Below are 288,358 nucleotides of genomic sequence, written 5' to 3' on the forward strand. Positions count from 1 at the left end.
CAAGTAGGCAGAGAGGCAGGAAGAAAGAGGGGGTTAGGAAGCAGGATCCCTGTTGAGCAGAGAGACTGATGCAGGGTTTGATCCCAGGACCCCCGAGATCATGACCCAGGCAGAAGGCAGAGGCTTAACCCACTGAGCCACCCAGGTGCCCAATTATTATTACTTTTTAATTTTTAGGTAAAAATATAATATCAAGAATATTCAGCTGGCCAAATGTATCAAAGAAAAAGCCACTGCCATTTCATTATTTCAGATCTTAAATTTACCTCATACAAAGTGAATAATGTAAACAGTGACTCCTGGGGGAGAAGAGTCAGTTACTCCAGAGTCTTTAACTTTACTCCATTCCATTGGTCATTTTATTAGCAGAATTTCTAGCTTCGGGTATAGAAAATACTATTTCATGATATAAACAAATATTAATATAATATATTCAATAACTATCATTTTATGAAAATGATAATGTATTTGAAAGGGCAATTTGTGGTTTTAATAGACTTATGATTATGTTAGAGTGAGTGTGATTTAGGAAGTCATCCCTTAATAAAGACTTTTATTTCAGAGAAAAAAACTTCCTGGTATTATGGGAAAATACGGACACAAAACACATTACTTGAACAAAGTATTCCTTTGGCTATGCTTATTTTATTTCAAATAAATTATTTTTAGCTTTTAAAGGAGCTGTTGAAAAGTTCTGTCTCAATAAAGCAGCTACTATTGTTTTTCTTTGGGTTACCATATTTGCTTTGTTCCCAGAGAACAGAATTTATCAACTTTTGTTTTTGCAAAATCAATGAGAAAAGACATACTCACTCTTAGGCAGTAGCTATAGAAATCTAATTTCAAACATGCATGTAATTTATTGGAAAAAAATAGGAAAGGAGAGAGAAGAAATCAATAAAAATTAAAATTTTCATTAGATGAATATAATTCACAAGTGCAATGGGGAACTATTTATCTTTGTACCTTTCTCACTTATCAGACATGAAAAAATGTTATTAAAACCCTGTCATCACTTTTATTGTACCACTTTTAAATTTATCCTATCCTTAAGTTTCCTCTGGGGGGAAATACACATCTTCATACAGAGTTTTGGAAAATTATCCTGGCAGGAAATCTGTGAAAATCTATATAGTGTAAGAGAAGAATATGATTCAAAAATAACTTGGCTTACCTACCCCATAGATAACATTCGGGGAAATTTAAACCATCATTTCCATTATTAGACTAAGAATACTAATTTTTTTTTTGTGCTAAGTAATGTATTTCTTTACAGTGGAATTAGCTTCTCTGAATGACAATAATTCACTCCTAGTCTTTCCCATGGGAAGAATTAACAAACATGGATAAACACAGCGAGAGAAAAACAACCAACATTATGGTCCTTATCTGAAATACATTTAGGTACCACAGTTCACCCCTCTTTATTTTGCCACTTCACTGACTGGCATGCAGCACTGTATACTTGTATATTTCTAAATACCTGTCAAGAAATAACCGCTGACTAAATGACTGGTTAGTCTACGGTATTCTCCCTTCTGTAGCGGAGAAAATAGCTCAAAACCTCCATGAGTCAGGGGCACCTGGGTGGCTCAGTGGGTTAAGCCTCTGCCTTCGGCTCAGGTCATGATCTCAGGGTTCTGGGATCGAGCCCCACATCGGGCTTTCTGTTCAGCAGGGAGCCTGCTTCCTCCTCTCTCTCTGCCTGCCTCTCTGCCTGCCTCTCTGCCTACTTGTGATCTCTATCTGTCAAATAAATGAATAAAATCTTTAAAAAAAAAACCCTCTATGAGTCAAATATAGGACTTCTTTCCTGCCATTTAATCCACCTCAAGAAATAGAAAAGAAAGAAAATTTACATGCTTTATCTAAACTGAAATCTCAGACAAAGGGTGGGGAGTATACTGTACAGTAAAGTTCTTACATGTTGCTACATGGCTTGTAGTCAAGGAACTAGAAGTTTCCAGAAGTGTGTTCTACTGAATGCCACCAGAATTGAACTCAGTTATAGGATTATACACAAATGATGAGGTCCTCAGTGAAACACAGCTAGCTTTGTGTGCAAGTAGGAAAGAAAACCATGGATGTTGTTAGATTCAACCTGTATGGGGTTAAACACAGGAACATTAAGTGGAAAAGTGATTCTCCCCATTGTAACAATTGGCAATAATTAATTATATGCGCTTATCACCTTTTCATTTCTGGCTTGACTTTTTATTTAAACCCTATCGAATTTTAAAACATTGTATATTTTTACATCCAGTTCTTCTGCAACATGACTGGAAGCTCCTTGATTGCATGAAAATTTGTCTTTTTAAAATATCTTCCTATAGTGCTCTATACTAGGTTGATATTCAGTAAATACTGGTTGATTTGGAAAATGAAATTAAGCAAAGACCGAATTTAATTTTCTCAGTGTGGTTTTAAATCACATTGGTAACACACGGTTAGTGCTGAAAATGTGACAAACATAGAAATCCTGAAGGAGAACTCAAAAGTCATCACAAGTCCTAAACACCTTTCTCCACTTGCCTTTTTCCCCCAGAAATAGGTGAAAGTTCTTAAGGTATTTTAACCATGTTGGTTTATAGAAAAAAATATTTAAAAAGTATAAAGCTGTACACAGTTCAATTTTTACTTAATGTATATCATGAACTTTTCCCCATGTCAATAAATATTTTTCCACAACATGACCTTTGCGCCAGTATAATATTCTACTGCATGGGAGCACCATGATTATTTTTTCAAAATCCTGTTGTTTCTATTCTTTCCTGTGAATATTCATGTTAATATTATAGTAATTAATAATTCATCAAATAATTGAACTCTGATATGGGAGAAGGCTTAACTAAAAAGAGGCAAAGAATTGAGTTAATGGGTTTATACAATCACGTATTGCATACTTTACACTTTCACATAGGACAATTACTGATCTTGGGGCACCTGGGTGTCTCAGTTGGTTAAGTATCTGATTCTTGGTTTTGGCGCAGGACATGATCTCAGGGTCATGAGACTGAGTCCTGAGACTATGGGGAGCCTGCTTGAGATTCTTTTTTTCTCCCTCTGCCCCTCCCTCCTACTCTCTCTCTCTAGAATAAATAAATAAATAAAGCCTAAAAAAAATTACTAACCTCTTGAGTTCTGAAATATGATTAAGAAATAAGATACTAAGATTTTACAGGTAAAAATATGCCTTTATACAGTGACTACTTGCTTTTTTAGAGTATAAGATGATTGTAAAGTAGAGTATATAGATTATAGCATGTAGATTATATTTTAGGGTATAAAATAATTATAAAATGATTTAAAGTCTTAAGTCATTTAAAATGGAGCAAACAAAAGGCTTAGTATTTATTTTCTATACCATTTACTTTATCTCAGTGAATTACTATATATATATATATATATATATATAGAGAGAGAGAGAGAGAGAGAGAGAGGAATTCTTGCTAATTCAGGAAAGTTTGAAGACAAGTACACTCCAGATAAAAATATCCAGATATTATATAAATTAATACACTTTTATATGATCATTGATCAATTCAATCTTGCTTATATCATATGCAAAAATCTACTACATGACTTCTACAAAACTCTAAAATTCTAGACTATGATTACATACTTACTTAATTATAAAGAATGAGAATGAGATTATCTGTCACAGGTCAACATCATTTTTTCTAATAATTACCTCACCAACACAGACGATGAAAAAAACTGAAAAAAAAAAATCTCAGAATGTCATTTAAAACAGTCATTTAATGGACTATTTATTTCTTCTCTTTTCTAGCCATCCTCGTAGTTGTGACCTATCTTCCCTCCTAATCCATAAACTTTTATAGGAAGTAAAACATCAGACTGGTAATAAAGAGAGGCATTGGGGGAAAAGATTATTCCTAGGCTAGCAGTCTCTTATTCAGTTTGATTCCTCGACACCCTGATTACACCTACCCTGATTCCAGTCTATCAATACAAAGTGTGTGGTAGAAGAAAGAGCCCCAACTTGAGAAGACTGCAGGGGAAGAAGCATCCTCAGCAGACAGCCAGGTTCTCTGTAGAGGAAAAGGTGATGAAAACTCTCAGAAAAGAGGTTGAAGATGTACATTTTGCTGAGTACGGCTCAAAAATTCTAGAAGGCAAAATGGAAGAAATTCAACAGTTCACTGAATGACGTGTAGGAGATGGGGTCAGAAGTAGAAATAAGCTGAGCTGATGGAAGAGGAGGAGGTGCCTTCAAGTCTAGTGTTTTTTATGGTGAGTGACAGAAATGTGTAGTTAAAAGGCACGAGGAAGACAGAGTTGGTAGACTCCAGCCAGACAATGTAGTCCTGCGAAGGCTGTAACTGCTACAGGCCGGGGAAAGAAGATACCCAGGATATCCAGGGCTTCTTCATGTCCTCAGCAGTTACAGATAAGGAGACAGAGAAGCGCTCTCTCAGAGCCTTCTTGACACCGGTTGATGAGGGTGTCTGACTAGGGAGATAGATCTTATTCAATGTGTACTAGATGCACTCTTGACCCCTGCTGCTCAGGACTGCTGATGGGAATTTAAACAACTACATTCTCCTTATAGGGCAATTTCTTAGTATCTGAATAAACAGAAAGTGTATATATATTTTGACTCAAAAATTTTAGGAATTTTCCTCAAAAACTCTTATGTGGTGATCAATTTAGAAACAAGTTAAATGATGTATGGTTAAATATAGCATGCCCATATTATAAAATAACGTAGATAGATTGTTAAGCAAAAATTAAAAATTGCAGGATAGTAACTACACTACAATTTCATTTATATCATTTAGTAAGCAACATAGAAACCTATACTGGGATTGCATATGGAGCAACTACTTTAAAAGGATTTACTATGTGCAGGGCACTGTTCTAGGTGCTTTATGTATTAACTTCCTTAATAAGTTATGTAGTATTATAATTACAGCTATTTTATGGATAAGGAAACTGAGACCCAGCAAAGATAAGGGATTTGCCCCAAACCTCCAAAATATTAAGGGGTAGAGCTAGAATTGTCCCAAACCCCTGACTCCAGAGTCTGTGCTTTTAAATACATTAAACTGTCTATAAAAATCCTGAAACAATATTCCCCAAACTCTTAACTGCAGTTACTTTTTAAAAAGATTTTATTTATTTATTGGTCAGTGAAAGAGAGCACAAGCAGGGGTGCAGCAGGCAGAGGGAGAAGCAGGCTCCCTGCTGAGCAAGGAGCCTGATACAGGACTGGATCCCAGTCCCCTGGGATCATGACCTGAGCCAAAGGCAAACACTTAACCCACTGAGCCACCCAGGGATCCCAACTGTAGTTACCTTTGAGGAGAGCAGGATTGATGTAGGTTGAAAGTAAAAATAATTGCTAGCTGTTACTCTGACTACTTCAAGTTTTTTTAAACTTTTAACAGTTGGAATATGTTCACTCGTATAGCTTGTTGGGGCTTTTTTCTTTTTTTCACTCACTTAAAAAAAAAAAGTTGCTGTACAGTTCCATTCTGCACCAGGGCTGTATGCGGTACTATGGTGGCATTATTTAAAATGGTAAAAGGATGGTGATTAACTTGCCTCAAGGAAGGAAATGTAAAGGAAGACATTTTTGAGTCTTAAAGGATGAAGGGTCTGCCAGGAAGATGTTTAGGACAGGGCGTGTACTCGGTGTTCAGTAACTGTTTTTGAATAAATGTATTCTAGGTAGAGGGGACACATACACAAAGCCTCAAAGGAAAGGTAGCCGGAAATAAGGTTGGAAGGATAGGCAAGGACCATATCACCAAAGGTCTTATGTGTGGAGTACAGAACATTATGTGGCAGCAATGAGAAGACTTGAAGGGTTTTAAGATGTGAACATTTGACTGTTCTACATATATGAGTTTAACAGCACATCGCCCTACAGATGCTCACTCTAAGCCAAACAGAAAGAAATAATAGAAAAGAATAGCTGCTTCTGGTCGTGATTTGAGATCCTGGGACTCTGCTCATGACTGCCTCATATGATACACCAGTATTGTTATTTTCTACATTTATGATCATTTCATTCATGGCCACATTAATTTCATGAGAATTTTAACTTCCTTAGGCACTGGTGGGTTTTTTTCCTGCTTTGTACTCAGCTTTGTAGTTTGCATTTCTATAAAAGCAGCTTCTGAAACAGACCTAAACACATGAATAAGATCTTCTTATATAATCTCAATAAAAGTCATTCTAATTAAACTATCCAGTTTTTCCCTTAATAGTTCTAATAGACATAATCGTTAGTGCCCTTGCGTGCTCACTATGAGCTTTTATTCTTCCTCCAGAAATCAATTCTTTTGTAGATACTGGGCTTTTGCCAAATTATCTGCAAAGGTGTCTTTGTTGATGTTTCAATGTATTTGGCTACAGTATACACAATATTTCTAGGCATGGATAAGCTGAATATTTTTAAATAAGTATTACTGGTGGCACAAGCCCCTCAACGCATTTTTGGTAAAAATCCACCCGAGATTCGCTAAGCTGATTTTACATGAAAATTGAAGCCATCTATGGTTTGGGAGCCTGCCATGCCTTTCTGATGTGTGAGAAGCCTCTTTCTCCCTTTGGGATTTCAGCATTTTAAGCTGCAAGCTGAACAGTTGAGTAGGGGAAAAAATTCTCATAAAACAAATAAAACATTCTAAATAAATGATTCCTTTTAGTGGTTCAGTAGCCAAAACTAACGTAAAACTTTTAGGAGAAATACTTTGATGTGCAGGAATTGTTTATTTGAAGCAGATACCAGCTCTGTTATTACTGTGCCTGGGCTCTGCAGCAAGGATCACCTTCACAAGATGCCAACAAAGTCCCCTGGACAAAACTCCCTCTCCAGGATAAATCACATTTAAGCCAAGATTTAAAGCTTCCACTTTCAAATGACATTTTAGACAATTCTGTTTTGTAGTGAAGCCTAAATCTATCTATTCTATGCAAAAGTCTCTAACTTGTTTTGTTTTGGGTTTACAAGAATGCAGATCCTTATTAATTGCTCTCCATTTCCACTTCTGACTCATAATGCTGACAGAAGTTCTGACTGGGTTATATCCAAGGCCCGAATTTAAAAAGCACAAACTTAATGTAGTCAGAGATACAGAAGGATACTACATAATTCTTAAAGGGACTATCCACCAAGATGATCTAACAACTGTAAATATCTATGCCCCCAATATGGGAGTAGCCAATTACATAAGAAAACTATTAATCAAGATAAAGAGTCATATTGATATGAATACATTAATAGTAGGAGATCTTAACATGCCTCTCTCAGTAATAGACGGATCATCCAAACAGAAAATCAATAAAGAAACAAGAGCATTGAATGACACATTGGACCAGATGGACCTCATAGATATACACAGAACATTCCACCCTAAAACAACAGAATACTCATTCTTCTCAAGTGCACATGGAACTTTCTCCAGAATAGACCACATACTGGGTCACAAATCAGGACTCAACCCATGCCAAAAGACTGAGATTACTCCCTGCATATTCTCAGATCACAATGCTTTGAAACTGGAGCTCAATCACAAGGAAAAGTTCGGAAGGAACTCAAACATCTGGAAGCTAAAGACCACCTTGCTTAAGAATGGTTGGATCAACCAGGAGATCAAAGAAGAACTTAAACAATTCATGGAAACCAATGAGAATGTAGACACTTCAGTCCAAAACCTATGGGATACAGCAAAGGTCGTCTTAAGGGGGAAATACATAGCCATTCAAGCCTCCCTCAAAAAAACGGAAAAAATCCAGAATACACCAGCTGTCTCTACACCTTAAATAACTGGAGAATCAACAACAAATCAAACCAGCCCCACATATAAGAAGGGAAATAATCAAGATTAGAGCAGAGATCAATGAGGTAGAAACTAGATACAGTAGAACGTATCAGTGAAACCAGAAGCTGGTTTTTTGAAAGAATCAATAAGATCAATAAAGCAATGGCCACACTAATCCAAAAGAAAAGAGAGAAAGCTCAAATTAATAAAATTATGAATGAAAAGGGAGAGATCGCAATTAACACCAAGGAAGTAGAAACAATCATCAGAAGTTATTATCGACAGTTACATGCAAATAAGTTAAGCAACCTAGATGAAATAGATGCATTCCTGGAAAACTATAAACTCCCAAAATTGAACCAGGAAGAAATTGACAACCTTAATAGAACAATATCTACTAGCAAGATTGAAGCAGTGATCAAAAACCTCCCAAAAAACAAGAGCCCAGGACCTGATGGATTCCCTGGGGAGTTCTTCCAAACTTTCAAAGAAGAAATAACACCTATTCTCCTGAAGCTGTTTCAAAAAATTGAAGCAGAAGGAAAACTTCCAGACTCTTTCTATGAAGCCAGTATTACCCTGATCCCCAAACCAGGCAAATACCCCACCAAAAAGGAGGATTTCAGACCAATATCATTGATGAATATGGATGCTAAGATTCTCAACAAGATCCTAACAAACAGGATCCAACAGCACATTAAAAAGATTATCCACCATGACTAGATGGGATTCATCCCTGGGTTACCAGGATGGTTCAACATTCACAAATAAATCAATGTGAGAGAACAAATCAATAAGAGAAGAGAGAAGAACCACATGGTCCTCTCAATTGATGCAGAAAAAACATTTGATAAAATCCAGCATCTGTTCCTGATTAAAACACTTCAAAGTATAGGGATAGAGGAACATTCCTGAACTTCATAAAATCTATCTATGAAAGACCCATAGCAAATATCATCCTCCATGGGAAAAAGCTCACAGCCTTCCCGTTGAGATCATGAACACGACAAGGATGCCCACTCCCACCACTCTTGTTCAACATAGTATTAGAAGTCCTAGCAACAGCAATCTACAACAAAGAGAAACAAAATGTATCCAAATTGGCAATGAAGGAGTCAAACTCTCTCTCTTCGTAGATGATATGATTCTTTATGGAAAACCCAAAAGACTCCATCCCCAAACTACTAGAACTCTTACAGCAATTCAGTAATGTGGCAGGCTACAAAGTCAATGTACAGAAATCAGCGGCTTTCTTATACACTAACAATGAACATACAGAAAGGGAAATGAGAGAATCAATTCCATTTACTATAACACCAAGAACCATAAGATACCTGGGAATAAACCTAACCAAAGAGGTAAAGGATCTGTACTCAAGGAACTACAGAACACTCATGAAAGAAATTGAAGAAGACACAAAAAGATGGAAGACCATTCCATGCTCTTGGATTGGAAGAATAAACATTGTTAAAATGTCTATACTGCCTAGAGCAATCTATACTTTTAATGCCATTCTGATCAAAATTCCACCAGTATTTTTCAAAGAGCTGGAGCAAATAATCCTAAAATTTGTATGGAATCAGAAGAGACCCCGAATTGTTAAGGAAATGTTGAAAAACAAAAATAAAACTGGCGGCATCATGTTACCTGATTTCAAGCTTTACTACAAAGCTGTGATCACCAAGATAGCATGGTACTGGCATAAAAATAGACACATAGACCAGTGAAACAGAATAAAGAGCTCAGTTATGGACACTCAACTCTATGGTTAAATCATCTTCGACAAAGCAGGAAAAAATATACAGTGGAAAAAAGACAGTCTCTTCAATAAATGGTGCTGGGAAAATTGGACAGCTATATGTAGAAGAATGAAACTCAACCATTCTCTTACACCATACACAAAGATAAACTTGAAATGGATAAAAGACCTCAGCGTGAGACAGGAATCCATCAGAATCCTAGAGGAGAACAGGGGAAGTAACCTTTTTGATATCAGCCACAGCAACTTCTTTCAAGATATGTCTCCAAAGGCAAAGGAAACAAAAGCGAAAATGAACTTTTGGGACTTCATCAAGATCAAAAGCTTCTGAACAGCAAAGGAAACAGTCAACAAAACAAAGAGGCAACCCATGGAATGGGAGAAGATATTTGCAAATGACAGTACAGACAAAAGATTGATATCCAGGATCTATGAAGAACTTCTCAAACTCTACACACAAAACAGACAATCATATAAAAAAAATGGGAAGAAGATATGAACAGACACTTCTCCAATGAAGACATACAAATGGTTATCAGACACATGAAAAAATGTTCATCATCACTAGCCATCAGGGAGATTCAAATTAAAACCACATTGAGATACCACCTTACACCAGTTAGAATGGCCAAAATTAGCAAGACAGGAAACAATGTGTGTTGGAGAGGATGTGGAGAAAGGGAAACCCTCTTACACTGTTGGTGGGAATGCAAGTTGGTGCAGCCACTTTGGAGAACAGTGTGGAGATTCCTCAAGAAATTAAAAATAGAGCTTCCGTATGACCCTGCAATTGCACTACTGGGTATTTACCCCAAAGATACAGCTGTAGTGAAAAGAAGGGCCATCTGTACCCTAATGTTTATAGCAGCAATGATCACGGTCACCAAACTGTGGAAAGAACCAAGATGCCCTTCAACGGACAAATGGATAAGGAAGATGTGGTCCATATACACTATGGAGTATTATGCCTCCATCAGAAAGGATGAATACCTAACTTTTGTAGCAACATGGATGGGACTGGAAGAGATTATGCTGAGTGAAATAAGTCAAGCAGAGAGAACCAATTATCATATATGGTTTCACTTATTTGTGGAGCAAAAGGGATTACACAGAGGACATGGGGAGTTGGAGAGGAGAAGGGAGTTGAGGGAAATTGGAAGGGGAGGTGAACCATGAGAGACTATGGACTCTGCAAAACAACCTGAGGGTTTTGAAGGGGCAGGGGGTGGGAAGTTGGGGGAGGCAAGTGGTGGGTATTAAGGAGGGCACAAATTGCATGGAGCACTGGGTGTGGTGCAAAAACAATGAATACTGTTATGCTGAAAAGAAATTAAATATATATATATATATATACCATGTTAAAAAAATTAAAAAAGGAAACAAACAAACAAACAAAAACCCTTGTATTTTCAATGGAATACTATGCAGCCATCAAAAGAAATGAAATCTTACCATTTGCGACGACATGGATGGAACTAGAGGGTATTATGCTTAGCAAAATAAGTCAGTCGGAGAAAGACAACTATCATATGATCTCCCTAATATGAGGAAGTGAAGATGCAATGTAGGGAGCTTGGGGGGTAGGAAAAAAATAAATGAACCAAGATGGGATTGGGAGGGAGACAAACCATAAGAGACTCTTAATCTCACAAAACAAACTGAGGGTTGCCAGGGGGAGGGGGGTAGGGAGAGGGTGGCTGGGTTATCACATTGGGGAGGGTATGTGCTATATGAATGCTATGAAGTGTGTAAACTGGGCGATTCACAGACCTGTACCCCTGGGGCTAATAATACATTATATGCTTATAAAAAAATGAAAAAACTCTTATTAAAAAATAATTTAAAAAAATAAAAAGCACAAACTTTCAATGAAGACTCAATTGTTTACTGAATTTGATGTGTATATATCCAGGTGGACTTTTCCAATCTTTGTAAATATAAGTGGCATTGGACATCAGTGCTTCCCAAGAACCATCATAGATATCACTTAATGTCCCCCTTTGAACACATTGCTAAGAGATATAGCAATCTTCTTTATAAGGGCAATTGCTCACAGACTTAAGTAACTTACTCATTGATTAAGATGTAAGCCACCTCAGGGGTACATGGATAGCCCAGTCAGTTAGGTGTCTCGCTCTTGATCTCAGCTCAGGTCTTGATCTCAGGGTTGTGAGTTCAAGCTCTGCATTGGGCTCCATGTTGGACCCAGAGACTACTTAAACAACAACAACAAAAGATTCAACTCACATCATTGTTTTCCACCCCCTGCATCTGCAATCTCTTCTAAGAAAGGATTTATTGCATTACAAAACAACTTATAGAGGTAAGGGAATCACATTTTAAAAAATCTATTTATATGATAAAGACACCAATGTGTATGTATGTACACTTAGCCAGTACAGTATGGAAGGATTCAAGCATTATGAGATGACCATACCAGATGTCCTTTAAGATACATTTCAAACTCACATAGTTCATGATTTTCTAGACAATGTACTCCCTTCCCTTTCCTTTACCCCTAAAATCCTTAAAAACATTATAATGATTATAATATCATACCAAATGTATTAATTGAGATAACTATTTTATGTTGCTGTGTAAATATCTTGTAATTTTAATTTTTAATCAAAATTTGCATTAAAATGAGACAATTGAGCATCGTATATATGGGAATTTCATTTTCAAGATAATTTATTCCAGAAGAATATATGGAGAAGCAGAAAACTTTGACTTTTCTCCTATTTCTCTTTCCTTTTACTTTCTCTTAACACATTTGTCTAAAGTTAAGAGTTACCGGATAGAGAAATTTTATTTGAAGATGAGGGATAGGAAGTTGGGGGCTGGGAAGGGCATGACTTAAAGTAATGGGGAAACACTGTCTTTTATATATTCAGAATGTCTAAGCGGGGCCCACTTTCCCCTCCCTAAATCCCTATCTGCTCAGACTTGGGGTGTCAGCAAGTCAGGTCTCCTTTCATCTATTGGTGGTAAGTAGATCCTTGTACTTTTAAATGCAACAAAGGACAGTGAGCTGGTAATATGGATACCAGCCTCTTTACCCTAAGTCTATTACTGAACAACGTAGACCTTAGAACGTGATTTCATTTGCAACCTCTTAAGAGACATGTGTGTTGCACAGAATAAATTTGACAGAAGGGCTGTGTGAGCAGGTAAAGGAAAGAAAAATATACTTTAGTTTTTATGACCATTTTTAATTTGTCCTAAGAATTCACCCTGCACAGGAATAATATAAATAATAAATGAATTAGCTCATTTCACTAAAGGTATAAATACTATGACTGGAAAGATTGAATTTCTCTTATTTTTTCAAACTCCCTTTCTGACAGGTGACTTATAGGACACATTTTTGCCAGTTTTCCATTTGTAAGGAATCAGTATTTCTATTCTCCCTCAAGGAAAGACAAATATAATTTTGAGGAACACGTCTTTAAATAGATTTTGGAGGGCACCTGGGTGGCTCAGTCAGTTAAGCATCTGCTTTCAGCTCAGGTCATGATCCCAGAGTTCTGGGATCAAGTCCTGCATCAGGCTCCTTGCTCATCGGGAAGCCTGCTTCTCCCTCTGCCTGCTGCTCCCCTTGTTTGTGTTTTCTTTCTCTCTCTCAAATAAGCAAGTAAAATCTTTAAAAAAAATTTTTTTAAATAGGTTTTGGAAGGAGGTGGGCAAGGATCATCAGGATTAGCATGGAGTAGAGTTGTTCTTATCCTTGCCAAAAATAGAGGGGCACCTGGGTGGCTCAGTGAGTTAAGGCCTCTGCTATCAGCTCAGGTCATGATCCCAGAGTCCTGGGATCGAGCCCTGCATTGGGCTCTCTACTTGGCAAGGAGCCTGCTTCCTTTCCTCTATCTCTGCCTGTCTCTCTGCATACTTGTGATCTCTGTCAAATAAATAAGTAAAATTTTAAAAAAATAGAGGCTATCCAGATTTGATTTCTCTATGTACACACAGACAGAGGTCAAGGAAATGAAAACTAAACAGGCATCCTCCCTTTCCCCCCAGCCTCTAAACACAACAGCACTCAGAGCCTCAAGGGGCAGTGCTGGCATCAAGCCACTCCTCAGATTGTTGATACAAAACTGTAAGCATGTATAAAGTCTGCATCTTATTAGCAGAGAACATTGATTTCCACTGGTACTAGTTTCACATAAAAAAAATCATATTAGCAAATATGTAAAAGAACTGGCATAGAAAAATTAATTAATAATGCATTTAGTTTCATGGGAAAGTTATTACAATTCCCTTAAGAATCTAATGTACTCTTGGATTGTGGGGAGAAGAGCATAACATATTAACCTATTGAATCACTACGTTATACACCTGAAACTAATATAACAATGTGTGTCAACTCTATTTCAACTGAAAAAGGAAAAAAAAAAAAAGAAATTCATTTACTCTTGGAGATTTCTGTTCAGGCTTGGAGGGATACAGTTGTGAATTTTTTTCATCTGTAGACATAATAGTTGTCAAGAATTATAAAGCATCTGAGATTTTACACTATTCCCAAGCTCACAAGCGGACACAGTTTCATGGATGCTGGCAGAAGGCACAAAACCCCCGGACCAGAGACAAAGGACAGTGCATTACTCACAGCAATAACATGAGCCAGAGTGTCAGCATTTGTGCCTGTTCCCTGAGTCTCAGTTTCCACAGAGTGGCATGAAGAGAGCTAGGGGATGATCCCTTCACAGGCAATGGGGTACATTACAAGACAGGAGCTCTGAGCTTCGGTAACTGAATCTTTTGTAACGATAAGTAAGTCCGTGTGAACGTTGTTCACATTCTCTTTGTTATTCTGGACAGTAAACGAACCTGCTTTTTGCTCCATAGAGGGACCGTATCTCTGTCTTCCAAGGCTGTTTTCAATACAAATACCCTTGAAAAGATATTCCAGAACAAAAGCAGCCATTGCCTCTGCTTGCAAGATGTACAGAAATGTGGGGCACCCGTGGAGAATTGAACAATAATAAATTTCTGTCCCTATTTTCTCAAGCTTGAGACTATACATAAAATCCCTAGCTCTGTCCCTTAGCCCATTTTCCACTCTCCCCCGCCCAAACTGGGAGTCTTTCTTAACAACACTATGGGCAGATGCTGATGGGGAGAGGAATAGGGGCAATTTTTAAACAGTTGGGTACTGTAACTTTAGTAGTGGAAAGATGAAAAATGAAAGTCCAAAACTCTGTAGGAAAGTTACCCCGGAGAAGGTTGGCTATTTGGCAGCTCCCAACCGCATGTTCCTTCCTCCCCCAAAGCACCCTCCTCTCATTTCACTTCAACACACAACTAAATGAATAATCACTGCAGTTCTGAAAAATGTAAATCTCTTGGAGCATTAAGGACTCTTGGGTTTTTACACACACGAGTGTGAATCTGTGTAAGATACTTATCCTTTAAAAGTTAGCTGAGATTGGCTGCTATGAAGGAAGAGCAATTTTCACTGGTAGGGGAGAAGAAGGGTAATTGTGAAGTTTGGAGCAGTTTGGGGGCATAGCAGGCCAGCGAGAGAATACTGAGGGAGAATGAAAACAACATGATGTCAGAATCTGTAGTGCAGGGCGGCTGGGCACTATACGGTAGGAAAAGATGGGAGAGAAAGAATCGAGAGAGAAAGACTAGGGAGACGCCCAAGAGAAATTGCAGAAATTGCACCCATTCTGAGAGTCTTGAAGTTGGCACTATGTTCAAAGCAGAGGAAGAACATTCTTTTCCTCCTTCTCCTCACTCCTGGATCTTCTATGCATAAATATTTATTGAGTATCTGTTGTTGCAACAGCCACTGCTACTATTCATTACTCATTACCATTTATTGAACTCTCACTATGCTTCCAGTTTTATGCTTACACTGCTGTGACAAGCTCAGGTAAGACATTAGAGTCCCATGTGGGAGACAGACAAGGAAGTCAATAATTATACCATTTAGTGAATGTATTGAAATCAGACAAGGTAGGTCCTTGCTTTAGGACCCAGACTTCCCATTTCCATCATTCATTCTGTAGTCCACAAAAGTGAGCCAATAGTAGCTAATTCTTACACAGTACCCATCATGGGCCAGGCCAAGTTTTAAGTGCAATGAACAATGAGCCTCTTTATAACAGACCTATGAAATAAGTACTATGATTATATCTTACAGAGTGTGTATCCATATACCCCAATGTCACAGAACCAGTAAGCAGTGAGGTGGGGTTTGATTCCAGGCCTCTGGGCCAGTACAGGGGTGGAAACTGTCACTGAACCAACTTTAAGCTCACTAGGCATTTGTGAGCTGCCCAGGAAATATAACCATCACTTACAACTTCTTTCTGTGATAAAGAACATTTTGACTTCCAAACTTGTGACTCATGAAGAAATTTTCAAACGAGTGTTTTAAGGCAGGAAAGTACCTGAAACCTCCTGTCTAGAAGAGACCTATGAGCATTAGTGACCTATGGTTAACAGGACACTGTAAATTCGGTACAAAAGGCATTAGAGTATTAACTGCCACACTGTAAGTTTAGGGATCCTCCTTTTTTAGGTTCAATTTTTCTTATAGGCAGCCGTTTCCCCCTTACTAGTTTATGATGCTAAGAAAGTTAAAGACTTCGGTTTACTTTAAAAAGCAAAGAATCAAAGGAATGAGATGACAAGCCACAGACTGGGAGAAAGTATTTACAAAAGACACATCTGATTAAGGAGTGTTATCCAAAATACACAAAGCCTTAAAACTCAACAATAGGACACCAACCAACCAGATTAAAAAAGGGCCAAAGATCTTAATAGACACCTCGCCAAAGAAGACATACAGATGGCAAACAAGCATATGAAAAGGCGTTCAGCACCCTATGTCATTAGGGAAATACAAATTGAAACCATGAGATACCACTACATGCCTTTCGGAATGGCCAAAATCCAGCACACTGACATCACATCACAGAAGATGCGGAGCAACAGGAATTCTCATTCATTCAGGTGGGAATGCAAAACCACACAGCCATTTGGGAAGAGAGTTTGGATGTTTCTTATAAAAGTAAACATACTTTTACCATGTGATCCAGCAAGCGTGCTCCTTGGGATCTACCAAAGAAATTGACAAAGTATGTCCACACAAAAACCTGCATATGGATGTTTCTAACAGCTATATTTCTAATTGCCCAACCTTGGAAACAAGGAAGAGTTCCTTCATTAGGTGAGTAGACAAAGAAACTGTGGTACATCCAGACACTGGTATATTATTCAGTGTTAAAAAGAAATGAGCTCTCCGTTTGCAACCATGTGGATGGAACTAGAGGGTATTGTGCTCAGCGAAATAAGTGACTCAGAGAGGGACAATTATCATACAATCTCACTGATATGAGGAATTTGAGAAACAAGATAGAGGATCAAAGGGGAAGGGAAGGAAAAATGAAACAAGATGAAACCAGAGAGGGAGGCAATCCTTAAGAGACTCTTAATCTCAGGAAGCAAACTGAGGGTTTCTGGAAGGGAAGAGAGTGGGAGGGATGGGGTGGCTGAGTGATGGACACTGGGGAGGGTATGTGCTATAGTGAGTGCTGTGAATTGTGCAAGGCTGATGAATCACAGACCTGTACTCCTGAAACAAATAATACATTATATGTTAATAAAAAAGAAGAAGAAGAAAGAAATGAGCTCTCAAGCTATTAAAGGACATGAAGGAAACTGAAATGAATCTTACAAAGTGAAAGAAGCCAATCTGAAAAGGCAACATACTGTATGATTCCAACTCTATGACATTCTGGAAAAGGCAAAACTACAGCAACAATAAAGAGATCAGTGGTTGCCAGGGGTTGGGAGGCAGAAGAGATGAACAGGCAGAGCACAGAAGATTTTTAGGGCAATGAAACTCCTCCGTAAGGTGGATACATGTCATTTTAAATTTGTCCAAACCCACAGAATGTACAACTCTAAAAGTGAACTCCATTGAAAACTATAGACTCTGGGCGATAATGATGTGTCGTCAATGTAGCTTCATCAGTTTTAACAGATGTGCCACTTTGGCGGGGGATATTGATAATGGGGGAGTATATGCATATATGCATAGGGTATATGGGAAATCTCTGTACCTTCTAATCAGTTGTTCTGCCAACATAAAACTGCTCTAAAAAAATAAAATCTTTTTTTAAAAAGCGAAGCAAAATTTATTTGTAAGAGAACTTCTGTTCTTAAGGAGAAAAAAAAATTGTGCACTATCTGGAACATTATACCTGTTCCCATGCTCTTGCTCCCTTGAGAAAATTGCTAACCTTCATCTTGAGGTGCAAGAATTACTGCCTAAGAGTGTCTTCTTATTAGGTGTGTTATAGACAGCACTGGAGAAAGGAAAAGAAAGACGCAGAGAAAGAGAACAGGGGCCTCTGCAGTGTGTGAAATAGAATTAAAAGAAGATACAGCATTTTTTTTTTTTTAATTTAGGAGGAAATTGGGAGATCATCTTCTGCTATCAGGCTAAAAAATCATTTTTATTTTATTTGGACTTAGCATAAAAGTTATGCTTTATTTATGCCTCAGTGGTCATCTCTTCTTGAAAATAAACTTCAACAGTTGGATTTTCTGAATATCGAATAATGAGTTTTCCCCCAAAGGAGTTATGGATTTTGAATGTATGTTAGGCGAACACTCATTTTGTGAATACACAGACAGTGAACAACACATATGCAGTGATAGATCTTCTTTTACAAAAGAAGGAAATAAGATAAAGCTGGCTTATGCCAGGGAAGTCTATATTTCCTCTCTCTTCAAGAAACTACTTTCTTTCAGATTTCCTTTCCTCTGGGTTTTCATCAGTCTCAGGGCCACACTTCTTTTTTTTGTTTTTTTGTTTTTTTAAATACAAATTAATTTAATTTTATTTTGTTTTCTGGTTTTTTTTATTTTTTATTTTTTATTAACATATAATGTATTATTAGCCCCAGGGGTACAGGTCCGTGAATTGCCAGATTTACACACTTCACAGCACTGACCAGAGTACATACCCTCCTGAATGTCCATAACCCAACCACCCTTTCCCTACCCCGTCCCTCCAGCAACCCTCAGCTTGTTTTGTGAGATTAAGAGTCTCTTATATTTTGTCTATCTCCTGATCCCATCTTGTTTCATTTTTTCCTTCCCTACCCCGCAAGCCCCCCATGTTGCCTCTTACACTATTCATATCAGGGAGATCATATGATAACTGTCTTTCTCTGATTGACTTATTTCGCTCAGCATAATATCAGGGACATACTTCTTAAGAATAAAAATGTTAGCAGACTCTGGGAAAAGAGTTCTCTCAGACCAGGAGAATTAGTCTATGTTATGAGCTGAACTGAGCTGCCCCCCTCCACCCCCTGGAAATTTATATGTTGAAGTCATACTCCCTAACACCTCAGGATGTCTATTAGAAGATAGAGTCTTTAAAGAGGTCATTGAAGTTAAAAATGAGGTCAGAGGCCCTAACCCAAATGATTGATACCCTTCTAAGAGATTAGGACACAGACACAGAAGGAAGACCATGTGAAGACACAGAAGAAGATGATCACCTAGAATCTGTCAGAGGAAAACAACCCTGCCAACATCTTGCTCAGACTTCTAGCCCCCAGAACTGCCAGAAAATGAGTTTCTGTTTTTCATCCAGGCTGTGATACTTTGTTATAGCAGCCCTAGCAAAACTAATACAGCGTGAAAGAGTAAACCCTGGTAACTCCAGCATTCCCAAAGTGCTTCTATTCAGAGCCTAATAAGAGCAGTTCAAGGGGCCCTTGGGTGGTTCTGTCCATTAAGTGTCTGCCTTGGGCTTAGGTCAGGGCCCCAGGGTCCTGGGATCCTGTCCTGAGTACTCAGGCTCCCTACTCTGCAGGGAGTCTGCTTCTCCCTTCTCTTCTGCCTCTCTCCCCACCTCATGCTCTCTCATGCACTCTCTCTCAATAAATAAAATCTTAAAAAAGAAAGCAGTTCACGAACTTAACATAATTATAAAGAAGCTGTAGACTTCATAAATTCATTCAACAAATATTTGTTGAGCTTCTGTAGCACATCATGTACTGAGTTAAATGGCAAAAACAAAAGATAAGCCCCCAAGTGGCTCAAAGTGATTATGACCCCACACCATTCTCAAGGAATTCAGTCTAAAGAGGACACAGGCACGGAGTTAATTTCAGTATGATGTGACCGGTGGTAAGACTGTGGTATGCACAGAGTGCCACGGGTAAGGGCCAGAGGCTGTGAGAACTTCACTGAGATATAGAAAGGGGATCAGATTGGAAGCCACACGTAACCGAAGTCTTTGGGGAAAAAGTAGAAGTGTGCAGGGTGGACAGGGGAAAAGAGGCATTTCAGTGACAGGAGTCCTGGAGACAAAGGCAAGGAAATGAGAAAGTGTCTAGAATGTCAGGTGATGAGTGAGAAGTTCAGGGTAATTGGAGTTAGAATGTGTATGAAGGAGGATGGGAGGAGAGAGTGAAGTAATAGGGTCAGACCACTAAGGGCTGGGCATGCCAAATTTGGATCTTAACCTGAAAGCAGTGGAAAGCCACCAGAGATTTTTATAGCGAAAAGTCACGATCAGACTTGCTCTGAGCATGGTCTGTCTAATAGTGTGGAAAATGAAATGATATTGGGAGAGGTAGGCTGCATAAAAACAGAGAGCCAGGAGGTCGATGCGAGCCTGAACTGAGGCAGTGGTATTGGGGTGCAGAGAGCAGTCTTGCTTTAGAGATATTTCCGAAGTGGAATTGAAGGGGTCTAGAAACATATATTGTGAAGATTTTAACACCTCCATTTCTGCATGTACTAATATGGAAAAGTTGCTTCCAAGTGTAAAGCACTAGACAATATTTACTTGTATTTTCTGTGTCAGATGTACAAAAAATATCATTTTCTTAAACATGCAGGTTTGTTATCAACTTAATAAAACACAATATTTCATTTAATTTTAAAGAACTGAACTGAAAAGAGCTACTACATATCCTTACTTAAGTTTTATTTAATTTCAGGAAGAACTGCTCCCTGAAAAAATACAGTGTAAGTGATACAGTTAGAACATGAGTATCTTATTTTATCTTATCATAGCATGTCTGGTATTTCTGTGACTCTTCCAAGTTGGACTTGATTGAAAACTGTGTATTTGAGACAATAGAGGCAATAGAAAGCCTTGGAAAATACACTTAACTCAGTCTAATCTGAGTTTTCTTATTAGCTGCCTTCTGTGACTAGTTTACTTTGTCTTTCTAGGCCTCAGTTTTCTTATTTCTAAAACAAGAGATAAATTCTTTGATCCTTAAGACTCCTTTTGACTAAAACTCCACGAATCTTTTCTTCCAGAAGAAATACTGCTTTTGACTTTTAAAATGAAAAAAATTATTAATTATTATTACTATTGAAGCTTTAAAAAGGAGACTTTAAATTTCGCTAGAAAATATTGGAATGTATATAAATCTTGTTAAATGGTTTTGAGACTTATTTAAAAAAAAAAAAAACCTGAAGCATGTGCATGTTCAAACATTATCGTTCTTGGGGTACAAAGGCACCCAAGGAAATGTACTTAAACCTCTGCGGTTTTAACTCAGTCTTAGAGTAACGCAATGACCAAGTGATATTTGCTGAAACAAATCTGGAGTCGAATTGGGTAAATACGAATGCAGAAAAATGAGCAAGCCAGACGATTTCCTTTTCCCTTTCTTAGGAAACTTGTATCTCTAAGTGGAAAAGGGTGTAGCTCCTCCGGCAGAGAAATGGGAGAATACGGAGGGAAGTTTCTCTGATTGCCTCGCTCCCTACCTGCTGGTCTGATTTCCTCTCCAGCGCGCTCCGATAAGGAATTGATTCTCCCCCTCCTTCTATCCACCCCCCCCCGCGCCCCGCTCCCTCCCTCTCTGTCCTTCACCCTGAGTAACGGTAGTGTCCTAGCAAGTGATGCTGCCGGAGACGGGAGCCCCGCACCGAGGAGGCTTCGGCGCCGCCGCCGCCGGGCGGCAGAGCCCTTCCCAGCACCAGCGCCCCACTCGGCCCCGGGCGGCGTCCTCGCAGCCACAGCCGCGGCGGCTGCTCCCACGGTTTCATGGTGGGCGGCGGCGGCGGCGGCGACTCGGCTTCGCTTCCCGCCTCTAACCGCTCGGTGTCGGGCCGCGCCGTTCTCTCCCGCTGCCCTCCCGCCCGGGGCTGCCCGGGGCTGCCGGAGCGGCCGGCGGTGCGGAAGGGGCGCCGCGGACAGACCCGGCGGCGGCGGCGGCGGCGGGCGGCCGGCATCCCCACGCTCGGACCGCGGCGGGCGCGATGTCCACCAAGGTCAGGAAGTGCAAGGAGCAAGCGAGGGTGACCTTCCCCACGCCGGAGGAAGAGGAGGAGGAGGGCGAGGACGAAGGCTCGGAGCCGCAGCGCCGCCGGCGGGGCTGGAGGGGCGTCAACGGGGGGCTCGAGCCGCGCTCGGCGCCCTCCCCGCGGGAACCGCGCGGCTACTGCCCGTCGCCCTTCTCCCCCGGGCTGGACATGTGAGTACCCGGCCGGCCCGCGGCCCGCGCGTCGGGAGGGCAGTGCCGGGCGGGGGGCAGGATGGCGCGCTCCTGAGGCCGCCCCACGACGTGCCAGGGACCCCCAGACGTCGCCCGGAGTGGCATGACAGTTCTGTTCGGGGCGACTTGGGGATGCAGACCTCGGTCGGGAGCTCGTCCCCTTGGTTCTGCTTTGTGTGGGGACTTGGGGACCGCTGAAGGCGTGGCTGGGGGCTCTGTCCCGGTTCAAGCGCACGGAACGACCCCGGACCCACACAACGGACGCCAGACTCGTTTTGCAGCAAGCAGACACGTCCTCTCCTACACGCGCACGGCTGCCCCGCGGCCGGGACCCCTCGGCGTAGGAACCCTGAGCTTACCCGAGGAAATCAGAAAATGAGAAGGTGCCCATGGACCCAGGCGCGTGCTCGAACTTCGACCTCCTCCCCAGCTCCCCTGCGTGGAACCGCGCTGGGAACGTGCGTCTCCCCCGCGACGCTCCCGGCGGTGCCGAGCGGGGCCAGGGAAGTGGGGAGAAGGGAAGGAAAGGTGTGCGATACATTGTGTGGGCGTAAGTTTGCCCAGTCGCCTTGTTTCTCGGTGGCCCGTTCACAGTTGGGGGCAAACTGAAGCCAGATCCCCAAGGGAGAGAGGGCGCGGGGGCAGTGCGGGAACTGAACTGTTCAGTGGTAACTTTGGCTGTAGTTCCCAGGCGCCTCAGGGTCAGTAGCTGTTTTCTTTTTAAAGGAAGGTAGAGGTCGGCCCTTAGTGTGTGAGAAAGAGCAACTTTTCTCAATTTCCAGATCTTGGAGCCAGCCTTCGCCGCTACGTGACATAGAGAGGATTAAAAGACAACCCTTCGTTTTATAGGGTGCATGCTATTTTTCTTGTCACATACCTTGGGCGTGCCACGAGGTTTACTGTCTTTTTTAGGAAAAACGCGCAGACCTAGGTAGAGAACTTGGGGCCAGACGTAGCAGGCCGTACTTACCGTCTGGGCGGGGTAAGTGGTTCTTGGTGAAGGGACCGAGGTTACGCAGCGCCCCCTGCTGTTCTAGAGCTGCCACACTCCTGGTCCCGGGCCTCTGGGCGACCTCCAGACCGACCTAATCTCGCAGGGCTCAGCCGGCTCAGAACCCGCTCCTGGCCTTTCCGGATTTGCTTATTAAAAAACAGAAATCAGCGGCTAGGAGCAGATAGCTTAGGGAAGGGTTGTCATTTAAAATGAGCGACGCATCCCGATGTGGTTCAATTATTGCCTAAGATTAGCCTGGGGTGGAAATGTCCCAGGAAATGGAAGGAAGGTATATCCTTAGGGATTAAAGCGCGGCCAGCATGCTTCCCAGCCTCTCTAAGGTTTAAAGACATTGCCTATTTTCCTTTTGCCAATTTGGTTTTTATAACCCAGTTCAGTTTCTTGATTATTTAATTTTTTTCCCCTGCTACCATAAATCCACACTAAATGGGACACCGCAGCCCTCTTAGCTGAGAAAGTAGGGTGGAGCAGAGATTACTCACTTGGCCTTTTGGAGTTTGAGGTCAACTACACAAAATACTGAGGCAAATTCTATCGCAGACTTGTCTACCCGCTAATAGAACAGAACATTTTTTCTGTTTTCTGACTTTACATAATTCAACAAGTAAATGTCCTAGTGTATTTACTTTGTAAAGTAGTTGAGAAGACCCGGTCATGTTCAGAAGACAAACACTAATAAACGTTTCTTTGGGAGGTAGGACAGCAATCTCTTCATGTTTGAGTCCTGTCGTTTGCTAACGTCGGGCACTAGTTTGATATCTGTCGCAAAAATCAGCTCTTCAGGGCGCCTGGGTGGCTCAGTGGGTTAAAGCCTCTGCCTTGGGCTTAGATCAGGATCCCAGGTCCTGGGATCCAGCCCTGCATGAGCTCTCTACTCAGCAGGAAGCCGGCTTCCTCCTCTTTCTCTGCCTGTTTCTCTGCCTACTTGTGATCTCTGTCAAATAAATAAATAAAATTTTTTTTAAAAAGTCAGCTCTTCATTCCACCTTCACTTAGAATATAGCCCCAGTTTAACAGCTCAGAGAGTGAGCACAACAAGCCTGGTATGGAATTGGGGTGGGATAACCAGTCTCTCAAAGACCCAGGGTCATTTTTAGGAATCAGACTAGAATAGCTGGCTTTAAATTCAGCCAGGATGCTGAAGATAGAATCCCACTTTTACCAAAAAGATTCCTGAGGGTAATCCTGTTGCTCATTTCACTGCTCTGTGCTCCAGTATTCCACTTGGGAATTTTAAACAGACTGACTTTGGAGAAAGAATGTCATCTGCTATATCACTAACAAGACTTTTATTTTATTTTATTTTATTTTTTTTAATTTTTTTTTAAATTTTATTTATTTATTTGACAGAGAGAAATCACAAGTAGATGGAGAGGCAGGCAGAGAGAGAGAGAGAGAGAGAGAGGGAAGCAGGCTCCCTGCTGAGCAGAGAGCCTGATGCGGGACTCGATCCCAGGACCCTGAGATCATGACCTGAGCCGAAGGCAGCGGCTTAACCCACTAAGCCACCCAGGCACCCCACTAACAAGACTTTTAAAAAATATCCTTTGGTAGAACTCTTGATTCAACCATTGATTCAAATCAAGACTTTCCTTTTCCCAGTTATTTGCAAACTTTGCGCCAAGTAGTCTGTCACTGGCAAGATTACCTCATTCTTGAAGTTTTTAGTTATTAAATGTATCTGATGAAACTCCAAAAGGCATCTGAAGGCAGCTCTCACGTGATTCAAAGACAATTCTTAAGCATTTGCATGTGGCAAGTGCAAGTTAGGTACAGCAAGCCCCGAAGATGAGTATGGCAACTTTTCTGCAGTCAAGGAGTTTAAAATCTCATGAGGGAGAGGTGGAAATGTAACTGGGCATGAGCTACTATGCTATAAATTAGAGTAAAATGAGTACCATAAAAACATACACACAAGGATGGAGCTATGAAGGATCAAGTGTAAAGAGTGACAGACTATGGTAAGGCCGTGGAGTAATCAAGGAAACCTTTATGGGCTCTAAAAGATAGGATAAGAGACAGAGACAGAGACAGAGTGGGAAATTAATTGAAGCCCTTCCCCCAAAATGCTAGGTATGTCTGAGGAACACTAATTGAGCTTGGTTGGAACATTGAATGTGTGTAGGAGACCAGTGAGATTTAGCTGGATCTATTGGTTTGGGCATTAATATGGAGGATCTTGTGAGGAGGAGACAATAGGGTGCCATCAATGGTTACAGAGCAGCAGCAATTTGATCAGAGACAGTCTGAGAGTAGGATGGATTGACATGGCAATTCAGAGAATGCAAATAAATAAATTAGGGGGCTACTAAAGCCATTCAGGCTGAGATTAGGATCTGTAATAGTGTAATACTGTGGAGTAGAAAGAAGAGACATTGGAAGACTGAATACACAGATAGGATCAATGCAATGTGCAACTTAACTGCCCAGGAGGGGTTTAAAGAGGAAGCAGTGGGGGTGCCTAGGTGGCTTAATTGAGTAAGCCATTGAGCCATTGAGCATCTGCCTTCTGCTCAGGTCATGATCCCAGGGTCCTGGGATCCAGCCCTGAGCCTGAGCCCTGAGCCCCGTGGCAAGCTCCTTGCTCAGCAGAGTGCAGCTTCTCCCTCTTCTTCTTCCCTCCCTCTCCATGCCCTCCCTTTCTCTCTCTCTCTCTCTCTCTCTCTCTCTCTCACTTTCTATCTCAAGTAAATAAATAAAATCTTAAAGAGAGAGAGAGAGAGAGAAAGCAGGGTCAGAGATGACTTGGGGATTTTGACCTAGATAACAAAGATTATTGATGTCATTGTTGAAAAGGAAAAGACAAAGAGGAGGATCTGATTTTTCAGATAATCTGATTAGATGTGTCAAGCAGGAAGATGGGAATGCAAGTTTAAAGCTTGGGAAAATTTGAGAATCCACTGGCTGATGGAGCTAGTTGCTGAGTCATGTGAGTATAGGATATTATCCAAAGAAAGAATGTAAAGAGAGAAACAAGGAGAGCCCTAGACTCCCCTTTCGGAATGATTCTTTTTGTTGTTGTTTAGAGAGTACAGAGAAAGGGTAGCAAGCAAAGGACACAGAAAAAGATGAAGGAGCAGGTGGGTACTAAGGCAAAGCTGCCTAGAAAGAACAGTTTCAAGAAACGAGAAGAATTGACCCATAGTTAGCAAATACCTGATAAATCAAGAGAGGAGCTTATGAGTCTACTCGTGGGAAGAAGAATCAATCCTTCTATGTATTAATATACTTACACATAGTCATTAGATTTCTCAGCAGTATTATCTTTAAAAGAGAAAGACTTCTTGAAAGGAAGATTCTGTTTAGTTTTTCTTCAGAGGAAGTACTGCCAAAAATGTGTCATAACAAAAGCAGTAATTTGTGTTTATATAATATTTCATGCTGGAACTGAGAAGAGATCTTAGTACCTGCCCTCTCTTGGGTCTGGTATCCCCACCAGAGCAGCTGTGTTTCTGTTTCTCTGGAGATTTCATATCCTATCTTTCTTATAGGGGCAAGGGTATCTGTCAGTCGGGTAGAGATCTGGGGAAAGAGGTCTACCTACTCTTTCTACAGACTTTCAGCCAGTTCCCTTATTTTTGGCTCTTGCCCCATCTCTACTTTCTGGGATTTCTTTTGCCTTCAATTTCTGGGATTTTTCTGGTATTGAGCAGGGTGGATCAACTTGCTTCTTGTTACAGGCACTCTGGCACTCTAGTTGGACCTCCCTTGTCTCTACTAAATCATTTACCTTTCTTCCAACTTCACATATTGTGTAGTTACAGATATCAACAAATGTCTTCTGGTTTCATGGAAGATGAAATCTACATTATTTTTCTCTGTTTTCCTTGCTGTTTAGAGGGGATAATTTTGAAGAGGAGAAAAGTTAAGAGAGGCCTTTATTCCTTCATCTTCAAACCAAATATCCCTACGATTATGCTTCAGATGTTCATTTAAGCCCTAGTGAAAACTATATTATTAACAGACCAAGACCGCAGAAGGAAAACTATTCTTAATCGTGACTGATCTTATTGTGTGAGTGGAGTAGATAGTAAGCTATACAGTGTGATATGAGGGTCATTTGAACTCCCCCACCTAAAGTCATCTTAGTACCACACTTCCGAAATCTAACTAGTAGGGAATATTTTGGGGGAAAACAAATAGACCGCTTGAGTTGCAAAGGATTGCATCTCGTCCAGTCTCTTCTTTTACAAATTGATAAATGGAAGCTGAAGTTGGACCTCTAATTCACAAAATGCATTTACTCCTAGGAGGAATAACACAGGACACTACTAATTAGTATTAATTCACTTATGAGATCCAATTAATTCATCATTTCAATTTGACTGCTGATGACTGGTCAACTTGAGAAAGTTCGTAAGCTAAGTGGGAGCACTGAGGATGGAAACAAAAAGGAGAAAAGAGTATCTCAAAACGTAATTGACCCCCTGCCAAATATCATTTATGGTTTTCTCTTTTCTTAACATCAAAGTGGTGAGAGAATCATGGCGCAGGACTGGGGCATCATCTAATGATGTGGTTAGAATTTTAGGAATTTTTCATTGCTGTCCTGGGATAGCAATTGCTTATCCTTTCCCTCTCTCTCTCTCTCTCTCTCTCTCTCTCTCTTTCTCCCACCCTTCCTCTCTTTCCCTCTCCTACACCCTCCAATATTCTTATCCACTATGCTTTGCCTTTGCCTACAATATCCCATAAAGTCCCTTACCTCAGTTGACAGTAAGCAAGAAAACACCATGGGAAATGTGACATGAAAGAAACCTGTTTTTACTGGGCTCCTAGGCTCTTGCTAGGAAGGAATACTTTAAACTTCCTGGCTCAGGATTGAGATTGTCCCTCTAGAGAGCATGCATAAGGAACAGTGAATGGCCGCTGAGCAGTCTCCTCAGGAGGGAGGCTCTTACCTTGACCAGCAGTCTTCCTTCTCAACGCTGCCCTCAACACCACATAGTGTAAGTTTGGCATGGAAGCCAGGTTAGCGGCCCTTGCAGGATGAGCACATAAGAGTCTGGCCCCAGATAGAAGATCTGGAGTTGTAAACTATGGGTGACCAACTTCACACTTGGGCATAAGGGGCTCAGCAGTGACTTTATGAGAATAATGAGGATTGGTATAGTGTTTTGTCTTTAATTTAGCATCTAGGCCAGGGATGTCTGTCTACAGTTACTTAAACAAAAGAAATCCCTGATTAAAAAGTAAACTTTCCTACTTTTCACTATTCAAATAATAGCTGATAGTATGGATTTGGTCTTAAATCTTTTAAAAAATGAGATTTTAAAAAATGAGATTTAAATGTCCACAAGTATATGACTTGTTAAGGAAAGGGCATGACGATGCTAATATTCATAGCAGTTGGTTTTTCTAAATATATTTTGTCAAGTAGTAATGGTACATAGGGATTCTGTTGAAAAGTAGGTTGCAGGGTGATGAGACAGGAACAAGCATCTAAAAATGTAAGACCTGGGCACCTGGGTGGCTCAGTGGGTTGAGCCTCTGCCTTTGGCTCAGGTCATGATCTCAGGGTCCTGGAATAGAGTCTCTCATTGGGCTCTCTGCTCAGCAGGAAGCCTGCTTCCCCCTCTCTCTGCCTGCCTCTCTGCCTACTTGTGATCTCTCTCTTTCTGTGTCAAAAAAATAAAATATTAAAAAAAAAACAGTAAGACTTTTGACTTAGGATGTAGATGATAGTGATAGAAAACCAGATTCCTTTGCTTCTAATAGTATTAAAAGCATATATATGTACATATATATAATCAGTTTATATGTATATTATATAAGGTCTTAATATGTATATAATAGCATCTAATATATTTTAGTAGCCAAATATGGACTTTTTTTTGGTGAGTAGAAGATTTTTATTTTATTATTGAGTTTATTTTATCTCAATTCTTGTTCAGTTACACACTGAATTCATATTTGACTTCTAGTTTCATTATTCATTTAATATTCCTGAAATAATAAACATTAGCTTTAGAAAGTATTGTGAAAGAGTTTATTTTTGAAGATAAGCTTCATTATTAGAGCTTCTTAATTTTAAGATTTATCTCCATATTCTGTTAAATATCACTTTAATATCAAAATTAAGAGATGTGGGATTCATCAGATAGTTTTTTGTGGTGTAACTAAAAATTAAATGTGATTAAGCAAAAATCTGCCTTGAAAGAAGAATAACTGCTTACATTACTTTAACTTCTGATTATTAATTTATATTATTTGTGACTTTTATAGAAGAATTATTCTAATTCCCCTCTGCCTTTATTTCCACACATATTCATATGTAACAAAAAGTTTTCTTTAACTAGAGGGGAAATTTGTCTGTTCTCTGGATTTAAGCACTCATGCATCTGTGCACCCCTGGCTCCAATAGGTAGATAGGCATATTAAAAACCAGCTGTATAGAGATAAAGGGAGGAGGTCTCTGCCTTTAAGGTGTTACAGTATCATTGTAGAGCCAGGCATGAAAGCAGATAATTAAAAAGCAATACAGGGGCGCCTGGGTGGCTCAGTTTTTGGCTCGGCTCAGGTCATGATCCTAGGGTCCTGGGATTGAGTCCCTGCTCAGTGGGGAGCCTGCTTCTCCCTCCCCCACTCCCCCTGCTTGTGCTATATCTCTCTCTCTGTTAAATAAATAAAAACTTTAAAAAAAAAAGGCAATGCAACAGTCAGTTTAACAGAATTGACACAAAACACAGTTCCTGGAAGCAGAAACATCTAAGTTCTAGAAGGTACATGAGTTTCAGAAGTATTATCATGTCACGCAGGCAATGATTAGGGGCCCTCCCTTCTGCTCCCAGTGGAGGAAGGAACACACTGTTAAGTGGCCCTTTTGCTTTTCCCTTTTGGCTGCTGAGGGGTCTGGCAAAGAGCTTTCGAGAGGGATGACAAGGAAAGTGATGAAGAGGGAAGACCGGAGCTTTCCTCCTTAAATATACAACAGCCTCTTTTCTCTGACTTGGCGATTACGGCATAAACCCAAATTAGCATTGTCTAATAGATTTATTAAACTCATACCTAGAGGATTCTGAATATAGCACAGGCCAACAGAAACTGTCAGGAAATTAATTACTGTGGAGACCCAGATGTCTCTCCAGACTTCTTGTAAGTGCTGGAATCTCTAACTTTTTTTTTTTTTTTTTTTTGGTGGGATGAGAATCCTTAGACATGAAAGCTGTGCTTTCCTGTTTCTTACATGGAACTCCTTATCTTGTTGGTTTGGTTGCTGCTGTGCTGGTGTGGTGTGGGTAGCTGTGAGCTTAGCAGTAGGCAATATGGGACCTGGGACTCCCCTTAGCTCCGTACCCTATACACCAAGCAGTTAAATAGATTGGGCTGCCTTCCTCTAGCCTTGCATGCTGATGCCCTTCGGGGATATACTGAAGTTCAGAATGTCCCCCACTCCACTTCTTCCCATCTCCAAATACACATAGTAAGAGATTTTCAAAACATGTGTTTTTGATGACACCACTGAGGCTGTTTGTGAGACGCCCTCCCTCCCTGCGAGCACGCTCACAGAAAAGCCAGATCCTGTAGATGTCGGGCGTCTCCAGAGACAGCACATTGACTGACAGCTGCCTGCTTGCCAGGGGGCCTATGAGGTTTGTCTGTTTTTTGACTTTCCTTCTCTGACTTTCTTGTCCTTTGTCAGCACCTGCTGCTTCCCACCACTCCCCCCTTATCGCCACTTCCAGTAATCACCACCCCCCAACACTGTAACATGGCCGTTGCTCTCTGATGCTTTCCCCCCACCACCTCCTTGTGCTTTTCACAGTACTTAGCTTATGTGGCTCCTTCTGTTCCTCTTGCCCTTCACAGAATGACGGACTGGATCCTGGCCGGTTGGCACGTTCACCTTCTTCAGTGGGGCGAACAGCTTCGTCAAAACAACTTAGGTGTTACCCTCATGGCTTTGGCATACACTGATGGTGTTATTAGTCTGTTTGCCAGCTTACTAGCTGAATTGAGTAGTTGGCTAATTCTCCGTGTCAATAAAGGATTTGACTTCTTTAATAATGTTCATTTGTTGCTGAGTCCTAAGGAGATGTTGATTCAATCCAAAGAGCAGGTTTTTGAAGCTGCTCTTTCTAGAACCCAGATGTTCCAAAACGTAAACTAAGCATACATTTTAATAACAATATTTTGATCTGCAACCTTTATTCATTTTTTTCTTATTCCCTGGAGACAGCATGGTACAGTACAGAGAGCTGGGAAAGGATCTCTGCGCTCCCTTCTTCTAAGTCTTTATCCTTTAATGACCTTAAAGAAGTGACTTACCATTCTGACTGAGTCTCTTTGTCTATAGATTTAGTGTCAATTGGGCAGAAATAAGAGTAGGTCCAGGAATGGAAACAAAAGGAACTACCCAGAGGCAGGTATAGCAGGGTCAAGAAACGAAAAACTTAGATGCGCAGCCACGTGTTGCTTCTGTAATTTCCCTGTGATAGGTCTTCTCTTCAACCTCCCTTCTGCTGACCAGGAGAGAAAAAAAAAATGAACCAAATGTCCATTTCGTGGTTGAAATTCTTTTTTTAAATTTGGGGTTTTTTTCTGTTTGTTTGCTAAACAGACACTTATTCTCATCCAACAAGCAAATTAAACAATCAATCAATTAAGCAATTATGTTAATTGAGCAATTAAACAGTTATGTGAGTTAACAGGAGGGGAGACTTGCCCTACACTAATGCAGGGATGAGGTCACCTAGGACAGTGCCTCCTTGTGCCTTGAGTTCCTATCTAAGGAACTTTTGCTTACTGATTCTTCCCTCCAATCTCTACAAGGGGTCGTAGTCTCCTTATGGTTGATATATACACCTCTACTTCAGGGCACTCTGGGGAGACGCTGTGAAGCCAATTTCATTGATCCTAATTTGATGTTATAAAGTAAATTTTCCTTTTAATAAATAGCATCTTGCTGGGGCGCCTGCGTGGCTCAGTGGGTTAAGCCTCAGCCTTCGGCTCAGGTCATGATCTCAGGGTCCTGGGATCGAGTCCCGCATCAGGCTCTCTGCTCAGCAGGGAGCCTGCTTCCTCCTCCTCTCACTCTCTGCCTGCCTCTCTGCCTACTTGTGATCTCTGTCTGTCAAATAAAATAAATAAAATCTTTAAAAAAAATAGCCCCTTGCTTGGGTAAAATAGCTCAGGCTCTCAGAAAGCACCCCTCCCCTGCCTCGCTGTCCTCTGTAGCATCTGGACACTGGAGGAAGGGAATTTATGTGTTCCTAGAAGAAAGAAAGAGTTGTTGTCCTCTGATTCTTCTGGTCTTTGGGTGAGGTTCATTGTCTACTTGGGTGCTGCTTGTCAGTGAAAAGCACTCGATCTTGGCTGACTTGCCTTTGTTAGAACCCAGACATTCTTCTTGGCATATATGGTTTGAGCTCAGCTTCCAGGAGCTCCTGAGCTCTAATCCAGCTTACAGCACCAGTGGTGTCCCTAGTCAGGGAGGAGGGTCTCTGGCTCTCAGCACAGGGTCCACACCACATGGGAACTTAGGGTGGCTTAAGAAATCCCACACCATTCCCTACTTAACTGAGCTGGGCTGTCCCAGATCTCTTGCCCTCAGTGGTTCCTCACTTTCTTGACTCTACATCTTAATTTTTACTTTCCTATTTTTTCTTTCTTCTGTTAGGACAAGAAGCGTCATGGCTTTGCAGTCAGAAGCTGTCTTGTCTGGGTATTGAGAACATTCTATGATCAGGTTCCTTCAGAACTAATTAGAGAGATAAAGGAACGGAGCGAATCTTTCCTCAAGACAATTTCTCTCTTTCCTAGATTCTGCTTGCAAAATCCCATTTTTCCAACAAAAAGCTGAAAATTACCTTATTCTTTCTCTTTGCATGCCTCTAAATTTTGTCTTCTCTGCTTCTCCCTTAAACACACCCACCTAACTCTAACTAACCACTCGCCCGTCCCCCTACCACAGCTCTCCAGCTACCCCCACAGCAAGGCGTCCTGAGTCAACCAGGGCAAAGGTACTATATTTGGAAAGACCAAAGAGAAAAGCACCTTACTACTTTTTTCCAAAAATACCCTTGACTGTATAGGAATACCCTTGACAGTATAGAAATAAGCAGGATAATGTGTTTATAGGACAGTGAGAAATGAATCTGAGGGGCAAGGAAAACAAGGTTGGCTGCTCAGCATCCTTGAAGGTCAATCGGAGGATTCTAGTTTGTTTGTGGTTGTTTAAGAGACCTGTGAGAGTAAAAGCAGAATTTAAAAACAGCAAGATGCTGGGAATGGCTGTGGCATAAAAGGAGGAAAATTAGGAGTAGCTTGTGGCACCGGAAAGAATCTGGAGTCAGACAGACCCCAGTTGAAGCCCAGATTGTGTTTTTGCTATCTGTGTTATGGTGGGCAGGTTTTTTAAATTCCAGTTTTCTTATCTATGAAAGGGAAATAATACCTGATTCATAACTAAATGAAAATTAAATATGATAGTAACTAAATGGGAGTTAAATACGATAGCACAAAAAACGTACCTATATGCCAGGTGCTGAGTCAAGTTTAGTAGTTTTCCTTCCTGTCATCTTTGCTGGAAAGCTGTAATAATCCAGCTATGATTGGTTAAAGATCTGGAGGACAGTGCTGGCAATGAGAATTGGAAGGGAGGGTCCAGTACAAGAAACATTCCAAAGCAGAAGCTTCAGAACTTTGAGACTGATAGCATCAAGATGGTAAGTCATAGATGACCTTGAAATTGCTTAATCTGGGGGCACCTCGGTGGCTCAGTTGGTTAAGCAGCTGCCTTTGGCTCAGGCATGGGATCAAGCCCTGAACTGGGCTCCCTGCTCAGTGGGAAGACTACTTCTCTCCCTCTTTCTGCTTGCTGCTCCCCCTGCTTGTGCTCTCGCTCTTTCTCTCTCTCTCTGTGTCAAATAAATAAAATCTTTTAAAAAATAAAAAAGTTGCTTAATCTGGAGGGGGTGCTTGTTAAGGGAGAGGGTGAGTTGGGACATTTTAGAGTGACCCAGGGACAGATAGTTTTACATGTGGGATCTGAGGTCAAGGGAGAGGACAGAGCCTGGGAAGAGATTTGGGAGCTCAATGGAACAGATAGTTTTTGAGTACTTACTCCCTATGGGTCCCTGGATAATGACAAATAAGCATTATCTGGCTATGCAGTAATATGTGCACATGTAAGGGGATATTTATTAAGACTATGTTTCTTTAAAAAAGAATTCATGTAACCATAAAAAGATATAGAGCACCTGGAATACAGGATAATTGATTTTACATCTGTGTGAGAGATCATTTCGGAGGAGATAAAAGTACGAACCAGAAATCTGAGGTAGAATAGTGATGGTAACTGAGTACTTTTAGATCTTGGCTAAATTACTGTATTTCCTGGGAGGAGAGGGGAAGGCAAGGGTCATATAGTTTATATATTTTATGGTTTATATATTATTATATAGTTATATAGTATTATATACTGTAATATATAGTATTATATAGTTTATATATTATTATATAGTTTATATATTATTAGATTAACAGAAGCAAACTGATCTGGAGAGAGGCCTATTAATACACATTTCTAGGATAATTTTAGTACTTGAATCCTCTTAAAAGATACAGTGGTTATGGATATGATAATAGATGACCTCTTTAACCCTTTAAATGGATTTTGAAGAAGACATAGTAACTAACCTTTTAAAAATATCAATCCTTGATAAAAACAAGGGCATGACATTAAAGAGTCACTGGTGAAGGCATTTTGCAGGCTTCTCATTTGACTCAGGGACTTGCTTCCTGAATTTCAAATTTTAAATGGTAATAAAACAAAGGGAACCTAAAGGAACATAAAGCCTCTTGTCCCTTAGGCTGCACTGCCCACACATGTTATTTCAAGTTTACTTTTGGCAGAGCCAGTATAACAGATGTTTAAAGATCTCATAGTTTGGGGTCATTGATTCAGGAAAATCCCATTGTTTTTATGCTGCAGGTTCCCAACTTTTAGTGTGCTTGGGAGTTTCAAAGGATGCTCGTTGAAAATAAACATTCCTGGGCACCTGGGTGGCTCAGTTGGTTGAACATCTGCCTTCAGCTTAGGTCATGATCCCAGAGTCCTGGGATCGAGCCCTGCATCAGGCTTCTTACTCCTTGGGGAGTCTGCTTCTCTTTCTGCCCCTCCCCTCTGCCTATGCATTCACTCTCTCTCTCTCATGCTCTCTCTTACGCCCTCTCTCAAATAAATAAATAAAATCTTAAAAAAAAAAATAAAATGCATATTCCATATCCCCAAAGAGATTCTGATTTAGTTAATCTAATATGCGTCCCAGAAATCTGCACTTTAATAGGCATTGCAAGTGATCTTGGGGCAGGTGGTCCTCATGTCACATTTAGGGAAACATTGTTAGAAGTCAGATGAGTTTATGTCAGAGTTACAAAAACTGAGGAGTGTTACTCGTATTTTTACCTCTGAATGGAATGGAGCAAAGGGTTGCCTTTGGGTACACCAAAGTATTTCTCAGAAAGAACTTCTTATCTGCTTAAGTGTTTGGAGAAGTGCCAAGAACACAAAGTTTGTTTCATATAGCATGCATTTTTTTTTTCTTAAGATGTATGGTCACTGTCTTACTCAGCTGGGGCTGTCCACAAAGTACCATAGACTGCCTTAAACAACAAAAGTGTTTTTTTTCTCACAGTTGTGAGGGTCAGAAGTCCGAGATCATGGTGCCCGTATGGTCAGTTTTCAGTGAAAGCTCTCTGTTCCTGGCTTGCAGGTGGCTGTTTTATTGCTGGGTCCTCCCCTAGTGGATGGGGGTGGGGTGGGGGACTTAAGGTGGGGAGACAAAGGGTGGGAAAGAACATGAGACCACTCTGCTGTTTCTTCTTGCAAGGGCACTGATCCCATCATGTAAGCTCTCCCCTCATAACCTCATCCAATCATAATTGCCTCTAAACCTCCCAAAGGCTCATCCCCAAATGCCATCACTCTGGGAATTAGGGTTTAAGCATATGGATTTCTGGGGGGACCAGTTCAGTCCACAGCAGACAGATATTACCAGCAATCCATATCAGCCTGAGCTTACACTGGTACTTGTAGAGCATCTGGTATAGGTCAGTGGTCACTTCAGTGCTCTTACAAGAAAGAAGGCCCTGTGCAATGGACCCTTGCAGGGCTGAATGAGTCAGCCCACTGGATGAGGATCTGAAGGTAAGAAACTATCTGGCAAAATTATTTTAGTGTTAGTATTACTAAAGCAGGGCATCCTCTCCCTTTCACCCTCATTGCTTCCTTATTTCTCATGCTAGAGGAGATGCATTGTCAAGACCAGCTGACATTGGGGCCATGTTTATGATTGTGGACAAGTTGAATTCAGTGTGACTCACACCATTCCATCATTCCAGATTAATGATGGGTCCCAGAAATCTGCATTTTAATAGGCACTCCAAATGATCTTGGGGCAGGTGGTCCTCATGTCACATTTAGAGAAACAGTGTTAGAAATCTTTTTTTTTTCCAAAGTCACTTCCTACATGGATTCGCCATGAAGATAAGTAGCATTAGATCAGCTCTTTTATTTTGAAATAGCTGTATAATTTGTTCTAATTCAGAAATTGACTTCACACTTAACTCAGTGTTAGAATATTTTAAAGATAAAATCAAAATGACTCATGGGATATGTGTTGTAAGTACTAATATACCACATTTCAGCACAAATACACAATATGGAGATATTAGTTCTAAAAGAGGAAGAGATACTAAGAAAAAACTTCTAAATACTAAGAAATGTAAAGAAAAATTCATTAAAAATCATATTCCAGTATTTTAAAATCACACTCTTTGGAGAGAAAAGGTGGGGTCTTTAGAAGTGATTTTTGTTGTAGATAGCAATCATTAGATAAAAAGCCCTGTCCGTTAAGATGTGACACCTTAATAATGAGTTTATTTCCCCCAAGATAATGCATTTGAGTATAGATTGGAACTCTTCAGACATATATACTCTGCAAATATCTTCTGCAGTTATAGAAAATGTTAGTATCATTGGTAAGCACAAAATTCATCTTTTATGCATATGGAAATTCTAGCCATTTGAAGTGTTCCAGTTTGTAGCTTCATAGTAAAAATATGAACCCAGTAAGTCAGTACCATTAGGAGTAACAAAACATACTCACCTGCCACAATAACAGTATTTATCAGATTTGTTTAAAATCTTGTAATAGGGGGCGCTTGGGTGGCTCAGTTGGTTAAGCCACTGCCTTCAGCTCAGGTCATGATCTCAGTGTCCTGGGATCTAGTCCCACATCAGGCTCCCTGCTCCATGGAGAGTCTGCTCCCTCTGACCTTCTCCCCTCTCATGGTCTCTCTCAAATAAATAAATAAATAAAGTATTAAAAAAATAAAACCTTGTAATAGAGTTTGGTCTTGAAACAAAGTTCTCTTTGATGCAGTTCAGTGAATGCTATTTCCCAGTTCTTGTCCCGCATCGGGCTCTCTGCTCAGCGGGGAGCCTGCTTCCCTCTCTCTCTCTCTGCCTGCGTCTCCGACTACTTGTGATTTCTCTCTGTCAAATAAATAAATAAAATCTTAAAAAAAAAAAAAGTCATCCTCAAACCAACACACACACACACACAAAACACACCACAGCCCCAATCCAGTCTTGCACCTCCTTGTCTCCCACACTCACCATACACTCCACACACGTCACTCAGCATGCTACCCTACACAACATACATCCATACTACACTGATAGGGCATTTCATTAGTTTCGGAAAGATTATAATGTAATGGTTGCCAATAAGCACCCATATTTAAAAATTTTTGTCAACTAAGGGATTAAAATATATAAGCATTAAAAACATGAATTTTATTTTTATTTATTTTTACTTTTTTATTTTAAATTTTATTTATTTTTTAAAATTTCTTTTCAGTGTTCCAGAATTCATTGTTTATGCACCACACCCAGTGCTCCATACAATACATGCCCTCCATAATACCCACCACCAGGCTCACCCAAACTCCCACCCCCTCCCCTCAAAAACCCTGTTTATTTCTGAGTCCACAGTCTCTCATGGTTCGTCTCCCCCTCCAATTTCCCCCAACTGACTTCTCCTCTCCATCTTCCCATATCCTCTGTGCTGTTCCTTATGCTCCACAAATAAGTGAAGCCATATGATAATTGACTCTCTCTGCTTGACTTATTTCACTCAGCATAATCTCTTCCAGTCCTGTCCGTGTTGATACAAAAGTTGGATATGGAGGCATAATACTACATTGTATATATGGACTATATCTTCTTTATGCATTCGTCCATTGAAGGGCATCTTGGTTCTTCCCACAGTTTGGCGACTATGGCCATTGCTGCTATGAACATTGGGGTACAGATGGCCCTTCTTTTCACTACATCTATATCTTTGGGGTAAATACCCAGTAGTGCAATTGCAGGGTCATAGGGTAACTCTATTTTTAATTTCTTAAGGAATGTCCACACTGTTTTCCAAAGTGGCTGCACCAACTTGCATTCCTACCAACAGTATGGGAGGGTTCCCCTTTCTCTACATCCTCTCCAACACTTGTTGTTTCCTGTCTTGTTAATTTTGGCCATTCTAACTAGTGTAAGTTGGTATCTCAGTGTGGTTTTGATTTGAATCTCCCTGATGGCTAGTGATGATGAACAATTTTTCATGTGTCTTTTAGCATCTGTATGTCTCCTTTGGAGAAGTGTCTATTCATATCTTCTGTCCATTTTTTGATATGATTGTCGGTTTTGTTTGTGTTGAGTTTGAGGAGTTCTTTATAGATCTTGGATATCAGCCCTTTGTCTGTACTGTCATTTGCAAATATCTTCTCCCATTCCATGGGTTGCCTCTTTGTTTTGTTGACTGTTTCCTTTGCTGTGCAGCAGCTTTTGATCTTAATGAAGTCCCAAAAGTTCATTTTTGCTTTTGTTTCCTTTGCCGTTGGAGACATATCTTGAAAGAAGTTGCTGTGGCTGATGTTGAAGAGGTTACTGCCTATGTTCTCCTCTAGCATTCTGATGGATTCCTGCCTCACATTGAGGTCTTTTATTCATTTCAAGTTTATCCTTATGTATGGTGTAAGAGAATGATCGAGTTTCATTCTTCTACACGTAGCTGTCCAATTTTCCCAGTACCATTTATTGATGAGACTGTCTTTTTTCCACTGTATATTTTTTTCCCACTTTGTCGGCCATAAAGTTGAAGGTTCATATCTGGGCTCTCTACTATGTTTATTTTTACTTTTTAAAAGATTTTATTTATATGAGAGTGAAAGCATGCACAAACAGGGGGGAACGGCAGGCATAGGGAGAAGTAGGCTCCCCACTAAGCAGGGAGCCCAGTGTGAGCTCAATCCCAGGACCCTGAGATCATTACCTGAGCTGAAGGCAGATGCTTAACCCACCGAACCACCCAGGCACCTATGATGCATTTTATTTTTAATAGAAATATTCAAACTGCGGTTAAGAGTATTCAAAATGTGCAAAAGGGTATAAGTGAAGAGCAAAAATCTCCCTTCTCCTATGGCTCCTAAGTTCTACTTCTTAGAGCCCAGGTATAACTATAATTAAAAGCCTCTTGTGTTGCTTTCTGGAAATGCATAGGTATGTATGTGCATATTTATGTACACATATAAAGATGTATGTATATAAATGCCATATTTATTTAATTTTAAAAAGTTGACCAACTGACACTAGTTGAGCAGCTAGAATGGGGTGCAAGGCTAGCACTTTTGTCCTTGGAGTTAACATGCCTCTCTGGAACTCTTTGGTTATCACCTCTGAAGACCTAGGTTTGCCTGGCCACATTCCCTTGGTCTCCATATGCGGGAAGCCTTCTGCACTCCTCTCTTGATTTGAGGTAAACAGAGGTGAGAATAGAGCGGGGGCTGGTAACTGTCTCTGATTTCTTCTGCTCCCAGACCCCCAGGGAGAAGAAGAGTGTCCCCTTTAGCTAGTTTTCACCCTGACTCTGTGAATATTGTTTTATCAATGGTGGAAAGTATTTCTGGAATATATATTACAGAAAGAAAGCATTTTTCTCCCTTAGCCATTCACTTTTAACTTGCCACTATTATTTGCTTCAAAAAAAAAAAAATTCAGTAATGTAAAAAGAGCTTTATCTGGTATTTTTGGTTGCAACTCACACAGAAAACAAAAATTAAAGATATTTTAAAGGAGCTTATCTTGAGCATTTCAGTCAGCAAGAATGTTAGAACTGGCTAAGGGTAAGGATGCAGATTTGTATTTATAATAACAGCCATTTAAATAGTAAAAGTAATCACAATGTTGAAAAAAGTAATCACAGTGTTAAAAATTATGTTGTTTATTTAGCATCATTTTTCAGAGACTCAGAACTTCTAAAAAAGCTTTTTGTTCATGTGCTAATGAGGAAACTCTGGAGCACTTTGTAAATTTCCATTTTACATCTGGGGTAAAGAAGTCCAAAGAAGTGAATTTACTCACCATCACAGAAATTAAAATGTGAACCTGAATCACTGTACACATCAGTTTAATGACATCACTTTCATAATGCAGAAAAATCTCAATGAATGTGGTAGATATTAGATAAATTGTTCTGGATATTACAATTAATATCCAGTTGCTTTATTCATAAAATAATAGTAGTGATTTTATTTTTTTAAGAGAGATGGGGGGGTTGGGTAGGGGCAGAGGGTAAGGGAGAGAGAAAGGGAGAGAGAGAGAATCTTAAGCAGACTCCTTGCCTAGTGTGAAGCTGGATGTGGGGCTTCGGGCTTGATCTCACAACCCTGAAGTCATGACCTAACCTAAAATCGAGAGTCAGAGGCTTAGCTGACTGAGCCACCCAGGTGCCCCAATAAGTAGTGATTTTTAAAATAAATCATACTATATCCTTTTACTTCAAAGAGGCAATTATATAATATTGGTAATTAAACAACTCATTACAAAGTCACAGTTAGTTTCAATAAAGTAAGTTAGGTTTTTTTTTTTGGGGGGGATATGGGGGCAGAGGCAAGATACCCTTAAGAGAAAATGATAACAAAGGTAAGATCCTGAAAGATCCTTGGCCTAAATCCTAGGCTCCCCACCCCTGCCCCCATCAATTATTTTACTTAGTTAAAAATGTGCAATGACTTGAGAGGATTCTTCTGTCCTAATTCCTGAAAAATTTGCTTTCTTTAGCCTCAAATCCTAGTGCTTTGGTGCCAAGGACCTGCCAGACCTCTATTTTCAAGACTTTTTTTTTTTTTTTTGACAGACAGATCACAAGTAGGCAGAGAAGCAGGCAGAGAGAGAGGAAGGGAAGCAGGCTCCCCGCTGAGCAGAGAGCCCGATGTGGGGCTCGATCCCAGGACCCTGGGATCACGACCCGAGCCGAAGGCAGAGGCTTTAACCCACTGAGCCACCCAGGCGCCCCATATTTTCAAGACTTTTAAGACTAGTATGGTTATTTATATGAGGTCCAGTGAGTTCCATCTTTACCAGAGCCACAAGGGAAGCATGGATGTCTGGACATTGTTTATATTATTATTTCTTCCAAATGCCATTTTCTTTTGAACAGGAACCCTCGTTCTGATAGGCTATAGGCTTCTCTCTGGGCCCAAGCAGTCCATATTAGGTACAGGTGTTAATTTCAGGTGCCTTGTTTAGCAACTAACCAGCTGCCCGCGGGCCCGCAGGTCGGCTGTAGGTGTTGCCTACTTAGAAAGGTCTGGATCTGTGGGAGGAAGCAATACGCCCTAACAGTCTACAGTTGTTTTTCATTGCTGCTGATTAGGTCCATGGAGGGAAGCCCATCTCTGAGGCGCAAGACGGTGATGCGGGAAAAGGGCCGGCGCCAGGCAGTCCGGGGCCCGGCTTTCATGTTCAATGACCGGGGCACGAGCCTTACCGCCGAGGAGGAGCGCTTTCTGGACGCTGCGGAGTATGGCAACATCCCTGTGGTGCGCAAGATGCTGGAGGAGTCCAAGACGCTGAACGTCAACTGCGTGGACTACATGGGCCAGAACGCGCTGCAGCTGGCTGTGGGCAACGAGCACCTGGAGGTGACGGAGCTGCTGCTCAAGAAGGAGAACCTGGCGCGAATCGGCGACGCCCTGCTGCTTGCCATCAGCAAGGGCTACGTGCGCATCGTGGAAGCCATCCTGAACCACCCCGGCTTCGCGGCCAGCAAGCGCTTGACCCTGAGTCCCTGTGAGCAGGAGCTCCAGGACGACGACTTCTACGCCTACGACGAGGACGGCACGCGCTTCTCGCCCGACATCACGCCCATCATCCTGGCGGCGCACTGCCAGAAGTACGAGGTGGTACACATGCTGCTGATGAAGGGCGCCAGGATCGAGCGGCCGCACGACTATTTCTGCAAGTGCGGAGACTGCATGGAGAAGCAGAGGCACGACTCTTTCAGCCACTCACGCTCAAGGATCAATGCCTACAAGGGGCTGGCAAGCCCCGCGTACCTGTCCTTGTCTAGCGAGGACCCGGTGCTCACCGCCCTGGAGCTCAGCAACGAGCTGGCCAAGCTAGCCAACATAGAGAAGGAGTTCAAGGTAAGCTCCGCGCTCCACCCCGGCTACCTTGCACGTTCATTCGCTTTTCTGCCGCCGCCTGGTGCCTTCCAAAGTTTGCTCTGGAATCAGTTTTGCCCAGCGGATTCAAAATATTGAGGGATTGGAAATGTCGTTCAGAAATGATTCGATGATTTCCCCCTCTCGGCATGGTGCTGTGATAAATTCGCTTTGGGCTTGGGTGTATACTGAATCAGAGAGCTATAGTTATGGGGCTGTTCTGTGTGGATGAGCATTAAGTAGAATGCAAGACCGCCCCTTGCATCCCCACCCCTTTTGTTTAAAGGAGGGATTAGGTGTGACTTTTTGCCTCCCAAATTCTTCTTCCTCTTCTGTAGTTAGTGGTATGGTGGCACACAACACAGAAGGGTATTTAGTTTTGCACGAGGTGTTTATTGGCCCAAACATCTCTATAGCCCTTTAAATAGAAAGTCAAAAGACTAACATGAAATACAATTAAAGTCATTTTATTAATATGACAAAAATGCTTCTCCCTGAAATCCACAAATTATATTCAGAGTGGTGAGTCATAGACACTGGGTCAACACAGAAATACAAGGATAGCAAATTGTTTTGTTTTAATGGATTTTTTTTAAAATAAATGAACTTTTTTTCCCTGAACATCATTTCTAGTCCACAAGTAGTAGTATTTTTTAAATAAAATTTATACACGAATGATGGAACATTTTTATCTTTTATTCAGTTGCTACATCCTCGTATGTATTTTGGTTGGTTCTACCTATTAAATCTGGGGCAAAAGGAGATTTCATGGTTCTGGTGAAAATCAGACTGTTTTTTCAGTAGGTTCTTGTCTCCTGTTGTCCACCTAAGAAGATTATTGTAGACATCAATTCCTTAAATTATTTTCTGGATACTGAGTTAATCTGCTTTTTAGTGTTGTGGTGTCAGATCACAGAAAGAGTGATTATTCTGTCTTTCAGATCTTATTACAGTTTTTCATACTTAAGTGAGATTTGCGCAAATGCAACTAGCAATATAATTCAGGTTAAGGGGTTGCAAAAAAATGGTATGAAACAATGAAATGAGCTACTAAGCCATGAAAAGACATGGAGGAACCTTACATGCATATGACTAAGTGAAACAACCCAATCTGAAAAGGCTACATACTATATGATTCCAACTATTTGACATTCTGGAAAAGGCAAAACTATGGAGAAATTAACAAGATCAGTATTGCTAGGAGTGAATGGGGGTGGGGGATAAATCAGTGGAGCACAGAAGATTTTTAGGGCACTCAAAATACTCTATGACATTATAATGATGGGTACATGTTATACATTTATCTGAACCCACAGAATTTACACCAAGAGAGATCCCTAATGTGAACTATGGACTTTGAATGATTATGATGTGTCAGTGAAGGCCCATCAGTTGTAAGAAATGTACCACTCTGGTGAGAGAGGTCAATGATGGAAGATGTACACGTTTTGGGGCAGGGCATATATGGAAACTCTATGTACCTTCCTCTTAATTTTATTTTGAACCTAAACCTGCTCTAGAAAAATGGTCTTTTTAAAAACAAAATCATGGGGTGCCTGGGTGGCTCAGTGAGTTAAAGCCTCTCCTTTCAGCTTGGGTCATGATCCCAGGATCTTGGGATTGAGCCCTGCATTTCTGTTCAGCAGGGAGCCTGCTTCCTCCTCTCTACCTGCCTCTCTGCCTACTTGTGATCTGTCTGTCAAATAAATAAATAAAATCTTTAAAAATTATATAAATCTTAAAAAATTTTTAAAAAACCAAAATCATGAAAAAAATGGCAGGAAAGTTTTGCACGTTTTTTGTTTCCCTTTCCCTACACACCAGATCACCTAGATATTCATCAACCTTCATTTTGTTCTGATAGAGATCTGGACTTAGCATAACTTGGTTATTATATTAAATTTTTTTCTGATGTAAGAGCTACACATATTTATTGTAAAAATGTGGAAAAATACAAAGAAAAAATAAATATCACCTTTTATTTACTCTCGTTGAAGAGAATCATCATGTGATATTTGAAAAGATGTATTTTCTTGGACTCAAAATGAATTATTTATTTATTTATTTTTAAGCCGTTGCTCTGAGTTGTCTCTGAGCAAATTGAAAACTTCAAATTCTGTTCAGAGAGAATAGAAAAGCATTGAAGTAAAAAAAGTTCTAAATATCACTGTTTTGACCTAGTAATATAATTCTGAATTTATTTGCCACTATTTCTAATGTCACTCAAGCCCTTTTTTTTGCATTTGCTTAATAATATATTAAAAATCTATAAGAGTCTACAAAAGGGAATATTTTCTAATATTATGCTTTAATAATTTATAAAAGATGATGATGTTTGCAATTCTGCCCAGAGAAGTCATCTCAGTGAAGCGATAGTTTTAAAAATTTGTTATTCACAGTTTTCCCCTGAAGCTGGCTAAATCTGGATTGATATTACTTAGAACCTCCTTTACCCTGACTTGAAGAGTCATCTCTGATAACCTTTGAAATGTGGGAAAATATTACAAGAGGCAAAGAGAGAAAACATAACCGAATTTAAGAAAGAGTCCAGAAAGCTCCCAAGTATCTAGGGATATGCAAAAGTCATCTAAATCTCTCAGTTCCTTTTTCTGAACTATACGGAAAGCACTTGTGTAGCATGACCCTCTCTGAGCTGGGACGCAGATGGTTCTCCAGCAGTTACAGTCTCTAAGGACAAGTCTCTCTCTCCTGACTAAATGTTTCTATTCTTCCCTATTCTCGCCTGTCCTTATTATTCCTTTCATCTCTTTGCCCTCTTGTCCTATGCTCCTGTCCATCCATCAGGGCTGTAGACAGACTGAGAAAATAGTGATTTCACAGCACAGACCCAGAGACTCTGAGCTTGAAAAGGGCAGTGGAAGTGAAGCTCATTTCTGAGATAAACAGGTCACCTAATTTGCCCTATTCCATGTGTTCACTATATTATTTCCATAGAGGGGATGCACTCAAAATACCAGCCTTGAAATGAAAAAATAAGATGTCCCTAGTGGAAAGGAAGTGATTTTTTTTTCCCCTTTTTAGACACCTGTACCTGTTTCATCTTATCAATGGCCTGAAAGATTAGCATCTCATGCCTCAAATTGCCATCCCTTAGCTGCATCCAAGAAGGTTCTCAGGCAGTGTGTAGTTTTCAGAGTTCCTTGAGGAATGGCAAAAACATGTGAAGGTCATTACCCCCAAAGGTTGAACATTCTAGGGTATAGATTTAGATAAGTTAATGGAGGACAGGCTGGTGACAGGTTATTAAAGAAATAGTTTGGATGTGCAAATGATATCTGAAGCTATTCTGAGAAACAGAATATTGGGCAGGATGGACTCCAGGTCTAATCCTCCAAATGTCAGTGGTAAGAAAGCTAGTCATTTATTAAACTGTGAGAATGCAAAGTGAAGTTTCTCAATTCTGAGTCAATGATGCCCCCCCTTTTTAAAAAAAAAAAATAAGAAGGCATTTACCTCCCCTGTGTCTCAGTTTCCTATCTTTAAATTAGAAAAGCAATTTTTAACTTACATCACAGTAGAGCTGTGAGGAAAAGTTAAAGAAATATAATCCAAAAGCAAGATGGCACTTTATAAAGTAGGAAGATATTCTAGGAGTCCTCTGGCTGTACAGACCTCTTATTTTACAACTGAGACCACAAAGCCTATTAGCCAAGGACCCAATCTGCTAAGCCTAGATTTAGGCATCTTGGGTCCTGGGTCTAGATATTCCATCTAACGCACTGTGTCTGATAACGCTGAGGTAATTCTATAGTATTTGTTGTGTACGAATCATGCCATAGCATATAAACCTCATAGCAGCAATATTGTATAGGCATATTCTCATCAGAGAGGCTAAGTAAATGCCACAGGATCAGACAGCTAATAGATGGTAGAAGCAGTGTTTGAACCTAGAAAGTCTAGCTTTAGATTTGTGCTTTTAACCACTATACTCTCCTGCCACTTTTGTTATCAGGGAAAGGATCTGACCGAACCAAGCCTCCTTAGAGCTGAATTTCAATTTTTCTCTTACAGATAAAAAGGGATTAGAATGATGATTAAACCATAAGCATTAAAATAAATCTGCTAAAACCTGTAGACAGGTTGTGACAAGGACGAGGCATCATCCCCTGGCTTGAGCAGGTCTTCAGGACTTTGAGTTCCTGCTCTATAGGGAAGGTAGCAGGTCCTTGTGGTAACTTCATGGACAGCCATGGTATTAGAAGAGTTTCACAATGAAGATGATTAAGCAAAACTCAATTAAGAGAAAATTACTAGAAAATGCAGACCAGACAAATGGTCCAAGTCATGAAATAAGATACAGCTGAACCTTGTGGTAGAGCTAGTATCATCCTGCAATGCAGACTTCAGGTAGTTCCTTTTGCCACTGAGAAAAGGTTCTCTAGCTGTCTCCATCCCTCTTTCCCTGGGAGCTCCACATATATTGATAAAGTGGCATCCCATGACCTCAAGAAAAAAAATTGCCGTTATCTCCAGCACTGATTATTTTCTGCACTTGGGCAACAGACTTCTTTCTGCTGGAAACGCTTATGGTGTTACGAAGACAAAGTGTTGTTTTTGCAATTCGTGTGACTGCCAGTTTTTGTTTCTTGATTGATATTTCCGTGGATGTGAACAAACCACACAGCTTTCTTTAAGACAATTTACTGATTATGATTTCTTGAAACAATGAGTTATTTTTCAGGTGTTACTGCAGAGGTGGCTACCATTTTCTTCAAGCATTGAAATAGTCTCTCTTTTTTTCTGATCAATGGAGAAATGGCCATCCTATATTGTACCAAATCTTATAGAACAGTCTGAACTGAGGAGTACCATGAGGAAATTTCATCTAAAAAAACTGCATTAAAAGGGGAGCTTTATATGGAAACAGACATGAATTTAATACTTCTTCTGGATGCTATAATAAAATATTTCATTAGTCTTTCAGGAATGGAAGGCAGATGGATATTTAACTGACATTCTGCATAGAAACCAGAGGCTGAACATTTTATTAATTTTATCAGTTGCATGGTACCAGCTTGAATGGAAACCAAAGATTGAGGTTTTTATTCATTTTATCTATTCTCTTATGAGGGGAGAAGGATTAACTGTAACTGTTCCATATCTGAATTTCTGATATCTGAAATGGAAACGCTTCTAGACTGTGTAGCTTTAAACAGTCTTTTTTCTTTAGTTTAGTCAGTGACGTGATTTTTGCCATCAAGTCAGTTATTTATTTAAAGAAAAAAATTAGGGCTGCCTGGGTGGCTCAGTGGGTTAAGGCCTCTGCCTTCGGCTTGGGTCATGGTCCCAGGGTCCTAGGATCAAGCCCTGCATTGGGCTCTCTGCTCAGCAGAGAGCCTGCTTCCCTTCCTCTCTCTCTGCCTGCCTCTCTGCCTACTTGTGATCTCTGTCTGTCAAATAAATAAAAATCTTTTTAAAAAAATAAAGAAATAAAAAATTAAAATTCTTCATGTTTTTGTTTTAAGTAGGATTTCTGGAAGCCTGGAAATTCTTCTGTGCTGGGTATTACTTGGTTATTAGACATGTACAGTATCTCAGGCCATATTGAAATGGGGAACTGTGTTTTCTTGAAGTGTGCCAAATCAGACCATCATCCAGTTAACTTTCTTAAAAATCTTAGTGAAAGCCGTAGTAGAACTGGGATTTCTGAAAGTAAGATACTTTCCCAACAGATGGTCATTGATACTTTGACTGGAACCAAAGGGCTAGAAATAGAACTCCATTCAGAAGGTAACAGGGAAGGCTGCCAAGTGACTTCCTTATCCCAGTCCATGGCACTATATAAATATGCTAATGAAATTAAAGATTCACAGATTATTTTTAGCAAGGTGTTAGTTCCAGTGGCCTGGAAATTTTCTCTCAGGTATTGATATTCTGCAACCCCTGAGAATTCAATTACATATAATCAGACATTTCTTTCCTTCCAGTTCTGCAGGACATGATAACCTTCAGACAAACAAGGAAAAATACCTCCTCTCTCTGTTGGTGCCTGTCCATCCCTTTTCATTCACTAGAAACCAGTCGTTCTTAAACATAAGTGTGTATCATAAACACATGGAGAGTGTGTTTACAGATTACTGAGCCCTCTCTTCAGTTTCTAGGTCAGAACAACGGAGATGGGATCTGAGAATACATTTCTAATACAAGCCCAGGTGCTGTTGAAGCTGCTGATTGTAGGACTACACCTTGAGAAGCTATGTCACCAACAAGGCAATGGAGAACAGAAACTGAACAAGTTATTTTCATGTGTAGTCAGTCTTCTATGTCAGATCACCACTTCAGAAAAATTACCATTTAAACCAATTTGCACTACAGAAATGGTTTTCTTTTGGCTCTAAGGAAACTATTGTTTATATGAGAGATGCAGCTCTTTTTGGTCCTTGGGTCTGTGCCTATTAGCATTTAGCCAACATCTCTTAATACAAACCAGGAACAAATGTGCATACCATTTTCAAAGTGGGTGCATTGCAGAAGATACTGGCTGAGATCGGGACTGGGGGCAAATCCCACTTGTGTCTAACTCAGCAAGCCTTGCGTCCATGTAGGAACAGTAGCTTCCAACCAAAAGAAGGGACCCCTTTTTGTAATTCACCAAAACTTTAAACACTTTCCATTGAATTAAAGCAAACTCCTTGAATTAAACTTTAAAACTCTTGTTCTTAGAATGACTATCGGAAACTCTCCATGCAATGCAAAGACTTTGTGGTGGGTGTGTTGGATCTTTGCCGGGACTCAGAAGAAGTAGAAGCTATTCTGAATGGAGATCTTGAATCCACAGAGCCTCTAGAGCTACACAGGCATAAAGCTTCCCTGAGTCGTGTCAAGCTTGCTATTAAGTATGAAGTGAAAAAGGTGAGTGGTCTGCTTTTATCCAACACCATCTTGGAATAAACATGTAATATCAACGATGCTATAATCCTGAGAAAATGTTTTAAATTATAAAGATGTTATTGATAAAAGATTTTTTTTTTGTCATGAAGGACGTTAAGTAAAATATGGTAAAATTGTGAGTCAGATATCTAGCTTCTGTAATCCTGTCTACTTTTTGTCTGCTGTGAGACCTTGGATAAGTCATAAAACTTCTTTAAACTTCAATTTCCTCATGTGAATGGAGGATAATCTCTCCTACCTCAGATAATACAATTACAGTGGATTAAGATACACAAAAGAACTTTGTGGACTGCTCATTTACAATGCAATTAAAAATAATAAAATGTTACTTGTATACATTTTTGTAAGTCACTGCTACAGCTGTCATGTTAATCCTTGTGACTAGCCTATGTCATTATCCATTTAACCTATAAAATAGGTGAAATAGATGATGGCATTTCTAATCTACAAGGAAACCAAGTTTTGCCAAGCTTAAATAATGTGTCTAAGTCCAGAGACGTGGATACCAGAAATAAAATTTATGATTACTTTTTTACTCTGTTTATTGCAGGTAAACAGTTAAGTGTATATATTTGCTGCTTGTACAGGGCTTGTAAATCATGAAAATTGTAGTTATGATGTTTTACTTTAATAAAAATCTCAGTTATCTATAACTTAGCAGCATTTATATGTTATATAACCAATATTTTTTTATCCTCTAAGAGAAACTGACAAATCACCAAGAAGTAAGCTGTTTTCAGGACTAGATCTAGTTTCAAGAACTGGTTAATCTCTGCATAGCTGAATTTTCTCTCCTCCCTGCATGGTGCTTAAGAGGGCAGGGAGCCAGCCTGCAGGGGTTCAAATCCTCAGTTAACCACCTATTCCCTGGGTGGCCATGGGCAAGTCACCCAGCCAGGCCAAGCCTCAGTCTGCTCAGTTAATGACGTAGGTACCACAAAAGCAACTGCTTTTTCAGTAGTTTATAAGATTATAAGAGCTAATGCATATAAAGTAATTAGCACAGGTCTAGTGCATGGGGACTATTCAACATGTATTAGCTGGTAACATTTCTACATTATGAAAATTCGTTCTCAGAATGATGACTCTTAAACAAGTTCAGCTTTTCGTCATCAAACACAGATTTCATGTTCATTGTGTTGGGTTCTGTCCTCAGTAGTAGACTACAGTCATTTTAGGCAGAAAGGAATTTAGTAAGGGATCTGAGGAGACTCACAGAATTATTAGAGATGAACGAACGAGGCTATGTAAGTTGTGCCTCCGGAAACCTTACTCGGAACCAGAGCCAGAATGGAAGCCTGTGCATATGCCGCTGATGTGTGGAACGGAGGAAAGTGTGGGCACCCTACCAGCAAGTGAGCGTGAGGGAAACTTCCTCTCTTTCCTCTTCTCTCCTTGTATGCGTGCACGTGTGTACACGCACACACACACACACAGATTCTACCACAATCCAGAGAACTTTCACATACAGTGTTCACAAGGTTTTAGTCAACTATTAATGACAGATCTCCCATCAATTTAATAAGATGGGGGAAATGTGAAGATTCCTAGTAAATACTGATGTGAAATGACTTTTCAAGGAGTTGCCATTTAAAAGTAAATGGGCTCAATTGCCTTCCTTTCAGAGGATTCTTTTTTTTTTTAAATTTTTTATTTTTTATAAACATATTTTTAGTCCCCAGGGGTACAGGTCTGTGAATCACCAGGTTTACACACTTCACAGCACTCACCAAAGCACATACCCTCCCCAATGTCCATAATCCCACCCCCTTCTCTCAAACCCCCTCCCCACAGTAACCCTCAGTTTGTTTTGTGAGATTAAGAGTCACTTATGGTTTGTCTCCCTCCCAATCCCATCTTGTTTCATTGATACTTCTCCTACCCACTTAAGCCCCCATGTTGCATCACCACTTCCTCATATCAGGGAGATCATATGGAACTAGAGCGTATCATGCTTAGCGAAATAAGTCAAGCAGAGGATTCTTTTTTTTTTTTTTAATTTAAGTTTTTATTTTTTAATTCCAGTTAACATATAGTGTAACGTTAGTTTCAGGTGTACAATATAGTGATTCAGCACTTCCATACAACACCTGGTGCTCATTGTAAGTGCCCTCCTTAATCCCCATCACCTGTTTCATCCATCCTGTCACCTTCCTCCCCAATGGTAACCATCGCTGTGTTCTCTGTAGTTAAGAGGCTGTTTCCTGGTTTGCCTCTCCCCCCCCCCCCATTCACTTGTTTTGTTTCTTAAATTGCACATATGAGTGAAATCTTACAGTTCTTTCTTTCTCTAGAGCATTCTTACTAGTTGAGGTTTTCTATATTAAATGAAAAAAGATAATTTTGAATAAGATTAATATTAAACCATTTTTAGAAATCTGTCTGGCCATTTATTCACAGATCTTGCAATACACACCTCTTTCCTTTAGTGCCTGAGAGGAGAGGATTGATTTCAGTTGTCACTGGTTCTTTATCATTACTTTGAAAGTGTCATATTAACAGAGACAGTTCATCTATAGATGTACTTCTGTTAACCAAACTGTCTTGAGACAGTGAATGTCTTCCTGGCATGTTAATCTTCAATAAATCGATGTATACTTTACAACATATGAAGCGTCATTAATAATAAATTTGCTATCAGTCAAATAACTGCCAGGAAACAACAAAATAATATATTTGAAACTGAAAGGAGATTTAGGGTTTTGCAGGTGTTTGTGGGTTTGTTTGTTTTATGTTATAAAAGGAGTATTAGTTCAAGTATTTGATTTGGAAGTTTCACTCGGTATATATAAAAACTTTATTCTAGCATGCCCAAAAAAGCCCAAAAGACTTCCTTCATTCTTCACAACATTCATGTGTCTCCATCTAGCAAGGAGGAAAGATACCCCATCCCTTCTGATGCTTCCTTTTTCCTTCATCTCATTTCCAGTCCTGAAGCAAAACCACTTCTTGGGTTACAGTGGTACGTGAACCCTACCCACTGTGACACTGAGGTATTCTGAAAGGTAGTCTGCAGCTCTGAAAGGCACCGTTTCCGCCTGAGTGGCAGGTGGACTCAGGGCGTGTGACTCAGGGTTCCCCAATTGGAGGGCTCGAGGAACAGGCCACATGTGAGGCATTGGGGTTTCAAAATATATGTAATAGAATTTTTTTCTTCCTGATAACATAATAAACTTATATTTATTCAAATCAATTCATAATTCCACCAAGGAAACCTGTTTTGTGTAATGGTAAGCTGTTTCCCACAAGAGATTCAGGAAGTCTCTTCTGCCACGTGCCCAAGAGTACCCCTGCTCTGGTTCTGAGACTACTAGCTTCTCTCTGACCTTACAGTCCCTAGAACTCTGGTCTTCCCTAGGAATCACACCATGAGTTCTACCCAGGCCTTACAGAGCTCAGTGGCAGTTAGTCAAGAAAATGAAAATATGAAAGACCTGGGCGCCTGGGTGGCTCAGTGGGTTAAGCCGCTGCCTTCGGCTCAGGTCATGATCTCAGGGTCCTGGGATCGAGTCCCACATAGGGCTCTCTGCTCAGCAGGGAGCCTGCTTCCCTCTCTCTTCTCTTTGCCTGCCTCTCCATCTACTTGTGACTTCTCTCTGTCAAATAAATAAATAAAAATCTTTAAAAATAAAGAATAAAAAATTAAAAAAAAAAAAAAAGAAAATATGAAAGACCTGAAGAGGAGAGATCGGAACATTTTTTTAAGACAGTGAGAGAAAGAGAGAGAGAGTGTACACCAATGTGCACATGTGGGGGAGGGTCAGAGAGAGCGGGAGAGAAAACCCTAAGCAAGCTCCACACCCAGCATGGAGCCCTGTGTGGGGCTTGATCTCATGACCCTGAGATCATGACCTGAACTGAAATCAAGAGTCAGGTGCCCAGCTGACTGAGCCACCCAGGTGATCTGAACATGAACATGAGTTTCTGTTTATGTGAGAAAGAACTTTCTAATACAAAAGTAGTCAAAGAAATAACAAAAAGGTAAACAATCTGACAACCTACAATTTAAAACTTCTGAACACAGAAAGATCATAAACAAAAAAAGTAAAGGGCAATGTGAAAAAGGTATAAGTCTTCAATTCTAACACACAAAAGATTGATATTCTTAATGTCCAAAAAGCTTAAATAAATTTTTAAGATAAATTTCTAGAGCTTTGCAGAAAAATAAGCAGAGGGCTTGAATGAGCAACTCACAGAAAATTCAAATGACTAGCAAACATATTTAAAATTTTCAAACCCTCTGGTACTAAAATAAATGCATCCTAATATACAAATAATATTTCCTGTCTCAAAGTTTTAAAGAATAAAAGGTATTCTCAATGCTGCTGGTGAAATGGGCAATCTTACGCTACTGATGAGGAGCAAACAGTAATGTGTTCTCTGGCAGGGAGTGGATGTTATCAATTATCCATCCCACAATCATATCTGGGGTGCCTCTAAGATAAATAATAAAACTGGAAAGAGAGTAAATATTATTACTATTTGTAGAGTTACCCATGTTATTCTACAAAAAAGAATGGAATAAACAATGAATTTTGAAACACTGAGAAGAAATAAAATAAAATGGAAAAAAATTTAACTAAAAAAAAAGAATGGAATAGAGTGAAAGATGAAATTTGATTTTTTGAAAGAGTACAGAAGATTAACTTTAAGGCAAAAATATCAGTTATTTTCCAGTTAGAATAATAGATTATTTACTTCCTCCCAAAAGCTCTGAGTTTTAATTCTGCCCATGCCTCTGTCTTCTGTGCAACTTGAGGATGAACATCAGTCCCTTCTCCCGCATAGAAATAACTGCTCCCAGTAAGCTCTGTCCATTCTTAGAAAGTCCTTGACAAATGTAAAAGACACTAGAAGCTGCTGGACCATCGAATGTGGAAAACTGAGCTATTGAGAAAGGGGAGAGATTTCCTGGGTTCTTCCTCTTCATTCTCTTACTTTCTCCATGGTGAGATTAAACTATAGAAATATCTAGAAAAGAGACATGCGGTAATATATGCACATACAGTTACCTATTGTGTATGAAGAAGGTGTGCTTTCCCTAATTCCCAAAATTGAACAATGCAATGAGAGTGGGCAACAGAGACCTTGGGTAGAGTGCATGTACTGGCTGGTGCCATCCTGAGTCTCACACTGGGCAGACTCTTGGCCCGCTTCCTGCCTGGCACCAAAAAAGAACAGAACACTTTGCACTCGGTTCGAAATCCCACAAACTTATACAATGTAAGTTTTCCATATATTTCATAACTCAAAGAGCTTTAAATAGAAGTTGAATGATGCAGCTTTTATTCATAGCAGTATTTTAAATGGTATGAACTGTGCCTCCAACCATGTCATTAAAAACAAAAACAGAGTGTTCCTACCATGTTTTTGTACAACAGTAGTCCCATGAAGATATTTCTTGAAAGGGCTGATTTGATGATAAGACAGTGTAACATGAATGTTTTTTTAAGTTGAAAATTATCTCATTGTTTTCCATTAACCTGTCTTGATTAGCAGTTCAGTTTACAATCTGGTAGTCATTTGGCAGGGAAAAAAAATGTTTCTTCTCTGTGCTACAGTAGTTTTGTTCCATTGAAAGATTGAGATTTTCTTGTGTGTCAAGCATTCTCCTTTTAAATCAGAAAACTTCAGATAAGGGCATTATTTTTGTAACAATTTCAATTTGCTGGTCCACTGAAGTTAGGATGCAGCATACAAATTTTAACCGACTGGCTATGACTGGTGTGGCAGCCTAGGAGACTTTTTAGGAAGTAAACAATTTTAAGAGAGAAAGGTCACTGCCCTATTTTGAAGTCCTTGAAAAGAACAGAACTCATCTCCCAGGGGGATTAACTTTTTCCCCTCACTTGTTACTATTGCATTTATTTTATTTTATTTTATTTTATTTTATTTTATTTTATTTTATTTTATTTTTTAGGGTTCCTTGTGTGCTTGAATTAGGATTTTAAGTTATTGGAAGAAAATATCCATTTGTGCTTTCTTCCTATGAATTGAAAGGAATGAATAGATAACATATGCTGGTGTATTACTTAAGAAGAGTAGAATTAACAGTATAGGAAATATAGTTGTTAAGCCAGATTTTCAAGTGTTACAAGTAAAATGCAAACACCACAATTTGGGCTACTATTTAACATACATTAAGTGTTTGCACTACATTGTGCAAGTCACAGTGGGTCAAAGATTGATCATTACATAATGCCATATGAAAAGCACTGACAGCTATCACATCTTTAAGGGCTGTGCAACCTATATGTACAGTTCAATTAATGCCATAAAGCACAGCTTCAGATTTGAAGATTATCTGGAAGAGGAACAAGAAGAGGGAGCCAGCTGCAACATTAATATTTCTGTCCTCAAGAGTTAAAACCTAAGAAAGAAAGGCTGGACACTCACCAAAGTGGAATTTGTCCATCAATTCTATATGGACCCATGTCACCTGTCTCTCAACTTCATGGTGATTTTCTATCTTGCAGAAGCCCTCAGCCTATTAAAAGGGGGTGGGGGGGAGGCATGTTGGCTTCCCAGGTGGTAATCTGATGGATGACACTGTCTCTTCCACCTGTGGATTTCTCCAAAGGCACTGTTTTCCAGCCTCAGCTGAGCCTAGCTGGAGGCACAGGAGGGCTTTTTATTTGCATCTGTCCAACTTCTCACAAATACAGACCCTCTAAACAGCAAGACTTTCAGACCAACATTCAAACTAGTACTGTTTTAAATGTTGGTTATTTATCTTGGCAAGCATAAGGAGACTGTCCCCATTTTTTTAAAGATTTATTTATTTATTTGAGAGAAAGCAAGCAAGTGAGTGAGCCTAGGGCAGGGATCGGGCAGGTGCTGATGTGGGGGAGAGACTTTCAAGCAGACTCCCTGCAAAGTGTGGAGCCCAATGTGGGGCTGGATCCTATTATGATCCCAAGATCATGACCTGAGCCTAAATCAAGAGTTGGGTTTTTAACCCACTGAGCCACCCAGGTGCCTCTCCACTTTTTTTTTTTTTCCCATTTTTTATTGAGAGCTTTACTGTGCACCCAAGAAGAGGAAAGGCGTATCACTTTATGCATACTGATGCTTCCATTTTCACCTTATTCTATCAGATACCTAACACAGTGCCTGGCTCACAGTAAGAGTGTACAACATTTTGAAGAGTGAATGAATAAATAAATGAATGACATAGTAGGAACTCAGAGGAGATGAGAATTTTTAACCAGGAGGAGGGGTAAAGCAGGAGGAAGATGATCCAGTAGAGTAAAGGGTAGAAGTGGAAATTTAGCAGAGTTCTCAACAAGAACCCTAGAAAGTTGTCACCAAGCCCCCAGCGTTTTCAGTCTTGATCGTATTTTATCGCAAGTTAAAATAATGACTGTATTAATCAAAAATCAGAACTTCGGAGGAGTGGCAGGCTCTTGAGTATGGAAAGGAGATCTGATATAGACCTAGCAACTAGCAATGACCAGTGAGTGAGCTCTAGGACCTGGGATTTTTACTATTGAATGGAAAGACACGTATAAGATAAAACATGCTTTTTTCATATTGAACTCATTAAGTGAGAAAAGATAGCATCTTCTTTGTAGTACGTTAAATCTCCCAAATCCTCCCAGTTTGTATTATTGAAATAAATTCAGTTGAGTACTGGAAATCTAATATTTGTAAACTCATTTTTTCCCCTTCTATCAGCACAAGACCCTTTGCACCCAGTGGCACAGCTGTCACTGGAGCGGTTCTCACCAGACTTCTCAGAGGGCAGTTGCACACAGGGGCAAAAGTGGGGATTTGGGGGAAATTGCATATCTACTGCCTACCTTGGGAGATGAGGTTTTATTTTTTAACTTTATTCTTATTATTTTTTAATTAGAAGCGCTAATGGGAAACTATATACCAATAAATAGAAACCTATTCACTTCCTAGTAGATGTGTTATTAATAAATAGCCAAATAACTTGAGGAATAGCCTAGAGTTGCTAAGAATCATTAGGACATCAGGATCATTAACTAGAACTTGATTAAAAAAATGAACCCTTCACCTGGTGGGGACTGGCGCTGTTTTCTTTACTTCTACAAGTTTGCAAAAAAAAAAACCCAACCAAATAAACAAAGAAACACTTCATGAGTACTTCCTAACAGGTTCATTGTTATTTTTTATTCTGTTTTTTAGAAGATAGTGAGTGATACTTAGATTTTTGTATTGCTAAACACCCTTTAAAAAGATATGTTGGTACTCATAGTTGATTTGTGAATGACGCTAAATCATTTCCAAGTTTGGGCAAAGTGCATCTGGTCATTCAAAGTCAGGCATATCTAGTCACAAATGGACATCTGTTTTTGTAGGAGCCTTTTCACACGAGCCTGACTACAAATACATTCTGCTACCTGCATAAGGACAGGCCTTTAATGAAATCCCAGTCCCTCTGAATAGATGCTGGCAGATGACTTAGCAAAACCAGATGGCACAATAAAATAGCAGGGCTGAAATAACATAATTTGCTCAGTTTTTCCTGGTTAGAAGTGTAGTTACAAAGAACTGTTGGAGATACAGGTCTGTGGTTTTTGACCTGTGAGAGAGGAAGCAACCAAAAGAGGACAGATTACTGAAACAGGAAGGAAGGGATATTTGATGCCAGTTCCTGGAGGCAGTGCAAGTGTGGACCAAGCATAGTTCTTGCCAGTTGTTGGCTTTTCGTAGATCTTTGCAAATTTGCAGTGGTAGGACGTACACGTACATAGGGCATGTGGTGTGTATAGTTTTCCTACATGTAACATTTTAGGAATTGCTTGTGAAACTTGACACATTTTTCTTTTAGCTGTAGTCTACAATAAACAAAATGACTATTCTTTTCCATCTTGAACCAAAGGCAAGTAAGCTGGCAGACAGTGGGATAGGACACATTTCCACAAAGGAAAGCATCCATCACCTAGATTCTGGAGAGGAATCTGTGGATTACAGTGACTTTCAATCAGAAAGAACTGTAATTAAGGACAACATCAATTTTACCCTTTTGTTGCCAACTTTAATTCTACTAGTTCTGAAGCAATTTGGGGAAATGGAAGTAAGGTAAAGAAGCATATTCTAGTGCTTATATTCCAGAAAAGTGCATATTAATATCTTCAGGATGCACAAGTGTTCAGTAGCTGAAGTGTCCTCAATGGTACAGTAACCTACATCTCTTTCTGCCCACAGTTTGTGGCTCACCCCAACTGCCAGCAGCAGCTCTTGACAATCTGGTACGAGAACCTCTCAGGCCTGAGGGAACAGACCATAGCTATCAAGTGTCTGGTTGTGCTTGTTGTGGCCTTGGGCCTCCCATTTCTCGCCATTGGCTACTGGATCGCACCATGCAGCAGGGTATGTGTTTTTCTCTGTCCATTTCCTCAGTGGTTCATGTACTGTGTGCTCTAGGGATAAAAAAAGAAAAAGCTCCCTACTTAAGTCTCTTGTCAATTTTACCCTGAATGGTAATTGACTCAGGAACACAAATTCTGCTTTTTAATGACTGGGTAAATTCAAATAAGGGAGGAAAAAGGATCTGGTACAGTGGGATAGACCACATTTGAAGGCATATGATACTTACCAGGTTTTTAAGATAAAATCCCCAAGATAGTAAAGAGGAAAAGCTACCTGGGTGAGGTGGCACTTTGCTAATTCTGTTTTCAGCTTAATAAACAGAGAGTCAACTGAGTTGGCCTGTGGTAGGAGAACAGCCCTACAGCCGTGGTACCAAGAAGCAGTTAACCTGAGAACTGGAAGGGTGACTCGTTGGAACCTGTCAAGAGACCTGAGGCTGAGTGTATTAAGTGCAGTCAGGAACAGTGGTGTTAATTTGAAGAATTCCAAAAGGTCCATGCCAGGTTCCCCCAGCCCTTTGTTCCTTCAGAAGATTCTAAAAGGTCGAATTTGGGTTGGGGGCTTTGGAACTTTTAGATTGTTCATCTATTTAGTTTTGCTTGAATCGTTTTGTTTACTACCTTTATCCCTCTCTCCTCTTGCCAGTATAGACTCAATTTAATTGTGCCTCATAGATCTTCCAACAAGAGAAGGGAAGGAATACTAGTCATGCTGACAGAATCTGTATTGGGTTTATAAAGAGTACTGCTGGGGAGAAGAAGCTGTTATGAGATCCTTTAATCTTGTTTTTATATTCCGAAGTCTGATTCTGTTTAAATCAGAGACAGTTTCAGGAAAAGAGTCAAGGCCACTTACAAATGATCCTGGAAATCTGTCATCTTTCTGGCTCAGTAGTCTTTCTGGCAGAGGGAGGCCCCCCTCTGCAGGAACCATACGCGTGTGAGAATATTCATCCCTCTCACTTCATGGTTGAGCTGCCCCTGCAACTAAAGGCAGAAAGTCTGTCATTCTGATCAGTTTTGATGAGTCGACTAAGTTCCTTTATTATGTATCATGGGAAAGTACCTTACCTTTCCTCCAATATATGAACCCTTAAGTCTAAAATTTATAAATGATGAGAGTGGATGCGTTAAAGCAAAAATCACTTCCCCTGCAAATACTTTCCCTTCCTAAGGGAAATGACCTGGAAAGGTCTGATTTCTAAGTGTTCATCTTTGGGGGCAGCTTAATCAGTTAAAACATTGAAGTCCACTCCTTTTTTCTCTTCACTTAGAAAAGTGCAGCTCTTATAAATGGTGTGGTGAGGGATGCCTGGGTGGCTGAGTCAATTAAGCTTCCACCTTCAGCTCAGTTCATGATCCCAGGGTCTGGCAGGCTTCTTGCTCAGCGGGGAGCCTGCTTCTCCCTCTGCTGGTGGCTTTCCCTGCTTGTGCTCTCTCTCTCACTCGTGCTCTCTCTCTCTGACAAATAAATAAAATCTTTAAAAAAAAATAAATGGTGTGGTGAACTCTTTGTCCAGTAGAGACCGTTAAAGGAGGGAATCGAATCGTTGCTGGAGCCCACCTTTATATCTACCGTATACCCCCTAGACTATGGCAAGAAGACAGCATAGCAAGAGCTCCCTACATATATCCCATCTTTAAGATAGGCATGCTGCTTTATTTTCATGTAATTTCAAGTTTTAAAAAATCAGCCTTGATGAGAAACAGACTTGGCCACCCAAAGAAATCACTGTGTGCTACAGATGAGCTCCTGCAAATGTGGCTTTTTGCAGCTGCAGAACAGCACAGCGGCGTGTAAATGTGTTGTTTCTTTTTCTGTGTCTGATAGGGAAAATGTGACACTTGTCTGTCTGCATTCATGTTCAACTCCAGAAATGCTTAACATTCTTCCGTGATTTGTTGACATCAAATTAAGGTTCCAGACATACAAAACATTTGTTTGAAGTTGCATTCTCTTAGATGTGACACTTGTGCTTTATAAGGTCACAGACTGAGTTTGAAGTTGGTTCTGAGTATGTAGGCTAGAGAACTTATTTGATAAATCTACCAAATGTACCTAATTCTTGGGCTGCAGAAGCCCTTGGGACAGGCAGAATTGTTTTTCATTTCTGCTAGAACATGGGGCTTTTAAGGACATTATATCACATGGGATTTTAAAGGAGTTACCTTAAAATAATTATGCACTGAACTTTAGAGATGCTTTTATACTATTTATATGATTTTCCAAACTCAGGGCTGACTTAATTAAGTTAACCTACTTAAAGGTTTTAGTTATTGCGTATCTCCTTCTTCTTCTTGAGGTAATAACACATAAAACATTTACCTGATTCTGATATCTTCTGTCTTTTTTTATAGCATACAAAGTGCAGCTTGATTTCAGAATATTTAGAAATGAGAACAAAAATTTATTTCTGTAGTAGTAAGGTTTTTAATCTTCAAAGGCCTTGTTAGGTACTACAAACACATCATAACGCTACAGTTATAAATGAATGTGTCTCCAAACTCATAAAGTTTCAATTATAAAGCAATAAAGAATACACACTACAAATTTGGAGTTTCTTTTCCCAGACTCTCAAAACCTATATGTTGTTTGCGTAGTCTTTCCTGTAAAAATAAGAATAACCAGCATATGCCTTGTGATTTTCAGAAATCCTGTGAATGCAGTCGACTCTGAGACAAATTGGGTATTTAGAAAAAATGAAGTCTGAAGACTTCTTAAATTACTCTTGGAGGCAGCATCCCCTAAAGAGTAGTTTTCATAATGTATAGCTCTTCACATGCAGAAGCAGAATTTTGAAAGTCTTCTCATTTCATCTATTTTTTTTTTAATCCTGTATTGTCATTTTCAAAAGCAGAAGCCAAGCTTTCCAAAGTAGAAGTTTCTTCTTCTTCTTTGTCTGTTGTCCTACAGCTGGGGAAAATTCTGCGAAGCCCTTTTATGAAGTTTGTTGCACATGCTGCTTCTTTCATCATCTTCCTGGGCCTGCTTGTGTTCAATGCCTCAGACAGATTCGAAGGCATCACCACGCTGCCCAATATCACTGTTATTGACTATCCCAAGCAGATCTTCAGGGTGAAAACCACCCAGTTCACGTGGACAGAGATGCTAATTATGGTCTGGGTTCTCGGTGAGTTTACTATTTTAAATATTCTAATTTCTACAAAAAATTGTGTGTGTGTGTGTGTGTGTGTGTGTGTGTGTATATGACTGCGTTTTTACTGAAAGTGTTATCATGTGATATATGGTGACAACATCATCATTGTAAGATAAGCAGAACAAAATAATTGAGTGATTTGCAGCTTAATAATACTAAAATATATCCCTTAACACTAAGTAAAAATTTTTATGTGTAACATGAGCCTAATTATGAATACACCAAATTTCTAACTTCAATTATTGAGTAATTATAAATTTTATAAAAATGTGACTTACTGATGATGACCAAATATTTCATTGAAATACTTGTGAAATAGCCCAATAGCTATTAACTGATAATTAAAGAACATATTTTGCCTTTGTTTCAGAGGTTTTTTTTTTTTTTTTTTTGGAGAGTTTCCTTAATTGTTACTTTACCTTACAATAGTCCATTTTTTTTTTTGCTTTTTTTAGATTTTTATTAGCAAAGTATAGTTGACATGCAGTGTTATATTAGTTTCAGGTGTACGATATTATGATTTGACAAGTCTATATATTACTCACTCCTCCCCACGATAAGTACAGTGTTATTACAGTATTACAGACTATTCCCAGTGCTGTACTTTTTATCTCCATGGCTTATTGATTAACTAGAAGTTTGTACCTCTTGATGTTCTTTTTTCCTCCTATCCCCCCACTGACCTCCCCTCTAGCAGCCACCACTTTGTTCTCTGTATTGACGAGTGTGTCATTCTTCATTTTGATTTTTAGATTCTACACAGAAGTGAAATCATATGGTATTTCTCTTTCTCTGACTTCTTTCACTTAGTATATACCCTCTAAGCCCACCCATGTTGTTGGAAACCTGAGATCTCATTTGTTTTTATGGCTGAGTAATACTCCAGTGTGTGTGTGTGTGTGTGTGTGTACAGACACACACACACACACACACATATCACGTTTTTATCCATCCATTGACCATTGGATACCTAGGCTGCCTTTTCATCTTGGCCCACAAGTTTCCATTTTGAATAGCTATGTTAAAATTAAAAACTTTAGGCAATGAGAGGGAAAAAAATGGAGGTAGGAATTAGTTTATCTAACCATCATTAATGCAGAGTCACTTTTATCTGTTCTCTCTGTTTTCCCAGAGTGTTTTTGGTATCTTCTTAGTTCCTGAGTTAATAACGTGGTTACTCCCCTCATTCACTCCTGTGGACTCAACCCAGGTCAAATAATTATTTTATAAACTTTATCTTGAGCTAATACCTTTTTAGAAATTCCACAATGTCTTCCCCTTACAAGGTCAGGACAAATGGTTAAATTGGAATATTTTCCCCTCTTCTCCCAGAATGGCATTTTCTGCTTTCGGTTTCTTCACAGCATCGTAGGGCCCCTGCTTAAGGGTTCCTTTTTTGTCCAGTGATATTCTTCACCTCCCTAGCATGAAACTAGAAAGAGGAGAGAAGGTAGGGGAATGATGTAAGTGTTCCTGTGTGATTGGGAAAATGATCTTCTTAAAAGTCTACCATAACTTTCTCATTTAGGGGTTTGTTTCACCAGCAATTATTGTGGTTTGATAACCATTGGAATTCACAAAGGTGAATTTTCTCCTCTCCTCCAAAAGTCTCACAGGGCAAAATCATTTGACTTGAAGAGTCTTTGCTTACTTTCCTTCCCTCTTTCCTGCCCATCCCATTTCTGGTACCAGATGTAGAACTCTGTTACTCCAAATTCTAATTCTGACTTAGTAAAGATTTTTCTTCCATGTGACTCTGCCCAGGGTGTCAGGGAGCTGAACAGTAGTGGGTGCTTTGTGGTGCCTCATATGCTGCTTTATCTGTGGAGCATTTTCTAGATGGGGACTGGTGGTGGACCAAGTATGAGCTTCTCTGTCTAAGCTGTGAGATGTAATCTGTACCTTCCTGTGTGACAGGAATGATGTGGTCTGAGTGTAAGGAGCTCTGGCTGGAAGGACCTAGGGAATATATTTTGCAGTTGTGGAATGTGCTGGACTTCGGGATGCTCTCCATATTCATTGCTGCTTTCACGGCCAGATTCCTAGCTTTCCTTCAGGCAACAAAAGCACAGCAGTATGTGGACAGTTATGTCCAAGAGAGCGACCTCAGTGAAGTTACGCTTCCACCGGAGATCCAGTATTTCACTTACGGTAAGTTATTGACTGCAGGGTCCTCATATGAAAGGTCCTCAGGAAAGGTACTGAAACCACACTTTGGAAGGATATGTCCGTGTTTAGTATGAGATGTGTGTTGAATGTATATGAACAGAGCTGAGAGCATGAGCTATGGAACTATATAAAACTGGATTCCTGTCAAGGCTATGACTCTCCCTTGCTGTTTGTGACTTCGTTCAAGTTAATTTACTTCTCGGTGGCTCAGTGTTCAAATCTCTACAAAGAAGATGTTTCAGGGTAGGAGGAAATTATCTTTGAGCCCAACAACATAATTACTCATATATATTCTTAGGGTATGAAACTGTCTTAACTAGGGGGGGAAATAGCTTGATAAACTGATCGAGATGGAAGATGAGTCCCTGAGAGCGTGGTTCAGAGGGGATAAAAGAGTAAAAGGTGCTGTGCTGCTGTTCAGGTGAAGTGAACAAAAACTCAGCAGAGGCAGGAAGTAGGAGCTAAAGTGACATGAGATCATAAGCCCTGGAGAACACGCAGAAATACTGGGGTGATGTCCTGCCCCTCAACACAAGGTGGAAGGGAATTCATGCCCACCTTCTCTGTGTCATGAAGAGCAGGGAGGCCCCCGCTGACAACCAGGGTGCAAGGACAGTGATTCCATCCTTGCCAGCACAAACCAGGGGTAAGTGATGTGAGCCTCCTCTCCCTTGGGGCCAGACTGGGGAGGTGTGATTAGCAAATTTTCATGTAGTTTCACAATCTTAAGTCTGGACAGGACTTTAGAAATGTATTGCCTACCCCTTATTTTAAAGATAAGGAAACTCAGGCACAGAGTTCAGATGGGTTCTGATTTTGAAGAATAATTATTTACAAGTATCATTAAGGCTTACATTGCGATAAGTACAAGTAGCGTGTGAACATTATTAAAGAAGACTGAGTGCCTGCTCCAAAATAGAAGATGTACGTTTCACACATTGTGAAATTTAAACACCTTCACTCTTATTGTTAGCAAACGAGGATTTTTCTATGCCAAGGAGACCAGATCAAAGGAGTAAATGATTACCATTTATAATTAAAGAGTTAGCTTAAATTGTATTTTTGTGTAACATCTATCCTATTTTAGTAACTTATTTATTTAAATGTCTTCATGTGTATCTAATTGACTGTCTTCTGAAGGGAAATTTGTGAGTTCAGGATTTACTTCTTATTGTGTGTATGATTTTGATCAAGTACTTAGCCTTTCCAAGTATTGGTTTCTGCATCTCTAAGGAGTGGATAATAATAACACCAAATCCATAGAGCTAAGGGAAAGCACTGTGTCTGGTACACATTAAACACTCAATAAATGTTCATTTTTCTTGCTGAAAATGTCTACAATGTATTCATTCATCTGAGAACAATTCGGTTTGCACACAACTAGCCACATAGTATTTCTTGACCCTCCTGGGAATGAGTATCCAGTAGTTTGTTGGGAAATAAGTGACCTTGAAAGGGGTGGAGTCCTCCTTTAGAATCTATCCCCCAAATTTTTATACCTTAGTAGCGTATTACATTTTCTGGGAACAAGTTGTTTTCCTCAAATACCACACTGACAACACCATTGTGATTCGGTTGACATTCTTACTTCTCATAATATGCCGTTTTACTTGCACAAACTATCAGATGAACTAATTTCCCCATGAAATACGAAAAAGAAGTTTTGTGCCAACTGAGCCTATGGGGTGACAAAATAGCACATCAATAAATCTAGTAACTGAGGGAACAAATTAGTCAAGTCAATTGTTCTGTCATTCTGGACACAGTCTGTGTCTGATGAAGGATTTTTAACCTCTTTCTGTATCTTTCGTACATGATTCTGTTTCTACTCAATGTGAAGCAGGCTTCATATCTTTACAAGAGTGTTTCCTCTAGTAAAAGATTCCATGTGAGTGTGGAATTCAAATGCTTCTGGTTTAACATGAAAAACATGCCTGGGCAGTTAATTAAATATAGAGGAGTTTCAACCAAGATTAAAAAAAAAAAAAAATCTAGGGGCACCTGGGTGATTCAGTGGGTTAAGCCTCTGCCTTCAGCTCAGGTCATGATCCCAGGGTCTTGGGATTGAGCACAGCATCAGGCTCTTTGCTCAGCGGGGAGCCTGCTTCCCCTCCTCTCTCTCTCTGCCTGCCTCTCTGCCTACTTGTGATCTGTCTGTCAAATAAATAAATAAATCTTTAAAAAAAATCTACCTAAAAAATAGATATTATTTAAGGTATTTATTTTGCATAACTAGCAATGAATAAAAAGTTCCATTTCTAATCTCTCTCTCTCTCTCTCTTTCTAGCCAGAGATAAATGGCTCCCTTCTGACCCTCAGATCATATCTGAAGGCCTATATGCTATAGCTGTTGTGCTCAGCTTCTCTCGGATTGCATATATCCTTCCTGCAAATGAGAGCTTTGGCCCCTTGCAGATCTCTCTTGGAAGGACTGTGAAGGACATTTTCAAGTTCATGGTCCTCTTTATTATGGTGTTTCTTGCCTTTATGATTGGCATGTTCATACTGTATTCTTACTACCTTGGAGCTAAAGTAAATGCTGCTTTTACCACGTAAGTAAATATGAAAAAGGTATGATGAGAGAGAATTTCTAACAAATCCAAATGAAGTAAACACACAAAAAATCCAGAAATCCTGATAAAGATGTTTTTAAGGGGGAAAAAGAAATCTATTAAAAGCAATGCTTTTGTGTGATTACATTGCTTCAAAGGCTCATTTCTTTGAGCTTGGTAAGTGTTCAACCATGGAATGGAATCAGAATTTGGAAAAATCCTAGACAAAACTGACTATTTTAAGAGAATTGGGCAGCAAATTTTTAATACTGGATGTCTCTTATATTATGTATGACATTAAATTTAGTTTTGTCCTTTTGTAGCCATTACTATTCAAAAAAGAAGCATTGGCTTTTATTTTAATGTATCATTAATCAGTACAGAGTTGAGTAAGAAGAAACTGAAGCTAAATGTTGTACAGCTCACTGTAACACTAATACTGCTTCCTTCCTGTGGTCACCCTGGTATCTGCATTGGAGACTCACCTTGCCTGGGAAGTCTTCTTTGATTAAACTTCCTTAGTCATTGTTCCTTGAAGTTCCCTCAGCCTGGAGACATCTAGTTGGGAGATACTCTCAGTTACCAGCATTTAGTAGGGCAGGGATGGGGCCCTCCCTTTGTACTGTAGTCATTCCAGGTAGGGAGATCATAAGCCCTCCCTGTCTCCCTTTGTAACCTGTCATGCCACAACTGGAAAGAATCTAGACCTTCAATAAGTTCCCTGTAGACTAAAATAGAATATTAAGCCCTTTCAGGTATCTAAATTGTTTTGAAATGATTTTTTTTTTTCCAAATAGGTATATAGAGCAAGTCTTAGGGGTAAAAGAGAACTGAAACTCACTTTATTGTAATGAAAAAAAGTTCTGTTTGAACCCACTCCGGAAGGGACGGAAAGATCCTACACACATGGCCATCCCTTTAAACTCTGTGAGAGCTCATTTTATACAACACATTGTTGTCACTGTTTTATGTGAGGACGTGGCAACTTGATATGGTGAAAAGGATAGAGGCTGGAAAATCAGGCAGATGCAGATACAGTCTCTGCTGGTTTCTGGCTATGGCTTTTGGTCAAGTTACTCAACAGTCCTGTGTTAGTTTCCTTCTCTTTACAATAACCACGATAAGGTTGGAACTGGGTTGTTGTGAGGGTTATATAAAGTCATTGATAGAAAGCCTCTTGCCCAGAGTCAGAGCTCAGGAACCTTCCCTTTTCCGCTGTCTGCCTCTTCCCCCGCAGAGATTCTCAGGAATCTGTGTTCCCGAAGTTAGAGGTGAGAAGGTCTGCCAGAGAGCAAAATGAAGGAGTCAGAGAATTTGGGGATCCTGTTACATTAATGGCAAGGAACAGAGAGGTTCTAGTTTTTCTTAGTCTCCTGCTACCGTCTATGCTATAACATCATGCAGGGAGATGTTTTGTGATAGAGAGTAACTGTGTAGAGGTAGGAACCTTTCTATTCAGGTTTCTACTCTCAGGGTCTCGCATACTTTCTAGAATCTAATAGGCGTTCTGTCAGCATTTGCTGAATGATGGGATGAATAAACAAACTAGTGCTAAAACCTGTAAATCTACAGAATTGTTATTTAGAATCTGTTATATAGATGTATGTATATATATATACACACATATATATATATATATATATATATATATATATATATTTTTTTTTTTTTTTTAACTGGACTGTTCCCATTAATGTTCCTTTGGAAAAAGGACTGACTTTTTCCAAAGTAATGGAATTCCACATGTCTAATTGTTTAACTTAAGGATTATTTTTGTGGTTCACGAAGCAGTAAGTACAACTTGGTTATAGGCCCAAATCAGGCAAATTCAGCTGGCAAAGATCATTGAGGGGATAAAGTAGGTAAATAGTCTGGTAGAGGGCTACATGTTCATCGCTGTGATGGAAGACTCAGGGAGTAAGTTGTATAAATTAAAGGAAAAGAACAGAAATCTCTCAGTCTGTTCCCTCCTCTTCATTTCCAGTTAAGCAAAACTTTTAGGTGGGTAATATATTCTTGTGGCAAAAAATTCATGGAGTGGTGTCTATAGTGAAAAGCATGTTCCTTTTTCACCACTGGACCCCTGCCTCTTATTTCTACTTAGTTCACAGAGGCAATGGTTTCTTTTGGATACTTTCAGAGATATTTTATACACAAACAAGAACATAAGTATTTATTTGTAAGCCCCTCTCTTTTAGTTAAATGGTACACTATTTCACTCTTGCTATATCTTATTTTTTTTACTTAATAGATCTCAGATATCATTTTATAGAAACACATGTAAATAGATCTGTCTCATTTTCCCAGTGGCCATATACCATCCATCATATAGATGTCAGAATTATTTACCCTCCCCCCATTGATGGGTATGTAGGGTTTTCATTCTTCCCTGCTGCCATGGTGCAGGGAATATGTTTTGTTTTGTTTTTAAGCGAGTATATTATTTTACTCCTGGCCTTGTTCTACTCCAGAAAACCTGATTTAAATGTCTAAACCACTTATCAAATCAACCCCCAAATTTCCATCCTTCTAGAAGAAAAGAATGGGTATTGTGGCATGACATCAGCTTTCCTCTGCTGAGTTCAGAGACATTTCACTTGATGATAACTTCTAGAAAAGCTAGGCATTGGCATTACTTAATCACAAACCCCTAAAAACCCGAGAGAATGATTTCTAATGAATATTATGATAAAATAATTATACTCGTGGTGTTTATTATGATGATATTTAATGATGGCATTTTTACCTCTGTATAGAATTTAAACCCTATCTGGTTTCTCTTTTGAATTTTTCATACTGAAAACTGTCAGTTTATTTACTGTGTACCTTATTCTTTCAACAGTGTAGAAGAAAGTTTCAAGACTTTGTTTTGGTCGATATTTGGATTGTCTGAAGTCACTTCCGTTGTGCTCAAATACGATCACAAATTCATAGAGAATATTGGATACGTTCTTTATGGAATATACAATGTAACTATGGTGGTCGTTTTACTCAACATGTTAATTGCTATGATTAATAGCTCATATCAAGAAATTGAGGTAAACCTGCTTTCTATCCATGGTGTCTATTTTTGCCATCCCATTCTAATAGTATCATACATCTGTTTCTGTGCCCTGTGGTGGATTTCCAGCTCTTCTAAATTAAGAGGCTTATACCCAAGCAGAGGGAGCCAGGACCTTTCCCTGCATTTTCTTCCTGGGTAGATAGGCTCACAGCCTCCAGAATCTTCTAAGAACACAAAAGGGGTCCCCCTGAACTTATCATCACTCTGCCTCCTCTCAGAATATATTTCAAAAGTTTTGAAATGAGGGGCTACAACTATTGGCTATTGGCTGTAGGGGACTTACTCTCTCCTAGATTAGCCAGGCAACCATCTGAAAGATCTCAGTATGATGAAATTCTAGAACATGGGTGAGGTTCGGTGGGCTGAGGTCCGGAGCCGATGACCAAGAAAGAATTCTTGAGACATCTTTGGTGCAAAATGGTGGTTTACTAAAGCATGGGGACAGGACCCGTGGGCAGAAAGAGCTGCTGTGCCATTATCCTGAGAAGTGGCTGATTATATACAGAGGAGTTGGGTAGAAGAGAACAAAGGGGGTGATGTTAGTTTCTAAGGAATTTTGGAAGCAAGGTCTCCAGGACCTTGAGAGGCTAGCTATTGTTGGGAGAAAGGTTATTTATTACTAGTAGTAAAAATCTTCTTGTGAGACCCTTTAGGTGTATATCAATGGGCCATATGCTTGGGAATGATTCTCAACGCTATCTTGGAGATCTGGAGATAAAGTTTCACATTTCTCCTATCGAGTGTTCTTGTTAGTGAGACTTGGGTTTAGAAGAAATTTGACTTTATTTAGGGCTTGAGGAACTGAGTTATTTGCCTCTGGAAATTGTGCTATTGTTAAGATAGCTTCTTTGTTGTAAATCTCTAGGACATTGGTAAACCAAGGGAGACTCCTGTCTTGCAGGATTGCGATCTCTGGAAGTTAATTATTTGTTTTTCTTTTAGGGCAGTCAGGGGTGGGGAGTGGGTGGAGAGGGGGTGCAACGTGCCAGCTTTTGCTTTGTCCTCAGTCAGCCTCCTGCTCCCTCATCAAGTAGGGGAATTCCTAGATGTCTGGCAAACCCAGATGATGTTCTGTATCCAGTCAGAATTTTTAGTATTCTAGAAGTCACTCTACTTGTTTTGGATTAGGCTTGGTTTGGTACTTTCCTTCATGATCATGTGTGTTTTCTATGTCCTCCAGGTTTGTGTTCAATATCTCTTTAGTGTTTTGCTGTTTGTTAAGTGCATTGAGACTGTGTGTGTTTTAGAGACACATAAAATGGTATCTCAAAGTAGAAGTTAGGTCCCCCAGAAATGAAAACTGTGGGATCCTGAGTATCTGTTTGTGGTAACGGCAGTCTGGGCAGTGTGAGATAAGCAAGCCAACTTCTCCCATCTTTGAACCCCCTCCACTTCATTTCTTCTCTCCATCACCATGGTCCAGGACCGAGAATAAAAGGGATGTTTTCTCCTTCTGTTGGTGCCCATGGTTCTTGGTCACACCACTCTGAAGAATGAAGAGGTAGACCAGACAGAGTGGTGGGCAGCAAGCCAAGGTTTATTGAGTGATAGTGAAGTGGTAGTAAGAGGCTCCCAAGGAGGAAGGGGATCCAAAAGGGTGGCCACCAGAGTTTCTAAGTTTAGGGGTCTTGTTGAGACAGAAGGTTGTAATCTGATCAACCTTCCCTGTGCCTGTCACCCAATCAGGTTTTTGTCACCGATCATATGGGATAGGTGAAGGGCTCCTTCCAGGGTGGTGTAAAATCCTTTTAAGGGTAGTTTCCTCTTAGGGTGGGGCTCCTTCTCCTTCCCTGCCTGCCTTCAGCTATCCTTCATCAAAAGGACAAACAAGATAGGAATAGGCCACTGAGGGCCTCATATGACAGTTTGAGGACAAATGGCCGACACATAACCTCCGAAGTGCAATTCAGCTTAGTGCTATTTTTTTTTTTTCTTTTGCTCTTGAAGTGTGTTATGGTCTGTCTACAGCCTGCCCTGGATGGGTCTAGATGAGCGGGGAAGTCAGGTGAAGAGTGGGGAAGTCCTGTTGAATATGTGGAATTGGCAGGGGTGGGAAGGGAGGGAGGGGTTAATCTTTTTGTCCTTCCTTGACCTTGAATTTTTCTAGCATTTTTGCTTTATCTTTGGCGGGGGGGACAGGACATTCTGGTTCAGTTTCACTGGGTAGAGACAGGCATATGGAAGAAAAAAATGAAAACATTCTTAGCGGTGCTAAGAATATATGTAGGCCAGTAGAGGTTATATGCAGATAAATGTACATAAGTCACTTTTCTATTTCAAAAGTGTGATTTAGCTTCCTTGTATGATCCTACTGAAATCAATTACTGGAATATTTTGTTTTTAAAATTGAAGGGGGAGAACGAGTTTCTTGTCTCACAGAATTGAAGAATGAATCTCTCGGACAAAGGAGAGTGAGGAAAGCGATAGAAGTTTGTTACGCGAGGATAGAGAAAAAGCTCTCAGGAGTGAGAGGGGTCCTGACAGCGTTGCCACTGAGGGCTTTAGGGTTGGTCTTGTATTGAACTTCTCTAGTGATAGCACCATTGAGTACGGATTAGTGACAACACCTGTAATGGCTTACTTCCTTTTTAGGGTCTAGTAATTCTTTATTGGAACTGTTGTAGCTGTCATAACAAGATTCCACTTCTGACACCTAGGGAGGCTGGTCTGGTTGGTTCCCTTCTCTCTGGTTTCCTTACACCTTTGCATTTGGGGGATTTCTGTGAGCCTGATCCCATAGCTGCCCGCCCCTGCCATCACCTATATGCCCCTACCTAGCCCTGCCTGTCCCTTACTCAAAATGAATCATTGTTTCTTTTCTGTTTTTATGACACAGGATGACAGTGATGTAGAATGGAAGTTTGCCCGTTCAAAACTTTGGTTATCTTATTTTGATGATGGAAAAACATTACCTCCACCTTTCAGTCTAGTTCCTAGTCCGAAGTCATTTGTTTATTTCGTCATGCGGATCATTAACTTTTCCAAATGCAGGAGGAGCCGGCTGCAGAAGGATATAGAAATGGGAATGGGTAACTCCAAGTCCAGGGTAGGTATCCAAAACTCACCAAGACCTAAGGATGACTGTTCTGTCTTTCTCCTTGTCTTTGATGTTTGTTCAGTAATTTTCATGTGTGAACTTAGAAGATGTTGAAAGTTACTGTTTGTTCCATAGTCTTTCACAGGCTAAGACTTAATATCTTCATAATGTTTCAAGAAGTCACTTAGTCTGTATCTTGCTTTTGGTAAGAATTTCATGCAAAGTACCAAATTAAAAACAAACAGTAACACCTTCTTAACTTGTTAAAAGTAAACAGAAGAGTTATTGTGGCGAAACACTTTGGTTTTCTTGTGTTCCATGCCTCTCACCTGTTATTCTGATGTTAAATAGTTTTAACCTCACATTTTCCTCTTGGGTGTATGCATAATTTACCGCCACCATATTCTTATTTGTAGAAACTCTTGATTGGGCTAAGTAATCTTTTTTTTTTTTTTACTATCACAAACTTGGCACAAACCTAAGAGCATCCTCAAATATTAACCATAAATACCATTTTAATAAATAATTAAGAAAATGGTTTGTCCAAAAGTTGTCCCAGTTAAGTCATACTTGGATTTTAGATTGAGTCATACTCTGATTTTAACAAAGATGAATTTTATGATAGTACTTTATAATCATGAACTTAACTTTCAGAGGTAGAATTGGTAGGGGAGTCAAATGATGTAAGCAGGACCTCAAATAACAGGGAGCAAGACATAGAGGAGCAAATGTGTGGAGTTAAAATAGCGTTTTTGCCTTGAGTTGTGAAGATGGCCTGTAGTTGTGATACCCTGGGAGCCCACCAGATGGCAGTGTTACCTCCATAAAGTACAGGCCGGTTTAGCAGAGGTAGGTAGGTAGGTACTTGCTCTCAGTTGAAGTTGGTGAAAAAGACCGGATCCCTGCAATCTAATTTCTCACTTTAAAAAAACAGATGTGCATTTCTAAGATTTGTAATACCCCGGCATCTTATTCTTTAAGCCTTTGAAACCTTTTTAAAATTTTACTTGGATGTGGGCTCTTGAGACTGTGCCAGGGCACTGATTTGACTGTATCATCCCATGATTTCAAATAGTAGCTCACGTGTACATGGTGAAAAGCAGGACAATGTGAAGAGGAGCGAGCACCTCTGTGTTAGACTCAGATTTGAATTTGGGGCCTTAATGGCTTCCTAGCGAGTAACGTGGAGAAGTCGTTTCATCACGCTCAAACTTAGCTGTCCCATCTGAAAGAGAGAAAACTCTGTAGGGTTAATGTGAGGGTGATTTGAGATGTACACAGTTCCAGCCTCAACAAATATCAGTACCCTTCCTCATTCACAGTTTACAAAGTGCTTTGCTGTACACTTGAGCCTCATGCAACACTGTGAGGTAGGTATTATTATTATTCCCATTGTATAGATAAGACCCCTGAAACCCTTAAAGTAGTGCACTTATGCAAGGTCAGGGAGCTAGCCAGTGGTGGGGTAGGTGTGAATCCAGCTTTTCCAGCATCAGATGTCTAGCTCTTTCTTCTGCACGGGTTGCCTTACACTCAGCACGGGCTGCTCTGGCTTGGTTACTGGCCCATTTTCCCCTCCCATGCCCCTCTCCCCAACACATCTTGAAGTTTTCTTTCTGTAGAAGACTGATTTCACTGACTTCATTCCTGGGAGTACCACAGTGTAGAAGGGGGGAAATACCCTCAGGTCAAGTGTGTGCATTCAGGTGGCTTATGCCTCCCTCGACCTCTGTAAGGGAAATGTAGCTCGCACAAAGGAATGTGAGGGGAGCAGATGTGCTCTGTATTACCTGTAATACACCATTGGCAGAAAGAATAGCTTTTTTCAGAGAAGTTGCCAGAAGTGGGAAAAAAGTTGAGCACTGATCTCTCAGAAGCTATGAGCTTTGGCTTCCCAGTCTCTCCAGATCTGGTTTAAAACTGTCATTTTGCTTGAATTTTTAAAATTATGCAAGAAGATGTTTAAATATCTTTAATATTATTAATGCCATGAATATTAATACTCTCTGTGTACTGACTTTAGTAAAACTTTGGAGAAATTTCACGTCTCTGTTATTCTTTTTTAGAAGAGAGAAGGAGCTAGAGAAATCCTTTGTCCAAACCACTAGAAATGATTTCAGTCAACAGTCAGATACTGACCTCCAGTGGCAAAGAGGAGAATTAATTTTATTAGCCCAGGTTTTCTCTTGGCTTGATTGTGCCACTTCCTTCCTCTTAGCATCCCACATGTTCCTGAGTTATGATGCTGGGAAGTCAGGTGATGGGGCGAATACATATTTCTGCACAGGGGGCCCTGCCTTTGAATCATACCTTATCAGTAGTAGCTTGCCCAAGAGTTAAGAGGCGGGTCCCGCTCACATACATGAAGAGTAGCCAGTAATCATGTGCTACTCTTACTTTCTCCTTCTACCCTTCTACCCACTGTGAAGTTAAACCCAAAGAGAGAAGAGAACCAAAATTCTTTAAGCTTATTCTATTCAAAGTTGTGAATCTCAATCAGTATAGGGCCATGATCCTAAGAAGACATGTTATTTTGGCTCATATTTTAGGGTTATAAAATATCGAATGATACCTTTTGAACTTGTAGCGTGTTTCTGTTCAAGGGTAGGAGAAAAATATAGGCTCAGGAGCAGACAGTTGCTTCTAGGCATCTTTGCCTTCTAGATGCCATGAATACATTTTGATAATTATGTTTAGTATGAGCCAGATTTGTGGGGTTTTTATACTTGATTTATTTGACAGAGAAAGAGACAGCGAGAGAGGGAACACAAGCAGGGGGAGTGGGAGAGGGAGAAGCAGGCTTCCTGCTGAGCACGGAAACTATTGTGGGCCTCGATCCCTGAACCCTGGGATCACAACCTGAGCCAAAGGCAGACGCTTAACAGACTGAGCCACCCAGGCAACCCCGTGAGCCAGATTTTAAAATACGTTTTCAGTTCTACTGCAGTACACCTTGTGAACATCTTGATAAGTGTGAGCATGTTGCTCACGTGAATTTTTACCATTGGAAATATATTAAATCACTTATGAAATTCAACTTCCACAAAATGTCCCTTGGAAGTGTTGACTCCAGAAATGTTATCGAGGAGAATATAGTAGATTATATTTTTGATTTCCCAATGAATGTATTCTAATTTACTAGGTTAATTGTATTTTTTCCTAGTTAAACCTCTTCACTCAGTCTAACTCAAGAGTTTTTGAATCACACAGTTTTAACAGCATTCTCAACCAACCAACACGTTATCAGGTAAGCATTCAATAGATGTTTCTCTTTACCTGTATATAATTCCATGTATGTGTATGCGTGTGTAGTGAGTAGAATTGTGTTCTGTTGTATTATGAGGATAGAACAGTACAGAAAAAAAATAGTATGTTAGTTGGACAGGACTTTAGAAATCAGAGTCTGGGTCCTCATTTTTTTGGTTGAAGAAGAAGAGTTCTTTGTAATATTAAAAGCAAAGTGTTGCCACAGTTTGCAAAGAATACCTTCAAATACCTTGAGCTGGAAAAGCAGTGAAAGATATGATATATTGGGAAAATAATGCTCTCACAGTATGGAAACCTGATACACATCTCTGGGTAATCCATTTTCCCCATGGATTCTTAGGTTATATTGTTTCATCAGTACTACTTTAAAATGTGTTTTGCATTTTGATATTAGATGTGACATTTGAATACTAAATTCCAACTCAGAAGAAGTTGTAGCTTTTTACTTTCCATCTGATTGATCATTTTGACTATGAAATCTATAGATTGCTGATGTGTACCAGATCACAAGAATGAGGATCCAGGAATTTGCAATGTACAGCGATGTCAGTTAATGGGTGCAGTTTTGTATCATTTTCTTGAAGCAGCACATTCTGCAAAATTGCTTGTCCAAGCCTTTTTAATGGTTACCTTATATCCCATTATATGGTTATATTTAACATGTCAGTGTTCTATCAATGGAAATAGAAGATATGGTCAATATTTAGCTGTTACAAGCAACACTGTATATATGACATTTGAAATATGTGCAAATCTGTGAAATTGGTATCTAAACATTTTAATTTTTTAGTTATCAAATTGATTTTGATGGACCTTGTGCCAATTTATATTCTGTATTCTTACAATAAATGTATGAGAGAGCGCATTTCCTCCTAAATGTACCAACAGCGTATTAGTAGAGGTATTTTTAGTCTTTGCCAAATAGATGGGTGAATATGGTATCACAGCGTAGTTTTATTTGGCATCCTTTGTGATGAACAAACTTGACCATCTTGTTATGTTTACTGTTCCTTATGTTTGAGATCCTATGTATTTACTTTTCTTTTTTGTTATAAATTAAGAGGCTTTTTTGTTATAAATTAAGAGGCTTTTGTTATAAATTAAGAGGAATTCTTTTAAGAATTATTTAAAAAATTCTTTTAAGAAAATTGGCCCTTTGCCTGTGATATGAGTTGAAAAAAATTTTCTTCTGTTTGCTTTGTATTTTTTAAAATATTTTTTCCTGGGGTGCCTGGATGGCTCAGTCGCTTAAGCTGCTACCTTTAGATCAGGTCACGATCCCAGGGTCCTGGGATGGAACCCTGCATTGGCTCGGCAGGGGGCCTGCTTCTCCCTCTGACTGCCACTCCCTCTGCTTATACTCTCTCTCTTTCTGTGTCAAATAAATAAATAAAATCTTTTAAAAAAATATATTTTCCCCAACCTTCTGATTTTTGTATAGTCAGCTCCACAAACTTTTTATGGCTTTAGATTTTGTATCCTGTTTAGAAAGGTCTTTCCCCGTGTAAGAATACTTAAGACGTTTTTACACACATTTTCTTTAGTACTTATGGTGACACATTCTATATGAAAATCTTTGACCCATGTAGAATATATTTTGAAGCAAAGTGTGAGGTGGGGAATCCAAATTTATTTTTTTCCAGATGATTATATAGCTGAATATATTAAATAATTATCTTTTTATTGATTTTTTAAAAAACGATTTTATTTATTTGTTTGTCAGAGAAAAAGCGCACTGGGCAGGCAGAGGGAGAAGCAGGGTCCCCGCTGAGCAAGGAACCCAATGCGGGACTTGATCCCCGGGTCCTGGGATCATGACCTGAGCCAAAGGCAGATGCTTGACCAACTGAGCCACCCAGGATCCCTTTAGTGACTTGAAATATCACCTTTATCACTTACTAAATTTCTTTATCTCCTTAGATTTATTTCTATGCTTTCCATATGTGATAGAACCATATTATTTTAATTATTATAGTTTAGAATAAAAGTCAAACAAAATATATAGACACAAACACACACATATGCATGTTCTTGAAGACTTACTTTACATAATATTATGGCTCTTCTTTTTTGTTAATATTTATATTGAACTTTAGAGTCAGCTTGGGTAGTTTGCAAAATATCCTATTGGTATTTTTATTGTGATTGTATTAACTTAAGTAAAATTGGGTTCTTTATAATATTCTGACCTCCTTTTCAAGAACATGATACATCTCTCCATTTATTCAGATCTTCATATGTGTATTCAGTATCATAAAGTATCCTCTTATCATTCATATTAATTAGGATTAAGTTTGGTGCAAACCACACAAAACCACCAAATACCATCCACTAAGTAGTTTAAAAAAAAAAAAAAACGATAAATTTATTTCTCTTCACCTATTCAAAAAGTCAGGAGGGGGTCACTTCCAGGGCTGGTATGGTACCTACCAATGTCAGGGACCAAGGCTCTTGGATCATATAATTCTGTCGTGACTGGCTTTCAGTCTAACATGCTCTCATGGTCCAAGAAAGCTATTGGAGCTCTAGCTCTTACGTATGCATTCCAGAATACATTTAGAATGTGATAGGGAGAAAGACAATCCTCTCTTCTGTAAGGATCTTCTGTAAAGCTTCACAACTTACCTGCAATGGAGGGTGGGAAATAAAGCCATAATTCCTAGTGGCTATTTGCCAAGCTAAAAAACCCAGGAAAAGAATTGGCAGTCTCTGCTGAAATGAATAATATTACTTGTCTTGGTGCTTATCTTTATGTCTTTACACATACTTCTATCTCTGTTACTTGATTTATAAGTTGCAAGTTTTCTCTTTTGATCCTCCAGCTCTAAAATATGAGAAAATCAATGTGTTTATTTTCTCTTCCATCATTTCCCCCTTCCCCCAGCTTTTGTTGATTAAATTATTAGAACTTGCCAGGGAGGAGGAGAAAAAAACTTTTCTTTACCCATTATGTTCTGTCACTGGGGCCTGTCAATTAAACTGACAAAGACAGATTAATAGGGGAAGAAAACCCACAGTTTATTTACACACACAAAGTGTACATGCACTGGAGAACTCAGTGATGAATAACTCAAGAGAGTAGTTTGAATTTGGAGCTTATATACCATCTTATCAATGGGTAGTAAATTTGGGGAGACATGACAAGACAGAGGAAAAGGGGTTTGGGTTCCCAGGGTAGTAAGTTACGGGAGGGTAATATTTGAGGTAAAATTAAGATTTGATTGTGCAGGGGCACCTGAGTGGTTCAGTGGGTTAAGCCTCTGCATTCGGCTCAGGTCATGATCTCAGGGTCCTGGGATCAAGCCCTGCATCAGGCTCTCTGCTTAGCGGGGAGCCTGCTTCTCCCTCTTTTTCTGCCTGCCTTTCTGCCTACTTGTGATCTCTCTCTCTCTGTGTCAAATAAATAAATAAAATCTTTAAAAAAAAAGATTTGATTGTGCAGCTTCATCTCAGTTCCAATTCTCTGTCTCCAGTGATGATGATTGTTTTAATTCCTCCTGATATGGGATAAGAGAGAGGCAAGATCTTCGCAAAGGGAAGTTTATGTCTTGCTTTTAGACAGATAGGAGAAGGGTAGTGAGCTCTTTCTGTGGTTTCTGCTTCTTAATTGACTTCAGCTCAAAGTAATCCTCATACCAAAGTGCTGTATATTGGGGTGACATGTTCTGATCCCTTTCACTACCTGGTCAGGATTATGACCTACATTTGCTTTCATTTTGGTTCCACAGAGTCCAAACTCACCAGTGATCATTTTGCCTTAATTTTTGTTTGTGGGTTGAAGTTTGTCTTCCTTTAGTTTCTTCAAAAAGAGCTCATGGGAACTATGTTCTCTGAGTTTTTTCACATGCTTAACTATTTTCTATATATTTGTATTGACTTGCTATACAATTGTTTGATATGACTTTACTTTCTTAATGTGTTTGTAAACTGCTCCACTGCTCCTAGAATGAAATGCTAATGTGGAAAGATTTGAAGCTGGATTGCTTTTCTTTAAACCACTGAGCCACCCAGGCACCTTGGATTGCTTTTCTTATATGGTTGACCTGAGATTTTAATTTAAATGCCCAAATTTTCTTCGTTTATTTCTTAAATCCAGTAACTTGCTATTGTTTATTCTGTAGGTGAATCTGCATGGATTTTTTTCTGACACAAAGTATGACTCTTAAATCCATACATTCAAGTCTTCTTTTATTTCTGAATAATTTTCTTAAATTATATCTTGAAATATTTTTTCTGTTCCTCTATTTGGGTTATCTTCTTTAAAGATACCAGTTAGATGGGATGCCTGGGTGGCTCAGCTGGTTAAGCGGCTGCCTTTGGCTCAGGTCATGATCCTAGCGTCCTGGGATCGAGTCCCGCATCAGACTCCTTGCTCAGCAGGGAGCCTGCTTCTCCCTCTGCCTACACTCTGTCTGCTTGTGCTCACTCTCGCTCCTCTCTCTCTCTGACAAATAAATAAATAAAATCTTAAAAAAAAAAAAAGATACCACTTAGATGCCTGCTGAATCTTCTTTGCCTATCTCCATAGGTACCATTTTTATTCTATTTCACTTGAATTCCTCATCCATTTCTCCTTTTTTGGCTCCTTTTTCCTCATACTGTATCTTTTTTGGGGTCTGCCTTCATATGTGCTCCTTAAGTTCACCTTTCATTTCTGTGATGGTTTTATTTTTTTCTTTCTCCTCTTCTTCAGATTTTCAAGTTTATATATCACTTCCCTTTTTTGGCTCACCTTATTTTCCTTGGCCTCTTGTGCTCTTATTTTAAAGACATGATTGGCTCATATATTTTTTTTAATATCTTTTAATGATGGCATCATGTATTTTCATCTTTTCTTTAACATGTTACTGGTGAGTTTTCTTTACTTGCTGTTTCTTTTATTCTTTTTTTCTTGAGCTATCTTCATAATAGACTTTGTGGAGATTCCTTACTTATTATCACTTGGTTTTGAACAAAGTGAGCTTTTGAACCGGCTGCTTTCAGGAGTTTGGAGTGGTGTTGGAGAATTCCAGATGCTTATTCTCAGCTAATAGGATTTTCCTTTAGGCACAGGATTGTATATGTTTACTTCTTCTCCATGTTTCCCTGTCAGAAAATAGCATCAAAGACTAGTCAGACATTCCCTCTCAACCTCACTGAATACTTCTAGAAAATATGGCTTTCCTTCATAATTTCTCCTTCCCTTTTCTATTCTAAGCTTCTTGAGATTTTGTATCAGAAAGTCAAGGGAAGTTCTCAACCATGAATGTCTGCCCTTGTCATTTTCTTATACTCCCACTTGATCTTTTCACATAACCTTTCTAAAAAAGAATATGGATGTCTCTAAGTTTCATCAAAGGACCTTTCTTTCTGTTTCTTATTCTCCTTGTTGCTTTTGAGTGACTTAGAAGTGGGGGAAATTCCCAAGTTTACTGTCAAATTCAAACTTCTTGTGGTCTGCAAATTGTTATGCTTCTATAAACTCCGAGAAAAAAAGTTTTGATCAGCAATCAAACTTCATATGCCAATCAAACTTCATATAAATGCCTTGATTATATTTAGATAAAGTCTCTTTATTATGAACTTCACAAATGATAACAATTGGTTTAGTTGTTATCGATATTTTTTAGGCAGTGTATTTTAATATACGACCCGCCTTAAAGAAATCCTAGATCCTAATCTGCTAAATGGGGGTTATTTCCTTCAAAGTGGTAACCTTTTGGGGTACACCAATGCTGATGGTGCTACCATAGCTTAGAATATTTTTGGAATATCTCTAAAGAATTACTTTTATACTTACTTCATAAGATACACAAAAATGCTTTATTCTCATTACTAAACTCAGATAATTATTCACATTATTAACTGAGTCAATGCCATAGTAACTTTACATATTTTTCAAAAATAGTCACATCCATCTTCAAAAAACACATGGCCACCACCGGTTGGTTTTACCACCATATGCGTTTTAGATCTAAATGAGTATTTCCTCACCATTTACCTCAAAAGCAGAGAGATTCAAATGTGTCTCAAAGTACAACAGAGGAAGAGTTTACAAAATTCTTTCATTGTTGACAGTATTATTTATATTAGCATTAATTAGTAATAGTATGCTGAGATCATTTTCGTTATGTATGTACAGATTTTTTTTTTTTTAACAGAACTAAGGATGAGTTTTCTGAAAACATAAGGTCTTGGAGGGATGGCCTTGATTGAATTCTGTTCATGAATACCTGTGTTAGTTCAAGTTAAAGGTACATAGATATGCTAAGGTGACCTTAAGAAAAGGGAGGTTTTTCTAAGGCTGCACAGAGGCAAGGCTGTAGGTTCTTGGGTCCTGTTATCTCTGGGGTCTCTGGTAGCAGCTCTGCTTTAACCAGCTTCTTTGACTTGGGGACAACTTTGGCCCAGGTAGTATCAGGCTGTCTTTGGCCCACATGGTAGTCTCTGATCTAATCCATGAAGGTTAACATAGGTGGCTTGGTTTTACTGGAAAGCACATGGCAGTTTTTCTCTAAAGGAAGCAATATGACACATTCATATTAAGCTTCACTCACAGTGAGTTTGAAGGCACATTTAAGACTCCCACTATTCAGAATGGTCCTTCATTATAAGGATATAAAGTTACAGTCCATGCCTTCAAGGATCTCTCTCTCCCTGGAATGGAAAGGTGGAGTTGAGTTGGGAAGGAAGTGAAGGGCAGAAAAAAGTAGATGAACGTCACACAACCCTGTGTTTGTGGCCATGTGATGTAGGTGAAACGTAAAGAAATGGTATGAGAACCTAGGGAAACCAAGAGGAGAGGAATATTTGAAAACTGATCAAATAGAAAAAGTGATTGTTTCTCTAAAGAACAGAACTTGGACTAGTGGTTAGAAGGTACAATAAAGCAGATTTGGTGCAATACAAAAGAATTGTTTTTAAACTGCTACGGTTGTCTAAAAATAGATTAAATCAGCTGTCCGGAAAGTGTTTTAGGCTCTGAATCACAGCTGTTGGTTCAGAGGCTGGGCAATGGTGATGGGTCAGGCCGTCTCAAAGTGAGTGGTATGAAAATATGAAAAACATGTGACTTCCAAGGTCCCTTCCCTCTCTAAAATTTTATTCTTCTGAGTTCTTTATGCTTGTTTCTTTTTACATATAATTTAATTTTATTTTTTTTTCTGTGTTCCAAAATTCATTGTTTATGCACCACACCCAGTGCTCCATGCAAATATGTACGCTCCATAATACCCACCACGGGGCTCACCCAACACCCATCCCCTTCTCCTCCAAAACCCTCAGTTTGTTTCTCAGAGTCCACAGTCTCTCATGGCTTGTCCCCACCTCCGATTTCCCCCAACTCACTTCTCCTTTCCAACTCCCAATGAGTTTTGCCTTATAGTCATACTTTAAAGATTGCTACTATCCCTATTATGGAACTCCTGATAACAGTTAAATTTGGCTTCTCTATAGAATTAAATGAGAAAATGAAGGTAAAGGTACTTGAGAGAATGTTTCACAGTTGTTACTTGAATTTGAATCAGTGAAAAATAAGAAAGTGAGAAGAAAAGCTTTGATGCCTTTTGGGAACAAAGAACATATCTATATATCCAGCCACCCACATTTCATTCCTTTTCCCAGTCTGAATGGAGAGTTGAGAAAGGAACTCAGATTTATTAGCAAGAGATAATGTTTATGGTAACTACTACCTAGGCTTTCCACCCTGGATAGAGAAAATTCATAGTCTACTCCACAAAAGTCACAATATCTACCTTAAAGAGTGACTCACAGGATCATATCAAGAAATTTGGGTAGTTTCTGGAGATGTGTGAACTGTGGAAATCAATCTATAGACTTCTTTATGCCTTTAGTTTTCTATTCCATTAGTTAGTAACTTGACCAAGAAGGGAAAATGATGAAACTGTTATTCGTCAATTTAGTTAAGGAATCAGTTGAAAATTTAAAGATAATATTTATAATGGTAATTTTACGTGTCACATATGTTTTATGATCTTTGCCTGTATAACCATCATTATTAAGATTGGTTAATCAAGATTTGCTTTACAGAAGCATACATGATAATGAAAGCATAATAGTTATGTTAATTGAGCACCTACCGTGTAATTTACCTATATTATTTCTTTTACAGTGTATATTGTAACATTTCCAGTACGCAATTTTAGTTGCCAAGGTTCCACAGCTTATAAATAATGGAGTCACAACTCAAATCCAGGCAATTTGCCCTTACAGCCCACTTTTTTAACTGCTTACACAATACTGCCTCGGGTTCACCAGACAAGCCACCTAATAGAATGGAAATGGCCAGCCTTTGCCCCTTCTCTGAATTGTACATAATTTTGGAATTCACATGAATTATTTTTCCAACATGAACTGAGGGATGGACTGTTGCCAGGTAGTGCCATGTGTGGAGAAACTGAGTTCAATCCAACATCAGGTATCTTCTTGCCTTGTAGAGAAGCTCAAATTTAGGATGGTGGTAGATATAAATATATTTAAACTGTAAATATTAAGATAAAAAAAACTTTTTTAAAAATGAGAATTTTTATGGGATACATGAAAAACCTAAAACACCCAATTTTGAAGGGAAAAAAAATTTAAACCTGTAACCATAATTTTCCCTATAGGTCAAAGATGAATGTATCTACCTGCAGTGAAAGAATTTAATCTGAGTGACTCTGTACAGGTGTTTCTAGGGAATCTGTACTCTATTTGAATTTTTAAAATATTTTATTTTCCTATCTTCTTTCTTTCTGGCAGTAAATATGCTTTAAAAAATACCGTACATCTTTTCATAGACTTTTTCTAAGTATAGTTTTGGATTATGTTAAATATTTTAGAGAATATTCTATTAGAGCATATGGGTAGCAATATCTTAGTCTTCACATTTTACCTTCATAAATAATGCTAGCAAGAATGAACCTCTTCTAAGCAGAAATCCTGCTTTTACATGCGCTTGATGATTTAATCCATACAACCTCTGAATTTTTATTACCCCCATTTTTTAATATGGAGGAAATGGGAGCTTAGGGAGTTTACGCACCTTAAGTTCACTCAGCTAATAAATAAAGACCTGTTCAAAGTCAGAGATTTTTTTTACTCCAAACTCATTCTGCCTCATTTTAATTTTTGAGCAGTTTTATTTTTTTGTAGAGATAGGATTTCTAAATAACACATTTCTGAATGGTTCTAAACAAGCCCTTAGAAGCTCTGAAATTTTCTCAGTTTATGTATTAGCTGAAGTGTTTACAGCTTTGTTTGTAAAAGTGAAATATGTTTGTCTGTTTATTATAATTGAAGGGCTATTGCTGCTGGAAATGGAATGAATGCCCAGACTGGTGAAGCACATCAGTTTGTTAGGCAGCATTAAAAGCCTACTCGGAAGAATATTTTAATTGTTTTTATTTTATTATATTTTAAATTTTGATGATAAACTATTCCATACACAGAATGGTACCACAAATATCCTGGTAGACATCTGTGCCACTACCGTCTTGATTTAATAAGTGCTAACATTTTGCCATATTCTTTTTGACCTTTTGGATTTTTTGATACAACTAAATGCCCCCACCCTATCCCATTAGCTCTTATCCTTCCATGAGGATCTTTACTATTTTGAAGTTCAAGTATGTTCTTCCCATGTATGCTTCTCTATATTTTTACTTTCATAAGTACATTCATAATTTTATGTACTAGTTTTATGTGTTTTTAAAATATACATAAACAAATAATATACTACATATTCTGCACTTTTTCCACTTTATGCTTTTGAGAATTACCTATATTGATACATGTACATCTTGTTTTCCATTCTCACTGTTATAGTGTAATATTCCATTGTATGAATAAACCATTTTGTTTTTTATTCCTCTGTTGATGAATATTTCTCTTATTTTCCTTCTCTATTATAAATAATGCTGTATTTAAGATCTTAATAAGTGTCTACTTTTGCACATTTCTAAGTGTTTTTCTGGATGACCTACCTGGGAGTAGTTTATCAGTTTATAGTTCCATCAACATGGTACAAGAGTTTCTCACTGTTTGCAGAAGCACTTGGTATTAACAGATTTTAAAACATTTGTCTACTAAAAAACAACTGCCCCGTACATCTTAAAAAATGTGGGTCTCATGAAAGACAAAGGCCAAGGAACTGTTCCAGATAAAAGAAGACTAAAGATAAATAACATCTGAAAGCAGTATTATTCCTCAGGAAAAAGAAACTGAATATGTATTAAACAGTTCTTGACCCATGTTAATTTTTCTAAAGTTTGATCATTGTAGGATGGTTATATAAGAGAATATTCTTGTTCTTTGGGAATACTGAAGTATTTATTTATTTATTTATTTATTTATTTATTTATTAAAGATTCTATTTATTTATCGGGGTGGGGGGGAGCGAGCACAGGCAGACAGAATGGCAGGCAGAGGCAGAGGGAGAAGCAGGCTCCCGCCGAGCAAGGAGCCCGATGTGGGACTCAATCCCAGGATGCTGGGATCATGACCTGAGCTGAAGGCAGCTGCTTAACCAACTGAGCCACCCAGGCGTCCCAATACTGAAGTATTTAAAGATAAAGGGACATGATGTCTGAAAATTCTTTTCAAATGCCTTAGCAGTATAATAATATATAGACAGTGAGATAAAGCAAGGTAGCAACTTTCTCACACTGGTGAATCTAGGTAAAGAGTATATGTGAATTCGTTTTACTTTCAGCTCTTCGATAGATATGAAGTCTTTTTGGAAGAAAAAATGTTCGCTAAACTCATAGGTGTGAATGCATTTGTTATTTTAATTTACTCTTCTCTGATTACTAAGTGAAATTGAACATCTTTTTATATGTTGGTCATTCAGATTTCCTTTTTTGTGAATTTAAATTCCTTTTCCTGATTCTACTTGCCTATTTGCCTTTTCCTTATTGACTTCTCAAAATTCTGTAATATTCTTCATCCCCATTCTTTTTTTTTTTTTAAGATTTTATTTATTTGACAGACAGAGATCACAAGTAGGCAGAGAAGCAGGCAGAGAGAGAGAGGGAAGCAGGCTCACTGCTGAGCAGAGAGCCTGATGCAGGGCTTGATCCCAGGACCCCGAGATCATGACCTGAGCTGAAAGACAGAGGCTTAACCCATTGAGCCACTCAGGCACCCCCATTCCAATTCTTTGTTGATGTGTTTCGCAAACAACTTCTCTTTTCGGTTTGTCTTTTAACTTTGGGTAATGGGTTTATTAGGGCGTCTCAGCCTATGAGTGTATAAAATAACTTTGTTTTCAATATTTTCCCACTAACTGTCCTATTTGGGACTCTTCTTTTCTGTTGGATGGAGGATCCCTTTACAACATCTTGTCAAGACTCCAAAACTCTCCAGTAACTTGGTTATTAAAAAGTCTCTTATTTATAATTAAAGAAGACAGTTAAGTTTATCTTGAACCATGAATGTCCAAATCAAATCTAAATCTCTTCTCCTCCTTACTCCTAGCATAAATGAAACCTTTCCATGTCTCTAGTGGAGAAAGGCTATGATCTGCTTTGTATATACATCCATCCCCTAACTCATCAAGGCATCCTCTGCCATGTGGAGTGGGAAGAACAAGCCAAAGGGCAAGCATTTTTCCACTTGAGTGAACCGTGGGTGCAGCTTCCTCCTTGTTTGTCACTACTGCTCTAATGCTGGACAAGTTTTAACGTCCTCACTGTGGCAGGCACCCATATGCTGCCTTTGTAACTGGGCTGGGAGCATAGTGAGAGTGTTTGAAAAAGCCACGGGGGCTACCTCCCCTTTGCCTAGCTCCTGAAGCAGAGATCTAGCCCTGACTTCAAGTTCACATCCAATTTTCACTTTTCCATAAGGACAGCCTGTTATCCCAGTCCCATTCATTGAATAGACTCCCCTTTCCCACTGATGTGTATTAATGCCTTCCACCAATACAGTGGAAATTTTATCTGTTTGCCAAATAATGGGAGTACAGGTTGACCCAATGGCTGTTATACTCTTAACTGAGTTCTTTTTTCGCCCTGACTTAATTGCCAGGAGCAGGTCAGCAAGTTTACTGGGATCAATATTTAATTGGGAGCAGGATGCCAGACTTTTGGTTTAGGCAACTATAATCTTTATGAGTGATTGCCTTGGCTTTTCCCCCTCCCTTGGCTTCTGGGGATTGGAGGTACCCTATCTTCCTTCCTTCCACCCAGAAAGAAAGAATAATCTCTTCACCCCAAAAGCCCCTGACTCCTCCCATGTCTCAGTCCTTTTCCTTATATGGAGTGAGGAGGGAATTCATGGGAAGTACTGGTCTAGTGAGTTTCAGTAAGCCTTGAGAGGTGGCTGGCCCCAACTGCTAGTGACAGGTTGGTCTTAGACCATGGAGTACTTAGCATCCTTTCTCATCAGTTTTGGATTTATCAACAATTTCAGGACAACCAGAAAAATCTCATTTGACATAAGGTTACATTTCATTGGTATTCTTTCTTGCATAAAAGTTTTAAAATGTTTTAATATAGTCAGATTTATTCTTCCTTGTGGCTTATCCTTTCCTTTAGCTTTTTCAAGATGTATTTCTCTATTCCTTTAAAAATTTTGCTTTTCACATTTAGACCTTTTATCTATTTGACTTGAAAAATTTGTTTTATATATGATATGAGGTAGAGATCTAATTTTAATTTTCCCTTAAGAATAGTTCTTGTCTTGGTCCTATTTGTCAGTCTTTTCTTTCCCGGTGATTTGTATTACTGCCTTTCAAATTGTTTTTAACTGATAACCATTTCTTTGTATTTTCTTTCTATAGGAATCACCTTTGCTGTCCCCTAAGGTTAAGTAGATCCCTGACATGTCCACCCATCATAGTGAATTGTTCCAATGACATTTTATTAGATAGAGTAGGAGCTGTGCTTACTGTTGCATCCCTAACATTTAGGACAGTACCTGGCACCAAGCTGTCTTTCAATAAATATTTGGCGAATGAACAAGCAGGTCCAAGCCAAGTCCACCCAGCTATGAGTCTGCCCTGAAGTCTAGATTCCACAGAATTCAATAGGTTTTCTATTTTACTACAATTGGTAAAATGGGTTTTTCCTTTCCAGTAGCATAGTTTCTCTCTTGATCTGTTATTCTTTGAGATAGACATTTTGAATATTCCTAGATTTCTCCCTTTCCTTGAGCTTGGTATCTAATGGGTCACTTAGCTTCATGATTTCTACTTTCTTAACTATATCTTCCCTTCAGCTCAGGCCTTTTCCCCCCTTCCTTCCTTTATTTTTTTAATGTGGTATTTGATATATGTACAATAATTTAAGTAACACATAATAAATTATAATGACATGTATGCTTATAGAAACCACCACTTCCCTGAAAATGGTGACATTCTCTGCCCATTGCCTCTACTTAGGTGCTCCTTCCTGGCCCACCCCTTGCCTCCACCTATGAGGTAATTGCTAAGTTGAAGTTTGAGTTTCTCATCCTCTTGCTTTAGTTTCCTTTTCAAGTATAAACTTATTACATTAAAAAAATATTCCTAACAATGCATTATGTAGATTTACTTATCGAGCTTTGTAAGAATAGTTTTATACTTTGTGAAGTCTGCAAACTGAATTTTTCATTCAACATTTATGCTTCTAAGTTTCATCCATCCTGTTTTATGTGGCTATGGCTTACTGATTTCATTATTTTATTTCATTAGTGAACACCATGAGATTACATTGTGTAACATACCATGGTTTCTCTATTCTCCTGTTGATCTTTGTTTAGACTGTTTCCTGGTTTGTATTTGCTGCTTTGGACAAGATTGCTATAAATACTGTTGTTTATGTCTCTTGGTCCACTTGTGTAAAGTTTTTCCAGTCTCTGTATCAAGGAGTGGACTTTCTGGGTGAAAGGATGTGCCAGTGCTCAACTTTGAAAGATAATGCCAAATTGCTTCCCAGAGCGATCTGTTTGTATCATGCTGGTAGAGTGTCAAAGTCCCCATTGACTCATATTCTTTCCAACATTTGGCATTATAAAATTTATTATATTTTTCCCTTTTTAGATGTGAAATTGTGTCTCCGTTTAATTGTAAACTGTATTTCCTTGAGAAAAGGATTTGAGATTGTTTTATATGCCTATTGACTTGACTATTCATGATTCCATTTCTATGTAATGCCTGTTTGTCTTTGCCCTTTTTTCTATTGGGCTATTTGAGTTTTTCTTCTTGAATTAAAGTTTTTCGTGTATTTTAAATCCAAATTAAATTATTTATCAGTTGTAAGTATTGCCAATATTTTCTTCCAGTTTGTGGCTTGCTTTTTTGTTTTCTTTATAGTATCTCTATTACAAGAGGTTTGAATGAAGTTTTAATAGTAATAATATTGAATTCATCAATCTTTTCTATTTTAATTGGAATTTTTTTATCTTGTTTAAAAACCATCCAGCTCTACACTGAATTTATAAATACATTTTTCTATGCTTTAAAGGATTTACAAGCTTTATCTTTCACATTTAAGATGCATATGGAATTAATTTTTCATGTATGGTATAAAGTAGAGCTCCAATTTTACTTTACTTTTTCCTTATGGATAAATAGTTATCCTGTAAGAGCATGTCTTTAGATTAAATATGTTTATAATATATATTGCTATGAAAAGAAAACATACAATATCACAAAATAATGGTATTTTGAAAACATAAAATATGTATGTGTGTGTGTATATATATATATAGTATTTAGTATACATACAAAATTTAAAAAGACATACACCAAAATAACAATGATTATCTTTGGATAGTGGGACAATTAATGATCTATGTTTATTTCTTCTTTTCTGTAATTTCCAACTTTTCTCTGTTGAACATATATTTATATATTTTTTTACAGTGAGAAACAAAGTAGTGTTTTTAGATAATAATGTGGTAACACATCTTAAAAAGAAACAATGAATTAATTCTTCCAACTTAACTTTTTTTTAGCTTCTTCCATTCCTATGGGTGGTGGAGAATGTTTGTAGATTATGCAGTAAGTCTTAATAGAAGGTGAAAAATGGTTGAGTTCTGAAATCTTCTATAAATAGTTAGATAAAGTTTTTCTCTCCCAAGCTGCGTTTGCTTTACAGGTATGTAAGTCTCTTTGGAGAATAGGATCCAGGTTACTTATGTGTATCATTGATGATATAATTATTTCTTTTTGATCAACAGCAGATAATGAAAAGACTTATAAAGCGATATGTTCTGAAAGCACAAGTGGACAAAGAAAATGATGAAGTTAATGAAGGTAAGCTTCTTCATCTTGAGAAACATCCTTTTGCAACTAACTTAATGACCTTGGGGAACTTGATATTGATATTGAAGGATACTTTTAAAAATCCAATCTCAGGCAACAGTTCCAAGATTGATAGGAGAATCTTAGGTTACATTTATAAAACTGTCTTTTAAAAGAAAAGGTTATTAAAAATGTCAATCAGAGACAATTGATCTCTACTCAGAATGTCGTAACTGATTCTTAGAATGTAAAACCTGCATCATTCTGGAAGCCTTGTAAGCCCTATTATATAAAGTAGTCAGTAGTTTCAGTTCTGTTGCAGTGAGTTCACATGAGTGTTAACATTTTTGCAACGTTAACATTTTCCAATAAAATAGTTGGCTGGTTGGCTCAAATAGAACATACGTTTCTTCAGAAAAATTTTTGCTTTGTTGTACAGAAAGAAATCTGTAACCCATTTTTCTCATCTCGTGTTTCACTTTTGCCTTTCACTTTTTTTCTTGACTCCTTATTTAAGGTACCTATTTTTCCAGGCATATCCTAGGCAGGGCATCTGTCAGTACTATAAAAATGTTTCTCCAAAGGCAAGGCCAAAGAACAGGCCGAGAGTTGGAAAGAAATCAAACTGGGAAAAGTAAGTTGCCTTAAAAATGGAAAGTGTAGCAAAAAAATAAAAAAAATAAAATGGAGGGGCGCCTGGGTGGCTCAGTGGGTTAAGCCGCTGCCTTCAGCTCAGGTCATGATCTCAGAGTCCTGGGATCGAGTCCCGCATCGGGCTCTCTGCTCAGCAGAGAGCCTGCTTCCCTCTCTCTCTCTCTCTGCCTGCCTCTCCATCTACTTGTGATTTCTCTCTGTCAAATAAATAAATAAAATCTTAAAAAAAAAAATAAAATAAAATGGAAAGTGTAGCTTCTAATAGCAATGAGATGCCATGAGATCTATCTTTGCTGATAAGAGAAGAAAGGGCTAAACTAAATAAAATGGTGATGGCCTTCAAAACCATTACTTGATGGATGCCAGGAATCCTTGGAAAATCTGGGTCTGTCCACTGATACGTGTATGTAGAAAAGAAGTGTATGAATGTGTGATTGAAGACCAGCAAAAATCCAATCATGATGCCCAAGAAGCTGTCTCAGGGAGATGGGATGGAAAGGGGTTGTAGTTCAGGAAGCAGAAATCTGATCATTCCTGCAGTAACCTCCTTGGTGGGGGCGGGGGGAGGACAAGAAAAACAAAGTTATCTGGGGTAATTGGATGGCTGACAACATCAAAAACAAAGGGGCATCTTCCATATCCTTGCTCCAAAGAGGAAAATGAGTTAATGAGAATATGGAGTTTGAACAAAGTTCTAACTAAACTATCATAGAGTTTAATATCCTCATTTAATAAATGAAGAAACTGAAGTGCAAGAGGTTGAGTAGTTTGTGTTTCCCGTATTGGTAGACTACAAATAACACTTAATGAAGAGTCTCCCCATAACTCAAAAACAAGGAAGGAGGATATGGCGCTAAGGAGGTGAACGGGGATCTAATGGGTTTATAGTGCAAATGTGATACTGAATGGTGTGAGAATCCATTTCCTTCACCAAAGACCAGCCTCGTGATTTCAAATTAGAATCATATTGCCAGATGGGAAAGGAAGAAGCACTTTTTTTTTTTTTTTTGCCTAAAAAAAGGAATCTGCAAATGTTTTATGTGTATTCTTGAGGAATAGAGTTCTTTAAGATAAAAAGTTTCTGACATATATATATAAAAGAATGTAGAAATTACATTTTTCAGCATCATAAAGGTACCAGCGAGTATTATGGAAGGTAGGTTTTACATGTGATTCTTTTACAGAAAGCTTGTTAAAATACCAATAATTTGTGAAGAATCATTTCTTAGATTCAGGATAAATTTCCACCCCAAAGTTCACCTTCCAATGTCAACAGCTTACCTACATTGCAATCGTTTGCAAGAGAATCTAGGTCTTAATTGCAAACTACATATACTCAAAATACTGCCAAGCTGAATTATGGGAATACATGTGCTTTAAGAGCCAGAAAGTCTCCTTTGGAGACTCCTGTGTGTATACACATTGCCAGTGGTATCATACCTAAACTTAATTTCTTACTTGTTACTTGTTACTTCCTTATACATTGGTTTTCTGTCCTACAAAGTGTTCCTCGGCCCTAAGCTCATTACCATAGCCTTCCCTAATAATCACTCCTACTTTTTTTTTCTTGCCTTCCCTTACTTCAATTTTAAGGAAGTAAATTCCTTAAAATTTACTTGTCCCATGTCAATATTTGCCTGTTAAACAGATTGAATCACCTTTGGTAAAGTTTTGTTTTGCTAAGAGTCTCATCCATCCTAGCAAAGGGAGATGATCCATGTAGGTTTCAACCCTTATGTCTGAGGGAACTGAAGGGGCTCTCTATAGACAGAATGGGATACTCTGGCTGTATATCAGGTAGCTGAAAAATTGCCCTGTGTTAAGAGGTGTTTGAGCCACAGAACAGTAATTTAGCTGAGTTTTACTATTGAAAACATAGCTGGACTATTTCTTACAACTTTCTCAAAGGTCAGTGTATTTTTAAAGACTAATACTTCTTGGGACAGCTGGGTGACTCAGGTTAAGTGTCTGCCTTTGGCTCAGGTCATAATCCCAGAGTCCTGGGATTGAATCCTGCATCAGGCTCCTTACTCAGAAAGGAGCCTTCTTCTCCCTCTGCCTGCAGCTCCCCCTGCTTGTGATCTCTCTCTCTCTCCCTCAAACAAATTTTTAAAAATCTAAAAAAAAAAAAAAAAAAGACTAATGCTTCTTAAATATCTTGAAGGAAAAAATTCCGTAAAAATAACTTGGACTTTATGAAGCAAATGTATTAATATTATATGCATTTGTATGAATTTCACTCTCTCTTCTTTTCTGATCCAAAGAGCAAATTACCAATGATTTTTTTTTTTTAAATACACATACTATAGGTGAATTAAAAGAAATCAAGCAAGATATCTCCAGCCTTCGTTATGAACTTTTGGAGGACAAGAGCCAAGCAACTGAGGAATTAGCCATTCTGATTCATAAACTCAGTGAGAAACTGAATCCTAGCATGCCGAGATGTGAATGATTCAGTGACCTGGAATAATGGCTTTGACTACAGCACAAAAGTGGGCAATAATATTTCTAAGTATGAAATACTTGAAAAACTATGGTGTAAATTTTTAGTATTAACTACCTTTATCATGTGAATCTTTAAAACTTAGGTCTTAATGATTTTATTGTTTTATCACATGAAAATGCTCTTCATTTTAATTGTCTGCCTTGACATTATAAACAATGACATGCCATTGTATTTAAAGGCCCAGTATTATTTCATTACTGACACTTTTGTCCACTTTAGAATAAACTCTATGTCTTTGCACTACCTGTTTGCTTCCAAGAGACTGTAAGCTTCTTGGGGACAGGGACCATGTCTTATTCATCTTAGTGTCTCCAGCGTCTAGTACAGTGCCTGGTACATAGTAGGTGCTCAATAAATGTTGAAACCAACTGAACAGAACTGCCAACAAAATACAAATAAAAATGAAAAGGCCATCACCATGTAGCATTCCTTCCCTTGTCCAAGTGCTAAGAGGTTTTTTTTTTTTTTTTTTTAATAGAAATTAAAGAAATTTTATAACCAGCTATGACGGTAAGATTTTCTTAGAATTTTTGGCATCACTCATAATCCTAGAACCTTTGAGCCCTGAATGAAGAATTTAACAATGAAATGAATTAATAGAAAATATAATTACATTACATATTTAAGTTTCATAGAATTGTTCAAAATGACACATTAAAGATTTTTCTAAAGTATATAGAGTTTGTTTTCTGTCTTAAATTTTCATTTGTTGTTTTTCGGTAATGTGAATTTATTCAGTGGGGTGGTGAGTTTGTTTTTTTAAAGTTAGGGTCCATGCAGGGTTGCTATTTTGTGATAACCTTCTAATTTCTGCCTCTGATGTTTAATGCTAAAGAAGCTATCAACCACTAACTTTTATCTTGCCCATTAGCTTCATTCTGAGTTTTAGAGGGTATGTGTATGGGAAGAACCAAGAGTGAGCAATGGCTGTCTACATGGAAACACATATTCAAGCAGCACCAGGTATGTTTCATTTCCCTTTGAGGCATCTCTTGCTATCACTACTTAGTGATTGACATCCTTTTTCTTATCGAAGCATTTCAGTTACACTTTTTACACAAAATGGATGGTGATGAGCCTGTAATTGATTTATTCTATAACTGAGCTAAATACTGGTAATATCCGCACCACCTCACAACGTTAATAAGAAAGGGGATATAGGCCAGTAATATCCCTCATCTATTCACAGAACATAAAGCACTCAAAAAAATTTTTTTAACCAGCTGGGTTTTAATCTCTTATAGTGTTGGGCTTATTGCCTGGATTCTCTTCACTCTGTTTTTTTGTAAAGTCTTAAGGGAATATGATTTTTGATCATAGCTCAAGGATAGTTTTATAGGTTCTAAAAACCAATTAAATACATGATACTTCAAAAATCATTTATATCACAAAGGAAGGCTTTCTAGGCATGAAAATAAAAATGAACATTAAATGGTACTACATAAGGATCTTTAAAGATAATTTCTTAATTTCTACTTTTGGGGAGTTAAAACAGTTAAGGTAAGAAAAGAACTTTATACAGTTTTACTACTATAAAATATTTCATTAACTTTTGTGCCATGCTAATGGTATTTTGTCTGAAACATTTTCAAACTTTTTGTATTTTATGTTATATCTCAGAACTGAATAGAATATTGATTTTTAATCATTATATGTTACTATAGTTTATAATAAAACAGTAAAGACATGGAGTTTCCATAATAGACAATACTTTCAGTCTTCTAGTATTATCTAGGAGTCCCAGAAAAATAAGTGTTTGCCTATAGGTATGGAACAGCATATTTAGTAATATTCCTAAGTGGGACTGGAAACATTTTGAATGACAAAGTGTCAGATTCATCTGAGGACATCCAATCTAGGATCCTTGGAGTCTTGGAAGAAGATAAAGCTCATGGCATATATACCCTGTGAGAAAATACTTCCTTTTATTTTTTTTTAAAGCCCATGCCTCCCACAACTATAGTGTTCTCAACATAGATTGTTTTTGTTTTGTTTTGTTTTTACTATATTTACATAAAATTGGTATATTTCTGTATTTCTTTTTTTTCCTTCTTCATAGCTTCTAGGTGGTAGCCCAAGATGGAAGATGGGTTGCCAAGGTGCGGTGGATACTATTGATGCTATTGATATCCTGCCCAGATCCTTTTTGTGGGCCAGTGCAGGCATGTCCCAGATTCTGTGTGTGCTGGCTTCTTAGTAGTTCGCAACTATCCCCTCCCCCCGGGGAATTACCCTCCATTGAAAGGAAGCAGCCTTGCCCTGGCTGTTATGCCTCCTCTTCCCCATATCAATGACAGATTGACTGGGGTGGAGACAAAAAGCCTGGGCGCTTGTTTCAAGGTAGGACCAACTTTTTGGTGTAACTCATGTTCTAGAGCTTTGGGAGGCATTAGGCTCAGCCAGACTCCAGTCTGGCCAAATAAGGGTTTAGCTTTTTTCCTCTGTCTTACCCCATTTCCCTTCCTCCCTTTCTGCTGAGAACATTCCTTCAGTAAATCAGCACATCCAAATCTTGGTAGACTTTGTCCCCAGTAAGCTCATCCTAAGACCTGGGTATTATTGTGGCACTATAGAGGCAAGGTAAGGATTACTCTAGGCAATTGCTGTCAAAGTTAGTACCTCTTTGAGGTTAATGATACAAGTCTGGGTCAGCAAGTCCTTGCCCCACTCACCATTTTAACATGCATTTAATGCATTTAATGTACACTGGGGTTAAAGCAATGCTCAAAGAAGTCGTTGGGGCAACTCGGGGAAGGGAACATTTTAACAGGACCCAAAACAATTTGTTTAGCAGAAGACATTTAGGTATTTATGATTAATTAGAAAATTATCAAAGTCCTAGATCTCTTTTTCAACCTCGCTGCTGTTCATAGTTTTTTCCTCGGTTACAGATAAAGGAAAGAAAGAAACTCCCAAATTGCTTCTTAGGCTTATTTAAAATTTTTGACACTTTGTGTTTCTGTATTTAATATACTGAAGACCCTTGACTTAATGGCCTTCACAATATGTTGAGAAGCTTAGACTCATAGACTTGAAATAAAAGAGGGAACTAAGCAAAATAAATATCCAGTGTTTTCAGAGCTTTTTGCACTATAAAAACTTAAAAATGACATATTTTGTGATTATGAAAAGCAAAGTTAGTACAACTTAGGATAACTCTTTTACCGAAACATGTCCAATGTATTTCATTTACACAGTCATATCTGATATATTTCAATTTTAAATGTATTAAGCCAAATGAAAGCTTTTGTAAATGGGAGGGTAAATTGTCTTATGGATGATGTCTAAAGAGAACTGAAATCACATTGACAGTTAATTGCATGTTTCATACCTTGTTCAGTCAAACAGGGTTATGCTACAAGTAGGTTCTCAGTCTTTGGGTGTCATAGAGCTGTTTCAGGGGGTTGATATCATCATCCAAGGTGATAATGATCTCTCTCCCCATGTTTCTTTTTTTAAATCAATCTAAAAGGGTCATTTGTTATTTTTTTTTTTAAATAAGAGTTTGAGAGTTTCCAAATTGATATCATGTGTTAGTGGAGCCCAATGTGTATACTTACGAGTCGGTCATTCAGTCAGCCATCTCCACTTGCGTGATTTTAACTGTAATGCAGTTTAAGTTGCTTGTATTCTTAGTCATAAGTTTTTTTAATTTATACTCATACTGACTGCTTTAAGACCACAACATAAGATTTATAAGTTACTGAAGTATATGATACTTTTGTAAATGGTCTCAAGGCAATATTTATTACATCTGAGATACAATCATCTGTTTTTGTTTTTGGATTTTTTTAATGTAGCCCACCAAGTTGTCTCTAGTAGCTTAAAATATGTTTGAAAAGAGAAACTAGAGTGGCAATTTGTCTAACTTGGCTTTTCTTTTTTGTGAATAAAAACCCAGCTAATTGTATAAGAAGTATTTAAAATTCATACTTTGAAACCTTTGCCATTTAGAAACAAAACATGGTACTTTAAAAAAAATCACTTGCCTTTTCTAGATGTAAAATGAACGAATTTCAATATCATATTATGCAAGCTCTTTTTATCTATTTTTGATGCTGTATCATAGCCTCATTTCAATGTTTTAAAAGAAATGTGATCTTCAAAATAAACCCTTTTTATGTTACACAATTAGCTTAAAGTAAAATAAACAGTGGGCATCACTTGTTAAATGGGAAATAAGCATTGTCAGTATGTTTTTATTACAAATATTGTAAAGATTGGATGAAGATGAATTTTAGAATGCTTCCTTAAATAATATAACAAACTAAAATAAACTGCCTTTTCTTTAACATTTCTACACAAGCATTCTCCTACTGTACAAATTTAGTCACAAAATTTCACAATAAAAAAAGAAATAATTATTAAAATTCCTAAGGGTTTTGAAAGAGTATATACAATGAAAATGGTTTGTGGGTCCAAAAGGGAAAACATTGGACTAATGGTTTCTAATATTTTGTCCAGCCCTGAAATACTTATTGAATTTCCCAGAGTAATATTTGAAATGATAATTCCCCCTTTATCAGGTTTTCAATATTTTGATTTGTTTGTTATAATGCAAAAACAGGAATAATATCAGTATCATTTTCCTTAAGATGTTAATATGCAATGCCAGCACTTGAGAACGGAAACAAGAAAACAGATGGAAAGATTTGGTATCTACTGTTCTGGATAGCCCTTTATCAGAACCTGGCAATCCTAGGGACAGAAGAATGCTCACTTTGGGAGCTATCCAGAGTTAAACACAGGAGTCTTAAAATCTCTTAATTTTTAATTTTATTTTATAACAATTTTATTTTTAATTGCAAAAATTGGGGTGCCTGGATGGCTCAGTCAGTTAAGTGTCTGCCTGTGGCCCAGGTAATGATCCCAGGGTCCTGGGATGGTGTCCTATATTAGGCTCCCTGCTCAGCGGAGAACCTGTTTCTCCTTCTGCCCCTCTCCCTTGCTCGTGCACACACACACACACACACACTCTCTCTCTCTCTCATTTTATCTCTCTCTACCAAGTAAATAAATAAAATCTTTTCAAAAATGTACAAATCTTATGTAAAACAGAAAACAAGATTATAATCCTTTAATCTATATCCAAATAAAAAATTTTTAATTTAATTCATAACAAGCCCTTTCCTATAATTGTAATCATGGTGTATATACTATTTTATATTCTATTTTTATTATCCCAAACACTTTCCACATTGCTATACAGCCTTCATTATTTTCACTTTCAGTGGCTATGCAGTAGTCTATGAAGTACATGCACCATTTCCTTTATACTGGACAGTTGGGTTCTTGTTTTAAATGGTCCCTCAATTATGACTTCCTATTTTGCTTTGTTTTTGTAGATTAAATATTCAAAATTGGAGTTATGGGTTAAAAATAAAATCACATACTTATAGGGTTGGATACATATTGATGCATTGCTTTCAAAAGGGTTTTATTACCAGTTAAAAGTATCACAGTTGATGAGAACATGCTGTCTCTGCAACGTACAGTGTTATCACTTAAATCTTTTTCTAGTCTGAAAGGCAAAATATAAAAGATATCTTGCTTCAGTATTATTGATTAGAAATGAAGGTAATAGATTTCTATAAGTTTGTTCAGAAACAACTTTCTTTATGAAATATCTGTTCATATTTTTGCCTGTTTACTTATTGGAATCATAATATTTCCATTTTTATTAATTTGTATGAATATGTATAATACTCATATCCCCCCAATTTTTTATATGTAAAAATGTTTGTTACCTATTGAAGTGTTTCATCTTTATTTTTAATATGCTTCTTTGTGGTTTCCTGTATTCCTCTTTTTTTTTTTTTTTTTTAAAGATTTATTTATTTATTTATCAGAGAGAGAGGGAGAGAGAGTGAGCATAGGCAGACAGAATGGCAGGCAGAGGCAGAGGGAGAAGCAGGCTCCCTGCTGAGCAAGGAGCCCGATGTGGGACTCGATCCCAGGACGCTGGGATCATGACCTGAGCCTAAGGCAGCCGCTTAACCAACTGAGCCACCCAGGCGTCCCTGTATTCCTCTTAAGATCAGATAAATTGCCTTCTGTTATGGGCTGAATTATGTACCACTTAAATTCTTATGTCCTAATCCCCAGTACCTTGGAATGCAAATAAATTTGGGGATAGGACCTCTAAAGAGGTAATTAAGTTAGAATGAGGTCATTAGGGTGGGCCTTAATCCAATTTGACTGGTTTCCTTCCTGGAAGAGATTAGGACACAACTCTAAAAGTGGGAAGACCTCATGAAGAGTCACAGAAAAGATGGCCATCTACAAGCCAAGGTGAGATGCCTCAGAAGATTGGTTTCCTGCTGACACTTTGATCTTGTACTCCTAGCCTGTGAGACCTGTGAGAAAATAAATTTCTGTTGTTTAAAGTCATCCAGTTTGTGGTACTTTGTTATGGGGGCCCTAGCTACCTTCTAATTCCCTAAACTCTAAATTCTACAGCTCTATATTCTTCTATCTCTTCTGTGGCTTTATTTTTTGAACTATGTCTGAAATTTATCTGTATTTTTGTTGATTCTAAATTGATGTGTATTTTCCCCAAAATTGCTACACAGTTAACCCATCTTCAGGCACTGTTGTCTGTTTTAATATGGCGTTATTTTAGCTTCAGAAAAAGAAATGTCTGGAACATTCTTGTACCTAGTCAAAAACCTTCTCAGATCCCTTGCAGGAAATTATTTTTCTACCTAAGAAACATCTCTTCTTGGGGTTTGAGTTCTTGTTTCACCATCACTTGTGAACTCTGCGCTAGTAGAACAAAGAAATCAGGAGAGGAGCTGTATCTTACTCATTCATATATAGTATTTCTGTAGGCAGAGCACTCTGTGCATGAAGGAAGGACTGATGAAAGAATCAGGGAAGGTGAGTTCTCCGTCAGACCTTGGGTCACTATAGGCCAGTGGTAGTCTGCAGGTCACTGAGGCCTTTTCAGGGGGTCTGTGATTTTGAAACTATTTTCATTACACTAAGATGTTACCTGCCTTTTCCACTGTGTTGAAATTTGCACTGATGGTACAAAAACAATGATGGTTAACACTGCTGGTAGGTAAACATGAATCAAAGCAGTAGCTTCAAATTGTAGTAATAGTCACTGCATTCCTCATGCCACATATTGGCAGGAAACAAAACTCTGTATAAAAATGCCTTTTGAGAAGCAGTAAAAGCTGTTAAGTTTCAACTCTTGAATGTGTTTCTTTTTAAATATTCTGTGTGATGAAATGGGAAGGATACATAAAGCATTTCTACTAAATACAGAAGGGTACTGCCTCAAGAAAAAACATTTATGTGATTGAGTTGCTAGCTGGAATACTTATTTTTTAAGAGCACAACTGGAAAAGTTATTATTCAGACTTGGATATTTGGTATACACTTTCTTGTGAATTCAAAATTGGAACCCATCATTTCAAGGAAAACAGTTGATATTTGTTGCCAATGCTTAAAATTTGGCCTTTTAAACACACATTAGAATATTGCAGAATTTGTATTCATGTCGGAGGTTGATACCTTCTCTGATGAAATCCATGGTGATATTAACTTATAGGATTTCTTGGATGTTGTGTAATGAAGACACATTCCACATTGCAATTAGCTTTTCAGAAACTACCACTTGTTGATTTTGGACCGGATTCTTCATATACTTAAAAAAACCTACCTATACCAGCAGATTGAATGCAGTAGTAGATCTGGGACTTATCTACTATTCAGGTGTATAGTAAATAGATTTGCAAATAATACCAGTCTTTTTGCCTCTTTTTTTATTCGAAAATAAGTTATCTTCATTAAAATATTTAATACGTTTTTAAACTCCATTTAAAAATTTCAGTTCTAATTTCTAACATAGTAAATATCAATAGATAGCCCATATCAACAGGAGGTCTTTGGCATCCTCCGAAATGGTTTGTAAGAGTTTTGTAAAGGGGTCGTAAGGCCAAAAGCTTGATAACTACTGTGGTAAACTAATGCCTATAACAACGCCTCTTTGAAGGACCCTATCCAGTATCCGTAAAATAGTTCAGAATCTACTCAGGTTTCACATCGCGGGTCGACACGGAGAAGGACTTAGCGCTGGACGAAGGTGGGGGTGGAGCCAATGCGGGGTTTCCAGTCTCCGGGGAAACCACCTTTCTCCCGTCTCCTGGATCTCTTCCTCCTTTCCTCTCTGCCTCTGATTGGAGGCAGGTTAAGTCCGTGGGCGGTCCTTCGGAAAGGGGCGGGGATTCACTTTAGCCGGGGGCGTGTCCTCCTCGCGCGAACGCATTGACGTCATACGGACGCCGCTGCCCTGGCGCCTCGCTTTTGCATCCCCTGCTGAGGCTCCTAGCTTTGGTCTTTGAAGGGGACGCGAGCGTAGCCCCTCAGAGGCCTGGGATCTGGCAGCCTCTGTCACTCCTGTGCCGGCCCGATAGCGCGTTGGTGTCACCGTCATGGATCTAAATTTAAACCGAGCGGATTATTTACAGGTAAACCTGAGGGGATAAAGCGGGAGCCGCGCGGGGTGAGCCCCGCTCCCCGAGAGGATTTTGTCCTTCCACTGACGTCGGTCGGGGTCGCCCAGAGCGGGGGCGGCGGCGAAGGGGCTGCGGGGCTGGGTGTTGCACTCACGCAGTCCCGGTCTCGGGCAACCCCTGCTCGTACTTGAGGGTCCGCTGGGACTTGGAAAGAAGCGCACAGGCTCTCGCGTTGCTGACTCCTGCCGAGTCCTAAAGATGCCCAGAAAGACCTGATCCCGGATAACTCCCCGGGGCCCTTCTCCTCCCAGGCTGCAGCTACCTGTTGGCCCGTAACTCCCGAATCTCCATCTCTACCCAGCCGCTTCTCCCGCGCGCCAGACCCTTCTTACGGTGACCTGGACCTCACCAGCCAGAGCATCATAAAAGCGACGACAGCTAATAGCTGTGCGTGCAGTTTATTCTAGGCGCTTAACATATTTAATCTCCCTAAAAATTCTCGAAGTAGGTAATGTTACTGATGGGGATCCAGGGACTCAGATAAAGCCATCTGCTTAACAACAACAACAAGAATGAAGTTCTACAAAGTCTCTGACCCCATAGCTGGTGTTCTCTGTTATACCTTCTTGCCTCATTATTCAAGCTCTAGCTATTCTCTCTTTTCCATCGCCTTTTTCAGTAATTTTATTTGGTTAATGTAATGGTACAGAAGTTTGCCAGTCCGTTTACCTGGAAATTATGCTAGGTACTTTCCACTTCAATATCTTCCATTTTGAGCTGGTCACCACATTTTGCTACTGGTTTTATCTCCTGAGCATCTCATGACTCTGTCCCGTTTTTGCCATCTCTATCATCCCCAGATCATGTTCTCATCTTTTTTAATTTGTGGGGGCGCCTGGGTGGCTCAGTGGGTTAAGCCGCTGCCTTCGACTCAGGTCATGATCTCAGGTTCCTGGGATCGAGTTCCGCATCAGGCTTTCTGCTCAGCAGGGAGCTTGCTTCTCTCCCTCTCTCTGCCTGCCTCTCTGTCTACTTGTGATCTCTCTCTTTCAAATAAATAAATAAAATCTTAAAAAAATTTAATTTGCATGTTTTCCAAAATTCATTGTTTATGCACCACATGTTTTCATTTTCTTAATTGGGCTCCTAGCCTCCAGCTTCACCTCCCTAGAAGCCATCATTCACATAACTTGTTAGAGTGGTGTTTCACAAAAGCAAATCTAAACAGATTACTTTACACTTTAATACTACTCCTTGGAATACAGAATAAAATTGTAGTTTCTCATTATCTGTAGATCTTTTCATGATTTGTTGTTTTTTTCCAACTTTTCCCCCATTGGTCCCAACCGCCCCACTTCCTATCCTAACTATGCACCACTAGTGATAGTTCCCTGCTGAACAGGCCATGCTGTTTTTGTCTTCCATACCTTTTGTAAAAAATCTTCATCATCAGATTGGATGTCATTGCCATCAGCATGTTTTGCATTTTAACAAAAATCCTCTATGTTGCATGTTAAATAATTGTAATCTGTTTCCAAAGATTTTAAATCACTACAAAAACTTTCTAACAACTGTATATATGAAGTTTTTTATGAAGTCTTCTAGAAATATTTGTAAAGTATTTTGCAACTAAACGCCTGGGTGGCTCAGTCAGTTAGGTATCTCTTTTCAGCTCAGGTCATGATCCAAGGATCCTGGGATCCAGTCCTGCATCTGGCTCCTTGCTCCTTGGGGAGCCTGCTTCTCCCTCTGCCTGATGTTCGCTCTGTTTGTGTGCACAATCAATCTCTCTCTTTCTGACAAATAAAATCTTTTTTTTTTTTTTTTAAGATTTTATTTTTTCTTTGACAGGCAGAGAGGCAGGCAGAGAGAGAGAGGAGGAAGCAGCCTTCCTGCTGAGCAGAGAGCCCGATGTGGGGCCTAGATCCCAGGACCCTGGGATCATGACCTGAACTGAAGACAGAGGCTTTAACCCACTGAGCCACCCAGGCACCCCAAATAAAATCTTTTTTTTTTTTAAAGTGTTTTGCCACTAATGTATTATTTTTGGCTTGACAACTTTATAGTATACATTTTAGTATCTTTGGGTGTGCTCTGTGTTGACTTTTGTAGCATATTTCATTAAAAAATGAGTTCATCACTGATCATAATTATTTCATATCACTAATTGCAATAAAAAATAAGTCTCACTATGATCTGAATCGCCTGGTCCTTTCATTCTCAGATGTAATCATTTCAAGTTAGTATAATAGAAAACATTCACTAGATGACTGGTGTGTTTCCTTAGGTGGGAGTGACCTCTCAGAAGACTATGAAGCTACTTCCTGCCTCAAGACATAGAACTACACAAAAGGTACTGTAGAGATCTCGTTTCTCCCTATCTCTTTAGCTGTGACAGAGGAGAGGTTTATTATTTCTTTATTTCTTCATTGGTAAATTACCCTTTAATGTTAAAATGTAAATAAATTTCTTTTAACCTGAACAGAGGTTGGAATACCAAGGGACATTTACAGACAGTAATTTTCTTGCATGTTTTAATTTTTTTTTTTAAGATTTTATTTATTTATCAGAGAGAGAGAGGGAGAGCGAGCGAGCACAGGCAGACAGAATGGCAGGCAGAGGCAGAGGGAGAAGCAGGCTCCCCGCCGAGCAAGGAGCCCGATGCGGGACTCGATCCCAGGACGCTGGGATCATGACCTGAGCCGAAGGCAGCTGCTTAACCAATTGAGCCACCCAGGCGTCCCGCATGTTTTAATTTTTATGTACAGTCTGTAATAGATAAGTAAACTTGTTGAAAACATATTTCATTTTTCTGTTAATAATTTACTTGTTGTGTACTAGTGTGTACCAGATTGTGTGTATGAAAAACAAACATAAAGCGCAATAGGATATAGAGAAGGTTATTTTTAAACTTTATCATCTTTTTAAGAATAAATTAAGTACTGAGGTAACTTAGTGGCTCAATCAGTTAAGTGGACAACTCAGTTATGGTTCAGGTCATGATCTCAGCCTGGCATGAGGCTCCATGTTTGGTGTGGAATCTTCTTGTACCTCCCCCTTTGTTTCCCCCTCCACCCTCAGTTTATCTTTCTCATAAATAAAAATAAAATCTTTTTAAAAAAAGAGTAGGTATTTTGATGTTGAACTTTCTATTTATCTAATATTTACTACTTTTATGGAAATATTGATCCTGTGATTTCTATAAGGCAATTATAATATTAGTAGTAGACTTATAGCTGCAAAACAAATACACTCCTGATGTAATAACATTTTTTTAAGATAAATCAACAGATTTCTGATAGTCATTTATTGTATTTGGTCTACTAGATCATAACTTCTCAAATTCTTTTTGCTCCCAGCACCCTTTTACACTTTGAAATTATGTAGCATCCCAAAGAACTTTTGTTTATTTGGGTTATATCTATAAATATTATTATATTAAGATTAAAACTGAGAAATATCTAAAATATTCTTTTTTTAAAATAATAAACCCATTACATTTACAAAAATGAAATTTTAATGAAAAATACCTGTATTTTCAAAAACAAAAAGAATTTGGTGAGAATAGTGGCATTGTATTATTAAACTTCTGCAGATTCTTTAGTCTGGCACAGAGAAAGGCACCTGGCTTCTCATGTCTGTTCTTTACAGTCTGTTGTAATATATTGTTTCGGTTGAAGTATTCAAAGAAAATCCAGCTCACACAGATACACAGTTGAAAATAAGAGTTATTTAAATAGCTTTTCCAAATAATTATGGCTCTTTATACATGATGTGACACATATCCTTAACAAATAGTAGTTTCTTAAATATTAGTTGCAATGTGGAATATGAAGCCAATATTGATTAGTTTTTCATACTTAGGTACATTAAAAACTATTTATATTTTGAATGGATCTTTTACTCATGCATGGGTTTTGTTTTTTTTTTTTAAGATTTTATTTATTTATTTGACAGACAGAAATCACAAATAGGCAGAGAGGCAGGCAGAGGGAGAGAGAGAGCGAAGCAGGCTCCCTGATGAGCAGAGAGCCCGGTGTGGGCTTGATCCCAGGACCCTGGGATCATGATCTGAGCTGAAGGCAGAGGCTTTAACCCACTGAGCCCACCCAGGCGCCCCTTATGCATGGTTTTATAGCATCTTACAATGGTCACTTGAGATTAGTAGTTCATTGAGTTATACAGATTTCCCAAAGGTTGAATGTTCAAATGTTGATTGTACCAAATGTTATCATGGAGTATCAAATCACATTTGTTGATATCAGTATAGATTTCATCAGAAAAGTTGTCAAATATGGAATAGCTGTCCAGTTCCCAATGGCAGATACATGCCTTATTGGTACTTACTTTTACTTGAAAGCTCAAATTTTATCATTGGGAACACTCTCAATTATTTTCCTTTAAAATGATAAGCTCACTTCCTGCAGTTTAAAAAAAAAAAAAAACTCTACAAATACCCAAGTATTAATAACAACTTGTTATTAATCATTGTTAATAGTTGCCAGTTGTTCTTTCATTCTTAAAATTGTGTTTTGTGTTTTGTGGGGCCTACGTGTTACAGTCAGTTAAGCTCTGACTCTTTGTTTCAGCTCAGATCTGATGTCAGGATTATGAGATGGAGCCCATGTTCAACTCAGTGCTCAGGATGGAGTCTGCTTTATTTCTCTCTCCCCCCTACCCCACCAGTTCTCTCTCTGTGTCTCTAAAATAAAATAAATCTTTAAAAAAGATTTGTGAAAAAACTGGGTAGTTCAGCTTATTACCGAAACAATTCTATAAGTGCTTTTTGGTTTGCCACAAAAGTATTCTATGCATATTTTATTATTATTATTTTTTAAAGATCCACCTATTTTTTTTTCCTAAAAATTTTATTTATTTGAGAGAAATCACAAGTCGGGTAAGGAACAGAGGGAGAAGCAGATTCGAGCAGGGTGAGGGGCAGAGAGATGGGGAGAAGCAGACTCTCCGCTGAGCAGGGAGCCCAATGCAGGGCTTGATACTGGGATTCCGAGGTAATGACCTGAGCTAAAGGCAGATGCTTAACCAGCTGATCCATTTAGGCGCCCCAGCCATCCATTCAGAAAGAATCTGAAGCAGACTTCACACTGAGGACCAGCCCAATTCGGGCTAGATCTCAGGACCCTGAGATCATGACTTGAGCCTAAACCAAGAGTCGGATGCTCAATCCACTGCATTACCCAGGCGCCCCAATTTTATGCATATTTCTACTTTCTCACGCTTAAAAGACATGACTCCAGGACCAAATTTAAGAAGATTAATCATTTTTATTGCTTCATCAAGAACATTCTTATATTAAGTTGGATTTTTTTTTCTGTACTTTGAAGTGATGATCACAGTAACCACTGGTGTTGTTTGTTGTCATTGTTTTGATTCTTGCCAGATGCTAGCAGTTTTATCTACCATTCCTTTTGTACCGTCATTGTAAATATCAGTCTAGTGAAAAAAGAAAATAAAGACTTACAAAAATAGTTATCACTTGGCAGATTCCCTAAAAAGTTCTTGTTGACCCTAGGAGTCTAAGAATCATACTTTGGGAATCCCTGTAGTGGATTATTGTTTTTACAAGTTATTAGAGTAGCGTAGTGTTAAAAAACTCAAAACCTTGGGTTTAGATCCCCCTATTACAAAGTTAAGAATCAAGGGTGTTGGGTGCCCGGATGGCTCAGTTGATTAAGTGTCTGCCTTCAGCTCAGGTTGTGATCCTGGGGTCCTAGGATCAAGTCCCACATTGGACTCCTTGCTCTGTGGGGAGCCTGCTTCTCTCTCTGCCTCTCTCTTTCTTTGTCTCTCATGAATGAATAAATAAAATCTTAAAAAAAAAGAAAGAAAAAGAAAAAGAAATAGGGACCTAAGAATGTGCTCTGCATCATCAAGTTTTTGATATTTCAGACTTATTTATGTCTTAATATATGGTCAATTTTCTAATGTTTCTGTGCGCTTAAAAAGAACATTTATAATTTAATTCTTAGGATGAATGATTACTTACTTATGCATGTGTGCACAACATGTCCTACATATATGTACATGCATGTATACATATGTGCATATGTATTAGAGCAAGGTAATTATTTTCTAACCTATATCCTTACCTTTTATCTGCTTGATTATCAATTCCTGAGAAGGAAATGTTGAAATCTCTCTCTGCATTTATGTCAACATAATCTATTGGTTACATGTTCATAATTTTTGAAGCTGAGTGATGTCTACTTTTGTATATGTTAAAATTTTTCTATTACAAAGGTTTTAAAAATACCAAAGAAGTCAGTCACAACTTTGATAATCTTTAATTGCAACTTTAATTGATAATCTGTTTTGAAAGTTAATCTTAACATGTTCTTATGCTCCAGTTGAGAAAAAAATGACCTCCCTGCCATTTCTGTCTTATTCTCTTGTTCTGTTTACAATGTAGGAACAAAATAAATGGCCAACTACTTGCATAACGACTCTCTATACCTCCTTTCCTGCTCTTTTCTTGTAATTCCTTGGAGTATCACTTTGTGTAGGGGTACTTGCCTAGATTTTCTGATCTCTACATTTAAAGTCATAATTTATATATTGAGAATCTTGTTTCCCCCATATAAGTTAATAGGGCATAATAATAGTAATTTAAGATTCTTTTCAATCTTTTGTAGGTGGTTATTGGAGATCATGATGGTGTAGTTATGTGCTTTGGCATGAAAAAAGGAGAAGCAGTGGTATGTATAGCTTTTTTTTTTTTTTTGAGAAAAACAGATTTTCTAAAAGAGAAACACACTACTTATTGAATATTCTTAGGTTAAAATTGTCCTAAAAGCAGTGAAAAATGCATTGTGAGGGAAGCAGTTACATGGAGTATGAGGCTAGAGGCAACACAAGAATCATTTGCTAACTAGCTATAGAACAGATTACTTCACACTTCAGGGTATAAAACAACACACATTTATTATCGCACAGTTTCTGAGGGTCAGGAGTCCAAGTTCAATGTCTCACATGGCTGCAGTGCCAGGCTCTATTCCTTTCTGGGGCTGGGGTCCTATTCCAAGCTCACATGACAGGATTCAGATTCTTGCTCTTTTTTTTTTTATATTTAGTAGGACTGAGGTCCCACTTTATTGTTGTCTGTACACCAGGGCCTGTTCTCATCATCTTGAGGTCCCCATAGTTCCTAGCCCTGTGGTCCTCTCACAGGTCCACTCCTAACATGGTGACCTACTTCTTCAGGCCAGCAGGAAAATCTGTCCAGTCAGCTAAGGTGGTGTCTTATGTAACATGAAAGTGATTAGATAATCACCTTTGCCACTTAATGGAAGCTAGTCAAGGATGTGATTAGTACATCATCATATTCACAGATCATAGTTTATAAGCAATGGGGCTGAGCTGTGAAGACTTATATTCACTATATGTTATAAAGAATTTATAAAAAGATGAATAGTTAAAAACTGTCAGAAGCCCAGTGTTTCCAGTATTCATATATTCTCCCAGATACTTTAGTCTCCGTATAAAGTTACTGGAGGGAAGGGAAAGAAGCTGGTGCCAATAATAAAATGGAAAATAACCAAGGAAAAATTAATGATATAAATGTTGTATTCAGGGGTGCCTGGGTGGCTTGGTGGGTTAAAACCTCTGCTTTCGGCTCATGTCTTGGTCCCAGGGTCCTGGAATCAAGCCGCGCATCACATTCTCTGCTCAGCAGGGAGCCTGCTTCCCCCCGTCTCTCTCTGCCTGCCTCTCTGCCTACTTGTGATCTCTGTATGTCAAATAAATAAATAAAATCTTTAAAAAAATGTATTCAATTAGATATTAAGCTAAACATTTGGGTTTTCAGTAAATTCTACAGTTTTTTATTTGTAGTACTAAAATTCATAAAAATTATAACGGAAACAGGAGACTTTAGTTTTAAAAAGATAATTAAAATGCAAAAACATGTCCATTGGAGCCAGTGAGGGAATCTTATTAAAATGCAGGTTCTCATTCAGTAGAGTTGGGGTTGGACCTGAGATTCTGCATTTTTAATAAGGTTAATCATACTGATGCCCCTGCTTAATGAACTGTACTTTGAGATGCAGAAGTTTAGATTTTAAGGATGTGACTGAAATAGGTGTGGCAATAAATATTCCAAATTTAGAAGATATTTAGCGAAAAACCTTGAAGATTCACTGAAGTAAATACATTCATATCTTAAAATGTTTCTATAGTGGAAATATAGTATTTTGTGTGTTTCAAATCACAGCATTTTTTTTTTTTCAGTAAAGGAAAATGCTTACAGTAAATTTGTGTACTTAATTTTTTCCCCAATGATTTTTGCAGGCCGTGTTCAAGACTTTACCCGGGCAGAAGATTGCAAGATTGGAGCTAGGAGGGGTTCTTAACACACCCCAGGAGAAGATTTTTATTGCTGCAGGATCTGAGATCAGAGGCTTCACAAAGAGAGGAAAACAGTTCCTCTCTTTTGAAACTAACCTCACTGAAAGCATTAAAGCTATGTATGTTTATCCTTTTTTTTATTTTTACAAATCCATTTATAATATTTTGGAGAGGTGACAAACATCAGATTAAGTATCATATCTTACTAGGTTTCCTGGGAAATAAAATTGACTAAAGGTAACTTATTAGTCAGAAACTCATTAACATAGAATCAGTACAAAATCAGTTGGCCTTCAAAATGTTTTCTTAAGACTCATAGTATTTACACATTCATTTTTTTGACTAAATGGTTCCAGATGATTCATGATCAAGGTATAAAAGAAAAAAGTAAAGAAACCTAGAGATAGTTAGGTTTCTGTTCCTTTCCTGTCTGTGGTCATTTGCTGCATCATTTGCTGAAGACCTGGCTGTCAAAGTTGCTAACTACTAATAGGCTATAATTTTAGGTAAATCAAGTAAGACCCTGAGTAAAAAAAAAAAAAAAAAAAACTCCCTAATGGCTTTCTGATTTGTGAGATTTTACAAGTAAAATATAAGATTTTTGAATCATGAGGAACTAGAGAGGGTTTTAAAGTTTATCTAATCCATTGTCCTCAGACCACTACTTAAAAGAATCCCTTGGAAGCTTAAAAGAGTAGATTTCTTGTCCTACTCATACCTGCAGAATCAGAATTATTAGGAGTGGGTAGAAAGAAAAAAAAGTTCTTTATTTGACAACAACAGCCAAGTTGTAGACCTTGGTCTGAAAACTATTAATTCAGTCCAGAGTTCTATGTGGTACACAGCTGTCCTGCAGAATTCTATATACTGCACATCACATGTCCTGATCTCTAGGCTGGAAAACTTTGCTCTGGTAATATTAGATAAAAATTAAATCATGGTAAGTGGGAGTGAGTTCAGTGGTTTAACAAGAATGTAATAGTTTTGAAATGGACAATGACAAATGTGAAATACTAAAATCAAAGTAATTAATAATTTGCATAACTCCACATTCAGAAAGGTGTATAGAGAGGCTTGAGGAAGATCAGGAGTTTCCCAGCCAATAGTCTCTTTTGCTAGTTTCTTAAACTTTTTTTTTTTTTTTTGGAATGGAAGAGGCGGGATGGAGAGGATCCTTATTCAATATTTTAAAAATTTATTGTCTGAATCCCCAGATTTATAAGAGTGCACAGGAAAGAAGGTTATAACTTGAAAATATTCAATAAGAAACTGAGCACTTACAAAGTTGGTTACCATGCAGGCATCCTTCCCTGCTTAATGCTTCCATCTGTCCCCACTCTTGTCAACAGTAGTGATTACAAGTTATACTTTGGAAAATGTTTAATTGCAATATAATTGCAAGTGTAGTGCAGATGGATTTCAAGATGAAACTTAAAATCTTGAAAAAGAATTTCATTAGGCTGATAAAAATGATATTAAGAGGACTACTAAAATCATGTGCAGAGCCACAAAGTGAGGCCACATAAGTGATAATCAAAGAGAAAATCAGTGAAAATCATTATAGCATAGGGAGTAATTTTAGTACCAAAACTTTTAAATTAGACTTTAGAGCAGTGGAGAAATAGTTGAAACTTTCAAATAAAATTCCCTTCTTTATGATTCCATGGTTATAGCAATCTAGAAGTGAAAGGTAATGCGCTAGTGTATGATTTTTGTAAAATTTCAGCTCCCCCAGTGAAAACTGGATTTAATATAAGAATGGGAACATTGTTAGGATTATTGCCTAAATTTTGTTAAATATAATTTGTACTCTTTTTCATTTATTTTTTCAAGATAAAATTCTGATGAAATCATTTACCCCCACTGTTTATCATTTAAAGTAGGTTTGCTTCCAATAGCCTTTTCTAGACAATTTAGTATAGTAGTAAGAAAGCTAATTCTAGAGCTAAAAGCTACTTGAGCTATAATCCACTCTGCTACTAGTTGTGTGCCATTAGGCAAGTTACTTTACATTTTATTGTTCTCTGTAAAAAGGGATTATAATGGTCCCTAGTTTACAGATTTATGAGGATTAAGCTAATACATATGAATCTGTTAGGACAGTGGTTGGCACACAGTGCACATTCAGAAAAAGCTAATTGTCTTCAGATATAGACAGTTATCATTGTCTTATTTTCAGTTTTTCTAAGCTTAATTTTGAAATGGCTGAGGCCTTAAGATTGTGATTTTCAGCTTTTTAAAATAAGTGTTCGGGGCACCTGGGTGGCTCAGTGGGTTAAGCCCCTGCCTTCAGCTCCGCTCATGATCTCAGGATCCTGGGATTGAGTCCCACATCGGGCTCTTTGCTCCACAGGGAACCTGCTTCCTCCTCTCTCTACCTGTGATCTGCCTACTTGTGATCTCTTTCCCTGTGTCAAATAAATAAATAAAATTAAAAAAAAAATAAAATCAGTGTTCTATCAAAAGGCTACAAATTAAGTGAGGGAAATGGGGAGAAACTATTCTTTAAGTCTGTGCTAAAATGATAGAAACAGTATAGATAAACTTTTATTTTCATAACAAAAGAATTCCTATGCTTATTTTTTTTAAATAGAAAATAGAGTTTCCTATACTTATTTTTTAAAATATGGATATTTTTAATTTTAATGTTCTCAGGCATATATCTGGCTCAGACCTCTTTCTCAGTGCAAGTTACATCTATAACCATTATTGTGATTGCAAAGACCAACATTATTACCTTTCTGGGGACAAAATTAATGATGTCATCTGCCTTCCAGTGGAAAGATTACCTCGTATCACACCGGTATTGGCCTGCCAGGACAGAGTGCTCAGAGTTTTACAGGTTTCTGTTATTTACATTTTTATGGTTTTTTGTAATTTATATAAATGAGTATTGCTGAAAAATGTGTCCTTGAGATAACTTACTTATTACTACCACTTTAAATGTCCTAGGTAAAATTATATCTGGAAAAAAAATGCTTTTTAATTGGTAAGCTGATGTTTTTTAACTTGAGGCAAATGTATTGAGATCTTTGGCAAGTTTTTAGAGAGGCATATATGGGAAAAGGATGCTTTTCTGCCCCCATGCATAATTTCTGAGCTAGTTCAGTCTGAATGGGATGGCTTTGCTACAAAGAACCCCTTCTAGCTTTTTTTTTCTTCTTTCTTCCTCCATTACTCTTCTCTCCTCCAAAAATCAAATTAACGGAGGAAACTGGGTTGTGGGGAGGGTGTTAGGTTTTAATAAAGAAGGGATTGTGTCAGGGTTGATCAGGGTTGTGTCATTTGTTTACTCCACGTTTATGACTGTATGTGAAACAGAATAAGCACTCAGTAAATATTTGTTGGATAAGTAAATGAATGATAGGAAAATCATTTTATTGTCCTTATATTTATATTAAAAACTATGAGTGGTTAAAACAATTACATAAGGTATTGTTATTAGTAATAAGAGTTACAACTATGTCCATCTCAAAAGTGGCTTTCAGTAAGATACAAATATATATACACACCAGAATCCATAAAACAAAGTTTAAATGCAACTAACCTAGAACAGGTGGATTGCTTGGATTAGAAAGTTAGACTGATAGTACACAAAACATTTGGCCGTTTATTCTGCGGCATCACTGGCTTTCTCACTCTTTGGAATTTCATAGCCAGGTGTCTATTTCTTGATATCAGTCTTTTTATAGAAGGAAAAATCCATTAGTTCTATGAGGTTTTATTATTTTTTTCTGTGGGGAAAAAAAAGGTAATGTTCAAGGTTCATTCTAGGGGCATGAATGATTAATTTTTTCCATAGCCTGTGCTTCCAAATATGAGTTGTTTGAATAAGGTTTTAAAAGAATCTGGCTAGTATTCAATTAGAAATTGGTCTGGCTGATTTGAGGATTCTGCTTTGTTTAACAAGAAGAGATCCATGAGCTTATTGTAAAAATACAAAAATAACTAAGGATTTGTGGGAAGTTAAAACTTGAAGCCTTTGCTCTACCCTTCACATATTTCTACTCCCCTTTGACTCCCCATTTGTAAGCAATCCATTGCCCCAGAGGTAGCCCTTTTAAAAATTTTTTGGTGTATTTTTTTGTGTTTATACACTTGACACCTGTGAATTTCAAATATAATTTTAAAATAAAAGATAAGGCATATGACATTTATATGTTCTATATATAATTTTTAAAGAAAAATGTTATTCCATATTTACTATAATTTTGTGGGGGGTTTTGTTGAATGATTTAATCATATTTTTTCCATGTGAGTATAAGTACTTCTACCTCATTCTTTAATAGCTTCACAAATACTGTGTACTAAGTGAAAATGTTCCAAATGGCAAAATTTTTAAAAGGACAAATAAGTGGACATGTTTTGTTTTCTTATCTAAGTAACAGGTCATTTGTCCTCTTACTAGAGTAGGTTTTGGAAATACCCAAAAGAAAAGCTAACATTCTCCTTAAGAAGTAATGTTGGGTTTGTTTAAATGTTTGAATGTGCTCTAAGTTAAACTGGAAAAAAGAAACATCTTGTTCCTGGAAACCTTAGATAGAAAAATTTACTAGCATCAGTCAAGTTTTTGGGCGAAGTATTTAAAATGAAAAGGATTTGAAGTGTAGACTATCTTGTATATTTTTTCTTGATCTTTACGTTTTTAATGTATTTTAAAATGAGTTAACATAGACAAAATTGCTAACAAAGGCAAGTTAATAATCACAGCATAACTTTCTCTGGCAGTTTTATTCTAGAGTTCTTTATAGGACTACTGATGTTATCTGTAAGTACCTGTATTATTTTAAATTTGCATTCTGTTTCAGTTCTGAAATGCTTGTTCTCCTTCAGGGATCGGATGTGATGTATGAAACTGAAGTGCCTGGCCCACCTACCGTTTTAGCACTACACAATGGAAATGGCGGTAATCACAGTCAAATAAGGGAGTGCATTATGTTAATTAAGTCTAGATACTTCAGGTTGAATCATTTAACTATATATTAAGTGAAAATGGGAAATTGTAAAAAGAACATGAACTGGAATTGAGACAGTTATCTTCAGATGACTTGCCAGTAACTAACAGTAATGAACTAGTAAACTTTAATTTTTAGTTTCCTCATCTTAAAATTAGATGATGAGGAAGGGTTTTATCTCTTTTTGGGGGGGGGGTTATCTCTTTGATGTGTAAAATTCTATGACTATATAACCAACCTCCCAAAGTAAGTGTTCTTTTTATATTTTTTAAATGAGATTTTCATGTGAAAGTCAGTGTATCTGAAAAAAATTGCAGTTTTAAAGAGATATTATGAGTCATGGGGTAAATATAATATGTTGACTTTCATTATAACTAGGTGACTCTGGAGAAGACCTTTTGTTTGGAACATCAGATGGAAAACTTGGGCTTATTCAGATCACTACCTCCAAACCAGTACACAAGTGGGAAATTCGAAATGAGAAAAAGCGGGGAGGTATGTGTTTGATATAGTTTAGTTCTGAAATTTCAGTGATTATTAAATATCCTAAATTATATAGTTCATTCTATTTTATTTATTCATAGTACATAGTAGACTTAACATATCACAGAGCCACCTTACTATTTGTTTATTTAGCAGGTCTGTCATACTTGGGCATAATTATTAATTAAGAAATGCTAATAGTAATTTAGGATAGACAGGGTTTTATGGCCTAGTGTCCATCCATAACATCATTCTCTGCTCAAATCCATTATTCACTGTTTGGTGTAGAAAATTAATTTGAATTTGAGAGTATTTGATAGGAGGCAAGGAAAAAGTCCAATGGGTCAGGAAATATTTCTGTTTTCTAAAGAATTGTTACCTTTCTGAGGGAATTTATATCTGACTTAGAAGGTAGTGAGATGGCTATTTATAGGTGTAGTAATCCTATTCATATATTCATTTATTCCTTCAACAACTACTTGTTAGGAGAGACAGAGAATAAACAAGCAAATAAGTGAGATAGCTTAATTTAGTAACCTGAAAGAAATGTCACAGGGTGATGTATTGGTGATGGGAGAAAGGAGAAAGACTATATTTAGACTGGGTGGTAATGGAAGATAGCTTATAGAAGACAAAATTTGAGCTGAGATCTGATTGATAAGAAAAGGAGTTAGTAGTGTAAAAACTTGGGGGAAAATTGTGCTCTAGAAGAAGGAAAAAGCCAGGACTTGAGGCAGAGGTATACTTGATTCATTTGAGGACCAGAGGGAAGACCATGCATTAGCATGGCAAGAAAAGTAGTCAGGGAATTAGCATAGATCCAAATCATGTAGGTCCTTGTGGGCCTTGGAAAAGGATCTGGATTTTAATCTAAGTGCAGTGAGACACCTTTGGAGAATTGTAAGTAGGAGTATGACATGATCTACCAAAACAAAACACACCCTCCCCACCCAAGGAGAATGAATTTGGCGGGGAAGCAGGTCAAAATTGGAAGCATGGAGATCCATTAAGGAGTCATTGTTTTGGTTGTTCTAATTTATTGTACTCTAGGCTAGAGATATAAGTGGCCTGGGCTAAGCTAATGGTAGTTGGAAAGGAGACAATTTCAGTATGTGTTTTGAAGATTGGGCTGGTAAGATTTGCTAAGAGATTTGATCTGGGCAGTGAGAAAAAGAGAGGAAGAGACATAGCCTAGAATTTTGGCCTGAGGAACTGGGTGATACCTTATTGAGATGAGAGATTGGAGAAGGAGCATTGAGGGGATCTGATAAATGGGCATAAAGAGTTTTTGCTGGGGCATGAAAAGTTAGAGATGCAAATGTATGTCTCAAAGAAAATGTTGAATAGAGATTTGGATATATGAGTCTGGAGCTCTGGGGAGAAGCCAGAGCTGGGGATATAAACTTATGAGCCATTTCTATTTAGATTATATTTAAAGTCTTAGAAATGGATGAATACAGATGGAAAAGAGGACACCTGATTATGCAGCAAGGTTTTTGTTGTTTTTTTCCCTATTCTGATTTGGTGTATACATTTTTTTCATTCTTTACTTTTATATACTTGACTATAAAGTTAGTTTTATTAATAACTTGTCACCTCTGTCCTCTTTTTTGAAGGGATTTTGTGTGTTGACAGCTTTGACATTGTGGGTGATGGGGTTAAAGACTTACTTGTTGGGAGAGATGATGGAATGGTGGAAGTGTACAGTTTTGACAATGCAAATGAGCCTGTTCTACGATTTGATCAGGTCAGTTCATTTAAAAAAAGACTATATATGCTTACACATCAAAAATTATAGAGATGACAATGATGATTTGGGTTTTTTTAAATCAAATATATTAAAATCTTGTGTTTGGCTTAGAATATTGCACCTTTGGTGTTATCAAACTCTCTAGACCACTCTTGTGTTTGAATAATAGACTATTGAATAATGAATAATGAGTTACTTCCAGCTGAATAATGAATTATTGCTTCTTTGGTTTCTAAGCATTGTATATTTGAAGTATGAAATATTTTGCCTTAGTTTCTATAATGCATAGTAGATTACAGGAGTAACATTTATATGTTTGGGTAACATAACATTTATATGTTTGAGACTGTGTTGTCTCAAAATAATATTTTAGGATAAACTCCTGTTGTTAAGACAATATCAAAATACCTTTAAGCAGAGAGAAAAGTTGCAATTTCACTTCTAGCCTCCCAAAAGTTTACTATATGAGAAGAATTACTAGTTAAGAGTAATTCTAGTTCACAAATTTTAAATGTAGTTCAGCTTGTTTAGCCCAAGGTACAGAGTTACATGGAGAGTCATTCTGTTGTAAACGGAATCTTTCATTTTTGTGAAGTGGTATTCTCTAGTCCATGGTTTCCCATCCTGCCTCTGGCAGGATTCATTGAGGCTGTTTTGAAAACAACAAAAAAACCCACAATTCAGTATCAATTAACTTTTCTTTGTCTAATTTCTCTACTGGTTCTACCTCTCAGCTTTAACTGCAGATCAGCAAATACAGATGTTTTGATGTATAGAGGAAGTATATTACATAGATAATATGGGGATAAAAATTCTCTAAAGGTATCATATAGGCTATCATCTTTATTCATTAAAAAAACGATTTGGGAGATGGTGTATGGAATTCAGATAATAGACTAAACACATTGGGAGTTTTGCTTATGTAGTTTAAAAACAAAACAAAACAAAATAAAACTTCTTTCTTGGGGTGCCTGAGTGGCACAGTTGGTTTAGTGTCCGACTCTTGGTTTCTTCTCTGGTCATGATCTCAGGGTTATGGAATTAAGCCCCACCCCAGGCTCTGGGCTCAGGGAGAGTCTACTTAAGTTTCTCTCTCCTCTCATTCTGCCCTTCTTACCCCATGCTCATATGCTTGTGCACATGCTGTCCCTCTCTCTTTCTCTAAAATAAATAAATCTTTAAAGACAAAAATCAAAAAACTTCTTTATATAAATAAATGATTTTGCTCATTGGGTGACTGATGAGGCTAAGTACAGCACACAAATATATGAGTCATTTTCAATCTTCTTTCCCCAAATTTAAAAGCACTGGAATTTTCTGCCATTTGTGCAGAATTTTGCCTTCCAGTTTCATTGTTTCCACATGCTAAGTGTTCAATAAACATATGTTGAATGTCTGGAAATGGGAAAGTAAGTTTTATGGATTATTTTAATATGTGAACTTTTAGTTACTAATTAAGTACTTGATCTTAAATTTATTTTAGATGTTGTCTGAAAGTGTTACATCTATCCAGGGTGGTTGTATAGGGAAAGATGGCTATGATGAAATCGTGGTATCTACATATTCAGGTATGGTAAATAGTAATAAGTAAACAAAGAATCAAATGAGAAAAAACTTAAATTGCATAAATTAGTTTTGATGACTACTTTTTTTAAAAAGTGCTATTAGTGAATCTTACCTATATCATTAAACCTTTATTGATTAAAAAATGAGGGAAAAGGAGTGGGTGTATTGATTTATAAAACAGTTAATATTTGAATAATACTTGTTAGGATATTTAGCATGCTCTAGTAGTGAGTTGGGGAGACCAACCATGAGAGACTGTGGACTCTGAGAAACAAACTGAGGGTTTGGGGAGGGGTAGGAGGTAGGTGAACCTTGTGGTGGGTATTATGGAGGGCACATATTGCATGGAGCACTGAGTGTGGTGCATAAATAATGAATTCTGGAACACTGAAAAGAAATAAAAATAATAATAAAAAAGAAAATTAAATGATATTCTTTGATTTAAAAAGAAATATTGACTGAAATTTAGTTTGTTTTGTTATTGCTTACATTTCTTATAAAAATTTCCTTGCTTTTGAGTTGGTCATATTTGCATTCTCAAAATAGCCAATGTCAGAGCTTTTTTTACTTTCCATGAAAATGATTTTTGAAAGACTGTTTTAATTCATCAAGTATTTACTAGAATGTGTTGACTTATTCCATACTTGAAAACTAAAACTATAAGAAGTGAAAGATTTCCTTAGTGATATAATTATAGTGTTTCAGGCAAAATAAGAGTATCACAAAATGCTGACATAATTTCAGTATGGTTTGAATTTTTTCCAGCTTGATTTCTTTCTTTTGTTTTGTTTTGTTTTGTTTTTTGAAGGAGGCTAAGTCCTAGGACTAAATGATGTTGCTGTTAGTGAGCAAAGGGGCATGTATACTTGGGCTTTCTTTTAATACTAGCAGCACTTAATGGTCCATGATTGTAATTTCATCTCTACAGGCTGGGTTACAGGTCTGACCACAGAGCCTATACATAAAGAAAGTGGACCAGGAGAAGAACTAAAAATTAATCAGGAGATGCAGAATAAAATTTTTTCTTTAAGGTAATTTTGGATTTTTTTGTTTGCTTTTTTTTTTTTTTTTTTTTTCATTTCATGAAGTGTATAGTTTTTTCTTATTACTGATAGAAGCAGAATATTTTATTGGAAGAAAATATATCCTTTAATTCATTTGTCACCTTCTTAAAGGAAAACTTATCAGTTTGAGAAAATTAGCAGTAAGTGCTAATTAGTATTTCAAAGTTAGAAATATACTTTTATATACTTTATCCTATATTAACTTTTTCTTAGATCAAAAAGTGTATTTTTTCACTTATTTAGTTATAGATAGTTGTAGTATTTGGTTTTCTTCATAGGCATTAGAAGGAAACCATCACAGACTGCTGTATTCCTCATTAATAGTAATATTTACTGCTCGTATGGACACTCCTGAATCTGTAACTTTGGCTTATCAGTTTTCTTACTGGAAATGAGTAATACCGATTCCTTTAGATGCAAGGATTGCTTCTATGGTCTATTTAGTTTGCCAAGTCCTGTGAAAAGGGACACTGGACTCAAGTAAAATTCCTTTCTATAACAAAGAAGTGGGAGTTGCTAAAACTTTTAATGACTATTCTCCCTACTTCAACCCTTGCCAACCTCTTGGGTCAGTAATGGCCAATCTTTGTTTGGTGGCATTTGAGGGCTACACGGGTTTTTAAGGCAGCAAAATGCCAAAAGTACTAATTCACTAAAGCCACACAAGTTTATACCATAAGCCAGTTTATAGCAAAGCCACCTAGAGAGCAAGCTCTTTCAACCAAGATAGAAACCTAATAGAATTAATGTCTACTATCTCACATCCTCCATATAATTCCGTACATTTATAACCCAGTCTGTATCTCCTGATGCCAGTGAATATGAGTTGAGAAACTTATGTCTGTTTTGTTTATTCAGCAGCTGCAACACAGGTACATATGAAGCATTCAATAAATACTTCTTAGACAAATGAGTCTTTTCCTTTGTTTATTGCACAAATTTCCTCCAAGCTTTTCCCAGACTTTTCCCCCTAAGTTGGGGCTGGTTAAACCTCTTGTTGTTCCTTAGTTACTATTTGCTTCATTTGCGTATGGCTTTTCCCTTTAACTGAAGTTAACTCTAAGCAATGAAGCTATGCCTGAACAGTTCAGTCTAAGCAAAATCCTCTTCAACAGTTGATAGAACTTCAGCTGTACCCCTGGCTCATGATCATCCTGTGGTCCCCAAAATGTGAATACTCTGCAGCCTCCTTTTGTCTGTCTCGCCTAATTCTGATTGAAAAGTACATATTTACTGGTTTTACACATTTTGTTTCTTCAAATTAAATGTTTTTCAGCTCCAGTACAGTTTCTCTTCTGATTAGTATTATATGTAACTGTGACTAGATTTGTGTGTTAGAATTGGTTATTTGCAACCTGCTTTGATACTTAAAACTATGAGTTTTGATTTTTAGATTAGAGATAAATAATGTGGAATTCTTTTTGGTCAGTCATAGAAACAAAATTTTGTTCCTATTAGTGTCATAATTCTAGTTCATCAATAAAAATCCATTTTGCAGAAGTTAGTCTCAAATTCTTGTAATCATTCTAAGGACTGCAAATGTGTATACTTCTAGGTGACAGAGTTTTATATATTTTCCTCTAGGAGTGAGCTGGAACATCTGCAGTATAAGGTACTACAGGAAAGAGAGAAGTATCAACAGTCTTCTCAATCAAGCACAGCAAAATCAGCAGTACCTTCATTTAGTGTAAATGATAAGTTTACATTAAATAAAGATGATGCCAGCTACAGTCTCATCCTAGAGGTACAGACAGCAATAGATAATGTCTTAATACAGGTAAGCAAAATGTCTAATTTATTTGTTTTGTGATTGGATCTATTTTGCAGACCAGTCATATGCATTAATTATTACTGGACACTTAATTTTAGACAGTAATTTTAAGTATTTATGTTTAAAAAATTTTTTTTTAAGATTTGAGAGAGAGCAAGCATGAATGGGAGGAGGGGCAGGCAGAGGGGGAGGAAGAAGCAGATTCCCTACTGAGCAGGGATCCCGACCCTGGGCTCCATTCCAGGAGTGAGGGGATCATGCCCTGAGCTCAAGGCAGACGCTTAACCAACTGAGCCACCTAGGTGCCCCTTTAAGTGTTTATCTTTTAAATATTGCATTTAGTTTAGATAATTTTAAAGGCTTATCTTAATCTTCAATTAGCTAATCAATTGCTCTAGATTACCTAAATTACATCTTTATTTTTTATTTATCCTGTAAGTATTAAAACAAAAGACTGATGGACTTAAGTTTCAGGAAACACGAGAAAGGAATGTTGAAGGTTTTGTTCTTCTCTTAAAGGTTGACCTTTAAGAGAATTTTAAGAGATTTGACAGAAAACTACAGTATTTAATGCCATTATTAGAATCTTTTTTTAAGCTCCAGATTCTAAAATGGTAGTTTACAGTACAGTTTGCTCATTAGCTACCAGTTTCTAGGTAGGTCAGTAGACAAAGTTGATAATGACAAAGGGTGAAATTTAGGGATAATAATATACAACTCCATTCAACCATATATTTAATTAGTTTTTTTTTTAAATTATATGATATTCAGGGAGTGGAAAAAGATGATAATAGGATGGATGGAAAACAAGTGAAAGTTGGAAAACCTGTCAGATAATGAGAAAAGAATAAAGATGAGGAAGAAGATAAGGTTTAAAAAGATGTGGAGGAGAGATCAGATTATTAATTAAAAAGTAAAGGCTGATATCTGTCTTAAGTAATGCTAGCTTAAGAGCTGCATTAAACAACTCTAGAAGAGCATCATTTACATAGAACTGAGTGCAATAGCTCTGTCCTAGAAACTGCCTCTCCAGAGGAGATCAAAAACAGGTGAAAATAAAATTGATAAAAATGATCTGATATAATCAGAATGGCCATATTAGGAAGATTATCCTTTAAGGGGGGTGGTGAGAGATGAATAGTCTGTGATCTCTGATAAAATTAGAAGAAAAAATAAGTCATTGTGAGATAATGTTTATTCTTTATAATAATTATTTTCTAGAAGTACATATTATCAAATATAAATTAGGAAATTCATTTGCTCAAATTTAAAGATGACCATGAACTAGAACTAAAGAGAACCCTTAGAGAAAATGTTTTGTTGGGCACCTGGATGGTTCGGTAGTTAGGCATCTGCCTTCAGCTCAGGTCATGATCCCAGGGTCCTCGGATTGAGTTCCACATCTGCCTCCTTGCTCAGCAGGGAACTTGCCTCTCCCTCTGCCCCTCACCCAGCTCTCGTGTGCGTGCATGCTCTCTCTCTCTCTCAAATAAATAAAATCTTTAAGAGAAAATGTTTTGTGAAAATTTTTAGTTTTCCATCTGAACCATTTTTTTTTTTTTAATATTGACTGTAGAGTGATGTTCCAATAGACTTACTTGATGTGGATAAAAATTCTGCTGTTGTCAGCTTTAGCAGCTGTGATTCTGAGGTGAGTGAAAAGTATAAAGAATTTTTCAGATACTTTCATTTCTATTATGCCATTTTGAATAAAGTCTGTAAATGCTGATAGGGTTTGATGTTTCTTCTTCAGTCTTTTTCATAACCGTTCCCTCAAAATCTGCTTCTGCTCTTTTTCCTTGTTTTCGGATAATCCAGAAAACTGGTGTGTTCTAGATTCCTTCCTTTCTCTCATCTGTTAAATCCAGTCAGTCACTAGTTTCTTCCAGTTCTATCTCCTTGGCTCTTATATCTCTACTCTGCTTCATTTCTACTTCTTTTTCAATTTTTTAATTTTATTTTTACTTTCATATGAGATTTTAGGGGCACCTGGGTGGCTCAGTGGGTTAAAGCCTCTGCCTTCAGCTCAGGTCATGATTCCAGGGTCCTGGGATCGAGCCCCATATCGGGCTCTCTGCTCAGCAGGGAGCCTGCTTCCTCCTCTCTCTCTCTTCCTGCCTCTCAGCCTACTTGTGCTCTCTTTCCATCAAATGAATAAATAAAAAAATTAAAAAAAAAAAAGATTTCATGAGAGAGACAGAGCATAAGCCTAGGGGAGGGATAGAGGGAAAGCAGACTCCTTGCTGAGCAGAGAGCCCAACAATGCAGGGCTCCATCCCAAGACCCCGAGATCATGACCTGAGCCAAAGGCAGACTCTTAACGGAATGAGTTCCCAGACGCCCCTTCATTTCCACTTCTGTTAACTTTCTAGGCCCTTATTATGTTTGCTTGAACTACTCATCTACCAGTTTTTCTGCCTCCAGTATTGCCTCTCACCTCTAGGCTCTGCTGTACACTGCCACCAGAGAGGTCTTCATAAAGTATAAGAATCTGTGTCATTTCTTCTCTCAAAACCTTTTTAAAAATCTCTTATTTCCTGCGACATGTAAGTCTAGATTTCTCACTGTGGCATAACAACTTTCTATGAGTCAGCTCTTGATTATATCTCTTGCTTATCTCTTACCAGCTGCTACCTTCCCTCCCATGCATATTATTTCTGCCAAACTGAAGTTCTTAAAATTTCTTGAAAATGCTGTATAGTTTCACACATCCTACATTTGAACATGGTCTGTTCCTTCTCCCCATTCTTTTTCACCTTTTCTGGGCTGGTTGAATCTTGCTTAACCTTTATGGAGTAGACATTTGTTGAGTACTTACCATGTGCAAAGTACCTTGGATGAGATTGTGTCGGAGTTTTTGGATATGCTTACTCTGTCACTTCTTTTTGCTTAGTACTAGCTGACTAGCATTCTCAGATCTAAGTGTGGCTCCTCCCATCCAAGTACTAACCAGGCCCGACCCTGCTTAGCTTCCGCGATCAGAGGAGATTGGGCGCGTTCAGGGTGGTATGGCCGTAGACCTAAGTGTGGCTCCTAAAGAGAAGTCAGGGTAAAGAAAAAGTCTGGAGTAGTTGTATTGAAGAAGGCAAACCTGAGCAAGAAATGGTGACTGGAGTTGACATGTAGTTATACACACAAAAAAGGGAGGAATAAAAAGAGTAGATGCAGAACAAAGCTGATAGCTATATTAGGGAATAGTTTTTAATATAATTTTACAGAAAAAAATTTTTTTTTTTTAAAGATTTTATTTATTTATTTGACAGAGAGAGATCACAATTAGGCAGAGAGGCAGGCAGAGAGAGAGAGGAGGAAGCAGGCTCCCTGCTGAGCAGAGAGCCCAATGTGGGACTCGATCCCAGGACCCTGAGATCATGACCTGAGCCGAAGGCAGCGGCTTAACCCACTGAGCCACCCAGGCGCCCCAGAAAAATTTTTTGATAAGAGATTTTACAAGTTGTATTTTATAATATGTATCATATTTGTCATCCCTGTTTAAGAATAAAACATAAGAGATTGGGCCTACATTTTTATTTTCATTTAAAAAATCAAGTTGATCTTAGGGCACCTGGGTGGCTCAATCGGTTGGGCGTCTGCCTTCAGCTCAGGTTATGATCTCAGGTCCTGGGATTAAGCCCCACATCGGGCTCCCTGCTGAGCAATGAGCCTGCTTCTTCCTCTCGCTCCTCCTCTGTGCTCTCTCTCTCTCTTTCTCTCTCCCTCTCAAATAAAGAAAATCTTTTAAAAAAAGATCTTGATCTTAAAATTTTAATTTCCTAGTTGCTGTAAAAGATTAACTTATTTTATTACCACACTGCAGGATTCTTCAAAATGAGTATTTTATACTAATTTAAAACCTATTTTCTCTAATGATGGCTTTTAAAAAAACCTTGTTATGGAGGTTCAAGTATATACAGAAGTAGAGACAGTAGTGTAATAACCTCCATGTACTCATCATTAACTTCAACAAATGACCAATCTTGTTTTATGCTGTTCTCCCTCTCCCATCCCAAACCTAATCCCAGAACTTTCATATATTTTAATCTTTATCATCTTAGCCATAAATACTTAAGTATGTAACATTTTTTTTACTCATATGAAAGCATATTTATTTTTAGGTGGACTGATATTCTGTGTTTACTAAATTTAAGTGATTTGAAATTAAAATGCTCAAATTTTCTTTTTAATATTATCTTTTTATTCAGTTATTTATTAAAAATAGGGAAATAGCAATACATGAAAATTGAGTACTAAATATTTCATGTTGCTCTGTTTTTGAAATTCCTGCACACAGATCTATTTCTCTATTTTTAGTAGTTTAATATTTGGGTTCAGGAAGTAATATTTGAAATAACCTCTCCAATTTTATTTCAACAAGCATGTATTGAATGTTTACACTATCGTCCCTGGAACTGTGCTATTTGCTGGAAATTCAGAGAGGAGATATTTCTTAGTCCTCTATAAGTATTTGTTAAAGTCAAAGACAGCCTGAAACACTGATGTTTTTGTCTTTTGATATAAACATTAGAAGTGTGTGCTGTCAGTTAAATTTTTAGGACAGTTAATATTTAAATGTTATTGTAGAAGATCAGGATGGAAAGAGCATGAGCTTTAGAGTCTTAAAAGATATGAATTTTTATTCTAATTTCATTACTTACTAGCTTTTGGGAGATTTTATTAACCTGTAATGCTGCTATTTCTGTATCTGTTAAAACTTACTTAGTAAAACTTCACATAGGGTTGTTTGCAAGAATACAAATAGCCCTTATCTTGAGTGTCACCCAAATGATATTGTGCTTAGTAAATGGTAACCATTATTATTATTGATGTTTTTATTATTAAAAACGTGAATTCATCCTTCTTCCTCAACTTTGAATTTTTCCCAGTCAAATGACAACTTTCTTCTCGCTACTTATCGGTGCCAGGCAAATACCACAAGGCTGGAACTCAAGGTAAAAACGTTTGAAATTACCTTTAATTGAAAGCTTGAACTTTTCTTCCCTATGCTATACCTTGCTATGATATCGTCTCTTTATATTATTTTCTCCCTGAAATGAGTCATTTTGGAGTAAAGACTTTTGGATGACCATTAATGTTTTAACTCAGCCCCAACCATTATCTCTGCTATTGACTTCTCTAAAATTACCCATCCTGAATTTCCTCTGAGTGGAATTTTTTTTTTTCTAATTCTCTATTATGGAAAAGTTTCAAACATACATAAAGGTAATAACTTAATCTTCAACAGTCATCAACTCATGGCATTCTTGTTTATACTGTCACTGTCCATTCTAAATTATTTTGAAGCAAATACAAGATATTTCATAATTTCATTTGTAAATATTTCAGTACATATGTCCAAAAGATGAGAACTATTTGTTAAAACATAACCACAATACTGTTATCACACCTAATGAAAATTAATTATTGTTGATTAACAATAATTGGAAATTATTGTTAATTGACAGTTATTGAAAATTAACAATAATTCCTTAGTATCATCAAATATTCAGTATTTAGATTTCACTGATTCTTGTTTCTATAGTTTGTTTGATTCAGTCATGGTCCATAATTTGGTTATTGAAGTATCTGAGCATTTGCCCTATATTTTCCTACCACCCAGATTTCCAAAGTTATTGATTACCATCTATTCTAGACAAAATCTTTTAATGTTTTCTTTAGGAATTTAGTAACATGATCTCTTTTATAATTAAAAGGGATTTTAATTTAATTTTATAATTTATAATTTTATAATTTAGTTATAATTATAATTAAAGATTATAGCACACAAATGTATTTTAGTTATTTGGTTTGTGTGAGGTTTTTAAAAAATTATTTTTGATTTATTTATGATATAAATATTAAGGACTACAACTTTTATCATAGTGTTGATGATGTTCAGACTCAAAGCCCGTTTTTTTTTTCAAGAGAGATGCTGTTACATAATAACTTTTTCACATCTAGTTAAGGAAATTCCAGTGAAATGTAGGGTTTTTTCCTAAACAATTTATTTTAGTCTGCATAAGTTCCCTTTTGTGTATTTTGAAAGAAAAATTAAAAACTGGAATAATTTTTTATGTAACTTAATTAAGCATTTTAAATTACATTTCCACTGAATAAGACTGTGCCATTAAATTGGGAAGTAGGCCTAAAAATATTAAAAAGCTGTGTTCTTTTTTTAAAATTGGATGCGATAATAGATGTGAGAAAAAGAAGAAAAAGGTGGAACTTAACTTGCCATATGGTAAAATGTACCAAAAAACTACTATAATAAAAATAATGTAGGGTATTTACAAGGCCTAATTAAATAGGGCTACAACAGAATAGTCTAGAAAGAGCCCACTACACATTTATAGAAATTTAATGCATGACTTTTTTTTTTTTTTTAAATCTTATTTATTTATTTGACAGAAAGAAACAGCCAGAAAGGGAACACAAGCAGGGGGAGTGGGAGAGGGAGAAGCAGGCTCCCTGCTGAGCAGGGAGCCCAATGCAGGACTAAATTCCAGGACCTCAGGACCATAACCTGAGCCGAAGGCAAGATGCTCAACCTGCCTAGGTACTCTGCATGGCATTTTTATGTAGGGAAAAATTCTATTAAATTACATTTCCTATTTAAAAATTGGTGTTGACACAATTGGCATCTATCTGAAAGAAAATTAAGTAGATTCCTAACTTAATACCATTTATAAAAAATAAATTCAGATGAGTTAAGTGCCTAATTATTTTTAAAAACAAAATGTAGTTGTCTTCTAGGTAATGGGTGAATATCAAAAAAATATAAAGACTGCCTATAACTTTATTAATCAATAAAAAAGACTACCCAGTAAGGAAAGTAGGCAAAGAATATGGATAGACAGTTCATACAAGGAGTCAAAATAGCTAAGAAATATTAAAAGAAAATGTTCTACCTTATTGTTAGGGAAATTCAAATGAAAATAAACAAAAAACATTTTCTGGATCTAGCAGATTGGCAAAAAACTTTAAAAAGCAACATCACCAGATGGCAGGGTTGAGAAAAAGGACACTCTCAATCATAGCTGAAGAAAATAAAAATTGTTATAGCCACTTTAGAAAAATAGGCAATAGTCCTATTTGGAGGAATCTATTTTATAGCAATAAAATTACAGTAATATACAGAAAGATATGTACTTAATTAACTGCAGCATTGTTTGTAGAGGCAGAAAAGTGGAACCAGAGTGAATATTTAATAATTGAATGGTTGAATAAATAGTTGTTTATAACATTTTCCATGGAATATAGCACAGCTGCAATAAAATATTCACTGATCTATTCCTGTTAACATGGAGTGAATTTCATGAAAAACAAAATGTGCATAAAATCCTTATATATGAAAGAAAGGTATGAAAAGAAACACACTTCTCTGGTCCGATAGATTATGCAGTAGGGGGAGAGCATGGGTGGGATGTTAGTGGGTGGGATGTGATGACATTAGGAGAAGCAAAGGGGAAAAAGTGATATTAGAAATAAAAATAAAGATGTCTATAATATAAATAGAATTTATTCATATGATATTTTACTTTAGTTTTTGTACATCTGCATAGAGGAATGTATGAAGGCATGACTACAAAATAGCAATAATGATCATCTCTGGGTGGCAGGATTTTGGTGACTTATATGTTCATCCTAATTTTTCTTTATTTATATTTTTAATAATGAATATGAATTGTTATATTCAAGAAAAGCAATATGATTTTTCATAGTGGAAAAAATTACGTGCCAGTGTAAACTTACCTTTTAAAAAGAAACCCTGAAATATAGCTGTATCAGATGTATTTTTTATTTCTTGTCTGTATTTTCATTTTTTATCTTTTTATCTTTCCTGTTTTCATTTAGAGCAATATTTGCAGTGTAACATATGCAAAAAACCTTGCTTTAAACTTTTATTTATGTTGAAGTAAAACATTGATTTGCTGCCATGCCACCCCCCACCACTGCAACATGCTAAGAAAACTATAAATTAAAATATCAGCTAGGTTAGAGAAGTTACCGTTGTAATACAAGTACTACAGTCTATCTCATGAATGTGAATTGAGAGGAGCAGAAAGTAGGCCAGGAGGGAGAAGCTGGACAACTTTCCAACTCCTCTAAGATTAGCTCTTCACAGTTTAATGAATTATTATTTTCTGGTAAATGTTCTGATTTCTCAGGATATCCAACCAGGTATATTTAAAATAGCTCAAAAGAACTTCCTAATCCAAATATGTAATATTTAGATGGTATATACTTCTCTGATTTCATAGAAAATTAAGAATTAAGTTCTCGGTAACATTTTTTCTGTCAATAGATTTTTTTTTTTCTTAAACATTTTGAGAGAAAGAGAGAGAGCAGAGCGATGGGAGGGATAGAGGAAGAAGCAGACTCCCCATGGAGCAGGAAGCCCAACAGGGGGCTCAATCACAGGTCCTTGAGATCCTGACCGGAGCTGAAAGCGACACTTAACCAACTAAGCCACCCAGGCGCCCCTCTGTCAATAGATTTTTATAACAATAAGTATGCTGTAATACCCTCATGCGAAATGAAGTATTCCATTTAAGTTTTAGTTATTTGAAAAACTCACTTATCCCCTCAACAAAAATGTAAATTCTAACCATTTTTTATGTGAATCTTATGAAATATATACCTTTGTTTTTAGATGTAGTGGGTAGTATGTGAGAATCTGTTTTTTGGAACAGCATAGCACTGTTAAGTGTAGACAGATCACCTAAATGTATGTGATGGGGATAACTTTTATAAAGTTTGCTTTTCACAGCCAAAATCTTTTAAATTTTTCCTTTACTCTAGGTAAAAAGTAGTTGTTTAATATAATGTCATTATTTACTTCAGAATATTACAGAGGATATTAAGGTCTAATTACTTGATTACTTCTGTTGAGCATTTTTAAGATAACATTTAAGTTATGCTGCTAGATTATTTTTATTTTCTTTGCTCTTTTGTGTTAAATCAGATTCGTTCAATTGAAGGCCAGTATGGCACACTTCAAGCATACGTGACTCCAAGGATTCAACCTAAAACCTGTCAGGTCCGCCAATACCTTATCAAACCCCTTTCACTTCATCAAAGAACTCACTTTATTGATCATGACAGGTAGGACAAAGGAGGTAGGAATTTATTTTTTAGGATATTCTGTAATGCAAATAAACTTCCTTCTGATTTTTACAGTATAAATTCCAGTAGCTGTTTATACATTTTAAAAATTAAATATTTAAACAGTATGGATTCATATTTTTTAATATAAGATTGGTCTTCTTTTAAAGGTTGTTTGAGTTGAACTTTCCTATTTTTCTCATATATTACCATTCTGCTATCAGTAGAGTAATAGCTCTCTCCCCCAAATACCTATGATGAATAAATATGATTTAGAATTTGAGTTGCTCTGTGAATGGGATCTTATAATATTAGCCTCAAACATTATATTTGCTTTCTATTTCACCTCAGGGATTAAAGCAGTTGGTTGTGATAGTCCCTTATTTCTGACTGCTTTTTCAATTTAAGCATCCTCCTATTGGTAGTTTTTCATTTTCTTTCCTAAAGATGAGAGGGCATGGGCTTAAATGAAAAAGAGAAAGAAATAACCGTTACTAAATATTTTTCTCTCAGCTGTACATTGTGCATAGGCAATATCATTTAAGTTTGACAGTAAGCAAGACAGGTAGTAATGTCTCCAATTTACAAATGAGAAATGGAGTCTTGGAAAAGTAACTTGCTGACAGGAAACAGTTACTATGATTAGAAGCCAAAGTCCATATTTTTTTCTATTGCAGTTTGTAATTTTAAAGATATGTAATTTAAATAAGATGTAAGGGAAAAATATTCCTAAGGAAGATTTTTGGAAAACATTAAATAGATGCTCTTTGCAGTATCTTCCTGTTTTAAAGTCTAAGTTGTTGTTAGTGAAGGTAGCATGCATGGTGTGCTGGAAAGAACAGCAAACTAGGAATAAAGAGACTAAGATTATAATCTTTTATTTTATCTAATGTTTTTCTTTGGCATTGGGAATAGCATTTAATTTCTTTGGGTTATAGTTTACTTATCTGCAAATGAAAGTGCTGGTCTGGCTGATATCACAAGCCCCTTCTAGTTCTTATATTCCTTAATCCTGTATCCTCTTAAAATTCCTGAATCTTTAATCCCTTAAACTTTGCGTTTTAACTGTTTATAATTATCCAATTGATTTATTTTAAATTTATTTTACAGACTTTTGTGTATATGTGCATATGTCTGTCTGTGTGTGAATTTGCAAAACAGAAAGTATTATTGCATATCGCTGCAAGATAGCAGGTATTTTTCTCTAACTTGTCCAATGGCTCAGAGCTAGTAAACAGCTACTAAATAATGGAGCAAGGTTTCAAATCCATGCCTATTTTACTTGAAAGCCCAATTCCTTGCCTTCACATTATGCTGATTCTTTCCTTCAGGAAATTGTGTAAGTGTGTTTTGTAGTTTATATAGATGAACTTTTAAACAATGAAGTCTACCTGAATAAACTGAATTTTATTTGTAAAGCTATTCTGTTAATTGAATATTAAAAGCACAGATGCGAGCATTCCTTTTTCCATGAAATTCTTTGTGGATACTTTTATACTTGTTTAACCACTATTGCAGAATTCTGTTTGTTCATGTGTTGTGTACATAAATTACCTCCATTTAGTCCCACACACAAATGTGTACCTCCACTATTAAATTACAGACCCATGAATACACTGACTTTAACGGGCCAGTTCAGTTTTGCTGAAGTTCACTCCTGGGTGGTGTTTTGCCTGCCTGAAGTTCCTGAAAAACCTCCAGCAGGAGAATGTGTGACATTTTACTTTCAGAACACCTTCCTGGATACACAACTTGAAAGTACCTACAGGTAATTAAAACTTATTTCACAAATGTTTTTATATAAATGGAGCTTCTAATTTTTCATTTAAGGCAGAAATAATTTCAGAATAATGTGATTGAAAACCTGTTCTGCCCAAGAGAATCTTAGAAAAACAAATTGAATTAATGAGCTTAAAAAATGATTGAATAAAGATGAATATGAAAGATCAGTCTTTCCTATTCCCCACAATAACCAGTTAGAAAATAAATTTGAAAAGACCCTTTCAAAGTAGCAATAATAACAAAATATCCATATAAAAATCTGTAGGAATATTCATTAGAAATATGCAGAACTTACTTACATGAAGAAAACTTTAAAATTTTATTGACATAAAAGACTTAAGTGGAGTAATATATTCTATAGTCATCAATATGAAGACCATTGTAAACATGGCATTCCTTACCAAATTGTCTCAAACATTTATCATAATTCCAATAAAATTTATTTCCAATAAAAATTCCAATTGAATTTCTTAAAGCAAAATAGGAAATGGCTCAGAACTTGAGAGTTAAGAACATATAGGACTTTGAAGCTATCATATTAAAAGGTGAAGGTCATGTTTTTCTACACTCTTAAGCTCCTATTTGCAGTCCTGCCCCTTCACTGTCACTACTCATTCATCTCCCATAGGCTTCCATAATTTCTGTTTCTGAATAGAGTAGAGGCTAAATTTTCCTTCTCTTTGTTCCTATCTCTGAATGTGAAATTATCTACTTCTTGGGTAAGGCTATTTTTCTGTCTGCTCTTTGAACTTGTACCCTCATGTTTTCTTTTTTTAAGATTTTGAGAGAGAGAGGGCCTGTGCGCAAGAGACTATGGGTAGGGAGAGTGGGAGGCAGACTCCCCACTGAGTAAGGAGCCCCATATAGGGCTCGATCCAAGGACCCTGGGATCATGACCTGAGCCAAAGGCAGACACTTAACCAACTGAACCAGCTAGGTGCCCCATTTTTGTTTTTGTTTTTGTCTGGTGGTCAGCAAAGCGAAGTTTATTGAGCAGTAGTACAAAACTCCCAAAGAGGGAGGGGACCGAGAGGGTTACCCTCATACTTATTTACCCATAATTCCCCCCTCTGAAGAGGTAACCCTAACTTATGTTAGGGGAAAAGGGCAATGACATCACAGCTACTTCCTGCTGGTTAGGGGCTGGTTGGAGAGTGGCAGTCAGGGTTCCTCTCGTCCTGACCTATCGAGGGGTCCCTTATAGATACCGGTTCAACCTCCATGTGAGGCTCCCTGTAAAGCAGGTTAGGGCATTTAAAAGCCAAGGCTCAAAACACAGTGCAAGACTGAGTACAGCACGGTTTCTGTGAGACGTAGAGGATATAGGAAGAGTAACATTTTCTGTGTCTTGTCACTTCAAAACTAGTTTGAGTTCCTCTCTGGGTTCACAATTGGATTGTTTAATGCCCTGTTGGGGACCAGGGTTTGACTCTGGAATGGTGGACTCAGGCTTTAAATTCAGGCACTGTGCTGTTGGCCTTCCCAGACAGCCTCTAACAAGCACTTCGTAGCTTTGGGAATCAAGAGAGTGGGCAGCCACCACTGCCCCAAGACATGCCAGGTAGCCACAAGCGATCAGATTCAACTCTTTGCTTGAATATTCCATTTGCTGTTGAGCTAGCTCCCTGGCACCCAAGGCCATTCCCTTTAAAGCTGGAGTACTGAGTAAGGCCTTGAGATTTTTAAAAGTTTTTTCTAACTCTGGATCCCACATTCATAGATGTGTATTAGCCGTCTGGGTGTCCTTGTTCAACCGATAGACCAATAGAAGAATTTCCTATTTCTCCATATCCTGGTATCCACAAGCAACAGTCTCCTCATATACCCAAGAAACCTTTCCGTCAAGGGAAAGTTGAAGGGGTCCTTAAGGTGTATGGGAATGGACACTGCTTTTAAGGCCTGACCCACTTCAGCCTGAGTTCCCCAGACCTGGCAATTAATATCAGATTCTAATAAAGGGAGGCAATTGCTACTTTGCCCAGGGGCTATCAATATGCATTAAAATCTCTACCTGAGAGAACTGTGGAACTCTCAGGCATTAAGAGTGAGAGAAAAGTATATCTCCCCAGGTGTATCCCAGAAGGTGACAAAATTTGATGATGGGTCGCCCAGAGACATCCTTAATGACAACACAGTGGTTGGACAGTTGGCCCAGGGTGGAGAGTAGAATAGAAAAGGGGGCTCCAGCATCAAGAAGGAAATTGACTGGTTTTCCTTCTATTTCCAGAATTACCTGAGGCTCTGGGTTCCCTATGCTGAACTGCTTCGGGGGAGCCATGATGTAGAGCCCTAGTCCCCATCATTCCCAGTCAGAGGTGCTGGCCACCTGAGCTCTTGCAGATTGCGGTCCCTAAAAGCATTCAGATTTCCAGTGTCCCCCTCCACAAGAGCCTTGGTTTTTGCCAATAGGGGATGGGGCGGCCACAGAGATTGCATTTGGTGCCAGAGCCTTGGGAGGCCAAACTGGAAATGGCATGCAAGGCTGCAACCAGACTCAATACTTCCTCTTTAGCTTCTCTTCCTGACTCTCCCTGTTGAGAACCAGGGTTTGACTCTGGAATGGTCCCAATTATAAAAGTCCTGCTGATTAGAGCTCATTAGAGCTCTTCTAGTGTCCCCTTGGGGCCAACAGCCAACTTACGCAGCTTTTTCTGAATATTTGGGGCCGATTGGGTCTTTAAGAATGGTCTTGGCCTCGGGAGAATGAGGGGAGATAGCTATCTACTTAATGAGAGCCTCAACCTTTCTAAGAAAGCTATTGGTCTTTTCTTCCTGAGTTTGGGTTGACAGCATCATGTTTACCAACAGATTCAAATAACATTTACCAGAGATTTCCAAAGCTATCTTAACAATTACCCATGAAAACTTTAACCATTTTTTACCAGCAGACCCAAATATCCTTAAAAGCACAAACCTAACCAATGCTTTAGCAATTTATTCTTGGAAAAGATGTAGGTGTAACCCTATTTATCACCCAAGCAAAACTTTCTTAACAATAACCCATGAAAACTTCACGATAGATAAGATTAACTGCCATTAACACAAGTTTATTTGACCCTCAGCACATGTAGAAAGAATTGTTTCCAGCTCTAAACCTTGTCAGCTCAACAGAGGAGCAGATGCCATGTTTTTTCCACCAAAGTGGAAATATGCAGTCCATGACAGGCTGGAGAAGACAGGGAATTTCCCCGAAACAAATGGAGTTTCAGCAACTACTTGGGGATATTCCTCAAAGTCTCAGTCCTGAGGTAGACTAACCACAGTTGGCTCCAGTTATAGCCATTAACCCTGGGAAATGAATGAGGAAGAAGCCTCCATGGACTGCTCAATCCCTCTATAGTGGGGGCTTGGAAGTGATTGTGATACCAGTTTCCAAGGGGATTGTTAGGATCCTAATTGGGATCTTGAGAGGATCCCAGTTGGGGTCTTGAGGATTTATAGCCTGGGCTCCAGTTGGAAACTTAACTGTCTTTGATCCTGGTATCTTTCAGGAGTGGCCAGAACCTGATGTTTTTCTGCTTTGGAGAGGGTCTGACTTAACAGAAGCATTACATCCAAGTCTGGAAAACTTTGAGGTCCCTCTGCTTTGTCTCAGGTCTTATAGTGGCACCTCCCCTTGGTCCCCCTTTGAGCACTACATCTTCTTGCAGAGTATAAAGCCCTCCAGCACCTGCAGGGGTTCCAGGATAGGCTGGGACAGGTAAGGGGACCCAGTCTTACCTTAGGAAGGATGGAGCCAGGGTGAGGATTGCCCTGTGGACTCCATTTGCCTGTCTTCTTTTGATGTGGGTGTGATGTTCTTTTGTTCCTTCCCCAGTGGTACAGTGTGGATGAGAGAACAGTAGGGAGGCTGGGAATAGTCCTACATTGCTAAGGTCAGAAGAAAAAGAGCTGCTTTCCCCACCACCAACCCCATCCCTTTTAAAATCTGGAAGGCGTTGTCCCTCAGGTGGCCATGTCTCATTCTCCAACTTGTATCATGGCCATGCCCCAGAACAAAAGAAAATGAGTTGCCTTAGCTCAGTTACAACCAGGAAGGCATCCAAGTAAACGATATTGAACTATTATATGGGTCTGATACTCTTCCTATAGCCTATAATGCCAGGAAGGGACTCCAAAGGAGTAAGGGTCTTGGTCATGGAATTACACATCTACAGGAAGAGAGGAAAAGGCATCCCTTACCTCCGTTTCTTAGAGTTGATCAGGGAGACTTGGGAAGAGAGAAAAAGGCGTCCCCCACCTTAGTTCCTCCTCATCTTTTCTTGATGTGTGGCTGTAGCTGCTCAGGCGACTGACAGCCAGAGTCACTGTCCTCTCTTTGAGGTACTGCCAGTGGTTGTACTTACCCAGGTTTGGTCCTACCTCCAGAGAGTGACCCTGGTTTCCCAACCCTTAAGGGTCCCTTAAAAGTCAATGGATACACTACATTTCTTTTAGTAGATTTCTTCTATCTGGCATAGCCACTTAATCATCTTTTAGTAGAATTGTTCTGGTGTCTGGAGAGGGGAAGTCCACCTGGGATAAGCCCCAGTGGAACTGTAAAGTTGGGAGATGTCTTAGATCTTAGTTCTTTTGCCATGCTTGGCCATCCTTCACAAAGGTGGTATAGCCAGTCTGAGAGGTGTCCTAGTAATGCCAATGATAGGAAGAGTGAGAAACAGGAGACTGTTTCTCACTGTAACAGGGAACAGAATAAGATCCCTTGGAGCCACCCAAACCACTCCAGGGGACCATCCTGAGCTTTTCCACTTGTTCTCCTAGGGGAGGAATCAGCTGACAAATAGTAGAGGGGTTTCTCTCTGGGTGCCTGGATTCCTTCTGAGAATCTTTGGATATCCAAAGGTAGCCTTGGTCAGGCCCTTCAATTACTGCGAGGTTTTCCCTAGGTTCCTTACATCCGGTGATCTGTCCCCAAATGAGTTCCGAGCCCTTACCAAACCAACATTCCCAGCTTCTGTTGGGGATCAGTTGGAAGAAAAGAGCCTAGAGAGCCTGTCCCCTAAGACTGAGAATGGCAGTTGCGCTAATCACTCTTAGATGGGTGATGGGTGCCCATTGTTTCAACAAACAAAATGGGAGTCGGGGGGAGAGAGAGACTTGCTGCCCACTACTCATGGTTAGTTGTCCTTAGTGATGGTGGAGTTCCCATTAATGTTACCAGATTTTTTTCTCTGTTGGTGCCCGCAGTTCTTGGTCACGCTGCTTCAGAGAATGAAGAGGTAGACCAGACCAAGAGTGGTGGTAAACAAAGCAAAGTTTATTGAATGATAGCAAAGTGATAGTACAAAATTCCCCAAGGAGGGAGAGGATCCAAGAAGGTTACCACCAAATTTTCTGAGTCTAGGGGTATAAAAACCCCTTAGGCTTGTCGAGACAGGCTATTTTAATCTGACTAACCATCCCTGTGCCTGTCAACCTATCAGGTTTTTGTCACCTATCAAATGGGAAAGGGTGGAGAGGGCTCCTTCCAGGGTGGTGTAAAATCTTTTTAAGGGTGGTTTCTCCTTGGGGGTGTGGAGGCGGAGCTTGTCCCTGCCTGCCTGACTTCCAGCTATCCTTCATCAACAGTAAACCTCACACCTTAAACATAGCAGACAATTCAACATGCTCCTGGCATATTCTCTATTATTATAATAGCATAGCTTTGCTCTTCCCCATTCTCTGTCTTTAAATATTCTTTCCTTAACAGTCAAAACTCTAGGGATTCCTGGGTGGCTCAGTCTATTAAGTGTCTGCCTTTGGCTCAGGCCATGACCTCAGGGTCTTAGGATCAAGTCCAGCATCGGGCTCCTTGCTCAGCAGAGAGCATGCTTCTCTCTCTGTCTGCTGCTACCCCTGCTTGTGCTCTCCCTTGCGCTCTCTCTCTCTCATACACACAAATTTTAAGAACTCTTAAAAAAAATAAAGCTATAAAAAATGCCTTAAAAAAAATCAAAACTCTGCTTATCCTCCCAGGCTCAACTCAATAGCTTCATTTTAAAGGCTTCCTTGATTCTCTTTTCTCTTCCTACCTGTCTTGGGTTATTTATTGTTATTTGAAGTACATAGTAATTTTTATGTAAGCTTGTGTCTTCAAATTAGACTTGAAGTTCCTTGTGGGCAGAGTCAATTTCTTAAGTATTTTTGTATGTTTCCTCTAAGTACCTACTGCATGGCTTTGAAAATAGTGGTGCTTAATAAATGTTTTTAGGGTGCCTGAGTAAAATACATATATATATGGAGAATATGTGCTTAGGAAGCAGACATTACTTAGGTTTGAATCATGGCTCTGTGACTTACCAGCTATTTGCCCTTCCTGGACTATTTAACTCTCTGAGCTTTAGTTTTCTTTTCTGAGGGAGGGAAATAATAGCACTTCATTGAGTCATGATGATTAAAAGAAGATAAACCATGTGACTTATTCCACAGTGCTAGGTACTGTATGTTTAATATTAAATATCATCAGTTAAAACTAAGGACTAGTGAAAATATCATGATGAAAAACACAATTGGAACCAAAATAATATATATGATTCATCTTCCTAGAAAAGAAGAATTAGCATTTGTCTACAGCTAGTTAATATAAACTATTATTGTGTGTGAAAACCAAATAAAAAGATGGTATTTAATACATGAAAGATGGTATATTTATTAATTAGGAAACTTTTGGTTGTCATAACAAGGAATCAAATAGAAGCAGACCAACATACTGAAGAAAAGGAATTTATCAGCTCATATAATTTAAAAGTCCAGTAGTGGGGCATCTCAGTGGCTCGGTTGGTTAAGTGTCTGCCTTTGGCACAGGACATGATCCCAGAGTCCAGGGTCCAGAGTCCTGGGATGGAGACCTGCGTCAGGCTCCCTGCTCTGTGGAGAGCCTGCTTCTCCCTCTGCCTGCCATTCTGCCTCCCTGTGCACTTTCTCTATATCTCTGTCAAACAAAAAAAACAAATAAATAAAATCTTTGAAAATAAAAGTCCAGTAGTAATCTGCTTCAAGCAAACAAAGACTATCCCTCTCCAAAATAAAACAAGACAAAATCAGAGAGGGAGATAAACCATAAGAGACTCTTAATCATAGGGAACAAACTGAAGGTTGCTGGAGGAGAGCGGGGTGGGAGGAATGGGGTAATTCGATGATGGACATTGGGGAGGGTATGTGTTGTAATGAGCACTGGGTATTAAATAAGATTGATGAGTCACAGACCTGTACCCCTGAATCAAATAATACATTATATGTTAATTAATTGAATTTAAATTAAAAAGAAGGTAAGATTGTCCCTTTCCATTGCTCAGCTCTATTCTTGTCCTTTTTTGGCTTTCCTATCACCAGCAGTTCTGTCTAGTTTCCTATTTTTGCAGCTCTCAAAGACCCTCTGTTTCCCATTAGTTCCAATAAAAGTCCCAGGATTGAGTTTCACTGTAGAGCTGTGAACCACTGTGGTCAGGAAGATGGAATATATACTGCTAAATGCTTCCTCTTAAAGTCCCACAAATGGGGTTATAGCCAGTGCCAGTGAAACTACAGTTGACCCTTAACACAGGTTTGAACTGCATGGGACCACTTATATGAGATTTTTAAAATAAATACAGTACTGTAAATTTATTTTCTCTTAATGTTTTCTTAATAACATTTTCTTTTCTCTAACTTTACTCCAAGAATATACTAAATCATATATATACAAAATATGTGTTGGTAGACTATATTATTGGTAAGACTTCTGGTCAATAGTAGGCTATTACTAGTTTGGGGGAAGTCAAAAGTGTTACATGTGGATTTTTGACTGCAGGGGTTCAGCACTCCAACCCCCACATTGTTCAAGGGTCAACTGTATATGGATTGAGAAGGGTAAGAGGAAGAAGTGGTTCTATAATGAAAATGACATGTCTTGTATCCATAAGAAGTGGCAATGGATGATGGGCATGGAAGAACAGAATCTGTCATTCTTGGGCGTAATATAAACTTTCTTTTGAGAGTGAAGAATGTAGTTATGTAATCTATGTGATTACAACAAAGAAAAACATATGTAAATAAGCAATTCTAAATGCATTTTATATACATATGGAGTTAGCTGTCAGAAATTTTATTAGTGAAAGTGAAGGAAAAAAGATACTTTAATGAAGGATTTATATAAATTGTCATATGTTTAGGAGGCATGTTCTTCTGTTTACTTTCACAATTATCTTCAGAACTTGAATTTATATAATAATAAAAGGTTATACATTTTAATATATTTTATATTAATAAGGAGACATGTATATAAAGATATATAAAATCAAATGAATTCTAAATACCAGGTACTAGTCACAAAATATGTATTTACTGGACCTACTCACTGTATGTATTTTCTTCTAATGCTGTTCTTTTAAAAATACATTAATTTTATAGAAAAGGAGAAGGAATTTTTAAATCTGACAACATTTCTACTATATCCATCCTAAAAGATGTGCTCTCTAAAGAAGCTACCAAAAGGAAAATTAACCTCAACATATCATACGGTAAAAAAAAAAAAAAAAGAAAGAAAGAAAAAAGAGTAGAAAAATAAATCATTCTAAGGTATTGTTTTTTGGTTGTTGTTACAATAAGAATGTTTCTGATCAAAATGACTTAGCTAATGGTGCCTGACTCACTTCCTTCTAGAGATAAATGAAGTATCAGTCAAACATACTTTAAAGCTAATCCACCCAAAGTTGGAGTACCAGTTGCTTTTGGCTAAGAAAGTGCAATTAATTGATGCTTTAAAAGTAAGTATACATTTCTTGGACTCATGATCATTACTTTATTGTGATGGGATTTCTAAAATTGCAAAGACTTTAAAGTTAGATTAGATTGGATTTTAAATATTAAAGTCCTTCTGTTTTTAATTTTAAATAGGAATTACAGGTTCATGAAGGAAATACAAACTTTCTGATACCAGAATATCGCTGTATTCTCGAAGAAGCAGATCACCTACAGGAAGAGTACAAAAAGCAACCTGCACATCTTGAAAGACTGTACGGTTAGTGGACTATTCTAGAAAATTTTGCCATATTTATTTTCTACTGGTTATTTATGAAGGATCCTTTTAGAGAAGCTAGGTAGAAAGATAAAGCAAAGTTACAGCAATCATGAACCAGTGAAAACCAATTTATGCATCACCTATTTTGTCAAATTTGTTTTAATATTTAATATTTTTACTTGAAAAAATAAAAGGGACACCGAGGTGGCTCAGTCAGTTAAGTATTTGCCTTGGGATCAGGTCATGATCCCAGAGTTCTGGAATCAAGTTCCTGCATCAGGCTCCTTGCTCAGCAGGCAGCCTGCTTCTCTCCTTGTCTGCTATGCCCCCTCCTTGTACTCTCTTTCTCTGAAAAATAAATTTTTAAAAAACATAGAAAAAAATGAAAGGAAAAATTAAGTGACATAAACATAATACAGTAAATTAATCTCTGTATATGAAGTCATCTAGTGTGAAATGAATATAACCTATGAAGCAATAATATGTAGACCCTATTTCACACAAATAATTTGTAGGTTCTGTTGATATTATGAAATATCAAAAAGCAGCATTTTTTTTGCAAATACAAAACAAACATTTATTTATATTAGAAAACATTATTAATTATGGCTACTAAACTACAAATGTTAAAAATAAATTGGCTTAGTTTATTCTGCAATATGAACAGAAACTCTACTTATTCCTTATAGAGTACAAAGAACTAAGATTCGTAGAAAAAGCTCACTTATAAATGTATTTCAAAAGTCAATAATATGAGCAATTAATACAATGTATCTTTAAAAACTATTCATAGCATAAATTGAATGCATTCTAAAAATCAATTATAGTAATAAATTCTTTTTTTTAAATTTTTTCAATTTATTTATTTTTAGAAAAACAGTATTCATTATTTTTTCACCACACCCAGTGCTCCATGCAATCCGTACCCTCTATAATACCCACCACCTGGATCCCCCAACCTCCCAACTCCTGCCCCTTCAAAACCCTCAGATTGTTTTTCAGAGTCCATAGTCTCTCATGGTTCACCTCCCCTTCCAATTTACCTCAACTCCTTTCTCCTCTCTAACACCCCTTGTCCTCCATGATATTTGTTCTGCTCCACAAATAAGTGAAACCATATGATAATTGACTGTCTCTGCTTGACTTATTTTACTCAGCATAATCTCTTCCAGTCCCGTCCATGTTGATACAAAAGTTGGGTATTCATCCTTTCTGATGGAGGCATAATACTCCATAGTGTATATGGACCACATCTTCCTTATCCATTCGTCCGTTGGAGGGCATCTTGGTTCTTTCCACAGTTTGGCGACTCTGGCCATTACTGCTATGAACATTGGGGTACAGATGGCCCTTCTTTTCACGACATCTGTATCTTTGGGGTAAATACCCAGGAGTGCAATTGCAGGGTCATAGGGAAGTTCTATTTTTAATTTCTTGAGGAATCTCCACACACAGCAACTTCTTTCAAGATATGTCTCCAAAGGCAAAGGAAACTAAAGCGAAAATAAACTTTTGGGACTTCATCAAAATCAAAAGCTTCTGCACAGCAAAGGAAACAGTCAAAAAAACAAAGAGGCAACCCACGGAATGGGAGAAGATATTTGCAAATGACAGTACAGTCAAAAAGCAGCATTTAATATTTTTTAGGCAAAATATAAAGGATATATATGTGCTGTGAATTTAGGAAAGCTTGTTTTGCTTTGGTGCTGACAAGTTGGGTGTTAAACAAATTATCTAAAAAACTTTGAGAGCAAGAGGGAAATATGCAGGAAGGGAGAGAAAGAGGAAGGATGGAACAGCATAAGGAAAACATTTTTTTGTGATCTTTATGTAAACTAAGCTTATTTATTTCCTATTTTTTATAACATCTTCATTAATCAGATACTTAATCCTTACAATAGCTCTGCAAGGTAGATGGTATTATCTTCATTTTTCACATTTTTTGACTGAAATCTGACATTAAAGGCTTGTTGTCACAAAGGTAGTGGCAAAGCCTGCTTTAGAACTTGCTCACCCCAAAATGCTTGCTTTTTGCACTATGCAGAATCTTCAGTAGAGTCACTTAGTATAGTATCATCAATCCATGTTGATCTTTGAGCCTGCCTATTGAATTTATTTATAATATACTTATTTATTTATATGAAAATTTTTTTAAGATTTTTATTCATTTGACAGAGAGATAACAAGAAAGAGGGCACAAGCAGGGGAAGCAGCAGGCAGAGGGAGAGGGAGAAGCAGGCTTCCCACCAAGCAAGGAGTCCAATGTGGGACTCAATCCCAGCCTCCTGGGATCCTCCTGGGATCGTGACCCAAGCCAAAGGCATATGCTTAAGCTTAACAGAATGAGGCATGGAGGTGCCCCTTTGATCTTTTATCCTTATAATAACTTAGAAGATGGGTGGTTTTTTATTATCACCAGTTCTAAAACCCAGGAAGCTTTGAAAACTAAAACTTCATAAATCATTTGGCAGGAAATTTGACTTAATCTGAACTAATAATTTAATGACAAAACTCCACTTAAACTGACATCAGGTTATTTATAGCCATTTTTATTCCACTTAGTGTGAATATTCACCCATATATTTTGTTGCAGAAACACTATCATGTTTTGTTATCAGATGTTCCCAGTCATTCCCCTTGGATATTATGCCATATATGGCATATTTTCCCTTTCATTATCTATCTAAAATATGAAAAATTCTGAAACATGTCTTGGATAAATCCCAAGAATGGTTAACATATTGATGGAATATTTTTAACTCAAATAGAAGTTAAGAACAGAATCTGTTGGGGAACCTGGGTGGCTCAGTAGGTTAAGCATCTGCTTTCAACTGAGGTCGTGATCTTGGGGTCCTAGGATGAAGCCCTGAGTAGGGCTCCCAGCTTGGTGGGGAGTCTGCTTCTCCCTCTCCCACTACCACCCTGATGTTCACTCCCAAATCAATAAAATCTTAAAAAAAAATCTTTCTACACTGTCAAAATGATCAGCTTGGTGAGAAAAATAAACCCTCATTGTGATGTTATATATACCAATAGCAATTCAAAACTGGTCAGCAGTTAATTGTGGGAGTTTAGTAACTTTTAAGCAATTACTAAGCGATTAATGTTTTGGAAACCTGCCCTAAAATTCCCCCAAACAAATGTTTTTTACAAGTATAAATACCTGGAGTGCCTCGGTGGCTGTTGGTTGAAAGTCTGTCTTTGACTCAAGTCATGATGTCAGGATCTTGGGATCCAGCCCTGCATTGGGCTCCCTGCTCACTGGGGGGAGTCTGCTTCTCTCCCTCACATTCTCCCTCTATGCTCTGTTTCTCGCAAATAAATAAATAAATAAATAAATAAATAAATAAAAGTATCTAGGGTCCCTGGGTGGCTCAGTTGGTTAAGCCTCTGCCTTCAGTTCAGGTCATTATTCCAGAGTCCTGGGATCGAGTCCCACATTGGACTTCCAGCTCAATGGGAAGTCTGCTTCTCCCTCTGACCTCCCCTCTCATGCTCTTTCACTCTGTCTCTCTTTCTCTCAAATAAATAAATAAAATCTTTAAAAAAAAAATGCAGTGATGAGTGCTTAGAAATAGATTCTCAAGTAATCACTCACTTTCATTAAGTACTGTGTTATTAATTAGAACTAATCAATGACAGGAAATTAACATTTTTTTTATAGGCATGATCACTGATCTTTTCATAGATAAGTTCAAGTTCAAAGGCACCAATGTAAAAACCAAAGTACCTCTTTTACTGGAGATTCTGGACAATTATGACCAAAATGCATTGATTGCTTTCTTTGATGCTGCATGAAATAGAAACAAGGTAAAGTTCCAGAGAAGTCTTTTTAAATGAAATATGTTAAAACAGAATTCTGGCACAAGCTAACTGTACATACTTTTATTTCAAATTCTTTTTAATATCATTTAGGACTTTAGGATATGACTTCTTTTAGTTCTATTTTGAGAAATGGAGCTTTTTAAAACTAAAGAGAATTTTTATTTTAAAACAAGTGGAATGATTATAAGAAATTTTAATGAATTTTTTGCAAATGGATGTTTTAACTTTAATTTGAGAAATGTTTGGAAAATAAAAATATATTCAAATATTTAACAAGCTATACACACATATATTAACTGTTTTATAGTATTCAGAATTATTTACATTCATTACTTCATCAATATATTCACAATATATATTGCTATTTTGTCAATCATATAAGAAAACTGATTCTCTATGAGGTTAAGTGATTAAGTGGACATTGTTATTATTTTGTAAAGCCTGGACCACATCCCAAATTCTGGTGCCTGGTTGGTGTCCTTGTTACTATATATGTTGTTAACCAGTGGAAATAACTTCAATTATTTTTTCTAGGGTTGAGATTAATTTGCAACTGATTTCAGTCTTGCTAGGTAATGTTTCTTGACCCAAGCTCAGTTTGCGGAATGCTTGAGTTGGTTCAGTGCTATGAATTGTGGCCAGGGAAATGTGCAGAGCTTGCACAGATTGAAAGGATCTTCACTTGCTGTCCTGTAACCAGTAGAACTGTACAAATGTACTACATGTGAAGAGTGCAGAGATAATGATGGCCTCTTAGATTTTCCTGCACTTGTATCCAGATTTCCGTTTTATCATATATGGAGGAAATAAGACTTTAAAGCTACAGAAGTTTTATTCATTAATCTTAATTCATGTATTTTCATATTCAGGGGATAGTGTATTTAAAGGTTGTTTTAAAATGGCATAAAGATTATATAGTTATGTTTTCAAGAAGGGCACACATGAATGTCAGAAAACAATGTTTCTTAATTACATACCATTATATTTATTATATGCAAGCCTCGTATATTAAATTTGAAAATTTGTTAAAGGGATATATCACAGTTTTATTTTAATAAGGTCATATTGTTTTTATTATATTTAAACAAATGTCATTGCTAAATGGAATAAATAATTCTATCTAGGTCACTAGAATTTCACTGGGTGCTTATTGTTGGTTGCCACAGCTTGGGGAAAGAAGCATCAAAATCAGTGACTGCTTAGTTGCATTTCTTATAGTATATTACATATATATACAGTACATGCATATATACATTATACATATATATACATTACTATATATATATATATATATATGGAGGTTCAAGGTGGCATCTTCCCTAATTGCATCTTCATTAGGGAAATTCCAAGGCATGACTGAAGAAACACCAAATGAAATGAAAAGATGACATTATAAATTTGAGCATCAGTTACTACGTGAGCAGCATGTTAATGATTTGTGCACATTATATAATCGTGACAGTCATATGACATGTAGGTATTTTTACTCTCAATTAATAGATAAGAAAACTAAGAATCAGAGACCTTGAATAACCTGAGCAAGACTACCAGGCCAGTTAGTGGCTGGGTCAGATTTTAGAGCTTTGGAAACCAGTTAAGCTCACTGAAGGTCCCAGGGCTAACGTTAAGCTGGGGCGGCCCACTAGCAACTGCTGAAGTTTAACTCAGTTTATTCTAGAGACAGCCCTTTCCCAGACTCCAGGGATCAGCTAGCAGCCCAGGTTTAAGTCACCAGAAACTCAGGCCCCGCCTCTTCGGCCGGCGCAGGCGTTTTTCCTCCCGCCGCCGTTCGGCAGATCTCCGCCCCTGCTCTGTAGCCTTCGCGGCGGCCTTCATTCGCCTGCGACCCTGTCGCTGTGACTGACGTCACGGGCATCGGCCTCCCCATTGGCCCATTTCAATAGTCGCGGGATACTTGAACTGCACGAACAGCCGCCGCTCCGGCGGGCTGCTCGCTACATCTTGGGGGCGTCTTTAGCCCTGCACGCCTGAGAGTTCCTGCCCACGCCTTTCGCAACCTCTTCGGAACAGCGCGATCCCGAGCAAGCAGGCTGGCCCGAGCTGTGGCGGCTGGCTACGACTGGAGCGTTTCTCGGCGGGGTCGGCCGGACGGAGTACACGCTGCTTGGCGCCGCAGGCTGATCCCGCCGCAACCCCGGGAGCAGTGATGTTGGGCAGCTCCGAGCCCGGTCCTGCGGCCCGCGAGGCGGGCTCATCGCTGCTAACATTGCAGCATACGGCGCTCCAAGAGGACCAGGAGAACATCAACCCTGAGAAGGCGGCGCCCGCCCAGCAACCACGGACCCGGGCGGGGCTGGCGGTACTGAAGGCCGGGAACCCGCGCGTTCCAGCGCCGCAGCAGAGGCCCAAAACACGACGGGTAAAGAAATGAGCGATGTCTGCGGGAGGGAGGGCGGAGCGGGAGTTTTGCACGAGGTTTAGCAGGCCGAGGAGCGTGGAGAGAAGGTATCTTCCGAGCCTTTTTAAGGGAGGCCTGGGTTTAGAATCCCCTTGGTCCCCCTTTTTCTGGCATGTGCGATGCCACTTATAGCTTCTCTCCCATTGCTCTCTTCGTCTCTCTGTGTTTTGCTGTTTAGCTGCTCTTTTTTGGGGATATTTTTCTATAGATAAGGTCAAACCGGTTACCCCTACGTGTGTCCGCGCTTTTCTCGCCGCTTTAAACACTAGGCACTGCCCTGGGATCTGGACCCCCTTCCTGCTTTCCATATGGTTAAGATTACCTCTATTTTAGGAAAGGGTATAAAAAATATTTTGCTTTTAGTAAATTCCGCCATTTTACCGGATTTGCTCTGTTGCTCCACCCTGGGGCGAAAGTGATGAACCAACACCTCTTAGCCGGCTCTCCTAAACTTGTCATCTTTCAGCCTGCCATTCCCCTCATCTTGTAGCCTTGATTAGTTTTACATAATGTCACTTAGTGTTGTGATTCTTTATATAACTTATGTAGGAATGCCTGTACGGAATTTAAACATCCCACTCAAACTTTACTGCCTGGATTTTGTCCCAGGTAGTTTAACTTCCTGAGAGTATTTGGTAATGAAAACAGAAACAGACCCCTAAGGGGAAGAAAGCAAAATTCCATTTAATGGACTCAAAGCCAGATATTTCTTTCTTTTTAGGTTGCACCTCTTAAGGATCTTCCTGTAAATGATGAACATGTCACTGTTCCTCCCTGGAAAGCAAACAGTAAACAGCCTGCATTTACCATTCATGTGGATGAAGCAGAACAAGAGACTCAAAAGAGGCCAGCTGAACCTAAAAAAACAGAACATGAAAATGTACTGGCTTTTAATTCAGCTATTACTTTACCTGGACCAAGAAAACCACTGGTACCTCTTGATTATCCAATGGATGGTAGTTTTGGTAAGTTTTAAAGAACATGTATATCAAATCAATATAATCATAATTATTAAATAGGCTGAATTAATGATATTTTGCATTTTAAGACATTATCTTCCCTGATCCTTACTACTTAATGAAATTGCTTTAATGTAACAAAGTTTCGAAAGTGTGTGACTTACCTCCGATCTCACAGCTAATACAACCTAGTGACTTATAAATCCTAATTGGGTGCTCCTCCCTTACCGGTATACTACCAATCACATCAGTTTAAGTAGATCTCATACACCTTCCTTACTTGGGAGAATAGATTTCAGTTGTACTGATAAAACTCACTTTGTACATACCACTTCAGAGAATATTTGAATAGGATATACCTTTCAATATTGTGATATCTAACATCTCTTGTGGCTTTAAAATTTTCTGTAAATCTAGTCTGGTACCAGAGAGGGACACTATCCTGTGAGTCAAGAGTTCAATTATGGCTGTTTGCAGTTAATCACATATAAAATAAAGTAGCTGCTATAAAGAAAGGTCGGTCAGCAGTTTGTGCAACTTCTTTACCATAGATCTGTCGAGTCACTGATAACTCAAGTTCAGTCTCATTTAGGTTTTAGTTCTTTTGTGGGAAGTGGTCTGGGAGTAGCAGGAAAATCCTTTAGAAATAAAGTAATTTTTGTATTTTTATTGAAAATTTATAAGAAGTTTTAACCTCAAATGAACCTTGAAGTGAAAAGAGTAATGAATGATATTCCTTGCCTCAAAGGGTCATTTAAAATGATAAAACACAGAACACTTGTTGATTGTAGTACTAATTTGTTGGAACAGCTCATAACAAAACTAATTTTCATTGACACTTTAGCCCTCCTAGTTATTGCTACATTGTACCCTGAATTTATCAGACTTTGTGGTCTGCAAACTCTTGGGGTAAATAGTACATAATATCACAAAACTTGGATTTTAACTCTGTCTTCATAGGATCACTGTGCTATCTCTTCTTCTCCCTCATGGAAAATGAATCATACTTTAACATAATACATTTTCAAATGCACTTTCCTTTTAATGGCCTATTTGTATTTTCTCTTGTTGATTAAAACCAAGTGTACAGAGGTACTAAAGCCAGAGTGAAATATTCTATGTACTTTATCATAAGAAGCCCTTTTTAGCTGGATGAAAGAAAAGCTTTTGTATGGGACACTTTACAAGGGCAATCAGTTTTGGCCATTACATTAATTGAAAATGAAACAATGAACTTAATCATACTTTTATATTCTCCCAGAGTCACCACATACTATGGATATTTCAATTGTATTAGAAGATGAGAAGCCATTGAGTGTCAATGAAGTCCCAGACTACCATGAGGACATTCACACATACCTTAGGGAAATGGAGGTAAGAGCTCTTAGAATCCAGTTTTTATACTGTTGTTTATTCATTGTGGCAAAATGAAACTGAGAGGATGTTTTTAAGTTCTTTAACTGCTAGTGAATTATTGTAATGTTATACTTGTGTTTCTGATATGTAGCATCTTTGTTAATGGTAGAATAATCTAATTGCAATTTTAACATTATACTAAGTAACTTTCTCAACAGGTAAAATGTAAGCCTAAAGTGGGTTACATGAAGAAACAGCCAGACATCACTAACAGTATGAGGGCTATCCTTGTGGACTGGTTAGTTGAAGTAGGAGAAGAATATAAACTACAGAATGAGACCCTGCACTTGGCTGTGAACTACATTGATAGGTTCCTTTCATCGATGTCTGTGTTGAGAGGAAAACTTCAGCTTGTGGGCACTGCTGCTATGCTGTTGGCCTCGTAAGTTCAGCTTGGTTTGTTGGAATAAGTGATTGATACCTTTCTGTGTAGGGAAGAAGTTGTGATTTTTAAGATTGTAGTATTTTAATAAAAAACACAAGGCAGAAAGTCAGAGACTACTTTAGGGGTAGCAATATGAAACAGTGTGTGAAACTAATTTAGGATATTAATCTTCCCAGATCTAGATTCCAGGGGACCTTGAATGAAGATGAGAGACTGGCTACATTTTAATAAACTAGGAGTAGATTACCAAGTTTGAAAGTGTGGTTCCTTCTATCAAAAAGTGCCTTTCTGGCATAAAATCTTTATTAAAAAATATGTATTAAATTACTTTTTAATTAATTTGTTAAAATAAATTTAAAGAATTTATCTTCTCCCATGGAAATTAGATATATTAAAAAATTAAAAATGTTTATTTTACTAAGAATTTCCTAAATTTTCAGTTATGTGGTAATAAACTCTGGCATTATTCCCATCTTGGAACTCTCTTGCTTCTTATATCTTTTGACTGCATTGGGGAAAAATCCCAAGTCCTGGATGGATTTGGGTCTTTTAGTTAGCATTTATCTAGCTCTGCTGGAAATGGGCAAACAGGCAATTGGCGGAGTGTAGGTTTTGGACATATTTCATGCTAAAGGGATTTCAGAATTAGATAAACAGCTTGCTTCTCTTTTTGGAAGGACTGATTACTTAAAACTTTTTTTATTGTAGAAAGTTTGAAGAAATATACCCCCCAGAAGTAGCAGAGTTTGTGTACATTACAGATGATACCTATACCAAGAAACAGGTCCTGAGAATGGAGCACCTAGTTTTGAAAGTGCTCGCTTTTGATCTAGCTGCACCAACAGTAAATCAGTTTCTTACTCAATACTTTCTGCACCAGCATTCTGCCAACTGCAAAGTTGAAAGTTTAGCAATGGTAAGTTCTTTTCATTTGTTGAATGAAGAGTCTTAGGTCACACAGCTTAATTATATAGCTTTGGTCAAGGGATTTAGTATTTTGGGGACAAATTAGTGTTGCAATATAAAGAGAGCCTACCACTGGCAGAAGATAACATGAATTGGGAAATACTAAGGAAAGTGGTATTATGATGAAGTCTAAGAAATGGTAGCCAGAAGAGTTGTTTTAAAAATTATTGGAAGAGGAAAAAGTATAGGATGAGGACAGATAAAGTTGTGGGAGTTTTTTTCCTTTGGCTGCCATAGAGCCAACCTTTTAAAGATTTTGTTTCTTTGAGAAAGAGAGAGCACAGAGAGGGAGGGAGAAGCAGACTCCCCACTAAGCAGGGATCCTGATGTGGGGCTTGACCCCAAAACCCTGGGATCATGACCAGAGCCGAAGGCAGACATTTAACCAACTGAGTCACCCAGGTGCCCTGCCATAGAGCCAGTCTTAAAGACAGGAACATATTTGGGCAGAAGGGGAAATTTTGAGGCTTGAATCCTGGAGCTCTTGTGATCAAAAAGTATATTTGCTCTTTCATTCCAGTTTTTGGGAGAATTAAGTCTCATAGATGCTGACCCCTATCTAAAGTACCTGCCATCAGTTATAGCTGCAGCAGCTTTTCATTTAGCACTCTACACAGTCACAGGACAGAGCTGGGTATGTATCACCATGTCCTCACACATCTGTCTTGCAACTTAAATTTTATTTCTGCCAGGTAAGTTAGATAACTTCTATACAAGTGTTGCTAGAGGTACCTACCTGGAAAAAAAAGTTCAAAAAATCTATGCTATTTAAAGTGTCCTGTTTAGTAACATACGTTTGCTTGTTAGGTAGAAAGGTTTGTTATTCTTGGGTTTGAAAGATGTGCTTAAAGAATTAGGACCATAAGACCTGCTGTTGGCAGGGAAAGTAGTAAAAACTGATCAAAGTCAGCATAAAAGAGTGGAATAAGGGCTTGAGAAATCTGGAAGATCTGCTAGTTGTAGGTGTTAAGTCTTGAAATTTAACAAAACTCAAGTTTAATGCCAATACTATAACTCACTGTAGTTAGTGTCTGTTGCTAAAAACAAAACTCAGTGGTTTTCTACTCCCTTCTCTGCAGCCTGAATCTTTAGTTCAAAAGACTGGATATACCTTGGAAAGTCTTAAGCCTTGTCTCATGGACCTTCACCAGACCTACCTCAGAGCACCACAGCATGCACAACAGTCAATAAGAGAAAAATATAAAAGTTCAAAGTAAGAATTAACATTAATAGATATTTAAAAAGCTTGCTTTTTCAGGCCACCACATGATTGAGATCCTTGACATTTTAACTTTATCAAAATTCACAAAACAAGCACAGGCTCCTTGTAGCCAGGTGTTTTGAGTAGGTTGTAGTTATGCTTTATGTCTTGCATTTGAGGGAGAAAAGGGGAGAACGGAGCATGCTTGCATGTTGTGGACATTCTATAACCATTAATTTCAATCAGAATAGAAACAGCATTTCTGTATTCCATGATCTTTACCCAATGAATATTTACTGAGTTTTTTTCCTACTTACAGGTATCATGGTGTTTCTCTCCTCAACCCACCAGAGACACTAAATGTGTAACAGTGAAAGACTGCTTTTGTTTTCTAAAATGTAAATCATTCAAAGTATATGGTGTACAGTTTTTGTAAGGTTTTAATTTTACAATCATTTCTGAATAGCGTTATGGTCAAGTACAAATTATGGTATCTATTACTTTTTAAATGGTTTTAATTTGTATATCTTTTGTACATGTAACTATCTTAGATATTTGGCTAATTTTAAGTGGTTTTGTTAAAGTATTAATAATGCCAGCTGTCAGCACAGTAAGAATAAGAACTAATAAATGATTTGGAAAATTTGGTTTTTGCAAGTCAAATCTGATTTGACTTTATGATATCACTCTGAAGAATTATTTTGATTTACTGTAGAAGGGAACTGGGAAGGCTTCTCCTGAAATTGAAAAATAGTTTTAGGAAAACAGATAAAAGTTTGAGCATTCATTTTTCCTAAGGAACTGGATCAATTTGGTGACTTGAGCATAATCTAAGCATATGTGGAATAAATCTGTACTTATTTATCAGTTGTGATGATCCTGAGAATTTTTCAGCCCTTTGTACACACTATGAAAATGCTGTTTCATTCCTCATCAACTTTTCCACTTTACTGAAGTGACAATTATTTAAAACCTGCTAAGTTGTTCAGAGGTTTATTTTAAAGCACAATGTAAAAAATCATATAAAGAATCGACTAGATTTTATAATGGATTTGTGAATAGAAAAATACTCAAGTTATGAGCACTGAATAAATATCCTTTTAATAGTTATATACACAAATATACAACTATATGAGCTTCAATTAGCAGCTCTCTTCTTTTTTCTTTTTCTCACTGGCTTTTTACTTGGTGCTTCTTGTTTTGCACTGGTGGTCTGTGTTCTGTGAATAAAATAAATTAAAGTTCACTAACAGTATTAGCACTATAAAGCCGATACAATGGATGGTTTACCAGACTTAAACCATTTTGCTCATTCAAAGTCTGGACTACCAAAATAGGAGATTTTTGTTTTGTTTGTTTTGTTTTTCCCCCAGGAGAATATATAACATTTGCCAACTAAGAATAGTTGTGACCTTAAAATTCAGTGACCTTAAAAGGCCATCTATACAGTTTTATAGAATTAGATCCTGTTGTTAAATCTCAGTTTGAAGAAACTAAGAAGGAAGAGCTGGATTTCAAAAAAAAAAAAAAGTGTGTGTGTGTGTGTGTGTCTTTGTTTAGAGTAGGATAAGATGAGAATAAAACCAGAGAAGTCTTGAGTTATGTGTATACATTTGAAATAAACCATAACTTTGTTACCTTATTTTCTTTGGGTTCTTGTCTGGTTCTAAAATGATCATTTCTTCTTCTTCACTGTCTGAGAGTACTATAGGGGCATCTTTAAGAAAATGTTGAGGAAACAATATAAGTTATAATCTCTTGGAAAATTTCTACATGGGTTTATGTAAGCAGTTCTAAAATTCTATTTCCATACAAACAGTCCCAACTACTCTTGAGTAGAGGCTTACAGAACTACTTGTTTTCTCCTTCCCTGAAGTAACTCCCTGGAGCTCTGAAAAATAACACATACTTTATTTCCTAAGAATTCTGTAATTATATGACCATTTTGTACATGTCATAATAGGGGGGGAAAGTCTATACAGCTTCTCCCTATTATAAACAACACTGGAAGGAAAATACCTAGAAGAATTATTACTGGGTCAAGAGGTATATACATTTTAAAAAATATTTTGCCAAATCCACCCAAAATACTCTTTCAATTTTTATTAAAAATTCATTTTCCCTATGCACCCTTGCCAATGGTGGTTTGTTTTGTTTTTAAGATTTTGTTTATTTGAGAGGGAGAGAAAAAGAGCACAAACAGGGAGAGGGACAAGCAGCCTCCACATTCAGCATGGAGCCCTAACTAGGGCTTGACACCATGACCCTGAGATCATGACCTGAGCAAGAGTCAAGAGTCACACACTTAACCTGAACCACCCAGGTGCCCTGATTTTTAATACTCTCTGATACAGTAGTGAGAAGACATCCCTTTTGGCTTTGAATTTATTTCCTTTATTATTAGTAAGGTTGTTCATGAAATATGTTACTGGCCATTTGTACCTGACAATTACTTTGTTATCTTTTGCCAGTTTTTCTTCTGAGCCTTAGTTAATGATGTATATAAAGTGTGAATTAACCCTTTTTCCAGGTGGCATATCAATTGAGTTTTCAATTTACCTGCTTTATCCTCCCAATTATCTTAGATCCATTTTCATTATTCAGTTGAAAATATTACTCTTCAAAGCAGTAATTGAATGTTTAGCTATTAATCTTACTAATCTTAGAAAAATATTTCACAAATATATAAAGAGGCATATGTTAAGATGCTTTACTATAGCACTATAACAAAATGGTAACATTTATCAATAAGGGAATATTATTAAGCCAACCTAGTTATTGTCAAAGCTAGAATTCTATATAGCATTTAAAAATGTGGCTGATGACATGAAAAAATTCTAAAGATTGATTCACAGTCCCTGTGTTTAAGCTTATATTGGTATAAATATATAGTAAATAAATACATGGAACACGGTCTAAAAAAATAATACCAAACAGAAGTAACCTCTAGGAAAGCTCCCAATCAATACGCAATTTTTTCCCCCTTAGAAAAATCCCAGCAGGCTCTCAGTAATATTTATAAGTAATTAATCTCATTCCTTGAAGGTAGGCAGGTATGTACATTATGTACCTAAACAGGTACTTCACCTTCACTATTTTTTTCGGCCAGATTTAGTAAATATACCCTTTAGTTCTCTGCCAGCCTACTTGCTACATCGATCCTTGTATGGTTTAGGTTTGAAAAACCCAATTCATGATTATAATGGGCCAAGTAAGAATTTGGTTTTCTGGACAGTAAAAATACCCACAGGTTAAAAACAATTTTTTCTAGTTCTACAGCTTTCAGGATGCAAAGAACACCTAGGTAGGACTACCATTACTCCAGGTGATTCTAGAGTTCTGTATGTTCTAATGCTGCTATAATAACAGCCATATATAGCTATTTATTTTTATATTAACTAAAATTAAATTTAGAATCCAATTCTGTCACAAACCACATTTCAAATGTTCCATATCTGCCTGTGGCTAGTGGCTATTATATTTATTAAACAGTATATGCATAGAACATTTCTAACATTATAAACAGTTCCATTTGGACAGCTCTAATGTATGTTATGATATGGGCTTTTTATGTTTGAATCTAGACACTACAAAGAAAAAATGGCATGGAGGAATGAACTTAAGGAACTCAGACCTTTAAAACTGGCCCACATATTTTCTTTTATACATATAAAAGAAAAAAAAATTTTTAACTAAAATGCCACTATATACCAGAGTACTATTACTCCACAAAGCATGTTCTTTTAGAAAAGAATTGGAATTCTGTAATTAGCATCAACAGTTTAACTGAAATTGAAGCCACAAAATATTTAGCCTCTCTTTTAGAGGAATATAAAATAAGATCCCGAAAAAAGGAAGGTATATGTATTATGTATATATAATATATGTAATTACATAAAAGCCATAATAGTGTTACCTACCTTGACTTCCAATATTGGAGACTTCTACTCCAATGTTCATTTTTATACTATCAAGAATGATTGCTTCATCAGTGCCATCTTCATCTTCCTCTTCCTTCTCAGAGTCTTCAAGGTCACCCCAGGAGTTCTCTACTCCCTCTCCAATTTGGGCAGTTCCAGGAGTCCAAAGCACAGGATTAGAAACACTTAACAAGTTAAGGAAACTATGAGTAACAAAAATACTGCCATTTGGTAGTGTTGAAAAAGATGAGAGAAAAAGTTTTAAGACTGAAGAGTGCATCAAGTTTGTGCAAAAAAACTGCACTAATAGCTACGCTATGGGTGGCTAAACAAAAAGAAAGAAAACAATGTTAACTCAGGTAAGATTTTATGGAAACAACAGAAGTACTGAGACATACTGGCTCTCAACAGTTGCAGTAATAAATATGGTGAATGGATGAATACATTAATTTCCAAGAACAATGTGTAATAGATATAAAGTGCTTAACTGAGATTAGATAGATATATATAGATAGATATAAAGTGCTTGACTGAGATTAAGGAACAATTTTTCAAAGAAAAATGCTGTAAATTGGCCAGTGAGATAGAAAATTTTCAGTTTTTGTAGGATAGCCAAAGAATTTTATCAGACTCAATAAGACTAATCACTGTCTTGTATCTTCAATGTTTTCTCTAATAAAGCAGTGTTTCAGAAAACAAACCAGTATGTACACCCTTCACATAATCTTAATAATGCTGAAAGTGTTATGAATCATGTTGTTACTGAAAAAAACCATCCAATAAAGATACACTTCTAAAGGAGGTTCAGCTTCAGCAATAATTTCTTCTGCTTTCTCTTCTACATCAGAGGTATCAATAGGGGCCTTTTCCATTTTAAATGCTGTGATTCTTTGACTTGCTATAGACTCTGCAAAGCCGTATTTTCCACCTTCTTTCCTGTGTGGATTTTTTATTTGGAGGTAGGGAGGGATGAAGGGGGAATAAAAGGTGAAAGAGCAAACAGGAAGGGAAAAGTTAACCATTTTATCCTTTTGATGGAGGAGAAACATTGAGAAAAAAGCTGACGAACTTAACCTCACCAATTTACTATGCTTATCAAGAGAAATAAGTTACTGTAATTTATTGAAACATGTGCCAGGCAAGTGCTAAGCGCTTTAAGTATATTATTTTCTTATCCTCAAACCTGTCCTACCAGGTAGATATTACCTCCCACATCACAGAAGACACTGGAGTGGTGCGTTATGGAAGAAGCAGAGAACCAACCCCCATTTGTGCTGCTTCTGTTAAATGAGCTCCTCGATTTTCTTTTTGTTTTGGGTTTTTTTTTTTTAAGATTTTATTCATTTAGGGATGCCTGGGTGGCTCAGTCAGTTAAGCGGCTGCCTTTGGCTTGGGTCATGATCCCAGCGTCCTGGGATCGAGTCCCACATAATGGTTCCTTGCTCCGCAGGGAGCCTGCTTCTCCATCTGCCTCTGCCTGCCACTCTGCCTGCCTGTACTCTCTCTGTCTCTCTGACAAATAAATAAATAAATCTTAAAAAAAAAAAAAAAGATTTTATTCAATTATCTGAAATAGGGAGAGAGCCAGAGAGAAAGCTGAGCAGAGGGGAGGGGCAAAGGCGGAAGCAGACTCCCCACTAAACAGGGAGCCCAATGCAGGGCTTGATCCCAGGATCCTGGGACCATGACCTTAGCTGATGGGAGGTGCTTAATCAACTAAGCCACCCAGGTGTCCCAAAATGATTTTTTTTTTAAAGAAAAATATTATGTGGCTTCTCAATACAGATTATATTTAAATTGGAATACAATAGAACACTTCCGTATATTCAACTTAGATTAACAGGTAAGGAAAAATGGGAGTGTGAAAATTATATGGTTACTCTTATGCAAGAAAGTCCTTAACAGAAAAATCTGTTAAAAATAAAAAGACCATTTAGGGTTAAAAAGAATTAAACTTACCTTACTTTCCGGTCATTCTCCAAAGCCTTCTGTATTAGCTCTGTAATTTCCAGTACTTTCACACCAGCTATTTTACTACATCTCAAAACCTATTTATAAAAGTACATTCTGTTATTTAAAGACAACCACACAGCTTTCTTCAACAAAACTATAAATGTGAGAATAGATTTTCTACCTTTAAAATATAAGCTTGACCTTTTCAAATATGAAAATACAATGTAAACACAAATTAATGCAAAATGTGAGACTTGTTTTAAAATACCTCAAGAAATATCACATTAAGAAAAGAGACTCAAAAACTTCTCTGACAGTGTAAAAGATACCACTGAAAAGGCCACAGATATACATTATATACTCAGGGATGCACTAACTACCGTTCTGTATGAGTGACCCAAAACAGTTCAAAACATGGCTGCAGTATCCCTTGGGAAATTATAAAGCAGAGATTCCAGGCCTCAGGGACCTAATGGATCAGAATCTCTGGAAATAGGGATCTGGTAATGGCCATAATACTGGTCATAGAAACTAACATGGCACATTTAATATATACTATACACTGCAATATACCCATGTATTTATCCTTACAGTTCTAACAACTTTATTCCTGTTTTAATTCCGTTTTACAGATAAAGAAGCCAAGGCACAAAGATATGAAATCATTTGCAAAAGGTCAGTTAGTATAAGGCAGAACTGAAATTTCAACTAAAGCAGTCTCTGTGCTATATGCTATATTTCAATCTATATTCTAGAAGCCTTCAGGTGAATCCGATATGTAGCTAGATTTGTGAACTACTGCTTATTGAAAACCCAACTTCTGAGAGTACCTAATTTCTACCCTTTTGACACTTTTTTTTTTTTTTTTTGAATAAGAAGATGAATCTCTTTTCTCACTGGAAAGGATATATTGTAGTCACCAGTCAACACAATGTAATAATATTGAAATCAGATGCTAACATATCCTAGAATCACTAAAAATATCCTTGATGACTATCCTTGATGGTTTTTTAGTTAATAAAACAAGAAAAAGCAAAACAAAACAAAAACAAGAAAAAACTTCTAAAAAGAAGAGACCTATTCTTAAAAGAACATTAATCAAAGCACTAACTTGATCTTTCAGCAGCATTATCCCACCACTGGACTGGATAGTACAAATCTCTCGATGCTTGTTCATGGCAATCACCAGCAGGCCATCCATTACACGTTCTTCCCGTTCATTGGGATCCACCAATAAATATGTACTGAAATGAATATTAATTGGACCTGATTAAATTCAAGGCTAAACGCTTGTCAATTTTAAGATAGTGAATATTTTTAAAAGATAGCATTAATAAAAGTCAACAGAGTAAAGGTCTAAGCCTATGGATGTGAACACTTTAATGGGAAAAGAGATGAGAATTATAGTTTTTATGGACAAAATAAATGCTGAGGGGGCTATCACTAGCTATTACAGTAAAATCACAAGTTCACATTAGTTTTCTTTAAATAGTACACAATCTAAACCTAGTGCTATCACTTTCATTAAATGACTTATTGCTCATCAATAAAAACTACATTATTTTGTTAATTTGGAAAGTCCCCTAGTGTGTCCTAGATTCTGAAGTTCTCCTAGGTTCTGCTAATGGATCATTAAAAGAATACTATTTCTACATTTTCCAATGTTGGGCCTCTAGACACATGTGGCTGATATATACATGTGCAAAATACAGATGTCAAAGATTTAGTAGAAATAAAAGAATATACAATATCTGATGAATAATTTTTACACTATATACTAAGACAATATTTTACATATAAGAGAAAATATATTTTATATTTCTCTTGGTATTTTACATATAAAAGAAAATAATTTTTATACTATATACTAAGACAATATTTTACATATAAGAGAAAATATATATCAAAATCAATTTTCCCTGTTTCTTTTTACTTTTAATGTGGCTACTAGAAAATTTTAAATTACATATATTGCTCATGCTGTATTCCTACTGGACAGTGCTGGTCTATTTCCCACTAATGAAATTCTACACTATAATGACTAGAAGTTGAAAGCTTCCCTAGTTTTTATTCATAAAATTGTTAAAATATCTTATTTATATCTCCCTTTGTTTCAGAAGAGATTTAAGTAAAGGTACTGCTACATGGACCTATGACTTGGTTTTTCTTTTCTTTTTTTTTTTTTTAATTTATTTATTTATTTGACAGTTAGAGTGTACAAGTAGGCAGAGCAGTAGGCAGAGGGAGAAGCAGACTCTCCACCGAACAGGGAGTCCAACGTGGGGCTCGATCCCAGGACCCTGGGATCATGACCCAAGCCAAAGGCAGTCGCTTAACAGACTGAGCCACCCAGGCGCCCTTGGTTTTTCTTTTGTAGGAAGAATTAGTGAATTGTGAAGAAACTACTAGAGAGCTTAAGAAAACTAGACTTATCCCATTTGTGAACCATTCCGCCTTATGACTTGCTCCTCTAATATGCTCCAAAGTCCTATCTTCCATTAATCCACAGTAATTCTCACTCTACTTTCCTGAATTAGAACCTAACACAATTCGATTAACACCTGTACACCTCTAGCACCCACACTACAGGAAATTTATAAGTATCCTATGAAAAGTGTTGTGAAATCTCTTCATTACAGAAGAATTTGTCACTTCTATTGAGAAAGCTCTTTGCCAACGAATGCTCTTACAAAGAAAGAAAAAAAAAAACCTAAGGTGCTTTAATATTAGAGGAGGTGTTTATTCATCTGTCCACAACACATTTGAACAGAACAAAAAAGTTCCTAGCTGCATGTACAATTTTAGCCCATGACAAGAATGAGACTTACCCTTGCTGGAAGAAGGCAAAACTGACACAAATCGGCATGTGGTGGATGCTTAACGGTACAGGATCTCGCTCTTCAGGTGTATACTGTTTGAAAATAAAAGCTTCAAAAATTAGTCACTGAATTATAAACATAAAAAATATCGTGAATATTAAATATTAAAGTAAAAAACATATTTCCTTTAATCATTAGTTGAATATCTAAATTAATTCTTTCACAATTACCTGTTTGACTTTGCCACTCAGGGTTCCTTAAAATTTTATGCATATGTCAAAAAGCTTTACTGGGATATAAATACCATAAAATTCATTCATCTAAGTATGTATCTACTCATTTTGTAGTAATTTATAGTTATGTAACTATCACAATACAGTTTTTTGACCTTTCCAATACACCCCCGCCCAAATCTCCTTGAGCCTATTTGCAGTCACTTCTCATTCCCACTCCCAGCCCTAATCATTTGTATTTCACATCTGCTTCCTTTGAAGTTAGCACATTTCATCCATCTTGCAATATGTATCACTAGTTTGGTCCTTTTTACTGCAGAACAGTATGCCACTCCACATCATTCCACTGTATGGATGTATATCCATTCCACTGTATATATATACCACTGTATGGATATACGTTTTTCGATATATGTTTTACCAGCTGATGAACATTTGGATTGGGGCTATTATGAGTAACGCTGCCATGGAACATTCACATGGAAGTCTTTGACTGAAAATGTACTATTATGTCTCCTGAGTAGATTCGTAGGCATGGAATTGCTGTGCTTTTTAAGAAACTGCCAAACTTTTCCAATGTGACCATACTACTACTCTACATTGCCACCAGGAGTAACTCTACAATATTTTTAAAATTTGATCTCTCTCTCTTTTACTTCCTTACACCAATTCCCTTTTCTAAAGGAGCATGTCTATTATTAATAAACCTTTGTCTCTACCTCTAGGTCTTTAGAGTCTACTCTAGTCTAATGCCTAAAAGCAGCACAAGAAAGACTGCCCAGAAATGTGGGCATCTGATGTTTCCTTCACAACTTTAAAACTCAAGCTATACAGTGTACTTTCATTATTCAAGCATGAATTCATATAAATTGAAGTTGACATATTTAGCACAAGAGAAAGGCAATGTAAACAGTACATGTCAATAGTTTTCAAAATGTGGCCTTTCCTCTGGCAGCATCAGTATCATCTGAGAACTCTGTTAGAAGTACAAATTTGTAGGTTCTATCACTACCCTACTCTCAGTGTGGAGCCTAGCAATATGTTTTAATAAGCCTTCTGGCTGTTTCTGAAGGACTTTAGCCAGAGTAAGCACACGTATTTCAATGTGCTGAGAACCATGTATTTCTAACATGTGGTTCCTAAACATAAGCCAACCACTTCATCTAATGCTCAATCCTAAGTTATCTGGTTTTATCCTAGGAAACCAAGATAGGGTATGCTTTTATTGACAGACAATTTAATAAAAGAGATTTAAGAGTTTTCAGGGACAATTTTGACCATTTATCATTTTTGCCTTATCAACAAATCTCAGAACACACTTAATTATCATCTACAAAAAGAATTCACTAATAAAAGTTGCCTGAACATCAGGGATATTCATTCATTCATAGGGAGAAGCCTGTTTCGAATCATGGGAGCTCACCAGCGTTACTTCATCTCCTTGGACAGAGACATCGGGTCTTCGGAAGTGACACAAGGCTACAATTGCAGCAATGCTGGCAGCATCAATAATATTCCCATCATGATTTAATAAATGTAGGTCCACACGTATCTGCCAAACCTGAATGTAAGTTTAAAACAAAAATAAATCCTAACTGATCACAACCAGTGGCTATTCATAAGGAAAGTAACACTGCGTGCAAATTTTTCTCTTGCAGTTAAAATCAATAAATGTGTATTAAGAGAAATGTTAAGCTAGGGCAACATCTGAAGTACCAATAGTTTACTTTTCTGTGAGTCACCTGACAACAATTAAATATACACTCTAAATATGTAGAACCATTGCACAATTATAAGATTTTCCCAAGCCTAAGTATATTTTTATTTTGTATCCCAACTTAAAAACCACAAACTCTTAGGTTTTACTTGACAATACTTACAATAATCCTATAAGTAATCCAAATAGGAAGTATCATATTCAATGATATAATGTAGAAAGTGACTTCTCTGGAGTCAAAAAGATAGTCAAAATACCCTAAACAAGAGTAAAGTTCTAAAACATTATCATGCAGCACAATTTATTGAGAGTAACATTTCCAATGTCAGTCTATCACTAACTCCCTGTGTAGCCCTTATAAGTCAATAAACCTACACAAAAGAAGGATTTAATCTGTTCTTCAGTTCCTCATTCCTAAAAAGAACATATTACCTGCTTCTATCAACTCAAAGAACAGAATAAAACAGAATATATGAAAAAACAAGTTCTTTGAATCAGACATTTTAACACACATCCAAGTTGATACTTTCACCAATGTTTATTGTCCCTTCAGAGAGAGAGATGACAAAGTTCTAGGGTAGCACTCAGGAACATTTGCAGTGAAGTGAATCAGCCTAAAACTGAATTAACGGAAGCTCTGAGAGTACAAGTACAGATATAAGAATCCATTAATCAGCAATACTCAACCTAAGATTATGATTAAGAATTTTGGGCATATCCCCACCTTTTCACCAGCAACAACACAGAGAGATTCAGTGTCTATACACTTCGAATTTCTTAGACATCTTTCCAAGAGTCGATTCAACTTCACCAAGAGATCTGACTGCCTATGAAAATAGGAATGGGCTAATGTCATGAAATATAACACCAGGCATTAAAACAATAGCTCACTGCTGTTATGTTCTCCTCTAGTTAAAAAGCAGCTTAAAAAAAGAAAAAAAAAATGATTTAAGTACCTGCCAGGTTCAAAAGCTGGGGCAGCCATCTGAGATAGTTCAAGGTTAAAAAAAAGAATACCTTCTGTTGCCCTATTGAGCTTTGGAGAAACAAGTTCACAGGAAACCTGTCCAAGAACTCTGCAAAATAAAGCACAAATCTGTTAACTAAATATATATCCTTTCCAATTAAATATAAATTTAAAACATACCAATTAAGTTTTGATCTTACTCTAACAACATATTCAGTATGATGTATCATTAGAGACTGAAATTACATACAAAGTAGAGAATATATACAGAAATAAAACACATACTGGCATACACAAAAAGTGACAAGAAAAAAATCTCTTTTCTTACAACACTATTTCACAGATTTTTAAAAATCAATATCTTTACTTTTTTCTAAAACAAATATTTATTGACACAAGAGCATGAAAACTTGCAATTTTTAAAGAGTTTTCATATGGCATAGCTGGCCACCATTATCTGAACAATCCTCACAGCTTTTAAATAAATAAAAAACCTAATTCTTATGTCAGGCAAAGGAGAAAAGTAGGCCTACTTAATGGGAGGTGCAGAAAATAAATTCAGGACAATTACTACTGGCTGTATATACGACCTAAAGACATCAGAAAACTATGCAATACTCGGGATGAAAGATATATTCATGGTTAAAAAATTTTAAAAAAATCTCTCGTTAAAGAAAATATACTTATTTTGGCAAAGAAACAATTAAGTCTGTCCAGACTTCTTAGATGCTTTGTGAGCAACTGAGTCATTAAGTTTCTTTTAAACTTCTCCCTATTGAGTTTTTATCAAATTTGAATCCTTTGTTACCTTGTTTTCCCAAGTTCCACAATACAGCACCCATAATCGGTCCCAAATGAGATCTTGATGTTCCTATAATCATAGGTTTGTCTGCCATCCAGCCGCTGTAAGCACAACATTCATTCTTTTATTCCTTCAACAATTATTTACTGAGCAGCTACTCGATGCCAGGGCTAAACACTTGGAGATAGGTGGATTCTTAACCACTCCCCATAGGAAAGTGGAAACTAGGTTCCCGAGCACTCGTAGTCGCTGGTGTGACTCCAGCTTTTTGAACCCAACTTGGGGCGGGGGGGGGGGGGGGGGGATGCTTAAGGGACGGGGTGAACACGCCGGTGGTTCCTTCTAGGGGCTTCCTGGGCCTGCGAGGGTTGTGCGCGTTCAAACCGGAAGGCTGCGAGCGGCGGTGCGACCAGGGCGCCCACGCAGCGCGAAGTTCCCGGGACCATTTACCTTTTTCTCTTCGATGGCGCGGAGTAGGAAACGGCGCTCGCAGTTTGAGAGTGGTGTCTCCTTCATGCTGTAGGACCACAACACACCCTAGCACCGGAATCCGCTAGGAAAAGTGAACTTGATCCCCTTCACGCGCTCCCCGCTCGCTCTGACGCGCAGGAAATTTACGTCATCAAAGCTCCGCGACCAAGGCTGGGGCCGGTCGCTAGTGCGCAAGCTCAAAGCAATGTTGGCACTAGAGGGACCGACTAGGAGAAGCCAGTAAGTTAAGGAGGCGGGTTTCTGAGCGTAAGAGTCTGTTTCTTTTATCATGAAGTGTAGAAAAGGACTCCAAAACAGTTATCAGTTATAAAAATTAAAATCAGTATAGGGCTTTCGCATTTCACCCTTTATTCACTTCTAGCGGGGTAGGCTAGACAGATATTACTGTTATTTTATACAGATGAGGAAGTTGAGATTTAGCCAGAAAGCTGCAGAGGCAGAGTTTGGAGCATTTTCAATGGAGAAACACTGGAATGAACGGGCGAAGTGGAGAGGAGGGAGGAGAAGAAACTTAAGACAGTGAGGTGGGGTATTATTGCGGGCTGAAGGTGAAATCTCGTAGACTTGAGAAGCTGGCAAGAATTGAGAATAAATATTAGCACTTCTTAACTAACGGTGTTATAATCACCACCAGCTGAAACAAAATTTGTTGTTTATTTTTTCAGTCTCCCCAGTTATTTTAAGCCGATAAACTTATTTTTATGGGCATAGAAGAACTGGATGCTCGCGCGGCCAACCACTCCGCTTTTTTTAGAGGAGCTCTAAAGAAGTAGATAAAAGCAGGAACTCCAAACTATCCCGGTTCTAATTCTGACTCTGCCCTTGACTAGTTCTGTGACCCTGGCCTAGTTAGCTTATGTGCTTCACTTTACTCATCTGCAAAGTAGGAGTGGTAAACCTATTCTGAGGGGTGAAAACGAGTTAATACATGTAAAATGCTTAACAGTGTCTGGAATGAGTAAGTACTATGTGTTTGCATATTGTTTTGTTAACATTTGTTTCTGAGGGGATAGGCACTGTAATTCCTTTTCAGGCTCCATTCCACTACTTTTATCTTTTCTTACACTTTTTTTTTTCTTTTTCCTACCAGTGATACAATGTATCCCTGGTACTCAGGTACTGCAGTCCCTGTACTCAGTTAATTACTGTGTGTGTGTGTGTGTGTGTGACAGCTTTTTGTGTTGCAAGAATAATTTAAGTGCTGGAGAAAAGGGGTGGACAAAATCCTGTTCCTTGAGGAACCTATTTTCTCTTTGGAAGAGACAGTAGAAGCTTAAACAAACATAGCCAAAAAAACCTCAAGTTCATGTACTGAATGCTATCTGAGAATGGGGCTGCTATTTTAATAGAGATAGTTGTAGAAAGAGGTTGTTCTGTAGAGGTGACATTTGAGTTAAATAAATTCTCAGTGATGAGAAGGAGCAGCCATGATATCATCTGGAGAAAAGGAAGTGTTTCAGGCAGAAGGAGCAAGAGGAGTCAAGAATGAGATAGGATGAGCTTTACGTGGTCTGGAGACAGAAATTGTGAAGAAGGAGGAAAGTGAATAGAAACTATGTCCACATGCTCAGACAGTTGATTAATTTTCAAAATAGGCAAGGGGATTACAGAGTATAGGCCCTTCATGTTCTTTCAACAATGCAAGTTCTTTTATAATACGACTTCACAACAAAACTCTTGGCTGACTTCATCATTTAAATCCTTGCGTTCTTTTAATAGGCATTTACTAATTTCTCTTTTTGTCGAAATGAAATGTTGGCCTTTATTGATGCCGTCTGTCCTTTCCTGGTTGGCTCCTTGGTAGTGGAAAAAGAGTGTTGTTTGGCTTCGGATAAACTTCAGTTCTCATGGACTTTGGGTGAATTAAGGAATCTATGTGAACTTCAGCTTCTCTATTTTAGTTTGGAAATAATTACTTTGTGTTAAGTTGAGAGAATCTAACACTGTTTTGGACAGGATAACTATTCAATTAGTTTCCTTTCCTTTTTGGGGGTTGCCAAAGGCTTCTCTTGAAATCACCCAGATTTGCTGTGTCAGATTGCTGTTCTGAGATTGCTGCTTGATTACTTTGCCCTTGCTTTTCTCCACTTTGCTCGAATTTCCACCATTCTTTTCTACTTTCACTATTATTTTATTATAATTTTAACATTGCAGTATCTGCCTTTAATTGGAGTTAAAGATGTATAACCTATCTCCACCCACATCTACATACCATCACAAAATATATTTACTTCACAATCTCATATTTAAATCTCATATTTAGTAAGGACCTTTTGAAACACCCAAGGGACCTTGGCTTCATGTTTTCAGGAGGAAAAAGTTTTTGAAGTTTGAAAAGAGGTTCAGATTGTACATTCTACTCTTTTTAAAAAGAATCAATTTGAATCAGCATATTAACCTGGATTATCTGTTTACATATAACCTGGTTTTCAACAAAATATTTGAATACACACCTTTTCCCCCCATCTTTATTGGGCATCTGTTGCTTTGTCTGACCAGCATTCTTCTATTTTTTTGGAGAAATGCCCTTTCCTGATCCCATATTATTCTGGTGTTAATGGTAATAGCAGGCAGGGTATGACCAAGTCCTACTGATAATGGAAATCCCTCTTTCTCTCCTCATTGCCTGTTCACCCAGGCAGGGCTAAACAGAGTCACTTCATCAGTCTTGACATGTGAGCTCTGGGAGAGAGTAGGTCTTTCCTTCTCTAAGAGTATGAACTCTAAGGACAAGGCAAGTCTGGAACTGTTAGGGGCCATCTTGCCACCACATGGAGAGAATGTGTTTGAAAATGAAGTCAGACAGAGGCCAGTAAACTGAGAAATAAGGGAGAGAAGGGGAGCCCTTATATAGAAATAGTTTGCACCAGTTCTTGGACTTCCTAGTTGGTGAACCAGTACATTTGAACTGCTCTCTGGGTAAGTGTATCCAGAAGAATCCTGACTAAATACACTTCTACTAGATTGTAAAGATCCATGTCTTACTAACCTTAGAGCACCTGCTGAATCTGGTAGTATACTTTGTGAGTAAATGGATGAATGGTCTGTTACAGCACTTCTGGTGAATTAAATTAACAAGTGGATGAATAAATGAACAAATGGAATCTTACAATTTTATTTACCATATATAATGTCTGCCGTACAATTTGTCTCTATAGAAATTTCTTTTCTAGAAATTATTCTGGAAGAAAATAATGCAAAATGTTAGCATGGTTATCTCTGGGTGGTGGGATTCTGGGATTTTTTTTTCTTTTTTGAACTTTCTTCTTTTTGAATTTCCCAAATCCTCCATAAGGCATATGAATAGCTTTTATCATCAGTAAAAGTAAAAATAAGAATGTATTTTCCTTTTCTTGTTCTGACACATTTAACTATTTGTTTAAAGAGATTTTGGCTTTCAACTATAGTTTAACAAAGACATTTGTTTTGTTGTTTTTCAAGACTCAAACTGGAAACTACATAGTTAATATGTGGAAAGATTTTATGCATTGACAACTGCTGTGGTCTGAATGTTAGTATTCCTCTGCAAATTCATATGTTGAAGTTCTAACCCCCAAAAGTGATCATGTTAGGAGGAAGGGGTCTTTGGAAGGGAGGATGGAACCCTCACAAGTGGAATTAGTACTCTTATAAAAGAGATTTCACAGATTGACCCTTCCACCACATGAAGATACCATAAGAAGTCGGGTTCTCAGAGCCCTCACCCAATCATGCCAGGACCCTGATTTCAGTCTTCCAGCCTCCAGAGCGATGAGAAACAAATTTCTGTTGTTTTAAGCCACCCAGTCTGTGGTATTTTGGTTATAGCAGCCCAAACAGACTAAAAAAAAAAAAAAATGATTGAACACTAATAAGTCACATGTAGTGTGTATTTCTCTTCCATATTTTTCTTCCATAAGTTTAAAAACCCTAGATTATCAAGTTCATCTCTGGTTTCTATGGAATAGTTAAAAGAGCTTCCTTTTCTTTTTTATCATTTGCTATGATCAAATATCTATATATGATTTCATATTATTAAGCTTTTTCTGTATGTTTAGAGGAATAAAAATTATTATTTTCAGCTTGCAACAAAATGAGGGGTGAAGAAAAGCAGGGGCTGTTTTGATTTACACTGCTTTCAGATAGTTGTAACATGTGGGTAGTCCTGGACACAAAGAAAATTAGGCACATTCTCGGGTTCCACCCTAGACTTCCTGAATCAGAAACTCTGCAAAAGGGGCCCTACCATCTGTGTCTAAAAAACTCCTCCAGATGATTTTTGTACACACTAAAGTTAGAGAAGCTCTGATCTAAATTTATTGGAGAAAGAGATATACCTGGTCTTGTCTGTACCTCTGAGATTTCCAGTCTGTTTTATGCAAAAATGTGCTTGCTGATGTCATCCATTCCCCTTCACAGGGTACACTGCTGAGGGCTTACTGATTTCTGGAGGGAAGTGGAGGTAGAAAAGGAATTACATAGCTCCTAATATGTGCTAGACAGTGTGATTGGTGCCAGCAAGGTTGCGCTTCCATACAATGATTTCCAACTTGCTCTTCACTGATTTTACAGAAGGAGAACTTTCAATTACCATCTAAACCTGAGCTATATCTCAACACATAGATTTTTATTATTTTTTTTAATTTTTTAGCAGCATAGATTTTTAAAAGTTAATAGACACATGTTTAAGAGCACAGCAAAATTGAGTGGAAAATACAAAGTTCCTATATACCCTTCTTCCCAACCCCACCACATACATGCAGCTTTCCCCACCATCAACATCCCCAATCAGTATGTTACATTTATTACGATTGAGGAACCAACATGGACACATCATTATCACCCAAGGTCCATAGTGTAGGGTTTACTCTCAGTGGTGCACATTCTGTGGGTTTGGTCAAATGTAGAATGACATATATTTGCTATTAGTTATACAAAATAGTTTCACTGCCCTAAAAATCACCTGTGCTCCACCTGTTCATCCCTCCCTCTCCCCAGCCAGTGGTAACCACTAATCCTTTCACTGCCTCTGCAGTTTTGTCTTTTCCAGAAGGTCATATAGTTGGAATTAAAAAGCAAGTTACCTTTTCAGATTGGCTTCTTTGCCTTAGCAATATGCATTTAAGGTTCTTCCATGTCTTTTTGTGGCTTGATAACTCATTTTATCACTGAGTAATATTCCATTGTATGGATGTACCATAATTTCTCTATCCATTCACTTAGTGGACATCTTGGTTGCTTCCAAGTTTTGATAATTATGAAGAAAACTGCTGTAAACATTCACATGAAGATTTTTGTGTGGACATCCGTTTTTCAACTCATTTGGATAAATACCAAAGCACACAATTGCTGGATCATATGGTAAGAATATGTTCAGGATTTTAAGAAACCTGTCAGACTGTATTCCAGAGTGGCTGTACCATTTTGCATTCCAACCAACAATGAATGAAAGATCTTGTTGCTCTATATCTGTACCATTTGCTGTTGTCAGTGTTTGATATTTTGACCATTCTAATCAGTGTATGGTGGTATCTTGTTATTTTAATTTGTGATTCCTTAATGGCATATGATATTAACGTATGTTGAGGAAATATATATGCTTATTTGTCATTTACAAATCTTTGAAGAGGTGTCCAGATCATTTCCCTTTTTAAATCGAGTTGTATATTTTCTTATTCTTGAGTTTTAAGAGTTCTTTCTAAAAAATTTTTTTAAAATAATTCTTTGTAAATTTTGGGTTGTTGGGTTTGGCCAGCAAATCCTGAGATGGCAAATGAAAAGCTTACTCCACACCTTATTAGGAGAAAGGAGAAGGCATAGGGACCAGATGTTCTAGTGGTGAAAGGTCCCAAGCCAGCTCTGCCTCCACTTTTATTATGACCGTGATCAATACATCAAGGAAATAAAACAAGAAGTGTGAAGCTTTAATAATCAAGACAGTAACATAAGTAGTAGCGTGTGATTAGAACAAGCTATACTCATGTCACCTATGCAGTCAGGAAGTACATGACCACCAAAGATAAATGTTTTTTGTAAGCGTTTACTACCTGCATGAGTGCATTGAGCCATGACAAGGATCCAGCTGTTTTCAGCCCAGAAACCTCAAAAGAGGCCCAGTTTTCCAGACACTCCTTCTTTTCTTTTCAATTAATATCACCCAGGGAGGCATATATTTATTAAATCTTACCTAGCCAGGCCTTATGAATTTCCACATTGGATGATAAATATGTGTTTTGCACTGTTTTCTCTTCTATTGACAGTGTCTTTAATGTAACAGAAGTTTTGGGGTTTTTTTTAAGATTTTATTTTATTTATTTGACAGAAATCATAAGTAGGCTGAGAGGCAGGCAGGGGGAGGGGGAGAAGGAGGCTCCCCGCCAAGCAGAGAGCCTGATGCAGGGCTCAATCCCAGGACCGTGAGATCATGACCTAAGCTGAAGGCAGAGACTTAATCCACTGAGTCACCCAGATGCCCCCACATAGCAGAAGTTTTAATTCCAATGAAGTCTAACTTGTCAATGTTTCTTTTTTGGATTATGTCTTTGGCATTGTATCTAAAGAGTCATCATCTCCAAACCCAAGGTCATCTAGATTATCTCGTGTGTTCTTTCAAGTGTTGTCTACTTTTTCCATTTGAGCCCTTAGCATAGTAATTATAGTTATTTTAAATTCCTGGCCTAATCATTCCAACATTCTTGCCATATCTGAGACAGGTTCTGATGTTTGCTTTGTCTCTTCAAACTATATTTTTGCCTGTTAGTATGCCGTGTAACTTATTGTTGAAAACCATACTTCATGTACTGGATTAAAGGAACTGGAATACATAGCCCCTTAATGTTCGGTGGTATGGGGAAGGGGAAGCATTCTGTAGTCCTATGATTTGGTCTCAGCCTTTTAGTGAGCCTGGGCCCCCAGGCTGACATTTTACAAATGGTTCTCAGTTTCTCACCCCACATCTTTAGGTAAGAAAGGAAAACTAGTGGGGAATGAAGATGGGTCCTTCTTTTCCCCCAGGTCTGTTGGGCTCTGGTAAAACCCCATCTCTTGGGCTCTGGTGACATAGTTTCTCTTGATGGCAGGCCTTATTAAGAATAACAGAATGTTCTGGCCCTATGTCAAAATGGCTACTGTTCCCCTCCCCTTGCCAGAAGCATGAGAAGACTCCCCCCACCCCCCAATTTTCACTATGAGAGCCTAGTAGGGCTTCTGGAGGTAAAACACACGAAAGAGTGGGAGTCATCCTAGAGTGACCCCCAACTGGAGTTTTTAGCTCTCAAATTTATCTGCATTGAACTCCAGCAATTAGTTCATTACAGCTTAGGTGTTTAACCACGGAGGTTGCTGAAGAGGTTTCTGTATGTGAGTGTCTCTTCTGGTAAGTTGTGGTTCTCCTTACTGCCTGTCTGTCTCTCCAGGTTTTGTGGCAGTGGTTTGTTCTGTGACCTCACTTCTGTGACAGAACTAAGAAAAGTTGTCATTAGTTTCTTCAGCTTTTTTCTTTTCATGTGGACAGGAATGACCATTTCCAAGATAACTGTGTGCTAGACCAGAAACTGGAAGTCACATGAAGTCAAAACTTTAAAAAATTCTTCTATTTAACAAAGATGCATATAACACTATGTACCAGGTCTTGATTTAAGCACTTATAAATATTAATCCTAATAACTATCCTGTGAGGTAGGTTAAATTATTATCTCTGTTTCACAGATGGAGAAACCCAAGACACAGAGAGATTAAGTGATTTGCCTAGGGTGACACAGCTAGTAAATCATAAAACCAGGACTCATTTGCAGGCAGTCTGTCTCAAGAGACTATTTATAAATACTACCCGTGCTGCTGCTTATAAATGGGAATCCATTTCTGTGCCAAGTGTATGATTTTCATCCTAACACTAAGACAAATTATTTTCTTTCCCTGTGAGGATCTTAACTTTCCTCTTTCAATTATATTGACAGCTACAGCTGACCCTTGAATAACATGGGTTTGAACTGTATGGGTCCACTTTTATGGAATTTTTTTCCTGATAACTATGATACAGTACAATAAATGTGCTTTCCTAATGTTTTCTTATCTCTAGCTTATTTTGTTGTAAGAATACAGTATATCACGCACATAACATATAAAAATACGTTTAATATTTTATTTATTTATTTAATATATTTATTTGCTGATAACATAATATAATTATGTTATCAGTAAGGTTTCTGGTTATCAGTAAGCTGTTAGTAGTTAAGGGGGTGCCTGGGTAGCTCAGTCAGTTGGGCATCTACCTTCCGCTCTGGTCATGATCTAGGGGTCCTGAGATGGAGCCCTGCATTGGGCTTCCTGCTGGGCAGGGAGCCTGCTTCTCCCTCTCTCTCACCTCAACCCCACTCATGTTCTCTCTCTTGACCTCTCTCTCTCAAATAAATGGGTAAAGTTAAAAAAAAAAATGAAGCTATTAGTAGTTAAGTTTTGGGGGGAAGTCAAAAGTTACTCTCAGATTTTTAACACTGGGGGGGAGGGTCATTGCCCCTAACCCCTACATTGTTCAAAGGTTAACTGTACTTAGAGAAGAAAGCTGCTATTAAATTACCCAAACTCAATTTCTTGTGCTTAGACTCGACATGCAATTAGATGTACAACCATGAAGTAGGGCTCATTAATGCAAAGAGACATGATGAGAGCCAACTATAATCCCAAAGCTTGCATACAGACAAAAGTAAGATTGTAATTTAGCTTTTATTAATAAGCAATAGGAGAACTTCTGTGTGCAAAAGTGGTGTTGTTTCTTGATGGAGAGGCTCTCAGAGAATATGTCACTTGTACAACCTTTAGCCCTAAACCCCATGGATGCTATCCCTATATCATTGATCAAATCCTTATTCAAATTAATGACTCAAGAGGAAAAATTTCTACTTTACTCTTGTTCTAACTTTGTTTACCTCTTCCTAAAGTGGCCCAGGAAGGAAGGCTTAGATTGTTTCAGAAGCAGCAGTGTCAGCAGAAGTGGGAGAAAACCAGATGATGGTGACATCAAGAGGTAATAGCCGAAAGCCAAAGCGAGAAGGTGGTTTCATGTTGGCAAGTCTCTTTAACAAGCAATAAAGTAGGGCTGCTTGGGTGGCTCACTCTGTTAAATGTCCTACTTGTCCTACTTCAGCTCAGGTCATCGTCTCCTGTTCAGCAGGTAGTCTGTTTTTCCCTCTTCCCCTGGCCCTCTCCCCTCTGGTATTCTCTTTCTCTTCCCCTCTCTCTCAAGTAAATAAATCTTAAAAAAAATAAGCAATGAAGTATTATTTTTGAAATAGTACTTCAATGATAGGCAGCCTCAAAGATGGCCCCCAGTGATCCCCACCTCCTGGTATTCAGGGCCTGCGTAGTTCACTCCCTTTAAGTGACTTGCCTCAAATCAGTAGACTTCCTCAACATTGAGAGGGTGATAATTTTGTGATTAGATTACAAGAGAATGTAACTTTCATCTCCCTAGCGGTTTTACTCCTCTGTTGGCTGTGATGATGCATGTTTTTGTCTTGGAGGGTGGGGGCCCCACATGGCAAGGAAGTAAGGGTATCCTCCAACCAACAGCCATATAGATATTGAGGCCCACAATCCACAGCCCAAATGGAGTTAAATACTTGCAATGATCACGTAAGTGAGCTTGGAAAAAGATCCTTCCCACGTTGAGCTTTCAGATAAGACCCCAGCTCTGGCTTCCATCTCCATAGCAGCCTTCAGCAGACCCAACTGAGATGTGCCTGGATTCCTGACTCAGAAACTAGGATAAACAAACATTTATTGTTTAAGCTGCTAAGTAGCAATAGACAGCTAATGCAATTTCTAGCACAAACTCTTAGGTGAACATTACTTCTGGATTTCATATTTCCACTGACCTATTCTCAACTTGTTGATAGTGCAAAGAAAATCTATATTTAACAGTTTTTACATCTTCTGAGTTTATCAAAGTGTTGCTAAAATATTTTGTGAAGGAATTTGTGGCACATAATGCTAATTCTTTATCACTGAAGTGTGCCTTTTTTGATGATCTTTAAGAAGTTAACTGAAAGGAAAGCATGGTTTGTATCTGAAAAATCTTGCTTAATTTAGTTAAGTTAGTTAAGTATTGCTATATTACAACTGTAATTTTTATCTCTGGAAATATAAAATGTATGGGAAAATGATTTCTAATGTTCAGATAGAAAAGTCTTGTCTGACTTTGCTCTTACTTAAAACAAAAAACTGAGCCTGACCATGTAGTTTGTTGAAAGTCAATGACAAGAAATAATCCATTCAGTAATGAATTTTTTTTTATCTGATCCAGTAATGTTATCTGAAAAGGTAAATGCATGTTGGAATCTCTGTGGTGAGTACGTATCTATAAAAAGAAATACCAGTATCTGTTTATAAACAGGGACTGGAAAGGAAAGCTGAAATGTGAATTATGTCTGATGGTGGCATTTTTCTTTAATTTTAATTTCTGATACTGCTAATAAAAATCAGATTGTATAGCAAATAAGAACCTGAAAGAATTCAGTCATTTATATACATATTTTTTGTGAGCATGCTGTGCCAGGCTCTATTCCAAGTGCTGAAATCATGTAGTGAGAAAAATAGACAAAGTCCCTTGGAGCTTGTGTTATAGAGACAAGTGGACAGTAAAATCATCACCAAAAAAGCAAATGAATAATGCCTGATAATAGACAAGTGATAAAAGAACAGTAAAACCAGTTTGGGGTGTGAGAGAGTGGCAGATAACGTAATCAGGAAGGAGCCTCTCTAATGAGTAGGCATTCAAGGAAATCTGGAAATGTGAGGAATGAACTATTAAGTGGACTTTGGTATTCCAAATAACCAAATAGGCTGTAAGAGGGGCTGTAAGAGGGCTTTCTTTGAGGTTCTGGGGCATGTACCATACACAGCTGAACATAGTTTTATGAAAGGAGATTTTAAAAGCCTAGGCTCCAGCGCTGACCTCCAGGCTTAAATTCCAACTTTGTAACTTATTAGCTGGGTGACCTTGGGCAAGTTATAAACCTCTGTTTTAAAAAAAAAAAAAATGAGGCTAATAATCACACACTCATAAAGTGGTCTTGAGGATGAGGGTTAAATAACATGTGAAAAGTACTTAGAACAGGCCTCAGCCCGTACTTAGCAATAATAAACATTAGCTACTTTTTAAAAAAGATTTTATTTATATGACAGAAAGAGACTCAGTGAGAGAGGGGAACACAAACAGCAGAGTGGGAGAGGCAGAAGCCGGCTTCCCGCTGAGCAGGAAGCCCGATGTGGGGCTCGATGTGGGGCTCGATGTGGGGCTTGATCCCAGGACCTTGGGATCATGACCTGAGCTGAGGGCAAATGCTTAACAACTGAGCCACCCAGGGGCCCCGCATAAGCTACTGTTCTTAATAAGTTTCCTCTATTACAATATTTATTTGTCATTAAATAAGGTCAACATGTATCGCTCTCTGGAGGTATAACGCTCTGCCTTTTATAAGGTGAGGGATCTAGCCTTCAAATATGCAAGCCCAATTTCCTAATAGCTTTTCTGGCCTCTAGGAGAGTTTTAGCACAGGAACCCAGAACCAGCTTCCCAGACACATTTGGTATACATTGTTAATAATTCATTAAGTATGTGTTAAGGATTCTTAGAAATCATCTAAGAAAGTCACACACTTTCTAAAATGTAATTTTTATAGTGTTTCAGGGCATCGGGCAGCCTTGGGTTTAGATCCTGGCTTGGTGAAACAGTGGTGTGTTGGACACATCGTCTTACCTCTCTAAACTAGAGTTGTTACAGCTGCCGCTCTTACAGCATTTATTATGTGCGAGGCACTTTTCTAAGATGTTTACATACATGAGCTCATTTAATCTTCACAATCCCTCTATAAGTAGTTACCATCACCCCCATTTTACAAATGAGCAAATTGAGGCAGAGATCAATTGAGTTTTTCAAGATGACACAGCCATTTCAGTGACAGAGTCAGGATTTGAATGGATTCTGTGTGGCTCCAAGTCTGTGTGCTTAAAACCCTTAAACTCTCCTGCCTCCATAAGAGGTTATGTGTAAGCACTCACGGTGCAAGACAGTAAGTGCTCTATAAATATTTGTTGAATGATTAATTGTGCAAAGTCACAGTAAATAGACTATCTGCATACTTTATTATGGCTGAATAATTCAATTATTTTTCACATTTTTAGGTAATCTTGTATTTATTACATCAACTTTGCAAATCCAGTATAGTCTAATAACCCTATTGGATTACCTGGCAAAATTTGTTTGTACTGAGCCCATGCTGGCTCCTGATGGTCACCTCTTATGTTTCTAAATGCCCACAGACCATCTGTTTGAGAATCTATTTTAGAATTTTGCTTGCAATCAGTGTCAAGCCCATCATTTACATATTTGCCTTCTTTGCATTTTTGGAACTTGGGGAACTTCTAGTTCTCTTCAAGATGAAAATCTGGTTTACATTACTGGCATACTTCATTAGTGATGAAGACCATTAGAAATTTTCTGCATAGTTTCAATTTTTTGTTAAAATAATGAGATGACTGCATTATACTAGAAAAGCATTTGAATCATACAACTAGCAAATCACTTCTATTTCAAACCCGTAACTGTATCAGATTGTGGGGCTGATCCAGCATAAAATTAGATTACTCATCTGTTAGAGGAAATTTTCCAACAGGAAAATTTAGGTAGGATATGAGTCATATAATCTGACATTCTTCTGCTATCTAAATAAATCCTATTTCTCTTAACTAAACCATATGTTTTAAAGGAGTAAAGAAAAAATAAAAATGTAAAATTTTTGTACATAGAACCTCTTGACCAATTAGGTATTTTATACATTTGAATTTCTGAGTTACAGTTGGACCTTGAAAATAGGTCAGTCATTTTCTTTGCAGCAAAACTTTTCAACTGCATTTCTTTCTTAATAAAAAGTTTCTGGTTACTTAAATATAGCAAAGAAATTAAGTTACACATACCTTTATTTTCTCTGTAGATGATATTGTCTAAAAGCAAAAGCTACTAGTAAAATTTCTGAAATACTGAAATGGCTAGTGCATGGGTCTCCCTTCTTAAATTTTCTAAAAGTCAATGGCATTGTTAGGAGATGAGAATTAAACTTCAAAATTTAAGTTCGTCAAATTGTATTTGATTTCTACAATCTACACTTAAAATGGTAGTATTAAGTTGCTTCCATGGGGAAGTTTTGGTACAACAGTTGGAATCAGGGCACCACTGACATGGGTTTGGCCTTGGTCATGGAACCCCAGGTTGCACCCCAACCGCTGTTCTCTTTCCTCCTCTAGTTTGGTCTGCTGAGAGCTGAGGATGAGTTGTAGTACAACTACAAAGGATGGGGGTGGTAAGAGAGGGAAAACAGGACAGAGCAGACTGGTGGATCTCAGAGGAACAGTAATCTGTTAGTTGAGAATTGAAAGTCCACGTGAGTGGGTGTATATGCACGCATTCTGTGTGTGTGTGTGTGTGTGTGTGTGTGTGTGTGTGTGTGTGCGTGCATTTAGAGTGACTTCTACTTCTTATTGTTAAAACCAATGAAAATTGAGTGTCTTGCTTGATTTTTCTGCATCATTTGATATCATTTTTTCTTCTTGAGATGCTTTTTTTCCTATGACTTTAGTGACCTTCTTGAAATACTTTTTTCCCCCCTCTTGACTTCCATGAATTCTAACTCTCCTGATTCTTCTACCTTTTATGACTAGTCCTTTTTAGTCCCTTTTGGGGATTCCTCTTCTTCAGTTCATCTCTCAAGTGTCAGTGTATCATTGAATTCTGCAGAAAATTTCTCTCTTTTTACACTCTTTCTGGTTTCCCACTTTCCTGGTTTCAATTACCAGCTATGTGCTGATTACTCCCAAAGATACTGTGGGATTTCAGACCTAAATCCAGACCTCTTCTGAATTTCTTCTGGATTTCTCTAGATGTTCTGTGGACATTTCAAATTCACTGTGTCCACAACTGAACTCATTACCTCTCTTCCCAAACTTGTTTTTCCTTATATTCTCTCTATTGAATGGCAGCACCTCTGTAGCCAGTACCTCAGGGTGTCATTCTTGACTCCTTCCTTAGCACACCCACCCCATCTCCTAACTCACCAAGTTCAACTGAGGCTACTTGAGAAACACCTCATCTATTTGTTTTTTCCAGACCCATCGTCATGAGCACGATTCAAGTCACTATTGTCTTTTCTCTAAATTACTGTTTTGGCTACCGACTTAACCTGCCAGTCTTTAATCTTGCCTTCTTCCACTTCACTTTCCACATTATGTGTGATGCTTCTAAAACACAAAACCATTATGTTGTTTAACTTACAGCCCTTCTGTGACTTCACATTACTTTAAGGTAAATTCCAAACTCTCCCACATGGTTACAATACCTTCTCTAATTTAGTCTCTATTTTCCTAGTTCTATCTGTAAACACTTTTTTTTAAAATCTAATCTTCCAACTTTATTGCATTATTTTCAATTACTCAAAGGCAACAAGTTCTTGCTCACCTCCAAGCATTTGTATTGGGATTCTCTCTGCCTGAAATACTTTTTTCCACTTTTTCTATCTGGCCAACTCCTAACCATTCTTCATGTTTCAGCAAGAAGTCTTTCCTGAGGGACCCCTAGGTGGCTCAGTAGGGTAAGCATCTGCCTTCGGCTCAGGTCATGATCCCAAGGTGCTGGGATCAAGTCCCGCATAGGGCTTCTTGCTCAGTGAGGAGGCTGCTTCTCCCTCTTTCTCTCTCTCCCCTTCTCTCTGATAAATAAATAAATAAATAAATAAATAAATAAATAAATAAATAAATAAAATGTTTTTTAAAAAGAAGTATTTCCTGAAACCCCAGACTGGCTGGAGTCCCCACTCTGTGCTTCTAGAACATTTATGGCATGAATTTAAAGTGGTCTGTTTTTCTGTCTGTGTCGCTCCTGAAGCTCCATGAGGAGAATGTGTTTCACTTTTTTATCCACTGCACCTGGGCCTAAAACGTGGCAGATACTTAGTAAATATTGAATAAATGAGAGAAAAGCAAGACTAGGATGAAAATGGAAGCATATTTACCTGGCACCACAAGCCTATATTGTACTACAGAGCAAGAGTAATCTTCCCAGTCACATTTGCATTCCTACTGCATTCCAGGCACCGTTCAAAGCAATTTCCAAACATACCCTTTTCCCAACAACCCTAAGTAGATGAGGATTTTGGTGCCTAAACAGATAAGGCAACTTGGAGAAGGTAAGGCATTTATTAATTTGATGCTTTCCTCTCTTTGGTAGGGGAGCTGTGAGTGCTCACTGTGTCTAATAAAATACATTACTAATCATATTTCTCATAAAAATACCACAAACATGATGATGACAGACTTTAGGTTTGAGGCTTCAGGTTCTCTAAAACAAGTTTTAAAAATCTTTAAGTTAGAAAATACCATTTCTTAAAAATAACCATGCATCCTTTTTATGAGAAACTGTTAAATAAAATTATTTTTCAAAGCCTTTGCCAACATTTTATAAATAATGTAAAATTTCAATGAAACTATCCTCCTTTATTCAAAATAGTTTCAAAACCTTCTCAGGAAGGACAGATGGTGTTTTCATCATCTACAATAATATGAAGGATACTAAAGTCAGTTGAGGTGAGGCCAAGTACCAAGTTTCATAGATCCAGGCCATTACTTTAAGATGCATGAAGAAATTTGTTCAGAATTGGGAATCTTTACAGAATCCCAAAAAACTTGCAACATATTTAGCCAACCAAATTGTCTCTCACAAGCTGCTCAGTGCATTTCTATTTTTCTGTAAAAGATTAGTCAATATTTTGGTAATCAGATTTTGAGCAGGCATTTTGAAGCTCTGCTTTTCACAGAGAAGGTGATCAGGATATATGCTGATGGCATGCTTTTAAATGGCAACACTTGCAGCTTCATCCTGAAGGAACTATAAGCCAGTTGATTAACTTTGTGTAAAAATTAATCTATAGCAATAAGCACTAGCAGGAGTTATATGGAACTTAAACCAGTGCATGTATTTAGAGTAGTGGGGTTTTTTCCCCCCCTGACTTTTGTGGAGATGCTCTATGTGCCATAGACAAAAAGCAGGGAGAGATATGAGGTCTGTCTAGCAATTTGTGCCAGGGGCAGCCTCAACCTTCTGGCTTATGTCTACCTAAAGTCTTAGAAAGCAGCCTTGTCACCGTGTGGCTGCTCCCTGCAGGCTATGATGTCTATTTTGGCTCAACACTTGTGACACCAGCTAATAAGCTTTATTCTGTCCCAAAGCACAAAGCTAACCATCCTTTTTGATTAGCCCAAGCTCTGTAAAAACCCTGTGCTCAGAAGCACATGGTTGTGTTGGGTTCTTAAGAGCTTTCTGTGGAGCCCAGGAGAGAAACCGAGGTGCTGGGGGATGCATTCTTCCCTACCCCTCACTGTGGGTGTCACACTACTGGGGAAAAAATAAGGGAACAGCTGGAGCGAGGCAGGGCCCTTGGCAGCAGAGCGTAGTGTCAGAACCCAATTTGGCAAAGCAGAAAGTTGTCAGTAGTTACATCGGGAGTGCCAGGTCCTTTCCAGCTGCCAAGAGAGAGTAGCTGGGGGTGGGTGGATAGAACCAAGAGGCAAAGGGAACCACGCAAGCCCATTTCCAACGAGGGGGTGGGAAATAAGTGTTGGAGAACCTGCCCTCAGAGATGCAACATGCTAGGGGCTACTCTGTGTGGGGGAGGGAGGCAGTGGTCACAATCTGTATTAAGTGAATTATAGGTAAGGTAAGGTTGCCATGCTTGAGGAACTGTGTACCTCACACTCAGTGATAAACTTCTAATGAAGCCAAGGTGGGCTTTGTTCATAGGTGCACTCTGACTCCACATAGGGGGTTTAGGAACTAGCACAGGGCTCCTAGCACCTCTATGACCACGCAGCCTTGGCACAAAAAAAGCAACCCATTAGAACTGCAAGACTCTTCTGTGACTTCAGAGCCAGAAAAGGGCTCCTTGAGTTTCAGAGAAACATGTTGGTAGAACTCCAGGGATCCACTGGGTTTGCCAAAGCAGATGAAGTAGTTCCATTTTCCACATATGATCCCTTGAAAATATGTCTAAATATGAATGAGCGATCTCCTGGTAGGAGAAATGAAATATTAGTGTTTAGTATATTGACTCCTTAACTTCAGTTCACCTCTTACAGGCCCTCCATGTAGAACTGCCGGTAAGTGTCACATCTCTGCAGGCATCTTCCTCACTGCTTTTTTCCCCAGTGCTCCTTGGAAATGGGCACTGTTTGAGCCTTTGCCTTTTTGTTCTACCCACCCACTTGCAGTCTTTTTTTTTTTTTACTGTTTGTCTGGCAGCCCAATAACAAGCAGTGGGTCCAAAGGAAACCAACTACAACGCCTTGAAATAAATGCTTATCTCAGTATTATTTTACTAATCCCACCTCATTTGGCTTGTCCACATCACTGTGATAATACAATATTAAATTATATAATTCTTTTCCATATTCTGCCCTGTAATTGTTATCTATTTCTTTGATCTCTCAGTTTAGTATGTTCTTAAGCAGAAAATAAAAATTCTTTAAATATGGGGATACATTTTTTATCATTTGTAACATTGTCTAATGCATAAAGGATAAACTGTGGGCAATACAGTTACAGAGTTAATACCAAGTGTTTTTATCTCTTCACTCAGTGCCTGAGACAGGGCATGTACGATTAGACTTTTAAATCTTTTTTTTTTAAGATTTTATTTATTTATTTGACAGAAAGAGATCACAAGTAGGCAGAGAGAGTGAGAGGGAAGCAGGCTCCCTGCTGAGCAGAGAGCCCAATGCGGGGCTAGATCCCAGGACCCTGAGATCATGACTTGAGCCAAAGGCAGTGGCTTAACCCATTGAGCCACCCAGGTGCCCCACAATTAGACTTTTAAAAACCTTTTGTGATTTATGAGAGATCTCTATGTGGTTTTGATTGTGAATCTATCCTGAACAAGTTGTTTGTCAACATAGTTTTATTAACATACTTTCCAGATCTAGATTTTTGTGATATAACAATAAAACCAAGCCACCCCCAGATCACTCTTTTACAATTTTTTTTTTTCTAAAATCTTCTGGAAAAACAACAAAATATATTTGAATGAACAGCATTGATGTCACTAAATTTGAAAAGAACTCCAAATGACTTTTTGGACGTAGAGTATCTATGATCATCTTTGAAAGCAATTCGGGAAGCTCTGCTTATGTCTCTTCACATTGGTGGAATTGAATTTGTGCACTTTGCAGAAAGCACTTTGTTCTAAATTGAAGACTGTAGTTGGGGTCAAATTAGATTATGTATGTGAAATTGCCCTGTTAATTGGTCTATAAATATATGTCATTAGTATGAGTAATGATGAAAGTCATCATGGAACAGCCAAAATAAATTTAGGTAGTGAAGAACTGGGTATGGCTGACACTTGTGAGATAACTAGACACACACACACACACACACACACACACACACACACACCTAGAAGTACCTGAACAATTGCAAACAAGTTTGAGGTGGGAGGAGGAGGTGGTTGGGATGTAAAAAAATAAGCAGTCTAGGATTTTTTAAGGTCTTTTTTTATCATAATCCCCCTAACAGTGTTTTGGAAAAAACTTTATTTCTGCTAAATTATTTTAAATTGACATTTAAAAAATTTTTATCATAAATTTAAATAGCAGCCAAAGATGTTGTTTATAGCATACTGCAAATATCTATATTTTAAAATAAAGCTATGGTATCACTCTTCAATAGAAATGTAAGATCCACAGTGATTTGAACCCATCAACATCCATTTAAAACATTAATAAACAAACTAACAGTAATTTCATGTTTTTTTTTCCTCTTTCAATTTCCTATTTTACTTCTGTATCGGCTTTTCTCCTACTCTAATAAGCTTTTATGTTGGAAGTCTTTTATCAGCGATTTTATCATGCTTCTTCCCATCAAATATGTATCCCATGACCATATATGTAAAACATTTTGTTTTGGATTGCTTATCATTATAAACAAGTAAAATTGAATTAGAACAGCATAAATTACGAATTTTGATAAACAATGATTACATGATTATTAGTTGGCACAAATATTCCAAACAACACACAGAGGAGGCATAGAGCAAATTTATTGGGAAGTCTCATATCTAAGAGCCAGCAGAAGAGCATACAGGATCTCTCAATATCCAGCAATGAGAGGTGTTTAGGCCTAGGACTTCACCCAAGGCATTGGAAAGGGGCAGGGAGCCCTTATTTGACTATGTAACAATAGGGGCTTCCCAGGGGTAGGATGACTTTCGTAAAAAAGCGAAGAAGTTGAAGCCAAGACTGGCATCAGTTAGAAGCCTCACCACTGTAATTTTTTGAGCTGGCTCATTGCTGGGCTGCCTGATGGGGTAAGGAGAGCAAGCCACGGAACCCAGTCAGCAGACAAAGGGTTTTTGTTTGTTGTCACCTATAAAGAAAAGGTCTTTGGAAATAGATCTCTTAATGAGATGGTTGGGGGAGGATGTATTATGGTGTCTTGATTAAAGAAATTATTTAAAGGATTATTTCTGAATTTGGCAATATGTAATATTAAGATTAGGAATAGGTAGGAGATAAGTCTGGCTAAAAATGGGAGGAAATTTAGAAAGAGGAGTATGAAGAGACCCTTGACATATTACCAAGTGAAAGAACCCAATCTGAAAAGGCTACATGCTTTATTATTGGAAAAACTGCGAAGCCGGTAAAAAGATAAGTGACTGCCAGGGATTCTTGGGGAGGAAGACAAGAACAGGCAGAGCAGGGGACTTTTAGGGCAATGAAACTACTTACCATCATAATGGTGAATACATGTCCTTACACGTGTGTTAAAACCCATAGAATGTACACCACTAAGAGTGAACTCTAATGTCAACTATGGTGACAATTATGGTTGGGTGATAATGATGTAGGTCAATGTAGGTTCATCAACTATAACAAATGTAACACTGGTGAAAGAGGTTGATAGTTGGGGAGGCTGTATGTATGTAGGGACAGAGGGCATATGGAAACTCTGTACTTTCTACCTAATTTTGTTATATATCTAAAATTCATCTAAAAAATCCAATAAAAAAGAAACCTCTGATGACTGACAGATGATTTTAGGAAAAAGTACATGGAAGTTGAATATTGGAACAAAGCCATAAAACTAACCATGCTTATAAGCTCCTTAGAAAGTCTTCATATACCTTCAGTTGTGTCTGAAACCTAGTTTGAAGACCTCTGGCCTAAGGTTATGGGAGAGTGAATAGACAAGAAAAAGAAAAATGTAGGAAAGATGGGTATTCATTGGGAAAAAAATGGTTTTGGGGAAACAAGGTAGTCATATGGAAAAAATAAGGATGAATCTCTGCCTTACACCTCATCAAAAATTAAATTCTGAATGTATCAAAAATTTGAACATTAAAAAATATCCCTATAAATTTAATAGTAGAAACATGATCTAGAGAAGGACAGATGTGATTAGCGAGATAGGCATTGAAACATACAGCAAGTTTGTGTAATTACAAGAGGGTCTACAGATCAGCACCATCATTGGTGTGTAATATCCTGACTTGTGAAATAATAATGAGAATAATAGTTGACTTTTGTTGAGCACCTACAATGTTCTAGGCAATGTTCTAAGCTCTTTCATTAATCCATTTAGCATTCACAACAACCCAGTGTCGAGGCCTCCATTTTTAAGATAAGGCAGTTGAGTCAGAGAAGATTGAAGTCACATGCTGGTTTGGATGGAAGCCAAGATTTACTAATTCAAACAGCATGCCTTTACAGCCCAGGGACTTACTATACTCTGCTATGAGGCAGTGCCTATTTCTTTATTTTTTTTTATGTTAGATATACAGATAAATAACTATTAAATTTTACAAGTTGTATCTTAGTGCTAAGCTTAAACAATTTGGCATTTACTTTTCTTTAGAAAAGCTTTCGACTTTTTCATTTAATAGCTCACAGAACAAAACATAGATTTTATCCCTAATGTATTTGACTAACTGAAGAGTATAATTTCCACATCTTTGCAGGCTTACTTCACAATTTAATTCATGGTATTTTAAAAAATCGCAGTGTGTACAATAGTTTTTAGGAACACACTGTTATTATGCATGAATTATTTCACAAACATGATTATCAATACTTTATCATGGAATGATGGACAAACAATTGTCCTTTAATTTTCTGCTTGTGTTGAAGTTGAGAGCAAATGTTGTCACATTATTTCTTTGACAGAGTAAAATCTGCAAGCCTTCTTAGAAAAGCGTGAATACCAAACAGTTCTAGCTTTATAATACTGTTGTGAAATGATTATTGTGTTGTTACAAAAGATATAAAATAACGGATTGTCAAGTGCTTGATAACAAAAATGCTCAATACTCTCTGGTATTAATCTTTAAGATGAGACCAATTTTTGTTCAAAGTTAGATGAAAACGATAAAGCCATTTTCTTATGGTGGTGGGTTATAGAAAGCTTCATTTCTAAGCTTGTACAATGGAGGAGGGTTTTTTTTTTTCTTGTTTTTGTTTGATTTTTGAGTTTTTATTTTAATTCCAGTTGGTTAACATATAGTGTTGTATTAGTTTCAGGTGTACAATGTAGGGATTCAACAAATCCATACAACACCCGGTGCTCATCACAAGTGTGCTCCTTAATCCCCATCACCTACTTCACCCATCCCCCCACTCACCCCCCCTCTGGGAACCATCAGTGTGTTCTCTATAGTGAAAAATGTGTTTCTTGGTTTGCTTCTCTCTCTCCCCCAACTTCCCTTTGTTCATTTGTTTTTTTTTTTTTCCTTAAATTCCACATGTGAGTGAAATCATATATTTGTCTTTCTCTGACTGACTTGTTTAACTTAGCATAATGCTCTCTAGCTCCATCCATGTCTTTTTGGGTTTTTCATTTTTTAAAAATTTTATTTTATTCTATTTTTTCAGTGTTCCAAGATTCGTTGGTTATTTTGCTATGACAAGATTTCATTCTTTTTATGGCTAAATAATATTCTGATATATTATATATATTTATATATGTGTGTGTGTATAAAATCTCCATTCATCAGTCGATGGATATTTGGACTGCTTCTGTATCTTGACTATTGTAAGTAATGCTGCTGTAGACGTAGGGATGCATGTATCCTTTGAATTAGCATTTTTGTATTTTGGGGGTAAATACCTAGTAGTGCAATTGCTGGGTCATAGGATAGTCCTATCTTTAACTTTTTGAGGACATCCTATACTGTTTTCCAGAGTGGCTGCACCAGTTTGCATTCCCACCAACAGTGCAAGAGGGTTCCCCTTTCACCTCATCCTCACCAACACCTGCTGTTTCCTGTGTTGTTGATTTTAGCCAGAGTGGAGTTTTATATATTCCAGTCTGAAAGAGAATATAAATAGTGCATACAGTTACACTGTGCATGAAGTCCTGTCCTCAGCAGCCTACCTGGGAGGTCTTATTAATATGACTTTTCTCTCAAACTTTTCTTACTTGGAAATGATTTGGGCTTGGTCAGAGAAGTTGAAGAGTTATGTGTAGTACTTAGGGAGAGAATATCTTCTTGGAAGCTTGTAGAATACCTTATCGGTGGGGTCGATTTTATTTAAAATGCAATTTGATAACCTACTGGTAGGAGCTAGCTCAGATTGGTGTTCAGGTTTCCTGCATAACAAAGAGGGCAAAGGAAAGAAAATAATAACTTTGCTGGGGAAAACAGTGTTAAAAGGAGAGAGCACCTGAAGTTGCTTGAAGTTGCTTGAACAGCTAGCCGGGGCCTTAGGGAGCAATAGAGCTGTCTAATGGATATTTGTTTGCTCTGTGGTCTAAATTCTCCCTTTTGTCTCCCTTCAGTAAATTCTGTGATGCTCAGTCATGCTTTGTGGAATGATTTTCTCTTTTAGAGGAACCCATGCTGTGCTGAGTGCTGCTTATGGTTTGCACATAGTGAAATAGTGGTTGCTTTTGGGAGCAGCTGATATGTAGGTTACATGTGAATAACTCTACTTACTCAAAGGAAAAATGTCATGGCTGTGGGTGAGCAGTAGTTAACTAACCTCTTCTGTTAATGTGTCAGAGGCCCTTCTGGGAACAAATTGCTTTCCTTTCGAGAAAGAAGGCACTCTGAGTTCCAAGCCTACCCTGTCGTTGTGGCAGCTGGGAGCAATTCACACAGATACTCTCACTCTTCCACCACCCCTGGTTTTGGCAGGAAAAATGATAAGTCATTTGAATTTTGGAACTAGAAGGGACATGGAGATAATTATGTTCAATCCCCTAACTTAGGGAACAGACGCGTAGAGAAGTTAAAGACATGCCTAATGTTATGGCTCATGCTAGCAGGGGATGGTGAGAATCTAGGCTTCTGAAGTTTCCAACTAGTGTTCTCTCCACAACATCAGAAACTCTGAAGAAATCTGGAGAAGAAGGAGGAAGCATCATACTGGCAAATATAGCTAAGGCATCAGCAAAATGATGAAACTGATATATGGCTGTTTTCTTCTTGGGATAGATTTTTTTTTTTTCATCTGAAAAAATACACAAGATAGAAGAAAACGAAAAGAACCACAAAATATGTAGGTAGCAGGTGCTCAGTTTTGTGTATTGAGTTGTGTGTTCCTCTTTTCTCATAGGTGTGAAATGGTTCCACCACCAGCTGGGGTGGGTGGAGAAAGAAAATTCTTGGTGGTGTAGGTTTCAATCATAGCCCACCAGCTTAGCCATACAACACATGAAGAGATCATGATTATGAAGGGCCACACAGAGAGCCAGGTGTGCAACAGCCTATAAAGAATATGCATTTTCTTCAGATGACACAAAGATTTGTCTTCATTACTGAGTAATTGCTATAATAGCATCACTCAGTTCCACCAACAGTATTTGTGATGGTGCAAAAAGAAACCTCAAGACAGTACCAGTATTCTAATACTGCTAATTCACAAACACCCTGAACATTCTCTTTTTGCAAAGCTTTTCAGGTCACAGAAAATAAAGGACAATCTCTTTATTGATGAATTCATAATTATATATTTTGAATTCTTAGAAAATGCTTTAAAGGTTGTTACCTCTATGGTGCCATTCGTCTTTGTTTAGATGCTGAGATATATTATGCTAAAAGAAAGCTAAAAAAGACACTTTGTGTGTCCCAAGTCAAGCCTCCAGTTGAAGTAACGATTTCACTGGGGAGGGTGAGAAGATTTGTTGGATGGACTCACAGTGGCTTCCAGCAGCTGACACAAAAACTAGAAGGAGGCTTGGGTGGGCCATCTTTGTTGGATCACAAAAGGAATATCCAGATGTATTTTCAAGTTGAGGCTTTAGAATCTCTCATTCTGATACCGAGAGTTTCTGCTTAGGTTCTAACCAGTATTTATGACAACAGGCACTCTGATATGGCATATTGCAGAGTCAGTAATACCAAACCGATACCATAACCACTGTATAATCTCTCTAGATACAGGATATCTCAAGGAGAAAGAATTTTCACATATGTTAAATAGCATTGTGGCCTTCTGCATTAAATATATTTACATGCTGCAGGAAATAGCTCTTCAGGGGTTATGTAGCTATGTCTTCTTACAACCAATAACCAAAGTAAATTATTTTAATGATTACATCATGTGGTAAAGCTCCTGTTTTATTCAAAAGATATCTACAAGAATAGTATATACATACAATGAAATACATATTAGATAAGGATCTCCAGAGAAACAACCGATAGAAGATACAGATAGATAGATAGAGAATTATTTATTATTAAAAAAATAATTAGTGAGGGCAATCTGCTTTACTCAGTCTGTTGATTGAATGTTAATCTCATCCAGAAACACCCTCACAGATACACCCAGAATAATGTTTGACCAAATGTCCGGATGTCCAATAAAGTTGACAAATGAAATGAACCATTACAGAATACTACTCAGCCTTACAAAGGAAGAAAATTCCGACACATGCTTCAGTGGGGATGAACCTTGAGGACGTTATGGTAAGTGAAATAAGCCAGTCACAAAAGGACAAATACTGTGTGACTGCACTTATATAAGGAACCTAGAGTAGTCAAATTCTTAAAGAAAGAAAGCAGAATGGTGGCTGCCAGGGACTGGAGGAAGGAAGAAATGGGGAGTTGTTGTAAAATGGGTACAGAGTTACAATTTTTCAGGATGAAGAAGTTCTAAGGATGGATGTCATGAGGGTTGTACAACATAATGAATGTGTTTAATACCACTGAACTGTACCCTTAAAAATGGTTAAGATGGTAAATTTTATCTTAAGTGTGTTTTACCACAATTAGAAAAAGAGAAGGAGGATTCTGGGGAGATGATGGATTAGCAGTCACTTGGAATTTGTGTCCCCACCTAAATAACGGTTGCACTGGCAGCAGCATCTGTCTGATATAACCCTTTTGGAACCCCAGAGTCTATTGTAGGCTTGCAATTTCCAGAAGTCTTGGACATAAATTATGGTAACAGAGATTACAGGCTCTGAGTAACAGCGACCATCAATTCTGTGTAATTCCATTTTCTTTTTTTCTCCTCTAGTCCAGGGGATTATAATCTTTTAGTACCTTACCTTCTCTGTTTCTTGTATTCATTCAACAGCTGTCTAACCAATTTCCCTACTTTAGATACCTACAGTGGTTTTGTTTTATTCTTTGGAAACAGATAATACTTCTCTTTAATTAGATTAAGTCAATTTATGTCATGTGTCCCTTCTAGAACAACAACAACAACAAAATATAATATATATATATATATATATATATATATATATATATATATATATATATATATATATATAAAATCTCATATTAACTGAATGACTTTTAGACCACTTGGATGCACTTCCCCAATACAGTTTCCTCTAAGTCACATGGGGCCCATGGGAAAGAGGTAGATACCTGAATTAAGTCAGGATCCTATTAATGAGGGAGAAAGATGGATGAGGTGCTTGGTTAGGCAACCAAAGGTGTTCAAGTTTACCCAGATAACAAGAGATAAAGCCAAGATACATGTCCAAGCCATAGGACTCAAGACACTCCCATCACTGCACAGTATAGTATAAGGTAGAGTGTGTAGGGCTGGTACTAGGACCCAGGTCTGTTCATTGCCAGTTTGCCTGTGTATGTCTAGAAGGCAGCTTGGATCCTAGATTGGGGAATACAGGTCCTAGTTTCTGGGGTCACCAGATCTTACAAGCTGGCATTTCACAAGGAGTATGGGTTGCAGACAAGTTTAATTTTTTTTTCCAATTTCTTTTTCCCTTGTGGCAATATAATTTTAGTCTTACGTTTATGCACAGGCATCTGCAAGTCCACAGCTCTGATTATTATCAGTTCATACAGAAGTTTGCAGACCTTCCATTAGAAATGACAGTTTCACTACCGCCATTATTGAGGTTGTGCTAAACAAAAGATACATTACTTAATAATGCTCAGATTTTTTATTTTGTTACATGACATTATATTGATAAAGTCTAGAGTCAGCCACAGTCACATCAACATTTTTTAATGTTACTGCTAACTTACTGGAAAGAGTCTAAATTAAAGAAATATTGTTTGGACGTTAGCACAATCTGTCGCTTAATTTTTTTTTCACTATTGGACGGACTTGGGCATCTTCTGTAGTGTTTTAAGACATTCCAAACCAAGGACAGGGTCTAGATTTATTCTTAGTGGTGAATTCTGGGTTTCAAAGGCTACCCACATAGAAGGATCTCCCACATACCCCTCAAATAAATTTCTTCCTTAGATTTCCCTCCCTCCCTCCCTTCCTTCCTTCCCACTGGAATTCCTAAATGGTTATGTGAGATTTAAGCAGTTTGTCACTTACATTTTACTTATTTCTTGAAGAGTATCTCATTTTGTAAGTATTGCAAAACTGCTAAAGTCATTCTTTTGGGCTGGAGTAGGAAAAGAGATGAAAGAGGTGAGGGTGTGGAAAGCAAATCCCGTTGTCAGGATCTTAACAATAACTGTTGTTTAACTTAATTTGACGCCCTGAGGTAGAACATCTCACTTTTCTGCTCATCTACAGCAGGAAGCATTCCCATAGATATTCTGATTCTGACCTAGAGTGTTGTAGGGGTTATAAAGCATGTAAAAGGGGCAATTCCAAGGAAGCCCTGTTTGTATTGCCTAGAAATGAACATGGTGGGACATTTGTGTATGGGGAAGAAACAAGGGATTTGGGGTATCAGAGGGACATGGATAATCTGGGCTGGGATATTTGGGGCCATTAAGAATTGCCAGGATCACTGGGGTGATTCAGGCCCTGAGTACCTAGGGCAGAGCTTCTTAGGGCCTGGAACTTCCTTAGAGCATGGATTTCATCCTCAGCACATGCACGAATGCTTTACAGGAGATTCCATCTAAGCAGAAGCCATCGACCTGTAACCCAGTTTTTAAGATCCAGAGCACCTGGAAAGGTGTGCAGTTACTTAATAACCCTGTGTTAGTAATCATGGTCAACAGCACATTTTGAGGCCAGAGCATGGTGCAAAATATTTCTTACATTTCTTTTGGGTTCATTTCAGACCAAACTGAGTTAGTCTTAGAAAGATACCTGGACATCTTTTTCTCTAGTCTCCCAGTTTTGTCCTTCCCTTGTCTTGGGGAAACTGCTTCCATCCTGCAGGTTACCCCCAACAGGTCACTCTAGGTAGGTTTCCCCTGGGGATGGTGACACGAGTATTTTACAGTCCTTCCTTTAGTGTTTTCTTAGGAATTCAGACTCTTTAGGGAAGCACATTTCTAAGACAAAGTCTTCTATTGCTACCCTTAATCACTTTTCATAAATAGTTCTAATGCTTGTTATGATCAAAGATTCCTTCCTAGCAGAGGTGGGGGTGAGGAGGAAGAGGACAGACAATGGGATGGTCTGATATTTACACCATAGCCGTCCACAGGCCTGCTCGAGGGGCCATATCCAGTTGCTTCGAGACTTGTGAGGAGGGGACTGAGGAGTTGAAAGATACATAAAGTCTGACTATGAGTAGTCACCATGTTAAGTGGAAGCATATATGGGGTCAAGCTTATGGCAGTGGTATGGGATTGTAACAAAATAGTCTCCATCTACTGTACCAGTTTGGGCACAAGGGCTTTCTTTTTAGATACTTGAACCAGTCAAGCTCTTATCTAAAGTAAACTGTCCTTTCTGCCTTTTAAAATGCTTGGGTTTTCTTTTATGGATTTCCATTAATATACATACTTGGGTAGAGAAAGATTGCCTCTTATATCTACGGAGTCATTTGTATAACAGAAACTGAAATTCAGACCATCTCATGAGGTGTATAAATATGACCAGAAGCTAAAAAGCATTGGGAGCATCTAATAAATATAATGTTATTTTGTTGTTGTTGTTGTTGTAGCAACATTATTTTAAATACAAATTCTGTTGAGAGTGACTAGATTTATAAATCTCTTTAAGCTGCTCAGACAAAAGGAAAATTTAAAGAGCTATGGTCAGGAAGGCTGAAATGGATTTGAGCTTGGTGACACCAAACTTTTATCTGTTGACCTCTTTTCTCAACATCTACAGGCAAACACTCACTCATTTGAAACTTTGGTTTTAAAGATTTCAAAGGAAGGAGCTGAGATATAAGTAAGCAGAAGGTATGGGTTTCTTGAACTTTATTTTCTGTAAGCTTAACACTCAAAAGAAAAAATATATGGTCATTAATTTGATGGTCATACACAGGAAAGGGGTACTTTCCCTTGTGAGGCAGTATATCATGGAGGCTGTGAGTGAAGGCTTGGGAGCCAAACTCCCTGGATTCATATCCCAGTTTTGCCACTTGTTAGCTGTGTGGCTTTACGCATGTCACTTAACCTCTCTGTGTTTCAATTTCCATTCTTTGATAGCTTGGCTATCAGGATGGCAATGTGCCGATGGCATATGCCTTTTCTACCAAATACTTTATTGATTATGAGTGCATAATAAATGCAAAGCTTGTAATTAATGCTTTATCAGTATTTGCATCTGCAAGTTGGCAGTAACCACTCGTTCTTGCTGTAATAAGGAGATATACTGGAAAACCAGGGGAAGCTCAACAGAATGGAAGGGAGGCAGGAAAGCCACATCTGGGAAAAGGACAGGAATCAAGGATGTCTTGAGCAGCAGGCAACAAGAGCCACACCCAGGTCACTCCTGGCACTGGCCGGGCGTTCAGAGCTTCTGCGCTACCGGGAATGCTCCAACCCTTGTTCTCTTGGGTCACTTTCTCTGGGGGAAGCCAGACCAGTGTTGTAAGGACACACAAGCAGCCCACATCGAAAAGAGCTGAGGGTGCCCAGCAAGAGCCAACACTACTTATCAGCCATCTAAGTGAGCGACCTTGGAAGTGAATCCTCTGGTTCCATTCAAACCTTCAGGTGACTATGGCCTTGCCTGACACCCTACTGTAACCTCATGAGAAACCCCAGGCCAGAATCACCAAGTGCTACCAAACTCTTGAGTCTGTGAGAGCGTCTCAAAGTGTGAGAGAGAACTAATGTTTGTGTCATCTTAAGCCACTATGTTTTGGGCAATTTTTTACACAGCAGTAGATAAACTGGGTTTCTTTACAAGCTGCACCATATAGGCTATGGGTAATCTTAATCAAATACAGAGAGGAGTTCGGGACTTAAAGGAGCATCTCAAGCAATTGTTTATTGTTGTTTGGTTTTTGCTTTCCAACTAAGGAAACTGAATTTCAAGTCAGCGTTCTGAAGCTTTGTACACTATTACTTTTGAAATGCGTTTTGTTCTTAATGCTTTCCGAAATGACCTGTTGTCCGTAGAAGAGAGAGCACTCCCTACTGAGCGCAACTGCAACTCTGAAGGACAAGGCCGCTTGAGCTGGAATTCCCTCTGGCACCGTTAAGTCCGCTCAGCCCTTTAGACCCCACTTTCACTGCTCCCTCTCATTCTTTTGGGTTTCTGGGCCATCGCATCTTTTCCCTTTGGGAAAACCAGGACAGGGGAAAATAAATTAATTAGGAAGGGAGGGGGGCTAGATACCCACTGGATGTTGGGATGGAGATCTTAATAGCGTTTGCGAAACACCAGCCCCAACCCCTTGGGAGACTGAGCCATAACCCCTTCCCTTGGTGTCCCCGCCCGCAAAATTCGCTCCTAGAAAAATCCTCTCACGTCCCCAAGAGCGCAGGAGAGGATCTCAGCGCAGCGCGAGGCTCTTGTGCTCGTTGGGAGAGGCGGAGCTGGGTTAACCAGCTCCTTGGCGCGTTTCCTCTGAGCTGGGGGAAGCCGAGCACGGACCGCGGAGTAGGCGCCCAACGTGGGGCGCCCGTAAGCGGGCGGAGGAGACCCGAAGGTGGGCGAGCGGGCTGCAAGCCTTGCCCGGCAGCTGCTCTCCGCGCCGAGCGCGCACTGCCACCGAGCGCCGGCGCCTCCAGGATGGAGTGGGAGCTCAACTTTCTGCTCTACCTGGCGCTCTTCTTCTTCCTGCTCTTCTTACTTTTCCTCCTGCTCTTCGTGGTCATCAAGCAGCTGAAGAACTCTGTGGCCAGCACCGCGGGGGCGCTCCAGCCCGGGCGTCTCTCCGTGCACCGGGAGCCTTGGGGCTTCTCCCGCGAGCAAGCCGTGTGACCCGCAAGGCGCGGGCACTAGCGGCAGGGCACCGAGCTGCGCGGGCGCCCGGCTGGATCTCAGCCTCGATTCTCTGTCCCCGTGGCCGCCCAGGTTCCAGTGCCAGGCTCGGTTGTAGCCCTGGCAGGTTCGTTCGGGTGTGGAAGGGGTCGGCGGAGGGGCGAGTTTCTCCGCCCCTCGGGGAGGTTCTGGGCTCGAAGCAGGCTTGGTTGCCAGGCGGGTGTATGGGGTCCTGGGCTGGCGCTTTGCTTTTAGGGACGAACACTCAGCTTTTCCCGGGTGGCGAGAGATGGAGAAAGAAAGACGTTCAGCCGTTGGAGCCGGAATGACTTTGGGCACCTGCAAGCTCTTCTTCCCAGTTCCAGTGCATTTTAGCTGGTGCGGAATGGATGGAAAACTAAATCATTCAGATAATTCAATCCAACCACTTTCAAGCCGAATTTGATTAAAAAAATCGAATGTCAACCTTAATGTCCAAGTCACTGGGAGAGTGTGGGGTTTGGGACAGGAAGCAGGAAGAAACTGCGCTCTTGAAGTATTCCAAAGACTGCTTTAAATATCTTTGCGCTTTGGTAGACACTAAGTGGGCTTCATCTGACAGTGGCAAGGAGGATTCAGTGGCCCTTCTTCCCTTTAATCCCTACTCCTCTTCTAGCCACAGACCCCACTGATGCCGGCAGAGTTGCCACACCAGGTGGGTTTTGAATCTCAAATGGCTGGAGGGTAAGCATTAGAGAGTCATTTGGGAGATGACTTGGGGGTGATGAAAACAGGTACTGTTCACACGTTGTAGGGCAACAGGAAAAAGAGGAGCAAGGCTGTCCTTTCAGGTTACATGACTAGGCCATTTGCCAGAAATCAGTGGGCAGCATTAAACTTATGTGCCCTAAGCGCCCTCCAGGCACTGTCAGTTTGGGGGAATAACGGTTTCATCTTCCAGATGCTTTTTCCTCGATTTACATCGTCTCAAGTTCTGGAACCAGGTGTTGCCCAGGGTTGGTGTGCTGAAGACCCCCCAATGCAGTTACGGTTGGTAAGAGGCAGCCCTGCACAGAGAGGATGGGGACAACCCAAGATGGACCTTTGCTGTAAACGGTAAGTGAGACCACCCTTGATTTCACTTTGTCCCTGGTTGTAGCTGAACTTCGGAAGACCCAGAGCCTAAAAAAATGAGAGGTTAGGCTTGAAGAAATGGGTGCCATGAAAAGAGGGGGGGGGGTCTCTCTCCCTCTTAGAACAAATGAGTTTTCTACTAGAACTGAGGACCCAAACTGATTCCTAACTAAGTGCAAGAATCAGTGTCTATGCAGTGGAGCCTAGAAATTAGAATGGGTTGTGAGGAGTGTTTACAATTGTAATCATCATTCTGCTCTTTTGGAAAACAATACAGGGGGTTTTGGAGTTGAAATATGGAATACAGATAGAATTTGTCTTCAGTAAGGGAAGATTTTGGTTCATCATGCTAAGGTGAGATAAGCTGTCCATGTCCTGACTGAATGTTGAAAATAGTTATTACTTTTAGGTACAAGGATGGTGTAGAGAGGATAAAAACAACACAATACTAAGTTTTGCCTAAGTGGATAATACAAAAGTGAAGTGGAAGACAACTATTTTGATAATTCTAGGGAAGGAAAAAAATACTCTCATGTAGGTAAATAATTATGGGAAAATTTTTTGCCTGAGACATTCAGATAATTTCCCACATTTCTGTTTCACTTTTCTAGAACAGCCCTGTTTTTAATAAGGTATAGGCATGTGCATATATCTTTCTCTCTATATATATAGAAGTATATATATATATATATATATATATATATATATAATTCTCTATATAAACATATGTAATTCTATATCTCTATCTATACTTCTTTTTATCAGAGCTGTGATATGACTTGTTTTGAATTTCCGGTTTGAATCCTAGAATCGTCTGCAGTGACTATCTTGTATTTTGAACAATATTTCTCTAAATGGTTGACAGCCCTGCAGTGGCATTTAGTTATGGGGTTGTACGGTTAGTATGGACATTGAAGATAAGTGTGGGAGTAGTTAATTAACAATTATAGGTATTTACAAGGGTGGAAAACAATCACTTCATACTTTATAAATAACCAGAAGGCAAATTATTATTTTTTAAAATTTTTAATAATTATGTGATAGAGGGAGAGAGAGAGAGAGATCACAAGTAGGCAGAGAGGCAGACAGAGAGAGAGGGGGAAGCAGGCTCACTGCTGAGCAGAGAGCCCCATGCAGGGCTCGATCCCAGGACCTGAGATCTTGACCTGAGCCGAAAGCAGAGGCTTAACCCATTGAGCCACCCAGGTACCCCCAGAAGGCAAATTATTTTAAACACCTCCATGACTTCTTGAGTTTGTAATCCTTTAATTTTCCCAGCAGTGTGCCTCTTGTCCAGAGGTTTAAACCCTCCTGACTCTTCTAGAGAGGAGACAAGAGAACTCAGGGTGAGTGTTTTGCTGCCATCCCCAGATGAAGCCAAGCTCTGGATGGTTTTACTGACTGCTTCCTGTGAAGGGTGGTTACTTTTCTATCTTGTGCCCAGTGCCATTTTAAAACCTCCTTGTAATCTAATTATTAGTTACTAAGTTTCCATTTGTCTGTGCCAAAACAATGAATATTTATTCCTGTTATTTAGTATTTGCTTGGAAGTTGGTCCTAAACTCTGGAAATTAAGGTCCCTCACATTTGCTCTCAGACCTTGCTGCTGTTGATCTCTTGCCTTGGCCGTGCTTGGTTGGGCCTCTGCTTTTGAAACTTGGACACCTTGTATATGAGCTGCCTTTTTCTATTTGTTTATTCCATCACCATTTTTCTAAAACTCAACAAAAACCAATCCCCTAAATTAGAACTACTTTTGAACTCATGGTTTTTTGTTTTGTTTTGTTTTTACTATTGGCATATTCTTGATCTAATGCTCTGACACCTACCTTGGTCTAGGTTCCCAGTTGGTGCGTGTTGGCTGCTCTATCCACTGACCACATTCTGATCCTGACTATCACTAAACCAAGTCTGTTTTTGAAGATGGTATGCATGTGGGCTAGACATTAAAGCATTTGAAAAGTCAGGAATGTTTAAAACAACTGCTCATCATACAAGTATAACTTGATTAAAGAAGATTCTTATGTTCTGTTTTCCATAAAAGATTGTTAGTGATTCTTCAGCGATGCTAGAAGCCGAGTTGAATTTCTTACATTATGAGGAATTAGACCATCATTCAATTATTAGGAAATATTAGTATTTTATTTCAAGTGTTCTCATTTCAGTGTTGTCTCTAAATTTCAGTTGTTTGAAATGACTTCAAATCTTATTAGGATAATCTTGATCATGTTGCTGATTTCCAAACCTGTAAGTGCAATGAATCAGCAGTTCCACTTGGAAAGAGAACCATTTTCAGTTGAATGAGAATGACATCACACTCACACCTGCAAAATCTGAAATGTCTAATAAAGTAGATTCCTAAGTCTGAACTTCAATTTTAGGGCACAGCTGTAGATGCAGGACTGATGCCATCTGGTGCAGTTCCACAGAAAAAGAGATAAAATTTACCCAGAGTGTGCCATGCACTGGCTTTTCTGGGAATGACAAGGTGCCAGGATTTGTTTTTGGTTCATTTGCCGGGGTGGAAACTTGGAACGAGGTGAGTAAAATACATGCAATATCCCCATTTATAACTTGACATTTTGTATTTCCAATTCTGTTTGTAGTTTCAAAATAAGTGCAAAAGAGCTAATTTTTTTAATGGCCCAACATTTAAACATTGTAAATAGTTAAACCATTTAGGATAATAGGGAATGTTTACTTTTTCTAACTCATACCTCTAATCTAGGGACTTCTAGAATGCTAATGCTACTAATGCAGTACATAGGAAATACGTACAGATTACTGTACTTTGGTTTTGATCTTTGTAGCTACTCTGAGGTAGATGTGCTTATTTAAGCTAAAACTCCAATTAAAACTCTGGTATCATTAGGAAATCACTGTCAGGTGTCTGTGTCACATACAAGGAAAAGTGAAAAATTGAGTTGCAGACCTTTCAAGTTAATTTTTTGGTGGGGGGTTTGAATCAGTGAAATCAGTTCTCATCACTACATTTCTTACTTTGTCCACACAAAATAAGATTGTAGATTAAATAGTGATCTGATTAATTATCTGAGTAGTTAGCATCTTACTGCATAGGAATGTGAGCAATCAGGGTAGACCTGTGCTTAGAACGATAGCCAGAACATTACAGGCACTCAGAAAAAGCTTCCTGTTGAATTAAGCTAAAAATATTCTTGTTTTCTTTAATAGCAACTATTTTATGTAATAAGCCTAGTCATTTCTTCCACTGTTACGCTGTGTAGACATGGGTAGGTTGAAGTTAAAATTTTTAGACTTTTGTTTTATTAGTATGACTCTAGGAAGTTACTTGAACATTATTGAATATATATGAGTCTTCAGGCAAGCTTTTTTTACATTAAGACAGAAATCTTGCTTTCCTATTGGGAGTAAAGATGGATGGCTATGTTAGTAATAGAGTAGAAGTTACTAGACTGAACGGTAGCTTAAATAAAGCAGGGGTTTTGTTTCATTCTCATGTGACAAGAAGGTTAGGGGTAAGCTATTGCTGGTGTTGGTTCAACAGCTCACAGATGTCAGGGTCAGGGTAGCTCCTGAGATTCCCGTGGCTTTTCCCTTAGGTTCCAAGATGGTTGCTGCAGCTCCCCCAAGAAAATGAAGGAAGGTGAAAGGAAAAAGCTCTTCCTTTTAAAGAGGAAGAGGTGAAAATGAAGGAAGGTGAAAGGAAAAAGCTCTTCCTTTTAAAGAGCTTTCTCAGATGCCCAGAAACTTTTGCTTACATCTCATTGACCAGACTGTGTCATATCTCTGAGGCTGCATGAGAAATGTAGTTTTTGTAGCTGGACGGATGACTGTCTTCAACCAAAAAGTCTGAGGAAATCTAAGGAAAAAAGATGATGGTGGATCTTTGGGGAACAAACTAGTAGTCCATGCCCTGGTTTCAAAATGCAGTTGTCAAGGAGCATAATGACTGAAACAGATCAAAACTATAACTCCTTCACAACTAACAATACTCCAAGCAACAGTGCTCTGCCCAGAGAGTGAGCAGAGTGAAGACATCCTGGGTTTTTTTCTTGAAACCCCTGCCAGAACTGGCTTTTGTGGTCAGCAGATATGCCTGCCCTACATCAGGATTTTCTAGAGGAGGACCTAGGAACCTGTACACTTCCTTCGAGGACATAATCTATGGAAGTTTGGAACGGGATGCCGCTTTCCCATCTGGTTCATGTATCTCTAATTTTCCTTACAGATTTTTGGTGGAGTCTAGTTTGTGTTTGATCCCGAGAAAAGGATCCTGCCTTTCGTACATAGGAAAAGGTAATCTATGTAAAGAAAGGCTACTTTACTCCTTTCTGTGATTCCACCACTCATCTAGGAATATCCTGGGAGAAGACTTGCTTCTCAAAGCTGCTTCCATAATCAGCCTACATCCTGCCTAAGCAAAGGAAGAAGAAACACTTCCCACATCCAGGGCTGTCCAAAAGAACTTTCTGTGATGACAAAAATGTTCTATATTTGCACTGTCCAATATGATAGCCACTAGCCACATGTGACTAGTGAACACTTGAAATGTGGCTAGTGTGACTGAGGAAGTGAATTTTAATGCTATTTAATTTTAAATAATTAAAATGTAAATAGCCATATGTGGTTAGTGGCTCTTGTATTGTCCAGCACAGTATGCACCTTTCTTTTTCTTGCATTTTCCAACTACCTGGGAGGAGTTTTGATCCAGTCATGTGCTTGGTGTTCCATCGTCTTTACTCTTCCACCTTGCCATTGAACTTGTGCCCCAGAGAAAAGGAAAGATGGTATCTTGGAACTAAATTCAAGATGTTAACTTGACATTTATACATGGTACAGATTTCTGGAAAAATGGAATGAACTCCTGGGAATAGGTCCTGTGATGGATTTTTGTGATAATTGATGGCGGAAAAATGGCGGTGGTACTGGTCCACTTATGATCCCTGGTGAACATTATGCTGTCCTAGTTAGAGTGAGTCAGCAGGAATCATTTTGTTCTGTTGTGCAATTCATTCTGGTTTATTTTTGTAATATTGTGGCTGCTAAGTGATTATTCCATGTGTGTTTTTCAAAATACTTAGTGGTTTATATTTTTTAAAAGACTGTGAAATAAAAAAAATTATACGTAACTCAGTTTTTTGGTGTGTGTAATTATTCTTACCCATAATTTTTAAAGAGTTAATTAGGATGAGATTAATAGATAGCAGGAAATATTTATTTATTTTCTTAATTACGTACTTATTTATTTTAAAAGATTTTATTTAGTTAGTTGAAAGAGAGAGCAGGAGTGGGGGGGGGAGGGGCAGAAGGAAGGGGAAGCACACTCCCCCTCTGAGCAGGGAGCCCAATACAGGACTCGAACCCAGGACCCTGGGATCATGACCAGAGCCAAAGGGAGATGCTTAACTGACTAAGCCACCTAGGCACCCAGAAATATTTGTTTTCATATTAGATTTTTTAACAGGCATGTCTGTATGTCAATTAATGTTATGTTTTTAAAATATTTAATAGTATTTTCATCATACTCAGAGTTTGGATAAAATATGAGTGTGGTAATTGTATTGGGGTAATTTTTTCCTCAAGTGTCTGGTTGTTTTTCTGTCCTGAACATCACTTAGGTCTTGTTTCTTTAGTGCTGTCTTAGGTTATTTGTCTTTCGTTATTGAGTTATAGGGATTCTTGATATATTCTAGACACTATTGATCTATGATATAAAAGCGTTACAGCAATTTTCTTCTAGTTTGTGGTTAATCTATTCATTTGCTTAGTGATATCTTTAAAAGAAATATTTTAAATTTTGAATTTAGATTTAACCACTATTTTCTTTTATGTTTATTGTTTTCTCTGTCCTCTCTAAGAGACTCTTCCCTGTCTCTTAGTACTTATTTTTCTATATTAGAAGTTGTACTTTTTTTCCTATTTTAGAAGCTTTATAGTTTTAACTTTTACTATGTCTGCTATGCATCTTAAATTAATTTTTGTGTCAGGTATGAGGTAAGGATTAAAGTTCTTTTTCCCTCTGTACATATAAACAGTTTTTTACCCATTTGTTGAAAAGACTTTTCCCTCTCCATTGCTTTGGCATCCTTTTCAAAAATAAAATGACCATATAAGTGTGGGACTATTTCTGGGCTCCCTATTCAGTTCCATATGGTCATTCTCATCCATTACATCACCATCTTAATTTCTGTAGTTTTGTAGTAAGTCTTGGTATTCACTACAAAATGTTATTGTATTCACTACAAAATATTACTGAATCTGAACTTTTCTAATAAACTACTAAAGTCTTTATCTGCACACAAAAAGAGGCTTCAGTAATTTCAGTTGAAAATGGTTAAATTCAGTAAGTGGCAACCCTACTCCAATACCATGCTTCTTTTATTCTCTATTCTAGTTCCACCCACAATCTGAATCTGGATTTAGGTTAGCACTTGGTGAAAACATGTGTCCTTGTGTTTCTACATATCTAGAAAACTAGAAAATATATATTTTTCTCCAGTTACAGTTGAGAGCAAACTGTACTTTATAAAAGGGACTTTTTTGCTGGAAAGCTAAAGTGATATAAAACAAAGCACCAAAGTTCATGTGTTGCTCAAGTCCCATCTTTGTTATTAAAGGAGAGTTAACCAGAGATTGAGCTTACTGGCTCAAGTATTAGGACCTCTGTTTGCTCCTCACCTCAGCAGTAATCGGATACTTGAGTGTATGGGAATCTGATTGTGCTGTTGAGACATTTAGCCAGGATCGTTTGATTAGCACCCAATTACGTCTCATGCCCCATTTTTACTTGCACGCAGTCTTCCGGAACACTACTTGTCCTTTACATATCTCAACTTAGAACTCACTGCAGAGTCTCGACCCATTAGCGGAAACGTGAATGGCCCCCTCCATCTCCAACTATATCATCTCACTCCCTCCTGGGACCTAATGCTTGTTAGAAGTTTGAGGTATATCTTTTCAAATGATTTTCTATGTGTTTGCCATGCATAGTTTATCTAGTCACCTTTATTCACATTTGCATCTGCATGCACAGAAGGCTTTGTTTTTTTTAAACATGGATGATGTCGAATTATAGATATTCTACAGTTTGCCTTCTTCTCTAATATGTTGTGGCAGGTTGTATTTTCCAGAAGATGACCAGAACAGTGTCTCCCATTTCACATGCTCTTACAATATGATTTGACATTGAGTGGGAGTGTCTGTATCCCTTCTCCTTGACTTTGGGCAGGCCAGTGACAACAAAAAGGGGCAGAAATTACACTGTCTGACTTACGAAGGTAGGTCAAAAGAGCAGCACAGTTTCCCCATTGTTTGAGGGAATACTTACTTTTGGAGGCCTGATTTACCAAGTAACATGGAATTATCCTGAGGCCACAATCATTCTCTAAAGAAGCCTATGCAGAGAGGCCCTGGGTAGGTGCCCTCGTGAGAGCCCCAGCTAATGAGCAACTCCCCGGTGCTTAGTCCTCCCTCTTGAGGCCCTCGACTTTATGGAGGAGAGACCAGCCAGTCTCACTGCACCGTCCGGATCCTAATTGTTTTAGTCACTCATTTGGGAAAGTTTGTTACAGCAATAATAATTGGAACATATGTTTTAAAAGTTTTAATGAAAAAAAAATCATCCTTATTGTTTTAAATTATTGTACAGAATCTGCAACAATTTAACAGATGAACTATTGATGAACATTAAGTTTGCTGCAAACTTTTCCAAGATTGTGTTCACAGAAGTATGATTTCTGGTTCATCTGGCTTAGAAACCTCAAGAGTCCGTAGATACAGACAGTCTCCATTGCAAACGACTGGGCCAGGATATATGTCTCCACTTCTCCACAGTATTTAACATTATGAGTCTTTAAAAATTTGCCATTATAAGAACAAAAAAAAATACAAAAAAAAACAAAACAAAACACCTTGCAGGGTTGATTTGAAAAATTATGAGGGACTTTGTTCCTCTTGTCTTTTTTTTTTTTTTTTTTTTAAGGGTGGGAAAGGGTAGAGAGAGGGAGAGAGAGAATCTTAAGCATGCCCATGCCCAGCATGAGCCCAATGTGGGGCTTGATCTCATGACCCTAAGATGGTGACCTGAGCTGAAATCAAGACTCGGAGCCTTAACTGACTGAACGACCCAGGTGCCCCTGTTGCTCTTGTTTTATGTTTAAACAAACTATTTGTTTGTTTGTTTGTTCAGAGATTTTATTTATTTATTTGCATGAGAGAGAGTCAGCACGAGTGAGAGGTAGAGACAGGGGGACAGAGAGAAGCAGACTTCTTGCTGCGCAGAAAGCCAACTCAGGGCTTGATTGTAGGACCTGGAGATCATGAACTAAGCTGAAGGTAGACGCCTAAATGACTGAATCACCCAGGTTTCCCTTATTAGCCACTTTAATTTCTTCTTCTCTATGTGCCTATTCAAATCCTTAACCCATTTTTAATAGGCTGCTCACCCTTTCATAAGTAATTTATGTATAATACAGATATATAAAACTATAGTACAGATATATAATGAATATCTCTATTGGGTGGTCATATGCATAAAATCAGTAAATATATACGTACAGTTATTAGTCATGTGTCATTTGAAAGTTGAAACTGTTTTTTCCTAGTGAGTTGTGTATGTTTTAACTTTGTTTTTTTGCTGGTATGTTTACTTTCCAAATTTTTATTTAAATTCTAGTTAGTTAACATATGGTGTAATATTGGTTTCAGGAGTAGAATTTAGTGATTCATCATTTCCGTATAACACCCACTACTCATCACCTTAATATCCATCACCCATTTAGCTCATCCCCTACCACCTTCCTCCATCAACCCTCTGTTTCCTATAGTTAAGAGTCTCCTGGGGCGCCTGGGTGGCTCAGTGGGTTAAGCCGCTGCCTTCAGTTCAGGTCGTGATCCCAGGGTCCTGGAATCGAGTCCCGCATGGGGCTCTCTGCTCAGCAGAGAGCCTGCTTTCCTCTCTCTCTCTCTCTCTCTGCCTGCCTCTCTGCCTACTTGTGATTTCTCTCTGTCAAATAAATAGATAAAATATTAAAAAAAAAAAGAGTCTCCTATGATTCTCTGCCCACTTTCTTTCTCCTTCCTTCCTTTTCTTCCTTCCTCCTTCCCTCCCTCTCTCTTTCTCTCATTCATTCATTCTTTCTTTTCTTTTCTCTCTCCTCTTTCTCTCCTTTCTCTCTCTCTTTCTTCTTTCTTCCTCCCTCCCTCCTTCTCTCTCTTTCCTTTCTTTTTCTTTTCCCTTCCCATATATTCATCTGTTTTGTCTAACAAATTCCACTTGTGAGTGAAATAATATGGTATTTGTCTTTCTCTGAATGATTTATTCTGCTTAGCATAATATACTGTAGCTGCATCTGTGTCGTTACAAATGGCAAGATTTCATTATTTTTGATGGCTGAGTAATATTCCAGTATGTGTGTATGAGGGGGTGTGTGTATGTGTGTGTACCACAACTTCTTTGTCCATTCATCAGTCAATGGACATTTGGGCTCTTTCCATAAGTGGGCTACTATTGATAATGCTGCTACAAACATTGGGGTGCATGTACCTTTTTGAATCAATATTTTTGTATCCTTGGGTAAATAACCAGTAGTGCAGCTGCAGGTTCATAAGATAGTTCTATTTTAAACTTTTTGAGGAACCTCCATATTGTTTTTCAGAGTAACCACACCAGTTTAACTTTGTTTTTTATTTCATCATACTGAAGTTTAAAATTATATATACATACTGTTAACTCTCCATAACTGTATACTGTAGTAGAGCAATTGTCTCCTCGTTTTCAATTCATTAATGGATTGCATTGAATTTCTACATTAAATTTGGGGAAAATTGACATCTTTTTATTTTATTTATTTGTCAGAAATGGAGGACACAATCGGGGGAGCAGCAGGCAGAGTAGGCAGAGGGAGAAGCAGGCTCCTCACTGAGCAGAGAGCCCTACAAGGTGCTTGATCCCAGAACCCTGGGATCATGACCTGAGCTGAAGGTAGACGAGTAATCGATTGAGCCACCCAGGCATCCCTTGACATCTTTTTCAGATCTTTTAGTGATGGCTTAGATTATTTATTTCATATGGGCAATCTTGGATGTTCCTGCTGAAGTTTATGTTCAAGCATTTTACAATTTTGGTTGATGATATATAGGGGATATTTAGTAGCTACTACTCATAAAAGAAAGTGATTGATTTTTATACATTGATCTTATATCTGGATCCTTATTAAACTCTTTTATTCATTGTAATAATATTTTTTTCAGTGATTTTCTTGGATTTCCTTCGTGGTCAGTCATATTGTACAAATAATGAGTTTTGTTTCTTTGCAACCTGCATTTATGCAGTTTATTTCATTTCTTTTCTAGATCAATGACCAGAACAGCTAGTAAAATATTAAGTTCTACTAGTGATAATGGGAATTCTTACCTTTTGTCTTATTCCTAATTTAAATGATATATTTCTAATGTTTAACCTTTAAGTATTATATTTGCTATAATTTTTGATATGTTTTTATCTTTTCTGTTCCTCTTCATTTTTTCATGGGAATGTTTGTTGTTTTCTTTTCTGACCTGTTTTTCTTTTTCTCAACAATGTTTTGAGTAGCTTTCCAAATCCAGAAGTATATAGATAAATAATTTTAAATGTCCGTATAATATTTCATTGAATATACATACTAAAATGTACTTACCTAGTCTTCTATTGGTAAACAAGTACATATTTTTAACAGGTTAATATATATATAAACTACACTGCTTTGAATTTCTTTGTACAATCTTCAAATCTGTTTGATTCTTGACAGTTGGATAGCTTGTGTTAAATGTAAGGTGGGGGGCCCTGTGTGGCTCAGTCGGTTAAGCAACTGCCTTCAGCTCAGGTTATAATCTCAAGGTCCTGGGAGAGAATCCCACATCAAGCTCCCTGCTCAGTGGGGAGTCTTCTTCTCCCTCTTCTTCTGTGCTCTCTCTCTCTCTTTCACTCTCTCTCTCTCTTAAAGAAAAAAATGTAAGGGACATATCTAACTAACTTTATTGTGCATTATTACAAATTGTTGAGGGATGAATTGCCCTCCAGGAGAATATACCAATTTATGTTTTCATCAACAGTGAATGAGTGTGCCCATTTCCCTCTTTCCTTGCCAACTCTGCATTTTGAGGATCTTTTTAATCTACAAATTTGTTAGGTGGGGCGCCTGGGTGACTCAGTGGGTTAAAGCCTCTGCCTTCAGCTCAGGTCATGATCCCAGGGTCCTGGGGTCAAAGCCCCGCATTGGGCTCTCTGCTCAGCAGGGAGCCTGCTTCCTCCGCTCTCTCTGCCTGCTTCTCTGCCTACTTGTGATCTCGGTCTGTCAAATAAATAAATAAATAAATAATCGTTCAAAATAAATAGATAAAAAAATTGTTAGGTAAAAAAGTAATGATTTGTTGCTTTCATTAGCATTCATTTTGTTATTAGTTGAACATTGATAATTTTTCTTTCTACTTTTGTGAGTTGTCTATCCATATCTTGCTTTTTTCCTATTAAGGCATTCTTTAGTTCCTTATTGACATTTTATTGATATTTACTTTTATTTCCTCAGAGAATGTCATTTTATTTATAAATAGGAAGACAAAGAAGTTAAATCACACTTCGTCTCAGTCTTCATTTTTTCTTTATGGTTACTAGATTCTTAAGTATACTTCTGGACTTACGAAATTTCTATTCATGCATGTATCTCTTTTTATTCACACAAATTAAGCCATAGTATTTGCACATTGTTTCATACTTGGCATTAAAAAACTCTATCAGTGAACAAAAAGATAATTCCCTCTCTCATGGAGTTTACTTACATTGTGTATATAGGGCTGCCTTTTTTTAACTGCTGTATAGTATTGCATGGATAAAGGAAGCCTAATTTACTTATATAACTCTTTGTTAATACATATTTAGTTGTTTCTATGTATTTGCTATTACTAACAACATTACATAATTTTTGGATGTAAATCTTTAATCAATATGTCCATATATCCAGAGGATAAAATCCTGGATGTAGAATTTCTGGTTATTTGAAATTTGAAACATATGTAAAAGTAGAGGGAATATTGCTTCAGATTTATTTTCTTTGATCATTACACAGTCTTATTTATTTTCATTTGTTCTGAATAGTTTTCCTCATATGGGTATACTATATTTTTGTTTGCATTCACTTATTAAAGGTTGCTTCAAAGTTTTGGTAATTATGAATAAAGCTCTGCCATTCTGTTTGCTCTCTTCCGGAAGCCGTCCAATTTGATAATATTCCACTTAAAAGGTGGTGCTATTTCTCATGGGTGTCGGTAAAACTAGTCCTCTCATATACCCTGGTGGAAGTTAGAATCTGAAGAGATACATCAGGGGACAATTTGGCATATCTATTAACATTTAAACTGCACACGAGCAGGAATTCACCTTTTCCTATCTCTTATAGAGAAACACAGACATGCAATAGGTAATGTTTGCATCTGGCAATCAGTCAATTTACAACAGGTCAGCAGCTGGAGCTGAAGGAAACTGGGCCCTGTGGATTAGAGCAAAGGGTAAGCCCCCAGGGCTCACCAGAATTAGCAAGGCAAAGAAACTGAATCAGAAACCTCATCATATGGTCTAGGCTAACACAAAGAGGAGTAGAAATAGGTTGTGAATCCGAGTTTTACCTCAGGCTCACTGGATGTCTGGTCGGTGACAGAAGAGCTGATTCCAGATTCCCCCCCCACCGCCAACACGAGTAGGCATGCTGAGATGTGGTGAGATGTGGGCACACTTTCTAACCCAGCCGGCACAGTAGATTCTTGCCAGGAGAGGCTGGAGTTGAAGGAACTGGAAACCACTGATCTTCATCCAGAATATTACCTGCACACATGCAAAATATGAAACATGATTCAGTGGTTTTCAGATGGCTTAATTTCTAAACATTTTACAAACTACTTTTTCCTCTCCCTCCCCCCCACCTTTTTTTTTTTTTTTTTTTTTTTAAACAGAGAGTGGGGGACAGAAGGAGAGGGAGAGAATCTAAAGCAGACTCCATGACTGAGCCCAGAGCCTGACAGGGGACTCGATCCCAAGACCTTGAGATCATGCCCTGAGACGAAATCAAGAGTCAGATGCTCAACCCATTGAGCCACCCAGGCACCCCTACAAACTATATTTTTAAATATAGAATTTTGATGTGGATTGACAAGAAGCCTCCCTTCATAATTTCCAGAATCCTCTCCTTACCCTTACCCACTCTGCCTGCTTTTTGAAATCAGGATCCTTTGCCTGCCTCCAGAGTCAGAGTTCCCACCCTGGTGCCTGGGATGCCTCTGCAGGCCTTGCAGCCGTGGTGTGAAACCGCCTCTGCCAGGCTTGGCTTCTCAGAACTAAGCAAGGGAAGGGAGAGCATTTGGATGACAGCTTTCCTGAGAGCTGAAGTCACCAATTGCTACTCTCTTTGTTTCTGCGCCAGTTTCTCCTCGGACTTGAATTGCATTATTATATCTGTTATTGGGCCGGCTTGCCTATCTTGTAAGAAATGTATTTTACTTTCGCGTTTTATTTTCAACTGAGATGGTCTCGCAAGGATCAGTTAGGAATTCTTCTCAGCCTCTATTGGCCAGCTCTGATCAGTTAAAGAGGCATTGCTTTAACACTTAAGACAACGGAGCCAGACTCTTGGATTTACATCCGGGGGGCGTCACCTCTCTGTGCTTCAGTTTACCATCCTGAGAATAGAGACAATAATAATTGCAAAATTGCTTGAGCATATATGACCATATGTGACACATATTAAATGGTCAGTAAATGTTAGCTAGTCTTTCTATTCAACAACGTATACTTCTTCCATCACTTTATCTTAGATAATTGTCCCATCTCGCAATAGCTTCTTTTGTCTGATACAGCGTTCATTTTCCTTTGCTAAAATTTCAGGTTAACTTGATCTATGCTTTGTTAATTTATAGATAGATATGTGAGTTTGTGGTGCCGTCCCTATTTCAATATTTTCGTTTTTTGCCAAGACTTACTGGTCCACTCCCACGCTATCGTTCTTCTCAGGTCGTACCTGGTATTCTCTGGTGGTGTACAGTTTTATCTGGGCATTTCTCCTGCCCTGCCTATGTCAGATTGGTACCTTCCTGCCAAGTGTGTTCCTCCCAGCCCATGCAAACACACTCCAGCTTCTGCGGGAGCCCACTGGCCCAGAAATCTAAATTCATCCCTACCATAAAGGAAGCTGGCTGGTCACCTCTCACATCCTTCTTTACCTTGCAAAGTCACAGCCTTTTCCTGGAAGTCAAGATAAAAACACACTCTGTGCCCTGGGGTTTTTCAGCTTTCAGCCCAGAACTTCAAAATGCACAGAGAGACATTTTGGTTCTAATGAACCATTAGAAGTTAGTAGTACTAAGAGTACTAAAAGAATTTGATCAATGTCGGCAGACTCTGACCTAACTTGGATATAATCAAGAGCCAAAAATATATGGGCACATAGCTAATGAGTATCTGAGTAGTCGGGGAGGAGAGAGATTCGATTCAAGGTTAGGCTCTAAACATTTCCGGTGTGAACGTTCTGATGATCAGGAGGCTCTGAAGGGTTATACACTCATTATGTTTGTGAGGTTTCTGCCCACCAGACAGCTGGAGACACAGGGTCTCCACACCTCTGCCCTCTCCAGCACAGGCTCTGTGATGAAGAATAAGGACTGCAGTGTTTTTCATATTCATTATACCTAGAGATTTTATTTCATGTAGAGAGTCTCTGAATTATAATAGATACCTTTTCCATATGAATAATCTTAATGGAGTCCTTCCTCCTGAAGGAATTTATGATGTATAACAAGATGTGAGCTCAGACCTCAGATGTGAGCTTTTCCCCATATTCATTAAATTCCTAGCCTCTTTATTTTTATCTGGGTAACTTTTTGTGCTAGGAGATGGAGTCTGCCTTTAGTATTTCATCTCACCCCTCAGAGCTGCCCTCAAAAGTCACAATTCCCTTCAAAAGGGGGCTTTCAGTCATCTTTTGATTATTTCCACTGGTACCCACCACTGGTGTCTTCATCTTGGGGGAATGATAATAGGAGGGTCTGTAATGTTAAGTGGTTACCCCGACTGGCACTGTGCTCAAGTGTGGTTACGCAGTCCCAAAAAAACCCCTGAGGAGGGTGTTATTATTATGCATTGTTGTTTTCCCCATACCGCCTTTCTTCCTCACACTTTGCACCCACAGCAGATGGTGCCCCGAAATAACCCTTAGCTTTGTGTCCTGAGGTCCTCTGCTGTGACCAGAGGACTTGGCAGCCCCATTTGGGGAAACACATTGCCTACCTCATCTAAACTCTTTATGAGAGCCCATGAGCTCTTATGGCCACAAGGTGGGAGTATTGGGATTATAAAGAACTCTCCAGAAAACCGTGCAATTTTAAGGAGATCCACCTGGAACAGTTTTGCATGTGATTTTAATAGATAAAATGCCTGTCTAAATCAAAGCTAAACTTCTTTTGTGAAAGCACATTTTAAGTATTTCAAAATACTAGAAGGTGAGTTATATCAGGAACATTGCAGTTTTTCTACATGTTAGAACTCTACACCCACCCACCCTTAAACACAAACATTCTTAGATTCAGTTTGTTTGTTTGTTTCTTTGTTTTCAGTTCTAACGGTTTCCATAAGTGCACAGTTTAGGATTTCCTAGCCTGATACTTCTCACATTTGCTCCCAGTGGCAGAGGAGAGAGAGTAAATACATCTCTCAAGAACTGTGGACTCACCTACAGGGGCCTGCGGGAAAAACAATGCCTTTGAAGTCTGAGGTTTCACTTCACAAGTTGTGTAGATTTTAACACATATCAGTGTTTTTAGTTACAAAAATAACACTAAGTAACATGGCCATGGCTGGGAAATGCGGTATGCTTATCCCACAGTCAGTTTGGGGAGCCTGGCTTCTCCCACAGTCAGTTTCTGGAAGGGCAGGAAAGGAGTAGACATGCCGGTAGGGAGCACTCCAGTGTTCGACTGCCTTGGGATTTTCCAATGGTTATCTTCTGTGGTATTTCACTTCTGTTTGTTCCTGAGAGTCTCTTTCATTCTGCATCTTGGCCTTGCATATATTTTTTTTTTTTTTAAGATTTGATTTATTTATTTGACAGAGAGCGAGAAATCACAAGTAGGCAGAGAGGCAGGCAGAGAGAGAGCGGGAAGCAGGCTCCCTGCTGAGCAGGGAACTCGAGGCAGGGCTCTATTCCAGGACCCTGGGATCATGACCTGAGCTGAAGGCAGAGGCTTAACCCACTGAACCACCCAGGTACCCTGCATATTTGTTTTTATTAACATTTTGGCTATTTTTCCAACAAATATGGTCTTAAAAAAATAGGGCTCAATTTTTGGCCTTCAGCAATGCCCTTTCTTCAATTCCCAGGATTACTCACTCTTTTGTAAGTCCCAGACTCCTTCCTAAATTAAACCTTTCTGATGATTCAACTTTCTTTCACTTTCTCATTTTAATACTGTTCACTTCATAAGATTTTTTTGTTTGTTTTAAAAATAACTAAATAATGTATATATAGCAGTCCCATGTCTTGTAGAACAAATTAGAAATTGTTCCTATACAAGATCATCACAAATGGGAGAAGGAGAAAAGCACGACTAATAAAAATTATACTATTACTATTTATAATAATATTAAAATGATGATGGTGATGGTGATGATGATGATGAATAGTAAACAGAAGAAGCCAGGGAGAATGTTAGTCCATAGGATCTTGCTTAAAAGCCCATTCTTTATCTTCAGACATCCTGAATTTTTGGCAAACTCGAATTAGGAATGACTCTGATGACTAGGAACATATTTGGGTGAATTTAGAAGGGCATTGCTACTTGACTATTTTATTTCAAATTCTCTTTTATTCCCCCCCATATATATTCTTATTATCTAGCATATTTGAGATGTCAGAATTAGTACATGCCTGCAAGAAGGGTGCTGTGGAATGTTTTGTCAACATAATTAACACAGGAACTTCTCTTCATGTGATTTCAGTATAGGGTTAACTTAGGGAGGTTAAGTGTTTATTAAGGATGTGGATTCTGTGGAACGCCTGGGTGGCTCAGTACGTTAAGCCACTGCCTGGGATCGAGTCCTGCTATGGGCTCCTTGCTCGGCAGGGAGCCTGCTTCTCTGTCTGCCTCTGCCTGCCTCTCTGCCTGCTTGTGTACTCTCTCTCTCTCTCTACTTCTCTCTGACAAATAAATAAATGAAATATTAAAAAAAAAGGATGCAGATTCTGTGACCTTCCTGTTACCAGTTGATTGTATTATTTGTTCAAAACATTGTCTTCCTCCCCCTCAGTGGATTTATTCCTACAGAATCCCTCCCTGGGGAAGGACTTGAATTTGTCAGCCTTGGCCTCATAACTGACTTTGGCCAATGTGACATGTGCCGCATTCATGACAATGCTTTAAGAGCCATCCCCCCATTTCCCACTGCTCTTTCCCTCTGCAATGAGAACAACGTGCCCCAGTTAGGGGCATCTCCTTCTGTCTGGATCCTGGGATGAGCAAATCATGTGAAAACAGAGACAGCATATCCTTATGTGGGAGAAACAAATCTCTTTTGTTAGCCACTGAGATCCTAGGGTCATTTGTTGTAACCTAACAATGGCTGTATGATATGCCAGTGAAATCTTTATCAGGCAGTTTTACCTATCCATGAACAATGGTAGTTGGTCCTAGATATAGTGTATTTGTATTATATATTAGTTAACACAAGAACAAATTTAGCTTGTGATCAATAGCCATTGATTATTTTCAGCAAAATTCTTTCTTAAATTTTACTTTTGAATAAACAAGGACATGTGAAGTTGAATTTTGCCATATTCTTCCTCTTCCACTGAAAGTTTTTAGAGAAGCCCCATATCTAGGCTTGGTGAACCGACATGTAGTACATTTCCCAGTCAACCAGTTTTCTCAGTATAGTTATGAGGTATGCTGAAGCAGTCAGGATTTCTGGGTTTCAAGGAGCTGTAGGTTGGGTTTCTTGGAAAGAAGAATCTGAGATGGAAATTAGTGCATAAGAAGTTTACTACGGAGAGTTCTTGGAGTCAATACCTATGGAAGGGAAAGGAGCAGGAGTGAAAGGGAAAGGAGCAGGATAGGGTGCAAAGAAAAGTTGGGCTATAATGGCATTCTGAACAAAGGATTCACCTAGCCTCACAGGGAGTTCTAAAAGCTGGGCTGGTTCTTCAGCGTTGTTTCAAGTCAGGATGGGGAGTGGATGGGTGTAGTTATATTGTACATTGACCAATCACTGGATGTAGACTTCCTAAGGGTGCATGACCTCGGGCAAGGCAAATCTTTCTTCCTTTCTTTCTCTCTTTCTTAAAAGATTTTATTTATTATTATTATTATTATTATTATTATTTGACAGAGAGCAGAGAGGGAACACAAGCATGGAGAGTGGGAAAGGGAGAAGCAGGCTCCCCACAGAGCAAGGAGCCTGACACAAGCTAGGCTTGATCCCAGGACCCTGGGATCATGACCTGAGCTGAAGGCAGGTACCCCAAAGCAACTCTTTAGCTGAGGCAATTACCACAGAGGGCTGACAGCCGAGGAATCTGCTGCATGCACTCCCAAGTGCTGGAAGAATGAGTCCTTTGTCTCGAAGGGGATCTGGGTGACACACCACAGACTCCATTGAAGTCCTTCCCTTGTGTTGTTCAGATTAATCTCATTATGAAAGCTCTGAGAGCAGATCTTCCAGAGTTTTGCTGGGCTTCTTTCCCGGGGAAAGCCTGTCAGAAGAAGACTGGTGGGATGTGAATCATTGGTCTCAGAACTGCAAATGAAATTCACTCTTGTTCCTGTATGATCCAATCCAGGTTACTCTCGTTCTAAGCTTCTCTGCTGGTCTCTGCCACCTAGCATCATGATTTTGCCTCTGGTAACCATGCCTTTCTTGGGTGGGCTTGAGTATTTGTCCATTTACTATCAAAATTGAGCAAGGTGATATACAGAGGTACCCATGTGAATCACCAAATGTCAACATATTCCTTCTTGTGCCCATTGTGTAACAGGGACTGTTACTTCCTCTTGATGAGGATATACCAGCCAGGTTGGTGCTGCATTTCTTGTTTGCTCGTCTCTTGTCAAGGGGGGCCTGAAGTGTCGGCTGTAATTTATGGGACTCTCACTGTGTCCCATGGGGAAAGTGTTTGCCTTTAAACCCACAGAACCCGGAGGTGACAGGACAGTAAGCACAAATTCTCCAAGTAGATTAGTGGGAGTTTTAGTAAATGGGCCATTTCTGCTTCCATCTCTTGATTCCTGGACCCATGTATTTTACTGATTTGGAGCATAACGCCATATAAAAGTCACCTGAAAATGTTTATTGCAGGATTCTGAAGGATAATGTCCTATCCTCCCAAATGTTAGATAGTGATATGTGTTAATTAAAAAAAAAAAAAAAAAGCAGAGCAGCAAAAGGAAGTATAGGTGGGATGGTCAAAGTTATAGATAGGGGAGCCAAGGCAGGCCTCACCTAGCAGTGACATTTGAGTAAAGATCTAAAGGAAAAGAGGAATCTAAGGTAAATTTATTTAAACTTATTATATGAGTTTATTTATCTGGGGAACAGAAAGGACCAGGCCTGAGACAGAAGTGTCCCTGGCATGCTCAAAGAATAACGAAGTGGTTGGAGCGCCGAGAGTGGAGAAAGGGAAACAGGGTGTTGGTGGATAATGTCAGAGTGGTGATAGGTGATCATATAATGTAGGGTCTTAGAAGCTGATGTAAAGTGTTTGCTTTACTCTGAATGGATTGAGAAAACACTGGAAAATTCTGAGGTAAGAAACAATATGATATGACTTAGGGTTTACCGGAATCTCTGTTTTATTTTATTAAGGATAGAAGGGAAAAAGTGGAAGAGAAAAGGTGGAAGCAAAGATACCAGTTACAAGGCTGTAACCTTGAAGGAGGTCGGAGATGGTGGTGGTTGGATCAGGTTGGTGACACTGGGAGTGGTCTTACAGATCGGAGCTTCCGAGGCACCAGTCGTAATATGTTCAGTGTCAGGGGGGGCCTCTTACAATTGTATAGTGTCTGGATCAGTCAAATTCTTGCTACATTTTTGAAGCAGAGGCAACCAGATTTGCTGATACAGCATGTGAGAGGAAGACATATGAAGGATGGCTTTAAGGTTTCTGGCCTGAGCAACCGGGAAGTTGGAGTTGCCATGAACTGAGATGGAGAAGACAGTGGAAGGAGCAGATTGAAGGATGGGAACAATATTAGGAACTCAGTTGTAGACACATTAAGGTTGAGATGCCTGTTAGACACTCGGTTGGCGACTAGATCTGTGAGCCTGGAAACCATGGGAGGTGTTTTGAGTTCCATACTTAGGAATCATTAACATAGATTGAATTTAAAGGCATGAGAATGAAGGGAATGGCTTACTAAGTGTGGTGAGAATAAATGAGATCAGCTGAGGAGTGAGTGTGGGTGAAGAAAAAAAGAGACAAAACCAAACCAGAGATGGAACCAGATGTACTCCATGTTCAGAATCTGGGGAAATGAGAAGGATCCAGCCAAAGAGATGGAGCAGAGGTGGTCAGAGAGCTGGGAGAAATCCAGGCCAGGAGCCATCTTGGAAAGCCAAGAGAACAAAGTGCTTGAAGAAGAGACACAGAAGGAATGAAGTAGTCAGGCATAAGGTCAAAGGGATTTTTTATCAGGGTCAGTTCTCTGGACAGTTTTAATCTCCATATCTAATGTTGTGTTAGAGAATACAATGCACCATTAGAACATGTATTCTTGTGTCCCTTTGGAAACTCGACAGTAAAGGTCCAGCTTGTCATTTTCAGAGCAAGTCTGGTATTCTAGAGGAGGGATCCAAAGGCATTGAGGACATTTCAAAGCACTCAATCAGGACTATAGTTCTTTCGTTTCTATCTTTCTTAAAACACCTATTTTAACAAGTTGGTTTTGGGCCCTTGCCTGGAAAGCTAAAAAAAGCCAGAAGCTGTCTGTAATCTTAAGCCCACAGCAGAGCACGGTAAATGAGAAGAATGTGTCAACGTACGTTGCTGGATTTGTGCTGTGGTACTGCTGAAGCCATGCCCAGAAGCCCCAGCAAATAAAAGACCACAGAAATTCCAGGTGTTACCAACTGATTTGGGGAATGCTTTTCTATTTTTTTAAATAAGACTTTTGAGAGAGAAGTGGCAATAAGAATTTTAAAACAAGTATTTTCAGAAGACAAAAGAATTGACATATTTTGCTGTTAGTTATTTCGAGCAGAAATGTGAAATATCTTTTTTAAAAATGTAGGGGAAAACTACTCTTTTTTGATAGGAATATAATATTTGGGGAGAATATGGGTCAGTCCACTTTCCAAATACTTTGTCCTGAATTGCAGCGTCATAACAAATTCTGCATGATTTCACTCATTTCAAATATATCTTATGATGAAGAAACATGGAGAAGGATTTAAATAAATGAATATCCAAAGCAGTTTTAAAGTAAGTAAAAATTTCCTTTTCCATAGAAGAAAGTACTATAAAAGTGTTCAGTGCTTGTCATTTCAAATTTAAGTTTTATTTCACAGGAAAGTTATTGAAACTTCTGTACCTCTGAGTAAATTTCTTTTTAAGGTTAAAGGAAACAAAAATTTGTTTTTTTAAAATTTTGAATAGCTTTTTATGAATAAGCAACTAATCTATTTCTAGCATATTTTGGTTAGATAGGTATGTACAAAAATTAATTTCTTAAAAACCTCTGGAATTAAATATGATCAGAAATAACTCCATGCTAATGAATTATTGCCCCAGCCTGCATTCTGTAGGCCCTACCTCCTTTCATGAGCATTTTTTAGTCTCAATGAATCTCTGGGTTGAGACAATAATCCTTTTTTTAAAATTTAAAATCAATTAATTAATATATAGTATATTATTAGTTTCAGATTTAGCGATTCATCAGTTGCATATAACACCCAGTGCTCATTCCATCAAGTGCCATCCATAATGTCCATCACCCTATTACCCCATGCTCCCACCCACCTCCCCTCCAGCAACCCTCAGTTTGTTTCTTACAGATAAGAGTCTCTTATGGTTTGTCTCCCTCTCTGATTTTGTCTTACTTTTTCCTTCCCTTCCCCTATGTTTATCTGTTCTGTTTCTTTTCTTTCTTTCTTTTTTTTAAATTTTTTATTAATTTATTTGAGAGAGGGAGAGCGAGAGAGATCATGAGCAGGCAGGAAGGGTAGAGGGAGAAGCAGACTTGTGGACTGGATCCCGGGATCCTGGGATCATGACCTGAGCTGAAGGCAGACACTTAACCAGCTGAGCCACCCAGGCACCCTGTTCTTTCTGTTTCGTTTTCTTCCTTCCTTCCTCCCTCCCTTCCTTCCTTCCTTCCTTCCTTTTCCTTCCTTCCTTCCTTCCTTCCTTCCTTCCTTCCTGAAAGAGAGGAAGAGTTGGGGGGGAGGGGCAGAGGGAGCTAACTTGGCGCCCCATCTCATAACCCTCTGCTCATGACTTGAGCTGAAATCTAGATTCCGACACTTAAGTGACTGAGCCACCCAGATGCCCCATCTGAGCCCCAGATTCCACACATAAATGAAATCATAAAACTATCTTTCTCTGATTAACTTATTTCACTTAGCATAGTACTTTCTAGTTTCACCCTTCTTAATAACTAACCTCTGTGCGTGAAGAGCCTGGTCCCATGATGACTTCATACAAAAGCACTAGGGGGCGACATATCACGCTCCTGTCCGTCCGCCCTGCCAAAAGGGCGGATCCCCAAATCTCCAAACCTTGGTTTAGAAATCCGTAGTGGGCAGTCCGGTTGAGCTGTTTCCTCCTTGCAGTCTGAGCCCTGAGGCGGCTATTTCTCCTTCTGAAAGCAGTTCCTAAACCTGCTGCGTGAGGCTTCTTTCTCTACAGCAGGATTTTTCCAAACGCGAGCTGGTGGGTTATGAAATCAATTCAGTGAGTGAAAAAGGGAGGTAGTGATAATTACGCTGCGACAACAGGCATGAACTGAACTGTTCTGGAAAAACCAGGACATGTGCTCACCTAGTAGTTCAAGACCAACGTTAAAGAAAATGAAATGGAATCAGGGTAGAAAAGATCAGTGTGTCACTTTTGAAAGTATAAATAGTGTTTTATGAAAATGTTGCCAGGAACGGGTTAAATCGCATTTCTTGCTGGATTCAGAGACAAAAATGTTTGAAAAATCATCTCTCTGTAGGGCTCAGACCAGTCTGTAGAGGGGGCTTTGGGAAAGGTCATTATGCTTTCCTTCTCCTCTGTTGTTCTCACCTGCCCAGCCTCCATTAAAAAACAAAAACAAACCCTAAAATTCTCCAATAAAGCAACTCTTACCACTAAACTCCTCCTGTTTGAACCCAGTACAGGGCCTGCATTAAGTCATGTTCCCTAAAACATAACGCTTATATGATACTTTTCTTGCCTGGAATTACTGAGGAATATAAGTGGTTCATCTACCATAAGGGTATCTAATAGTGGTGGAGTAGAAGCTGATATATATATATATATATATATATATATATATATATATATATATTTTTTTTTTTTTTTTTTTTTTTTTTTTTTTTTTTTCTCTGCTAGTTCCTTGAGGGTAAAAGCCTTCTGAGAGAATAGCATCAAGCTGAGAGATAGATGCCCCCCCAGGAGCTGCTTATCGAACTCCGCTGGTCTGATTAATGCATTTTCTCTCCTGCCTCGCCCAGTGAAAACTGATAGCCGTGTGATGTAACTGCCTTCTTGTGGAACTGCTCCACTGTTTTCTCTCCGCAGGGTAAGTGTCCGGTAGGAGAAAATGTGCATTCTGGAAGTAATATAATGGGGGATAATTCCCATAAAGCAGTCAGCCCAGTACTTGGTATCCATTAAGTTCTCAGTAACGTTGACTGTTGTTATTCCTGTTAAGTAAGCAGAGTAAAGACAAAATGACATAGGAAAAAAAAATACTGTGTCCCTTCACAGACTGGGGAAGGGCCTTTAAAACTTAGTTTGATGGTTCTTTTTATTAGACAAACCATTAGTGAATTATTTTTAAGTGTTCCCGTGATCAACTTGCTTTTCTGTGTCTTCTGTGTTCTCTCTGTACCCAGAAAACACAGAGCAGGCTTTTTGCCAGGTTGGGAGAAAGAATAGGTTTGTTAGCTCCAGGGCTGTTCCTGCAGAAATGGAAAGGTCTGTGGTTCAGTTCCGGGGGCTCCTGCTCAGGACTCTGCTGGTAGTCGGAGGGAGAACCGTGTCAATCCCAAGCAGATGAGCAGGGATTCTCAACTTCGGCACAGCTGGCATTTTGGATGGGCTAATTCTCTGCTGTGTGGGGATGGTCTGTGCCCTGTAGGGTACTTAGATGAAAGTTAAGATAATCATCCTAAAGCACACCAGAATTAAGTGACTTTAAATGTGTGTGTGTGTGTGTGTGTGTGTATATATATATATATATATGTATATATATATATATATATATATATATATATATATTTAACAAGCAGCCACCTTAAAGGACACTTTTGCAAGGTTTATTACTATTGTATTATGAATAATGTAACTTAAAGTGTCTCACCTTTTAAAATGCAGACAAAATCAAGAAGTCACTCCCTCACATTCCCCACGCACTCCACGCCCCAGCATTGCCTTCTGCTTCCCGTGCACTTCCCTTCCTGGACAGACTCCTCCTCATTCTCCAACGCCCAGCTCAGATGTCACATCCTTTTTAAAGAATTCCATGTGTTCCAGTGGCATTTTATGTATATCTTGTATCACCATTTTTACATTTCATGATAATTATTTATGGGTCTGTCTTCCCAACAAGGGTGGGAACTGTCTTATTCACTTTTCCACTTGCAGCCCTCCCTCAGCGCAGTGCCTGTTGCAAAGCCAGTCCACAGTAAATGGTTGTCGCTGAGGCAGTGTGAGTGCTGAACATTGGAATTTCATCTTCTACTCTAGGACTTTGGACAAGTCACTTAACTCTGAAAAACTCAGCGTCGTCACCCACAGAATGAAGATAATAGTATCTGCAACTTGATGGATAGTGCTGTGATTTAAAAGCACCCAGTTAGATTGGCGCTTCTTTGAGAAATGAAGTGTGGCCTGTTGTGGGCCAGAAAATATGAAATCCATCCCTAGAGTTTTGTAGTTGGGCATAGCCTAGTTTTGACTGAGGACTCCCAGGAGAAATCTGAACTATTATGCTAGGACTATGTAATAATTTCATAATGACTTGCATTAAAATATATTTTTCTTAATTCTACTTCAACTCCCAGAAATATAGCCAGTGAACTACATTCAGGGCTGGAGGGAGGCCTAAAACTACCATTATCTGGATATTACTGTTCTTGAGAACTCATTAGCACCTTAGGCTGAAGAGGCCTGGTGACAGTGGCTTATATCCTCATAAATTGGGCACTGCTATAGGGAACACTTAATTACATTCCTGGGAATCATCTGCTCTCTGCATATTCCACTGAGAGGCAACGTGTTACAGAAAGATAATGGGTTCTGGGGCCAGATGATCCACTTGTTGGTGTATAATCTTTGACAAGTTGTTTATGCCCTCTGAGCCTCATTTTAAATAGCTTTTAAAGATGAGAATAAGAATAGGAACATCTCATAATTGTTTTGAAAATGTAAAGTGGCATTTTACAGTGGGCTTTTAAGACAATGCAACAGCTCAGTATGGTAGCGTAATGGTAGACACATGTCATTATACATTTGTCCAACCCCATAGAATGCGCAGCACCAAGAGTGAACCCAAGTGTGAACTATGGACTCTGGGTGGTTGATGGGTCAATGTAGGTTCGTCTGTTGTAACACGTGGAGCAGTCTGGTGGGGGATGTTGATAGTGGGACCTTCCCTACCCATGAGTAGAAAACCTCAGTACCATCCCCTCAATTTTGCTGTGAACCTAAAACTGTTCTAAAAAATAAAATCTATCAAAAAAAATAATAAAAGAGGTTATATGTATAAAACATCTAATACATTCCCGTCTCATGGGGAGTATTTACCCAATATTAGCTACATATCGTTCACAGACGACAGAGAACATTTATACCTCATTCTGCTGTCTACCATGTGGTGTGTATCTTACTTGCCTCCTTGCTATCAAAGGCTATGATGCAAAGACCCCTGAACCCATGTCAGAAATTCTTCCAGCATTATTACTAGGGGTATTAATATTGTCTAGCCATAATAATGTTATTAATGACAATATCAACCACAGCAAATATACATTAAGTATTAGTGCACCTGCATTTTCCCACAATTTCCATCGTATATACTAACTCAATAGCCTTATGAGGGAAATTTTATTATTACCCCATTTAACCGATTAATTGAGGCGCAGGGGGTTAATTGTGCAACGTCACAGAGTTGAAAAGTGGCGGGGTGAGGAAGCGGAGTTGAAAAACGCAGACATCTGCCACAGAAGTGCAACTTCTTAACCACTGGGCCTCCGTGTGATGGCAGGCTATCGTTTTGGTCACTCCCTCAACAAACACACATTGAACTGTTATTTTGCTCCAGGCACTCACATTTTGAGTGACGATGAATAAGACATCCCTGTAGTCCTTGAAGAGTTCACAGAGTAGTAGGGGAGACAGACATGTAAAAATGGATGATTTCCATGTAATGTCATAAGAACAACAATAGAGGCCGTGTTAAGTACAGCGGAAGCCCTGATGTGGCAGGTCTCCAGGTCATAGTCTCCTGAGAGGGGAGGGGTGCCTTGGATGAATTAAATAGATGAACAGCCTTGCGATAGCAATGAGTATTCAGCAACAGGTGTGGCTAGTCAAGACACAGATAACTCCCGGTACGTTTGACCTGAAACCTGCCTAGAGATAATTTCAGTTTTTGTCACTCAGTCCATTATTTTACTGCCTGGATTATCTTTGCAAAAAAAAAAAAAAAAGTAATAAAATATTCTGTGACTTAGAAATGAGGCGGCTGCTGGTATTTGTCCCTAGTATCAATGAAACTGATAAACTGTGAGGCAGGTACTCAACTTGTTTTATAAAAATTAAAAAAGTGCTGCCCTTTGATGTTTATGTCTTCTGGTAAAGACTGTATTTTCTGTATTAGACTGCAATAGGGTCACCTCAAGCTTTGATCTGACCGGAGGAAATTGAAAAGAAATGTTTCAGATTATGTCCTTCTTCTGTGAGGCCGTCTTCTATGTTTCATATGCTTGTTTTCTGAGTTGTTAGGGAAAATGTGAGATGGCAGGATACTTTTAGGAAGGTTGCCCACCAAGTATATGTGTGCTCTTCTAATTTTCCCTGATGGCCTGGGAGGAAACTGCTGTCTCAGAGAAAAAGCCATTACTCTAGGAACGCCCGTCTGTAATGAATGCATTGTGGCTTTCAACCAATACATCACTTAAAGGATGGAAAAACTGGGACGTGTACTCAGGGCCTGGGGCTTTCCTTCCAGCTGAGGGAAGAAATGAGCTCCCCTGGATTCTAATGCTGCAGTTTGGCAAAACAGGCCTTTCCCTCACCAAAAAAGATTATGAATTTAGGGAGACTTCTTACGTGGATCTCTTAGGTAGCTGGATTCAAATATGTAGGAGGAGTTTTAAGCATTTTAAAAAAGCCGCCAATAGAGGATTCCAAGCATGGGGGAATTGCCTTCGTTATGAAACGAGGTCTTGGGTTGTGAAAGGAGATATTTCTTGTGTTGTGTTGGTTGGTGGCCCCTGGAAAGATCGGGGGCTCTCAGGGGACTAGAGTGCTGCTGGGAGGGGAAGTGACTTGCACTGATGTGGTCTCTTGTACTAAGACTCTTGGCCTTGCATAAGGCTTTTCGGTGATCCAGGGCAATGCCCCTCAAGCTCCTCCGTCCTTTTTTCTCTTTCCCAAACCCCTGGCAGACATGAAATATTTGTAGTAGAAACCATCACAGAGTTGGGTATCAGAAACTCTGGGGAGAGGGATGAGGTTGGCAGGAAGTAATGAGACGGAGAAAGCAAGTCAGTTTTAAAAAAACAAACCCAGTGGGTAAGTGGGAATTTCCATCCTCAGCTGTGAGGAGCCACGGCTATTCCAGTGAGAGGCACTCTCCTTCGGGACATCTGTGGCAGAAAAGATATTATATTGGTTCAGATGTAGGCCGCTCCTACATATCTGTTGGCCTTAAGTCTCTTCTCTGGAATCTCCTAGAACATGGCTGTTGTCCCTTCCCCCGTGACTATTCCTCGACTATTTGGAGTCAGATCCCATCACATTTCTCTCTCTCTCTCTCTCTCTCTCTTTTTTATTTAAGATTTTATTTATTTATTTGACAGACAGCGATCATAAGTAGGCAGAGAGGCAGGCAGAGAGAGAAGAGGAAGCAGGCTCCCAGCCGAGCAGAGAGCCTGATGTGGGGCTCGATCCCTCATGTGGGGCTCAATCCCAGGACCCTGGGATCATGACCTGATCCGAAGGCAGAGGCTTAACTCATTGAGCCACCCAGGTGCCCGACATTCCTCTTTTTCAGTTTAAACTTCAGCTGTTTTTTTTTTTTTTTCCTTGCCCATCCTACATCCCTTCCTCAGGTTCCCACTGTGTGCTAGGTGAAGCCAGGTAATCTGAAAATCAGATCCATGATAATGCGTCAGCCAGTGGTAATAAGTTACTCTTGTATCTGTAACCAGAACCAGGAAAAGATCTTGGAGGTCAGCTCTGCCCATTTCTGTTAAAGAACTAAAGAATTCCCTTGAGGAAGAAAGGGCAAGCTATGAATGGGCAACTCACAAAAGAAGAAAGAGAAGTTATCAATGCTCAAACTAATAACAAAATGAATGATCACTTCTTTAACCTATCACATTTGTAGATTAAGGACATAGGTAAAGGAAAATGGGCTCATTCCTTCACCGTTGATGGTGACATAAGTTGGTATATTCTTTATCCATGGAAAAGAGTGGAGACTCTGTGTCACACAAGTTCTTGGTGGGTAAATTAGGACCAAAATGCAAGTTTCTGAACTCTCAGTATGCAGGGTGTGTGCCAGATGACATTCCTGGGAAACATTTTAACAGGGAACAAATCAAAGAGTAACTAAGCTAAGATTAACTATACAGTGAAGAAACGAGCCTGCACTGGCTTTTGCCTATTTCAACCCACTCCAGATCATTTAATTTTACATAATAAGATCATCCCCAAGTCAGTTGGGTTCCCATTGGTTTCTTCTTATTCACGTAATGGTTTGTTATGATTGTTTTGTTTGATGAAATACACACAAAGAGTGAGCTGCTTTTTCTCTTATTTTTGGTTGGTACTATTTTAGCTTCAAAGATGTAATTCTATGGATGCAACTAATTTCCAAAATTGAAGGATCCTTAAAGGACCAAATAATACTATGTAGCAGCCATATCATGTACTAGGAAGAAAGGAGAGAGAAAAAAAAAAAATTCAAAGCGATATTACTGATGTGAATATTTTGACTGGAAATACACAGAAAGTTCCTTTTTTAAAAATAAAGCCTTAATTTTAGAATAGTTTAAGATTTATAGAAAAATTGCAAATGTACAAGAGAGAGTTCCATGTACCCCGCACCCAATGGTACCTATGACACAATTAAAGAACTAATATGGATACGTTATTATTTGCCAACGTCTTTTTTTTATTCACATTTCCCTCATTTTTATCTAACATCCTTCCTCTGTTCCAGGATTCAGTCCAGGATATAACATTACATGCAGTCATCATGTCTTCTGAGGTTATGGTATGTGCGGCTATGGCAGTTTCTTTAACTTTCCTTGTTTCTGTTGGCTTTCACAATTTTGGGAGGTATTGATGAGGTATTTTGTAGAAAGTCTCTCACTTGGGACCTGTCTGATTTTTCCTTATGATTAGACAGGGCTTATGAATTTTATGTAGGACAAACAACAACAAATTGTAGTATATGCTGTCATATTGATAGCATTATTGATAACAGCTATTGACGTGGACCTTGATCTCCTGGCTGAGCTGGTGTTTGTCAGGTTTCTCCACCATAAAGTTCCTCTTTTTCTCCTTTTCATACTGTACTCTTTGGAAGGAAGTCACAACTAAATGTAGCTCACACTTAAGGGATAAGGAGTTATACTCGACCTCCCATGAGCCGTTTGGGTTAATTTTTGTGAAATGCGTACGGTCTGTGTCTAGTTTTATTTATTTATTTTGCATGTGAATGTCCACTTGTTGCAGCACCATTTAAAGACTATCCTTACTCCATTAACTTGCCTTTGTGCCCTTGTAAAAGTAAGTCAACCAGATTTGTGGGCGGTTATGTGACATTGAACGTTCATTTGAGAAAATTAGTTGGCTTTTATCTTATTGCGCTTATTTGTGTTATTTAATTTTATTGAAATCCTTTATCTCCACATACGTAGTTATCATGATAGCCTTTGAAAGTGGCACCTCTTAATAAGAAACAAAAAGTCTTGGGGCACTTGGGTGGCTCAGTCACTTAAGCGTCAAACTCGATTTCAGCGCAGGTCATGATCTCAGGGTAGTGAGATCAGGCTCCATGCCCAGTGTGGTGCCTGCTTAAGATTCTCTCTCTCTCCCCTCTCTCTCTGCCTCAGCCCCCCACTTTCCCCTTGTGCTCACACGTATACGCAGGTGCTCTCTCTCAATAAATAAAATCTTTAAAAACATTTTCAAAAGAAAGAAAAAGGCTTTAACTTCAATGTACTCTTCTGTAGGTAAGAGTAGTAGAATGTTAGAGTGAGAAAGGGAATTGAAAAACCCTCTACTCTAACAATATTGTTTGTCCTGTGAGAAAGGCAAGATGCCCATGAATTACTTGCTCAAGGTCAGCACCTGGTAAGTGGTTAGGTCACTGACCAATGATGAGTGAGTGACTCACTGAGTTCTCTAGTCAGGCCTGTCCCCCTATGTGGTATCCTTGTGTAAACAGAGACTTCGGCCTTTCTAGATCTTTCTCTCCAGTCACACTTATTCATGGATATACATGCTTCTTAGCTGACTGAGTGAACATTGCATCACCCACAAAGCTAACCAGAAAACTAGCCCAGGTGTAATCGTTCTGAGAAGCCAGGTTGGTAAGAACATGGCACTAATGAGGTAATTCCTGAATTCTTGCACCCTGGGAGACAACTGGCTTATTTTGGATCTGTAGCCAACTGCATTTCTATAATCTTTGAACAGCCTTGGAGGGGCTTTTTTCTGGTCACAAATGGAACTCAGTGAGAAAGTATTGGAGTTTTCTATGTAATCTATTGTTGTTATTAGGGGAAAAAAAATAGCTCAACAGAAATATGCTGCCGATAATAAGTCAGGCAGATAATTTGCCTATGAGAAAAACAAGAGTGCACCTAACCCTATGTGGGTGGGCACGATGTCAGGGGATTGCTTTGTTCATAAGTAAATAAATAGACCTATGAAGAGATCATGGATTACTAGATAAATGGAAAGAAAATAATTTAACCCTAAACTTGACATTTTGATTCCACAAGATTTCTTAAATGATTAAATGGATTTATAAATCTACAAATATTTAGGTTTGCATGCTAAACAATGAGATTGCAAGATGCATCCTACTCTTTCATACATCATCCAAAGCAGCAAAAGTGATGTTGGACAGTGAAAATTTGCTCTGTAAGTTGAGGGCTTCATTTAACTCTTTCATTTAACTTTATTCAGATCTACTGCTGTAACTGTCTTGCCATCTTTTAAGGTATATTTGATTCCTTTTAATTTTTCCATTATTGCCATAGTCATCATTAATAATTATAAAAGCCATAATTTATTAGGCACCTACTGTGTGCCTCATCTTATACTAAAGCATATTTATGTTTATTACTCTCATGCAATCTTCACAACAATTCTAAGAGGTAGCTTAATGACTGTCTTCATTTTGCGGTGATTAAGACAAACATTAGAGCTGTAATTTATGTTCAAAAATCGTGGGGCGCCTGGGTGGCTCAGTGGGTTAAAGCCTCTGCCTTCGGCGCAGGTCATGATCCCAGGGTCCTGGGATCGAGCCCCGCATCAGGCTTTCTGCTCAGCAGGGAGCCTGCTTTCTCCTCTCTCTCTGCTTGCCTCTCTGCCTACCTGTGATCTCTGTCTGTCAAATAAATAAATAAAATCTTAAAAAGAAAAAAAAGAAAAATCGTCATGATTTGCACTCACTTCATCCCAGTCAAAACACCAACTTCCCATGTCCCTGATCCCAGCTGGCTGTCCATGAGATTGAGTCATTCATTAATTCATAATAAGGTAAAAATGATGACAAAGGTTTTATTTATCTGTTTAGAAAAGACTTGGAAAAATTAAAATCAAATGGTAAATTTTTCTGGTGGTGAAAATGCATTGTTGGGAAAAGAAGTGCAGGAGAGAGGGACGGATTTTATGGTGAGGAGTCCACTGCCCTTTCAAGTACATTTCTTGAATGTTTACCTGGTAAGGTAGTAAACCATCTCATCTGTTAACAAGAACAGTGTGTACTGAAGAATGGAGACTTGGTTTATTCAGCGAGTACTGCTAGAAAAAGAAGAGACCTATGTATGTGGTGGAATTTTCAGTCCAAATTATCTACCCACAGGTGGGATAAATGAATTAACTGTAGTTCTGCAGCTAAGAATCATAGGTGGCAATTATAATAATTAAAGTGTGTCCAGGCAAAAGTGTACAAAAGTAATTTAGGGGATGGTTGATATTGAGGACTCTTTTAGAACAAATTTCACATACTTTTTTTATTTTCTATTTTTTTATCTTCCTAAAATTAGACACATTTCTTCTGAGTTTCTAGCACCCACAGACAAGCACTATTGGGAGCATGGCTTCAAGAATACATCTCTGTGCAATTTTGGCTAACCTGGACTGCTCACATTCTCATGGTTTGAGGCCATGAGAAAACAGAAAACATTTTGGTGACCTAAATAATTTGAACTTTCAGTGTCCTACTTCTCTCTCTCTCTTTCTCTCTCTTTTGAAGATTTGATTTATTTGTTTGGCAGAGAGAGAGAGAGACAGCGAAAGAGGGAATAGGAGGTGGAGTGGGATAGGAAGAAGCAGGCTTCCTGCTGAGCAGTGAACCTGATGTGGGAGCTGAGCCAAAGGCAGAAGCTTAATGACTGAGCCAGCTAGGCACCCCAGGGCCCTGCATCTCTTTAACCAAAACATGATCATCTATGGCTGTTACAGCTGGAGAAGGTGGATCAAGATAGCATTGTGACTCAAAGCAAGGGCTCCTGGATTGGACTACCTGAGATCAAATTCTAATTCAGCCATTGATTTGTTATGTGAGCACTAGCATTTACTTAACCATCTTGCACCTCGGTTTCCTCATTTGTAAAGTGGGGGCAATAATAGTACAATATTTATTTCACAGGATTGTTGCGAGAAATTAAAGAATCACTTAGAACAATGCGTGGCACAAAATTAGCATTCAATAAATGTGAGATACTATCATTACTAGTTTTTTTTATCTATGTTGTACTCCACAGTTCGTAGGTATATTTGAGCCAATAATACACATTCTTTTCATCTGTTTTCCCCAAGTACACTCATCATACTTATTTTAAATGTTTTTGATAACTAAAATGTCTATTTCTATTTTTCTATGGTTTTTAGTAATTGTTTCCGTCGCCTAGAATGTCTGCTAAATGTCTCCTGAATTGACCAGACATTGTATTTTAAATACTGTAGAGGCTTATGGGTGAAATCTTTCTCCAGAGAGGCTTTACCCCTTCCTCCGCTCGGGAGCTGGCCACTTTAATCCAATCAAAGATAGACCTGACTGCAGGTTACGTTATAGGGTTTTTGGTTTTTTGTTTAGCTTTATTTTTTTGGAGCAGTGTTAAGTTCACAGAAAAGTCGAGCAGAAAGCGCAGAGTTCCTGTATGCCCCCGCCTCTACACATGCATAGCCTCCTCCACTATCAATAGCCTATGCCAGGAACCTACATTTCTTTTTTGACCAAGGATGACTCTACATTGATGCATGGTTATACTCAGAGTCTGTAGTTTACATTATAGTCACCCTAGGTGAGTGAACCCATTTTCTGGGGTTTCACAAATGTATATGACAGGGATCCACCATCATAGTGTCATAAAGAGTAGTTTCATTGCCTTAAAAATCCTCTGTGGTTCATCTATTCCTGCCTCCCAAGCCCAAACGCCTGGCAGCTACAGATCCTATCTTTGTCCTTGCAGTTTTGTGTTTTCCAGAATGTCACAGAGTGCATTATAGTTTTTGTGAGGTTCTTTTCCATCTCTGATCTATCCCTATTTCTAGAAAAGAAGCCTCTGCTATGGACTGAATGTTTCTATCTCCCCCAAATTCGTATGTTGAAGTTTTCACCTCTAACAAGATGGTGCTATGAGGTGGGGCTTTGGAAGGTCATTAGGTCCTGAGGGCAGAGCCCTCGTGACTGGGAGTGGTGGCCTTAGAGAAGAGACCCTGGAGAGCTCACTCAGCTCTCCCACCATGTGAAGACATAGTGAGAAGAGGATTGTCTATGAATCAGTAAGTCAGCTCTCACCAGACACTGAATTTGTCAATGCCTTGATCTTGGACTTCCCAGGCTCTGGAACCATGAGAAATCATGTGTAATATTTTTGTTATAGCAAAACACCCTCCTAAAATTGCACCTGAGGACCAGGGTGCCCACTGTGAACTTTTCCTCCTGGTGAGTCCTTTGGGGCTCAGCTGTCCTTTTACAGGCATTCTGCTTAGTTTCTTAATATCCTACTCAGGCAGCATTGGAATCTGGGAAAACAGGTCAAGTGTCAGGCTCGATGTTCCACCCACCCTTCTCACTGGCATCCCAGACTCATAAGATTCCAGTTTTTCTCTCCAAATCCCCAAATTGCCAAAAATTCTGTTGCCTTCTCGGCCCCTCCTGCCTGCATCCGTGGCCTGGTCCTTGGCCTCATGCCCAGTGCTCAGAGTAGCCAAATGCTGTTTTCCCAGAGGAAAAAATCAATTGCAGAATGCCAATTCTCCTCTCCAAGTTTCTTCCTTCTCTGTAATCTCGTTGCTCAAGGCCAAGTTTCCCCAGGAGTTCTTCAGTGCCTTAAAGCAGATACTGTTTGGTGTACTTTAGGCAGCTGTTGTAGCCATTCTTGGAGAGAGCGCTGGCCTTTGTCTTGGCTGAAGGGGGCCATCCTAACATAGGTTTCATACGTTCTAACATATGCTAGATGTTTCTGTATTCCTTAGTGATTCCATTAAGATTAATAACAATATAAACAGTTTAGCGAAGTCATCAACCCAGTCTACAAACCACATGGTTGATCTTATGGATGATTTGTCATTTGCAAGTAAATCTGTGCTTTAATTCAGCATGGTGTTACTTTAACATATTTGAGCATCTCATGTATAAATACTTGTGACTTTTTAAGTGAATTTTCCAGTGAATAATCTGGTGATCATCATCCCCATATTTGTTTAGTATATTTGAATTTTAACTAGCCAGTAGAAATATTGTGGAAATGTTATTATTATTATTATTTTTGTAAGTCAACTTAATTTCGATCTTGGGCTCCCATTCTACTTGGGTGGCAGAAACGTAGTCTCAGTTCCTTTGTGGATTTCCCTAGGATGGTGTTTAAGTACCAAGGGACTTGCATTGTGCCAAAGGGATGTGATGCTCAGTGTCATCTGTACATGATGTATCCAGTGACACAAACATCATCCTGTCTCTCCATTCCGTGGTCCAATCTGGTGTTTCTTAACCTTCACTCTTATTTATAAGGTCCCTTTAGATCTACTGGCTTTCTCCACTCACCTTGTTTTCATTCTTGAATGTGCAAGACACTTTCCAGTGCTCCTGATTATGAGATTATCCTGACTGTCTAGACACACTACCCATTTTTTTCTATAAAGCTGGCTGCCTCCCAGGAGCTCAGCTCTGACTCTCTGTTGGATCAGTCTTCCAGTTCCAGGGGCAAGGTAGAGGGATGCTTCACAATCTTTTGCCCCAATATTTTTGTCTATAGTATGAGTCCTTTCAATTTTCCCAAATACTGAAATTTTTGAAACTCAAAATCTAGCAACAGTTTGTTTTCTGTGGTCCCCTGCATTCCCTGAAATCATGACAACACAGTAGTCTACCTGGAAAGGGGAAAATGAAATACTGGTGAGAAAACAAAGCAAAACATTGGTTAATGTTTCAAAAAAATTACTGTATTACACTCATTCAATAAACTCTTACTTATTGAGCTTCTGATGGATAATGCTAGACACTAGACTGTAATGATGAAGAGATCCAGTCCTCAGCTGGGCTGCCTCCAGGGCCACCACAGAACCCACACAGATGAGACAGACAGGCTCAAGACTTCAGGTGAAATATGGCAAAGTAAACACGCATTTACTCTCCCTTTTCCCCCAAATTGCATAAAAGTGACAGCATAAGGTTTTTGTTATTGTTGTTGTTGTTTGTTTGTCTGTTTGTTTGGCACAGACCTATAAAGGCAAAGAAAAAAGAGGAGAGAGAGAAATACCTATCAGTAGAAGATATGGCGGCAGAGGTATATTGGAAACTAGAAAGCACATGGCTTTCAGTTGCAAACTAAATTAACAATGAAAACCAAAGCTGGCAGTAAGGAAAGCTGAGAAGGCTGAGAGCTACAGAAGCACAGAAAGATTTAGAAATATCAGAAGAGGCGTGGAGGTGGTGCTGAGAGTGGGAGGGTTAGTAGCAGGTCTGTGAGAGTAATGAATTGTCAGCCAAACTTCTACTTTCCAGGTGAGAATGTGGTTGAGTCTGCTAGGGGAAGCTCATTAAATACAAAAACAAAGACACAAACAAAATCAATTAACCTAGCCAGAGCACCCTGTAGGAATGTGTACCTGACTGCTCCAGTCAAGTTCTTGTCTTCCTTTATTTTTAAATATGAACATACAACCAAGGATTACCAGGCACAGGAAAGCCTGTGGCACGTCAGAGAGAATCAAATCAAACAAATACCTGAAGAAATTATGCATGAAGCAGAAGAAAACTTCAAAAACAAACAAACTTTATAATTCATCTCCCCACATGGTAGGAAGAGATAGAGCATCTGGATGACAGTGAGAAAAGGCCATAGAATGGAACTATCCACAGAACAAAAAATTGCTCTTTGAAGTTAAATTGAAATTTTTGGAAGGCAGTTTGGAAGATGAATTTGAGACAGTCTTCTAGAAAGTCAATCAAAAATAAAGAAATGGAAAATGGAAGAGGAAAGGACAAGATTAGGGTCAGGAGTCCCAACACTCTAATAAATAGGGGTTCTAGGAAGAGAGGCTACAAAAAGATTAGGGTAGGATACTTCTGAAGAAATAATCAAGAAGATTACTTGATAGATGATATGAGTTTGTAGGTTGAGAGAGCACACTTTTGCCTTGCATAATGCATACAACGACAAAAAAAAATATCACACTAAGGCATGCCAATGTTACATTTCAGGACTTTGGAGATAAAGAAAAGATCCTATAAATTCTCAGAGATTGAAAACATACAAAAGATCCAGAATCAGAAAAGCACCAGATTCTCACTTACTCCTTAGAAAGCTAAAAGTTGGTGGAATAATCATGCAAGTTTTAAGACTTTTTACTTCCTTAAGATATTTACAAATGACTTGTCAGATAAAGTGCTATATCTGAAATCTATAAAGAACTTATGAAACTCAACACCCGAATGAACAAAAAATCCAGTCAAGAAATGGGGCAGAAGGCATGAACAGACATTTCTCCAAAGACATATAAATGGCTAACAGATGCATTAAAAAACAAAACAAAACAAAAAAACAAAAAACAAAAAACAAACAAAAAAAATGCTCAGCATCACTTGGCATCAGGGAAATACAAATCAACACCACAATGAGATATCACCTCACACCAGTCAGAATGGCTAAAATTAACAAGTCAGGAAATGACAGATGTTGGCAAGGATGTGGAGAAAGGGGAGCCATCTTGCATTGCTGGTAGGAATGTAGATTGGTGCAGCCACTGTAGAAAACACTATAGAGGTTTCTCAAAAAGTTGAAAATAGAACTACCCTATGATGCAGCAATTATACTACTAGATCTTTATCCAAAGGGTAAAAATATAGTGATTTGAAGGGGCACATGCACCCCAATCTTTATAGCAGCAATGTCCACAATAGCCAAAATATGGAAAGAGCCCAGATGTCCATCAACATATGAATGGATAAAGAAGAGTGTGTGTGTGTATATATATATACGCACACACACTCTTCTTTATTTATTTATTCCATTATATATATATATTGGATATATATATTCCAATATATATATATTTCATATATATATTCCATTATATATATATTCCAATAAACATATATTATATATTTATTCCATTATGTATATTATATATATTCCAATATATATATATATTCCATTCTTTATTCCATTATATATATACACATACATATATATATGTGTGTATATATAAGTGTGTATATATATACATGTGTGTATATATATACATATTATATATACATATCATATATATACACATATATGTGTGTGTATATATATGTGTGTGTATGTATATATATATGTGTGTGTATGTATATATATACACACACATATATATATGTGTATATATATATAATGGAATATTACTCAGCCATCAAAACAATGAAATCTTGCCATTTGCAATGATGTGGATGGAACTAGAGGGTATTATGCTAAATGAAACAAGTCAGTCAGAGAAAGACAAATACCATGTGATTTCACTGATATATGGAATTTAAGAAACACAACAGATGAACTTAAGGGAAGGGAAAAATAAAGAAAAAATAAGATGAAAACAGAGAAGGAGACAAACCATAAGAGTGTCTTAACTATAGAAAAGAAACTGAGGGTTGCTGGAGGGGAGTTGTGTGGGAGGATGGGGTAACTGGGTGATGGACATTAAGGAGGGCACTTGACATCATGAGCACTGGGTGTTATTTGCAACTCATGACTTGTTAAGTTCTACCTCTGAAACTAATAATGCAGTATATATTACTTAAATTGAATTTAAATTAAGAAGAAACATTCACACCCTTTTCAGGAAAACACTGGAGAATGGGTTGTGCAAAATAAGGAAAGAAACCATGAAGACATAGGATCCAGGAAACAAGACCTGAACCAGGAATGAGACAAAGGGATGTCCAGGTAGGTAGACCAATTGTTTCAATTTGTCTGGGCCTGGTGGTGGGGTGGGGTGGGAGGGAGGTGGGTGCCAGATGTGGGACCTTCAGCTTTAAAACTGGGCTGGTCCCTGATGAATGGGGATGAGTTGGTCATCCTATGTCTAGGAAACAGTGAGGAGAAGTCTCGGGCAGAGAGCTGACAGCAGACATGGAATGAATGGACCAGATAGGAAGGAGAGCGTGCTTCAGAAGGGTGGTCTAGAAAATACATCCAGGGGAAAACACATACATACCAACTTACATACATGTGTGTATTTCCTAATAAATTTGAATATATTAATATTAAAGAAATTCCTCTTTTGGGGGAGAGTTTAGAGCTCAATAAATGTACAAAGGCAATGAAACCAGTGAGGGTAGTGGAGACAATAGGGAAAACAAAAAGTTATAGAGGAAAGAAAATGAAATTGGGACATTAACATGGCTCTTCTATGAATTATATTTCCATAATAATGCCAATGTGAGCACTGAATATTGCTCCACCCAGAAGTTCTACCCATTGAGATGGTGGAGAAAGAGGATCAAGAGAGTGTGTGTGTGAAGAAAGCTCATAAATTGTTGTCTTCGATGGTATGGAGTCAGTAGGTACTATCTTAAAAAAAGTACATGTTTAAAAAGCACGGAGGCAAAAAAAAAAAAAGTTTAGAGAGTTGAAAAAATATACTTTGGAAGAATGGAACTTAATAGTGGGAGCAAGTAAGGGAAGAGACTTAAATTTTAAGCATATTAAAAAACGACTTACAGAATTATGAGCACAAATATCTTTGAAACAATAATTATTTTTAAAAGAAGAAATTACAGTTAGCAGCTTACATTTTAACTTCATTTATATAATATTTTATTGTTCAGAGTTTTTAATTTTAATGCAGTGAAATGGGTTAGTTTTTCTTCTATGATTTGTTCTATGATGTTTTAATTTCTTCATGAATATGATATCAAAACACAAGGTACTGTGAAAGAATAGAGTATGTGTAGTACTTTACTAGTAATATTAAATTTGAAATACATCAAGAAACACTAAAAATGCTATCTATTGTTTTTGGTTAAAAACATAAATAACTGGCATGCCTGGATGGTTCAGTTGGTTAAGCTTCTGCTTTTGGCTAGGGTCATGATCCCGGGGTTCTGGGATTGGGCTTCACTAGGGGCTCCCCTCCTCAGCCCCTCCCCCACATGCGCGCGCTCTCTCTCTCTCTCTAATAAATAAATAAAATCTTTAAAGAAAAACATAAGTAACTAAGATATATAAGCAGGGAATAGCGGTGGTAGTACTATTCTGTGTAACATTTTATTTATTTAAAATATGTATAATTAATAAGGTATTAATTGTACCAAGCTTTTATTTTATTTTGTTTTTTAACATTTTACTTATTTATTTGGCAGGGAGAGAAAAAGAGAGCACAAGCAAGGGGAACGGCACAGAGAAAGAGAGTTAGAAGCAGACTCCCCCTTGAGCAGAGAGAAGAAGGTGGGGCTCAACCCCAGGACCCTGGGATCATGACCCAAGCAGAAGGCAGAGGCTTAACTGACTGAGCTGCCCAGGTACTCCTATAACAAGATTTTAGTCAGTAACAATGTATCATTTTAAACTTCTCCAGAGTTTGAGATAGTTTACAATTGAAAAGAAAACCAACAGGCAGCCGCAATGCACAAAGGCCAGGCTTTACCATAGCGGAAGAAGGTCCTTGATGCTAGGGAGCCCAGAGTAAAAGCACCTAACCCAGACTAGGGACATTGGTTAGGAAAGACTTCCCAAAGCAAAGACAGGGGAGCTATCACCTTAGGGAAGCACTGGCACGCTGGAGGTGGGGGGCTGCAGGTAGAGCTGTATTTCCCTAAGAAAGTGGGGGGCATTTGTAATACGTGTGTTGGGGAAAAATAGCAAAGACCCTACAAACCATGTTCCCTGAGTCTGACTCTCATCCCCAGGTAAGGGTGAATCTTATTGAGCAGCATGGCAAAAGCGGATACTGGGAGACCAGCGGAGGAATCTGGGGTCTGTATATAATTGGTAGAGGCTAGAATTCTATACAAAATTGCACCCCCCATGCAGCACCCCCACCCCGCAATGATGCCTTCTGCCTCACCTAGCCTACCGTTTTTACCTTTCCTGCCTTCCCCTTCGCTGATGGGTACATGGTGCATTTGTTCCTGATTGCTTTCCCCTTTTGTGGCACGCATGCCCCTCGTCTTCTCAGGTCTGGGCCAAGTGTGTCAAATGCTCCTTTCGGTTCCAGTGGCAGCTCCCATGGGCCCTTCTGCGGCCCCAGTTCGCAACTGTGAAAGCTTTGTCAGTATGTTTTTTCCCTTTTAGTCTCCCTTCTGTGCCAGAACCCCTCCTTCTCACACGTGTGAGATTCGTGGACGCTGAGTCAGGCACGGAGCGCCCCACTCCTGCCCACTGCCGGGCGACTGACTTGTTTGCTGGGCTCTGTTCCCTGTCCCTTTCTGCTGTGTGCAGGGTCTCCTTCCTGTGTCTGCGGTGTGTGCACTGAACAGGGCAGTCTCACATGCAGGAGAAGTGAATGCTTTCCTACCCAAGTCTAGCTTGAGAGAGGAAAGGGCTTGTGCTAAGAATCAGCGGGTGTTTATTATGGCCCCTGTGGCTGAGGTTTATTTTCCTCAAAGGTAGTTTTTAGAAATATTTGGCAATATTTACTTCCTTTCACTGTGTAATGTGAAGGTGTTCTGAATCCCCTGTGTACACCTTCTAAAAGAGGTTATCCTAATGGGGAAACATGATTAGATTTTGGTAATATGTGCTATTTTTTTTTTTTTTTTATTTATTTGACAGAGAGAGACCACAAGTAGGCAGAGAGGCAGGCAGAGAGAGAGAGAGGAGGAAGCAGACTCCCCGCCGAGCAGAGAGCCCGATGCGGGACTCGATCCCAGGACCCTGAGATCATGACCTGAGCCGAAGGCAGCGGCCCAACCCGCCGAGCCACCCAGGCGCCCCATATGTGCTATTTTTTAATGCTGTCTTTTTTAGAATGAGGCAAAATTTACATACAGTGAAATGAACATAAGCAAATCCTATATCATGAGTTTTGATAACATATACGTCCATGTAGTGGTCACCCAAATCAAGACAAAGAACATTTCCATCACTCCTAGAAAGTTCTCCTGTTCCTTTTTTAGTCGAGAACTGCTCTTGATTTCTTTTTTTTTTTTTTAAGAGAGTAAAACCCCCACTCTTTATTATTTTTTCAGGTTTTATTTATTTATTGGAAAAAGCAAGACAGGAATAGTGAGAGAGGGCCGGAGCAGGGAGGAGAGGGAGAAGCAGGCTCCCCACTGAGCAGGGCGGCCTGATCCGGGACTCGACGCCAGAACTGCAGGATCATGACCTGAGCTGAAGGCAGTTGCTTAGCCAAGCAAGCCACCCAGGCACTCTGCACTTGATTTCTATTGCTATAGTGTAGTTTTCATGTTCCTGAACTTCATGTACGTGAACTCAGATAGAATGTCTCTTTTTGTGTCATTTCTTTTGTTCAACATGTTTTTGAGATTATTCCATGCTGTTGTATTCTTTTCTATTGCTGAATACCATTCCATTACATGAATATTCCATTCGTTTATCTATTCTCACTTTGATGACCATTTTAGTTGTTTCTACACACTGAATTTTAAAATAAGTAAAATTGTTTAAAAAGGTTTAGAACTTTTTTTTATGGTGGAGAATTTTTTTTTTTAATGAAGTCAGAATTACATTCCTAACTGATTATCTAGAAAATTGGAATTAGATTCTCTGTCCCTATTCTGTAGACTCTTTCTTTGAAAGATAGAAATTTGAATGTAAAGGAAAATATGTCTTGATGGTCCCTCAGTTCCCATTCTGAATCTTTAAAGCCATATTAAATAATAATAGAATTTTGAATTCTCCCTTTGTGTGTTAATGTACGAATACTGAGCAGCTAATTCACTCAAACATATTTTTTAGAGGCAGGAGGGGCAGAAGGAGAGGGAAAGGGAGAATCTTAAGCAGGTTCCATGCCCAGTGCTTGCCACAGGAGGAGCTGGATCTCACAACCTTGAGATTCCGACCTAAGCTGAAATCAAGAGTTGAATGCTTAGCTGACTGAGCCACTCAGGTGCCCCCACCCAAACACTTTTTTTTTTTTAAGATTTTATTTATTTATTTGACAGAGAGAGAGCACAAGTAGACGGAGATGCAGGCAGAGAGAGAGACAGAGGGAGAGACAGAGAGAGAGAAACAGGCTCCCCGCTGAACAGAGAGCCCGATGTGGGACTCGATCCCAGGACCCTGAGATCATGACCTGAGTCGAAAGCAGCGGCTTAACCCACTGAGCCACCCAGGCGCTTCCAAACACATTTTTTAAGACAATTATTCTTTCTGTGTTACAAAGTGAAAGTGGAGAAGTAAAACAATTCATAGGTATAATTCAAAAGCAAGGTGAAGCTTGAGTTAGAAGGATTGAGCCTCTTAAACTTGGGCCTTGGATCTAGCATTTCATTCATGTCAACCTCTATAACAAAACTCTGAATTAGACAGCTGTTGCTCTCTAACAAATTACCCCAAAACTTGGTGGCTTAAATTGCGAATAATTTTTTAATCTCACCATTTCTGTGGGTCAGAAATTTAGGAGCTGGTTAGCTGGGTAGAAGTCGTCCGGGGTCTCTCAAAGTTGCTGTCAAGATATCAGGACATATGGTAAGAAAGAAAAATAAGAGAAAAGATGCTTACAATGGGTCTTAAAGGAAGAAAAGGAGTTCACCCCCTGAAGTAAGAGAATGTAGGGAAAGGTAGAGGCAGGTGGGGGGGCGGCTGGAGGGGGTTGATATCAAATACAAAAGCAGGAACTTTTAAGTAGTTTGTTAGCAAGAAAGCAGAAGGGTGGGCGTAAAGCTGGAGGAAAAGTTCAGGAAGGTCATTATGCACATTGCTAAAGAATTCGGACTATTTTCCACAAGCAATTTGGATCTGCTAAAAATCTTTTGATTTTCAGTATGGGATGACACAATCAGATTTGCATTTAGAAAGTAAATTAGAGGAGAAAGTAAGAGGCCAGTAGAAGACTATTGTAATAGCAAGTGGGAAGAGGGAGTGGATAGAAGTAAGACAAGGAGAGCTGTTGTGAGCATCTGCCCCCTCACATGTGATGGTGAATGGGACTGGTGAGGGACAGGGAAGGACCTAGAAGTCCTGCTGGGATTCTGCTTGAGTGACTGGCCCTGATATCTTTAACCAGGGCGCGGAATGTGAAACGAAGATTTAATCTAAGGGGAAAAGTAATAAACTAGGTTTGGGCATGTTGGTTTTGAGTTAGCTATAGGATGTCCTGGTTGAGATATGAGCAGCAGACAGTAGATAAATGAGTCTAGAGTTCACTTGGTGATTCAGAAGTGCAGTTGACGATGGGCAGGCTGCTGCTGGCTGGGTGACTTGACCAATGGAACGCGGACCTGTGGCTCAGCAAGAAATCCCTTATCGGTGGTTCTCAACTGGGAACAATAGTGCCCGACAGGGGCCATTTGCCAATGTTGGGAGATATTTTTGTTTGTCACAATGTGTGTATGGGAGGTGCTCCTGGCAAATAGTGGGTAGAGGCTGGAGATGCTGCTAAACATCCTGCAATGCACAGGACAGCTCTCTTCCCCTCACAGCTGATAATGATCCAGCCAGAATGTCAGGAGTGCTGTGGTTGAGGGACGCCTGGCTGGCTCAGTCAGAGAAGCACATGAGTTTTGATCTCGGGGTTGTGAGTTCAAGCACCACATTATTTGTAGAGATTACTAAAAAAAAAAAAGAAACTTAAAAAAAATAGGGCCATGGTTGAGAAACCCTATTTACAAAAATAATCTCCTTCTAGGAAATTCTCCACGAGGTCGTGTGATTATAGAGGGGGGTGTGAGTAGGGTCTGTGATCTTGCTGGTCCAATCAGATTTTTCCAAGCAGAACTTGGGAAAGAAAGCTTTTGTAGAGCTGGAGGGATGTGATCCTGAGGTAATGGTAGCTGTGTTCTTGCCACAAGGAGAAAGTAAGCTATAGCTTACTTCCCAAGCACCTTGAGGTTAGAGAGGTCATGAGATTAGGTTCTACCAGTCAGGCCCACCCTACTCAGTCCCCCTTGGCTCCTAAACATTGTGTTTAGTGGCAGAGCAACTGCATATCTCATAGGAAAATTGTGGATAATGATAGTGGCAGAAAAAAGAAATCATGCCAAGCTTAGAGGTTCGATCCATGGTTTGTGAAAGGGAAAGATAACGTGCTGTGGTGTCACAGGGATATGATTCAATCAATCTACCAGGACCTCGCCCTAAATAGACAAACTGCCATCACCATGAACCGAGGTGTGTCTCCCAGGAGGCCTGGAGACATCTGAGAAGCCACCCCCACCCCCACCACCTCCACCCCAGACATCTCCCAGACTGATGTTTCCTGGTGTGTTTTGCCAATGGCATCTCCTTTATGTTATTTTGCTGTAACTGCCGAATTGATACAGTAACATGCTTGTTTTTACCCAGGCTCCAGCTCAGTTGAATCTGTCTGGGTTGAGTTAAGGAAAGAAAGGCCACTCTGTTTAATACAGTTATGAAAGCTTCACCAACTGCTAGAAAGACAGCAGGGCGGATCAGGGACACCACCACTGAATACCTCAGTCTGAAGTGCCAAAGACAGTAGGGGTTCTCAAGAGCTTGTCAGGAAGCTGCTGAGATCCTCCAAAAGTCCACTGTCTTGTTCTGTAGCCGAGTACTGGGAGCCACTGGTTCACCAGACCTTTTCAGAAACTTGCCAGGAATTTCACGTCCGGCCGATGCCTCTGAATGCAACTCTCACCTCTGATATTTTCCACAACTTGGCAAATGCTTCTCATTGACAAATTCTAGCAAGGGATTCTGGGGAATGCAGTTCCAGGCTCTTCATCCACAGTGGAGCAGAGAGCTTGTAAGGAGATGTGGATGGTGCCCAGCACTCCAGTAGTGTGCATGGTGTGACCGTGGTGTGACCACTTCAGCAAGGTAAGGACACAAACGTTCCACCGAATCCACCCTCTGAGATCTTGGCCGAGTAGCGCAGAGATATCTAAGCTTTCAGAGGCAAGAGGGGCCAAGTTCTGGTGAGTTTATTTTATGCACAGCATTCATTTCCCAGTGGTAGCTTCTTCACTGGAGAAGTTGGCAATGTAATTTGGGCATTGTCCAGCCTGTGTGCCCCCAAGGATGATTTCCTAGTCTTGCCAGACATTGTGCCAAGGCACCTAAAATCCTTTAGTAATTCTTTGCTCATGATAGTTAGGATGGGTTCTTATTTTTTACAGTTAAAGATCTTGCCAGGCACCTTAAAAAATAAATCCCGGGGAACGCCTGGGTGGCTCAGTTGGGTAAGCAGCTGCCTTCGGCTCGGGTCATGATCCCAGCGTCCTGGGATCGAGTCCCACGTCCGGCTCCTTGCTCGGCAGGGAGCCTGCTTCTCCCTCTGCCTCTGCCTGCCATTCTGTCTGCCTGTGCTCGCTCTCTCCCCCCCTCTCTCTCTGATTAATAAATAAAATCTTTGAAAAAAAAAATCCCGGGCACCTGGGTGGCTCAGTGGGTTAAGCCGCTGCCTTCGGCTCAGGTCATGACCTCAGGGTCCTGGGATCGAGTCCTGCATTGGGCTCTCTGCTCAGCAGGGAGCCTGTTTCCTCCTCTCTCTCTGCCTGCCTCTCTGCCTACTTGTGATCTCTCTCTGTCAAATAAATAATAAATAAAATCTTTAAAAAAAAATCCCTCTTTTTAACTAAGCTAGCTTGAGTTGGGTTTCTGTCCCTTGAAACTAAGAGAGTCCAGATTTTTTTTTTAACTTTTTAAAAAAATTTGTTTATTTATTTAAAAATTTTTTAAAAATTAACATAATAATGTATTATTTGCCCCAGGGATATGGGTATGTGAATTGTCAGGCTTACACACTTCACAGCAAAGGGAGTCCTGATTTAAACAGCTTTGTTAATTTGGGCTGAGAGGAAGAAGGTAGTGAAGGGAAAAGATTTAAATATAGGTAAAGGGGTGCCTGAGTGGCTCAGTCAGGTTAAATGTCTGCTTTGGGCTCAGGTTGAATTGAGCCCCACATTAGGCTCCCTGCTGAACAGGCTCCCTGCCTGCTTCTCCTTCTGCCTCTGTTGCTCCCCTGATTTTGCTTGCTCTCTCTCAAACGGATATATAAAATCTTAAAAAAAAAAAAAAACAACAAAAAAAAAACAAACAAAAAAAGCAAGTATAGGTAAGAGTAAGACCATAATCCTAGAGGATGAATTTTATACCTCAGGGAGGAAGGGTATCTTTTCACCCTCTGAGCAAGAAGAAAAGTAAGAATGAGTATGGACACAATGTATTTGTAGGAGAAGGACAAGAATTCAGGGTGATAGGCCTGTTGAGCAGGAATTAAAACCATCTGCTGGAAGAAATGGGAAGGCTCGGATCTTAAGGAGAACAGCGAAAGACTAAAATCAATATCATGCGGGGTGGAGAAAGAGCCAAGGAAGGACATATTAAAGGGTTGCTAAGAAATGCTGAGGATCCCACTGAGACTGATAACCCAAGTTTGTTGCAGGGCCAATCTGTGATATGATTGGTTGTGTCCAGTGACACTCAGTAACCCCCAGGTGGGGCAGGCGATGGTGTGGTCTGGTCCATGGTCATGTGAAGACAGTAGACTGGACAGAGAAGAGTGGGCAGAATGACGAAGACCGGCTGGCTGGGATGCTGGGCTGGGGGCTGAGCAGAGAAGACAGTGGAAGCAGGGGAAAGATTGGTAGGCTGGGTGAAAAGAGAAGGAGAGATTTGCATGATGTCCAAGAGTAAGAGAAGATACGGCTGTAATGGTACGAGAATGAGGACAGGAAGAAGCAGTCAGGGAATGGGATTTAGATCGCAAGATTTTAGAGGAGAATGGCAGTGTCTGGGGCACGAGGATGACTATTACAGCATCCTTCAGAGGGTGGGTCCTCTCCCTCCCCTTGCTCAGGCAAAATCCCTCCGCAGTAACTCTTCCCCAGATGTTCTCATCTCATCCAAGTAAAAAGATTGCATAAAGGGGAAAAAAAGAGGAATACTGTAGTTCCATCCATCACATGCTTTGATCCCTGTTAGACTGACTGCTGGGATGGGCACATATCCACCCTGCAAAGGGTTTCCTTGTATAAGCCTACCTCCTACCTTCTTATGTCTACCCGAATGTTAGCAGAATTCTGCTGTGTCACCTCATTTAATCTGTCAGACGGAGTGCTCTAACTGGACAGATCCTGTGTATCTTTAAAAAATTTTTTTTTTAAATTAAAATAATTTATACGCAGTTAGCATGCTAGGGTCTGACACAATAAATTTGTTGAATGACTGAAGAAAACCCCCAGATAAAGAAACCAATGCTGAGAGTACCATCGACGTACCCTTGAAGTGGGAGTGGGTTGGGGCTGGGGGTTGAGTAATGAGAAATTGGAACGTCCCGCAGCAGTGGAGCAAGGATTCTTGGGGACTTAATTTTGGTTTTTGAGTGGGATGGGTGGGGACTGAATCATGAGCATGGAAGATGAGGGTGGGGTTTAGTGGTGAGAGTTTTTTTGGAAGGAGAATGAGGGATGAGAAATTAAAACCAGTCTTCCTGTTTATTTTTAGGCATTAACTAAATGAGCTCATCTAATCCTAACCACCACCCCATATTAGGAAAAATCAAATCACATCCAAGGCCACATGCTAGTAAAGTCATAAAACAAAACTTTACCAATCCTGAGACGAGATCTCTCCAGAATTCAGAATTCTTGTCTAAGAATATTATCTATTTCTCTGGCAAAATTCTCTTCCAAGGTTTCCTTTTAACCTTTTTTCAATCTTCCTCATCATTCTGAATATCAATGGTTTTCAGTTAATAGCAACTATCATTAAACACAAAAACCCCGCAGCACACAATGGATTCATTCATCCATTCACTCATTCTTTCCAAATATTCAAGGTGCAGTAACTAAGTGCAGAGTACCGTGTTAGGGGCAGGGGATGCAGTAGTTAAAGAGAAAAAGAGAGTCAAGATGCTTGTGCTTTTATAAGTAGACTGGGTATTTTTACTGTCTGTTATTGCTAATAGTGCTGAAGATTTCAGTCAAGCTTAAAACATTCTGTCTGAAAGATTCCTATGAGAATCTCCTTTACGTAATTATTTACCCAAGACCTACATTCCAGTCTCCTGCTAAGGCAATTGATTTACATTTTACTGGATAAATAGAAATACTGTTTTGAATAAAAACAGTGGAAGGACATCTAAAGCTAAACCTCTCATAGGAAGTCTCTGTTTTTAATTTCTGGCAGGCACACGGATCTCAATAAGGGGAAATTAAAGGATCTTCTCGTGATTTAGCACTGTTGGCTCAGGACAAGGTTCTGAAAGTCAATCTGGATCTATTTTCCCTAAGGACGCTATGATCACTTTAAATCTAAAGCGCAAGGACAGGGAGCCATCAGAATGCTGGTGGCATCCCCCATGTCACTGCTGGGATGTTGGAGTGATGGGAGAAACAGGGCAAAATCTGCAGAGAGATGCACCTCCTCTTCTCACCCCCATAGGTCATGGATGGATGAGCTGAGGCCAGGTAGGTGGCTTGAATCAAATTCCAAGTAGTGCTTCTGGCTTCCCTGGCACCATCTGATGGGGACCGTGTGGGCCTGCATCTGGAGCAGAGTCTAGTTTAGCTGTACATCAATAGGCACCTCTGATGGAAGACTCTGGATGTGGGAGAGGGGGAGGTAGAAGGGAAATGGTACCAGGAATCATCAGGTTGGTTCCCAGAAGTTGGGGGCTGCCAGGTGTGAATTGGTTGGTGATAAGACAGGCCTGCTGCCTTAGAGCAGTGGAACTACAGGAGGTTAATTTTGTTTTCCCTGTGAGAGTGGGGGCTGAGTCAACAGAATAGGAGCCGAGAATCATAAAGTTTTTGGAAGGAGGAAGAACCATGGAGGAATGAAAATGTTCTTAGGCATTTTCACAAATTAGCTCATTTAATCCTAGCCACCACTTTAGATAAGGAAACCTAGGGTCACACTCCCAGAGTGCAGCACAGTGGGAATTTGAACCCAGTTTTCCCTGACCTCAGTGGATATGTTCTTTCCAGCTCTAGTCTGAGAGGCCTGGCATTCCTGCTTTCCTTTGGTATCTATCCCCTATCTTCCTCCTCAAGCATTCTCTTGTTTTCTCTGCTTATTGCAATTCATGTTCCTGTCTTCTCTCTTTCTTCTTTAAGTAATTACAATTTGTAGCAACTATATTTATTAAACATACCAATTTTGCTTTATTTCTTTTAAAGATTTTATTGAGAGAGAGAGCGCATGTGTGCATAGGCGGGGGAGGGGCAGAGGGAGAGAAAGAGGGGGAGAGAGAGAGAGAGAGAATCTCAGGCAGACTCTGCACTGAGCATGGAGCTTAATGCAGGGTTTGATCTCATGACCCTGAGATCATGATCTGAGCCGAAATCAAGAGTGCGACACTTAAACAGCTGAGCCACTCAGGCCTCCCTAAACAAATTTAATATTAGAGTAGTTGAAAATTTTATTGTCTTTTAAAACAAAAGATTCCCACTCTTCTGTAATTAGGGAAAGCTTGTCTTGTACTTACTTATGCAAAGCCTATTACCCATTTTTCTCTCTCTATCAATCATTATGTTTAAGGAAAACAGGTCAGTGGATGTATAATCAAAATATTACAGTTGGAAGATGTAGAAACTGAACACAAAGAAGCCTAGTGACGCATTTAGAATAAACTGGCTAGTTCAATGATCCAAATAAAGGAGGGCAAGAGTGACAGTGGGAAAATCCTGAGTTTACATAAATTGAGTTTCACAAGTTAGTTTGTAAATCAATTATTTGACATTTGGTATATTTCCTCAATGAAAAGAAAATTTTAGGTGGGAATGCCACCTGATTATCTCATCAGAAAAGAGCTGAAATCATTATTTGTACCCAAGAACTGTACAACAGTGGATGAGCAAGTTAACTGGAGGGTCTGGTGGAGACTCTGACGATGGCTTTTGGACACTGATCAGGGACTTTTGGAAATGGATAATAGATATTTGTTGTTAAAATCCATCAATTAAATATGCCATTCAAAACAGCATCCAAGTGGCAGTTTCTATTTATGCACTTTTCATTCCGTGCACAAAAGAGCATTTTCCTTTTGGTTTTGCTATTCACCTAACCAGGGACCATCCTTTCTTTTCTTCATTGTCTTATAAAATATCCTCCCTTAGAGCCTAATGCAAATGTCATAGCAATTTTTAGAATCCCCTGACAAAATATTAGTGGTCTCTTCTCTGAAACCTGTTGCATTTTGATTACATTTCTTTTATGATGTACAGTTTGTCCCCTACTTTAGTTTTGGGGTACCCAGTAAATAGTTGTCAAATACAATTAAATTGTAACAATTCAGGTTTTTCCTCAAGAAATGCCTTCAGACCACCTTTGCAAAATAGTGTTGCCCATACCCTAGTATACCCATAGTGTAGCCCTGCTTTATTTTTCTTATAGAACATAATAGGACACAACAGAACTATATAGAACATATAGGACATAATAGATATTTGTTTATTGCCTGTCTCCTCCACCACAATTTCTGACCTACTTTGTTTATTTCCCCATCACCTAGAACTGTGCCTGGTCCAGAGTAGGGGTTGAATAAATCAGTGTATATGGAAGTGAAAGAAATACTAACTGGGATATATCAAGACACTGGATCTGATCATTCATTAGTTCTATAGTACTTAGCTGCAGGACATAGAGCAAGTCATTAACCCATAATGGGCATTTCCCTATAGAACCAATAAGATTCTTAGATCTGATGTCATTTCATTCCTCTGAGAGTAGGAAGCAAGAGACGCAATGAATAAACGGAGTTCAGGTAGCTATGCATGGAAAAAGAATGCTCTAGGCCGCTTACAGGGCCTGCTCTTGGTGAAAGGCAGATAGAAAGCACAGAGTGTAAGCAAGGAGAGATGCAGAGAAAGGGCTGTGTTCAGGTGCAGGGGCATGTCAAGAATGCTGGGGGAGCTGTGTAGTGGAGAGCTGATGGCCTACATTGATGCTGGGCTGCTGGAGGAAAGCTCCCAGAGAAGAGGGAAGGCAAGCTGAAAGGGGAGGCTATGTGTATGTTGCAAGCTCCACATACTTTTCGATTTTGCCTTCATTTCCAGTAAACAACCACTCTGCTGTGACTTTTTCAGGGCTTGATTAAGCACGTGGCTCACATGTGAAAGCAAATGAAAATGTTCTATCCCAAGAATCACATTAGTTCTCCATTTAATTTGACAAGGCGACTTCTTTATTCCCCAGAGCAGACTAGATTCTAATCTCTTATCCTGAAATCTCCACAGCACTGCTCTTCTCATCTGAGAGTATGGGCTCTTGTCTAGTGTTGCAAGCTTCTCCTCTTGCCTTGTTGCCCTTGCCCCTTCCCCCACTTTGGGAGGCCTATGAAGGGCACTATCTTTGCTTTTTCTCTATCAGTCTAATAAAATATCCTGGAGTCAGTCTCTGACTCTCAGCCTCTGTCTCCCCCTCTCTCATATACTTACGTATTTCATACTCATGCTTAATGTGTATTTGAGTATAAGTAAATTTGAGTATACCTCAAATTTAAGTTTTATTAAAGTTCTAGGCTCCTTTGTAAAATAGGAACTGACCCAGACAGAGGTTTTGAAATTTCCTACATAAGCAACAAAGGGCTCTATACATTTCAGGGAGGGCCCTCTAAGAAGTAACCACTGGCACTTTTTTTGTTTGTTTACTTAGAAACACACTCAAAGCTTTACTCTCTTTTCCAGAGGACGGTCAAAGATGCACTGTCCTTGGCTGCAGTGACTGTCTCGCCTTGCAAAAAGTCGGCTACGCCACGCTGTGTCCGAGTAGCTCTGCCAGGCCACCGTTCCTGCGGCCACGGTGAGAGGAGAAGCCCCAGCGACCCAAAACCCACAGTCCTGGACAGAGTCCCCACGCCCTTCCCGCTGCGCGAGGACAAGGAGGCCCAGCGGTCCTTCGGGATCCGAGCCTTCTCCGGTTTCCAAAGCAGCTGCAAACCCGCCCCACCCAGACTTCGGGACCCAGGACTAGAGTCGCCCCGCGCAGGCGCACTGAGGCCGGGGAAGGGGGGGGCCGGGCTCGCTGGGCCGGCTGCGGGAGGGGGGGGGCGGGGCGGGAGGTGTTTCCGTTGCCTGGAGTGGGCAGAGCGCAGCTGCCTGGAGCCACTTCTGTTCGCATCCCTACACTACCTTCCCCGCCGGCGCCCCGCGCTCTGCCGCTCCCTGGGAGGTTCGGGGCACTTAGGTCCCTCTTTCACCCTTGGGTGAGTGCTCGTCTAGCCGGGGGTGGGGGCTGCGTCCGGAGAGGGGAGCCGCGGGGAGGCTCGGTCTGCGGCTCGCTAAAGCGGCGGTGTCTCTCTTGTCTTGCAGTTTGGCATCACCTTCTCCTGACCTGAGCAGTCGCCATGGCACAGGTATGACCGTGCGCCCCCCGCGCCGCGCGCGCATTTGCCAACTTTGTAAGCTGTGTCAAGGGAGTTCTAGCATTTGTCCGAAAGCCAACAAAGTTTAGGAGTAAATGAAATCTGCCTTCGAGAAATCTGCTACACCTTTCCTGTTTCTCCTCCAGTCCCCCTCCCTCCCTTTCCTGTGTCGCTGGCTTCTTTCCGTCCAGTGCCCGCCGGAACCTGCTCCGAAGCAGCCGGTGGGGCGCAGCAGCCGGTGACGTGGCCGGATTTGTGTGCACTCCCTTTTTGTGAGTGAATGTGTAAAATCCAATGAACCTAAAATTAGAACCAGAACAGGAAAAGCTCTTAGCGGTCAAGTGAGCCGCACGCGTTTTTTTCCGTGTCTTTCTTTTTCTTTCTTTCCACGCCTGCCGTCTTTATTTCCTTTCTTCTTTGCTCTCCTCTTCCTTTCCCCCCGCCTCCCTTCTCTTTTTTGCTCCTCTCTTCCCCTCCCCTCCTCTCCTTTCCCTATCTTTCCTTGTATTATTTCCATACTACGAGTGGGCATGGCTTTTTCCAGTAGAGCTCTTGAGATTTTTCCAGTTGCTCAACACAATTTTACTGAAAGGAACTGTTCCGGTAGGCACTGCGTCCTCCCCCCTGCCCCCCCGCCCCACGCAAAAGATTAAACAGAAGAGCTGCTTTTCTTAAGTAACTCGTGGAACGAGTTCTAAAAATTGAGTTTGCCTTGGGATTGTTTCAGAACGTGATTACCTAATATTGGTTTTTTTTTGTTGTTGTTGTTGTTGTTCTTGACAAATACAGGAAAGAAACATCATTCATGTAGTAGTCTTTAAAAACAAAGACCGTGTTGTACAGTATTTTGTGAAGAAAATATCAGTCCTAACAACTCCAACGCAAAACTAATTTTACAGATCTTGGCAATCAATCTGGCTTGTCAGATAATTTTTTAAAACCAGTAGTTTGGAGTTCCTGGGTGTCTCAGTTGGTTGGTTGTCTGTCTTCTGCTCTGGTCCTGGTCCCCGGATCTGGGATCCAATCCCACATCAGGCTCCCTGCTCAGCGGGGGTCTGCTTCTCCTTTTCTTTCTCTCTGCCTCTTCCCCTGCTTGTGTGCTCTCTCTCTCTCCATAAATAAATAAAAATTTAAAACGAGTATTTTAACTCTCAGATAGTGTCCTCTCTTTATACTCTTCATTTATTAAATCAGATTAAAACAAATAAACAAAAAAACCCCGCCAAACATGACTGACTTATCAAAATTGAGTAAGGTTTCAAGGTCCTTTCCAAGAGAACATGGGAATATTATGAAGACCTGGTAACTTTATTAAATTTATACAGTGTTTCCATTCTTACTTCCTCTTTTGAACTTAGGAAATATTACAATAAACCAGTTCTCATATTACTTCAAATGGAAACTTTGGTGTAGGTTCTTCCCCTCATAAAGGATACTTTTATGTGGAACTAACTTTCCTTCACTGAGTTGTTTTTCTTATCTTGATATGCTGCTGTGGTGATGTGAATGATGATTGAACAAGCATCAAAGAATAATTCCCTTTATCCTTGCTCATTTGGGTGTTTCTTGTATCTCTTTCCTAAGTTGACCCAGTGATGTCTGAAGTTCTTCAATCAATTCCTTTCAATTATATAGACTCCAGATAGCACAAATTAACATGTTTTCCAATTATGGACATTAATTATTTCAAATAATGAAAAGTATAAAGGCTATTATATACACAAAACCTTGGAGAATGGTGGTTTGCATTATAAAATTGGGGGCATGATCTCTATCACAGTAGAACTCCAGTATTGTTTCCTATCAAAACCACAGTTGTTAGTCATCATAGAAGTTGCAAGTAATGTTAAGAAAGATAGATACAGTGTTGAATTTTGCACTTTGTTATTAGTTCTCCTTGGAAACCATGGAAGTAAAACATTTTGTTAAAATGTTTAACATTAAGATAGAGTTTTGTTTTTATACTCACACATTTGATGGGATGCAGAATGCCCCCGTTAAGAACTTGTACTTTTACTGTCAAAAAATACCTTGGACCCCAGTGTAATGGTAGGAAAGCTGAAGTAGTTTCAGTGTTAGGTTTCAGATGGTTTCTATGGTAGTATGTTTTGTTGACCTGTGGTTATGGGAACCAGAGACCTCCACTCTGTGGCCCTCTGTAGAGTAGTGAAATCAGATGCCTCAGACTTAGAGGTGCATATTTCAGCCATTTAGACTGTATCATTAAATATTGTCTCTTACTTATTGAAGAATGATAATGTATACTCCCACAGCAGTAATTCTTCATGTTTATAAATTGTACTTTCCATACCAGTGTTTTGTCTTTTTACTTGATCTTGGGACCATCCTGCTAGTCATAGTCTACAAAGATCCATCAATCAATTATATATGTAGCTCTTGGGCATGACCGTCTTGTTAAGAATTTAAAGAGAAAGCATTGACTTACTGATCTTTGATAGAGTTTCTATTTTTATACAAAAATATTATTAGGGATATTTTATACTCCTGTGTATATTTATAATAACATTTTTGCTTATTTGCTATATAAATTATACATTTTAAAATCTCATAATTCATATCAATATAAATTCTTAAAATTTTACTTTGATGATGTCAGTATAGGGAGACAAAGTCATAACAGATACTGTGAGCTACATAAAAAGTGATTTATATTATCATGGTGAGTAAATAATTCAGAGCTGTGATTATATAAATGTAACTTTTTAAAAAATTAGTTTTTAGGGTCATTTTTCTCAGTCTGACTTAACCATATTTTGGGTTGGATTTCTTAAACTGAATTCTGACCTATTTCTCTCTTATTGCTTAACTTGCTCATGCAGGTTTTTAAAATCTCACTATTTAGCTAGAGCCAAATTATTTTGCAGATACTCTAATTTATTTTAGGTACATAAAAGTACATGCTGTACTTCTTCTGTATTTGGTTTGGAAAAATCAGGAGTTGGCTGTATTTCAAAGATGAATGATCCATTTAATACATTTTAATTCAATTCGAGTCTGTATAATTTTCTTTAAGATAACAAAACTTTAAAAAGGTAATTCATGGGGCGCCTGGGTGGCTCAGTGGGTTAAAGCCTCTGCCTTCGGCTCAGGTCATGATCCCAGGGTCCTGGGATGGAGCCCCGCATCAGGCTTTCTGCTCAGCAGGGAGCCTGCTTCCTCCTCTCTTTCTGCCTACTTGTGATCTTTGTCTGTCAAATAAATGAGTACAATCTTAAAAAAAAATAAAAAGGTAATTCATTTCAGTCTGTATAATTTTTTTTATGATAAAACTTTAAAAAGATAGATTTTGGGGTGGGGCACGTGGGTGGTGGCTCAGTTGGTTAAGTGTCTGCCTTCGGCTCAGGTCATGATTACCTAATCCTGGGATGAAGCCCTGCCTCTTTGGGCTCCCTGCTCAGAGGAGAATCTATCTGCCCCTCCCCGTCCTCATGCTCTGTCTCTGTCTCTTAAATAAATAAATTATATATATATATATATATATAGAGTATAGTATAGAGTATACTATATATATAGTATATATATATATTATATATAGTATAGTATAATATATATATTATATATATATATATATATAGAGAGAGAGAGAGATATTTTAGATAGATTTTGGGCAATCTGATTTTGGCTTTATAATATTGTTTATAGAGTTAATGTATTTAAATCAGCAAGAATGTCATGAAGCAAAATCAGGCAACATAATTTTCACTAGAAACTTCATGAACATCAGATTTCTCTCCTCCATACATAAACTGTGCAAGGTTTGATTAGGAATTTCTTTGGTTGGTTTGAAATCATTGTACTGTGATAATTTATAAAGTGCCTGTGCAGAACTAGCAGGATCAGTGTAAATAAACAGATTTGAGATGAGGTTCATTCTAGAGGAGTTGACCAGATATTGATTGTATCTTTTCATGCCATTCACTTTAAGGTCAAATCTCTCCTTAGAGATCTCTCTTGATACCTTAGATCAGGATTACCTATACTGCTTTGGGTTAGTGTCTCTCAGTTCCTGATACCTCTGAGTCTTGTTTACATTTTGAATGCTGAGAAAGAACTAGATCCAAAACCGCTTGGCTGCTTGGCAAGCCACTGAACAATTCATTGGCTTTCAGCAAATCTTAATTCTCTTGTCTAGATCTGGTCCCTTTGGACATAGGTTGGGAGCTAGTGAGAGTTGGGCAATCTGTGGTTTTCTTCTTTCAGTGACTTAGAAATTTTAACATCATAGAAATATATTTTTATATTATAGATCAATTTCTGAAATAAATTTTATTTTTACATTATAGATCAATTTCTGAAATAAATTTTATTTGTATGACCTGTATAGTATTACAAAACTTCACAGACGCATTAGTTGATCTTTACAAAAATTAGTGCTCGCAGGACCTTTTTTTTTTTTTTTTTTGAACCCATCTTTTCAGTTTAGTAGTTTATATAATATGTAAACCTGTACGCAGTTGATTTAGTGGAATGAATGTGTATTCCAGTTGGTATCATTTCTCTGGACACCTGTTCCTAACTGTTCTCTTTATTTCCCATTCATGGGTACAGTCATGAATATATGAAGCTTTTGAGTTCCCACTATGCATCAGGTATTGTTAGACCGGGAAAATAAAAAAGGAAATGGGACAACAGTTTATTGGTATAACAGATGCATTGCTATGTCCATTGTATGCATTATTTAGTGCTTACAATACAGTTTTAGAAATCAGTATTACTATTTCAGTTTCACAGAAGAGGAAATTGCGGTCAGTCACTTACGTGGCAGTGTTCAGATGGGACAAGGAGGAAAGGCATTATATGTAGAGGCAACACCGGCAAGAGTGAATGCTCAGAGGTATAAAGGTGTTTTGCCTGGCCAGGAGCTGCAGACAGTACGGTATGGATGGAGTGAAGCTGTGGTCAGGTGGGGAGATGGAGCCCTGCCTGGAAAAGGATGCCAGAAAGAGCTGAAGAATATGACCCATTTTGTAGGTAAGAGGAGCTGTCAAAGAGTTTTAAGTTGGGGTGTGCCATGGTTAGATTTGCATTTAACCAAGATCACCCTGGTGCCAGTGTGATGTTGCATTTCTGAGGGCTGAAGAGATCGCATGGTGGTGTGGGAGGTTTGTGGGGGGTGGGGGGAAAGGCAGGAGAGAGAAGCTGGATATTGGAAGACCACTTAAGAATCTGCTGCTATGATCCCAGTGAAATCTTAAAGACAAACTAGGCAGAGACTGGGACTGCAGATAGGAGGGGACTGTTGGAACAGTAGGCAGGTTGGGTGCAGAAGTGGGGTGGTCGTTGGTGATGAAGGCTCTGTCTGGTCAGGGTCAAGATGAATGGCTTGCTTGACTGAGTGGTTGATTTGTGTTTTTCTCTGACAAAGGAATACAGGTTTGAGGTGCGGGGAAAAGATTGAGTTAGTAGTGGACTTGTTGAATTTGAGTTCCTTACAAAACATTTAGGAGGTGCTGTCTTAGTAAGCAGCAGGGTATATATGATCTTTAAAACCTCTTTCATCTCCGTAGGTCATTTATTTATGGTTATTTCTCTTCCCACAACTAAAATTGATTTGAGGCTAACGTTTCTACCTCTGTGTAGGACCAGCCGTGTTTATTAGATTTCTGTCCCTTGTTTAGGTACAAAAGGAAATAAAGTTGTGAATCCCTGCACACTCTTCTCTAATATGAGAAATCTATAAGCTTATTTTCTGAAGCATTGGTGAATGAATTGGTTAGTGATACAGCTTTTCAAGTACAATTCATAGAATGCCCAGTTGAACAGTTATGTAAAACAGAACCCCTTGCAACCCCCACCCCCCCACCCATACCCCAGCTCAAATGTGTACTCAAATGTGAAGGCTAATGCATTTGCCTACCTTAACTAACTCAAGGCATCACCATTATTCATGGACCGCCGGACTTAATGTTTGTTGGTATTTGCCAAGGAAAGGGATTCTTATGGTGGCAGGGTGTCATAGTCATGGGAGCATTAAAGAAACAACAAAAACCTAAATCATACTGACAAAATCTTTATTTTGTTATCAAAACTTCTTTTCTACCTTTGCACATTTAACTTAAATGTTTGTAGTGATACTTTCCCCCTGATGCTTGGTTTTAAAAAAGGGACCAGATAATGGTTAAAAACCAATTTGACTTTAAGGCTTTGAACTTAACTTTCACCTTTTTTGATAGATTTCGAGCAAGGGTAAGAATTAGGTCTTGAGATCTTATTTCTGACCCCCTGTCATTTGTGTTTGTACCCCTCAGTCCTCTTGGAGATTCTAGGGTTTTTTCCCCCAATATTTATTTTACTTTGCAACTTAGATCATAATCATATCATGCTGGTTTTGCCCTCTTTTCTTGCTCATTTTATTTTTCTTGGCACAGTGATATTTAATTTTTTTACTTTGCTCATCAGTGGGAGCAAAGATTTCATTTTTTAAATGAAATCAATGTATTGATTTCATTAAACTGGAAGACGGATTCAAAGAGGGTTTCTGTACCTTCAGGAAAGCTTCAGTTTAAAAGGTTCCAGACAGGTGAATGTTTTCTCATCTTTAAATTTGAAGTTCTTATTTCTGTTGTAGTTTTCCTGTTTCTTTAAATTCTGTCTAGAAAAGCAACCCTTCACATGTTTTTGGGCTTAATTGTATTCATTTTATTTTGGCATACCTAGTCCTTGGTGGTAAAGAACTTTCTCATTTAGGATAAATGAACAAAAAAAGCCAACAAAATTATAGAGCTAGAAGAGTGGATGATTTTGAAGGTGAGAGTTAAAAGAGTGAATTATATGTTTTGGCCATGTATGGCCTGAAAATATATAATAATGCCTTTGAAAAGGCCTTGGTGGCAGGGAATGAAGGAACTGAAGATGACCTCAGCATGGGTGAAGGGATCTGTACCTACTCATAGTTGGAATTACCCTGGGCAGGGTATAAATGTTTAACTTGAGGCAAGTGGATCTATGGGAAAAAGGAGAAGCCCTCTAGTATGAGTCATGGAAAGTCACATTTGCCCAGTGCAGATAATTTTATGTGGGCCAGGATGGGGTTTGGACAGGATGTCCAAACAAGGTTTCTGCCCTTGTGACTCATGACTGTGATTCACTTCTAGTCCCTTACTACTACTATGTGGCTTTGGCTAGCTTTGACGGTGACTTGGATCATGTGGAATGTAGCACGTGTTTCACAGTTTCTAGAAAGCTCTCAAAAATACAATCAGCAGTTATTTCTTCTTCATAGTGAGTCACTGAGATTCTGAGGAGACGCCTCTTCCTTCCATCTTTCACCTCATTTCCTTCAGTCTCAGTGGTCAGATGTCTTTTTAAAGCAAATCTCTCTAGTTCCCCCTGTTCTTAACCTCTTGATATACTAGCAACTCCATAGCCTGTAAGCTGGAGAAAGTATGTTTTTTTAAAGTGAGTTTTTAAAAGGATGTTTAAAAAAAAACCAAACAAACCATCATTTGTAAAATCGGAGTTCATGGAGATGCTCACAATTGACTTTTTTGGTGTTCTCCAGTCAGGCTTTTACCACCATCAAAGACCTCCTCGTTACCAAGTCCAGTGGACCCTTTCACTCTTACCTCCTGTTTGACTTCTCTGTGATACTGGCTTTTCTTCCTTTCTTCCTGGAACATTTTCCCCCTTTGGCTTCTCCATGCCATCACACTCTTTGGAGATTTTGTTTTTGGGAGGCTGTGCAGCATCATGATCAATAGTCTGCAGTCCCATGGCCTGTCTTCAGGTACTGGCTCCGCTGCTTGCTTCATGGTTGCTTGGATGATTCCCCAAATCTTCCTAAGCCAATGTGTTTCTTCATCTGTAGAACGAGATGATCTGTGGGAAGCTCTGAACACCGTGCTTGGCTCATTGCCACACTGAGCAAATATTAGGGTCTCAAACCAGGGGCTTGACCCTGAGATGGAGACCTGAGCTGAGATCAAGAGTTTGAATGCTTAATCGACTGAGCCACCCAGATACCCCTTAGCTGCCATTCTGATTGTAGGGGACCTTCCCTTCTTTGTTGACTCTTCCTGACTAACATTGCCTTTTGTGATAGGCTCCTCATACAGCTCCAGTGACCACCTATGTGCTCTGGTAACTGACAAAGCCTGGTTCTTTTCTGTATGCCTACTGGGAGAAGTGTAAGACTAGTCATTCTGTTCCCCATCCAAAAAAGGAGTCATCCTAATTGGTTCCCTTCTGCCTTGGTTCTGTTACTCTCTGTCTCTTCCTTTCTATTTCCACTGAGGCTCCTGACATCGATCAGGTCCTGTCTTCTTTCCGTGTTAGTGTTTTTACAACAGCCTTACTGTCTCCACTCTTGCCCAGTCCATTCCGTTGTCTCCACTGCTGCCCCAGTAATATTACTGTGCATAGTCAACATTGTTCTTCCCTACTGAAATGTCCTCCAGTGACTTCCCTTGCCTATGGGATGAAGTTGGCACTTCTTCTTCTTTTAAGATTTTATTTGAGAGGGAGAATGAGAGAGAGAGAGAGAGAGAGAGGGAGAGCATGAGCATGAGAAGGGGGAGGGTCAGAGAGAGAAGCAGATTCCCTGCTGAGCAGGGAGCCTGATGCGGGACTTGATGCGGGACTCGATCCTGGAACTCCAGCATCATGACCTGAGCCAAAGGCAGTTGCTTAACCATCTGAGCCACCCAGGCGTCCTGAAGTTCACACTTCTTAGCATGGCTGTCCAGCTACTCCTCCCCTCCCTCCATGACCACCATTTGCTTTTCTATGCATACTTAATGTTCGAACTCTTAATCCTTTGTTCAGAGCACTAGAATTTTTCATTTTTTCATGTTTTTATGCATGCTGGATTATACCTTCCTGTACTTACCTACTTTTTTGAACCTGCCTTGGAAAATCACAGGCAACTTTCAAGACATTTTCTGGGAAATTTTTCTGGTATCTTTTCTTTCCATTCTTCCCAATTCAGACCCTTCTTTATGTGTGTATGTGCCCTGATGAAACCTGTGTGTGTGTATACTCTGCTGCACTTGATTATTTACGTGCCTCTCATGTTCTCTTGACTTTTAGAGATCATTACTTTTTCTTAGTACAATACTCAGCATGTGGAAAGCATTCTAAAAAATGATTATTGAGTGAATGAATAAACCGACAAGGCACTGAGTTACCTGTTGTGTCAGTTCTAGGTTCTCACACTGAGAGGACCTGTGGTATTTATTCATTTTTCATGATGACATATTGGTGGTGTCTTCCTAATCAATTTGAAGTGGTCCTATGAAATAGGGAAACTGCAGTTTGACCTGAGAGATATGACATTCCCAATCTGTGCCAATTTTGGAGGACAGTTTTCTCAAATCTTATCAATTTCTCTCTCGATTTACTATTCCTCTTGATTATGTTGAACCATATGAAATTGCCAGACAGATTTTCCTTGTAGGTCACTTTGCTTCCATGCATTTATAATAAAGCACACATGATTATAAACCAGACAAGTGTTCTCAGCCCTTCCTCACCTTGTAGCTGTTTTTCCCTCAGTTGTATTTGTTTTTAAAAATTTTTTTTAAAAAAGATGTATTTATTTATTTTAGAGAGAGAGAAAGTGTGTGTGTGAGTCCATGTGAACTGGGGGAGGAGCAGAATGAGCAGGAGAATCTCTTCACAGGCTTCTCACTGAGCACCGAGCCTGCCCTAGGGCTCCATCTTGTGACCCTGAGATCAGGATCTGAGCCAAAACCAAGAGTAGGATGCTCAACCTACTGAATCACCCAGGCTCCCCTCTGTAACAGGAGCTTTGAAGGACTTCAGAAGCATTTATTAGTGAAAGTTTATGCTGGGATCCTCCTTTTATCATAAGATAAAAATTTAGGACTCAGTAGTCATAAAGTCTTCTGATTCTCAAGAACTAATGATACTGCAGATTTTGAGGGGAAAGCCTTAAAATAGTTTGATGATTAAAAACACTACATGTATTATAAAATAAGCATAACAGGAAACCTTATGAAGAATGTTTTCCAATATATTTTTACAAAGTTCTTTTTTTTTAAAAGATTTTGTTTATTTATTTGTCCAAGAGTGAGAGGGCACAACCAGGGAGAGGGGCAGGCAGAGGGAGAAACAGGCTCCCTGCTGAGCAAGGAGCCTGATACGGGGACTGATACCGTTCATGACCGGAGCTGAAGGCAGACGCTTAACTGAGCCACCCAAGTGTCCCTACTTTTATAAAGTTCTAAGTTCAGAGATTTGGCATGTGAATTACCAAATATCTTTTTAGGCTTTACCAGGTTATCTTAAAAATCCCTAAGCAAATATAAGGAAACAGGACTAGATGAAAAGTTACTTAGTAAAAATACCGCTTTGAGTTGAGTGCCTAGGGCAGTGTATCAGGTTTCAGTGAAGGTTCAGCATGCTCCTCGATCAAAGTGGCAAGAGACTTAAATGGAAGAAATCCTGCAAGGAAGTGCCTTCTGTGAGTCTGGGGGTGTCACCGGGCTGTGGACACTGGGGGCAATGCCCAAGGGATGAAGGCCGTGGGAGCCAGACCTTCCCATTGATGGTATTGCAGGTGGACCAGAATAGCTCATGCACTGAATTGGTTCTGCTAATCGAAACTGTAAGCGGTCCTCTCTCCATTTCAAATGGGGTTATCAAATTGTAAATTTATTTAAAGACTGAACATGATATAGAACAATGGCTTGCTTTGTTATTATTTGCTTTGTCGTATGGGTCATACCATGAATAATACCATGTTGTGTTTCCTTTCTCAGGTTCTTAGAGGTACCGTGGCTGCCTTCCCCGGATTTGATGAGCGGGCTGATGCGGAAACTCTTCGGAAGGCCATGAAAGGCCTGGGTAAATTCAACCCTCCTTTTGTTCTTAAAAAATAAAACAAAACAAAACAAATGTCACAACAAATGATGTTTGTTTTTCCAAACAAAATTCACTGATTTACAGTAAGGTTAATTTTAGAATATTTTATCTGAAATGTATAAAGAGAGAGAAGATACATGAAGGCAACAAAAGAGTATGACTTATCATCCCTAATATTCAATGTCTAGAATTGAACAGGAAGTTAAATTTGCCCTCTTTGTTTTTTAGCTTTCAGCTTTCCCTGGGACGTAGCTGACCATGTAGATAAGCAGACATTCCTGAGAGTGAGCAGCTCTGCAGGGCTTTGTCCCTTTTGCCCGATCAGGAGTCTAGTTCTGCAGTCTCTTCTCTTTCCCCAGTCTCCTTTTCTTTCTTATTTTTTTTTAAATTTATTTATTTGACAGACAGAGATCACAAGTAGGCAGAGAGGCAGGCAGAGAGAGAGGAGGAAACAGGCTCCCTGCTGAGCAGAGAGCCTGATGCGGGGCTCAATCCCAGGATCCTGGGATCATGACCTGAGCCGAAGGCAGAGGCTTTAACCCACTAAGCCACCCAAGCACCCCCCAGTCTTCTTTCTAGCCACAGATATATCTCTCATCTTGAGGATTTCTACAGAGAACTGGTCCTCTGTCCTTAAGCTGCTTCTATACTAGGGTCCATGAATGGTGATCCACCTTCTTCAAACTTGGCTCTGACCCCTTCTCTCTCCATTCTGCATATCTTGTGAGATTTCCTGTTGTAGCAGGATTAGTGTTAGCTTCTGGCCGTGCACTCCCTTCCTTAGTATCCAGCCCACATGGTCTGACTTCGCTTATGCTACCGCTCCGTGTATTCTCTGACCTGGACATGGTAGGTTATCTGCTATTCATGAAAACTCTGTATTTTCCTCTGCTGAGCTTTTCTCTCATTTTAAAAGCCTGTCCTCTTTCCCTGTGTCGTTGCCTGATAAAACCCTTCCATCCTTCCTGTCTCTTTTGGGTGTCACCTTCTCCATGAAGCCTTAACCAAAACTCCTTCCACCTGTTAGCTAAGAGAACCTCCTCTGAAACCCTGTTCAGCACCTGGGCCTCTCCTGAGGCACCTGTAACATTCTGCCTTAGTTCAGAGTTGACTATGTGTTTTTGTATTTTTTATGCTAAATTGTAACTTGAAGTCAGGATCTCTTTCTTCTCTCTTAATCTCCCACTTAACACCTGCCTTGTGAATATCCATTGTTTGAGTAACTCTCTGTTGCGAGAAAAGCTAGGTGCACTAAGTTTTTAAAAAGTCAGGAATGTTTTTTTCTACCTACTTCACAGTACATCAGGAACAGGGGATAGCTTATATTAAAAATATAACATGTTATATGTTGGACATTTTATAGTTTAATAAATTATTTAATAAGTCTATTTTATCAGTAAGGAATCAAAGTGACTGGGATGCTGGTCTCAAAGGCTATTGAGTGGGCACGTGGGAGCCAAGGTATAATTCTTCGACCATAAATTGCAGGCACTGATGAGGACAGCATTTTGACTCTGTTGACCTCCCGAAGTAATGCTCAGCGCCAGGAAATCGCCGTGGCTTTTAAAACTCTATTTGGCAGGGTAAGACTCCACTTCATCCTAAGTTAGAATGTGAGAGCCTTGATATGCTGTAAGATTAGTTGGAGCTCTATGAGTATTCTTTTGTAAACATTATTTATTCTATTATTCTGATTTTACTGTTCCTTTTCTCTTTTTAAACTTCTTAATTATCAGCTGTTGGTTTCCAGTGCTCACCCAGCTTAGCCCCATAATTGTTTTTCCTTGCTACAGAAGGGCCAGAAAATCCCCTGGTGATAGCTGCCTGTCTTCTTGCCTGCTTCTTGCTCAGGACTGTGTTATTAGCTATTTTCTAGATGCAGACCTGTATGCTAGTCTGTTTTATTGTGACATAGCTACAGTCTTGGTTCCTTGTGGAGTGGTATTTTAATAAATGAGTTTTTAGTTCATTGATTTAAATGCTCTTATTTGAGTAACAGCTCAAATAAAATTTGTTACTTAAATGAATTACTGTGTGTATGAAAAACTTAAACATAGTCTTGTTATTCTGAAATTTTGTGTTCATCATTTAATTAAGAAACAAATGCACAGCAAACTAACAAATAAAAAGAGTATTCTGAACATAATTTCTGGTTTCCTCTGTGTTGAAACTGAAATGGTTCGGGCTGACTACGTTTCTTCTCATAATTTTCTACACAGTTTCTACATGGTAGCAGCTGTCTCTCAGTAGTCAGGAGCGTAATTATAAACATAATTCATTGTGTATTGGAATAGCAATAGATATTGAGAGAAAAAATTGTTTTGTAAAAATTCATTTATGATTTTATTTTGGGAAAATTGTTTTTTAAAGATACATGTTTCTCAGAACCAGTTAACAATCTTTAACTGACTTTTGTTCATTTTTTAACTGTTGAAGTTCAGAAAAACGTTTCTTAAAAATGAATACCTTGACCCATAAGTGTCTTTGTTTTAGCTAAAGCTTTAGGTCAGCTGTCAAAAGTACATTATTCAAACCTGGGTTTTTGTTTAACCTACATGTCTTTTTTCTACTTGGAGATGGCAACATAAATAATTCATTTGTGCAAAGGGCTATGCTTTATATTTAAGAATACTCCCCTTGAAATTACTGCTTGGTTAACAAATTTGTGTTTTCTGTAATTTAGGACCTTCTGGATGACCTGAAATCAGAACTGACTGGAAAATTTGAAAAATTAATCGTGGCTCTGATGAAACCTTCTCGCCTTTATGATGCCTATGAACTGAAGCATGCTCTGAAGGTAAAAGAATTAGTAAAAGGAGCATTCTTGTCATGAAAACTATTATTTTGTGTTGGTAATTACACTTAAAATTTTTTGAGTTATTTCTGTGAGGGTTTCTTGAGGACAAAATTGTGTAGGAGGCAATAAGAAAAAAAGGAGGGAGAAAATGACGAGTGCATGATATAATCTTTTTGTATAGTTAACTCAGTAATAGTGGCTGTTTAAAATTTTAATATTTTTTTGTAGCTCTTTATGTTTTATCTTCATGCCTGTTTTCTGATTTTTGAGATGTGTTTAAAAAATGTTACAGGTTAAGTGTTTTATCTTTTAAAATAGAAAGTTGCCCGATTATGACACAGTAATATTGTTCATCATTTTAGGAAAAAAAAAACTCTACAGAGAGAATTTTCAGATAGGAAAGATTTTTCTAATACACTTTCTGTCTTTCCTGTACTTCTAAATACTAAAATAGTATATATAATACTAAAATAGTAGCTGATAGTCTTATTGTAATTTCATTGTAGCAAATAACTAAATATATATTCCCTTGACTGGTGTTTGGAATATTGTATAACTATGACTACATTGAAGCATTTGTTTAGACTTATGGGACAGGAAGTAGTATAATCAGTGGTAGATTTTGAACGGGCAAAATGAGATTCAACAACAAGGAGATAATACAACAGGGATTCTTACTTATGGAGTGAAAAGAGAAGAGAGCTTATCAAGTTAGGAGTTTTTCTGTGCTTATTCTCTTCATTTTCCTATAGTGTTGCTTTTGGAATAAACAAAACCTCAGCTTGTTGAAAAGGGGCTTTTTGTGGAGTACTTCTGAAATGTCAGTAGTAATTTAAAATCTGCCAGAGCATAAACATAGGTTTTTCAGTGATTTTTGAAAAAGAAACAGAGATATAAAGAGAGTAAGCCTTAAATATGCCATTTTTAAGAATTAAGTTCAGCTCTATCCTTGCTTGTAGCTTCTAATTTAGCAGTGTAGATAGACTTTTATCATCAGAAAAAAGAAAACCAACTAAAATTACAGTTAACCTTTGAGCGACATGGGTTTGAACTGTGCATATACTGATGTTTTACAGCGCAGTATGGTTACTGTATTTTCTCTTCCTTATTATTTTTTGAATAGCATTTCTTTTCTCTATCTTACTTTAAGGATACAGTATGTAATACATATAACTTATACAATATGTGTTAGTCAGCTGTTTATATTATCAGTAAGGCTTCTGATGAACAGTAGTAGGTTCTTAGTAGTTAAGTTTTTGGAGAATCCAGAATTATATACAGATTTTCGACTTGGAAGGTGGTCATTGCCCCTAACTTCCACATTGTTCAAAGGTCAGCTGTACTTTCCAAAAATCCAGCAGGCATGTTTCAACTCCTCTGTATTGATCTAGTTCCTAATAACTAAGCAATGCTACCTTTATTATTTACTTTGGCACAGAACTGGAAACTCCATGGAAGACTTAATTTGAGGGCCGGGGCTTTATTCTTTGAGATACAATTGTTTAAGTATCAGTGCTTCTCTGTGTAAATTTCTATAGTTTTCATTTTTATTCTTTCAGTCTTTTTAATTTCATGTTTCATTAACATGTTTTACTTTTAAACTATTTAGAGTGAAACTGATAAAATTAAAAATTTATATGATCTATTATGTGTCATATATCATGTATATATAATAAATATTTTTCATTAGACAAAAAGGGATAAAATTGTCTTTGGAGAGCAAATTAATTGGAAATTTTTTATTTCTGTAACTAATACAACTTGTATACAAAGAAGTGAATATTAACTTGGATAATTTATATGTTATATTTATGTAACTAGGCAATTTGGGTAATTCTAGGAAAATAACTCTTTAATCTTATTGACATATGTTCTCATTAAAAACAAATTTCCAAACAGGGAGCTGGGACAGATGAAAAAGTACTGACGGAAATTATTGCTTCAAGGACACCTGAAGAGCTGAGAGCCATAAAACAAGTTTATGAAGAAGGTAAATGTTTGGAATTACATTTCCCCTTCATCTCCACTGTCACTTTTTACTTTTGTAAAGTGAGTGCAGTTCATAGTTATGAGGCAGGCCGTTTGGGATTGCTAAATGAATGAAGGAGCAAATGAATGAATAAGCAACGTTTATGTGTAATAAGCTTGTTTCTCCTTCAGTAACGAAAAGACTGCTTTTTGCTAGACGTGTATCTATTGTGATCCTTAAGGGGAGCTTCTGATGAAGATGGGAGTTTACTTTAACGTAGAATTTGCAACTGGTGGAGAGACATACAGATTATTTTTATTTTATATGAACTTCAAGATGTAGGTGGTTTTTCTTCCAGAAAAAAACAAAAAATCAATTTATGTTGGTAGAAGTTAAGAGTTATCTAAAAGGCCCTTTTGGAATTTGGGAAAGGACACTGTGTCCAAACCAGAGTTGAAAATGTTTGAGAAAACATGTGTTCGTTTTTGTTAATGGCAGTACTTGATTGAACACTCTGCAGTTTAATTTTTCTCTTTGGTGTGCCTTACTTTTTTGTGTGAAAAGAAATCTATTATTTCAGGGGCGCCTGCATGGCTCAGTGGGTTAAAGCCTCTGCCTTCAGCTCAGGTCATGATCCCAGGGTCCTGGGATCAAGCCCCCCATCGGGCTCTCTGCTCAGCGGGGAGCCTGCTTCCTCCCCTCCCTCTATGCCTGCTTCTCTGCCTACTTGTGATCTCCGCCTGTCAAATAAATAAATAAGTAAAATCTTTAAAAAAAAAAAAAAAAAGGAAATCTATTATTTTCAGTCTGAAGTATATTCTGTGAATGGAGCCAAGAAAATGAAATAAAAAGTCAAGATAGAGTGTTCTTTCCTCATCACATTTGCTGTACCAGACTCTTTCCCCTACCTGACTGAGGAGGAGCAGACCATTGAGATTGTCTGCTCAGTCCTCAGACCAACAGGCTGAGTGCCTTCAGCTAGGAAAATGGGTCCCTGTCTTGGTATTAGTGTATTCATCTTGGAAATGGCCTTGTAACTCAGCAAGTCAGAACAGTGTAAAATTTAAATAATTACCTTTCTGAAGTGATGAATCTTTCTCTCCTGCGTCTCTTTTTATAGTTGGATAGGTCCCCACCAGCAAGGCAGAGGGGATACATGTAACTTAACTGCAGAGGATCACCTTTGAGTTTTAGTTGATGTAACGTTCCGAGACCTTTCTCCGGGGATGTTGACATGTGTGAAGGAGCCTTTGTTTGCGGGGTGACAGACGGGGTGCTATCCCGTGCTATGCACTAGCTGTGTGTCTGGTGGTGCACAGGCTGTCACGAATGACACAAAAGGTGCCCATACCATAGCTCCTGTCCTCAAGGAGTTTGCAGTGTCTCTGGGGTGATGGGATTTAGAAATTGACTGCAGCTGTTAAAGGATAGTAAAATCCAAACTAAAGTCAAATACCAAAAAATGTTTAATGTAAGAATTCATTTAGAGCAGAGAGGTCATCAAGGCTTTTGATATTAGGACAGGCTCTGTGGTGCCGTGAGACAAGGTTTCAAGACAAAAAAAAAAAAAAAGACAGACATTTTTGGCATGTGTGTCCCTCTCTGCAATGGCATGGGGATTGGAGTGAGAACAGTGTATGGAAGGAGTGGGAAGAAGCTAGCTGTCACGGGAGCTGTGTGCATGTCTGGTGTGGAGATAAACGAGTCAATGCAGGCTGTGTTGTCTATGGTTTTACGTGACTGGGTGAGAGCTTTGCTCTTGATTCAGAGGTGGTGTAAGTTCCTGAATGGGTGGTGGAGTATTCAAGGGACAATGAAGGAGGATGGCGATTGAATCAGGTGGCTGATTAGTAAGCTATAATGTGGGGAGGTAAGCTCGGCAGTTATGGCCCAGCCTAGGTGGGCCAGTGGTGGGAGGTGTGACAGGGATAGATGAGAGGGAGCAGAACGATTTGAAGGGATTTGATTGTTCATCAGATACAGGTTTTGTAGTACACAAAGAGATAGACGATTCCTTCAACATTTGGGATTTGGGGAACTGGTTGAAATCAAGATGGAGCTCTTCTAGACCTTTTAAAACAGAAATGTCAGGCTTTTAAAGTTTGTCTGCTTTCAAAGAATGATTAAATATTTAAATGTCTTAGAACTGCCTTCAATAGCAGCTCTTTGAGACTTAGTGAAGAGGGCCTGTAGACCTTTGTAGATACCAGTTCTCCCCTTTGCTGTGGCCTCATGTGTAATAACTGGAAATAGAAGTGGGAAGGGGCATATTCTAAAACGCACCGCTCTCTCAGAGTTAACTTTATTTGCTGCAGAGGAAAAAAAATATTAGGGGAAAGAATAACTATGCCTAAAGACAGAAAAACTCAGAATTCTAGAGGACAGAAGACCTTCAGAAACTAATCATGATGTAAAACATTTGAAAGACAGCATTATAGAGTTAGATATGATCAATTATATGTTAGAGGTCTTCCTGTACCATCACACGTCTCCAGAGTAATAACTGCATTGGTTGAGAGCTTTTCTAAATGGCTCAATCTCGTTTAGGTTGGAATTGAATGCTTTTTGGAGACTTTAATTTGTTTTCTACCAGCCACTCATATAAGCATTTGCCTTTAGTCTTTAGAGCCCTCAGAGACGAAGTAGAGAACATTTATACTAATCAAGTATTCCTTCCTTTACATCTCTTCCATTTGATTAATAGGGTGGGATATCTTTTTTTAGTTGAAAGAAGCTATAAATAAGTATGAAATTATTCTGTTGCAGAATATGGCTCAAGTCTGGAAGATGACGTGGTGGGGGACACGTCAGGGTACTACCAGAGGATGTTGGTGGTTCTCCTTCAGGTATTGGGTATAGACTATTTATAGTCTGATTAAAAAGTCTGAAGCTGGAGTGATCTGAATCTAGTTAAGTAAGGTCATTTAAAATTCTTTAATCATTTCTCATACTTGCTTGATTGTGGTTGCCTGTTGCCTGTGTTGGTTTGTGTTTCAGAATATCTGACCTGAACTCTTAATAGCTAGCTAACTTTTGGGATTTTTTGGTTTGTTTTTTATTTTAGATATTGCTATTCTCTTTCATTCATAGGATTTAAAATTAAGAGGGTCAGATTGGTTTTGAGCAGTGCTGTATGATGATGTGGAATATTGTAGAATTGCTGTCTTAAAAATCATCTTATTCCTAAGAGAAAGAGCTTGATGTGCACAACCATCAGGTGGAACCAGTTTTCCTTTTGAATAAAAATGCTCATGTAATTCAATGATGTGACGTTATCTCTTACAGGCGAATAGAGACCCTGATGCTGGAATTGATGAAGCACAGGTTGAACAGGATGCTCAGGTGAGATGGAATATGTGGGACTTTACGATGACGTATGAATGAGAAAAAGAATCCACGCTAATGGGAAATCATAATCTGTATTGTGATAGCATCTACAAATAATCTTACTTATGGGCCCTTTACAAATCACAACACTCACGTAAATATATTTTTCTCATTTTGATCGGACCAGCTAAATATTTTGTCCCAAAAGGGAAATGAAATAAAATGGGTTATATCTAAATAGTGAATTTTACCTAGATATATATTTTTTGTGATTATGGAAGTTCACAAAATAGATATTATTACCGAAAAACAAAGGTATTATTGATTCCACTGCCAGTGAGGCAGTAGGTGTCTTGGCAGAAGAGGATAAAGAAGAAAGGATATAAGGTATTTTAGTGGTAAATGGTGTTTTAATAGGTAGTAGATTATAGTAGTTATTGTAGTATTTGGGAATTCTTCCACCTTTTTTTTGATAGAATTCTATAGGATTGTTCTCTTGTTAGCTGCTTTTTAGTGACTTCCAAATGGAATTCTGTACCTAAGTGGCTTAGGTACAGTATAGTGTCACTATGGTTAATAAGTAATCAAATGTTAACTATAGAGAACAAACTGCTGGTTACCAGAGGGGAGGGGGGTGGGGGTGCGGGGGGCAGGTGGAGGGGTGGGTAAGATAGGTGAAGGGGTTCAAGAGTACACTTCTCATGATGAGCCCTGATTAATGTATAGAACTGTTGAATCACTATATTATACACCTGAAATTAATACAATACTGTTAACTATACTGGAATTAAAATATGTTTAAAACCCATAAAAACGTATATAGTCAAATGTGGAAAATAATTATTAGGAAATTTGAAACATGAGACTTGAAAACTGGAAATTGGTAATAAAGGAATTATTTGCATTCATAAAATCACATACTAAAGTCCGGTTCTCTGGTCACATGTTTCAAGTAATATATAGTTCTTTTTTTTAACAATTAAAAAAAAGATTTTATTTATTTATTCATGAGAGACAGAGAGAGAGATTGGCTGAGGTAGAGGGAGAAGCAGGCTCCCTTGGAGCAGGGAGCCAGAGGTGGGACTTGATTCTAGGACTGTGGGATCACGACCTGAGCCGAAGACAGCCGCTTAACCAACTGAGCCAGCCTAGCGCCCCAAGTAATGTAGAAGTCTGATAGTTAGTCATACACCACTGGAAAAGGAAGAGCCATATTCACTGCTCCAGCTGACTGTTCTCTAGGAAACAACCATTGTCTGTGTAATCTAAATTTGTTACTAGGAAGAGAGAGCATTATTATTCTTTTGGGTGGGTTGCTTTTATCATGGTTGCAGAATGCTGTCATCTCTGTACCTAGCTGGAGACAGAAGGAAGGCAGACGCACATATACTGAGGACTGTCTGCCGTATTTGATGCTTCTCTCACCATCCTCCCTAGAATTCAAACCTCTTGTGTCATGTCCCTATATACAACCTTAAAACTTCAGTGGATCTCATTGTCTCAGAATAAAGTTCAAGCCCCTAAATGTGATTTCTAAGCCCCTTCATTACCTGTCCCTTGCTTTCTTATGCCTCAGCCTCTCTTGCTCTCTCTCCACCTGCCCCTTCCTCCACCCATTCACCTGACTGCTTCCCCTTCAGGAGTCAGCCCTGGGGTTAGTTACTTTTCAGGTGTCCCTGCCTGACTGCTCCAAGGGTACGTCAGGCGCCCCTTCCGGAGGCAGTCCAGCTGCCATATACTGAAGCTGTCTGTTTACCTGACGGCCTGCCCAGGGCACTCCGAGCTGTCTGTCCAGTTTGTAGCCTCTGGATCTAGAATGTACTAGTTTCTCAGTGTCTTAACTGGTGAGTGGATTAGTGTATAACTGAAGAACAGGGGATGATTTCTCTTTTACAGATAAGGAAACGGAGGCTCAGGGATTTGACAATCAAGGCCCCCACTGACTAGTAGTAAGGCTGGGATTCATACCTGAGCCGTCTGTCCCCAAAGCCCTTTTTCTATCAGTTAGACAGCAGTCTGTGTTTCCTGCTCGTTCCTCTTGCCCATTGCCTATACCATATAAAATGTTTATTAAATATAAATTGGAAGTACAGATCCAGACCAACTCTGCCTTCTTGGAAGAAGAAATTTGCCTCCTTGAAGAGAAAGTGGTAGATTAGCTCTTCAAAACTATACTCCCAACTATTGGAGACAACCTTATTGCTTTCCAAGCATTAATTACTCGTGGGCTTTGCTGGAAGCTGTGATTCTCACACTCTGAACTCTTAAGAGTGGGAGTTCTAGATGCTTTTTAGTGGTCACAGTAGAAGAAGCCAACTCTAGTAGTCTCAGATGACTGCAGGGTGGTCTGCATTAGTAGGCAGTGAGACGATTTCCCAGCCCAGCTGGTGTTACAATGAGAGCATTGCTGCAGTGTGAGGCTAGGGAGTGCAAACCGTGCATTTGTTACCTCATTCTCATTGATTTCTGTCCTCAGAGCACTCAGTGTAGAGCAGTGCTTCTCAAGTCCGTGTGAATCACCTGGGGATCTCATTAAACTGCAGGTTCTGACCCAGTAGGTCTGGGTGGACCAGGGAATCTGCATTTCTAACAAGCTCTCAGGTGTTGGCGCTGGCATCTGGGGACCACACTTGGAGTACCAGCGATGTACAGGTGTCACTTACCTGTTGTGCAGAGGATATGACCGTTCAGGACTGTGGAGGGGAAAGTTTATACATCTGAAAACTGTTTTATGAAGTTACTTTAAAATATCCCTTGAATAGAATTCAGGTTTTCCTTACCCTTTCCTTGAGCAGGAACAACCTAGAATATGCTATGCTGGCTATTAGTCTTGGATTCTTTAAAATGTATTATTGGGGCCCCTGGGCGGCTTAGTCACTTGGGGGTCCAACTCTTGATTTCTACTTCGGTCTTGATCTCATGGTCTTGAGATGGGTGACCTCAGGGCCTGGGGCTCCGTGCTCAGTGGGGAGTCTGCTTCTGTCCTTCTCCCTCTCGGCCTGCCCATCCCCTCTGTTCTCACGCTCACCTGTGCAAGTACGTACAATCTCTCTCTCAAATAAATAGATAAATCTTTGGGGGAAAAAGTACTATTATGCATGAATTCAGCTGGTTAAAAATAATTATCCTTTGGTGTTATGAAAAGGTATACAACCATTTCTTTCTTGTGCCAAGGGCAGCTGGCCTGTTATCACTAAGGGGAATTTCAGATTTCTTAATTGAGAGTAAGCTGAGACAAAGGGCTCTTTCGTAAGCTTTTGAATTTTTTTCTCTACTGATACCTGGCACAAGAGGATTCCTTTTATTTCAGGGATTTGATAAGCCACAGTGAGTCATTTACCTGGGAATTTAACATTTTGTAGATAACCCACTTTACTTTCTTACATTTTTATTTTTATTTATTTATTTATAGTTTTTTTCTTACTTTCTTACATTTTTAAGGTGAGAAATTGATTTTCCCTTCTCTTCCTCCTCCAAATCCTCGTTTCCTGATCTTGGAGAACAACCTGAACTTAAAGGGGAAGGTGGGGCAAAAGGGAAGGAGAAAGCAATCAGTGTTTACTGAGTACTAGCTCTTGATTTCCTGACACTGTTTGATGCATTCATTATATAAGTTACATCATCTCCAGTAATGACTCGTTAGAAATATTATTCCTACTCTAGGTATTATTGAGTATTAATTATTAAATATCATTCCGTCACTCTAGGCGAAGATGCTGAGCCTCAAGAGACTAAGTAACTCTAAGATTTCACAGATAAAGACGAGGCTCGGATCTTTTTGACTTCAGCACCTCTGTCCTTTGCACTGAACTAGAGATCATCCAACTGTATACAGCCCCCTGTGAGGGGAGTGGGGAGGGTGAGGAGGTGTGAGGGTCCGTCATCCGGACCTGCTCTGGGGATAGTCAGCACCCTCATTGAGAAGAAAGCACTCTTACCTTAAACCAAGATGAAATAAAACTTTCAAATATTGTTCCACATGAAGATTATCATTACTACTGCATATGATTTACTTAATAGATTTAGAATAGATCTTGATCTCAAACACAATTTTTTCAAGAAAATAAAGAGTGCATAGTTTAAAATAGCCATTTCACAAATTATTCCATCTAACAGGCTTAACTGCTATACCTATTAGAGACGATTTCAAGTAATAAATTATCCACATTTCAGTAAGTGGAGTCAGGTTTAATGATGGTGTTTGTGTATATAATTTTATTTTTTTAGCAATATATGAGCACGAAAAAGCATGTATTTTCCATGTAAAAAAAGGAAATGTGGACACTCAATCTATTCAACAAGTATATATTAGTTGCCTACTGTGTGCCAGGCACTGTGCTGTATGCACAACCTTTGAAAAATTCGTTATGATCTTTTAGAAATGTGAAAACTCTTTGTAGTTAGTTTTGGTTTAACTACAGTTGAAAAGAGAAAATGCAGAGTTTATTTTGTCCTGTGTTGCTGAATAGCTACCGAGTAAACAAAACAGAAAACATAGTTTAGCTCCTAGTTACATTCTTTTCCAGTCTGTAAGCGGATGTGTCAACAGTGAGGTCATCCGAAATTTCCACCAACCACACCATTACCCCAAAAGCCTAGAAGTACAGGAGACATTTTGGTAACATTTAATCCTGCCCCATTGCTGTGATTTATTGCTTTGACTCATTAATCTTCTGTGCACAGTTCTGTGGTGAGCTCCAGAGTAGCTCCAAACTCACCTCACTGAGTTCAGGAAACATGAGGATCGAAAAGTATAAGGAGATGAATCTTATGTACAGGGAGTGGCACACCGGCGTACCTCAGAACCTGGAAATGAGGTGGAGAAACAGTTTACTAATCGAGGTTGAAATTTTCACAGGCTTTGTTTCAGGCTGGAGAATTGAAATGGGGGACAGATGAAGAAAAGTTTATCACCATCTTTGGGACACGAAGTGTTTCTCACTTGAGAAGGGGTGAGTGACGGGAATGTGCATACTTCGGTTAATTTTGAAAATACAGGAGCCAGTATGCCAAAATATGTGCTTTATAACAGACACTTAGCTGAGTGAGTCAGGTTTTATATTTCTTCCTATTGGTAGCCTTGAAAAAATCTCACAATTCTCTTCACTGCTATTGCAGTTTTTACAGAACTAGAGATCCTTAGTTTCCCCCCTTTACTGTCAGGGTGATGAGGAAGCTGGGCCTCTAGATCGTGACTCTCATAGTCACTAGTCACTTAGCTACGGCTCACTTCAAGCATTTCTTCCTAAGTAGTGGCACCCACGATCTCCTCTTTGGGTTCTTGTGGTATTGGTGGGAATGAGTTCAAGTGACAAGAAACCCTATACTCATCGGGGCTTTAAAAAGACTGACTTTCCTGTAGGAAGGATTCCTTGGCTGATTCAGGAGGACCTGAGTGGGCTCTTTCTGTTTTTCTGCGCCACTGCCCTTGGTGTTTCGGGATTTTCTTTCTTGTGCTCTGTACCTCATTGTTGCAGGATGGCTACCGTAACTCCAAATTTATCAACATTAACAGCAAGAAGAAAAGAAAGGGATAAACTAATCCTATCTATCACTATTACTAAGGAAAGTTTTCTCAAAATCCTCTGCAGCAGATTTACCTTTGGGTCTCATTGGTTATAACTAGTAAGTAGAGGCTAGGATCTCAGTGAACAAAGAACATTTATAATCCACTGTTTAGGGCCTGGTATATTGCTGCTCTGCCACAAAGTCAGGGTTCTGTCAGCAAGGACAGAGGGGAGATTTGTGTTCCATGGGACAAGACCTGGTTAGAGTAAGTACCTTCTTTCTGTACAGAATGATCCTTACATGACTCAGAAATTATTTTCTTTTTTTATAGTGTTTGATAAATACATGACTATATCAGGATTTCAGATTGAGGAAACCATTGACCGGGAAACTTCTGGTAATTTGGAACAACTACTCCTTGCGGTTGGTAGGTAGTTTTATAATGAATCTAATATTTATGTTGTTAAGAGCTCAAGTATTTTATTCAGTTGAAGCTATATCTGAAAATAACCACTTCTTGCTTTATGAAGAGCTTATTATGATACTTGAGTGAAGCACACTCCCACATTTTCAACTCAAAGTCTGTTCTAATGTTGGAAATATGTGATTATCTGGTTAGTTCATCTAATCCTATGGAAATACTAAAACAACTGTTTATAAAAATCATTTTGAAGCTGTATTAAAAACACATTATGAATCTGAAGTGTGGGCAGTATTTCAGGGGCTTGTAAATACTATTTCTGATACTGGCCAGAATTTTAGTATCCTTTTGAATACTGTCCTCACAGCTCTGAGGCAGACTGAGAAATTGGCATCTGAGGTAGAAAAAGTATCTTTTGTATGATGGAAGATATAATGATGGTGGTTTTCAGATTACTTTGGAAATTTATTTTAGTTAAATAGTTAGAATGATCTGGAATAATTAGAGAACCGAGTTCATGCAGTTTATGGTAGTGTTACATACTATCCAAATCTAGCATGAATCTAGTCTGTGAGTTCCCAGGGACCCTAGTTTTCATATTGGTTTGGAGTGAACCTCTGTCTGCTGTTTCTTCGGAGTATTTGGCATTGAGCTCAAGTTTTTGTGCTGTCTTCTGGAGAATAAAGAGGTGCATGAACCGGCACTAATAGTAGCCTTTGATTTGATTTCCACAGTTAATGAATTTTAATAGGAAACTTTCAGACAGCCCCTTCCTTAGAATACACTTAAAATAATGGCATGTTTAGTTCCTATTGAGTTTTGTTTAGGCACTGGAAGACAGAGGATAACTCCACCCCCCAATCATGGATTGTTATTTCTGTATATGAAGGAACTTTTCTATTGATAGTTTCTGAAGCTGAGCTGACTGAGGTCTGAGCAGCCCTAACACAGAGTAGATACATTCATGTTTAGGGAAGATACTTTTTCGGTTACCAGTTTATCTGGGTGTCTCTGCTGAATTGGGTAAATCTTATGCTGCTCCATGCGAATCATGGATTATAAGAGTCCGGAGAGACTGCCTGGGGTAAGATTACGGATAGAGTCCAAGATTTGTCACAGATTAGATGGAGTGGGTACTTTGTGCTATTTGCTTGAGTGTGTGGATCGAAAACTTCCAGGACGTTTGTATCATTTCCTGAAGGTGAGGAAGGTTGTGGTGTAACAGCCCAGGCTGCCGAACGGTGGTCGCAGAGAGGTGCTCAGAACAGAGGGGTGTTAAAACCTCACATGCCCGTCCTACACAGCTCTCTCTGCAGAACTCGGAAACTTCAGGAAATTCCAGCCTGGTTTCTAAAGAAATACTTGGTGAACAAGGAGATCAGATCTGCCTGCAAATGAGCAGTTTTTTTTAGCTGAGGTTATTTTTATGCTTGTAAATAAGTAGAGCAATAAGGAGGAAGCAAGATTTTATTTTTAATCACTAAATCTTTTCCTATCAGTATAGCGTCTGACCATCATATTATTTATTTTCTTAGTGAAATCTATTCGAAGTATACCTGCCTACCTTGCAGAAACCCTCTACTATGCCATGAAGGCAAGTATATACCTTGAATCTTCTAATTTATCTTTCTAGCTATCTTTCCCTGTGTATTATTTGGATTTAAAAAAACATGCAGTTCAATTCTACCAAATTGTTCTACTTTATGGATTCATCCCAACTCAGGGGAGTTTGATGCTGTGTTTGACATCGAGAAACAACGTGCCTCCCTTTTCTTCTTTCTTACAGGGAGCGGGGACTGATGATCATACCCTCATCAGAGTCGTGGTGTCCAGGAGTGAGATTGATTTGTATAACATTAGGAAGGAGTTCAGGAAGAATTTCTCCACCTCTCTTTATTCCATGATTAAGGTAGTGGAACCTTTCTTCAAATTATGTTCAGAAATCCAGAGCACACCAGATAAATAGCATGTAAGACACAGATGGGAGAACCCACTTGTTATGTAAAGTTTCAAATTTTAGTGGCGTGATTAGAGCCAGGACTTACAAAGCTTGGTTTATGTTCCTAAAGTACAGATGATGGCTCCCAAGTGAAAGATTGGCTCTCAGTGAGCTTCAGAGCATTATTTAGAAGCGGTGACAGATGAATCATCAAACCCAGCCCCTGCCCCCAAAGATAATGTGTGTGTTCTTTCTCTCTTGTATCAGTTCCAGCTGTCTTTATTAGTTCCTCCTTCCTTTCACTTTGGTCTTTCTTTATTGTCTGTTATCACCTTGTCTCTGGTATTAGTTCATAGTTCAGGAAAGAACCAATGCGGTCCTATCAGAAATAAGTTAAGAGCTTAGGTATTACTATCATTTTTTGTCTTTTTTAAAAGCGAGGGAGATTATGGCCTATGTTTAAATATGGCTTAAGGCCTTTTGACTTTCTTTTCTTTTGTCCTTCCTTCCTTTCCCCTGCCTCTCTTTCCTTTAATAAAAGGGAAAATGGGCCCAATGCAAGTCAGATCTCCGCTAGTCAAGCTTTGAACTTCGTGTGTGTGGTGTGGCTGGGTTGAAGGGCACTGGGGAGTTCTCGCATTCAGTCTTTACTTGAAACATTAATTTATCACACAAATCTGTGTAAGACAAGCAGAGGTAAAGCATATCTTGCCCTCCATCTCTGAAGCAAAAACACAGCAGCCACATAGTCCCAGGATTGTCTCCCTTGGCCAGACGCGTAGTATGTGATAGTAACTTACAGGTTTAGAAAACTTGATTTGAATGTCACTGTAAAAGCTTCCTTCTTCTCTGCATTACCAGAGGGAAGAACATACTTCATTGTCTTAGAGCTGTGCTTTTAAGGGGTAAAATTAGAAAGTTAAACATATGTTACGTTGGTAGGGAACTCTTTGTGTAACATTCCTGATGTGAAAGTCTTATCCACTTGGGAGAAAAGTCACATGAATAGAACTTGTTGCCAGACTCTTAGGTTTTCTTTCTTTCTTTTTTTTTTTTTTTAAATTTTCTGCGGCTTCTGTGACTCATGGAAGTTAATGGAGTACATTTGGATTTCAGGGTGATACGTCTGGGGACTATAAGAAGGCCCTCTTGAGGCTCTGTGGAGGAGAGGACGACTGAGGGTGCAGCTGCGGGGGGATCCTGCGCCGTGGTGCCCGTCCCGCCGCCATGACCTTCCTTCGCATATCACTGCACTTCGTGTATGCCAGTGCCTGACGCATTGCCTTATTCATACTAGCATGCTAATGACCAAAACATACATGTCACAGAAGAAAAATAGTGGTGCTTCTTGCTGATGTTCAGTAAAGCTCTTTCTCTTCGTCTGTTGTAGTACTGAAGTGTACTTAATGTTACTAAAGTCTAAAGTCTGGGTCATTTAGATTTTCTTTTAAAAGATCTGACTGCTTTTAGCCTTTTTAAAAAAACTTCATTTATATTAAATTGATAACTGTATTTCCTTAATCGGAACCTTAGCTTTAAAATGATGAGCTCTGGAAGTGTGATTAATCAAGTTTGCTACTAAACTAAACCTGAAATGTTAACAGTGGTTGCATTCAAAAGATTAATGAGAAATAAACATTTCCTTCCCGCTGAATCATGTGTGGGTGTGTGTTCAGAAAACGTTTTTTTAAAATTATTTTTATTGGACTTTGATACAAGGTTACTTTTAGTTTCCTGTGATTTAGTTTCTCTGTGCTGTGCTTTCCATAAGTGCCACCAGCTGTCAGCATGTAATACTGTTCCAGTATCATTGACCAGAGTCCTTAAAATATTTTTATTTATTTATTTGATAGAGAGAGATCACAACTAGGCAGAGAGGCAGGCAGAGAGAGAGGGGGAAGCAGGCTCCCTGCTGAGCAGAAAGCCCGATGTGGGGCTCGATGCCAGGACCCTGAGATCATGACCTGAGCTGGAGGCAGAGGCTTAAACCACTGAGCCACCCAGGCGCCCCTTGACCAGAGTCCTTATGCTGCATTTTATGCCTACAACGTTCTCATTCCATCACCGCGGGTCTGTATCTCCCACTCCCCTTCACCTAGCTTGCCCATCCTCCCCACCCCATTCTCCTCTGGTAACCATGACCTTTGTTCTCGGTACTTCCACATCTGATGCTGTTTTTGTTTGTTCGTTCATTTCTTTTTTAGGTTACACATGAGTGAGATCATTTGGTATTTGTCTTTCTCTGTGACTTACTTCACGAAGCATAATACCATTAATTAATAATGATACCTTTTTTCAAGGCAGTCTATTGACAGTGCTGTTAACCAACAACTGAATTTATAGTTGGCTTTTGGGTGATAAACTTGAAATACAGCTGTATTCCTCTGCAGTGTGGAACGAGGGAGGAGATGTTAAAGGGGTCTCGGGTTTATTTGTAGCATATTTATTTGGGCATCAGTTAAGGCAATGCTTACAATGCTAGGTGCTTAGTAGAAAAGCTATCTTAAAATAACCTAAAAATGAAAAAGATAAATAAAACAACCTAAAAAGTCAGAGTGCTACTTTTCTCTTCCCTATTATCAACTTGTTTTTCCAGTTTCATCTGTTGCGTTCTTTGGGATAAAAACGCAGGCAATATCTGTTAGAAAGAAGCAGTTTCTCTTAATGTTTACCTTTTGGTTTTTTGCATTTAAACTGCTTTTTGAATTGGGGTCAGTTTCCTTTTTTCACTGACTCCCTTGGATATGCATATTTTTAAGAGCATGTGATTACTATTAATAAGACATTTTTATAAATGGACTACTCCCTTCGAAAATTTTCAAATATAATGTTCTTATCACAACCTTGGCTACTCATCAGAATGGAACCTTAAAAGTCATGTGTGTGTGTACATGCGACTTTTTTTTTGTTTGGAAAAGCTTTCTAGGTGATTCTGATGCAGAGTCAAGTAGAGAATTAATTGTGTATATATATTTTCCAGTTTTATTAGGATATAATTGACATATATCACTGTGTAAGTTTAAATTAGACTGCATAATTAATTGATTCTTACATATATCACAAAATGATTACCATAGTATATTTAGTTAACACCCATCATCTCATAAAAACTAAAAAACTATTTTTTCCCTGATAAGAACTCTTAGGCTCTGTCTCAAATACAAATACTGCACTATACTATAGTGTGAATTATAGTCATCAACTTGTATATTACATCCCTAGTACTCACTTATCTTAAAACTGGAAGCTTGTACCTTTTGACAACTTTCATCCAATTACCCCATTCTCCACCCCCCACCACTGGTAACCACAAATCTGATCTCTTTTTTTGTAACTTTGGTTTATTGATGTCGTTTTTTGGATTTCACATATGAGATCATAGAGTATCTTTTCTCTGACTTATTTCACTTGGCATAATGTCCTAAAGTCTCACCCATGTTGTCGCAAATGACAAGATTTCCTTCCTTTGTATGGCTAAGTAATACTCTGTTGTATGTCCCATTTTCTTTATCCATTCATCCACTGGTGGACGATTAGGTTGCTCTCATGTCTCGGCTATTTGTAAATAATGCTACGGTGAACATGGGCTGTCTCTCAAACCTTTGTGATTGTCCAAGTAGCCAACTTTCATTCCTAGTGGCTCCCAGGAGTCGAAGATGCACCAAGACCCATTAGTTGCCTAAAGTGGGAGATCTCAGTCTCAGCCTAGATTCAGGCTGATTGGGATCCAGAGTCTCAGCAGCTTTTAAGGTATGCAAAAAATACCTTTGTCAGGGGAAGATGGGGAGATGGACATTTCTGTTTGCCTCTTTGCTGTCTTTGCACTGAGTCCTAGGGTGATGACCAGCTAAGAACTATTTCTTAGTTTGGTACTGTCCCATTAAACTGGTGAACAAAGCCCTTCTGGCCTCCAGAGACAGGCTATCAAGGAATTTGTTCTCTGGCAGCCGCCATAAAAGCAAGTACACCAGACGTCTACACAAACTCCTTTCTTGGAGAGACACTGGAGTGTTAACTTGGAGTGGGGCAGAGGGAGGGAATGAAGATGGCACCAGCCAGCCTTCCTGATTGGTAGGAGAGAATTGTAGTTAGCCTCTTGGGTCTGTTTGAGATTAGAAGCTACCCCATGGACCTTGGATATAAAGATAAGCTAATAGGCCTCTTTCACAGAATGATAGCCCACGGTGTTTGACTCTGCTAGCTCTGTGCTATGCCCTGAGGTGGGTAGCTGGTTGAAACTATTTCTCCATTCATAACAGCCCTTCAGGCCCTGTGAGCCCAAGCCCTGAGGGCCACCAGACCAGGTGATCAAAAGGTATCCCTTGGGGGGCCACTGTAACAATCAGATGGGTGCACAAGCTTCTAACCAGGAGCACCAGGGAACCAGAACAAGGCACAGGGAGGTGCAAAGAGTGCCCATTGGCCTCTATCTCCAGAGAGCATCTGGGTAGGCCTGGGGGTGCTAAACCAGAAACCCACCCCTTAGGCTGAAGCTCTAGAGAAGCAAATAGGCCTCTTTCACGAAAAGACTGAGGGTGGGCTTCAGCCCACTGTCGCTATGCTTGGGCGTGGTAGCCTGCCATTCACCAGCTCTTCCTTTGTTACACTCCCGAGCGACCCACCACGGCAAGCCCTGCTGGTCTCCAGAGCCAGGTGATTGAAGGGTGTCTTCTGGGTGGCAGCTGTGAATATGGCACTAGCCTATGCGCAAGTCCCCTCTGGTAGGGCACAGGAGATCCTGAGCCGGGTGGGTGGGGTGGGGGTGGGTGATGGGGGGAGGCTGAGGGGGTTTGGGGGGTGTTAATGAGAAGACTGTGTCAGTCCTCTGAGGTCTCTGGAGAGGATTTTTAAAAAATATTTTATGTAAACTCAATTAACATATAATGTTTTATTTGTTTCAGGGGTACAGGTCCGTGATTCTTCAGTCTTCTGTAATACCCAGTGCTTTGGAGAGGATTATAATCAGCCCTTAGGATGGGTGTTTAGTTACAAGCCTGCCTCCTCAGGGTGCAGCTGTGACAATAAACTAATAGGCCTCTTTCACAGAGGAGCCTCCCGGGCCTGTTGCCTCTCTACTGCCCCCCGGGGGTGGGGTGGTGGAACCCAGTTAAGAACTCCTCTGTTGCCTGCAGTCCTTTGGGACCAGACATAAAAGCCCTGCTAGCTGCCAGAGCCAGGTGATGTCGCAGTGTGCCCTGGGTGGCAGACGCGCACATTGAGACTTACTGAGGGTGGACGCGTGCCTTTCCGGGAGTTACGGGGTCCTGGCACCGGAAGAACACAAAAGCGGTGCCTGCAGGCCTACATTTTCGGAGATGATTGCCTTAGGTGTGTGTTAAATTAGCTGCCTGCCCCTCCATGCTGATGCTTTAAGATAAGCAAATTGGCCTGTTGCACGGAAAGTCTGGGTGATTTTCTGTTGGCCGCCTCTGCGCCCGGTCCCGGAGTGGGTGAGTCCGCAGGAGCCTTTAAAAACTGCATCTCTGGAGGTGCCTGGGTGGCTCAGTGGGTTAAAGCCTCTGCCTTCAGCTCAGGTCATGATCCCAGAGTTCTGGGATCGAGCCCCACATAGGGCTCTCTGCTCAGCGGGAAGCCTGCTTCCTCCTTTCTCTGCCTACCTCTCTGCCTACTTGGATCTCTGTCAGTCAAATGAGTGAATAAAATCTTAGAAAAGAAAAGAAAAGAACCGCGCCTCAGTTCCTGAGAGCCTTGTAGGTCCTGTGGTTGTGAGCCCTGTTGGCTTGCACAGCTAGGTGTTTTAGGAGCTCATGTCTCAGGTGCAGGGCTTAAAAGTTGAAATGCAAGATGTGGGGTCCAAACCCTTTGTTTCCTGGGGAGAAGCTCAGGGTGGTGTGTTCCCTTTCATACATGGGTTATAGCATTAGGGGTGTGGTTTATGGTGAAACTGTGCAGGCCTCTCCTACCCATTCCCAAGAGGTTTTTTTTCTAGTTTGCCCAATGTGTAGCTGTCACTCAGCTAGTTTTTTTGTGTGTTGTTTTTGTTTTAGACAAAGAGAGCACTAGTGGGAGGCAGGACAGAGGGAGAGGGAGAAAGGAAAGAGAATCTTGAGTAGACTCCATGCTGAGCTGAGTCTGATTGGAGCTCAGTCTCCTGACCCTGAGATCATGACCTGAGCTGAAATCAAGAGTCCCATGCCCAACTGACTGAGTCCTCCAGGTGCCCATTGTTTTTGTTTTTGTTTTTTGTTTTGGTTTTGGTTTTTTGAGGACATTATTCCATATATAGTTGATTTGCTGTGTCTGTGGAAGGAGATGAGTTTTCTTTTTTCTATTGATGAAGTGAATTGATTTTCCAGTTCACAATCTATCCAATGCAATCTATCTTGCTTTCTCAGGATAAATTCCACTTTGCTGTGATGTATTATCATTTAAAAATATTGCTGGATTTGTTTTGTTACTATATTTTTGAGAACTTTTTCTGTGTTGATGGGTCATACTGGCTTGTAGTTTTCCTTTCTTGAAATATTTTTGTCTAGTTTTGGTATTAGAGTAATGCTAGCCTCATAAAATAAGTGGAGAGTGTTTCTTCCTATTCTGTCTTGTGTGAAAATTTTCTTATATGTTAGGTAGATTTTCCAGTAAAGACTTTTGGGCCTGGATTTTTTTTTTTTTTTTTTTAGAAGGTTTTAAACTGAAAAATCAAGTGCATATGTATTTTTTTTCTTTTTAAAGATTTTATTTATTTATTTGACGGACACAAGTAGGCAGAGAGAGAGGAGGAAGCAGGTTCCCTGCCGAGCAGAGAGCCTGATGAGGGGCTCCATCCCAGGACCCTGGGATCATGACCTGCGCTGAAGGCAGAGGCTTTAACCCACTGAGCCACCCAGGTGCCCCACATATGTATTTTTTAATTAAAATGAAATGTTTCCTAAAATATATATCTCAAAATTAATCATTGCATATCATTTGGTGTTGGCAGAATAGTTGAGACATAAGATGCCTTAAAATGTTCTGCACTCTATTTCCAGCTGTTAAAGACAATTTTGATCATGTCAGTGTTTTTTAAAAAATTTAAATCCAATTAATTAATATATAATATATTACTTGTTTCAGGGGTACAGATCTGTGATTCGTAAGTCTTGTATAATACCCAGTGCTCATTACAACATATACCCTCTCCAATGTCCATTACCCCGTTACCCCATTCCCCTCCTCCCAGCAACTCTCAGGTTGTTTCCTATGATTAAGATTCTCTTATGGTTTATCTCCCTCTCTGGTTTCATATAATTTTAGATATATAATGTTTCATATAATTTTTAGTATATAGACATCAAATATGTATCTATAGAGATCACAAACTTAGTGGCTTTAAATAATAATACAAATTATCCTATAGTGCTGGAGGTCAGAAGTCTAAAACAAGTCTTATCTGTTTAGAGTAAAGGGCTGTAGGGGAGAACCCCATTTCCTTGTCTATTTCAGTTTCTAGAGGGCCCCTGCCTTCCTTAGCGCTTGGGTCCTCCCTCCATCTTCAAAGCCAGCAGTTGATTCACTTTAATTTCTGCTTTCTGTCCTCACATCTCTTTCTCTTACCCTGACTCTGGCCCGTTTTAAAGGATCCTTGTCAATTACATTGGGCCCACCCGGGTAATCAGGGATAATCTTCCCATCTCAGGATCATATCTACAAATTCCCTTTTGTCACAGAGGTCACAGATTCTGAGGATTAAGACAAGGACAATGCTGTGCAAAAGCTTTTGATCTTGATGAAATCCCAATAGTTCATTTTTGCCCTTGCTTCCCTTGCCTTTTGCGTTGTTCCTAGGAAGATGTTGCTGCGGCTGAGGTCGAAGAGGTTGCTGCCTGTGTTCTCCTCAAGGATTTTGATGGATTCCTTTCGCACATTGAGGTCCTTCATCCATTTTGAGTCTATTTTCGTGTGTGGTGTAAGGAAATGGTCCAATTTCATTTTTCTGCATGTGGCTGTCCAATTTTCCCAGCACCATTTATTGAAGAGGCTGTCTTTTTTCCATTGGACATTCTTTCCTGCTTTGTCGAAGATTAGTTGACCATAGAGTTGAGAGTCTATTTCTGGGCTCTCTATTCTGTTCCATTGATCTATGGGTCTGTTTTTGTGCCAGTACCATGCTGTCTTGATGATGACAGCTTTGTAATAGAGCTTGAAGTCCGGGATTGTGATGCCACCAACGTTGGCTTTCTTTTTCAATATCCCTTTAGCTATTCGAGGTCTTTTCTGGTTCCATATAAATTTTAGAATTATTTGTTCCATTTCTTTGAAAAAGATGGATGGTACTTTGATAGGAATTGCATTAAATGTGTAGATTGCTTTAGGTAGCATAGACATTTTCACAATATTTATTCTTCCAATCCAGGAGCATGGAACATTTTTCCATTTCTTTGTGTCTTCCTCAATTTCTTTCATGAGTACTTTATAGTTTTCTGAGTATAGATTCTGTGTCTCTTTGGTTAGGTTTATTCCTAGGTATCTTATGGTTTTGGGTGCAATTGTAAATGGGATTGACTCCTTAATTTCCCTTTCTTCTGTCTTGCTGTTGGTGTAGAGAAATGCAACTGATTTCTGTGCATTGATTTTATATCCTGACACTTTACTGAATTCCTGTATAAGTTCTAGCAGTTTTGGAGTGGAGTCTTTTGGGTTTTCCACATATAGTATCATATCATCTGCGAAGAGTGATAAGGACAATGTATTTTTTGGGTGGGGGACATTTTACAGACGGTTTCAGGAAGTGATTTGTACTATACTATACACAGCACTGCCTCTGATAGTACGCCTCGGTTAAATCTGAGGACATAAATGGGGAAAAGCATTTCTTTACTTGATTTTTTGACTTGTATTTAATTTCAATCATCGAAACCCCCCAGGGACAAATTTTTCCTTCCTCATATGCCTGTATGTGTGTTTGTGTGTGTTTCACATAAGAAGTTTAAAAATTAATTTATCAGAAAGCCTGGGTAGCTCAGTGGATTACTCGGGTGGTGATCTGGGATCCTGGGGGTTGAGTCCCGCATAGAGCTCCATGCTCAGCAGGGAGCCTGCTTCTCCCTCTGTGCCTCCCACTGCTCTTTCTCGCTCGCGCGCACTCTCTCTCCCTCTGACAAATAAATAGATAGATAAAAAATATATATATATTTTTAAGAACCAATTTGTCAGTTTGTGTGTGCCCAGTCTCTTATGCCAAGCCTGCTGCAGTCTATCTTATGCCCAGTGGGTGGTGCTGTTGGCATAAACTTACTTTCATCACGTTCAAACCGCTTCTATTTCTTAAAAGCAAAAGTTAAAAATTTTCAGCATCAGATGACATTCCTGTAAAATCATCCTCACTGTAACACACAGGCAAAAAGTCAATCAAAATTTTAATCCTCTTTTTAATTACCTCTCTGTCACTTGGTTTAGAATCATCCTGTTTTCCTGGGTTTAGGGCTCCCCCCACTCCAAGCACTGGTTTGTCCTTTGTCCCAAGATCTTTTTTTTTTTT

The 288,358-nt window shown here is 38.7% G+C and overlaps 6 protein-coding genes across 29 annotated transcripts; 5 read left to right on the plus strand and 1 right to left on the minus strand.

Annotated features, from left to right (window-relative positions):
- Positions 1 to 21,709: 21,709 nt before the first annotated feature.
- TRPC3 (transient receptor potential cation channel subfamily C member 3) lies at positions 21,710 to 97,925 on the plus strand. 6 transcript variants are annotated; one of them, XM_059169058.1, is made up of 13 exons: positions 21,710 to 22,028; positions 41,778 to 42,549; positions 49,252 to 49,440; positions 58,657 to 58,821; positions 61,735 to 61,951; positions 63,896 to 64,129; positions 66,435 to 66,699; positions 69,542 to 69,737; positions 72,600 to 72,809; positions 74,123 to 74,170; positions 75,964 to 76,047; positions 91,209 to 91,284; positions 94,236 to 97,925. In XM_059169058.1, the coding sequence occupies exons 1-13, from the start codon at positions 21,814 to 21,816 to the stop codon at positions 94,376 to 94,378; spliced, it is 2,814 nt and encodes a 937-aa protein (XP_059025041.1). In that variant the 5' UTR covers positions 21,710 to 21,813; the 3' UTR covers positions 94,379 to 97,925. The 6 variants fall into 6 exon arrangements, with proteins under 6 accessions (XP_059025041.1, XP_059025050.1, XP_059025058.1 ...); XM_059169067.1 differs by having other exon boundaries at positions 91,212 to 91,284; XM_059169075.1 differs by lacking the exon at positions 74,123 to 74,170.
- A 4,774-nt stretch (positions 97,926 to 102,699) lies between these two features.
- Positions 102,700 to 147,664, plus strand: BBS7 (Bardet-Biedl syndrome 7). 2 transcript variants are annotated; one of them, XM_059169119.1, is made up of 19 exons: positions 102,701 to 102,909; positions 105,185 to 105,250; positions 109,551 to 109,613; positions 111,205 to 111,380; positions 113,917 to 114,103; positions 116,095 to 116,167; positions 116,595 to 116,711; positions 118,316 to 118,446; positions 119,933 to 120,017; positions 120,944 to 121,046; positions 122,664 to 122,856; positions 124,427 to 124,501; positions 127,734 to 127,799; positions 131,813 to 131,952; positions 133,556 to 133,720; positions 142,102 to 142,211; positions 142,354 to 142,457; positions 142,588 to 142,711; positions 146,376 to 147,664. In XM_059169119.1, the coding sequence occupies exons 1-19, from the start codon at positions 102,874 to 102,876 to the stop codon at positions 146,507 to 146,509; spliced, it is 2,148 nt and encodes a 715-aa protein (XP_059025102.1). In that variant the 5' UTR covers positions 102,701 to 102,873; the 3' UTR covers positions 146,510 to 147,664. The 2 variants fall into 2 exon arrangements, with proteins under 2 accessions (XP_059025111.1, XP_059025102.1); XM_059169128.1 differs by lacking the exons at positions 142,102 to 142,211; positions 142,354 to 142,457; positions 142,588 to 142,711; positions 146,376 to 147,664 and adding an exon at positions 137,226 to 142,094 and having other exon boundaries at positions 102,700 to 102,909.
- Positions 147,665 to 147,812: 148 nt separating this feature from the next.
- On the plus strand, positions 147,813 to 154,749 carry CCNA2 (cyclin A2). The gene is made up of 8 exons (XM_059169152.1): positions 147,813 to 148,916; positions 149,677 to 149,920; positions 151,176 to 151,288; positions 151,489 to 151,712; positions 152,424 to 152,631; positions 153,202 to 153,315; positions 153,761 to 153,894; positions 154,202 to 154,749. Exons 1-8 carry the CDS (start codon positions 148,704 to 148,706, stop codon positions 154,248 to 154,250), a joined length of 1,299 nt encoding a protein of 432 aa, XP_059025135.1. The 5' UTR covers positions 147,813 to 148,703; the 3' UTR covers positions 154,251 to 154,749.
- A 208-nt stretch (positions 154,750 to 154,957) lies between these two features.
- EXOSC9 (exosome component 9) lies at positions 154,958 to 166,885 on the minus strand. Its single transcript, XM_059169140.1, has 12 exons — positions 166,744 to 166,885; positions 166,300 to 166,394; positions 165,481 to 165,600; positions 165,249 to 165,351; positions 164,231 to 164,368; positions 162,584 to 162,666; positions 160,867 to 160,999; positions 159,762 to 159,850; positions 158,592 to 158,738; positions 157,803 to 157,987; positions 155,521 to 155,599; positions 154,958 to 155,102 (listed from the first exon to the last, which is right to left on the minus strand). Exons 1-12 carry the CDS (start codon positions 166,807 to 166,809, stop codon positions 155,021 to 155,023), a joined length of 1,320 nt encoding a protein of 439 aa, XP_059025123.1. The 5' UTR covers positions 166,810 to 166,885; the 3' UTR covers positions 154,958 to 155,020.
- A 4-nt stretch (positions 166,886 to 166,889) lies between these two features.
- On the plus strand, positions 166,890 to 203,592 carry SMIM43 (small integral membrane protein 43). 18 transcript variants are annotated; one of them, XR_009352499.1, is made up of 8 exons: positions 166,927 to 167,004; positions 171,988 to 172,125; positions 175,701 to 175,786; positions 191,605 to 191,765; positions 198,305 to 198,459; positions 199,759 to 199,823; positions 200,859 to 201,016; positions 202,688 to 203,592. XR_009352499.1 is itself a non-coding variant. In XM_059169173.1 (6 exons), the coding sequence occupies exon 1, from the start codon at positions 196,792 to 196,794 to the stop codon at positions 197,362 to 197,364; it is 573 nt and encodes a 190-aa protein (XP_059025156.1). In that variant the 5' UTR covers positions 192,592 to 196,791; the 3' UTR covers positions 197,365 to 197,491; positions 198,020 to 198,058; positions 198,305 to 198,459; positions 199,759 to 199,823; positions 200,859 to 201,016; positions 202,688 to 203,592. The 18 variants fall into 18 exon arrangements, 11 of the variants coding, with proteins under 11 accessions (XP_059025156.1, XP_059025200.1, XP_059025193.1 ...); XR_009352501.1 differs by lacking the exon at positions 166,927 to 167,004 and adding an exon at positions 167,022 to 167,743; XR_009352500.1 differs by lacking the exon at positions 166,927 to 167,004 and adding an exon at positions 167,760 to 169,704.
- A 48,164-nt stretch (positions 203,593 to 251,756) lies between these two features.
- ANXA5 (annexin A5) lies at positions 251,757 to 280,534 on the plus strand. Its single transcript, XM_059169290.1, has 13 exons — positions 251,757 to 251,915; positions 252,022 to 252,065; positions 262,817 to 262,901; positions 264,408 to 264,502; positions 265,603 to 265,716; positions 267,616 to 267,706; positions 270,452 to 270,531; positions 270,971 to 271,027; positions 275,871 to 275,964; positions 276,852 to 276,947; positions 278,477 to 278,539; positions 278,732 to 278,850; positions 279,997 to 280,534. The coding sequence occupies exons 2-13, from the start codon at positions 252,057 to 252,059 to the stop codon at positions 280,057 to 280,059; spliced, it is 966 nt and encodes a 321-aa protein (XP_059025273.1). The 5' UTR covers positions 251,757 to 251,915; positions 252,022 to 252,056; the 3' UTR covers positions 280,060 to 280,534.
- The last annotated feature ends 7,824 nt before the right edge of the window (positions 280,535 to 288,358 follow it).

This window comes from Mustela lutreola, chromosome 1 (genome assembly GCF_030435805.1).
Source record: "Mustela lutreola isolate mMusLut2 chromosome 1, mMusLut2.pri, whole genome shotgun sequence".
Taxonomy (NCBI): Eukaryota; Metazoa; Chordata; class Mammalia; order Carnivora; family Mustelidae; genus Mustela; species Mustela lutreola.

Coding starts and splice junctions, on each gene's coding strand:
- ANXA5 (XM_059169290.1), top strand. Junction 267,707..270,451: donor AAAACAAGTTTATGAAGAAG/GTAAATGTTTGG, acceptor ATTCTGTTGCAG/AATATGGCTCAAGTCTGGAA. Junction 276,948..278,476: donor ACAACTACTCCTTGCGGTTG/GTAGGTAGTTTT, acceptor TTATTTTCTTAG/TGAAATCTATTCGAAGTATA.
- CCNA2 (XM_059169152.1), top strand. CDS start 148,704: ATGTTGGGCAGCTCCGAGCCCGGTCCTGCGGCCCGCGAGGCGGGCTCA. Junction 149,921..151,175: donor TCCAATGGATGGTAGTTTTG/GTAAGTTTTAAA, acceptor ATATTCTCCCAG/AGTCACCACATACTATGGAT. Junction 152,632..153,201: donor AAGTTGAAAGTTTAGCAATG/GTAAGTTCTTTT, acceptor CTTTCATTCCAG/TTTTTGGGAGAATTAAGTCT.
- EXOSC9 (XM_059169140.1), bottom strand. CDS start 166,809: ATGAAGGAGACACCACTCTCAAACTGCGAGCGCCGTTTCCTACTCCGC. Junction 159,851..160,866: donor TAATGCTGCTGAAAGATCAA/GTTAGTGCTTTG, acceptor TTTTATAAATAG/GTTTTGAGATGTAGTAAAAT. Junction 155,103..155,520: donor AAGAACCCAAAGAAAATAAG/GTAACAAAGTTA, acceptor TTTTATTCACAG/AACACAGACCACCAGTGCAA.
- TRPC3 (XM_059169058.1), top strand. CDS start 21,814: ATGTCCACCAAGGTCAGGAAGTGCAAGGAGCAAGCGAGGGTGACCTTC. Junction 66,700..69,541: donor GTAAATGCTGCTTTTACCAC/GTAAGTAAATAT, acceptor TTCTTTCAACAG/TGTAGAAGAAAGTTTCAAGA. Junction 72,810..74,122: donor TGGGTAACTCCAAGTCCAGG/GTAGGTATCCAA, acceptor CCTCATTCACAG/TTTACAAAGTGCTTTGCTGT.
- SMIM43 (XM_059169173.1), top strand. CDS start 196,792: ATGGAGATCTTAATAGCGTTTGCGAAACACCAGCCCCAACCCCTTGGG.
- BBS7 (XM_059169119.1), top strand. CDS start 102,874: ATGGATCTAAATTTAAACCGAGCGGATTATTTACAG. Junction 142,458..142,587: donor AATTAATTGATGCTTTAAAA/GTAAGTATACAT, acceptor AATTTTAAATAG/GAATTACAGGTTCATGAAGG. Junction 142,712..146,375: donor ACATCTTGAAAGACTGTACG/GTTAGTGGACTA, acceptor TTTTTTTTATAG/GCATGATCACTGATCTTTTC.